We start from the raw sequence: 288358 nt of genomic DNA, 5'->3' as shown, positions 1-288358 counted from the left end.
TACGTATCATTGGTGTCCCAGAAGGAGAAGAGAGGGGAAAGGGGGCAGAAGCAATAATAGAGGAAATAATTCATGAAAATTTCCCATCTCTTAAGAAAGACATAAAATTACAGATCCAAGAAGCGCAGCGTACTCCAAACAGAAGAGATATGAATAGGCCTACGCCAAGACACTTAATAATCAGATTATCAAATGTCAAAGACAAAGAGAGAATCCTGAAAGCAGCAAGAGAAAAGCAATCCATTACATACAAAGGAAGCTTAATAAGACTATGTGCGGATCTCTCAGTAGAAACCATGGAGGCAAGAAGGAAGTGGTGTGATATGTTTAAGATACTGAAAGAGAAAAACCACCAACCAAGAATCCTGTATCCAGCAAAGCTGTCCTTCAAATATGAGGGAGAGCTCAAAATATTTTCTGACAAACAGACAATGAGAGACTTTGTGAACAAGATACCTGCCCTACAGGAAATACTAAAGGGAGCACTACAGGGTGATAGAAGACAGGAGTGTGTGGTTTGGAACACAATTTTGGGAGATGGTAGCACAATAATGTAAGTACACTGAACAAAGGTAACTATGAATACGGTTGAGAGAGGAAGATGGGGAGCATGTGAGACACCACAAGAAAGGAGGAAAGATAATGACTGGGACTGTGTAACTTGGTGAAATCTAGAGTATTCAACAATTGTGATAAAATGTACAAATATGTTCTTTTACGAGGGAGAACAAGCAAATGTCAACCTTGCAAGGTGTTAAAAATGGGGAGGCATTGGGGGAGGGATGCAATCAGCATAAACTAGAGACTGTAACTAATAGAATCATTGTATTGTGCTTCCTTTAATGTAACAAAGGTGATATACTAAGGTAAATGCAGATAAGAGGGGGGGATAGGAGAGGCATGTTAGACACTTGACATTGGTGGTATTGTCTGATTCTTAATGGTGGGTAATGTCCATGATCAACTGTACAAATACTAGAAATCACTTCATGAACCAGAACAAATGTATAACAATACAATTAGAAGTTAATAATAGAGGGGCATATAGGAAAGAACTATATACCTATTACAAACTATATACTACAGTTAGTAGTATTTCAACATTTTTTCATAAACAGTAACAAACGTACTATATCAATACTAGGAGTCAACAATTGAGGGGGGTTGGTTAGGGATAGGGGAGGATTAGAGTTTCCTTTTCTTTTTTTCTTTTTTCATCTTTCACTTTATTTCTTGTCTGGAGTAATGAAAAGTTTCTAAAAATTGAACAAAAATTAAGTGTGATGGATGCACAGCTGTATGAGGGTACCCAGGGGCAAGTGATTGTACACTTTGGATCTTTGGATAATTGTATGGTATCTGAACAATCTCAATAAAAAAGAAAAAAAAAAAAAAAGAAAAAAAAAAAAAAGAACCAGCTATGGGGTCAATCTAAATGAAAAGATACAAAGCTTATTGGCTTATTGTAGGTGGGGGTGGAGGGCATGAGGGTAGCAGGCCTGGGTCAAACACGGGGTAAAAAAATAACAGCAACTAAATGAGCAGAGGGGAAAAGATGAATAAGGAGCTAGAATAGAAAAAGAAAAGGAAGCACATTTAACAGGAAACAGTCCAAAATAGATATGTACAATGCCATCGGAAGGGGAAGGGGGAGAAGGGGACATTAACACTGTGTAAGCAGGGGAATTCAAAGAGCAGTGATTTTAAGTATTAGAAAAATAGAGGCCCTTCACATTACCTGCAAATCTACAAACTCTAGCTCTGAATTACAGAGGACAGAGGATCCGGATGTTGTCACAGGAATGGTTGGCTGTCACAATTTGCCATCTCAGAAGTCAACCATCTTTCAAGAGCAGTAGGCAGGATCCTGATCACTGTTTTTCAAGAGCTCCAGAGGTCTTGGGGGACAGGCAGTGAGGCAAGGGGAGGAGGGGATGTGGGAGGCCCTGAAGAAGGCATTGTGATGGATGGGTGGGTTGGTTGGTGTGCTAGTTTCCTGTGGCTGCTGTAACAAATGACCACAAACTGGGTGGCTTAAAACAAGAGAAATTTATTCTCTTGCAGTTCTGGAGGCCAGGAGTCTGCAATGGAGGTGTCAACGTGGCCATATTTCCTCCGGAGGCTCTAGGAGAGAATCCTTCCTTGCCTCTTCCAGGCTCCATGGCTTGTGACTGCATCACTCCAAATTCTGCCTCCATCTTCACATGGCCTTCTCCTCTGTGTGTGTCTGTGTCCAAATTTCTCTCCTCTTACAAGGATACTAGTCACTGGATTAAGGCCACCCTAATCCTGTATGATCTCATCTTAACTTGGCTAAATACATCTGCAAAGACCCTATATCCAAATAAGGTAATGGTCACAGGTTCTGGAGTTAAGACCTAGACACATCTTTTGGCCGGAGGTGGAGGGTGGGGAGTCATTATTCAATCTACCACAGTTGGCAAGAACCCCTGACCATCTGGCTGCAAACATCCAAGTTAGGGGCCCAGGCTTTGCTTTTGCTGTCTCAGAGAACTTCATCCCCGCCCCTGCTGGAGCTGCGTGATGGCCATCCGTCAGGGCAGCCTTCCCTAAACTCTAGAACCAAATCTGGCCTTAGGCTGCGCTATCTCAGGAGCTCTAGCCCCATAAACGAGACCCCAAAACAGGGCATCCTTGCTGCTTCTGTCGTCTTGACCATGGGCTTTTTGTCTCCATAATTTGAAGCCATAGTTCAACTTGTTCTTAATCACAGTTCTACTTTCGACCCTCTCCTGGTCTTGGATATGTTAAGGCCCTACCTTGGGCACCTGTCTGGTTCCTAAAATCCTCTAAGGTTGAGGGTGGGGGAGGTCCTGACTAAGAAAAAATCCGAATTCAGGGATGTAGCAGACACTGTCAGTGCCCAGTCACATTCCTTTGGCACTCTCTTCTCAAAGACCAAGACTTCCTATTGTAAGCACCTGTGACTCTCAGCTGTGCACAGGGCAAGCAGGAAGGGCCAGAGTTAACCCCCTGGGAGCAGCCCTTAGCCAAAGATGGATAGAAATTTAGGATGAATACCCCAATTTCCTTTCTTCTCTGTAGGGCAGGGCAGGGGACAGAGGCAGAGGAGTGGCTAGTCAACTCCGAGGCAGGTTCTACACCATTCCCTGAAGTTGCCCAATGGGATTGAGCCTCGGTTGCCAAACTTGCTGGATAACTCACCCTTTTTGGTTTCCTTCTCTTCCTCAGCTCACTTTCCCATTCCCCTATTGATGTTTCCTGGGATCACCTCCCCCACAAACATTATTTGTGCTCAAATTCTTGCCTTGGGGTCTGCTTCTGAAAGAATCCAAACCAAGACAAAAGGGCTTATATTCAAAGTTAAGGATTTAGTTGTTTTCCTGAGAAGGCACATCTGCTTTGAACACTAGCATAATAATATACATTCAGTAGTACATTATGAGAGAGAAAAATAGCAAAGTCACTTGAGAACAGCACTTCCTACCTGGGTCACATGGGACTCTACCGGCCTTCGAGATGTTAATAGGGATTATGAGGCTTTGGAGTCAAATAAGCTTAGGTTAAACAAAATTAAGCAGATTTCTTCACTTCAGTACTTCTATAGTCTTTAGAAAATTAATGGACTTTACAAATTTCCCAAAGTGCAGGCAACAGACTTCCTGAATTCAGTTGATCTTAGAATCCTTTTTCCTCAAGAAATTCTGTTAACACTTTGCAGGAGGCTGGCATCTCAATGAATAGTTTGGGAAAGGCCTTAGTGTCCAAGCTACAGAATCAAAACCTAACACTGAGACGTATATTAGGCAAGTTTTTCTGGTGGTGTGAATGCCACATTTCAAGGCACCCATGTTTTCTTTCATGTCTCAGCCAACTAGAGGGACAGCCACCTATGGGTTGAGCTCAGTTGTTAATGTTTTATGCAGAAAACCATTTATTTAATTTGTTTGAATTGAACATTCAATAAGAAGAGAGGCAGAGAAACTTGTTCCCAAAGTGTGTGGTCCGTGGACCACCAGCAGAAGCAGCATCTGAGAGCTGGTAAGAAATGCAGAATCTCAGGCACTACCCCAGAACTACTGAATCGGAATTTGCAATTTAACAAGATCCCCAGGTGATTTTTAGGCACACTAATATTTGAGAAGCCCTGGAATAGAGGTAGACTCATCCAGACTTCCACACGTTACAGGAATCTCCTCTACTGGGAATATTCAGCCTCTGCTTGAATATTCCCAGTGATTGGAAACTCACTACCTCATTGTACTGTCTGAAAGATCTAATTGTTAGAAAACAGATCCATCTATTGACCAAAATCTGCTTCTCTGTACCTTCCACTTTTGCTTCTAGCTCTACCCTTGGAAGGGAATGCCATGAAACAGTGAACCCTTCTTCTATAAGATAACCCCTTGGATATTTGAAAAAAACTATCAGGTCTCCTCTAAGTTTTGTCTTTTCCTCATGAAATGTTTATTCATTTATTAAGTATTTTTAGACCATCAATTATGTGTCAGACCCTGTGTTAAGAGCTGAGTATCCATCAATGAACAAGACAGAAATGATCCTTGCTAACATGGAGTTCATTGTCTAGGAAGGAAAACAGAGTTAACAAAAAATAATTTATTTTGGCCTTTGCTTCTGGAAAGATGGCATTTTCCCCTATCCCTCCCACTAGGTACAGCTAACCTCCCTGGATATCATATATAAAATGAACATAAGACTCTGAAAGGCGGAGAGAAGGCAGACTGGCTAGGGAACTTGGGAACTGTGGAATGACACGGTGGTGAGTTCCTGGGTTTTCCTTTTGCTTCATATATCTCATTCTGGGTACTTGAGAAGCTGGTAATCCAGAAATGCCAACTTTCACTAGGCTGTAATGAGGTGTCCCAAGCTTCTGCCAAGGTAGTGTCAGAGAAGGTCAAGTGCGGAGCCAGGACTTTCATCCACATTGGGCGGTAATGATGCACCTGCTCTTGTGTCAGCGGGGACCATGTGGGGAGCATGGACTTCCACCCTCATCTGCCAGTAATGAGATGCCCCTCCCTCTTCCTAGGTGGTATCAGAGGAGGCTTACTGAAGAGTCAGGACTTCAACCACAGCTCAGAGGTAATGAGGCCCCCCATTGCTAGTGTTAATAGAGTCATGTGAAAAGCATTAATGAGGTCCCTTTCCCCTCCCAGCCAGAATTATATTAGCAGAGGCCTAGAGGGTAGCCTGAAACCCCATCTCAATCCATCAGTAACAAGGGACCCCTCCCTACCCCTAAGTGTCAACATAGACATCCATACCTACCCAGCATTAATGAGGTGGTGCCAGGGGAGTCCTGTTAAAATACACAATTTAAATAAAATCCTGAGTCACATAAGGTTTCCATAAAAAATCACTGGTCATAGAGGGAACGAAGGAACTCACAACTTGAATGAGAAAGGCAATCAATAGATGCCACCAATGGGATGACACAGATGCTGGAATTAAGTGACAAGAATTTTAAAGTAGCTATCATAAAAGTGCCTCAGTAAGTAATTATGAACATGCTTAAAACAAATACAAAGAAATGCAAGATATAAATATAACCAAATGGAAATTTTAGAACTGAAAAATACAAAATGAAATGGAAGCAAAAACAACACAATAGATGACCTCAATAGCAGAATGGAGAGGACAGAGGAAAGAATCAGTGACCTTGAAGATATAAAATAGAAATTACCTAATCTAAACAACAGAGAGAAAACAGTTTGAACGAAAATGAATAGAACTTCAGGGACAAAATAGCTAACACTTGTTTCATCAGAGTCCCAAAAAGAGAGAGGAAAAAGGGTAAGGCTGAAAGTATTTAAAGAAATAATGGCCAAAAGAGCCCCAAATTTGGCAAAAAAAAAGCCCCCCAAAAAAACAAAAAACCAACCTAAATTTACATATTCAAGAAGCTGAGTGAAACCCAAACAGGATAAATCCAAAGAAATCCCAACCAAGACACATATAATCAAACTTCTGAAAACGAAAACAAAAAAAGATCTTGAAAGCATCTAGAGAGAAATGACACATTATTGTATGGGGAAAAACAATTGGAATGGCAATGGATTTCTCATCAGAAAACAGAAAGAAGTGGCACAGCATTTTTCAAGTGCTGAAGGAAAAGAATTGTCAACCCCAAATTTTATATCCAGTGAAAGTTTTCTTTAGGAATGAAAAGGAAACCAAGACATTTTCAAAAGAAGGAAAACTAAAAGAACTTGTCACCAGCAGACCAACCCTAAAGAATGGCAGCTAAAGGAAGTTCTGTAAACACAAGGGAAAGGATAAAGAAAGAAAGAAAGAATAAAAGAAAGAGCAAAAATATGGGTAAATACATAGACATCCCTTATCCTCCTGAGTTTTACAAATTATGTTTGATTGAAGAAAAAATTATAATGCTGTCTTATATAAACTCTAACACTATCCTATATAGTTCTAAATGTATATGGAGGAAATATTTAAGACAATTATGTTATAAATTGAGAAGTATAAAGGGACTTACTTGGAGATAAGGTTTCTACATTTTATTCAAACTAGTAAAATTATGATACCAGTAGACTGTGATAAGTTATGTATATATTATGTATTAACTAGAAGAACTAGTAAAAAAATTTTAAAGGTGACACCCTCAAAAACACTGTAGATAAATAAAAATGGATTCCAAAAAATGTTCAAGTAACAAACAAGAAGGTAGGAAAAAAAAAATAGATCAATGAAAAGCAGAGAATAAACAGAAAACAAAAAATAAAATGGCAGGCTTAAGCTATAACATATCTATGATTCCATTAAATGTAAATAGTCTAAATAACCCAATTAAAAAACAGTGATTGGCACAGTGGATTTTAAAAATGACCCAACTATATATTACTTACGAAAAACACATGCCAAATGCAATGATAAAGGTAGGTTAAAAGTAAAAGGATGGAAAAACTATATAATTCAAACATTAATCAAACAAAAGCAGGAGTGACTATATTAATATCAGATATGTAGACTTCAGAGAAAAGAAAATTACCGGGGGCAGAAACTAACATTACCTAAAGCTAAACCTGTCAACCCACCAAGAAGACATAGGGATCCTAAATGTGTACACACCAAACAATAGTGCAGCTATGTATGTGAATCAAACAGATAGAACTGAAATGAGAAATTGACAAATACACACAAATAGTTGGAGACTTCAACATCCCTCTCTCAACAATAAATGAACAAGTAGACAGAAAAATCAACAGACACAGAAGAACTCAACAACACCATCAACCAACAGGATATAAACAATATTTATAGACTACTCCACCCAACAGCAGCAGAATACACAATCTTTTCAAGTGCCCATGGAATGTACCCCATGACTGACCATATCCTGGTCCACAAAATAAGCCTCAACAAATTTAAAAGAATTGAAAATGAAAAGAGTGTTTCTCTGGCCATGGTGGAATCAAACTAGAAATCAATAACAGAAATATAACAGAAAAATTTCCAAACACTTGGAAACTAAACAAAACATTTCCAAATACTCCATGGGTCAAAGAGGGATCTCTGGGGAAATTTAAAAAATATGCTGAACTGAATGAAAATATACACTCTCAAAATTTGTGGGATGAAGCTAAAACAGTGCTGAGAGAGAAATTTAAAGCACTAAATTCTTACATTATAAAAGAGGAAAAGTCTCAAATCAATCATCTAAGCTCCCACCTCAAGAAGTTAGAAAAAGAGAGCAAAATAAATCCAAAGCAAGCAGAAGGAAGGAAACAATAAAGATAAAAGCAAAAATCACTGACATTGAAAACAGAAGAACAATAGAGAAAATCAATGAAACCAAAGGTGGTTCTTTGAAAAGATCAATAAAACATGCAAACTCTAATAAGAATGATAAAGAAAAAGAAGCAAGGAGACACAAGTTACTAGTATCATGAGAGAAAGAGGGAATACAACTACAGAACATGCAGACATCAAAAGGATAATAGAATTCTATCAACAACTCTAAAAATATAAATTTGACAATTTAGATTAAATGGACCAATTCCTAGAAAAGTTAAAACTGTAATATCTCACCCAATATGAAATAGATAATTTGAATATCCCTATAACACTTAAGGAAATTGTATTTGTAATTTTAAAAAGTCATCCCAAAGAAATATGGTTTCACTGGAGAATTCTACCAATCATTTAAAGAAGACTTAACACCAATTCTACACAATTACTTACAGAAAATAGAAGAGGAAGGAATATTTCCCAATTCATTTTATGAAGTTAGTATTATGCTGATATTAAAATCAGACAAGGACACTACAGAAAAAGAAACTATAAATCAATATCCCTAATGAATACACATGCAAAAATTCTTAAGAAAGTATTAGCAAACAGATTTCAGCATTATATAAAAATTATTATATACCATTACCAAGTGAAGCTTATTCCAGGAAGGCAAGGCTGGTTCAAATTCTAAAATAAATGAGTGCAATACATCATGTGAACAGCCTAAAGAAAAAAAAATCATATGATCCTATCAACTGATGCAGAAAATACATTTGACAAAAATCTAACACCCAATCAGTATAAAATCTAATAGCAATCTAAGAATATAGGGGGACTTTCTCAACTTGATAAGATGCATCTACGAAAGTCCATAGCTTAATTTTTATTTACTTGTGAAAGACTGAATGCTTTGTCCCTAAGAGAGGCAACAAGACAAGGATGTCTGCTTTCATCACTCTTATTCACCATAGTAAGGGAAACCATAGCCAGCACAATAAAATAAGAAAAGGCAATAAAAGGCATACATATTGGAAAGGAATAAATATAACTATCTCTATTTGTTAAGGAGATGGTGGTCTGTGTAGAAAATTCCAAGAAATCAACAAAAAACTCCTAGAGCCAGTAAGTGAGTTCAGTAAGGTCAGAGGATATAACATCAATATACAAAAATCAACTGTATTTCTACAAACTATTAATGAATTGTGTAAACTGAAATTAAAGATAGAATACTATTCACAATCACTCAAAATGAAAGTTAATATTTAGGTGTAAACTAGCAAAAGTTGTATAAGACTTACATGCTGAAAACTACAAAGCAATGATGAATTATATGAAAGAAGACCTAAATAAATAGAGAGACATACTAAGTTCATGGATTGGAAGACTCAACATAGAAAAGATATCAATTCTTCCCAAATTGATATGCAAGTTTAACACAACTCCTATCAAAATCCTAGCAAGATTTTTTGTACATAAAGACATATTTATTCTAAAATTTATATGGAAAAGCAAAGGAACTAGAATAGCTAAAATAGTTGGAAAAAAAAGAAGAATATAATGTTAAGAATGACTTTACCTTATTTTAAGCCTTATTATATAGCAATCAAGACTCTGCGGTACTGGTGGCAGTGAGGAGGGAATAGGCACAAGATCAGTGGAAAAGGATAGGGAACTCAGAAATAGACCCACATAAATATAGCCAAACAATTTTTGATAAAAGTGCAAAAGCAATTCAAAGGAGGAAAGACAGTCTTTTCAGTAAATGGTGCTAAAACAATGGATATCCATAGGGGAAAAAAAGAACCTTGACTTAAACCTCACATGCTCAACAAAACTTAATTCAAAATTGACCATAGATTTAAACATAAAATGTAATACCACAGACTTTTAGAAGATAACATAGGAGAAAATCCTTGGGAACAAGGGCTTGGTGAAAGAGTTCTTAGACATGACAATAAAAGCACAATCCATGAAAGAAAAAGGTGATAAGTTGGACCTCATCAAACTTAAAAACAGTTGCTCTGTGAAAGATCCTGTCAAGAGGATGAAAAGACAAGCTACAGACTAGGAGAAAATATTAGCAAATCACATATCTGACAAAGGACTCATGTCTGGACTATATAAAAAAACTTTCAAAACTCAACAAGAAAGTTGACACATGAACTTAACCATCACACCAGTCCACTGGACATCTCCATTGAGATGTTTCAAAGATAACCCATACAACACATGCTCAAAAATGAACTCTTCTTCCTATGCTGTTTCTATTATAGAAAGCTCTATTTCTATAAATGGCACCATTTACTCAATTACTCAGTTGTGAATTCTGCAGATAGCCTTGATGTCAACTTCTCCTTCATACCCCACAGATAATCATCAATAAATATGTAAATTCAGCCTCATAAATGTCTTTACAATCCAACACTTCTCTCTGTCTTCACAACAGATCAGGCCACTGAGGTCTTTTACATGGACTACTGCAATTGCCTCCTAACTGGATGGACAAATGAGGAATGAATGATGAACACATCATACAGTAAGAAGTAAACATTAAATCATTATCTTTGTAAGCATAATAGTCTAAAAGTTAAAATCAGGTTAATATAAAAGGTTGAGACAAATTCACATATAATATTCCTTTAAGAGGCTGCTGAGGGATTTGGAGAACTTCCATACTTAACGTTTTAAGACTGTTATCAACCCACAACAGTGCTTGACTTTCACTGTCAGAGAAATACAGAAAAAAAAAAAAAACTCAACAAGAAGAAAACTAAGCAATTCAATTAGAAAATGGGCAAAAGACATTAAGAGACATTTCACTAAAGAGGACAAACAAAGGAGAGGATTGTGGGAAGATGGCAGAGTAGAACTCAGTCCTTCCACCAGAGCAACTATTAAACAAGCAAGAACTGTCTGAAACAACTATTTTGAGACTCCAGAGGCCAGAAGAACACTGTACAGCATCCAGGGAAGAATGGAAGGGAAAGGCTGACAAATTATGATAAAGAACAGTAAACTGCTTTCTCTGCACTGCAGCTACTGACACCCATACCCCAATCTCACAGCAGGCCACAGTGGAGTCCAGCCCCTGACTAGCTCACTGGTGACAGAAAGGGACATAAAAATCCTCTTCCCCAAGACCAGGGATGGGCATGGCCAACCACTGATCAGGGCTTTTGATTATCAACTTTGTATTGCTGGGAATCTGTCTCTGAGGGCAGGTATCATTTCAACCAGCTCCAGACAAAGGCAGTTGCAGAGGAGACTTGAGAACACTATGTTCCTCAGGGATTCAGAGCATAGTTAGTTGAAGGGTTGCAATTGCTGGGCAGGCCAAGAGGGCTCAGCTTTGTGGATTTGTGGAAGAAGCTCTTGGTGCCCTTCTTGACCATCTCCACAGAACACTTTGGAGCCACTCTGTGCCCAGTTCATGGATCCCTGGCCCTGTTTTGACTGGGAAAGACTGACTTGGGAAAGTCCTCTCTGGCATGTCCCTCCTCCCAGAATTTGCCCACCAGGTAAAAGCAACTTGAGACAAGGAAAGGAGTGTAAGAAACTAGAGGCTGACAGTCTGGGGCAAAGGCTTGCCTGCTTTAAACACCCAGGAGAGGGAGGTCTGTCTGCTGGGAAACAGAGGGGACAACCAAACTCTTGTAAAAGGGGAAACTCCAAAACAACCAACAAGCAAAACCCAGGACAAGACACAGGCTGAGAAAGACAGGAAACATTGCACACTGCATTAGCATTGGGTAGCCCTTCCTGATAGGGCTGAAACTCAACAAAATCTCTGTCTTCTCACCAGCTAGTTACAAAATCATGAGACATTACAGTGAATAAATCCTAGAGCTAACATTTTAAAATAATATTAAAATATAGAGTGTGCAACAAAAGATTCAAGACAAAGATACAGGAAATGATGGCCTATCCAAAGGAAGAGGATGAAAATCCAAAAAACACCAATAATGTAAACCAGAATGTGGACTATGGAACAAAGCATTTAAAAAAAATGCTCAAGGACAAGATTCCAAATGGAGTCGAGAGGTCATCTGATGGGCATTCTTATGCACTTATAGATAAACCTTTTTAGGTTTTAATGCATTGGAATAGCTAGAAGTAAATACCTGAAACTATCAAACTGCAACCCAGTAGCCTTGACTCTTGAAGACAATTCTATAGCAATGTAGCTTACAAGGGGTGACAGTGTGATTGTGAAAACCTTGTGGATCACACTCCCTTTATCCAGTGTATGGATGGATGAGTAGAAAAATGGGGACAAAAACTAAATGAAAAATAGGATGTGTGTGTGTGTGGGGGTGAGTTGGGTGTTCTTTTGCACTTTTATTTTTTTATTCTTATTTTCACTTTTTCTGGTACAAGGAAAATGTTCAAAAAATAGATTGGGGTGATGAATGCACAACTATATGATGGTACTGTGAATAATTGATTGTACACTTTGGATGACTGTATGGTATGTGAATACATCTCAATAAAATTGAATTAAAAATGCTCAAGGAGATGAAGGAAAATAGAGATAAAGAACTCAAGAATATCAGGAAACAATGAATGAACAATCTGAGAATCTTAGTCAAGAGACAGAAATTTTAAAAATAAAGCAAACAACTGTTGGATTGTAAGACCATGATAACTGAAATGAAAAATGCCCAGGAGGGTTTCAAGAGCAGATTGGAGCTAGAACAGAGAATCAGTGAACTCGCAGACAAGACACTGGAAATGAGTCATGCTGAGGAGCAAAGGAAAAAGAATTATAAAAAGTGAAAATAGCCAAAGGCACTTCTGGGACAGCATGAAGCATACCAATATACCCATTATGGGAGTCCCAAAAGGAGAAGAGAGAGAAAGGGGCAGAAGGAATATTCAAAGACATAATGAAAGAGAACTTCTCAAACTTATCAAAAGATGTGACTAGGCACATCCAAAAAGCCTGGAGAACACCAAACAGGACAAACATGAAGAAAATTACACCCCATCATATACTGATCACACTATTGAATGCAAAGGACATGGAGAGAGTTCTGAAAGTGTAAAGAGAAAAGTGATGTGTTATGTATAAGGGAGTTCCAATTAGGTTGAGTGTCCATTTCTCATCAGAAACTATGAAGGCAAGAAGGCAGTGGGTTGAAATACTGAAATATTTAAAATGCTGAAAGAAAACAACTGCCAGTCAAGAATTTCTATCCAGTCAGTCTTTCTTTCAAGAATGAGGGAGAGGTTAAGACATTAGCAGATAAACAGATAAATGAGATTTGCCCTACAAGCAATGCTAAATGGAATTCTTCCACTGAAAAGGAAAAGTAACTAGACAGTGGTTCAAAGCAGCATAAAGAAATAAAGACCTATGGTAAAGGTAACCTTTTCAGTAATTATAAATGCCACTATTATTGTAGTGTATTTTTTTGACATGCAACTCCACTTTTTACTTTCTACAGATACTAAAATGCAAGTGCATAAAAATTAATGATAAATCTATGCTTTGGACATGCAATGTACAAAGATATGAAAGGTAATAAGTACAAAAATGGTGGGGGACAGAGGGTTATAGGAAAAGCATATGTGCGTGCTACTGAAGTCAAGTTTATATCAAAACAAATATGATTGCTATATCTATAGGATGTTAAATTTTTACCCCATGATAACCACAAGGAAAATAGATGAAAAATATATCCTGATAGAAAAGAGAAGGCACTCAATATGGTACAACACAAAATATCAAATAAATATAAAATAAGCATTAATGGAAGAATTGAGGGACAGAAAAGATATAAGACATACAAATGCTAAATAGCAAAATGGCAGAAAAAAGTCTTGCATTATCAGTAGTTACTTTAAATGTAAGTGGATTAAACTTTCTAGTCAAAAGGCAGAGAATGGGAGAATGGATAAAAAATCATGACCAAACCTTGTGCTGTGTGCAAGAGAGTCATCTAAAATTCAAAGATATAAGTAGATTGTAAGTAAAAGGATGGAAAAAATATATACCATGCAAGTAGAACCAAAAGAGAGCTGGGATAGCTATACTAATATCAGATAAAATAGGCTTTAAGCCAAAAATAGTTACACAGGAAAAAGATGGGCATTATATACAGATAAAGGGAAAATTTCAAGAGGAATATGTAATGATTATAAATATATATGCACCTAACAGCAGAGCCCCACAATTTATGAAGTAAATACTAACAGATTTGAAGGGAGAAATGGATGGTTCTACCTTAATAGCAGAAGACTTTAATACACCACTCTCAATAATGGATAGAACATCTAGTCAGTAGATCAATAAGGAAATACAGACTTGAATGATACTCTAAAACAACTAGACCTGACACCCAACAAAACCAGAAACACAGTCTTCTAGAGTGCACATGGATCATTCTCCAGGATACACCATATGTTGGGTCACAAAAAAAGTCTCAATAAATTCAAAAATATAGAAATCATACAATGTATCTTTTCTGACCACAATGGAATGAAGCTAGAAATCAGTAACAGAGGGAGAAATGGGAAATTCACAAATATGTGGAAATTAAACAACATACTCTTAAACAACCAATTGGTTAAAGAGGAAATCAGAAGCAAAATTAGGAAATATCTTGAGGAAAATTAAAATGAAAATACAACACACCAAACTTATGGGATGCAGCAAAGGCACTGCTGAGAGGAAAATTTATAGCTCTAAATGCTTACGTTTATAAAGAAGAAAGACTTTAATCAGCGACGTAAATTAAAAAATGGAAGAACTAGAAAAGAAGAGCAAGCTAAAACTAAACTGAGAAGAAGGGAGATCTAAAGATTAGAGCAGAGATAAATGAAATAGAGAAAATCAGTGGAGAGAATCAACACAATCAAAAGTTGGTCCTTTGAAAAGATCAATAAAATCGACAAACATTTAGCTAGACTGACAAATTAAAAAAGAGAGAGGATACAAATAATGAAAACCAGAAATGATGGGGGGGGGCATTACTGCTGACCCCACTGAAATATAAAGGATTATAAGAGGATACTATCAACAACAGTACGCCAATAAAGTAGATAATGAAATGGAATGTACAAATTCTTAGAAACACACAAACTGCCTATACTCTCAAGAAGAAATAGAAGTTTTCAACAAACCAATTACTAATAATGAGATTGAATCAGTTATCATCCCCCTGGTCCGCCCCCTCTCCACAAAAAAAAAAAAAAAAGAAAAGAAAAGCTCAGGAGCAGATGGCTTCACAGGGGAATTCTACCCATTATTCCAAGAAGCTTTAACTCCAATTCTGTTCAAATTCTTCAAAAAAAAATAGAAGAGGAAGGAACACTCCCTAATTCATTCTACATGGCCAAATTCATGATCATATCAAAACCAGATATAGATACCAGAAGAAAAGAAAACTACAGACCAATATCTCTTATGAAAATAGATGCAAAAATCCTCAGCAAAACACTAGCAAAACAAATACAACAGCAAATGAAAGGAATTATACACTATGATCAAGTGGGATTTATCCAAGGCATGCAAGGGTGGTTGAACACTAAGAAAATCAATTAATGCAATACACCACATTAACACAATGAATGAAAAAATCCACATGATCATCTCAATTATCACAGAAAAGGAATGTGATAAAATCCAGCACCCTTTCTTGATAAAAACACTTAGAGCACTAGGAATAGAGGGAAACCTCCTCAACATGAGAAAGGGCATATACAAAAAGTCCACAGCTAACATTCTACCTATTGGTGAAAGGTTGAAAGCTTTCCCTCTAAGATTAGGAACAAGACAAGGATGCCCATTGTCACCACTGTTATTCAACATTGAACTGGAAGTTCTAGCTGGAGCAATTAGGCAAGAAAAAGAAGGCATTTGAATTAGAAAGGAAGAAGTAAAACATCCCTTATTTTCAGATCACATGATCCCATATGCAGAAAATCCTGAGATATCCATAATGAAGCTCCTAGAGCTAATAAATGAATTCAGCAAAGTGGCAGCATAAATGAGCAACAAACCAAAATTAGTAGTGTTCATATACATAAGCAATGAACAATTGGAAGAAGAAACCAAGAAAAAAAATTCCACTCAGAATAGCAACTAAGAGAATCAAATATCTAGGGATAAATCTAACCAAGCATGCAAAGGACCTGTACACAGAAAACTAAAAAAAATTGCTAAAAGAAATCAAAGAAGACTTAAATGAATGGAAGGATATTCTATGTTCATGGTTTGGAAGAGTAAATATCAATAAGATGTCAATCCTATCCAAATTGATTTATAGATTCAATGCAATCCCAATCAAAATTCTGACAACTTTCTTTGCAGAAATGGAAAAGCCAATCACTAAATTTATATGGAATGGTAAAAGGCTCCAAATAGCCATAGACATCTTTAAAAAGAAGAATGAAGTTGGGGGACTCACATTTCCTGATCTTAAAACTTATTACAAAGCCACAGTAATCAAAACAGCATGGTAATGGCACAAGGAAAGACATGTAGACCAAAGGAATCAAATTGAGACCTCATTAATCACCCCTCACATTTATGGCTAACTGATTTTTTTAAAAATTCAGTTTTATTGAGATATATTCACATCCCATACAATCATCCAAAGTGTACAATTATTCACAGTACCATCATATAGTTGTGCATTCATCACCCCAATCTATTTTTTGAACATTTTCCTTGTACCAGAAAAAGTGAAAATAAGAATAAAAAATAAAAGTAAAAAAGAACACCCAAATCACCCCCCAACACACACACCCTATTTTTCATTTAGCTTTTTGTACCCATTTTTCTACTCATCCATCCATACACTGGATAAAGGGAGTGTGATCCACAAGGCTTTCACAATCACACTGTCACCCCTTGTAAGCTACATTGCTATACAATTGTCTTCAAGAGTCAAGGCTACTGGGTTGCATTTTGATAGCTTCAGGTATTTATTTCTAGCTATTCCAATGCATTAAAACCTAAAAAGGGTTATCTATATAGTGCGTAAGAATGCCCACATGAGTGACCTCTTGTCTCCATTTGGAATCTCTCAGCCACTGAAACTTTATTTTGTTTCATCTCGCATCCCCCTTTTGGTCAAGAAGATGTTCTCAGCCCCATGGTGTCGGGTCCAGATTCATTCCCAGGAGTCATATCCTGCATTGCCAGGGAGATTTACACCTCTGGGTGTCAGATCCCATGTAGGGGGGAAGGCAGTGAGTTCACCCACCCAGTTGGCTTAGCTTGAGAGAGAGAGGGCCACATCTGAGCAACAAAGAGTTACTCAGGGGTAGACTCTTAGGCATGAATTATAAGCAGTAATGAGCGTCATAAGGGCAAGTCCCGAGATAGCGGGCTTAGCACATCAACCTGTCAGCCTCAATGTTTGTGAGAACATCAGCAACCATCCAGGTGAGGAAGCCCAACACCTCTGCATTTTCCCCAGCTCCTCAGGGGTCCCTGCATATATATTTTTGTTCTCTGTCCAAATTAGTTTGGGAAGTGTCACTATTTCACACTAACCTATGCAAACCTACCAGGTCTCACTTCCTATTAAAAGTTCCATGTAATTATGGTATTTGAACAAACTATACGAGTTAAATTGTTTAGGAAATACTGATCTTGCACCAGCTAAACATCTCTTCCCTTGGTCTCATATGGAATTTGAGGTTTTAAAACATGGTCAGTGTTGTCCTTTACCCTTTGGCCCGATTTGCCCTAGTCCTAACCACATCTGCTTCATTCATGTCTCTAGTTGAAGTCTGGACTCTTTTTCAGCTTTTTCAACAGTTGCTGTATGTTCTAATACTGGGCCACAATCAATTTTTGAACATTTTCATTACTCCAAAAAATAAAAACGAAAATAAGAATAAAAATAAAAGTAAAAGTAAAAAAGAACACTTAAAACATTCCATCCCACCCTATTTTTCATTTACTTTTTGTTCTCATTTTTCTACTTATCTGTCCATACACTGGATAAAGGGAGTGTGAGCCACAGGGTTTTCACAATCACGATCAAACTGTGTAAGCTACATAGTTACATGATCATCTTTAAGAATCAAGGCTACTGGGTTGCAGTTTAACAGTTTCAGGTATTTCTTTCTAGCTATTCAAATACACTAAAAACTAAAAAGAGATATCTATATAGCGTATAAGAATACCCTTCAGAGTGACCTCTTGACTCCATTTGAAATCTCTCAGTCACTGAAACTTTATTTTGTTTCATTTTGCTTCCCCCTTTTGGTCAAGAAGTGACCAACTGGTTTTTGACAAGGGGATAAAGACCACTCAGTTGGGAAAGAACTGTTTCTTCAACAAATGGTACTGGGATAACTGGGTCTCTGTTGTAAATAAAAGGAGGACCTCTACCTCACCACATTATACAAAAATCCACTCAAAATGGATCAAAGACCTAAATAAAAGAGCCAGAACTATCAAAGTCCTAGAAGAAAACATAGGGAAGCATCTTCAGGATCTTGTGTTAGGCAATCGTTTCTTAGACTTTATACCCAAAACACAAGCAACAAAAGAAAAAATAGATAAACGGGATCTCCTCAAAATTAAAAACTTTTGTGCATCAAAGGACTTTATCATGAAAGTAAAATGACAACCTACACAATGGAAGAAAATATTTGGATACCTCACATTTGATAAGGGTTGAATTTCCAGAATATATAAAGAAATCCTACATCTCAACAATAAAAAGACAAACAACCCAATTAAAAAATGGGCAAAAGACTTGAATAGACGTTTCTTCAAAGTGGATATACAAATGGCTAAAAAGCACATTAAAAGATGCTCAAAATCATTAGCTATTAGGGAAATGCAAATCAAATGCAATATCATCTCACACCTACTAGAAGGGCCACTATTAAACAAACAGGGAACTACAAGTGTTGGAGAGGATGTGGAGAAATTGGAACACTTGTTCACAGCTGGTGGGAATGTAACATCATACAGCTGCTGTGGAGGACAGTTTGGCGGTTCATCAGGAAGCTAAGTATAGAGTTGCCTTACGACCTGGAAATCCTGCCACTCAGTATATACCCAGAAGATCTGAAAGCAGGGACACGAACCGACATTTGCACACCGATGTTCATAGCAGCATTATTCAGAATTGCCAAAGATGGAAACAACCCAAATGTCCATCAACAGATGAATAAATAAAGGTAATGTGGTATATACATATGATGGAATATTATTCAGCTGTAAGAAGAAATGAAGTCCTGAAGCACGCGACAACACGGATGAACCTTGAGGACATTATGTTAAGTGAAATAAGTCAGAAACAAAAGGACAAATATTGAATGATCTCACTGATATGAATTAATTATAATATGTAAACTCATAGACTTAAAATATAGAATATATGCTACCAGGATATAGAATGAGGCTAAAGAATGGGGAACAGTTGCTTAATATGTGCAGAATGTTTAACTAGGTTGAACTTAAGTGTTTGGAACTGGATAGAGGCAGTGGTAGCACATTACTGTGAGAATAATTAACAGTGCTGAATGGTGTGTGAAAGTGGTAGAAAGGGAAGGAATCATGTACGTCATCAAAAGGAAAGTTGGAGAATAAGACATGGGAATGTTTAACACAGTGAATCCTGTGGTGGACAATGTCTATGATTAATTATATAAATATAAAACATTCTTTTATGAACTAGAACAAATGTATGGCACTATTGCAAGGAGTTAATAATAGAGGAGTATATGGGAAAAATGTACCTATTGCAAACTGTGGACTAAATTTAACAGTAATATTTTAATATTTTTTCATCAACAATACCACATATACCACACCAACACTATGGGTCAATAATGGGGGGATAAGGGGGATGGGAGGATTTGGGTTTTCTTTTTTCTTTTTCTTTTTTTCTGGAGTAATGAAAATGTTCTAAGATCATGGGGATGTATGCACAACAATGTGATGATACTGGAAGCTAGTGATTGTATACTTCTAATGGCTTGTAAGGTGTGTGAATATATCTCAATAAAATTGCACTCAAAAATGGAAAATTTCCAGTGTTAGAGAGGATGTGGAAAAATAGGAACACTTATTCATTGCTGGTGGCAACGTAAAATGGTACAGCCACTGTGAATGACACTTTGGCAGTTCCTGAGAAAGCTAAGTATAGAACTAGTATATGACCCAGTAATCCCACTACTACAAATATACCCAAAATAATTGAAAGCAGGGACTCGAACAGATATTTGCACACTGATGTTTACAACAGCATTATTCTCAATTACGAAAAGGTGGAAGCAACCCATGTGTCCATCAACTGATGAATTGATAAACAAAATGTGGTACATATATACAGTGGAATACTATTTAGCTGTAAAAAAATAATGAAATCCTGATACATGAAACAACATGGATGAACCTGGACGGTGTCTTTTTGGGTGAAATAAGCCAGATGCAAAAGGACAAATATTGTACCACCTCAATGACTTGACATAATTATAACAAGCAAACACGTGGAGTCAGAATCTAGAATATAGGTTACCAGCGAATGGGGTAGGGATATAAAATGAGACGCTAAAGCTTAAAACATACAGGCTTCCTGTTTGGAATGATGGAAATGTTTTGGTAATGGATGGTAGTGATGGTAGCACAACATTGTGAATGTGGTTAATGGCACTGATGTGTAAATTTGAATGTGATTAAAAGGGGAAATGTTGGATTATGTGTATGTTGACAGAATAAAAATTGAAAATAAAATCCATGGAACTGCACTGCACAAACAGTGAACCCTAGATTAGGCCATGGACTATAGTTAATAGTACAATTATAGAAATGTGGTATCATCAATTGTGGCAGATGTTCTACACCATGGGTTGTTAATGGTAAGGGGTGTATGTGAATCCTGTATCTTGTGCATGATTGTTCTCTAAACCCACAACTTCTCTAATAAAGAAAAAAAAAACCAAAAGGATATAAGGATGCCACTTAAACACATGAAAATATGTTTGACATCATTAGACACTAGGAAAAAACAAATTTAGACCACAATGAGATATCACTATGCATCTATCAGAACAGCTAAAATAACAATTGTGACAATACCAAATGCTGATGAGGATGCAGAACAACTGAATTTCTCATACAATTGCTAATGAGAAATTTAAAATAGCATAGCCACTTTGGAAATTGTTTGGCAGTGTTTTCATTTAAACTTAACATACAGTTACAATAGACCCAGCAATTTATTCCTGGGCATTTATCCCAAAGAAATTTAAACCCATGTCCACAAAAAAACTTGTACACAAATGTTTATAGCAGTTTTATTTGTAATAGCCACAAATTTAAAGCAACCAAAATATCTCTCACTATCTGAATGGTTAACTGATCTATGGTATAGCCATATCATGGAATACTACTCAGCAGAAAAAAGAGAATGAACTATTGTTACACTCAACAACTTGGATGGATCCCAAGGGAATTATACTGAGTGAACAGTCCATCTCAAAAGGTCACATACTGTGTGATTCTATTTATATAACATTCTCAAAATGACAAAATTATAGAAAAGGAAAAAAAAATTAGTGGTAGTCAGGGGTTAGGGATGGTTAGGGGTGGGGTAGTTAAGACATAGAGGGTTAGTGTTAGGGAAATCTTCGTGGTTCTGGAATAGTTCTGTATCTTGGTTGTGGCAGTGATTACACAAACCTACACATGTGAGAAAAATGGCATAGAATTAGATACACATTGTACCAACATAAATTTCCGGTTTTTATATTGTACTATAATTATGTAAGATATAGCAATTAGGAAAAACTAGGTAAAGTGTTCATGAGATCTCTCTGTAGTATCTTTGCAATGTCCTATCATTCTATAATTATTTCAAAATAAAAAGTTAAAGACTTTTAAAAACATCCATACAACTAAAATTATTTGTTTTGCAGTGCTGTATAAATTCCTCACAGGAAAACTACAGGTTGCTAAGAGAGCTTATGAGAAATAGACCCTGTTCCTTCATTTTTAATATGACATGGTTTCTCAACATTCCAAGAGCCTGGCCACCTTCCTTTGAATGGTGTCTAATTTGTCAGCATCCTTCTTAAACAGCAAAGCCCACAAGGGAACCCTCTACTTCTGAAGTGTCATCAACTCACTTGCACTAGACAATATACTTTCATTCATGTGGCCACAGTCATCTTTGCCTTTTTTTTTTTAATTATTCATTTTATTGAGATATATTCACATACCACGCAGTCATACAAAACAAATCATACATTTGATTGTTCACAGTACAATAATTAAAGTGAAAAGGAGCAACTGAAGTAAAAAAGAACACTGGGTGCCCTTGTCCGTTTGTTTGTTTGTTTGTTTCCTTCCCCCCACCTTTCCACTCATCCATCCACAAACTAGACAAACGGGAGTGTGATCCCCATGGCCCCCCCTGATCCCACTGTCCCCCCTCATAAGCCACATTTTTATACCATTGTCTTGAAGATTCATGGGTTCTGGGTTGTAGTTTGATAGTTTCAGGTATCCACCACCAGCTACCCCAATTCATTAGAACCTAAAAAGGGTTGTCTATATTGTGTGAAAGAGTGCCCACCTGAGTGACCTCTTGGCTCCTTTTGGAATCTCTGCCACTGAAGCTTATTTCATTTCCTTTCACATCCCCCTTTTGGTCAAGAATCATCTTTGCCTTTTTAAGTAGCCATAGCATACATTCTTGTATCATTTTTGGTCTTGTAGTCAAATAAAACTTTCAGGTCCTTGCATATGAACAGAAAAACATTTTCACCATTAGTACTTATATAATTGGTCATCATGAACCCAAATGGAAGATCCTGTGGGATTTCATCTTGAAGGATTCAGTCCAGCTCTCTCCAGCTCTATCCCAGCCATCCAGATTGTTTTCAAACCTTATCTGGTCGTCTCTCATAATGGCTGTTTTCACATTGTGAGTCAGCCACAGATGTGTCAGCATCTATCATTCCTTGTCTTCATTTCAGTCACTGCTACTAAAAATGTTGAGCAGGACAAGGTACAGCAACCATGGAATTGTGCCTCATTGATCTTCAGGCAGCAGAGTACTCAACTGCAAGGAGTATAGTTAGCTGACAGTCTTAAGCTGTTAATGCCTTTAGGCTCCACTTTAGCTTTCAGCCAAAGCCATGCTCTTCCTCCATAGTTCTCGGACAATGATGGACCACAGTGGAGATACTAGGCTTTGGCCAATAATACCTTATGTGGAACTCCTCTACTGAGCAATATTTGCTCTGGTGCTCCCATTGTATTGGCTGAGACTTTGTCAAATCTGCATTGTGGTCTGAGGCTCTCCTTGCTCGATCCTGCTTTTTCCCCCTTTCACAAGTTATCACCTACCAATAAATCTCTTCACTACTAACTCTGTCTTAGCATCTGCTTCCTAGAAGACCCTAACATTTAAGGCTCAGATCAAAGCCTTATGGCTCTGCCTCACAGTCTCCACTCTGAGCTGACACTGATCACTTAATGAAGACCTTCCTGGGAAAGTTGTTCAAGTGGTCTCTCTCCAATTTATCCTCTACCACCAGTTTGGTTGTGGCAAAGACTGGCTGGCTGTTCACTAAACATCTTCCCTCTTCTTACTGGGCACATAACTAGACTACATTTTCCAACCTCCCTTGCATTTAGGTGAAAATCAAAGAAAATACAATTCTTTTCTTTTATTTTCTTCTCTTGATATTTGTAGTGTTTTGGGCATGATGGGAATAAGGTATAATGGACTTTGAGATGTATGATGAGTGTCTCTTTTCTCTTGGTTCTCTCATCTAGAAAGCTTCTCATTTCAACTAGCTTTTTTTTTAAAATGGAAACTGAGAGTCTAGGTGAGAACTATGCCCTTAGAGGGCAAAGACAACATTGTATTGGTTTGTAAGACATGACCAGGAAGTCTTTAATTTGATGAAGAGGGATTAGAGATATTCTTCATCACCACCACCATCTGGAAATATATTATGGTGTTCATTACTATAGGACTCTATTAACAGAAGCACCTGAACTACTGAGTCCCATGATGGTTTCACCCAGAGAAACTCAATTCCCTGTGGCACCTGCCCATTAATGCAGAGCTACTTATAGTTCTGCAGTGACATGTTAGGCATTGATTATGACCTTTGAAATTAGGCTGAACCAGATATCATTAATCCTCTCTGGAAACAACATGTATCTTCTGTTCTATCCTGTGCCAAATACTCAATGAAGTGCCAAATGGCTTAATTTGCAATGCCATTCCTCAGGCATTATTATTGTGGAACACTATTGGTGGCATGTCTAATGATCCTCCATTTGCCTTCAGATCCATGATGTACACCACCTTTCCACTGCGGCATCTCCTTGTGTTGGCAGAAGCAACATTCTATAGTATAATTCTACAGTAATAGGGGACAATATAACAGAGGGTAATAACCAACCTAAACTTTACCTGGAATGACATGAGCAACTTTAACTTTATTTTATGACCATTACTGCTCTTAGATCAATTTAAAATTTCGTTTTCTTTCATGAGCCATTTTAAGATGGGTTACCCATTGGTATACAGAAAAATTGACTTTTTTCTTTGGTATACAGTTCTGTGAATTTTAAACCATATATATTGTTGTGTTACCACTATCACAGTCAGGATACTGAACATTTCCATCACCCCAAAAACTCCCTCATGCTGCCCACCAACTCCCAACACCTGGAAACCATTGATCCTTTTTCTAGTTCTATAAATTTGTACTTTTGAAAATTACACTTAAGGGGAATCATATAGTATTGTACCTTCTGAGAGTGGCTATTTTCACTCAGCATAATGCCTGTGAGATTCATCCAAGTTATTGTGTGTATCAATAGTTTATTCCTTTTTATTGATGAGTAGAAATCCAGTATAAAGAATGTACCATGGTTTGTTTATAGACTCACTAATTGAAGAGCATTTGAATTGCTTCTAGTTTTGGGCAAAAGGAATAAAGGGGCTAAAAAACATCACATACAGGTTTCTGTGCAAACAGAAAAGGGCAAACTTAAAAATTGTACCACATATCCATGGCAAGAATCAGAAGAAGAAGAGCTGAGAAAATCTGAAGACTTTGAAGATGGGCTACTTTAAAGGTCCAAAATAAGTTGGAACAAGAATCAAAGAAGAACCCTATTATAGCCATCTACAATAAGACCATAGGCAAAAGGGAGAAACTGACCTTCAGAGTTAACAGATAAAAATAATCAAATGCCTGGACATCAATAAAAAATTACAAGCCGAACTAAGAAACAGGAAGATATGGCTCAGTAAAGGGAATAAATTAAAACTTCAGGGACACAGAATTTGGAACAACTAATTAAAGAAGTTCAAACAAATCTCTTATATCAATTCCAGTAGAGGAAGGAAAATATGGATATAGAGCTAAAGGGTATTAAGAAGACAAAGTGTGGGCATAAAGAAGAATTTAAAAGTTTAAAAACAAACATAACAGAAATTATGGGGATGAAAGGCAAAATAATGGAGATTAAAAATAAACTAAAGTCTTACAACAGCATATTTGAATAGGCAGAAGCAAGAATCAGTGAACTAGAAGTCAGTACAATTGAAATCATACAGTCAGAAGAACAGATAGAGAAAAGAAAAGAAAAAAATGAACAGTGTCTCAAGGATTTTAGAGACAGCATGAAGTATACAAACATATGCATCATGGGTGTCCCAGAAGCAGAAGAGAAGGGAAAGGGGGCAGAAAGAATAATTGAGGAAATAATGGCTGAAATTTTCCCAACTCTTAAGAAAAACATAAATATACATGTCCAAGAAACACCACATACTCTAAACAGAATAAATCCTAAAAGACCTACTCCAAGACAGATACTAATCAGAATGTCAAATGCCAAATATAAAGAGAGAATTCTGAAAGCAGCAAGAAAAAGGCAAATCATCACCACCACACACAAGGAATCCTCAATAAGACTAAGTGTGGTTATCTCATCAGAACCATGGAGGTGACAAGGCAGTGGTACAATATCTGTAAGATACTGAAAAGGAAAAATTGCCAGCCAAGAATTCTCTATCCAACAAAGCTGTTCTTCAAAAATGAGGGAGAGTTTAAAATATTCACAGATAAACAGAAACTGAGAGAGTTTGTTAACAAGAGACTGGCCCTACAGGAACTACTAAAGGGAATTCTGCCAGCTGAAAAGAACAAACAAGAGCATGAGGCCCAGAGGAGGGTACAGAAATGAAGAGTATTAGTAAGGGTAACTAAAAGGATAAAAGAGAGAGAGGAAATATAGATCTGACAAAGAAAGGCCAAAGGATAAAATGGTTGAAGAAAGTACTGCCTTTACGGAAATCATATTGAATATTAATGAATAACACTTCCCTAATCAATACACAGATTGGCAGAATGGATACCAAAAAATATGATCCATCTATATGTTGTTTACAAGAGACTCATTTTAGGCACAAAGATACAAAGGATTGAAAGTGAAAGGATGGAAAAAGATCTTCCACTATAGGAGTAACCAAAAAGAAAAGCTGAGGTAGCTATACTAATATCAGGCAAAATAGACTTTAAAGGCAAAAATGTTATGAGATAAAGAAGGACACTATATATTAATAAAAGGGGCATTTCACCAAGAAAAAATAACAATCATAAATATTTATGCACCTAATCAAGGTGCCGCAAAGTACATGAGGCAAACACTGGCAAACTGAATGAGGCAATAGACATCTCCACAATAATAGTTGGTGACATCAACACATCACCCTCTTCACTAGATAGAACATCTGAACAGAGGATCAATAAGGAAACAGAACCTAAATAATATGGTAAATGAACTAGACCTAACAGACATATACAGAACATTGCACCCCCAAACAGTAGGATATACATTCTTCTTAAGTGCTCATGGAACATTCTCCAGGACAGACCATATGCTGAGACACAAAACGGGTCTTAATAAATTTAAACAGATTGAAATTATACAAAGCACTTTCTCTGATCATAATGGAATGAAGCTAGAAATCAAAAACAACCAGAGAACTGGAAAATCCACAAATATATGGAGGTTAAACAACACACTCTTAAACAATCAGTGGGTCAAAGAAGAAATTGCAAGAGAAATCAGTAAATATCTCATAACAAATGTAAAAGAAACACAACTTATCAAAACTTATGGGATCCATAGAAGGCATTGCTCAGAGGGAAATTTATAGCCCTAAATGCCTTCATTAAAAAAGAAAGAAAGAACTAAAACCAATGACCTAACTGAACAACTGGAGAAACTAGAGAAAGAATAGCAAACTAATCCCAAAGCAAGCAGGACAGAAATAACAAAAATTAGAGCAGAAATAAATGAAATGGAGAATAAAAAATCAAAAGAGAGAATCAATAAAACCAAAAGTTGGTTCTTTGAGAAGAGCAATAAAATTGAGAAACACTTAGCTAGACTGACAAAGACACAAAAAGAGAGAAGACACAAATAAATAAAATCAGAAATGAGAGGGGGATCCCTGAAGAAATAAAAAAGATCATAAGAGAATATCATGAACAACTGCATGCAAACAAACTAGACAACTTAGATGAAATGGATAACTGCCTAGAAACACACCCAAACCTACATTGACTCAAAAAGAAATAGAAGACCTAAACAAACCAATCATAAATAAAGAGATTGAATCAGTCATCAAAAACCTACCAAAAAGAAGATGGAAGATGGTGGCATAGAGAGGAGCAGAAGCTAGTTTGTCTCCCTGGAACAACTAATAAACAACCAGGAACAACTAGTAAATAATCTGGAATAACTGCAGGGTGACAAACATGACTGTCCACTCATCATACACCAGTCTGAATTGGGAGGAATGCCTGAGATCACAGCATAAAATCTGTAAGTAAAAACTGTGGATCCAAGCTGGGAGCCCCCTCCCCCCACGGCCCAAACTGCAAAGCCTCATGGTGCTAGAGAGCAGCACTCTCTGAGCAAGCAAATATAGCTCAGCTGAGCTCAAACTGGGATTTTAATTAACAAATATGGTCTGCTCAATACAAGATACAAATCCCCAACAAGCAGACAGAGGCTTTTGGTGATGACCGACCTTGGAGAGCTGGAGGGTGGCCATGGACTGGCCCTGAAGGGGGCTTTCTGTCCCTTTTTTGGCTCAGTGGAGAAAGCCTCAGCCATTTTCAGTTCCCAGTGCTCTGACCCAGACAAGGGTGGAGATAGCACAGGCAGAGAGTCTATTCAAATGTAAATGACCTCACCCTAGGGGGTGTATTTTCCTTGAGAGGAAGAAGGTGATGCCAAGCTCTACTACCCACCTTCCATTCAGAACTAGACCCCAGTGCCTGGGGAAAAAACAGCCATGGGCCACAGCTCTTTACACCAGTCTGGAGCTACAGGCTGACAGGCACCACTTGCTGGGCGGAAAAGCACAGTGACTTGAGGCCTCACAGGGTGTACCAATCTTCTAAGACACACCCTCAGGGAAACCTGATACTATTGCCTCCTGCTGAGACCTGAGCCTATTCTGGTCTGGGAAAACCTGATTGGGGTAACCAAGGAAATCAGAAGCCTAGACAACAGAAAACTACAACCTACACTAAGAAAAATGAAGTTATGGCCCAGTCAAAGGAACAAACTTACATTTCAACTGAGATACAGGAATTGAAACAACTAATGCTAAATCAATTCTAAAAGTTTAGGGAAGATATGACAAAAGAGATGAAGTGTATTATGAAAACACTGGGTGTACACGAGGTAGAAATTGAAAGTTCGAAAAAACAACTGACAGAATCTATGGAAATGAAAGGCACAACACAAGATGAAAGACACAATGGTAACATACAACAGCATACCTCAAGAGGCAGAAGAAAACACTCAGGAACTGGAGAACAAGATACCTGAAAGCCTACACACAAAAGAACAGATAGAGAAAAGAATGGAAAAATATGAGCAACATCTCTGGGAACTTAAGGACAAAACAAAATGCAGGAATGTATGTGTCATTTGTGTCCCAGAAGGAGAAGAGAAGGGAAAAGGGGCAGAAGCAATAATAGAGGAAATAATCAATGAAAATTTCCTATCTCTTATGAAAGACATAAAATTACAGATCCAAGAAGCGCAGCATACCCCAAACAGAATAGATCTGAATAGGCCTACACCAAGACAATTAATAATCAGATTATCAAACATCAAAGATAAAGAGAGAATCCTGAAAGCAGCAAGAGAAAAGTGACCCATCACATACAAAGGAAGCTTGATAAGACTATGTGTGGATTTCTCAATAGAAACCATGGAGGCAAGAAGGAAGTGGTGTGATATATTTAAGATACTGAAAGAGAAAAACCACCAACCAAGAATCCTATACCTGGCAAAACTGTCCTTTAAATATGAGGGAGAGCTTAAACTATTCTCTGACAAGCAGACAATGATAGAGTTTGTGAACAAGATACCTGCCCTACAGGAAACACTAAAGAAGCACTGCAGACAGAAAGGAAAAGACAGGAGTGAGAGGTTTGGAACACAATTTTGGGTGATGATAGCACAGCAATGTAGTACACTAAACAAAGATGACTTGGAGTATAGTTGAAAGAGGAAGGTTAGGAGCATGTGGGACAACAGAAGGAAAGAGGAAAGATAAAGACTGGGACTGTATAACTCAGTGAAACCTAGGGTGCTCAATGATTGTAATAAAAGGTACAAATATGTTTTTACATGTGGTAGAACAAATGAATGTCAACATTGCAAGGTGTTAAAAATAAGGCAGGATTGGGTGGAAAATACAATCAATGCAAACTAGAGACTATAATTAACAGAAACATTGTATTATGCTTCCTTTGATATAACAAAGGCAATATACCAAAGCTAAATGCATATGGGGGGGAGCATAGGGGAGGGTATGGGACTCCTGGCATTGGTGATGTTGTCTGACTCTTTAATTCTACCTTACTTTAATGCTATCTTTCCTTTTGTTGCTTTCTAGCTGTCATATTATTTTTTCTCTCTCTTTCTCTTTCCATTTTCTTTTGTCTCTCTACCTTCTTTGCCTCTTCCTCCTTCTTTGTGGAAGAAATGGAGATGTCCTCATAGAGTTAGTGGCAATGGTGGTGAATACATAAGTACGTAACTATACAGGGAACCAATGACTGTTTACTTAGGATGGAATGTATGGAGTGTGAACAAAACCATCTTAAAAAAAATGGGTTGATGAAGAAAACTTGAGGGTACTATATTGAGTGAAATAAGACAGACACATAAGGACTAATATTGTAGGTTCTCACTGATATGAACTAATTATAATACATAAACTCATAGACACGAAATATAAGTTACCAAGATATAGAATGAGGCTGAAGAATGGGGAGCGGTTGCTTATTATGAGCAGAATGTTCAACTAGGGTGAACTTAAACATTTGGAAATGGACAGAGTTGATGGTAGCACATTGTGAGAATAACTAACAGTGCTGAATGGTGTGTGAAGGTGGTAGAAAGGGTAAGCTCAGAGTCATGTATGTCATCAGAAGGAAAGTTGGAGGTTAAAAGATGGGAATGTATAAGACAGTGACTCTTGTGGTGGACAATGTCCATGATTAACTGTACAAATATTAGAAATCCCTCTCATGAACTAGAACCAATGTATGACACTATAACTAGAAGTTAATAATAGAGTGGCATATAGGAAAAAATATATACATATTGTAAACTATATACTACAGTTAGTAGTATTTTAATATTCTTTCATCAACAGTAACAAATGTAATATACCAAAACTATGAATGAATAATGGGGTGGGGGGTGGTTAGGGGTATGGGAGGATTGGAGTTTCCTTTTTTTGTCTTTATTTCTTTTCTAGAGTAATGAAAATGTTCTAAAAATTGAAAAAAATTGATTGTGGTGATGGATGCACAGCTGTATGATGTACCATGGGCAACTGATTGTACACTTTGGATCTTTGGATAGTTGTATGGTATGTGAACAATCTCAATAAAGACTAAAAAAATTAAAAAACAAAACAAAACAAAAAAACCTACCAACAAAGGAAAGCCCAGGACCAAATGACTTCACAGGAGAATTTTACCAAACATTCCAAGAAGAATTAATACCATTCCTGCCAAACTCTTCCAAAAAATAGCAGAAGAGGGAACACTACCTAACTCTTTCTATGAGGCCAATATCACCCTAATACCAAAGCCTGATAAAGATTCTACAGGAAAAGAAAACTAAAGATCAATCTCTCTAGTGAACATAGATGCAAGAATCCTCAACAAAATACTTGCAAATCAAATCCAACAGCATCTTAAAAGAATTATACACCATGACCAAGTGGGTTTTATTCCAGGTATGCAAAGGGTGGTTCAACATAAGAAAATAAATTAATGTAATATACCATATTAGCAAATCAAAATGGAAAAATAACATGATCATCTCGATGGACGCAGAAAAGGCATTTGACAAAATTCAGCATCCTTTCCTGATAAAAACACTTCTAAAGGTAGGAATCGAAGAAAACTTCCTCAACATGATAAAGAGCATATATGAAAAACCCACAGCTAACATTATACTCAATGATGAGAGACTGAAAGCTTTCCCTTTAAGATCAGGAACAAGACAAGGATGCCCCTGTCACAACTATTATTCAACATTGTGCTGGAAGTTGTAGCTAGAGAAATTAGGCAAGAAAAAGAAATAAAAGGTACCCAAATTGGAAAGGAAGAAGGAAAACTTTCACTATTTGCAGATGACATGATGCTATATTTTGAAAATCCTGAAAAAAAACCACAACAAAGCTACTTGAGGTAATCAATGAGTTCAACAAAGTGGTTGGATACAAGATAAACACTCAGAAATCAGTGGTGTTTCTATTCACTAGTAATGAGCTATCCAAGGAGGTAATCAAGAAAAAAATTCCATTTACAATAGTAACTAAAATAATCAAATATTTAGGAATAAACTTACCCAAGGATTTAAAGGACTTGTGCACAGAAAACTACAGAACATTGCTAAAAGAAATCAAAGAAGACCTAAATAAACGGAAAGACATTCCACGTTCATGGACTGGAAGGCTAAATGCTGTTAAGATGTCAGTTCTACACAAATTGTTCTACAGATTCAATGCAATCCCAATCAAAATTCACACAGCCTACTTTGCAGAAATGGAAAAACTAATTACCAAATTTATTTGGAAGGGTAAGGGGACTTAAAAAGTCAAAACATTTTGAAAAAGAAGAATGAAGTTGAAGGACTCATGCTTCCAGACCTTAAGGCATATTATAAAGCCATAGTGGTCAAAACAGCATGGTACTGGCATAAAGATAAACATATCAATCAATGGAATCAAATTGAGAGTTCAGAAATAGACCCTCAGATCTATGGTCAATTTACTTTTGACAAGGCTTCCAAGTCCACTCAACTGGGATAGAAACAGTCTTTTCAATAAACGGTGCTTGGAGAACTGGATATCCATAATGAAAAGGATGAAAGAGGACCCCTATCTCACATCCTATACAAAAATTACCTCAAAATGGATCAAAGACCTAAATATAAGAATTAGTCCCATAAAACTCCTAAGAGAAAATGTAGGGAAACATCTTCAAGATCTAGTAATAGGCAGTAATTTCTTAGGCTTTATACCCAAAGCACAAGCAAAGAAAAAATGGATGAATGGGAACTCCTCAAAATTGAATACTTCTGTGTTTCAAAAGACTTTGTCAAAAGGGTGAAAAGGAAGCCAACTCGATGGGTGAAAATATTTGGAAACCACGTAACTGATACAGGTCTGATATCCAGAATATATAAAGAAATCTTACAACTCAACAATAAAGAGACAAACAACCCAATTAAAAAATTGGCAAAAGACATGAATCGACATTTATCCAAACAGGAAATACAAAAGGCTAAAAAGCACATGAAAAGATGCTCAAAATCATTAGCTATTAGGGAAATGCAAATCAAAACCACAATGAGATATCATCTCACACCTCCCAGAATGGCCACTATTAAACAAACAGGAAACTACAAGTGTTGGAGAGGATGTGGAGAAATTGGAACACTTATTCACTGCTGATGGGAATGTAAAATGGTACAGCTGCTATGGAGGATGGTTTGGCAGTCTCTCAAAAAGCTAAGTATAGAATTACCATATGACCTGGCAACCCTGCTACTAGGTTTATATCCAAAAATACTGAAAGTAGGGACTCAAACACTTATTTCTATACCGATATACATAGTGGCATTATTCACAATTGCCAAAAGAAGGAAGCAGTCCAAGTGTCCATCAATTCATGAATAGATAAATAAAATTTGGTATATGCATACAATGGAATATTATTTAGCATTAAAAAGGAATGAAGTTCTGGTTCATGAGACAACATGGATGAACCTTGAAGACATGTTGAGTGAAATAAGCCAGACAGAAAAGGACAATATTGTGTGATCTCACTGATATGAAGTAATTAGAAAAAGCAAACTCATAGAGTTAGAATCTAGAATATAGGTTACCAAGGACTGGGTGAAGATAGGGTATGGAAAGTTAATGTTTAATTTGTACAGAATTTCTATTTGGGTTGATTTTAAAGTTTTAGAACCAGATAGTGGTGATGGTAGCACCACATTGTGAGTATAATTAATATCACTGAAATATATATGTGAATGTGGTTAAAAGAGAAATTTTAGGTTGTATGTATATTACTAGAATAAAAATTAAAAGATAAAACATAGGTTCAACACAGTGAGCCCTATTATAAACTAGCCACTATAGTTAGTACCATTATAAAAATGTTATTTCATGAATTATAACAAAAGTACTGCACTAATGCAAAGTGTCAATAATAGGGAAGGTATATGGGAACACTTTATTTTTACATGATTTTTTTCTGTAAACCTGAAACTTCTCTAATTAGAAAAAGTAAATTTAAAAAAAGCAAGTTACAGAAGGCGACGGGAAGACTTGAATTAAAAAAAGCAGTTGAGCACATTACTATGGGTCTATTTCTGCGTTCCCTATTCTGTTCCATTAATCCATGTGTCTATTCCCCCAGTACCAGCACATAGTCTTGATTACTATAGTTACATAGTAAGTCTTAAAATTAGGTAGTGTGATTCCTCCTTCTTTATTCTTCTTTTTCAAAATTGTTTTAGGTATTCTAGTTCCTTTGCTTTTCCATATAAATTTTAGAATTGGTTTGTCTATGTAAAAAAAATGGAAATTTTTGTAATTGTGTTACATCTATAGATCAGTTCGGTGGAATTGATATTTTTATCTATGTTGAATCCTCCAATTCGCAAAGACAGTATATTTCTCTATTTATTTATATCTTTGATTTTTTCCATAAGCATTTTATAGCTGAAGCATACAAATACTATTCATGATTTGCTAGATTTATGCCTAGATATTTCATTTTGGGGGCGCTATGTAAATGATATTTTTTTAAATTTGGTTTCCAAATTGCTAGTATATAGAAACATCATTGCCAAATTGTTAGTGTATAGAAATATTGTGCATTGACCTTGTATCATAAGACCTTGCTAAATTCCCTTATTAGTTCTAGAATTTGTGTGTGTGAATGTGTGTGTGTATTACTTTGGATTTTTTCCACAGACAGTCATGCTGCATGAGAATAGTGACAATTTTATTGCTTCCATTTCAACATGTATATCTTTTATTTCTTTTTCTTGCCTTATTTCACTGGCTAGGAATTCAATACAAAATTGAATAAGAGTGATCAGAATGTATTTCCTTGCCTTGTTCCCAATCTTAGAAGGAAAGCAAGCGTTCAACCTTTCATCATTAACAATGATGTTTCCTTCTATTCCTGGATTGCTGACAATTTTTATTTTTTATCATGAATGGATGCTGACTTCTGTAAATTCTTTTTCTGCATCAATTGATATGAACACATGCTTTTTCCTCAATAGCCTGTTGATATGATGAATTACATTCATTTTTACATATTGAATCAGCTTTGCATTTCTTGGATAAACCCCACTTGATTGTGGCATATTATTCTATTTATATATTTCTGGATTTGATTTAATAATATATTGTTCATGATGTTTTTGTTTATGGTCATAAAGGATATTAGTCGGTTGCTGTTTGTAATGGCTTTATCTGGCATTGGTATCGTGGTAATGCTGGCCTAATTAAATGAATCAGGAAGTGATTCCTCCTCTTCTATTTTCTGGAAGAGATTGTGTAGAATTCGTGTTACTTGTTCTTTAAATGTTTGGTAGTTTGGGAAGACGGTTGCTGCAAAGGAGAGGCTAGGCCTCCCTGTATTTGTGCCTAAGAGTCTCCTCCTGAATGCCTCTTTGTTGCTCAGATGTGGCCCTCTCTCTCTGGCTAAGCCAACTTGAAAGGTGAAATCACTGCCCTCCCCCCTACGTGGGATCAGACACCCAGGGAAGTGAATCTCCCTGGCAACGTGGAATATGACTCCCGGGGAGGAATGTAGACCCGGCATCGTGGGATGGAGAACATCTTCTTGACCAAAAGGGGGATGTGAAAGGAAATGAAATAAGCTTCAGTGGCAGAGAGATTCCAAAACGAGCCGAGAGATCACTCTGGTGGGCACTCTTACGCACACTTTAGACAACCTTTTTTAGGTTCTAAAGAATTGGGGTAGCTGGTGGTGGATACCTGAAACTATTAAACTACAACCCAGAACCCATGAATCTCGAAGACAGTTGTATAAAAATGTAGCTTATGAGGGGTGACAATGGGATTGGGAAAGCCATAAGGACCAAACTCCACTTTGTCTAGTTTATGGATGGATGTGTAGAAAAGTAGGGGAAGGAAACAAACAGACAAAGGTACCCAGTGTTCTTTTTTACTTCAATTGCTCTTTTTCACTCTAATTATTATTCTTGTTATTTTTGTGTGTGTGCTAATGAAGGTGTCAGGGATTGATTTAGGTGATGAATGTACAACTATGTAATGGTACTGTAAACAATCGAAAGTACAATTTGTTTTGTATGACTGCGTGGTATGTGAATATATCTCAATAAAATGATGATTAAAAAAAAAACTGAAAAAAAAAATCCAAAAAAAAAAAAAAAAAAAAAAGAGGAAGAGCAGAGAGAATGTATTTCTAGGGGTATGCCAGTTTGAATGTATTATGTCCCCCAAAATGCCATTATCTTTGATACAATCTTGTGTGGGCAGATGTATTACTGTTGATTAAATTGTAATTCTTTGATTGAGTGTTTCCATGGAGATGTGACCCACCCAACTGTGTGTGATAACTCTGATTGGATAGTTTCCATGGAGGTGTGGCCCCGCCCATTTAGCATGGGTCTTGATTAGTTCACTGGAGCCCTACATAAGCTCAGACAGAAGGAGCGAGCTTGCTACAGCCAAGAGGGACACTTTGAGGAACACACAGGAGCTGAGAGAGTAGCCACAGCTGAGACAGCCATTTTCAAGATGGCCATTGGAAGCTGATGCAGACATTTTGGAGAATGCCATTTTGAAATGCCACCTGGGAGCAAGCAGACGCCAGCCAAGTGCCTTCCCAGCTAACAGAGGTTTTCCCGATGCCAATGGCCTTTCTCCAGTGAAGGTACCCTTTGTTGATGTACCTTGGACACTTTATAGCCTTAAGACTGTAACTGTGTAACCAAATAAACCCCCTTTTATAAAAGCCAAAAAAAAAAAAAAATAAAATAAATGTTTGGTAGTACTAGCCAGCAAAACTATCTGGACCTGGAGCTTTCCATTTTGGAAGGCTTTTAACTATGAATTTAATTTCTTTAAAAGTTATTGGATTATTCAGGTTATCTCTTTCACCTTGAGTGATTTTTGGTAGTTTTTGTTTTTTAAGGAATTGGTCCATTTCATTTAAGTTTTCAAATTTTTGCTCATAAAGCTATTCCTAGTATTCCCTTATTATCCTTTTAATGTCTACAAGGTCTGTAGTGTTATTTTCTCTTACATTCTTGATATTGTTAATTTGTGTTTTTTCTCTTTTTTTTCTTGTCAGTCTTGCTAGTGCTTGATCAATTTTATTGGTTTTTTCAAAGAACCAGGTTTTTGTTTCACTGATTTTTTTCTGTTGTTTTGTCTTCAATTTCATTGATTTCTCCTCTTATCTTCATTATTTCCTTCATTCTATTGGCTTTGGGTTTCCTTTGCTCTTTTTTTCTAGCTTCTGATGGAAGATTAGATTATTGATTTGAGATCTTTCTTGTTTCCTAATGTCAACATTTAATATTATGAATTTCCATCTAAGCACTGCTTCATCAACATCTCACATATTTTGAAATGTTGTATTTTCATTTTTGTTCATTTCAAAATATTCCCTAGCTTCCTTTGAGATCCATGAATTATTTAGTAATGTGTTGTCTAATTTCTGATTGGAGACTTTTCTGTTATCTTTTTATTATTGATTTCTGGTTTGATTCCATTATGGTCAGAGAACATACTCTGTTTGATTTCAATTCCAAATATATTGAGGTTTGTTTTATGACCCAGGATGTGGTCTATCTGAATAAATGCTCCATGTGCACCTGAAAAGAATTTGTTCTGCTCTTCTTTGGGGGGTTGTTCTGTAAATGTCAATTAGATCCAATTGATTGATGCTGTTGTTCAGTTCTTCTACATCCTTGATGATTTGCTTTCTACTAGTTCTGCTGATTACTGAGAGCAGAGTGTTGAAGTCTCCAACTATAATTATGGACATTTTTCCTTTCAAATTTTTTCCTCTTAAATTTAGTTCTTCTCAATTTTTGCTTAATATATTTTGAAACTTTGTCTTTTTATTGGTGTTTGTTTACCATTTAATGCAATTATTGTTATGTTTGCATTTAGGTCCACCATTTTATTATTTATTTTCTGTTGTTCTTTCTGTTTTTTGTTCATCTATTTCTATTTCCTTACCTTCTTTTGCATTATTTGAACATTTGTTCATTTCATTTAAACTTATCCATTATGTTTTTGAATATATCTCTCTGTATAGTTTTTCAGTGGTTGCTCTAGGGATTACCATATACATACTAAACTTTTCAGAATCTGCCTTGAATTGATATTTTACCATTTTAAGCAGAATGTAGAAACCTTATCACCATATAAGTCCCTATAGCCTCCTCCCTTTCTGTTGTAGTTGTCTTATATATTACATCTACATACATTGAAAACCCCATCAAACCATGATGTAATTTTTGCTTCCAATTGTCAAACATATTTTAAAGAACTTGAGGAAGGTTAGTCTATTATATTCACTGAGATATTTACCATTTCTGTTGCTCTTCCTTCACTCTTGATGGTCCTGGTTTCCCTTCTAGTATCCTTTCTTCTCTTTCTGAAGAACTTCTTTTAGCAATTCTTCTAGAGCTGTTCTCCTGGCAATGGGTTCTCTTAGTTTTCCTTTCCCCAAAGATGTCATTGCTTCATCTTGATTCCTGAAGGATATATTCATAGGATATAGAATTCTGTGTTGACTCTTCTTTTCTCTCAACACTTAAAAATTTTGTGCCACTTCCTTTTCACATCCATAGTTTCTGATAAGAAATCTTCAGTTCTTCAAATTGTGCCCTTATGGGTAATGGGTTATTTTTCTGTGTCTGATTTCAAGATTTTTCCTTTGTATTTAGTTTTCAGCAGTTTGATTATGATGTATACAGATGTGGACTTCTTTCCATTATCTTGTTTGGGGTTCACTGAGCTTCTTGAATTTGTATTTTTATGTCTTGCACCAAAATTTGAGACGTTTTCAGCCATTATTTCTTCAGTTGTTTTTTTCAGCACCACACTATTTCTCCTCTCCTTTTACATCTCTGATGTTAGACCATCTCAATTCTGCTGTTGGATTCATCTTGTGACTTTTTTTAAAAAATTTTGGCTATTGTATTTTTCAATTCTAAACTTTCTATTTGGTTCTTTATATCTTCCGTGTCTTTGCTGTGGCATTCTATTTTTCCATTAATTTCAAGAGAGTTTGCAATTCTTGTTGGGGCTTTTTATAATAGCTGATTTTAAATCTTTGTCAGATAATTCCAACATCTGCTTTTATCTTAGCATTGCTGTCTGTTGTCTTTTCCCCTGTGAGTTGACCTTTTGAATGCTGAGGAAATTTGGACACTACTATCCTGGACATTTCAAGTATTATGCTATGAGACTCTGGGTCTTATTTAAATCCTATAAGAATGTTGACATTTTTGTTTTAACAGGGAATTGACTTGGTTAATTTCAGGCCACAGTTTTCAACCTGTCTTCTGTGGGCTGTGGTTTGACTGTTAGTTTAGTTTTCTAAGGCTTTACAGTGTTATTTCAATTTGTCCCATGTGTGTGACCCCAGTGGCTCAATGGTCTATCTGTTAGTTCAGTTCTCAAATCCTTTGGTATTCTGATTAGTGTGTGAAGCTCAGGAGTGAGCACAGGGATTCATAAGCATTCTTAAAATGTTGCTTTTCTAAGCTCCTCCCTCTTCATGATCTTCCCAGTACTCTTTGATTCTCTGGGGTTTCCAGCTTTGGTCCTACAGCCAGAAATCTGGGGATTTAGTTACCCCTCTCTGTTGTACATTTCTGTAACTGAGCCTGTATCTCTGATCAAGTAGCAGCAAATCTGGAGGGGGGAAATGGTAAACTCACTGCCTGTTCATTGTACTTTAAATTCTGCTTTCCTTCCCTAAACCTCCTGCTACCATTTACTTTTCATAATCCTCAAATAGATGCTCCTTTAATTCTGTGCTGACTTTATAGCTGCATTCAGTGGACAGTCAAGTTGGAATGTGCTCTTTCCATCTTCCATGGGTTCAGAACCCCAAACTCTTTGAATAATATATCCCTTGCAGACTAATCATCCATTCATTCAAGAAATATTTACTGAATCCTTAATAAGAATCACAATAGTTAATATTTAATGAAAGTTTTTTTTATGTGCCCAGCACAAGACTGGGAACTGGGCTTTATATAATTTGATTCTCTTGGCAACCTCTTGGGTAAGTATCATTATCCCATTAACTGAGGTTTAAACCATTTTCACAACTTTTCTAAGGTCACATAGCTAGTGAGTGGCAGGACCTGGATTCAAATATAGGTCTGCTTTGCTCCAGAGAATACATTCTTAATTATCATCTTTATGTCCTTTTTCCCTCTATAAATAACCAAATACAACAAGGAGAATGAGAAACAAAAACTATACCTTCAACAAAAGAAGGAGGCAGCTGTAACCACAAATTACAATGCATATGGAAGCACTGTTTGGTGCAGTGAGGATGGGATGAGGATCAGGAAGAATCACAGAAAAGATTCCTACCCTTGTGATTCTAGGCACAACTGTCAGAGCAAACATAATCCTGTGTGATATGTGCACACTATTGTGGGCAAAATCAGTACTACGTGACTTACCCCAGTGTTATATGGGTACACAGTTTGGCTGTAGGAATGGTAGTGGAATTGGGGCTGGGTCAGAAATTCTTTTCAGCAATCAGTCTGTTATTGAGGAAACTGAGATTGGTGACCAGCTTGCTGCCTGTCTACCATACTGGTTTGGGAGAAGAAAAGATTGAACCAATATACTCTCACACATTATCTTATACCTTGAGTATTCACACTCTGTACCAAAGAAACTTCTTTCTGCTCAGAGCTCAACCCTATCCCTTCTACCGTTCACAAATAGCTTGTCTAGAAAAAAACATCATCAATGAAAGATTAGTAATAATAAAATGGAACCAATATACTATACAAAAAGAATATAGAAGCCTGGCCAACAGAAGGCCAAAGAGCACACAGCAGAAATATTTTGCCTCATGGAAAAAATGAAAATCATGACCAAAGATTTATACAGGAATGCAAAAAACTTAATAAAAACAAAACTTATGAATCAGGAGCTTCAACAGAGCTACAATAGCTCAAAAAAGAAGTGACAAAATAAAAGGAGATTTTATAAAATGAGCTGGCTTAGCTCAAGAAAGAAATGGAGAAGACATAGAAATAAAGAAGATAAGAAATGAAGGCTTTGTATTAGAAGCAGTAAAAATGAAAATAGATATTGCTAAAAACTCCACAGCCATGGACATGGAAAGCAGGCTTGAGAAAAGTGAGCAAAATAAATGGGAATATAACAAATAGCTTTTTAAAAGTTTAAAAGGATTAAAGAGAAAAATGGCATTATGTAGAGAACAAAGGGGATCCATCATAGACATGATTGGTGTCTCTGAAGAAGAGTATAGGTTAAATGGAACAACAACATCAACAGAGATGTTCAAATATATGATTTAAAAGTGCTCTAGAAAAAAGACTTGAATCTACAGTTTTAAAGAGTAAATTGTCCCAGGGAAAATTGGCAGAGAGCAACCATCTTCACCACATATCCTGGCGAAGTTACTGGACTTCAGAAAGAAAGAAAGAATCCTATTGGAATTCTTGCAAGTAAAACTAAATCACTTGTGAAGGAGAAAAACATCATCTGGCTTCCAACCTCTCCATAATAACATCCAACATTAGAAGATAGAGGAGCAATGCCTACCAAGTCTTCAGGGAAAGAGAATGTATGCCAAGCCAGACTGCCATCCAAGTATAATGGTACAAACAGATGCCTTTATAGTTCCCTAGAGCCTTTCTTGAAGACACAACTGATAGATTTCAGCCAACAGATATAACAGTGAAAATGACTAGGAGTGATCAATGGGTCCACTAAAGGCCAAAGCAAATATAGAAAGAGAATAGCATGTAAATGTTATATATACTGTGATGCCATAGATAGAAATTATAATACAGCCAACCAAATTCTGGATATTGGGAGGAAATAAAATGGGAAGTACTGCCAGGATAACAATTTCCTCATCTTTCAGGAATTGTTTAAAGCCCATAACTCAATAATAGAGACATATATTTTTTCTGTGAAAGTATCAGTTCACTTTAAAAAAGTTGTATGTAGAGATTAAAGAACACATTTTTTAGCATTTTATTTTTAAACATTTCAGATTTACAGGAGAGTTAGATTTACAGAAGATAGTACAGAGTATACCCTTCACCCAGTTTCCTTTAATGTTAACATCTTACATAACCATGGTACATTTAGCAAAACTAAGAAATTAACGTTGGTACAATACTTTTAACTAAACTACAGACTTTATTTGGCTTTCCCCCCTTTCTTTTTCTGGACTCAATCCAGTATACCATATTGCACTTAGCGTTTGTCTCCTCTGTCCCTTCCAATCTGTGACAGTTTCTTGGTCTTTCCTTGTCTTAAGGAACATTTATTTTTAAAAATTTTTTATTATGTGTAAGCATACACAGAAGCAGAAAGAATAGTATAATAAGCCCTCATGTACTCATCACTCAGTTTCAACAATTATCAACCAACATTTTGCTAAACTTGTTCCATCATCTACCACTCCAATTTTTTTCTCTGGAGTGTTTTAAAGCAAAGTCCAGATCATATCATTTAATCTATAAATGTTTCAGTAAGCATCTGTAACTAATAAGGACACTGAAAATAAGATAAGTAACATGCCACTATTATACCTTAAAAATTAACAATAATTCTTAATATCATCTAATACCAAGCTACATTTAAATTTCCACAAAGTTATCATTTCCAGTTAGTTGGTTCACATTAGGATCCAAGTAAGGTTCATATATTACATTTGGTTATTAGGTCTCTTAAGTCTCTTTTATTCTTTAATAACCTACCTCCTTCCCCTCCACCCCCGCCCCCTGCTCATACGATCAATTTATTGGAAAAACTGTATCTTTTGTCCTGTGGAATGTCTTATATCCTGGATTTGGTTGATTGCTTCCTCAAGGTGTCATTTAACTCATCCTATATCCCCCTGTGTTTCCTAAAAATTGGTAGTTAGATATAGAGGCTTGATTATATTAAGATATAATTTATAGGCAAGATTATTAAATAGGTGGTGCTGTATACTTCCTATCACATCCCAACAAGAGGCTCTTGTATGTTTTCTCAGTTGTAGTGGTGCTAAGATTACTTTGTGAGATCAGGTGGCATCTACCTGATTTATCCATTACAGTTTCCCATCAAGCTCCCGCTTGATGGTTTTAGCAGCTATTGATCATTGCCGAGAGCCATTATTTTATTAGGGCCTGAAAAATGGTGATATTCTTATTCTATCATTCTGCATTTATTAGCTAGAATTATTCTAAAAAGAACATTCTTCATAAACTATTTGGTTGCCTGGAAATTCAGTTCATATGAATTTCTTTCTCTTGTTAAAATTAATTTCTGAACAATGAATTGGTGCTCTAGCAACATCCAATGATAGCCAAAGAGATTTCTGTTCTTTGTTTCACTTTTTTAGTATCATTATGAACTCATGAATTTTTTAACATGTTTGATATTTTCCATAATAATTTTTTAACAGTTTTTATGGTGGTAAAATAGACATAACATAAAATCTACCATATTAGCCATTTTTAAGTTTACAATTCAGTGACATTAAGTACATTCACAGTGTTGTGTAATCATCACCACTGTTGATTTTCAGAACATTTTCTCATTCCAAACAGAAAGTCTGTACCCATTAAGCCATAACTCCTCATTCCCCCTATCCTTAGCCCCTGGTAACCATGATTCTCCTCTTGGTCTCCATGAATTTCCCCATTCTAGAAACCTCATATAAGTGGAATCATACATTATTTGTCCTTTTGATTCTGGTTTATTACACTTAGCATAATGTTTTCAAGGTTCGCCCATGTAGTAACAAGTATCAGAACTTCATTCCTTTCTATGGCTGAATAGTATTCCATTATATTTGTATACCATATTTTGTTTATTCATTTATCTATCAGTGGACACTTGGGTTGTTTCCAGCTTTTGGCTAATGTAAATAATGCTACTATGAACATTCGAGTACAAGTATTTGTTTGATTGCCTGCTTTCAATTCTTTGGGGAATATTCCTAGGAACGGAGTGATGGATTGTATGATAATTCTATGTTTAACTTTTTGAGAAACTGCCAAACTGTTTTCCACAGCAGCTGCACCATTTTACATTCCCCCAGCCATGCATGAGGGTTCCAATTTCTCCACATCCTCACCAACACTTGTTATTTTCCTTTTTTAAAAATTTTATAATAGCTAACTTAGTGGGTGAGAAGTGATATCTTATTGTGGTTTTGATTTACATTTTCCTAATGGCTAATTGTATTGAGTATCTTTTCATGTGCTTGTTGGCTATTTGTACATGTTCTTTGGAGAAATGTCTATTCAATACTTTTGTCTATTTTTCAATTGGGTTGCCTTTTTGTTGTGGAGTTGTAGGAGTTCTTTATATATTCTGGATATTAAACCTTTATCAGATACATGATTTCCAAGTATTTTCTCCCATTCTGTAGTTGTCTTTTCACTTTTTTGATAATGTCCTTTGATGCACAAAATTTTTTAATTTTGAAGAAGTCTAGTTTATTTTTTCTTTTGTTGCTCATGCTTTGGATGCCATGTTTAAGAATCCATTGCAATACAAGGTCTTGAAGATTTACCCCTATGTTTTCTTCTAAAAGCCTTATGGTTTAGCTCTTATATTTAGGTTATTGATCAATTTTGAGTTAATTTTTGTACATGGTAATAGGGTGGGTCCATCTTTATTCTTTTGCATTTGGATTTCCAGGTGTTTCTACACAATTTGTTGACGAGACAATTCTTTCCCCATTAAACAAACTTGGCAGCCTTGTCGAAAATCATCATCTGAGTTTACTTCTGGACTCTCTATTTGATTCCATTGGTCTATATGTCTACCCTTATACCAGTACCACACTGTTTTAATTACTGTAGCTTTGTAGTAAGTTTTGAAGACAGGAAGTGCAAGTATGCCAACTTTGTTCTTTTTCAAGATTGTTTTGGTTATTTGGGGGCCCTTTGCAATTCCATATGAATTTGAGGATCAGCTTTTCCATTTCTGCAAAAAAATGCTGCTGGAATTTTGATCAGGATTGCACTGAATCTGTAGATAACTTTGGATAGTGTTGACATCTTAACAATATTAAATCTTTCAATACATAAGCATGGATGTCTTTCCATTTATTTTGGTCTTTAGTTTCTTTCAGCAATGTTTTATAGTTTTCAATGTGTCTTTCACCACCTTGCTTAAATTTATTCCTAAGTGTTTTATTCTTTTAGATGCTATTGTAAATGGAATTGCTTTCTTAATTTCCTTTTAGAAAATTGTTCATTACTGGTGTATAAAAACACAGCTGTGTTTTGTGTGTTAACCTTGTACCCTGCAACTTTGCTGAATTAGTTTATTAGCTCTAATAGCTTTCTTGTGAATTCTTTATGGCCTTTTTTTTTTTTTTTTTTTTTTTGTATTGGCTCATCTAACTTGCAAGCAGAGATACTTTTACTTGTTCCTTGTTCTTCCAATACTCCCAGCATTGCAAAGTCTACTCTCTTCTCCTCTTACCTAGACTGCCAGATGTGATTGTGCAGAAAACACCATTAGGAATTCAGGGTCTCTACCCTCAGATGGGTCCTGAGAATTAACCAGAAATCTTTCTATGGGTCTCTGAGTCCATTTCCCCTCACCTCTTCAGAGCAGGTATTCTCAACTGTCACCACACTTCCTGATCCCCTACAACACTAACCTTTCAGTAGAAAACTTTGAATCCCTTATCTATAATCTTATAGAAGTAGATTCAGTGGACTGACTTGCTCAGTGCATATTTCAACATCTAGAGTCTGGAAAGATAAAAGTCTCTTTTGCAGCTGGATATTATTTGATTTTAGCCAATTAGAAGAACTCATGCATCAGATGGTGGCATACCCTCACAGAGAAAAATAATTATTTCAAATTGCTTTAAAATATAGTGTTTTGATGACACATAAGTAGTGGAATATACCTTGAGAACAAAATACCCTAAAAAAAATCTTAAAATGCTTTCAGTAGTTTTATTTTTGGTAAAAATAGTAATATTGCTATTTTGATACCACATATATATATACACACACACACAAACACACATATACAGAGAGAGAGACAGAGACAGAGAGAGACAGGGAGAGGGGGTACTCAGGATGCTGATATGTTGGCAAAAGAGGAAGTGATGTGATATACCATGAAACTTGAGGCTGGAAAAGAAAGTAAGTTAAAATAGAAAAATGATGAACACTTACAATGAACCAGGCACTGACCTAAGCACTTTACATCAGTTAACTCACTCCTCATAACAACGTAACAATGTTGAGGCAGGTATTATTATTATCCTCATTTTACAGATAAGGAAACTGAGATCCTGAGCAGTTTATTTGACAAGGTACACAGCTAGTGAGTGGCAGAGCCAGAGTTAAAACCCAGGCAGTCTGACTCCAGAGACAGCAGCAGTGAGATTTTATTTTATACCTATCATCTGGCAAAAATTATAAAAGCTATAACACCTATAGCTGGTGGGGGTATAGATTAAAGAATACTCTTGCACATTGCTGGTGGAAATTGAAGTATTTCAGTCATTTTTAGAAAGTAATCTGGTAACCTCCATTAATATTAAAACATTCCATTTCCCTAGCAACCCCGCACCTAGGAATCTACTCCATAGGAATAAAAGTACTTGTAGTGGTTTGGAGGCATGTACCCCAGAAAGACATGTTTTTAAACTTAATCCATTCCTGTGTGAACTCATTGTAACTAGGACTTTTTTTTTTTTTTAATCATCATTTTATTGAGATATATTCACATACCACGCAGTCATACAAAACAAATTGTACTTTCGATTGTTTACAGTACCATTACATAGTTGTACATTCATCACCTAAATCAATCCCTGACACCTTCATTAGCACACACACAAAAATAACAAGAATAATAATTAGAGTGAAAAAGAGCAATTGAAGTAAAAAAGAACACTGGGTACCTTTGTCTGTTTGTTTCCTTCCCCTATTTTTCTACTCATCCATCCATAAACTAGACGAAGTGGAGTGTGGTCCTTATGGCTTTCCCAATCCCATTGTCACCCCTCATAAGCTACATTTTTATACAACTGTCTTCGAGATTCATGGGTTCTGGGTTGTAGTTTGATAGTTTCAGGTATCCACCACCAGCTACCCCAATTCTTTAGAACCTAAAGAGGGTTGTCTAAAGTGTGCATAAGAGTGCCCACCAGAGTGATCTCTCGGCTCGTTTTGGAATCTCTCTGCCACTGAAGCTTATTTCATTTCCTTTCACATCCCCCGTTTGGTCAAGAAGATGTTCTCCGTCCCACGATGCCGGGTCTACATTCCTCCCCGGGAGTCATATTCCACGTTGCCAGGGAGATTCACTCCCCTGGGTGTCTGATCCCACGTAGGGGGGAGGGCAGTGATTTCACCTTTCAAGTTGGCTTAGCCAGAGAGAGAGGGCCACATCTGAGCAACAAAGAGGCATTCGGGAGGAGGCTCTTAGGCACAACCATAGGGAGGCCTAGCCTCTCCTTTGCAGCAACCGTCTTCCCAAGGGTAAAACCTGTGGTAGAGGGCTCAACCCATCAAACCACCAGTCCCCTATGTCTGTGGTCATGTTAGCAACCATGGAGGTGGGGTAGGCGAATACCCCTGCATTCTCCACAGGCTCCTCAAGGGGGCACTACATCTTTTTTTTTTCCTTGTTTTTCTTTTTTCTTTTTTTTTTTAACTTTCCCTTCTTTTTTAAATCAACTGTATGAAAAAAAAGTTAAAAAGAAAACAAACATACAATAAAAGAATATTTCAAAGAGACCATAACAAGGGAGTAAGAAAAAGACAACTAACCTAAGATAACTGCTTAACTTCCAACATGTTCCTACTTTACCCCAAGAAAGTTACATAATATAGCAACATTTCTGTGAACTTGTTCCTACTATCCATCAGAAATTAACAGACCATAGTCATTTCTGGGCATCCCCAGAACGTTAAATAGCTTATCTGTTCTTCTTGGATTATTGTTCCCCCTTCCTTAATTGCTCTCTACTGCTAGTTCCCCTACATTCTACATTATAAACCATTTGTTTTACATTTTTCAAAGTTCACATTAGTGGTAGCATATAATATTTCTCTTTTTGTGCCTGGCTTATTTCGCTCAGCATTATGTCTTCAAGGTTCATCCATGTTGTCATATGTTTCACCAGATCGTTCCTTCTTACTGCCGCGTAGTATTCCATCGTGTGTATATACCACATTTTATTTATCCACTCATCTGTTGAAGGACATTTGGGTTGTTTCCATCTCTTGGCAATTGTGAATAATGCTGCTATGAACATTGGCGTGCAGATATCTGTTCGTGTCACTGCTTTCCGATCTTCCGGGTATATACCGAGAAGTGCAATCGCCGGATCGAATGGTACCTCTATATCTAGTTTTCTAAGGAACTGCCAGACTGACTTCCAGAGTGGCTGAACCATTATACAGTCCCACCAACAGTGAATGAGAGTTCCAATTTCTCCACATCCCCTCCAGCATTTGTAGTTTCCTGTTTGTTTAATGGCAGCCATTCTAACCGGTGTTAGATGGTATCTCATTGTGGTCTTAATTTGCATCTCTCTAATAGCTAGTGAAGCGGAACATTTTTTCATGTGTTTCTTGGCCATTTGTATTTCCTCTTCAGAGAACTGTCTTTTCATATCTTTTGCCCATTTTATAATTGGGCTGTCTGTACTATTGTCATTGAGTTGTAGGATTTCTTTGTATATGCAAGATATCAGTCTTTTGTCAGATACATGGTTTCCAAAAATTTTTTCCCATTGAGTTGGCTGCCTCTTTACCTTTTTGAGAAATTCCTTTGAGGTGCAGAAACTTCTAAGCTTGAGGAGTTCCCATTTATCTATTTTCTCTTTTGTTGCTTGTGCTTTGGGTGTAAAGTCTAGGAAGTGGCCGCCTAATACAAGGTCTTGAAGATGTTTTCCTACATTATCTTCTAGGAGTTTTATGGTACTTTCTTTTATATTGAGATCTTTGGTCCATTTTGAGTTAATTTTTGTGTAGGGGGTGAGGTAGGGGTCCTCTTTCATTCTTTTGGATATGGGTATCCAACTCTCCCAGCCCCATTTGTTGAAAAGACCATTATGGCTCAGTTCAGTGACTTTGGGGGCCTTATCAAAGATCAGTCGGCCATAGATCTGAGGGTCTATCTCTGAATTCTCAATTCGATTCCATTGATCTATATGTCTATCTTTGTGCCAGTACCATGCTGTTTTGGCAACTGTGGCTTTATAATAAGCTTCAAAGCCAGGGAGTGTAAGTCCTCCCACTTCGTTTTTCTTTTTTAGAGTGTCTTTGGCAATTCGAGGCATCTTCCCTTTCCAAATAAATTTGATAACTAGCTTTTCCAAGTCTGCAAAGTAGGTTGTTGGAATTTTGATTGGGATTGCATTGAATCTGTAGATGAGTTTGGGTAGAATTGACATCTTAATGACATTTAGCCTTCCTATCCATGAACATGGAATATTTTTCCATCTTTTAAGGTCCCCTTCTATTTCTTTTAGTAGAGTTATGTAGTTTTCTTTGTATAGGTCTTTTACATCTTTGGTTAAGTTTATTCCTAGGTACTTGATTTTTTTAGTTGCTATTGAAAATGGTATCTTTTTCTTGAGTGTCTCTTCAGTTTGTTCATTTCTAGCATATAGAAACATTACTGACTTATGTGCATTAATCTTGTATCCCGCTACTTTACTAAATTTGTTTATTAGCTCTAGTAGGTGTATCGTTGATTTCTCAGGGTTTTCTAGATATAAGATCATATCATCTGCAAACAGTGACAGTTTTACTTCTTCTTTTCCAATTTGGATGCCTTTTATTTCTTTGTCTTGCCGGATTGCCCTGGCTAGCACTTCCAGCACAATGTTGAATAACAGTGGTGACAGCGGGCATCCTTGTCTTGTTCCTGATCTTAGAGGGAAGGCTTTCAGTCTCTCACCATTGAGTACTATGCTGGCTGTGGGTTTTTCATATATGCTCTTTATCATGTTGAGGAAGTTTCCTTCAATTCCTACCTTTTGAAGTGTTTTTATCAAAAACGGATGTTGGATTTTGTCAAATGCTTTTTCAGCATCTATTGAGATGATCAATTGATTTTTCCCTTTTGAGTTTTTAATGTGTTGTAATACATTGATTGTTTTTCTTATGTTGAACCATCCTTGCATGCCTGGAATGAACCCCACTTGGTCATGGTGTATGATTTTTTTAATGTGTCTTTGGATTCGATTTGCAAGTATTTTGTTGAGGATTTTTGCATCTATATTCATTAGGGAGATTGGCTGGTAGTTTTCCTTTTTTGTAGCATCTTTGCCTGGTTTTGGTATTAGATTGATGTCAGCTTCATAAAATGAGTTAGGTAGTGTTCCATTTTCTTCAATGTTTTGAAAGAGTTTGAGTAAGATTGGTGTCAGTTCTTTCTGGAAAGTTTGGTAGAATTCCCCTGTGAAGCCATCTGGCCCTGGGCATTTATTTGTGGGAAGATTTTTGATGACTGATTGGATCTCTTTGCTTGTGATGGGTTGGTTGAGGTCTTCTATTTCTTCTCTGGTCAGTCTAGGTTGTTCATATGTTTCCAGGAAATTGTCCATTTCTTCTACATTATCCAGTTTGTTGCCATACAGTTGTTCATAATATCCTCTTATAATTTTTTTAATTTCTTCAGGATCTGCAGTTATGTCACCTTTTTCATTCATTATTTTGTTTATATGGGTCTTCTCTCTTTTTGATTTTGTCAGTCTAGCTAGGGGCTTGTCAATCTTGTTGATCTTCTCAAAGAACCAACTTTTGGTGATATTTATCCTCTCTATTGTTTTTTTGTTCTCTATGTCATTTATTTCTGCTTTAATCCTTGTTATTTCTTTTCTTCTACTTGGTTTAGGATTGGTTTGCTGTTCATTTTCTAGCTTCTTCAGTTGATCCATTAGTTCTTTGATTTTGGCTCTTTCTTCCTTTTTAATATATGCGTTTAGTGCTATAAATTTCCCCCTTAGCACTGCTTTTGCTGCATCCCATAGGTTTTGGTATGTTGTGTTCTCATTTTCGTTCGTCTCTATATATTTAGCAATTTCTCTTGCTATTTCTTCTTTAACCCACTGATTGTTTAGGAGTGTGTTGTTTAACCTCCAGGTATTTGTGATTTTTCTAAGTCTCTGTTGGTTATTGACTTCTTTTTTTTTTTTTTTTTTTTTTTTTTAAATTCAGTTTTATTGAAATATATTCACAAACCATACAGTCATACATGGTATACAACCAACTGTTCACAGTATGATCATATAGTTATGCGTTCATCACCACAATCTATTTCTGAACATTTTCCTTACATCAGAAAGAATCAGAATAAGAATAAAAAATAAAAGTGAAAAGAGAATACCCAAACCATCCCCCCATCCCACCCTATTTATCATTTAGTTTTTACTCCCATTTTTCTACTGATTTTTTTTCAATTTTTTAACTTTGTTTATCAAAAAATTAAAAACAAACAGGCAAACAACAACCAAAAAAACCCCACAACATTTCAAACAAAGCAATGGATTAAGGAAAACAAATAACCTAAAATAACTACTTTGCTTCCAATATGTTCCTACCATACCCCAAGAAAATTAATAAACCATGTCCAAACAGGGGAGTAAGAAAAACAAATAATCTAAAATAACTACATTGCTTCCAACATGTTCCTACCATACCCCAAGAAAATTAACAACCCCTAAGAAAACAAAGGAATAAGAGAAAAAAAAAACCTAAAATAACTCTATTGCTTCCAACATGATCTTACTATATCCAAGAAAGTTTACAAACCATAATCATTCCTGAGCATCCCCATAACATTGAGATTACCCTCCATAGTTTATCTGTTCTTATTAGATTATCATTCCCCCTCCACTAATTGGTATCTCTAGGTCCCCTACATTCTACAGTATAAAACATTGTACATTTTTCACAGAATTCACATTAGTGGTAACATACAATATCTCTCTTTTTGTGCCTGGCTTATTTTGCTCAGCATTATGTCTTTTTTTTGTTTTTTGTTTTTTTTTTTTAATCTTCATTTCATTGAAATATATTCATATACCACGCAGTCATACAAAACAAATCGTACTTTCGATTGTTCACAGTACCATTACACAGTTGTACATCTTACATGGCTCTTTGAATCACAACCTTCAAGATCCTAGGAGCTGGTCCCTCTCCACCTCCCTGCCCTTCTGATGGCGTTCTCCCCTCTCTCTGCTCTGACCACATTGGCCCTCCTGCTCCTTATCTGCTCCCCCCTGCCCTGAAGCCATTGCTTCTGCCTTCCAGGCCCTCTCTGTTCCATCTTTTTTTTTTTTTTTTTTTTTTTTTAAATCATCATTTTATTGAGATATATTCACATACCACGCAGTCATACAAAACAAATTGTACTTTCGATTGTTTACAGTACCATTACATAGTTGTACATTCATCACCTAAATCAATCCCTGACACCTTCATTAGCACACACACAAAAATAACAAGAATAATAATTACAGTGAAAAAGAGCAATTGAAGTAAAAAAGAACACTAGGTACCTTTGTCTGTTTGTTTGCTTCCCCTACTTTTCTACACATCCATCCATAAACTAGACAAAGTGGAGTTTGGTCCTTATGGCATTCCCAATCCCACTGTCACCCCTCATAAGCTACATTTTTATACAACTGTCTTCGAGATTCATGGGTTCTGGGTTGTAGTTTAATAGTTTCAGGTATCCACCACCAGCTACCCCAATTCTTTAGAACCTAAAAAAGGTTGTCTAAAGTGTGCGTAAGAGTGCCCACCAGAGTGATCTCTCGGCTCGTTTTGGAATCTCTCTGCCACTGAAGCTTATTTCATTTCCTTTCACATCCCCCTTTTGGTCAAGAAGATGTTCTCCGTCCCACGATGCCGGGTCTACATTCCTCCCCGGGAGTCATATTCCACGTTGCCAGGGAGATTCACTTCCCTGGGTGTCTGATCCCACGTAGGGGGGAGGGCAGTGATTTCACCTTTCAAGTTGGCTTAGCCAGAGAGAGAGGGCCACATCTGAGCAACAAAGAGGCATTCAGGAGGAGACTCTTAGGCACAAATACAGGGAGGCCTAGCCTCTCCTTTGCAGCAACCGTCTTCCCAAGGGTAAAACTTATGGTAGAGGGCTCAACCCATCAAACCACCAGTCCCCTATGTCTGTGGTCATGTTAGCAACCATGGAGGTGGGGTAGGCGAATACCCCTACATTCTCCACAGGCTCCTCAAGGGGGCACTACATCTTTTTTTTTTTTTTTTTCCTTGTTTGTCTTTTTTCTTTTCTTTTTTTTTTTTTTTTTAACTTTCCCTTCTTTTTTCAAATCAACTGTATGAAAAAAAAAGTTAAAAAGAAAACAAACATACAATAAAAGAACATTTCAAAGAGACCATAGCAAGGGAGTAAGAAAAAGACAACTAACCTAAGATAACTGCTTAACTTCCAACATGTTCCTACTTTACCCCAAGAAAGTTACATAATATAGCAACATTACTGTGAACTTGTTCCTACTACATCCATCAGAAATTAACAGACCATAGTCATTTCTGGGCATCCCCAGAACGTTAAATAGCTTATCTGTTCTTCTTGGATTATTGTTCCCCCTTCCTTAATTGCTCTCTACTGCTAGTTCCCCTACATTCTACATTATAAACCATTTGTTTTACATTTTTCAAAGTTCACATTAGTGGTAGCATATAATATTTCTCTTTTTGTGCCTGGCTTATTTCGCTCAGCATTATGTCTTCAAGGTTCATCCATGTTGTCATATGTTTCACCAGATCGTTCCTTCTTACTGCCGCGTAGTATTCCATCGTGTGTATATACCACATTTTATTTATCCACTCATCTGTTGAAGGACATTTGGGTTGTTTCCATCTCTTGGCAATTGTGAATAATGCTGCTATGAACATTGGCGTGCAGATATCTGTTCGTGTCACTGCTTTCCGATCTTCCGGGTATATACCGAGAAGTGCAATCGCTGGATCGAATGGTAGCTCTATATCTAGTTTTCTAAGGAACTGCCAGACTGACTTCCAGAGTGGCTGAACCATTATACAGTCCCACCAACAGTGAATGAGAGTTCCAATTTCTCCACATCCCCTCCAGCATTTGTAGTTTCCTGTTTGTTTAATGGCAGCCATTCTAACCGGTGTTAGATGGTATCTCATTGTGGTCTTAATTTGCATCTCTCTAATAGCTAGTGAAGCTGAACATTTTTTCATGTGTTTCTTGGCCATTTGTATTTCCTCTTCAGAGAACTGTCTTTTCATATCTTTTGCCCATTTTATAATTGGGCTGTCTGTACTATTGTCATTGAGTTGTAGGATTTCTTTGTATATGCAAGATATCAGTCTTTTGTCAGATACATGGTTTCCAAAAATTTTTTCCCATTGAGTTGGCTGCCTCTTTACCTTTTTGAGAAATTCCTTTGAGGTGCAGAAACTTCTAAGCTTGAGGAGTTCCCATTTATCTATTTTCTCTTTTGTTGCTTGTGCTTTGGGTGTAAAGTCTAGGAAGTGGCCTCCTAATACAAGGTCTTGAAGATGTTTTCCTACATGATCTTCTAGGAGTTTTATGGTACTTTCTTTTATATTGAGATCTTTGGTCCATTTTGAGTTAATTTTTGTGAAGGGGGTGAGGTAGGGGTCCTCTTTCATTCTTTTGGATATGGATATCCAACTCTCCCAGCCCCATTTGTTGAAAAGACCATTATGGCTCAGTTCGGTGACTTTGGGGGCCTTATCAAAGATCAGTCGGCCATAGATCTGAGGGTCTCTCTCTGAATTCTCAATTCGATTCCATTGATCTATATGTCTATCTTTGTGCCAGTACCATGCTGTTTTGGCAACTGTGGCTTTATAATAAGCTTCAAAGTCAGGGAGTGTAAGTCCTCCCACTTCGTTTTTCTTTTTTAGAGTGTCTTTAGCAATTCGAGGCATCTTCCCTTTCCAAATAAATTTGATAACTAGCTTTTCCAAGTCTGCAAAGTAGGTTGTTGGAATTTTGATTGGGATTGCATTGAATCTGTAGATGAGTTTGGGTAGAATTGACATCTTAATGACATTTAGCCTTCCTATCCATGAACATGGAATATTTTTCCATCTTTTAAGGTCCCCTTCTATTTCTTTTAGTAGAGTTATGTAGTTTTCTTTGTATAGGTCTTTTACATCTTTGGTTAAGTTTATTCCTAGGTACTTGATTTTTTTAGTTGCTATTGAAAATGGTATCTTTTTCTTGAGTGTCTCTTCAGTTTGTTCATTTCTAGCATATAGAAACATTACTGACTTATGTGCATTAATCTTGTATCCCGCTACTTTACTAAATTTGTTTATTAGCTCTAGTAGGTGTATCGTTGATTTCTCAGGGTTTTCTAGATATAAGATCATATCATCTGCAAACAATGACAGTTTTACTTCTTCTTTTCCAATTTGGATGCCTTTTATTTCTTTGTCTTGCCGGATTGCCCTGGCTAGCACTTCCAGCACAATGTTGAATAACAGTGGTGACAGCGGGCATCCTTGTCTTGTTCCTGATCTTAGAGGGAAGGCTTTCAGTCTCTCACCATTGAGTACTATGCTGGCTGTGGGTTTTTCATATATGCTCTTTATCATGTTGAGGAAGTTTCCTTCAATTCCTACCTTTTGAAGTGTTTTTATCAAAAACGGATGTTGGATTTTGTCAAATGCTTTTTCAGCATCTATTGAGATGATCAATTGATTTTTCCCTTTTGAGTTTTTAATGTGTTGTAATACATTGATTGTTTTTCTTATGTTGAACCATCCTTGCATGCCTGGAATGAACCCCACTTGGTCATGGTGTATGATTTTTTTAATGTGTCTTTGGATTCGATTTGCAAGTATTTTGTTGAAGATTTTTGCATCTATATTCATTAGGGAGATTGGCTGGTAGTTTTCCTTTTTTGTAGCATCTTTGCCTGGTTTTGGTATTAGATTGATGTCAGCTTCATAAAATGAGTTAGGTAGTGTTCCATTTTCTTCAATGTTTTGAAAGAGTTTGAGTAAGATTGGTGTCAGTTCTTTCTGGAAAGTTTGGTAGAATTCCCCTGTGAAGCCATCTGGCCCTGGGCATTTATTTGTGGGAAGATTTTTGATGACTGATTGGATCTCTTTGCTTGTGATGGGTTGGTTGAGGTCTTCTATTTCTTCTCTGGTCAGTCTAGGTTGTTCATATGTTTCCAGGAAATTGTCCATTTCTTCTACATTATCCAGTTTGTTGCCATACAGTTGTTCATAATATCCTCTTATAATTTTTTTAATTTCTTCAGGATCTGCAGTTATGTCACCTTTTTCATTCATTATTTTGTTTATATGGGTCTTCTCTCTTTTTGATTTTGTCAGTCTAGCTAGGGGCTTGTCAATCTTGTTGATCTTCTCAAAGAACCAACTTTTGGTGATATTTATCCTCTCTATTGTTTTTTTGTTCTCTATGTCATTTATTTCTGCTTTAATCCTTGTTATTTCTTTTCTTCTACTTGGTTTAGGATTGGTTTGCTGTTCATTTTCTAGCTTCTTCAGTTGATCCATTAGTTCTTTGATTTTGGCTCTTTCTTCCTTTTTAATATATGCGTTTAGTGCTATAAATTTCCCCCTTAGCACTGCTTTTGCTGCATCCCATAGGTTTTGGTATGTTGTGTTCTCATTTTCATTCGTCTCTATATATTTAGCAATTTCTCTTGCTATTTCTTCTTTAACCCACTGATTGTTTAGGAGTGTGTTGTTTAACCTCCAGGTATTTGTGATTTTTCTAAGTCTCTGTTGGTTATTGACTTCTAATTGTATTCCATTGTGGTCAGAGTATGTGCTTTGAATAATTTCAATCTTTTTAAATTTATTGAGGCTTGTTTTATGACCCAGCATATGATCTATTCTGGAGAAAGTTCCATGAGCACTAGAAAAGTATGTGTATCCTGGTGATTTGGGATGTAATGTCTTGTATATGTCTGTTAACTCTAATTCATTTATCAGATTGTTTAGGTTTTCAATTTCCTTATTGGTCTTCTGTCTGGTTGATCTATCTATAGGAGAGAGTGATGTGTTGAAGTCTCCCACAATTATTGTGGAAACATCAATTGCTTCCTTTAGTTTTGCCAGTGTTTCTCTCATGTATTTTGTGGCACCTTGATTGGGTGCATAGACATTTACGATTGTTATTTCTTCTTGCTGAATTGCCCCTTTTATTAGTATGTAGTGGCCTTCTTTGTCTCTCAAAACATCCCTGCATTTGAAGTCTATTTTATCTGAGATTAATATTGCTACACCTGCTTTCTTTTGGCTGTAGCTTGCATGAAATATTTTTTTCCATCCTTTCACTTTCAGTTTCTTTGTGTCCCTGTGTCTAAGATGAGTCTCTTGTATGCAACATATTGATGGTTCATTTTTTTTGATCCATTCTGCGAATCTATATCTTTTAATTGGGGAGTTTAATCCATTTACATTCAACGTTAAAACCGTGAAGGCATTTCTTGAATCGGCCATCTTATCCTTTGGTTTATGTTTGCCATATTTTTCCCTCTCTCTATTAATATCCTTTATTGTACCCATACCGAATCTCTTTAGTACTGAACCTTTCTCCAAGTCTCTCTGTCCTTTCTTTGTTTCTCTGTCTGTAGGGCTCCCTTTAGTATCTCCAGTAGGGCAGGTCTCTTGTTAGCAAATTCTCTCAGCATTTGTTTGTCTGTGAAAAATTTAAGCTCTCCCTCAAATTTGAAGGAGAGCTTTGCTGGATAAAGTATTCTTGGCTGGAAATTTTTCTCACTCAGAATTTTAAATATATCGTGCCACTGCCTTCTTGCCTCCATGGTGGCTGCTGAGTAGTCACTACTTAGTCTTATGCTGTTTCCTTTGTATGTGGTGAATTGCTTTTCTCTTGCTGCTTTCAGAACTTGCTCCTTCTCTTCTGTGTTTGACAGTGTGATCAGTATATGTCTCGGAGTGGTTTTTTTGGATTTATTCTATTTGGAGTTCGCTGAGCATTTATGATTTGTGTATTTATGTTGTTTTGAAGATTTGGGAAGTTTTCCCCAACAATTTCTTTGAATACTCTTCCTAGACCTTTACCCTTTTCTTCCCCTTCTGGGACACCAATGAGTCTTATATTTGGACGTTTCATATTATCTATCATATCCCTGAGGTCCATTTCGAGTTTTTCAATTTTTTTCCCCATTCTTTCTTTTATGCTTTCATTTTCCATTCTGTCATCTTCCAGGTCACTGATTCGTTGTTCAACTTCCTCTAGTCTTGTACTATGAGTGTCCAGAATCTTTTTAATTTGGTCAACAGTTTCTTTAATTTCCATAAGATCATCCATTTTTTTATTTAGTCTTGCAATGTCTTCTTTATGCTCTTCTAGAGTCTTCTTGATTTCCTTCATATCCCGTACTATGGTCTCATTGTTCATCTTTAGTTCTTTGAGTAGCTGCTCTAGGTGCTGTGTCTCTTCTGGTCTTTTGATTTGGGTGCTTGGGCTTGGGTTATCCATATCGTCTGTTTTTTTCATATGCTTTATAATTTTCTGTTGTTTTTGGCCTCGTGGCATTTGCTGAACTTGATAGGGTTCTTTTAGGGTTTGTAGACCTATTGAAGTCCTTATCTCTAATTTATCAGATCTACCGCTTCGTGGAGTACACTTTCTCTAACTAACCAGCAGGTGGCGTCCACGAGCCACCTGTTCTCCACAAGCCAGTTCTCCCCTGCTTAGCCTTTTTGGTGAGTGGGGGAGTGAGTCTTGTGGGGCCCAATTGGTGTACCAAGCTTGCGTGTGTAGTTGGTGTTGCCTGCCCTGTATGTGGGGCGTGTTTCTGGGCAGTCGGGGAGGGGGGGTGGCCCTAACAATCAAATCTCCCTGATGATCCTAGAGTTTTAAAGCTGCTGCAATAGTCTAATCCTTCAGTTCAGTCCTGCCACAGTTTGTCTCTGCCACTGACCCACAAGTCTTTGGTATTGGCGTATGGCTCCTGAGACTTGCAAGTGGGCCCCTCTTCCAGGCCGTGCACCCCGGGTCCTCTGTTGAGGGATGACTGTGCTATGTCACAGGTGAGTGCCGTCCCCCCAGGGCAGTTCTGGGCTGCTGGGCTGTGTAGGGAGGCTCCCAGTCTGCTCAAATGATGGCTGAATTGGGTTTTGTTAATTCACACTGCTCCACCTTCCCAGCTCTGGGACAATCAGCTGAGGTTGCAGGGAAGGCTAATGTCCACGCCCAGTTTTGTGGTGTGTGCTTGTTATTTGAAGTACTTCGGTCACACTGGGTTGTCTGGGGCAGCTCTGGTCTATGGGGCTGGCGATGGGCAGGAGTGTTTCCTGTCCACCAGGATGGTGGCTGTGAGCGGACACCCCCCTTTTCTTGGGAAGTTGTGGTGTTTAGTGAATTTTCTCAGCCACTGGATTATTGCCTTTTGTCTTAGAGCTCTCTTAGTTCTGCTCTTGACTTGACGTGCCCAAATTGCAATTCTTTGAAGCTTTCTGTATTGGGCTTCTTAGAGTAATTGTTTTAGAAAAAGAAAAAAGGATTAAAAAAAAACAAAAAACAAAACAGGGCCCTCCTCAGAGATCTAATGGGTTATTGAAATGCTAAGAGACAAAGCAACCAGGGCCATTAAGGAAAGGTCCACAGGGCAGAGAGATCAGCTTTTCTTCGGGATTTGCATATGCGCCTCAAGGCCTGAGCTCCGCCCTTCCCCTTTCTGTGTTCGCCAGAACTCCAAAAATCCTCTGCTTTTATTTTGGAGTTTTTTGTGTTATTTTTTTTTTTCTATGCCTGTCTCCTCTCTGCTGGGCTGGCAGCTCTCAGATTCTCTGGTGTCTGGTCTCAGTCTATCTATGGTTGGAGTATGGATCAGTAGAATGAGTTTCCGAGAAGGGCTACCACTGCAGTTCTCCCTTCTCCTTCCCGGAGCTGACAGCCCCTCCTCCCACGGGACTGAGCCTGGCAGGGAGGTGCGCGGGTCCCCTGGCCGCAAAAACTTACAGATTTCGCTGATCTCAGCAGTTCGACATTTTCGTGAGTGTTGTATGAAGTATGCCCAAAGTCAGATTGCTCTGTGGTGTCCAGTCCACACAGTTCCTGGCTTTTTACCTACTTTCCTGGAGGAGTAACTAAAACTTACAGCTCACCAGTCTGCCATCTTGCCCCGCCTCTTGTAACTAGGACTTTTTGATGGGGTTTCTTCTGTTAAGGATGAACCAGGATGGGTTTTAATCTTATTACTGGAGTCCTTTATCAACCAAGTGAAATTCAGACAGATGAGAGCAGCCAGAAGCTGAACGTCAATGGAACCCAGAAGAGAAGGGAGAGGCCAAGAGAGACTGCTATGTGCATTGCCATGTGACAGAGGAGCCAAGGATCACGGATCACTGGCAGCCAGCCCTAGAACCCCAGTCTTCGGGAAGAAAGCATTGCCTAGGTGATGCCTTGATTTGGACTTCTCCTAGCCACAAAACCATGAGCCAAGAAATTCCTATTGTTTAATCCAACTTATTGCATGGTATTTGCTTTGGCAGCCAGAAAACTAAAATATGTAGGTAAGGACATATGTAAAAAGATGGTTTATTGTGGCATTGCTCATAGTTGCAAAAGACTGAAAACAAAGTGAAAGTCTGTCAGTAGGAGAACAGTGGAGTAAATGATTATAGATCTACACCACAAATATTATGCAGCCATTAAATAGGATATACTAGGTGATGTGTGCTAAAAACAGAAAAAATCTGCAGCCCTCATGAAGCTTACCATCTACTGTAAAAGAGAGAAAATAAGCTAAATTAAAAAGCACAAATTTACAATATATTAGAGAGTGATAAGTGCAAAAGTGGAAAATAAAGCAAGGAAGAGAGATTAAAAGTGTGGGGGGAATCTAAGTATATGATTATATGGGTACAGAGAAAAGTATGATAAGATATTCACATTATTGTTGACTTGGTAGCAGATGGGGGAAGCTGATATAGAAGAAAAGGTGCAGAGTAGGGCAGAGATGAGCCAAACAGAAGGGGAAAAATGGTTTAAAATTCATGTATGATATAATCATATTTATGTAATTATGAAAATTATGTTTGTATATGTATATGAACATAAAACCCTGAGATGTATGCTGAACAGCACAGAAAATAGTAAATTTTCTTAGGATGGGAGACTATGCTTTTTTGGGGGGGCAACTTTAAAAATAGATTACAATCCATTAGTTTTGTTTACTATTTCAGTGTTCATTCATAACAACCTTGCAGTATCTGTTTAATGACTTACATTTTGCCTCATTGAGAGATTGTAAGTTTCTGGAGGACAAATATGTTTTTTTGTATTCCTAAAAGATTTGTTGTTAGGTTTTTTTCCAATGTTTTATTTGGAAATATGTTCAAACTTACAGAACACTAACAAAAATAAAACAAACTCCCTACAGAAAACTCCAACTTACCCCACTTCCCACAATACCGAAATCTACCAATTTTAACATTTTGCTGCATTTGCCATATCATTCTATTGCCATATCATTCTATCTCTATTTATCTATCATCATCTCTCTATCTCCCTATCATCTCTCTGTCTGTCTATATATTTATCAATCCATTTCCTGAACCCTTGAGTATAGGTTGTATACATTGTGTTCCTTGAACACTTAATATTGCCATGTACATTTCCTAAGAACAAGGATATTCACTCATGTAACCACCATAAATGCAGTTATCAACTTCAAGAAATTTAACATTGATATAAGGCTTACATCCTATATTCCAGTTTTTTTCTTATGTCCCAATAATGTCCTTTTGAACCTTTTCTCCTCCCTTGCTAGATCCCATCCAGGATCCTGTATTGCACTTAATTGTCATTGCCTCTTTAGTTGCTCTTTTTCTAAAAAAAAATTGTGGGACATATATGCAACATTAATATTCCCATTTCATCCACTCCCAAGCATACAATTCAGTGGGATTAATCACAGTCACAACATTGCAAAACACTCACCACTTTCCATTACTAAAACTTTCTCATCTCCTTAAACAGATATCCTACACTTATGTGTGTAACTCCCTGTGCCAGTTTGAATATATTGTGTCCCCCAAATGCCATTATCTTTGACGTAATCTTGTGTGGGCAGATGTTATCAGTGTTGATTAGATTGTAATTCTTTTGAGTGTTTCTTTGGAATGCGCCCCACCCAGCTGTGGGTGATGACTCTGATTGGATAATTTCCATGGCGGTGTTGCTCCGCTCATTCGGGGTGGAACTAAGTTGATCAGTGGAGCCATATAAATGAGCTGAAGGGCGGAGGGAAATGAGTGCAGCTGTGAGTGATGTTTTGAAGAGGAGCTACAGCCAAGAGGGACACTTGGAAGAAAGCACAGGAGCTGCAGATGAGATTCAGTTTGAAGACAGCTGTTGAAAGCAGACTCTTGCTCCGGAGAAGCTGAGAGAGGATAAATATCCCAAGTGCAACTAAGAGTGACATTTTTGAGGAACTGCAGCCTAGAGAGGAACGTCCTGGGAGAAAGCCATTTTGAAACCAGAACTTTGGAGCAGACGCCAGCCACGTGCCTTCCCAGCTAACAGAGGTTTTCCGGACACCATTGGCCATCCTCCGGTGAAGGTACCCGATTGCTGATGTGTTACCTTGGACACTTTATGGCCTTAAGACTGTAACTGTGTAACCAAATAAACCCCCTTTTATAAAGGCCAATCCGTCTCTGGTGTTTTGCATTCTGGCAGCATTAGCAAACTAGAACACTCCCCATTCTCCCTGTCCCCCACCTCTGGCAACCTGTCCTCTAATTTCTGTCTCTATGAGTCAGCATATTCTGTGATATTTTCTTTATAGTTACCATGGGGCTTAAATTTAACAATCTAAATCTATAATAAACTCATTTTCTTTGATACCAATTTAACTCCAATAGTATACACAAAACTATGTTCCTATACCCCTCCATCCCACCACCTTTATGTAGTTCTTGTTGCAAATTACATTCCTATTACACTATGTGTCCAAAACCACTGATTTATCATTACAGTTTATGCATTTGTCTTTCAGGTCCTGTAGGAAGTGAAAAGTGGAGTTATAAACCAAAACTACAATAGTATTGGCATTTATGTTTACCCATGTTGTCACCCTCACCAAAGATCTTTATTTCTTCGTGTGGCATTGATTTATTATCTATTGACCTTTCCTCTCAACCTGTAGAATTCTCTTTAGCAGCTCTTGTAAGACTGGTCTAGTAGTGATGAACTCCCTCTGCTTTTGTTTATCTAGGAATGTCTTAATCTCTCCCTCATTTTTGATTTACAGTTTTGATGGATATAAAAGTCTTCATTGGCACTATTTTGCTTTCAGCACTTTAAATATATCATCCCACTGCTTTCTTGCCTCCATGGTTTCCTATGAGAAATTGGGACTTAATCTTATGGAGGCTCCCTTGTATGTGACACATTGCTTCTCTCTCATGGCTTTCAGCATTGTCTCTTTATCTTTGGCATTTGACAATTTGATTATAATATGCTGTGGTGTGGGTCTATTTGGGTTTATACTGTTTGGAATTCGTTGAGCTCTTAGATTTGTAAATTCACATCTTTTGTTAAATTTGGAGACTTTTCAGCCATTATTTTTTGGAATATTCTTTCTGCCCCTCTCTCTTTCTTCTCCTTCTGGGACCTCCCCCTCCCCCCATGCATATATTCATAGGCTTGATGGTGTTCCTCAGCCTCTGTTCACTTTTCTTCATTCTTTCTTCTCTCTGCTCCTCAGACTGGATAATTTCGATTGCCTTATCTTCAAGTTCACTGATTCTTTCTTCTGCCTGCTCCAATCTGCTGTTGAACTCCTCTAGGGAACTTTCAATTTCTGTTACTGTGGTCTTCATCTCTGTTTGATAATTTCCATCTCTCTGTTGATATTTTCTTCATGTTCATCTATCATTTTCCTGATTTTTAAAAATTCTTTGTCCATGTTTTCCTTCAGATTTTTTTTAGCATATTTAAGACCATATATTTAAAGCCTTTGTCCATTATGCCCCGTGTATGCTTCTCCTCACTGATGGTTTCTAATGCTTTAATCTGCTTTGCTTGGGCCATTGCTTCCTGTTTCTTTGTACATTTTGTAACCTTTTGTTGAAACCTGGACATTGATATTTTAATGTATTATTGCTGGAATTTAGACTTTGAGGCATCTGTCCTGAAACTTGTATCCAGTTAGTGTCATGACAGAGCTTTCCTTGAAAGCCAGGAGCTAACACAAAAAAATAAAAAGGAGAAAAAGAAAACACCTTTTCCAGTCCTTGCAGGTTGGCCTGTGCAGGTGATCTCCTTTGGAGCTTATCCATAAAATAAGTTTAGAGAATAGCTCTAGGCCAAAGTGTAGGGGCCTTTGTAATCCTTTCTGCGCATGCATCTTGTGTTAGGAATGCATGTGTGGCCCTAGGAATTACTTGGATATAAAAGTCCCCTCTTCTTTAGGAAATAGTAGTCCTCACAGTCCTGGGCACTGCATTGTGTGTCCTACAGCCAGAAATCCCTTACCCCTGTCAGCCACTTGACTATTCTCCCACAGTGTTCTGTAGGAGAGGTCTGTGAGCTGCATTCTACACACAGGGCAAGCTCTGGGATGGCAAGTCCCTCAGGCTACCATCAGACAGACTGAGTTGGATGTACATGCTCCCAGTATATGCAGGAGGGTTACTCTGCCTCCTCTGGAACTGGAACCAGGAATTTGCACTGGGTGCATGGGATGCCTCAGCACCAAGCTGGTGAGTATTGGGGTAGGTGCCAGCTAGCATGCCATAAGATTCTACTGCTTTTAAGTAGCCTTTTTCTTGATTTAGCACTCTCCCTGTTACTGTAGTCCTTTAACTGTTTTCTGGTGCTTTGAGAAAGAGATTTCTGTTAGTTCTTGCTGGTCATTCAAAGGTTCTGTGGGGATACAGTGCCCTGAAGCATCTCACTCTGCCATCTTCATCGGGATGGCACCCCAACAGATTTTGCTTTACTCTGGGTTCACAGTAATTGATCAATAAATAATTATTGAATTGAATTTAAGTCACTGAACATGAGTCTTTAAAACAAAACAGAACAAAGAAGGGAAAGTAGGAAGGTGATAGGATGGGAGAATGATGGGTCAAGGAGCTGGAAGTCTCAATTAGGTTAAAGAACAGTTGTAGTGGCAAGGCATGGTAGTTTAAAAACATGGCCCCAAAATTCTTTGACACTCCCCCCATCAAAAGGTGGGGGGTCTATATTTCCTCCCCTTGAATCTAGGCTCTGCAATCAGAATAGAAAGTGGTACTATGCTAGTTTCTGGACCCAGGTCTTAAGAAACTGGCAGCTTCTACTTCCTCTCTCTTGGGATGCTTGCTGCTCTTTGAATCCAGCTACCATGCTGTGAGGAAGCTCGAGCCACACTCTGGAGAGACCTACATGGAGAGCAATTGACAGCTGTCACTAGTTTACCAGCCATATGAGTGAGCCATCTTGGAAGTGGATTCTCCAGCCCCAGTTGAACTATCCCAAGTGATGTCATGTGGAGTAGATCTGTCCCTGTGGAACCCTGTCCAAATTGCAGATTTGAGAGCAAAATAAATGTTGTGTAGTTGCACTAAGCTATTAAGTTTTGGGTTGGCTTGTTATGCAGCAACAAATGACTGGACAGAAGGGCAGGAGGCTGCTGAGAAACTGCTATATGGAGGTTTAATATTTCTGAAGCGGAGCAATGGGTAATGATAAGGCTCAAGCTGTGTCCATGGGAGTAGGTAAATGATGTGGAAGGTGGTGGAATGTGTAATCCTGAGGCTTGGTTGTCCACATGACATTGGAGATGCATATGATGATGGCAGAACTTGGTGTGGAAAAGAAGTGTCAAAGTTCTCAACCACTGAGTGGAGTGATGTGAAGATCTACCTATAAGAGAGAGAAGAAGGGTGGTATAGCCAGATGGCAGGTGACATTTGGTACAAAGGTAGAGGAGTATTAGTCTTGAAGCAGCAATGGGGAACTAAGAGAACAAAGTGCATGTCCAACTCAGTGGCATAAAATATGGCCAATGAAAGGCCATTTTTTAAAAGTCAAATTGGGGGGTAAAGGCAGGAGATGCAAGAACTTCCTGTGAAAATACTGTGAATATGTTTATTTATAATGAAACAAGTATATACATGTTCTCATACAAGTCATGTATATTAGCAATGTGTTTATACAAGTATTTTGTTTGTTTATACAGTAAGTTCCATGAAGTCGGGGACACTTGTCTTCTCTACTTTATATCCAGCCTATTCCATGGCTTGCCACAAAGTAGGTACTCAGTAAATATATGTTGAAAGGAAGACTTCATTCTTCATAATTGGTTGGGAGCTAAGTAACCAAATAGTAAATGAGGGAGAGTTTCTCTTTACAGAAGTATTCCAGCTAATAAATGAAAAAAATAATAATAATTTTGAATATCATCATTTTGGAACCCCTAATGAATTAATGAAACTAGGCATCAATCATCATAGCAAAACTGCCAAGCAGACTTTTTGTGCCTCGTGAAGGAAGAACACACCATCACCTATAAAGTAATTATTAAAACTAGATATGAATCTTATGAAGCCTCTAGAGCCAACACTGAACTTACAGAAAATACAGGGGGAAGAACATGTTAAACGAGAGCTTGGGAATTCAATCACCAAAATCTATACAGTGGGAAATAATACTGGACGAATGTCTTGTTTTCCTCAGCAAATAAATTGCAAGAAAAAGAGAAGAGATTGAAGGGGAACATATAGATTTAAAAGAGCTTCAAAAGACATTATCAACCAATTACAGCGATAAGCCCTTATTCAGATCGTGATTCAACCAAACAAAATGTTTAAAAAGAAAAGGCATATGTGGCATTGGACAATTGAAAATTTGACATTGATTCAACATTTAATGATTTTAATGAATTATTTTTATTTTGTTTTTATATTTTTTCCTAATGGTGTGCTCATGATGTTGTGGTTTGAAAAGAGTTCTTATCTTTTAGAGATGTATATGAATTATTCACAGATTAAATGATACGATGCCTGGCATTTGCTTCAAAATAATAAGGGAGTGAGTGGGGACATAGATAAAATGAGATTGGCTATAAGTTGGTAATTGTTGAAGCTGGATAATGGGTATGTGGTGGTTCATTATACTATTCTCTATTTTTTAAAATATGTTTGAAATATTTCCATGATAAAAACTTTTAAAATTATGAGAAGTATGCTAAATATATTCATTTGCCCCTCCAGACCAACTTCTCCACCCTTTCCTATCAAGCTCTCTGCCCAGGAGGCTGACCTTTATGGACAGATTCATTGGGCTTATAGTTGGGTTTGGAAATGGGATAACTGTAGGAGGTGGAAGGGAGGAAGGAGAGTGAGGCTGGGGTTTTTAATTTCCCAGGCTCTTTCCCTGATGGGTCACAGTGAGCTGACTGCCTCCCTCAAGCTCCCCTGGGGCCCTCTCCATCTCTCCCTATTTCTGCTCATTCCCCTTGCCCCAGGGCACTGCCCTAACTCTAGTGTTTTGTTCCCTATACCCTGCCCCCACTTGTATAAATTGTCTCTCATTAAACTCTTCTCAAATTACCCAACTTGAGTGTGCCATCTGTTTCTTGCTGGCATGTGTCTAATACTGGAAGGCAATCAGCAGCAACAGGGAGACTTAGGGAAGGAAGTGCAGGGTAGTGGAGGGACGGAGTAGGGGGAATTGAAGTGAGAATAGAAGTAACAGAGGACAGAGGTGACAGTCAAAATATTTAACCATTAGTAGTCCACAGGCACTGGCCAATCAGAATGAACTCCAGTTGTAAACAACTAGTACAGGTGCACCATATGGCCACATCTCAGGGGAATCGCAGCCCTGCTGAAGGGCATTATGATTTGGCTGCTGTCAGGCTTGCAGAACAGGACTGGTTGGGTTACTTGAGCTCAAGTTTTTCCAGATGGTTGGGGTGTGGTGATTAGTGGGACCTTCAGATTCTCACCTCCCAGGGTACTCTCAGCTGCCAGCAGCAACCCTGGGGGTGCAGCTGGAGATCCTTCGTGACCTTTGGGAAAACAGCCCTTAAATTCTCCCTAGGCTTGTCGAGCTGTACATCGAAAGTTAACACCTTTCTGTATGTATGATATATTTTACAATAACGGAAATAGCTGAAGTTGTGGAACTGTGACCCATGACATTCTCTGAAATTTGCTAACTACTTGTTGAATCATATTTTGAAAGTTATCACTATTATGTATATATGTTAAAGTTCATAATAAAAAAAAATTCTCCCCAGGGAGTTTGGGTGGGAAACGTAAGTGGTGGCTCCATTAGAAGATGGTGCTTGGGGCTGAAGCTTTTACTAGACCCCTGCCATGCTGATGGCGCTTTCCTTTCCAACCCCCATCCTGCTGCTCGAATAAAACTTTCTTGCCTAAAAATAAAAAAAAAAAAAAAAAAAAAAAGAAGAAGATGGTGCTTAGGCAGCTGCAAAATCCAAACTTGGGAGGTGGGAGGTAGAGATGGGCCTCCTGTCCCATGCTGACACCCTTCCTGGTCCCACACAGCTCAGGACATTGAGTGGGTAATGCCACAAAGATCATGTGGTTCCCTAATTCTAATCAAGTCAAGGTCTCTTTTTAAATTAAAATATACTCACTTAATATTTTGTATAACTGATAGTTCACCACAGTTCAGAAATAAAAAGTATAACCAGATATTCAGGGAAAAGAACTCCTCTAATACCTATAGCCTATCTGCCCAGTCCTCTTCTCCAACTTAAGCAGCCACCATAACCTTCCAGAGATTTTTTTAACGCAGGTACAAGCAAATATGAATATATATCCTCATTCCCCTCCTTTTAATACAATGCATGCTCTATTCTGCATCATGCTTTTTTCCTCCTTAAAAATGTATTGGAGACCTTTCCATATTGATACATACAGAGTTTTGTTGTTCTATTGTTCCAGCTACATGGTATTCCATTGTACAACATGTATTTAATCATTCCTATTGATAGACATGTAGGTTGTCTCCAATCTTTTGCTATTACAAACAATACATGTGTTGAATGAATGAATGAATGAATGAATGAATAGGTGAATGTTCAAATGGATAACTTTGTGCTTGGATCATTTCCCATGCCTGATAATATATCTGTGGGGTAAATTCCTAGAAATGAAATTACTGGGTCAAAGATCATATGCTCTTGTAATTTTGACAGATACTGATAAATTGACTTGGAGGTTGTGCCAGTTTACACTCCTGCTGGCAATGTCTGACAGTGGCCAAGGCCTCTTAAAGACAACTTGTGATGGGGTGGGACATCTGGGACAGATGCCTCAATTGAAGTTAGTGCTCTCTGGGACCAATCCATTCAGCTGGGCACACTCTCCAATGCTCTTTGATACACACACATATTCCTGAATCCAGGTCAGCCCTTCTGTATTAGTTTTCTATTGCTGCAAACAAATTACTACAAACTCAGAGGCTTAAAACTACACAAATGTAGTATCTTACGGTTTTCATGGGTGAACAGTCCTGAAACAGTCTAGCCGGGTCCTCTGTTCAGGACCCAGGTTGCAATCAAGCTGTCATCTGACTGGGATGGCGATCTCATCTGAGGCTTAGGGTCCTTTTCCAAGCTCATTTAGGTTGTTGGCTGAATTCAGTTCCTTGCAGTGTGTAGGACTGAGATCCCCATTTTCTTATTAGCTGCTGGCTGGGGTTGCTCTCAGCTCCTAGAGGCCTCCTTCAGGTCCTGGCCACATGGTCCTTCATAACATGGCAGCTACATCTTCAAAGCCAGCAGGAGAATCTCCCTCCCTTCTGTCATGACAGTCTTGTAGAGCATAACCTAATCACAGGAGTGACCATCTGTTCTGGTTTGCTAATGCTGCTGTTATGCAGATTACCAGAAACAGATTGGCTTTTATAAAGGGGATTTATTAGTTCACAAATTTACAGTTCTAAGGTCATGAAAGTGTCCAAACTAAGGCATCAACAAGAGGATACCTTCACTGAAGAAAGGCCGATGGCGACTGGAACACCTCTGTCAGCTGGGAGGGCACATGGCTGGCGTCTGCTGGTCCTTTGCTCTGGGTTGCATTTCAAAATGGCTTTTTCTAAAATGTCTCTCTCAGCTCCTCTCTTAGCTCCTCTCTCGCTCAGCTCCTCTGTGTCCTTGCTTCTTTCTCCTAGGGCGTTTCACTCTAAGCGTCTGGGGGTCCTATCTTAAATTCTCTGGGGCAAACTCTGGGCTTCATCTCTTAGCTTAGCATCTCCAAACGTCTTTCTGTCTGCCTCTCCAAGCAACTCCAAGCATCAGTGGCTGTGTGGGCTCTTGAGCTCTCTTAAGTAGCCCAGTGAATTAATCAAGCCCCACCCTGAATGGGGTGGGGCCACACCTCCATGGAAATAATTTAATCAGAGTTCTCACCCACAGTTGAGTGGGTCACATCTCCATGGAAACATTCAATCAAAAGGTCATACCTTAATCAAGACTAATAAGTCTAGCCCCATAAGATTGCATTAAAGAACATGGCTTTTCTGGGGGACGTAATATACCCAAACTGGCACACCATTCCATTGCCTTTGTCATATAACATAACCTAATGAAGAGGATGGCTATGTCATCATGTTCACTGGTCCTACCCACCTTCAAGGGGAGGAGATTATGCAGGTGTGTACACTGGGGACAGAAATCTTGGGGGCCATCTTAGAATTTTGCCCACCTCACCTTCTTTGTTCCTGAACCCAGCTTTGCTCAGCCCTTGGCTTCAGCCTAAAGTCTGGCTCCTGCTGACCTGGCTGTTGTCCTGGTTCAATGAATCTTTGGGTGCGTTGGGGCCTCTCCTGTTTGGTCCTTGACTGGACTATGCCTCTGTTTCCTGGTTTGTTGGCTGTATATCCACACTCACTCTAAATACCAAATAATTTTACCAGGTGGCTCTCTGCTGCCTAACCCAGGCACTAGGTGTTCCTGCCTCAGCCAAGATATGAAGGTTGGTCAGTCCTTCTGGGGTAGGATTCAGCACTAGGAGACGATATGGGCCAAACCATAAGCCCATGACCTCCAACCACACCAGTCCTTTTCCCAGGCCCTCTTCCTTCTCTTCTTCCTCTGAATACTTGATCTTGAAGGGGGCCCAAATGACTCATTAATGCCACTATCTTTCAAAGTCATGTCTTGTACATGTATTTCCTCAGACCTCTTTTAAAGGCTTCATTTTGATCTTCACATAGTCCTCTTTGGAATTTGAAAGACTGAATTATTGGTACAATTCCTTCCAATTTCAGGACATTTTCCCTAAACTTAAATGTATCATAAAAGAGATATTGGTGCCAAGAATCTCTCATTACGAGCCTCTTCTGTCCATCCCAAATCCTTGAACCCCTACTTTTCCATCAACCTTTCCACCAGAGAACCACAATAGGAATCATGTGCTTATATAGTGTGCTGGTTTGAATGTATTATGTCCCCCAGAAAAAGCCATATTCTTGGATGCAATCTTGTGGGGCAGACATATTAGTGGAGATTAAGTTGGAACATTTGGATTAGGTTTGCATGGAAATGCGCCCCACCCAACTGTGGGTGATGACTCTAATTGGATAATTTCCATGGAGGTGTTACCCCACCCATTCAGGGTGGGTCTAAATTAAATCACTGGAGCCATATAAATGAGCTGACAAACAGAAGGAACTCAGTGCAGCTGAGAGTGACATTTTGAAGAGGAGCTACAGCTGAGGGACACTTTGAAGAATGCACAGAAGCTGAGAGAGTAGCTGCAGATGAGAGACAGTTTGAAGACGGCCATTAAAAGCAGACTCTTGCTCTGGAGAAGCTAAGAGAGGACAAACACCCCAAGAGCAACTAAGAGTGGCATTTCTGAGGAACTGCAGCCTAGAGAGGAACATCCTGGGAGAAAGCCATTTTGAAACCAGAACATGGGGAAAAGTGATCCTTGTTTTAAAGTGACAGAGAACTTGGCAAAATTGAGTTCTGATGTCGGATGGAAGGCAGAACTTGAGAGTGATGAACTATCACTTACATTTAGCTGAGGAGATTTCCAAGCTAATGATGGAAAGTGCAGCCTGGCTTCTCCTTGCAGCTCAGGAACGACTATGGTTTGTTAATTTTTGGGGTGTATAGTAGGAACAAGTTGGCAGCAATGTAGTTATTTTAGGTTATTTTTTTATTCCTTTGTTTGGTTATAGTTTGTTTATTTTCTTGGGGTAGGGTAGCAATGTTGGAAGCAATATAGTTATTTTAGGTTATTTGTTTTTCTTATTCCTTTGTTCAGTTATGGTTTGTTAATTTTCTTGGGGTATGGTAAGAACATGTTGGAAGCAATGTAGTGATTTTAGGTTTTTTGTTTTTTCTTATTCCTTTGCTTTGGTTTTGTTTGAAATCTTGTTTTTTATTATTTGTTTTTTAATTTTTTGATAAAGTTAAAAAAAAGCAATGAATGAGTGTTAAAAACAGTAAATGAACAATGGGGGGAGGAGCAGAATGGAATGTTTTGGATGTTCTTTTTTATTTTAATTTAAATTTTATTTTTTGGAGTAATGAAAATGTTCAAAGATTGTGGTGATGAATGCACAACTATATGATGATACTATGAACAACTGTACACTTTGAAGGACTGTATGTTATGTGAATATATCTCAATAAAATTGCATTGAGAAAAAGAAAATAGTTGTAACAAATGGCAGCTAAAGGATTAATAGCCATAATAAGTTGAACTATATGAAATTACTGATAATCAACTGCTTTTGAACAAACAAATGGCAATTTCAATATTCCAACTGACATATTGTGTTTCCATATATTGATTTTTTTAAAAAAGGCAAACAACCTAATAAGAAAAGGGCAAAGACTATAAATTATAAACAGGCAATTCATAGAAAAGAACATGCAAATAGCTAATATATAAATACATGATTATAAATATATAAGTAAATATATATTATATAAAAACAAAAATTTCACTCATCAGGCAAATTTTAGAACTTATTCTGTCAAGGCTGTGGGGGAAATTGACACTTTCTTTAATTCTCAGTTGGAGAGAATTACCCTAACATATTAAGAAAGTAATTTGGTCACCTCTATTAAAATGAAAGAAGCATATACTCTTTGACATAGCAATCCCACTTTTGGGACTATCACCTACAGAAATAAATGCAACAATCCATAAGTATATATGTATAAAGATGTTTTCTGCATTGGTCAAAACTGGAAATACATCCACCCAAAAGGACAAATGGTTGAATATTATGCAACTATTTAAAAGACTGAGTAATATCTACAAGGATTGACCTGAAGACATATAGTATGATATTATTATTTTTTACAGTAATATAATATATTATTGTATGATAATAAGCAAGTTGCACAAAAAAGCATATCGTGTGATTTCATTTGGTGTAAAGCAAAAAAAAAAAAAAAAAAAAAAATCCAACCCTATAATCTGTTTATATGCATTTGTATATTTTTCTATAAACATAATATGCATTTGTATATTTTGCATTGGTGTGGAAGAATATAAACCAAACTTAACACTGGTGACCTCAGTGGGTGGGAAGGCAAAGGTTTTTCTACAAGTCTTTATGCTTTGTTCAGTTTGTTACAAGGTGCATGAAGTACCTTTGAATTAAATCAGTGCTAAAGAAAGAAAGAAAACATCCACAAATCATGTTGATTATGTTGCTACATCATGGAAGGCAACATTGAAATGTGTTCGGGGTACTAAATTCTCACTTATTAACAAACATTTAGGTACCTACTGTGTGCCGAGGACTGAGGAAGACTGGAAACACAAAGGTCAACAAAACATGATCCCTATCCTTGGAGAATGCAGGAATTCGCAAGAACAGGTACAATATGCTTTCGTGTGTAGACTATTTTACAATATATTTAATGAATTAAATCTTTGCTTTAATTGATCACTGAAATTGTCATTGAGCACCTTGGGTGGTCCTGAGAACTCAGCTGAGAACTGTGCTAATCTAAATCCAGAAATGGTTAGAATGATAATAGTATGAACTATGCCTTGAAGGAAGTTAGTTGAATTTCTCCGTGTTAATCAAGCACAGTTTTTTTAACACCAAGATGGGTTAAAAAAAAAAAGCCTCTGGTTGGGGATCAGATGAGTTTTCTATTTGAGAATCTCTTGAATTCATTTCCTAATGTGGACACTAAAGAGAGAAATTAGAGAACTGTACAAAGCAAGCCATCAAGTAAATCACAAGTGTAGAACTGGGATTTAGCCAGGGGATGGTTTGTTGGTGCATTTTAGGTCTGGGTTAGTAAGATCAGCCTTGAAGAGGCTGTGTTTATTTTCTGCTACATGGTTACACTTTATAATCACCTTGGGTCTTTGAAGAAATAAAATTCCCAGGCCCCTTCCCTGGGGATTCTGATTCAGTAGGTCAGGAATGAGGGCTAGAAATTTCTATTTTGGAAAAACTTCACAGGTGATTCTGACACACACCTCTGGTTAAAGACCACCTTTGGAGATCAGTCTGGGTTTGCATTTTATTTCATTTCTGACCTGTTGTATAGTAAGTAGCTTTTCGCAAATGTAGCAGGACATGAACAGTGACCTTGAAGGGCAGGAAAGGGTGGGTCTCATTTGGAAAGGGCCTATGAGGGTCCCAGAAGGGCCACTGTGAGGGGCACTGATTGAGGGCTCAGGGGCTTTGTTGGGTTTGAGTCCCGGCCCACTACCTGCCTACCCAGTGGCCTCTCCGGTGTAATCCTCTACTGTGTGCACCCAGGGCCACACCATTTGATTCTGTAGTCTGCATGCCAGTAGGCACTTTGTTTGGCAGGTGGGTATTTGATCCCATCTCTACTTGAACCCCACATCCTGAAAGTCTGGCAGGAGTGATGCCAGCTCGACCACTGTGCCCAATTTGTATGGAGACCTCCCCACAAGGATCCAGGACTCTGATGAGTCAAGGGGGTTGCCCCCAGATACACATGGGGTGAGGGTTGGGAGTCTTGAAAGCTGTATTTCTACATTTGATGGTAAATGGCCCAAGGTCAAGACCTCCAAACTGGAACAACAATACTTTGAGATATATAGGTCGGGTATTAATATTCTTAATTTAGAGATCAGGAAACATACATAAGGAGTGATGAAGTTGCCCAGGGTCACACAGCTAGTCAGTGATGAAACCAGGACACCAACCCAGTGATTTCCTTTCTACTCCTATACATTCTACATTTCCCACCCTTTGTCCAAACAGCCAGATTTTCTGTGTACTTAAACTCATTCTAAATCTTTTAATGGAAGTAAAACTTTTCCCAAATCATAAACACTACTCTGGGATTTCTCCACTTTACCAGGCATCAAAGTTTTTTTATTTTATTTTATTTTATTCTAGAGTAAGCTCTACATGTCTACCTAAAAAATATTTGCTTAAAAAGTCCCAATTTTACTTTTCTAAATCCTTGGCACTCAAACTTAGACACTTCTGTTTGCAAATATGAGCTTACTAGAAAGAAGATATTTAAAATCATATTTTGGGAGAACATAATAAAAGTAAAAATACATTTTAAATTGTCTCTCTACACACACTTTCTTGACTTACTATACTACTTTTCCAAATACTGGAGAGTATACATTCTTACCAACAACTTTCATGTTTTGTGTTGATTATGCTAGTCAAAATTTAACAAAACCTTTGTTGTGCTATAATTTAAAAATTTTGTCAGAAAATAACACTGATTAACAAAAATAATGTCAAATAAAAGATCTTGTATTAAATTATAAAAACTATGACAATATAGCAGAATAAAGGACCAAGTGTTAAGAGAAGAGAGAAAAATCAGTGAAATGACTAATTGAATTTTTGTTAGTACGCCTGGATTATTTCCATCAGTGGCCGATGCTTTGTTTAAAAGTACTTCTGTGACTCACAATTATGATATTTCATGTCTTGCATTTCATACAAGGAAACCTGGTTCAGTTAACCTTTTCAATCACCAGGCCACATTGTAGGCTTTATTAAACAAATAAATACACTTGAGAATATATAAACAGAAACATAATTCATACATTTGCTTCTTGGTTCCACCTGATTAGGAAAATGTGCAGTCCAAGATATTTGGAATGGCATTATTTAACTGATAATTGTTGCTAATAAAGCTGCCCCCTGCTGTCCTGCATGAAAATGCATATGCTTAAAAAATCATGAGAGGAGATATTTTGAGCCTCTACATCTTGTGATCTGTAAAAGCCTTTTACATGGAGAATAATTCTTGCCATTGTATCTGAATTACTGTTATGACACACAAATGACAATATCACTTAAGTTACTTGAGGCCTACTTGATACGTAACTTTGGGCTTTTATTTTCCTTCCATTCAATTCAACAAACATTTAGTGTTTAAATTTCTGCTTTTGTAGACTGTCAGTTGGTAAACTCATTTCTTATTGTTTTTAAGGCCCCTTTGATATGATTTGGCTCATATACAGTGTATTTGCATAAAAACATTAGGTAAAATATCATGGACACTGTAATAATAGCAATTACAAAAGCAACAACAAAGGGTAACATTTTTTAGGGCTTACTATGTGTTGGGCATTCATTTCAGCCTTATAACAACTCTATGAAGAAAGTATTATTATCTCCAGTCTATAAATGAGAAACTTGAGGCACAGAGAGCTAAAGAACTTGCCTGAAGTCAAACCTTTAGGGATGACAGAGATGGGTTTGAACACAGCATCCTGACACAAGTCCTTGGTGCTAGTTTGTAGTTAGCCATAGCTGAGCCGGCAGAAAACAGTTGTCTAAAATAACTACAGGACAATCTTGAAAGAGCAAATCTAGATTTTGTCAGTACCTGTCAAGTGATACTCTTAACCAATGACCCTCATTTTGCTTTCCAAATGACTTTACTTCAATTAGCTTTGAAGCCAACTTCAAACCAAGGGCATAATCACTCTAAAGAACTGAGTCTGGAGTGACATCATCAACATGGTAAAGTAAGACATCCCCTGGAAGTCTCCTCTCAGAAGCACTAATAGAAGGACAAATCCCACTTCCTTGGAACTCTGGAGGATGATAGAGACTGGAGAAGGACTGCACAAATGCTGAATCAAAGAAAAAAGAAAAAAAAAAACACCAAGAAAGGTAGGAGATCTATGATCTGGATCCACCAGTCTGGACTCTGCTGCCTCACTCAGTCACAGAGAGGCAGCACAGCCCGAGAGTCCCTCCTGTCATGGAGGCAGACCATAGAGCCACTCACAGCAGTGAGTTAGAACCTGTTCTAGTTTGCTAATGCTGCCAGAATGCAAAACACCAGAGATGGATTGGCTTTTATAAAAGGGGGATTATTTGGTTACACAGTTACAGTCTTAAGGCCATAAAATGTCCAAGGTAACACATCAGCAATTGGCTACCTTCACTGGAGGATGGCCAATGGTGTCCGGAAAACCTCTGTTAGCTGGGAAGGCACGTGGCTGGCATCTGCTCCGAAGTTCTGGTTTCAAAATGGTTTCCTCCCAGGACGTTCCTCTCTAGGCTGCAGTTCCTCAAAAATGTCACTCTTAGTTGCACTTGGGATATTTGTCCTCTCTCAGCTTCTCCGGAGCAAGAGTCTGCTTTCAATGGCCATCTTCAAACTGTCTCTCATCTGCAGCTCCTGTGCTTTCTTCAAAGTGTCCCTCTTAGCTGTAGCTCCTCTTGTAAACATCACTCACAGCTGCACTGAGTTCCTTCTGTTATGTCAGCTCATTTATATGGCTTCACTGATCAACTCAGACCCACCCCGAATGGGCGGAGCAACACCGCCATGGAAATTATCCAATCAGAGTCATCACCCATAGCTGGGTGGGGCGCATTCCAAAGAAACACTCAAAGAATTACAATCCAATCAACACCGATAACATCTGCCCACACAAGATTACATCAAAGATAATGGCGTTTGGGGGACACAATACATTCAAACTGGCACAGAACCCAAGGCATATCCAGACACAGGGTCCCAAGTTTGCAGAGACCCAGGGTAGAACACAAGTGGCTGACTAGCACATACATACAAAAAGGGCCCCAGGAAATAAAAGAGAGCATGGCAGAACTGTTGGCAAAAGGTGCACACACTCAGCCCAGTCTCTGGTGGATCACCTAAATGAAAAAAAATGGACCCTTTTGGACTGACCTGATCTGGCTCCCCAGGGTGAGATACCCTAATGGGAAAGTAACCAGAGGCAGAAAAGCCTCATGAAAAAAAAAAAGGGCGAGTGTGTATGTGTGTGTAACCGAACCATTGTAAGGCAGAAAGGATCCCAGAACTGAAAATTGTAATAAAAAGGGGGCACTGAGTGAGGGAGAGAAGGTAAAAAAATTATAGGACCAGGGGAGAAAATTCTGCACAAAAATAAACAGAACAGATCAGGATTATCATAAAAGGAACAGAGGAAAAGAAGCTTTCTCCTGGAAGTGAAATAATTGCACATAAAAGGGCAATCTTAAATGCTGTACTGCATATCCAGGGCAAGAATGAAGTGCAGAAGACATGGGAAAATCTGTTAACATTTAAACATGGGCTACTCTAAAGGTCCACATTAAGTTGGACCAAGAGTCAAGAAGAGCCTTAACACACAGCCATCTACAACCTAGGCAAGAGGGAGAAACTGATCTTCAGAGTTAACACATCAAAATAATCAGATGCCTAGACATCAGCAAAAAATTACAAACCACACTAAGAAACAGGAAGATATGGCTCAGTCAAGGAAACAAATGAAAACTTTAGAGGAGACAGACTTTGGAACAGCTAATCAAAAAGTTCAAGCAAATCTCCTAAATCAATTCAAGGAGAAGGAAAATATGGATAGAAATAAAACTAACTGTGGATATAGAGCTAAAAGATATTAAGAAGACAATGTGTGAGCATAAAGAAGAATTGGAAAGCTTAAAAAGAAACATAACTGAAATTATTGGGATGAAAAGCACAATAATGGAGATTAAAAATATACTAGAGGCATACAACAGCAGATCTGAATAGGCAGAAGAAAGAATCAGTGAGCCAGAAGACAGGATACTTGAAATCATACTGTCAGATGTACAGATAGATTAAAGAACAGAAAAAATGAGCAGTGTCTAAGTGATTGAGTGACAGCATGAAGTGCACCAACATACACATCATGGGAATCCCAGAAAGAAAAGAGAAAGGAAAGGGGTAGAAAAGAATATTTGAGGAAATAATGGCTGGGAATTTCCCAACTCTTATGAAAGATATAAATATACTTGTCCAAAAAGTGCAACATGCTCCAATGAGAATAAACCCTAATAGACCCACTCTGAGACACATATTAATCAGAATGTCAAATGCCAAAGATGGGGAATTCTGAAAGCAAGAGAAGAGTGATTCATCACATACAAGAGATTCTCAATAAGATTAAGTTCTGATTTCTCATCGGAAACTATGGAGGTGAGTGGTATGATATATTTAAGATACTGAAAGAGAAAAACTGCCAGCCCAAAATTCTTTATCCAGCAAAATTGTCCTACAGTTAGGGAGAGTTTAAAAATATTCACAGATAACAGGAAATGAGATTTTGTCACCATAAACACTGTCCTATAAGAATTGCTAAGGGAGTCCTTCAGTTGAAAGGAAAAGACAGGAGAGAGTGGCTTGGAGCAGTGTGAAAAAGTGAAGATATTTAGTAAAGGTAACTAAACGGGTAAATGCAAAACACAATAGTACTGTATCCTAAATATACTAAATATACTGTATCCTTTAATTACTATAAGAGTTAGAAAGAAATGAGTGAGACATAGTCATATTTCCTGATAATGGACACATAAAATACAAAGAGGTAACGTTGGACAAAAATAACACAGAGAGGGAAAATGGAGGATATGGGAGCAAAAATGTATATTCTATTGAAGTTAAGTTGGTATCCTTTAAAATGAGTAGGTTATAGACGTAGGTTGTACGATATGAACCCCAGGGTAGCCACAAAGTATTTTAAAAATATACAGAAACAGAAATGAGACAGGGATCAGTCAGATAAATCACAAACTATCAACTATAAAGAAAAAGAGGTTACAATAAAGTAAAAGAGAGATAAAAGATATAAAAACCAAGGGACAGAATGGCTGAAGTAAGCCCCATGTTTAGAGTAATAACACTGAATGTTAATGGATTAAATTCCAAACAAAAGATGCAGATTAGCAGAACAGATTTAAAAAATGATAGAACTATATGCTGTTTACAAGAGACTCACCTTAGACCCAAAGACACAAATTGGTTGAAAGTGAAAGGTTGGAAAAAGATATTCCATGTAAAGAGTAACCAAAAGAGAGCTATACTAATATTGGATAAAACAGACTTTAAGTCAAAAGCTGTTACAAGAGACAAAGAAGGATGCTCTATATGAATAAAAAGGTTAATCCACAACGAATAAATAACATTAATAAATATTTACGGAAAATTACAAGTGTTGGAGAGGATGTGGAAAAACAGGAACACTCATTCATTGCTGGTGGGAATGTAAAATGGTGCAGCTACTGTGGAAGACAGTTTGATGGTTCCTCAGAACGTTAAATATAGAATTATTTTATGACCTGGCAATCTCACTTCTAGGTATACACCCAAAAGATTTGAAAGCAGGGACTTGAACAGATATTTTCACACCAATGTTCATAGTGGCATTATCACAATTGCCAAAAGATGGAAGCAACCCAAGGTCGATCAACTGATGAATGAATAAACAAAATATTGTATATACCTATGATGGAAAAAGCTGTAAAAAGGAATGAAGTCCTGATGCATGCAACAATATGGATGAACCTTGAGGACATTAGGCTGAGTGAAATAAGCCAGGCACAGAAGGACTAACTTTGCATGATCTCACTGCTATGAACTAATTAGAATAAGCAAACTCATACAGTCAGAATCCTGAGTATAGGTTACCAACAGCTGGGTTGGGGATAGGGAATGGGGAGCTAATGCTTGAGTTGTACAGAGGTTCTATTTGGGTTGATTATAAAGATTTGCTAATGAAAAGTGGTGATAGTAGCACACCATTGTGAATGAAATTAATAGCACTTAATTACAGAAGTGAATGTGGTTAAAAGCAGAAATTTTAGGTTGTATATATGTTAGTTGAAAAAAATTATAAACAAAATTATAAACAAAACACACCAAAACAGAAATAGTGAACCCTATTGTAAATGAAAGACTATTGTTAATAGTACAATTATCATTACTAGTACAATTCTAAAAATGCTCTTACATGAATTGTAACAAAAATACCACACGAATGCAAGGTGTTAATAATAAGGTGATATATGGAAATTATGTATTTTATGTATTTTATGCATGACTTTTCTGTAAACCTACAACTTCTCTTAAAAAAAAAAATCATCAGTTAGGAGAAGAGGCAACCTAGCCTCTGGAAACCTGCGAAATTCCCTCCCCTCCCTTGGCATCTGTTTCCAGAGCCTAGATCATTTCTCTCCCCTTGCAAATGATCAAATTCTCAAATAAATGTATTGGATGGGGAAAAAAAAAAAAGAACTGAGTCTGGGGTCAGGGATAATTTAGTTTTGCCAAATTCCCTGGATGCTAGAAGTTGGCTGAGGGGACTCAGGAAAGGACCTAACCACATAATAATTTACTGGTCCCAGTCTTGCCTGAGTCTTCCAGTCCCATCTTCTATAGCCCTCATATACCCATGTACTAGACTAAATAATGCTCCCCCAAAATATCAGGGCCTAATTCCCAGAACCTGTAAATGTGAGTTTCTTTGGAAAAAGGGTCTTTGCAGATGTGATTAAATTAAGGATCTTGTGATGAGATTATTCTTGATTATCTGGGTGGGCCCTAAATGCAATCACATGTATCCTTAAAGAGGGAGGCAGAAGGAGATTTCACACACACACACACAGAAGCTGATGTGAAGAAGGAAGCAGAGATTGGAGTGCTGTGGCTACAAGCCAAGGAATGCCAGCAGCCCCCAACAGCTGGTAGAAGCAAGGAATGCATTCTCCCCTAACCTCCAGAGGGAGTGTGGCCCTGCTGATACCTTGATTTCAGCCCAGTGATACTGATTTCAGACTTCTGTCCTGCAGAACCATGAGAGAATAATCCTGTGTTGTTTTAAGCCATCCAGTTTGTGGTCATTTGTTACAGCAGCCATAGGAAACTAATACAGGCTGAGACCTTGTGTTCCAGCTTTAAAGAGGAAACTGAAGTCCTATTTCAGTCTGTGATTTTATCAGGCAAATGGTCATTTTCATTGCAATCTATGATTTTCCTCAGTGAGTAACATCAGCACAGAACATCACTGGTGTTATGCGTGTGTCAGGAAGTACTTCCGAAGTCACGTATCCCTCTTAGTTCTTGCCTGCTGCTATTGTTGCAGACTACCCTGGGTCACCCCACCTGCATAAGCATCCCATGACCTGGGAAGATCAAGAAGGGTGTCATAGTACCCTTCTAATGGGTGGTAAATTCTTTATTTCAAATGTCACCCAGGCTGTGTATAGAATAGTCAACAACATGGAACTGGAACTCTATATATGTTTGACCTTAAGCTTACTTAGTAAGTGAACATTTTCTCCATGCTTTTTGGCTACCTGGCATCTCTGCACACCCTCTGTATGTTAGGAGGACTTCACACTTTTCACCTCCCAATGAAGAAGCCAGAAACTTGCTTTCTCAGACTGACGTGCAGTTAGGGTATGGGTATGCAACAATGCTCCCATGAGAGTTTGATTTGGAAGAGATTGAAGGCAGAGGCACTGTACAGTCAATTCTAGTGAGGATGGCAGAGCTGAAGGAGAGACTTCCAGCCTTCAGGGTAACAGTGGCCGAAGTGCTAGTAGGAGTGCGCTATGTGCAACACTGGCCACGTGAACTGTGGTTCTCATGCCCAGTCGTGGAAGTGGTGAGGTCTCATTAGAGCAGTCTGACGGCATGGTGCAGCCATGCACACCTGAGTTTCTCATCATCCTAGAGATTCTGTGATATTTCCTATTATCCTTCAATAAAGACCTTTTTGTTTAACCAACCAGAATGGTTTCTGTTGCTTGCAATAAGAACCTGCCTGATGTACCCTCTGTGGGATTCAGTATGACCATCTTACTGCTGGGTTGCTTCAAGCAGAAGATGGGCTTGCTGGGCAGTCTGTGGGACTTAGTTATCCTGTGAGCCACTTCTTGTAACCCATCTTTCTATAGCTTATCAGGAGGCAAGTCAGACAAGTATCTGGGATTTTGAGAGCCTGAGCAGATCAGCTTTTAAGGCTTATGGGTTTCAGCGATGGGCTCAAAAGCAAATGTTGGCCTTCTCTTTTACTCAGTGTGGCCTAGCCAAGTGCATTGTAGAAAATGAGAGCCTCATTCTACTCAATACCCCATTCAAAGGTAGCAAGACATCTCCAAACAAGCCTATAGAATGGCAGCAGGGACACGACACTGATCTCTTTGGCTGAACTTATTTTTCAATCCACACAGTTTACCCCTTTATTAGATGTTGTCTTAAATAATGCTCGAGTTGCTTAATGAGTAGCTAACAAGACTGAAAACACCTCAAGAGCAGAAACCCCATATCTTCCTACTCCTTTTGGCTCTCTCATAGTGGCTTGGCTCAGACGTGAGCCCACAGGAATCACTCAATATGTACTGCTTGACGTATGAGGGGTGGAGTAGAAGCCTTTGTTTCAATCCTTTTAGTTCATTATCACACTCCAAAGAAAGAGGAAGTGATGGCATTGGTCAGCACATACTCCTTGCTGTTTCTGTATTAGCAGCTGAGTAGTGTCGTTTTCCCTGAGAGGAGGGCTCTGTGGACAACCCCTCAAACTCCCTTTCACCCTCCCACTGTCACACAGACCTAAACATACCACTGAATTAAAAAGCTGTCAAGTAAGCGTCAACTTTTTATTGATGATTCATTCACAACTAGTCGTTACAGTCAAAAATACACCTGAAAAGCATTTATGAATGTTTATCTTCATTGTCAAAAACCTGACACTCGTCATTTGTTTTTAGAACTCTCCAGAACTCAAACTGATGGACATTCTGATGCATGAGAATTATTGATTTTTCAGCACCACCTGTTATTCCCTTTATGTAAGCTGGTGGAAAAATTGTAGCTCCATTCATTTTCCTCTCACTGTATATATTCATATAATTACATAATTATATAATATATAGTTGGAATTCCATAATTATATAGAGTTCCAAATATTTATAATAAATATGGCACTATGAAGATTTTATTTCAACTCACTTCTTTCCTCAATTGAAAACAGAATACATTGTTTCCATTTATTTTGCCAGTCTGAACCTCATTTTCCATTTCTCTAACAAAAGGAGAGTTATATGCTTATTTCTATGAGATGGTTTTTGCTTTTAGAGTCCAGGAATTCTATTAACTTAAGCCCTAAATCACCTGGCTGGTAGTTCAAGTAGCAGTTAATTGCAATCGGATCCAGATTTCCATCCCATTTCCTACCATATTGGATATAATTTTTATTTTTGCTTGCTAGCCTTATTGTGGTGTTCCCCCAATGCCATTCTGAACAATTATATTTCTTTGTAGGCAGTGGCTTCCATGACAAAACAATACATCATTCCAACAGAGCAACTCTGGATTTATTTATTTATTAGCTGGTGAGCCAAGAACATAATAAGAGCTGCATGTGGAACTGGTAACCTGGCAGGGCCTCACACCAGGGCAGTGAATTAGCATACCCATCAGACATTCAAAATTTAACTCTATCCACAGAGAATTACATAACACTTTAACCCCATTTGGTTAGGATATTTACTTCTCTGCCCTGTCTTCAGCCCCATTCTACCTCTTAGAATAGTGGCTTTCAAGCTTTTTTGAGCCCAATCCACACAGAGCAAAACATTGTACAACACACACACATCTAACCCATAGTAAAAAATGTATTTTATATCATATCACCTACACACACAATTATAAAACTGAATGTAAGTTTAACAAAACGTTTCCTTCACTATTGTGACTCATGCTGACAATTTGTTCCAATTAATTAAAAAAATGATTGATACCCACTAAATTGATTTCAAAACCTACTAATGAGCTATTCCCTCAGATATTCAACTAATCGCTAAGAAAGATCTTTATTTCCTCACTGCTCGCAATTTCTTCTGATATTCAGTTCTATATTTCTAAATAACATGAAAATAATATACTCCTATTTCTTAATTTTTTTTGGTTTTAGATATTACCTGGTTACTTCTTATTGAAAATGAGGATTTAGTTCTCTTCCATGCACCTTCTTCAAATATACACATATATCGTCTCCCCTTCTTCCCACTATATCATGAGTTTTGGATTAAGTCAGCATTCACTGTTTATATTATCATGGTTGTGTGTATCAGTCAGGGTCCTAGCAGGAGACAAATGGCACCCTCAAATTGGGTAATGGGAGATGGGATCAATAAAGGGACTATTTACAATGATGGGCAGGGTGTAGGAAAACCACAAGGAATAGGGTTGGTAAAACAGCAGGGGCTCTATTACCATTCCTAGGCCGGAAAGAACTTGGAGACAGAAAGTTGGAGAGGGCTGCCTCACAGTAGCTGTAACTGGTGGTCAAGGGATGCACCCAGCCTGAGATGACCATGCTAGTAAGACAGCCAGGGAACTATATAACCCCAACCCATCCTCCTCCCTCCCTCTAATCTGCTGCTGGTGCTCCCCATGGGCAGAAGCCACTTGGAAGCCACAGGGAGTCCCTAGGGGTTTGCCTTCTGGGCACAGAGCAGGTGGAGAAGGGTGGAGTAGATCTAGAGGGGCGAAAGGAGATTACATTATGCAACTATTATTCACAGATGAACACATTTAGTGTGCTTTCCTTTCCTGAATAACTTTTATTTTCCTTGTAGTTAATAAGTGGTTCTTTCTTGTCCTTTTTAAAAATTTCTTATGTTTTAAATTTAGTTTTTATTTTTACCAAAGTTCTTCAGTCACCTAAACAGTCAACCAGTTCTTTAAGGCTAATAATGAAACAGAGAGTAGTTCTCTACACCCCTCCCCTCCATTTCCCACTCCCCAAAGGCAGCCATTTTGCTTCTCTCTTAACTGTTTTGGTATTTCCCTTCATATCACTAAATAACATGCTTATAGTGATAACTCTTGGTTTGTTCAGTGTAAGCACTATCCATCGATGTCCCAGTTTGTAAACTGAAGATTTTTGCTCTCTCACTAATCCCCCCTGCTTCTTGCTTACCACACACAGCCACACTTTCCATTCTCAAAGCCTCCTAATATAGTTACATCGTAATTTTGGCTAAAACAACATTCAGTCTTTACTTTATGATTAGATAAACGTAATTCATGGCTAAGCTATGTAGTACCCCATGATTACTTTTCCTTGCTTGCTCAACTTTTTCTTTTTCCTGGAATTAATAGCTGTCTGGCTTTCTCATTTATGAAGTTTCCTACATAGTTAAAACAAATTCATTTCTCAAATCTTCCTTTATCATCCAACTCTCCTTCCAATATGTTCAAATTCATCAATAAGTCCATCAATTTCATCTTCTTGAAGAAGTCTTTCCATGGATGTGTCTGACCTGCTCCAATCTATATGTGCCCTCTACTTCTGGTGCCCAGCTACTGTCTTGGGATCTTCTTTCACTGTCATCCTGGAAGTTCCTGTCACCTCTCTTTTGAGTTATATCCCGTTTCCTAGTTCATATGTCTTAATCCTTTTTTTTTTTTGGCTCTATCTCTTGTTTTGATGGATCAGCTCTTCTGGTGGCTTCTGGTGGGAGATAAATGTTTTGAGACCTATCCAAAAATGTCTTTAACTACCCTCACATTAATTGATTGTTTCGCAGGTATAGATTTCTAGTTTGGAAATTGTTTTCTTTGGCATTTTTAAGGCATTGCTCCATTGACTTCCAGGTTCCAAGTGTTGCTTTTGGGAAGTTCAGACCCATTCTGATGCATAATGCATTGTAACTAATTATTTTTCCTGCAGCTTATAGGATCTCTTCTTTGTCTCGTGTTCTAAAATTTCATGATTATGCATCTTGGAACAGGTCTTTTCTCAGCCATTGCACTGGACACTCAGTGGGCCCTTTCAATCTGGAATTGATGTCCTTCAAGTCTGAGAAATTTTCTTGAATTATTTCTTTGATGATTTCTGCCCTTCCATTTTTAATGTGTTCTCTCTCTAGAACTCATATTATTCACACTTTGGACATTTTAACTGCTCCAATGATTTCATTATCTTTTCTCTCCTATTTTCCATCTCTGTCTTTTTGCTCCACATTCTGGGAGATTTTCCCAACTTTAGCTTCTAATCATTCTACTGAATTTTTCATTTCTGCTATCATATTTTTAATTTCTAAGGGCTTTTTCCTACTCTGTTTCTTTTTTGTTTCCTTTTCATTTGGTTGCCATATCTTTTTTATATTCCAGAAAATATTAAATATTAAAGATGATATCTCTTGGCATAGTCTCTGTTTCCTCCAAGTTATTTTTGCTCAGTGGTTGGCTTCCATCTTTCACCTGAGAAGGTTTCCTGAGATATTGGTGGTCCTAGGATACATTTAAGATTATAACCTAAAACTTGATTGGAAGAGAACTCAGTGGGAGTTATTGATTGTAGATTTCACTGTAGGATAATCTAGCTAGATCATTACATTGATGTCAGAAATTTTAGGTCTTTTGTCTCGGGCTGTCGGATTCTCAGAGAAGAAGCTTCCTGCCTAGAGAGTATGTGTCTGACTTTCAGTGGAGGCCATTTGGGAGAAGAGGACAGAGGTCCTGATGTTCAGTAAGCCTTTGCTTAATCCCTATTTTCAATATAGGATTCCACCCCCAACAGTGCCTAATGCCCTTTACTCTCCAGAGAACATACCTCAGTATTCTACTGGGGTGGGGAAAGCAGCAGTTGCCTTGCTGAGGTTGGGGATCTGGGTTTAAACTTGCTTCTAATACCAACACTGTCATTTATGATGTTATTGACTCCCAGCCCCAGCCCCAGCCCCATCTGTCCATGCTGGGCTTTGTGATGCTGGGGCTAGGACTCTGCAAACCACATTAATTTGGCCAGCTGCTCCTTGTTAGACTTTGTTCCTATGGGGGCAATAGAGGAAAACTGGCAGGCTGGGGAAAGAAGGGACAAGCTACTTCCTGTTGGCTTCTTGTTTCTATGAGCAGCTCCCCGACAATTCTTCACTCCTGTTACAGCAGTTCCTTCCTGCACCAGCTGAATTCAGTTTACAGTTTTTCCAGCACTCACAGAAGGAACCTCATCATGCCCGCACACCAGAGACAGCAGTACCAGCTGGCTGGTAACCCCTCTGCCGGGATCCGGGTCCCAGGCCCCTGGAGCACCTACTTCAAGCTTCTAAATTAGAATAATTCCAACCTCTTTGCTTTATTCCCCCAGCCCTGGGGAATGGTAGCTGCTTCCTGTAGCTACTTTCTCCATGAGTTCTCTTTTTACCCTTTCAGTTACCTAGTTAACAACTTTATGCAATTCTTTAGATGAAATTCCTTCTTTTCAAATAATTGGTATGGTTTCTGTCTCACGACTAGATCCTAATATATCAACTTTCAATTAAACCTCTTGTTTTCCAACTCCACCTACACCCCACTCTCAGGGGTATGGGTTGCCTCCAAATCCTGAATATTTCTGGAGTTTTACAACAGAAATTAGCATGCTTCTTGGCCTCTGACCTTCAGAAACTTAGGAGTCAGCGTCTTCTGGTCTGCTGGGTCAGTAACTACTTGTCCATCTGCTTTCTGGCTTCTAAAATTCGTTGTATTTTTATTCCTCATCTCTTTGTCACTGGAGGATTCGGCTTTTCTTTTCTTTTCTTTTCTTTTCTTTTTTAATCTCATTTACTGTCATTAAAATTGAGTTTGGGGAAGGGAAGCCATGTACTTTTTGTTTTGTTTTGTTTGTAACTTTTTTGATGTAGTAACACATATACAACTTAAAATTCCTCATTTTAACCACTTTCAAGTGTATGATTCAGTGGTATTAATTACATTCACGATGTTGCCATGTACTATTTAAAAAATAAGTTCAAGAAACTTTCATTTTTACATGAGATGACAAGAAACTTGGAAAAATATTGCCATGACAAGTCAGGATAGTGGTCTCCTCTGGGGGAATCAGGAGGGGGGCAGATAGGGAACTTTTATTACTCTACTTCTAAATCATATTTATGAGTTTCAATCATGAAAAATTTTACAGTTTTTGAAAGGGTAAAACTCAGTGTACAACTATATCAGTTAGGATGTATTCACCGGCATAGTCTAGAGACCTGACCACAAAGGCTTAATGAAACAGAGGTTTATTTTTCTCCCATAATATTCTTACTATATGAGTTCAGGGGACTGAATTTGTTCCAGGACTGGTAAAATATCTCATGGTGCTACTGGCACCCAAACTTCTCCTAGCATAGCTTTTGGCTTTAGGCTTTTTAGATGGTTGCTTTACCACCAAGTATCACATCCATATTCCAGGAAGAATGGCAAAAGGAAAAGGGTAAAAAGCCAGAGACAAGCCAGTTGAGTTTGCCCCCTTTAAAAAGCTTCCCAGAATGGCCCAAGCAGCAATTTTGCTTAGTTCCCACTGGTGAAAACTGTGTTATGCCTGTGACTCAGAGCCAGAGTCTGGCAGCTATGAATGTCAGCATTATCCCAGACAACAAATGTTAAAGACTCTGAAAAAGAGATCAGACTTCAATTAGAGATATGAACAAAATGGACTTGGTTATGACTAAGGCAAATCAGACTAAAGGGTAAAGGACGATATTGACGGTGTAAAATTTCAACTTCTGTGTGAGACCAAAGGAAGAGATGTTTATTAGGTGCAAAATCTATATTTTTTGTAGCACACTATATAATTTAACTTGTAAGGTCACTTTATTCAAACACCATAATTACATGGAACTTTGAATAGGGAATGAAATCTGGTTGGTTTGTACAGGTTAGTGTGAAACCCTGATACATCCCAGAGTAACTTGGGCAGAGAATAAAAATGTATTTGCAAAGCCCCCTTGAGGGACTGGGGGAAAATGTGGAAATATGAAACTTCCCCACCTGGGGAATTACTGATACTCTCACAAGCACTGGGGACTACTAATTTAGAAGACCGAGTCCTGATCTTGGGGCTTGCCCTTAGGAAGCTTGTTACTGCAAAGGAGAGGCTAAGCCTACTTACAAGTGTGCCTAAGAGTCACCCTCATAGAACCTCTTTTGTTGCTCAAAGGTGGCTTCTCTAAGTCAACTCTGCAGGTAAACTCACTGCCCTCCCCGCTACATGGGACTTGACTCCCAGGGATGTAAATCTCCCTGGAAATGTGGGACATGAATCGTGGTGATGAGCTTAGCCCTGGCATCGGGGGATTGAGAAAGACTTCTTGGACCAAAAGTGGGAAGAGAAATGATACAAAATAAAGTTTCAGTGGCTGAGAGATTTCAAATGGAGTTGAGAGATCATTCTGGAGGTTATTCTTATGCCCTATATAGATATCCCTTTTCAGTTTTTAGTGTATTAGAATAGCTAGAAGGAAATACCTGAAACTGTTGAACTGCAACCCAGTAGCCTTGATTCTTGAAGATGATTGTATAACTATATAGCTTACACTGTGTGACCATGTGATTGTGAAAACTGTGTGGTTCCCACTCCCTTTATCCAATGTATGGACAGATGTGTAGAAAAATGAGAACAAAAATTAAATGAATAATAGGGAGGGATGGGGGGTATGGGATGTTTCAGATATTCTTTTTTACTTTAATTTTTATTCTTATTCTTTTTTTGCATGGTAATGAAAATGTTCAAAAATTGATTGTGGTGATGAATGCACAACTATAAATGGTACTGTGAACAACTGATTGTACTCTGTGGATGACTGTATGGTTTGTGAATATATCTCGATAAAATTGAATTTAACAAACAAACAAACAAACAAACAAAAAACTGTTATGGGCCTCCCTGAACAAAGAAGTCCAGAGAGGTCAATATTTTTACCTAAGCGCATTGTCATCCTGAACAAAACCAGAGCCTCATTAGCAATGAAGAAACACCAAAGTGGATATTGTGTAGGCAACAAATGGTGTCTGCCACAAATTGCCATAAGGATTAATATGGACAATATTTATGGAGCACCTAGCACAATGTTTGGCACAGAGTGATCACCCAAACAAGCCAAACCTCTTTAAAAATTACTCATCCTTTGGTTATCTGGCCCATTAAAAAGAAAAAAAAAAAAAAAGGAAAAGGAAAACCAAACATAATTTCAATAATACTAAATGTAAGAAACATTATTAATTGTTCTTTGAATGCATATTTGTTATTGTTTTCTTTCCCAGTCTGAGGTTGCAAACCTATGGAAGAATTTTATTCTCTGAAATGTACATTGTTAAACTCAACTCAGTATATGAGGGAAAACACATTGCACATAGCTTTGTTGTAGCATACTTATGACTTTCTTTTAGGTCCATCTCCAATCTGGTAAAAGGAATTCCTTCCATCTCTCCATCCTTTTGTGGCTACCTTTTCACTCTTTTTCTACTGCTTCATTTGTCTTTCCCTGTGGAGAGAATCCTGCTCCTCTCTCCTTTGATTAGCATCTGTTTGGCTACATCACCCAATTAATGAGTATTAATAATGTTGTAAATAACAATATTGTACTAAAATGTTTGCTGTTTTGTTTAGGATGCTTTGGGATGCAAGGAGAGTATACTTGACTAAAATTGGCTTAAGCAATAATGGTGTTTATATAATATGTCTGGAGGTAAGCAGTTCCAGAGCTGAATAATTCAGTGGTACAACATGATCAAGGACTCAGGTGTTCTCTCTTTTACTGTTTTCCTATCTTTATAACATTGGGTTTTGTCTTCACATTTTCATCTCATGATCACAATATGGCTGCAGCAGCTCCAGGCATCACATCCTCACAAAATGACATTGAGAGGTAGGAAAAGGGGTGTGGGGGGCTATTTCCTGTCAGTGGCCCTTTCTAAGAGTGAGTAAAATTTTCCCAGGATCCTCCTAGCAGACTTCCTCTCACATTTTGTTGATCAAGTTTGGATCTCATGCCCATGCCTAAACTGATCTCAGACAAGAGGACTGAAATTATCCTAATTGTCTGGCAGTAGGGGGAGTGCCATCCCTGAGCACCTGGCCATAGAAGGTGATTCTCAAATGAAATGATAGTTATGACAAAGAAGTGGGAAAAATGGATTTTGGTAGATAACCAGCTGTGTCTGCAATATTTGGTAATTCTGACCTAATACAAACACAAAACAGTGCTAGAAATGTTTATAAAGAGGTAAGGGTTGGGGAATCCCTTAGTCTGTTTTCTTGGCTTCTTCGTAGAATAATTTCCAACTTTTCACATGGAAAGCCTTACCTGCTGCTTTAAGATTCTTTCAGTTTATCTATTTCCCTTACTTCCAGACAGCTGACTACTAGATACTAGAACTTGGACTCTAGCCTAGTTTTGCAGTTCAGGTTAAATTATTCATTCCAAATACTAAACAGACTAAACAATCTGTGTTATGAAGGAATAAACTCTGCCCTGAGTTGAGTCCATCTATTGTTGCCTCACTCTGCCCAGTGTGCCACCATGATCCATATCAGCTACTCAGAACCTTCTCCTCTTTCATTATGTCCTTCCCCGCCTACTCTTCCTTAGATCTGATGACTTTGTACAAAGGGGCAGGAAACTAATATCCTTTTAAAGTCTTGTGCTAGGCACTTCACATGGTTATTTTATTTGTTTTTCACAAGAACTGTAAGAAATAGATATTATCATCCATGGCTCAGAGAGGTGAAATAATTCCAAATCATGCAGTTAGTAAGCAGTAGATTTGGAATTCAAACCCAAGCTTGTCTCTTCCGAAGCTCACATCCCAGAATAGCAGGCAAAGTTTCCTGGCTTCTTCCCTTCCACTTTGGTACATCCCCACTTTGGCCTTTCTTTGATGGGGTGGAAAGAATAAGTCTGGAGTCAAAACACTTGGCCTGGGGCTCCAGTGTCTTCAGGATCAAGGACTCAAGTGTTTTTTCTTTTACTGTTTTCCTATCTTTGGAACATTGGATTTTGTTGTCACATTTTCATCTGATGATCACAATATAGCTGCAGCAGCTCCAGGCATCACATCCTCACAAAATAACATTGAGAAGCAGGAAAAGGGATGGGGGTTATAGTAATTGTGTGACCTCACACAGGACGGGTCATCTCACCTTCTTAATTCCCTCACTTGTAACACAGGGGTAATGACAATATTGACCTTGTAGGGTTGCTGTGAAAATTAAGTGAGGTAATTGATCTGCTTTTCCTTTATAAACTCCTTTAAAATGACTTATTAACTTAATAAGTCATTATAATCCATCCCTAATGACTTATTACATCATTATGGATGGATTTATTATTTGCCTACATAATAAGATATTAAATCAAGACCCTTTCCAATGCTGTTTTGCACCAATACAATAGATACACTGCAAAATGAGTGTGGACAGATACAACCAGGCAGACTTTACAAAAGACATGCTCTCAGTTGTCCTCAACAATTTTGATTATAAAGGCATCAAGAGAGAGGAGAGGGAAGGAGGATTTGTAAAAAGAATTATTTGGAGAGGGCTATTGCCATGCTATGAGTATCTTTCCCGAGGGGGAGGGGAGGGGGGTTGACATCTAACCCCAAGCCTCACTAGAGGGGGCATCAAGGGGACCCCTTAAAGAGTTTGCAGTGTGTTCCCTGTAGTTGAAAAGCCAGGACTGGTGCCTGAGTTAAGACAGTCTGTGGCAGTGGATAGAGGAGGCTACACTGGAATCAGCCTGCGCTTCCAGAGACTGTCAGCAAAGTACAGTATGTGCTTCCTGAGGAGCACATGTGAGCCACAGGGGAAAAAGGAGTCCAGTTGGAGCATTCTCTTTTTAACCTTTATGGAAATATAAGACACATAATGAAATATGCACAAACAGCAGTTTTACAGCTTGATGAATTTTCACAAAATGAACATCCTCATGAAACCAGAACATTAACCATAAACACCCTAGAAGTCCCTGTGCTCTAATTCACTATCCTGACCTCTAATAGCACAGATTAATTTTGCCTCTTCATGTTCTTTATATAAACGGAATGATGTAGTATATTCCCTTTAGTGCCTGGCTTCATTCACTCAACATTGTTTTTGTGAGATCCATTCATATTGTTGTATATAGTTGTAGATATTTGATTCTCACTGCTGTAGAGTGGGCCATTGTGTGATTATTCCACAATTTTATTTATCAGTTTTACAGTTGATGGACATTTGGGTAGTTTCCAATTTGGGGCTTGTATTAGTCAGGGCTCTCCAGCGAATCCAGAGATTTATTATCGGAACTGGCTCATATGACCATGGGGTTTGGCAAGTTCAAATTGTTTAAGCTGGGTCACAAGTTGGAAACTCAACAAAAGTAATGTTGAATTCTCCAGGAGAAGCCATAAAATGGGAGCTCTGATGAAGGTGATGAATTCCCCAGGAGACGCTGACTATGTGGAGTAGAGGAAGAAATTCTGCTTTCAGACTGCTGAAATCATCAATTCTCCCTTTAAGGCCTTCAGATGATTAGATGAGACTTATTGGTGGAGGCAATCTCCTTTGTTGATTGTAGTTGTAATCAGCCATAGATGCAATTAACTGACTAATGATTGAAATCCATGAACTACCCTCACAGTAACAATCAGGCCAGTGCTTGCTTGAGCATACAACTGGATCCCATTACTTAAGCCAAGCTGACATATGAAATTAACCATCACAGGGCTATTATATATAATGCGGCTATGGACATTCTCACACATGTCTTTTGGTGAACATATGTACACATTTCTTTAGCAGAAACATGGGATTTCAGGGTGATGGGGGAGGTGTTTGTAAAAGCTGGAACAGTTTTAAGCTGTGTTCAAGAGGACTGACTGCCCAGAGAGAAGGCTCAACGGTGAGAGTCTGGGATCTGGGTAGAGTGCTGCCCCACCTTCTCACCCCAGCCCAAGAGTCAGCAGCCAAAACAGAAGTGGCAGTTAGAGAAACAGATTGTGCAACCTAAGAGTTGCAGTCAAAGGAGCCTGGCAAAGGCACCTCCCATGGGCCCCATGGAAGATGCTATGTGCTCAGGAACATGGCCTGACCTACAGAAATATTCTAATCTATCACAGTGTGTGTCCTAAAGCAACATACACATCCTGTGGTGCCAGGATGCTGCTGAAGAGGCTAGCATTTGGGCTCCTGTTCTGGACACCTGGGGTCCATTTGAACAATTCCATTTCTTGACCTTGGGAAGGTTATTTTCCCTCTGTAGGCCTCACTTTCCTCATTTTTATGATGTGTGTCTCTTTTCTGCTCTCAATTTCTAAGAATTGCCTGTGTTCTAAACTCCTTGAAAACAGGGACTACGTCTTCTACTTACACATTCCCAGAGAGCACCTAAAACTCTACACACCCACGGACACAATAGGTCACTGGACAATAAACGTCTTGCAATTTCATTTTCTAAAGAAAAATCTGTTTTTATGGGTCCAATGATGCATGTAATGCAGATTAAGTTGATGCATTAATATTAACAACATGGCATGTGTGCTTGTCCAAATACAGATGTTATACTGCACAACAGCTTCATGGAAAAATCCATTTCCATTCTTGTCACATAACTGATCTTCTCTAAAAGAACAGAGCAAAGACTGTCTGTGCATTGTAAATTTATCAACTCACTATTTTATCCAAGGACACTGGGTAATTAGAAGATTCCAACATAAGCCCCCAAAATTCTTCCCTTCATCTAGGGAACTTTTTTTATCACTTGCCACTGCCTTGCTCCTAATGCTTAGCATTTAAAGGTTATAGAGGGAGAAAAAAAGATTCCAGACATTATGTAGTCACTGTCTGGAACAGCATTATATTTCAACAGGACATTATCACTCAGGCAAAGAGAAATAATTTTTACTGGGCAGGAAATTATTCCATTGTGCAGAATTCTTCGAGCAATTAGAAATCACATTGTATGGCAAATTACCAGCTCTACTCAGTGTAGTTTGTTATTATATTGTTCATATTTTAAATGCGGGGCTGCAGAGAGGAAAAGTCTTTTTCAACAGAGGTGTGGACACTCTAAACAGCTCAGGCAGCTAGGCAGGTGAGCCATGGTGGAATTTTGTTTCCCAGGAAATTCTTTCTGGCATTTTGCTTGGAGTTCCCTATCTTACTTCACCCATTAAGCCACCTTGGTTCCTTGAATTCATTCCCTTTAGCCAAAGAAAACTTAGCTTGGTCCCCAAGGATTTTATAGGGAGCTGAAAAGTTAAAAATTGGTGTTGTTCCAAAAATGTGTTGGAAAATCTTAGAACTCAGAACATTTTTTCCTCAGTTCATTTTGAATGACTTTTTGGTCACCAAGCAGCCCTCCAAAGCCCACAACACCCATTAGGAAGTGGGACTTTAGTATTAATAATAGTCCAGAAAGTGGTTACTGGGTACAGTGGTATTTCACAGTGAAAGCCCACTCTAAATTACAACTTGGGAGAATGGAAACACAACTCACCCTCTCTCTTTCCAGCTCCACTCTGTATATAGAAGTGGGGGGTCCTACACCATGGGGAATTGGAATGCTGAGGGCAGAAAAAAGAGTAGGAACATGTCCAAAAGCTGTGAACAGAGGAAGGGGGATCCCAGAAGTGACAGAAAGAGGAAGAGAAAAGGAGTAGCGTGGGCCCAGCAATGATGGCAGAGGGTGAAGGTGGGAGTGTCTATAGCTTCAGCTGTCATGGGGAGGAAAGTCCCTGGACATAGGGGTGATTTTGCTCATGGGACATTGGTAACTTGGGACGGTAACTTGGTAATTGAGGGACTGTCCCAAATTGATACACAAGTCAGTGGTTTAATTTTATACTTGAGCCTCTGGAAACTCTTTTTTTTTTTTAAGAAGAAGAGTACTAATAATTTTTTTTTACATTTTTCCCCATATACCACTCTATTATTAACTCTTTGCAAAGGTATTGCACATTTGTTCTGGTTCATGAAAGAACTTATTTATATTTGCAGTGTTAATCACAGATATCGTCCACCACAAGGTTCACTGTGTTATACAATCCCATATTTTAACCTCCAGCTTTCCTCCTGGTGACATACGTGACTCTAAGCAACCCCTTTCAACCACCTTCACAGACAATTCACCACTACTACTTATACTCCCAATAATACGCTACCATCACCTCTATCCATTTCCAAATGTTTAAGTTCAACCTAGTTAAAAATTCTGTACATATTAAGCAACTGCTCACCATTCTCTAACCTCATTCTATCTCTTGGTAACCTATATTCTAGGTTTTATGCCTATGAATTTACATACTATAATTAGTTCATATTTAGTGAAATCATACAATATTTGTCCTTTTGTGTCTGATTTAGTCCCCAGAAACCTCTTTTTGCTTTTAAAAGTCATCATAGAATAGTTCAAATATACAAAACAGGATAATGAACACCCAGATTAAAATATAAAACATTAGAGTCCTCCATTCTCTCTACCCACCAGATAACCACGAATTTGGTGTTTACAATTTCCATGTGTATTTTTATACTTTTACTACATATATATAACCTGTATGATATATATATTAAATCCTATATCAAGTATATCCTATTATAAATTGTTAGGTGCATATATTTATCCTAAATTATTTATATCTGTGCATATATTAACATTTTATAAATGTAGCATGAGCTATATATCCTTCGGCAACTTGCTTTTCCCTCCAAAAATATGTTTTAAAAATTAACCCATGTTGGTTGCTAACATGACCACAGACATAGGGGACTGGTGGTTTGATGGGTTGAGCCCTCTACCATAAGTTTTACCCTTGGGAAGACGGTTGCTGCAAAGGAGAGGCTAGGCCTCCCTGTATTTGTGCCTAAGAGTCTCCTCCTGAATGCCTCTTTGTTGCTCAGATGTGGCCCTCTCTCTCTGGCTAAGCCAACTTGAAAGGTGAAATCACTGCCCTCCCCCCTACGTGGGATCAGACACCCAGGGAAGTGAATCTCCCTGGCAGCGTGGAGTATGACTCCCGGGGAGGAATGTAGACCCGGCATCGTGGGATGGAGAACATCTTCTTGACCAAAAGGGGGATGTGAAAGGAAATGAAATAAGCTTCAGTGGCAGAGAGATTCCAAAACGAGCCGAGAGATCACTCTGGTGGGCACTCTTACGCACACTTTAGACAACCTTTTTTAGGTTCTAAAGAATTGGGGTAGCTGGTGGTGGATACCTGAAACTATTAAACTACAACCCAGAACCCATGAATCTCGAAGACAGTTGTATAAAAATGTAGCTTATGAGGGGTGACAGTGGGATTGGGAATGCCATAAGGACCAAACTCCACTTTGTCTAGTTTATGGATCGATGTGTAGAAAAGTAGGGGAAGCAAACAAACAGACAAAGGTACCTAGTGTTCTTTTTTACTTCAATTGCTCTTTTTCACTCTAATTATTATTCTTGTTATTTTTGTGTGTGTGCTGATGAAGGTGTCAGGGATTGATTTGGGTGATGGATGTACAGCTATGTAATGGTACTGTAGACAATCGAGAGTACAATTTGTTTTGTATGAAAAAAAAAAAAAACAGATTGGGTTAATGAATGCACAACTATATGATAGTACTATGAACAGTTGATTGTACACCATGGAGGACTGTATCGTATGTGAATATATCTCAATAAAACCGAATTTAATTATTAAAAAAAAAAAAAAAAATTCCATGGAACTACACTAAAAAAAAAAAAAAAAAATTAACCCATGTTGATACTGTGACTTTGGGTCATCCATCTTGACTGCTGTATAACATTCCTTTTCATGAATAGGCACAATTTTTCCATCAGCCAAACTCACATCCCAGCAATGCACTCACTTCTCTTTCCTGCCTCTTACAGAGTATTGGATTCTTAATTCACAACCAGAGCAAAACCCTTTCCTGAGGACCAAATCGTTCAGGTCCCTTACTCAAATCGCCCTTCCCAGGCCTCAGAAGCATCTGAGTTAGAAATGGCTGACTGCCTGCTGAGTATGGATTCAGAGCATTATCCGAACTTTAGAGAGAGTTTATGCTTGCTGTGGGATAAGGACTGAAGAACTGCCTCCACCCCCATCCCCCCACCTCCCACCCCCGGTGGCAGGATGACTCACATCCCTGGAATTCCTTCCTGTTTCCCCAGGATGGAACACAATTCATGCTGTCAAAATGTAATTAATTCACTCTTTAAAAGGGAAAAGGAATCCTCAGAATTTAGAATAACAGAATCATACAATGCAAGAGCTAGAACTTGTCTCCTTCCTTCTCCAACACCTCAATACAATACAGGGGATATTTGGGCATTAGCCAAGCCAACCATCTGATCAGATTTCTGGAAGGGGCAGAGGAGTGAAGGCTTGACAAGGAGCAGAAGCAGGATGCTGTAGTGGTAGAGCACCACCCTAGGTGATTAATCAATGATTAAACAGTGGCATTTAGAGCCATCTCTCTCAGCTCGGCTCAACAAGGCAGGGAATCTCCTGGCAAAAGACCGCCTGGGATTTCTGGCACTTGGTTTTCTCGCTAGGGTCAGGCATTCCTTGAGAATTGTCTGGCCAATTGAGTGCTGGTGTCTGAAGTAAGGAAAGGCCTCCTTCAAGTTCTCACCAATGGTTCTGAGTGCGTGGAGACTGCTAGGTTATTCCATTTGGCTGCTTTCCCCATAGCCCCTCTATTCTACAAGCAGGACCTGGGAAAAAAGCCCAGAAGGTTAGCACTGACACGAACTATAGAGACCAACTACACCTGATTACACAGGGAATAGAGTAGTGACTCAAAATAGACATGGCCCCTGCCCTCTTGGAGATTACATTATAGTGGGACAGGAGTGGTGGCCAATATTAATCAAGCAATCAAAGAAACAAATGCCAAAAACATGATGCTATGTGCTGGACTTAGAGAGGTCAGGGAGGACTTCCTTGAAGAGGTGATGCTTGAGCTGAGATGTGAGGGATGAGTAGGTATTAACAAGGCAAAGAGGGGAGAGAACTTTGCAGGTAAAGGGGACAGCATGGGATAGGATGGAGCATAGTAAATATGAAGGAAGAAAGAAGTCCATGTAGACAAAACAGAGAGGAGGAAATGAAACAAGAAGGGAGCACACCACATGGAATCTTGAGACTGTTAAAAATTCTGGCCTTTATTGCTAAAAGCAATGGGAAGCCACTAGGAGGCTTAAACTGGAGTATGAGGCATGATCAAAATTGAATTTTCAAGATCTCTCCAACTGCTGTATGGGCAATAGACTGAAGAGGGGCCAATTGAGGGGGGAGGGTATTTTAGGTGAGAGAGAATGGCAGCTTGGACTAGGGTGGTAGTGATGGTGGTGGTAAAGTGAAGTGGACAGATTTGAAAGAAATTTAGGAGGTAAAATCAATATGACTTGGTGATGGCTTGGATACAAGGGTGACAGGGAGGTGGGTGTCAAGGAGAATTCACAGGTTTCTTCAGTGGGTGGTGCTGTTGAGTAATATGGAGAACACTGAAAGAGAACCAGGTTTATGATGGAGTATTCGGTGTTGAGTTTCAGGTGCATTTGTGATAGCTAAGAGGAGATATCTAGTAGACCATCAACTATAGATAGATCTGGGATTGAAAGGAGAAGTCTGGGATGGAGGTCTTGAATCATTTCCAAACCAGGACCTGTTGTTTTGTGAAGCTTTACCATCACCTATCAATTCTGCTGAGTCTCTTTGGGTCAGTCTACCTCATTGTTAGGAAAGGTTTCTTTAATAGGCCAAAACAGATGGGTCCCTTAGTTCAGTGTTTCTCAGAGTGTGACCTGGAATTTCCTGGGATACCAGTTAAAAATACACATTCCTGGCCTCTGCCTTTGACCTTTTCTATTAGAATTTCTTAGGAGGGGCTGATTTTGCATTTTTAATGAGCTTGCTGGGTAATTCTGTTCACTCTAGCTTGAATCCCCACAGTAGTGAGAAGCTTTCAGTTTCTCCATGTTAAACTAAAAGGCCTGTTTCCAGGCCTCTCTTCTGGATAGGTGCCTGTGGGACAGGTAAAACCAGACCATGTTTTCCTTCCATTGCCCCTGTATTTATTGATTGTTACAAGGAAGATCATACCCCCAATGATTAACTTCTCCTTCCTCAGGAGACATTCATGTTTGCCTCCACTTTACCAATGGATGCTGATTGGCCAGAAAAGCTTCCTAAATATGGCCAGAACTTCACTGACCAGAGGATCAGGGACAGGGAGGGTGACCAATCATTGCATTTTTCCCAGGACATTCCCTGTTTTAGCACTGAATGTCCCATGTCTCGGGAAACTCCTGAGTCCAAGGCAAAGAAGGATATCTGTGTCAGATCTGGTATTATCATGCTGTCCATCAACCTTGCACAACTCTTCCTAAATTGTGGGCCCCGCTCCAGACCTACTATATCTGAATCATGTTAAAACAAGATTTGAATGCACATTAAAGTTTGAGAAGCACTGACCCCAGAGCACTTGTTCTCAAACCTGGCTGCACAGAGGAATCATCTGGGGAGTTCAAAAAATACTGATACCTGAGGATTGTGGGAAGATAGCAGAGTAGGAAGCTACAGGAATCAGTCCCTCCACCAAAACAAATATTTAATGGGCAGAAACTATCTGAATCAACTATTTTGAAACTCTGGAGTCTAGTGGAACACTGTGTAGCATTCATGGAAGAACCAGAGGAAGAGGCTGTTGAATTGTGGTAAGTTTCAGTGAATTTTACCCTCTGTGCAGCAGCTACTATCCCCCATCCCTCAAAAGCATGGGAGTAGCAGTAAGAACCATAGCCCAGGCTCCAGGTGCAGCTTGCTGATGCCAGGGTGGGCTATAAGGGCCAATTCCTCCAAAATCTGGGATGTGTGTGGTCTCCTTGCTGACTACTGCTTTCGATTAGCAATTTTAGATCACTGGTGGGCTGGCTCTGAGGGCAGTCATTGTTCTAACCCCCCTCAGGGAAAAGCAGGAAAGAAATCTTAAAAAAGGCAACAACTATTTTTTTGTATCATTTCTCTTTCCATTCCCAATTTGGAAGCAAAAATAGTTTGGAAAAGTCATAGATTGATAGTTCCAGCCCTCTACAACAACAACAAAACCTAACAATCCCAGAGGAGTGTGAGAACTAGATTTCCAGAGTTATAATAACATAATACATAGAATATCCAGTTCTCAACAAAAAAATTACAAAATAACACAAAGAGGAAAGTATGGCTCATTCACTGGAGAAAAAGAATTTGCCAGAATTCATCCCTGAGGAAGCTCATACATTGGAACTATTAATCACAGACTTTAAATCAACCATCTTAAATATGTTCAGTGAGGCAAAAGGAATGCATATATAAAGAATTAAAGGAAATTAGGATAACATTGACTGAATAAAATAAGGAAATAGAAATTATAAAAAGGAACCAAACAGAAATTTTGGAGCTTCAAAGTACAGTAATTGAAATGAAAAAAACTCATTAGATGGATGCAACAGCAGATTTGAACAGGCAGAAGGAAGGAGCAGTAAATTTGAAGACAAGTGAAATTATCTACTGTGAGGAGCAGAAAGAAAAAATAATGAAGAAAAATCAACAGAGCCCAAGAAACCTATGGTACACCATCAAGCATATTCAAAATATGCATCATTGGAGTCCCCAAAGAACAAGAGAGAGAGAAAGGGGCAGAAAAACTATTTGAATAAATAATGGCCCCAAAACTCCCCAAATCTGATGAAAGACATGAATATCCACATCCAGGAAGCTCAATGAAATTCAGCAGGACAGACTTTAAGAGATCTACACCAAAACACATTATAGTGAAAATCTAAAGACAAAGTAAGGATTTTGAAAACAGCAAGACAGAAGGATCTTGTCACATACAGGGATCCCCAGTTAGATTAACAGTGGATTCCTCATCAGAAACCATGAACCCCAGAAAACAGTAGGGTAGCATATGTAGAGTTCCTTAAAGAAAAAAACTGCCAACCCAGAATTCTATATCTGGCAAAATTATCTTTCAAAAATGGAGGAGAAATTAAGACATTTAATGATAAATGAAAGCTTACAGAGTTTATTACCAGACCCGACATACAAGAAATGCTAAAGGGAGTTCTTAAGGCTGAAATAAAAGGCCACTAAACAGTAACTTGAAGCCATAAGAAGAAATAAAGAACTTCGGTAAAGGTAACTACAAAGGAAAATATAAAATTCTGTACTTTTGGTTTGTAACTGCTTTCTCCCCCCTATAAGACTTAACAGGCAAATGTGTAAAATACCATTTCAAATCTATGTTAATGGGCATACAATGTATAAAGATGTCATCTGAGCTAATAACAATATACAAAAGGAGGGATGGAGATGTATAAGAGTAGACAGTCTGTATAATAAACTCAGTTGGTACTAGTCAAGCTATAAGTTTAAGATGTTCATTGTAATTAGAAAGGTAATCACTAAGAAAATAACTAAAAACATAGAGAAAAGGAGAGAAGAAGGGAATCAAAATGGTACACTACAAAAAAGCAACTAAGTACAAAAAAAAGGCAGTAATGGAGTAATTGAGGAACAAAAAGCATTTAAGACATACAGAAAACAAATAGCTAAATGGCAGATGTAAATCCTTCTGTCTCAATTATTACCTTAGAGGTGAATGGATTAAGTTTCCTTATAAAGAGGCAGAGATTGACAGACTGGTTGTAATGGACTTTTTATTTTTTATAGCAAAGGCACATGCAACAAAATATAAAATAGATAAAATTGGGCTTCATTAAAATTAAAAACTTTTGTGCATCAAAGGACATTATCAGGAAAGTGAAAAGGTAACCTATAGAATGGGAGAAAATATTGGAAAGCATATATCTGATAAGGTTTAATATCCAGACTAAATAAAGAACCCCTACAACTAAACAACAAAAAGACAAAAAACCCAATTAGGAAATGGGTAAAGGACATGAACAGACATTTCGTCCAAAGAAGATATTCAAATGGCCAATAAGCATATGAAATGATACTTAACATCATTAACCATAAAAGAAATGCAAATTAAAACCACAATGACACACCACTTCACACCCACCAGTTTGAAAAAACTGAAAATAACAAGTGTTGATGAGGATGTGAGAAATAGGAGCCCTTGTACATTGTTAGTGGGAATGGTAAAGGGTAGAGCTCCTGTAGAAAACAGTTTGGCAGTTCCACCAAAAGTTAAACATAGAATTACCATATGACCTGGCAATTCCACTACAAGGTATACACCCAACAGAACTGAAAGCAGGGACTCAAACAGATCTTTATACACCAATATTCATTGGCATTATTCACAATAACTAAAAGTTAGAAGCAACCCAAGTGTCCATCAACAGATAAACTGATAAACAAAATGCGATATATCCACACAAAGGAATATTATTCAGCCATAAACAGAAATGAAGTGCTGGTACATGCTAAAACATAGATGAACCTTGAAGACATCATATTGAGTGAAATAAGCCAGACACAAGAGGACAGATATTAAGTGAGGCCATCAACACAGTGATGTAAGACATCCCTTGGAAAGTCTCCACTCAGAAACAAATAATTAAAGGACAAATCCCACTTGCTTGGAACTCTGGAGGATGATAGAGAATGGAGAAGCACACCACAAATGCTGAATTGAAGAAAAAAAAATAGAAATGCAGGAGATCTGTGACAAGGACCTGCCAGTCTGGGCCCCACACCCTTACCTGGTCTTGCACAGCTTAAGGGTCACACAGTGGGAGCAGGGCATGGATATCTATTGCCATGGATGCAGACCACAGAGCCATTCACAGCAGTGAATTAGAAACCCATGCATATCCAGACACAGGAACCTAAGGCTACAGAGACCCAGGGCAGAACCCAAGTGGCTAGTGAGCATGTGCATACTAAAGGGTCTCTAGGAAATGAAAGAATTATACACTATGATCAAGTGAGATTTATCCCAGGTATGCAAGGGTGATTCAACATAAAAAAAAAATCTATTAATGCAATACACCACATTAACAAAATGGAGGGAAAAAAATCACATGATCATTCCAATTGATGCAGAAAAGTCATCTGACAAAATCCAGCATCCTTTCTTGATAAAAACACATAGAAAACTAGGAACAGAATGAAATTTCCTCAACATGATAAAGCTCATATATGAAAAGCCCACAGCTAACATCCTACTTAACGGTGGAAGAATGAAATCTTTCCCTCTAAGATCTGAAACAAGAGAAGTATGCCCACTCACCACAGATATTTAACATTGTAGAGGAAGTTCTAGCCAGAGACATTAGACAAGAAAAAGAAATAAAAGGCATCCAAATTGGATGCTCTGTGGCAGCTACTGGCACCCATCCCTTACTCTCGAGGTGAGCTGCTTTGGGTCCAGTCCCTGGCTGGCTGCTGTGAATGGAAGGGAATGTAGAAGCCTTCTTCCCCAAGAATGGGGCTGGGGGTGGGTGGGGGAATGGGGCATGGCCAAGCACTGATCATGGCTTTTGATCAGCAAATTCATATTGCTGGGTCCTGGCTCTGAACCACTGTTTTAGCCTGCCCCAGACAGGGACCACTTCGGCCATTGTTTCTACCCCACCACAAGCAGGAGAGAAGGAGTAAAAAATGGCAAAAGACTTGAATAGACATTTCTTCAAAGAAGATATACAGATGGCCAAAATGTACATGAAAAGATGCTCAACATCATAGTGATTAGGGAAATGCAAATCAGAACCTTAATGAGATACAATTTCACACCCACTAGAATGGCTATTAAAAAATGGAAAATTACAAGTGTTGGAGAAGATATGGAGAAACAGGAACACTCATTCATTGCTGGTAGGAATGTAAAATGGTGCAGCTGCTGTGGAACACAGTTTGGTGGTTCCTCAGAATGTTAAGTATAGAATTACCTTATGGGAGGCGGGGCAAGATGGCGGATTGGTGAGCTGTATGTTTTAGTTATTCCTCCAGGAAAGTAGGTAGAAAGCCAGGAACTGCGTGGACTGGACACCACAGAGCAATTTGACTTTGGGCATACTTCATACAACACTCATGAACATGTCAAACTGCTGAGATCAGCGAAATCTGTAAGTTTTTGCAGCCAGCGGACCCGCGCCCCTCCCTGCCAGGCTCAGTCCCATGGGAGGAGGGGCCATCAGCGCTGGGAAGGAGAAGGGAGAACTGCAGTGGCAGCTCTTATCGGAAACTCATTCTACTGATCCAAACTCCAACCATAGATAGACTGAGACCAGACACCAGAGAATCTGAGAGCTGCCAGCCCAGCAGAGAGGAGACAGGCATAGCAAAAAACAGCAAAGAAAAACTCCAAAATAAAAGCAGAGGATTTTTGGAGTTCTGGTGAACATAGAAAGGAGAAGGGCAGAGCTCAGGCCCTGAGGCTCATATGCAAATCCCGAAGAAAAACTGATCTCTCTGCCCCCTGGATCTTTCCTTAATGGCCCTAATTGCTTTGCCTCTTAGCATTTCAATAACCCATTAGATCTGCGAGGAGGGCTTTTTTTTTTTTTTTTCTGTTTCTAAAACAATTACTCTAAGAAGCCCAATACAGAAAGCCTCAAAGACTTGCAATTTGGGCAGGTCAAAACAAGAGCAGAACTAAGAGAGCTCTGAGACAAAAGGCAATAATCCAGTGGCTGAGAAAACTCACTAAACACCACAACTTCCCAAGAAAAGGGGGGTGTCTGCTCACAGCCATCATCCTGGTGGACAGGAAACACTCCTGCCCGTCACCAGCCCCATAGCCCAGAGCTGCCCCAGACAACCCAGTGTGATGGAAGTGCTTCAAATAACACGCACACACCACAAAACTGGGCGTGGACATTAGCCTTCCCTGCACCCTCAGCTGGTTGTCCCAGAGTTGGGAAGGTGGAGCAGTGTGAATTAACAAAGCTCCATTCAGCCATCATTTCAGCAGACTGGGAGCCTCCCTACACAGCCCAGAATTGCCTTATGACCTGGCAATCACACTTCTAGGTATATTTCCTAAAGATCTGAAAGCAGTGACTCAAACAGATATTTTAACACCAATGTTCATAGTGGCGTTATTCACAATTGCCAAAAGATGGAGGCATCCCAATTGTTCATCCAGGGATGAATGGGTAAATAAAATGTGGTATATACATACAATGGAATACTATTCAGCTGTAAAAAGGAATGAAGTTTTGCTACATGTGACAACATGGATGAACTTTGAAGACATCATATTGAGTGAAATAATCCAGACATAAAAGGACAAATATTGTATGATCTCACTGATATGAAATAATTACAATAAATAAACCCATAGCATCATAATCTAGGATATAGTCTACTAGGGCCTGGAATGGGGGGTGGGAATGGTTAATGCTTAAATTGTACAGAATTTCTATTTGGGTTGATTGTAAAATTTTGGTAATGGATGGTGGTGATGGTAGCACAACATTGTGAATGTAATAAACAACAAAGAATTATATATACGAATGTGGTTAAAAGGGGAAATTTTAGCTTGTATATATGTATATATATGTAACTAGAATAAAAATTAAAAAAATCATAGGACTATACAACACAAACACTGAACCCTATTGTAAATGATGGACTATAGTTAATAGTACAATTACAAAAATGTTTTCATGAATTGTAACTAAAGTACCATAGTAATGCAAGGTGTTAATAATAGGGCAGTATATGGGAAGCCTGTATTTTATGCATAATTTTTCTATAAACCTACAACTTGTCATAAAAAAAGACAGATATTGTATGATTTCTCTGATATGAAATACTTAGAATAAGCATATTCATAGAAACAGAAAGCAGAATAGTTATTACCAGGGGTGGGGGGAGAGGGGAATGGAGAATTATTGCTAAATGAGTATGAGTTTTGGTTTGGAATGATGAAAACAGTCTGGAAATAGATAATGGTGAAAGTTACACAGTATTTTCAATGGACTTAATGTGAAAAAATTGTCCTTTTAAAATGTTAAAGATGATTTTTATGTTATATATATTTTACCACAATTAAAAGTAAATAAATTAATTATTAAAAAAAAAGAAAAAAATTAGTGATACCTGGGTCTTACCCTTAGTGATTATGATTTAGTTGGTCAGGGGTGTGGCCTGGGTATCTAGATTTTTAAAGCTCCCCAAGTGATTTTAATGTGTAGCCATGTTTGAGAATCACTGTCTTAGACTACATAATAGAGTATGTTCAACCCAAATGCTAGGGTATGCTTGGATTTCAAGTAAAGAAAATGATGACTATCCAAATCTAACAATTCTGCACAACATTGATTTTTTCCCCTCCACCAGCCCTCTTAATAACCTTAAAAGAGGATAAAGGCTAGCATTGCACTTAGCCATTCCCTCTTCCCTTCTTATCTAACATTGCCTGAATGTGTGCCAAGTTATACTATGTAGTCTACCACTGACAGACAGTCCTTTATGTTTTTTATGATTGCAGTAGTGATCATGTCCTGCCGAAATCCCATTACATCCATTAACTTTTCCCAGCTCTTGCTCCTCTAGACATGTATTGCAATTGTAATCAGTACCATGCAGCGTAGCACATAATATATGTTGGCTTTAATTGTTTTCTAATTGGTCTTTATTCTATTAATCAGTGTTCTTTTGGTAACAAGTGACAGAAGCTGCACTCAGCCTGGCTTGAATGAGAGCCAATATATCAGCTCATGTAAGCTACAAGGTCAGGCATACTGACTTCATTCAAGTGTGCTTCGATCCATGTCCTCCAATGATGTCATCAGAAACATGCCTTTCTCTCCTTCACTTCATTCCAATTTCCTCTGTTTAGGCTTCGTTCTCAGGCAGGCTCTCTCCACTTGGTAGTGAAAATGGCCATTCTAAGATGCAGAAGGTTTATGATTTTTAAATCTTATATTACTTTGAAATCCCCATCAGATCTCAGTCAGCCCAGTCAGCCACATTTTATAGAAACTCAGACCCATAAAGAACAAAAACATAACAGAGAACACAGAGAAACCCTGAGAACAAAAAAAGATTGGAACTAAAGACCTAACTCATCTTTTATTAATGCCATATACCAGACCACGATGGACCATTACCACAAGTCCAAAAGTGTTTCACTAATTTACCAGATATTTACTCACCACCTACTGTGTATCAAATACAGTGCTGGGGACTTGAATGAATAAGACTTGATCCCTGTTTTCATGGTCTCAGAGGGTAGCAGACAAGACAGACACACTAACAACCAGAATGCAACATTGCTGGGCAGGTATGGGCTGAGCAGATGCTTGGAGAGCACACTGGAAGCATGTGCTATCAAGTCTGTCTGGGTTCCGGATTTCTCGGCTGCAAAATTTAAGAAAGATTAAGTTGCATAGGTTTTCTGAAGTCCCTTCTAGCTTCAATTTTCTGCTGTTTATTTTTTCCCCTCTGAAGTTCTCCCTCTCTTGTAATAGGGGCATTTTAGCTCTTTAGGGATGTGGGTGGACTCCAGCTAAACTCACTTACAGATCACCTTAGGGGGTCTTTTTCTAACAGTAAAAGCAGTTTCCACAGCCAATGTTACAAATTATGCTCCAGAGGAAAATCATTTAGAACAACAGAAGCAGAGGCTTGTGACTTGAAGAGAGAATGGGAAGTGGGTATGCTTGATGAGGATGTTGAGAAATCTAGAGATTTTAATCTCCCTATTGGAAGGGGAAGGGAAAGGGACTATTGCACTAGAAGAATTTCATTTGACTAGCCCATATCCAAAATTTAAATTGCTAAGGCAAAGAAAATGCTCTAATTTTATTTTGGGTATCAAATGGAAAACTAAATGTGGGCTGGAAGTTGTGTGAGAATTCTTAGGTATCAAATTATACATCAAAATCCTGTTTCTCTGTTTCTTCTTTTTTATGTTGCCTTTTTGTTTTTCTTTAGCTGTTAGAAAACTATCAGTCCTTTAGAGAGGCAGTCTGCGCATAATAATGGCCACCATTTATGAAACACTTAACATATGCTACTTTGCTTTTCACTCTTTTCACATTGTTCATACTTGACTCATTTAATTCTCATCCTATGGGTAGGTGGATACTATCATTATCCCCATTTTACAGGTGTGAACAGAGGGACTCAGAAGTGGGGATAACTTGTCTAAGGCCACAGAGCTAATAAGAGCTAATAACAGCAGCAGAGGCAAGACTAAAATAGAGATTTCCGACTCCAGAGCCAATTATATATATAAATGATGAGGAAGACTGTCCCTACTCTTAGCTCTTAGGTAGTTACCTAGAATCACAAATTTATTTATAAGGGGCCTTAGGGAGGTAGTCAAGTTGGTTGCAGGTTGAAACCTGGAATTCTCACATGGCTGCTATGGCTTCCAGGGCACAGAGCCAACACAAAGAAGCTCCATGTAAGCCCATGGGTTAGTCTAGCTGGGGTCCTTTCCTTCTCCTGCCCCTGACTTCCCAGAGGAATTTCTAGGCTTCTTGAGGCAACAGGTAGCCCATTTCCCAAACCTTTCTACTAAGAATCACGTACATCTTGTTAAAATTCAAAGCCCTATGTCAAAAAGATTACCTGTTAGATTGATAATACTTTGGATTAAATGGGTTAAACAAAATGTTATTAAAATTTATTTCATTATAGCAGCTTTATTCATAATCACCAATAACTGGATGTAACCACGATGTCCTCTAATAGGTGCATGGATAAACAAACTATGTTACATCCATACAATGGAATATATACAGTGATTTAAAAAAAAAAAAACTTTGTGTACCAAAGGACTTCAACACGAAAGAAAAAAACAAACTACAGAATGAAAGAAAAGATTGGAAACCACATACCCAATAAGGGTTTAATATCTAGAATATATAAAGAAATCCTACAACTCAATGACAAAAAAAAAACAAACAAAAACAAAAACAAAAACAAAAAAAGACAAACAACCCAAATAGGAAATGGGCAAAAGACTTGAATGGACATTTTTCCAAAGAAGATATACAAATGGCCAAAAAGCACATGAAAAGCTGCTCAATATCATTAGCTATTAAGAAAATGCAAATCAAAACCACAATGAGATACCATTTCACACCCACTACAATGGCTACTACTACTAAAAAAAAAAGGGGAAATTACAAGTGTTGATAAGGATGTGAGAAATAGGAGCCCTTGTACTTTGTTAGTGGGAATGTAAAATGGTAGAGCCCCTGGAGAAAACAGTTTGGTAGTTCCTCAGAAAGTTAAACATGGAACTACCTGTGGTGGTTTGAAACTACATGTATCCCAGAAAATCATGTTCTTAAAGCTAATCCATTCCTGTGGTGTAAACCTATTGTAAGTAGGACTTTTGAGGAGATTACTTCAGTTGGCCTAGGGTGGGTCTTAATCCTCTTACTGGAGTCTTTTATAAATGGGATGACTACAGAGAGAGTGAAAAAGCCACTGAAACAATAAGCCAAAAGCAATGATGCCTGGAAGGGAAGGTAGAGACCAGCAGACATCACCATGTGCCTTGCCATGTGGCAGAGGAACCAAGGATTGCCAGCAGCCAATCTTCAGAAAGAAAGCATCGAATTGATGCTGCCTTGATTTGGACATTGTTCTCAGCCTCAAAACTGTAAGCTAATAAACACCCATTGTTAAGCCAACCCATTTCATGGTATCTGCTTTCAGCAGCATAGCAAACTAAAACACTACCACATGACCTGGCAATCCCGCTTCTAGCTATATATGCCAAAGAATTGAAAATCGGGATTAAAACAGATATTTTCACATCAATGTTCATAGTGGCATTATTCATAATTGCCAAAAGATGGAAGCAATCCAAGTGTCCATCAACTGATGAATAGATAAATAAAATGTGGTTTATACATATGATGGAATATTCAGCAGTAAGAAGAAATGAAGTTCTGATATATGCAACAACATGGATGAACTTTGAAGACATCACACTAAAATAAAGTAAAGTAAAATAAAGTGAAGTAAAATAAGCCATACACAATAGGACAAATATTGTTTGATCTCAGGTACATCAAATAATCAGAATAAGCAAATTCATAGAGTCAGAAAGTAGAATATAGGTTATCAGGGGCTGCGGTGGGGTAGGAAATGGGGAGTTAATGCTTAATTGGTCGAGTTTCTGTTTGGGATGATGGAAAAGTTTTGGTAATGGATAGTGGTGATTGTAGCAAAAAATCATGAATGTAGTTAACACCACTGAATTATATATTTGAATGTAGCTAAAAGGGGAAATTTTAGGTTATATATATGTTACTAGAATAAAATTTTTTTAAAAAAGCATAGGACTGTACAACACAGTGAACCCTAATATAAACTAAGGACTATATTTAATATATAATTATAATAATATTGTTTCTTCAATTGTAGCAAAGGCACACAGTAATGCAAAGTGTTAATAATAGGGAAAACTGTGTGTGTGGGGGGGTGTATATGGGAACTCTGTATTTTATACATAATTTCTCTGTAAACCAACTTCTCTAATTAAAAAAAGAGGAAATGATCTATCAAGCCACAAAAATAGATGGAGAAACCCTAAGGGTATATTGCTAGGTATAGGAGGCTAGTCTGAAAAAGCTACAAATTGTATGGTTCCAAGCATATGACATTGTGGAAAAGGCAAAACTATAGACACTGTTTTAGTTTGCCAGGGCTGTTATAACAAAATACCAAAAACTGGTTGCCTTAAACAACAGGAATTTATTGGTTCACAATTTGGAAGCTATTAAGTCCAAAACAACGTCAGCTGGCCATGCTATCTCCAAAGTTTGTAGCTTTCTGGTGGTGGCTTGCTGGAGATCAATCTCTGCCTTCATCACATGTGTCTCCTCCTCTGGATTCTCCTTCCATCTCCAAATTTCATTTGCTTAAAGGAACCCACTCATATTGGATTAAGGCCGATCCTGATTCAATTTAATGTCATCCAAATAGGATCTCTGAAGAGGCTATTTACAAATGAGTTCACCCCCACAGGACCAGGGGTTGGCACTTGAACTTGTCTTTGTGGGGGACAGGATTCAATCTACCACAGACACTAAAATGATCAGTGGTTGTCAGAGGTTCAGGGTGAGATGGGGAAGGATGAATAGGTGAAGCACAGGACATTTTCAGGTTAGTGAAACTACTGGTTTGATGCTGTAATGGTGGACACATGACTACGCATTTGCCAAAACTCATGAAACTGTACAACACAAATAGGGAACCCTGATGTAAACTATGTACTTTAGTTAATAATAATGTATCAATATTGGTTCATCAATTGTAACAAATGTAATACACTAATGTAGGATGTTAATAATAGGGAAAACCTTGTATGTGGGGTGAGGGTGGGGGTGGTGCAGAGGGAGTATATGGGAACTCTGTATTTTCTGTGAAATTTTTGTAAACTTAAAAATGCTTTAAGAAAATAAAGTCTATTAAAAATTTATTTCATCTGTTTCTTTGTACTTTTTTAAATGTGGCTGCTAAAAATTTAAAATTATATATGTGGCTCACATACTTCTATTGGACAGAGATGCTCTAAAGAGTATGCCTACCTTGGTCAATTTTGAAGGGAATGAAAGTGTTACTGGGATAGGCAGGAAGAAGAGATTGGACAGATGCTCCAGAGGACTGTTTTCCTCTCCTCATCCTGCCCTGCCCCTAAAACTTCCTTAAAGCAAACAGGGCAGTTTATTCTTAGATGTTTCAAAGAATCCAAGGACAGGATACAGCTGGAGGGAGGTGGAGATGGAATACTCTTTGTACCGTGTTTTTGCCTCTTTCTCTCTGCATCTGCTCCATTTTCTTTCTTGTGGCAAACACACCATCCTTGTTTGTTCACCCACGTGGCAGAAAATAACATCCACCAAGAGCCCCAAGTTTAGATTTCTTTAGTTAGATAGAGCAGCCAAAGTGAGTTTAAGTCTTAAGATGCAAAATTTACAGTGAAGGATTGTGATTGGCCCAGCTTGCATCCAGTACCTTTCCTGGACCAATCAACTGTGCCCAGGGTGCCAGGGCACATTGTACTAACCCAGCAGTTCTTAGGGTAATAACCTTATTACCAAAATAGGAGGCATAGGAGTGATTCCCAGAAACCTGGGGTGGTGGAAGTAGAGGAGGAAAAGAGGAACACACTAAGTAGACAAGGACATGATCTAATTTGTACCCACACAGTGGGACTTCTTAAGCCACACTGTGCTGGCTTCTATACCCACAAGTAATGCTGGCCATGGCAGCTAGTATAGGTGGTCCAAAGAAGCTCGGTCAACACTCTAGGCCTCTAAGTGTTTTTATTAAACTTCTTACTTACTGTCTGTCTTCCATTAAGTTCTGGTGTATTTTCTCTGAGGTTAGTAAAAGGCTTTCATGGAGTGCACTAGGGGCAGGATCTTTCCTTGGGGAATCCTGAGGATTCATGTTAGCTTGAGTGACTCTGCTATTCTGAGTAGATATTTGCTCCCCTATGCTCCCCTCCATGGACCTAAGGAGTCTAGGAAGTCTTCCTTCCCTTGGTTCTGGCACTTTTGACCTCTATCAAAGCATTTATCATTGCTGTGTAGGATTCTGTCTCCCTCCTCATACATCAGTGTTTTTCAGTCTGTCTAGTAGGTCATTGTAATGAATTTTCTAGGGAAACAAAACCAACAAGAGAGATCTGTAAATAGTATGCGATTTTATAAAAGTGTCTCACACAACTGTGGGGACGCACGAGTCCAAATTCCATAGGGCAGGCTGCAAAGCTGGCACTCTGATGAAGGTCTCCAAAGAATTCCCCAGGAGAGGCTGGCTGGCTGAAGTAGAGATGAAAGTTCTCTTTTCTGACTGCTGAAGTCATCACCTCCCCCTTAAAAGCCTTCAGCTGATTAGATTAAACATCTCTCATTGCAGAAGACACTCCCCTTAGCCGACTGCAGGTGTAATCAGCCATAGATGCAATCAGTGTACTGATGATGTAAGTCCATGAAATGTCTTCACAAGCAACAGATAGGCCAGTGCTTGCTTGACCAGACTACTGGACACCATCACCTGGCCAAGTTGACACATGAACTTAACCATCACAGTTGACCCCTTGTCAACTTGGCAGCTATACTCATCACCTTAAACCATGTTTAATGTCTAAATAAAAAAACAGTATTAGACATATTTTTTGTGTAATAATACTCAACTGTCCTGCATACAACCAGAAATGCACTAAATCTATCCAGAATAGGGTGCAAGTCCTTGGGTATTATTCATTCTTAAACTAGATATCCTATAGCTTAAATACTATAATATGAACAATACAACTTATGCCATATGATAAGGGGATAAGATACAGAAGAAAACAAAGATATGTGCTTTATGTACAAATGCAAATATACTCATAACAAAACAAGGAAGAAGTGTTCATACTGTAACAGTCCTCATTTCTATAACTGGTCACGTGGTTGTAGTTCACATTTATGACTACCTTCTTCCACTACCCATTCCATGTTCCCTTTCCCCTCAGCAAGCACCTCAGCTGGCCATGGTTCTTTGCCTGGTGGGGTGACCCAAACCATTCCTGAAGTTTCTGGGCTGTTGGTAGTCCTGCTTGGATTGGGTTGTTGCAGGTTTCCATTGACTTTAATCACAGGGCATGGTAGTACTAGGAGACACCCTAGGGGATCCTCTGTGTGCCAGTTTGAATGTATTATGTCCCCCCAAACGCCACTATCTTTGATGTAATCTTGTCTGGGCAGACCTATCAGTGTTAACTACATTGTAATTCTTTGAGTGTTTCCATGGAGATGTGCCCCACCCAACTGTGGGTGATGACTCTGATTGGATAATTTCCATGGAGGTGTTACCCCACCCATTCAGGGTGGGTCTAAATTAAATCACTGGAGCCATATAAATGAGCTGGCTAACAGAAGAGACTCAGTGCAGCTGTGAGTGACATTTTGAAGAGGAGCTACAGCCAAGAGGGACACTTTGAAGAAAGCACAGGAGCTGCAGATGAGAGACAGTTTGAAGACGGCTGTTGAAAGCAAACTCTTGCTCCGGAGAAGCTAAGAGAGACAAATACCCCAAGTGCAACTAAGAGTGACATTTTTGAGGAACTGCAGCCTAGAGAGGAACACCCTGGGAGAAAGCCAATTTGAAACCAGAACTTTGGAGCAGACGCCAGCCACGTGCCTTCCCAGCTAACAGAGGTTTTCCGGACACCACTGGCCATCCTCCAGTGAAGGTACCCGATTGCTGATGTGTTACCTTGGACACTTTATGGCCTTAAGACTGTAACTGTGTAACCAAATAAACCCCCTTTTATAAAAGCCAATCCATCTCTGGTGTTTTGCATTCTGGCAGCATTAGCAAACTAGAACACCCTATATTCCAGGAAAACTCTTCTTTACCTCCATTGTATAGTTGCAGTCCTATTTCCCCTTGATAGATAGTCAGGATCAATCACCCCAGTCAGTATAGTAATCCCCTTCCTTGTCTTCTGATTCATAGGCATGAGAAGCCCAAAGTGGCCCGATGGCAAGCTTAACTTCCAGTTCAATGGAATTGTTGTGTCTCCTGGTGGCAGCACTCCTCCTTTTGGAACTAAGACCTGTAGACCAGCAAAGCCTAAGGATTCAGGGACAGAAAGGAAAAATTTTTCTAGCAGATCACTAGCGGGGATAGTGAGTGGTACTACTCCCATTTCCACCCCTTGATTCCTGGACCCGTGAATCCTGGCTATAGGAGAAACAGCACCATAGAGTGGATGTTGATGCAGAGCATACACAGCCTCCTGGAGAACATTGCCCCTGCCCTGCAAGGTATTGTCACCTGGTTGGTGTTGTAATTGAGTCTTCAAAAGGCCATTCCACTGTTCTGTCAACGCAGCTGCCTCTGGATGATGGGGAACACAGTAAGACCAGAGAATTCCATGAGCATGTGCTCATTCCCGCACTTCATTTGCTGTGAAGTGGTTTCCTTGATCAGAAGCAATGCTGTGTGGAATACCATGATAGTGGATAAGGCATTCTGTAAGTCCACAGATGGTAGTTTTGGCAGAAGCAATGTGTGCAGGGAAGGCAAACCCATATCTGGAGTATGTGTCTATTCCAATTAGAACAAATCATTGCCCCTTCCATGATGGAAGTGGTCCAATGTGATGAACCTGCCACCAGGTAGCAGGCTGATCACCTCAGGGAATGGTGCCATATTGGGGACTGAGTGTGGGTTTCTGCTGCTGGCAGACTGGGCACTCAGCTGTGGCTGTAGCCAGGTTGGCCTTTGTGAGTGGAAGTCTATGTTGCTGAGCCCATGCATAACCTCCATCCACCATGATCACTTTGTTCATGAGCCCATTGGGCAAGGACAGGAGTGGCTGGATGAAGAGGCTGCCTGGCTGAAGTAGAGACGAAAGTTCTCTCTTCTGACTGCTGAAGTGATCACCTCCTCCTTAAAAGCCTTCAACCGATTAGATTAAATGTCTCTCATAGCAGAAGACACTCCCCTTAGCCAACTGCAGATGTAATCAGCCATAGATGCAATCAACGTACTGATGATGTAAGTCCATGAAATATCTTCACAGCAACAGATAGGCCAGTGCTTGGTTGACCAGACAACTGGGCACCATCACCTGGCCAAGTTGACACATGAACCTAACCATCGCAGTCATGAAATTAATTTAGTGGGTAGCAAGCAGAATTTTAAAAAGAAAATGAAATAGAAAAGAAATGAGGTTTAATCAAGGAAAAAGCTCATGTCAAGTCATTAAAAAAATTTGGGGGATGGAAGGAGCTAAAGAAATATTGAGGTAGCTGAAAAGCCAAATGGAGAGGCAATTCAAAGATTAGCTACAGCAAGAAGCTACCATCCCTAGACCTGGCGGGGCACAGGAAGGAAGTTGTATTACCAGAGTCTAGAGGCCAGGAGGAGCTAAAATCACAGTGGGGACTGGGCCAAGACAAGCTGGGACAACAGAGTGAGGGGTTGTCATGGTAGGAACTGGAGACACAGAAGACAGGGCTGCCAGATTTGGGGAAAAAAAACACAAAACACAAACAACAGAAAACAAAGATGCCCAGTTAAATTTGCATTTCAAATAAACAACAATTTTTTTTTAGTATAAGTGTGTCCCAAATATTGCATGGAACATACTTACACTAAGAAATTATCCACTGTTTATCTGACATTCTAATTTATTTGGGTATTCTATATTTTATCTGGCAGATGAAACAACAACCATTGCCAGAAACACCACCTGAAAGGGAGAGAGGGGAGACAGCCTGGCTTCTCCCTGCCTCCTACTCTCCAGTTTCTTTCCAATGTCTCCCATTAGCTAAAACCCAACTGGAAACCTGAAAAATGCCATTTGCAGAGTACAGCAAGGGAAGGTTGGGAATGGCTTTGAATACAAACAGGCAAATGACCTAGGATAAGGATTGTTTTGTGAACAGTTTTATGAACACTTCTGTTCATACACATGGATCATGAAATAAAATGGATTACTTAGATCATACACTTAAATGCAAAACAAAAAACTATAAAAACTTTTGGAAAACAACATAGGAAAAAAACCTTCAGGATCTAGGCAAAAAGTTCTTAGACTTGACACCAAAAGCATAATCTGTTAAAGAAAAAATTCAGTAAATTGGAAGTTCATCAAAATGTAAAACTTTTGCATCATGAAAGATCCTATTTAGAGGATGAAAAGCCAAGCTACAGACTGGGAGAAAATATTTGCAAAGTACATATCTGACTTGTATCTAGAATATATAAAAAATACCCTCAAAACTCAACAGTAAAAAGCCAAACAATTAAAAAATGGGCAAAAGACACGAAGAGATATTTCACTAAAGAGGATGTACAGATGGCAAATAAGCATATGAAAACACGTTCAACATCATTAGCAATCAGGGAAATACAAATTAAAACCATGAGATATCATTATAAACCTATCTGAACTGCTACAATTAAAAATAGCGACACCAAGAGTGGCCGGGAGATTCCACGGAATTATCTCTTGCTTCTACAGTGTTTGGATGGAACAGACCCAGTGACTAACCCCCATCTTCAGCCTCGGATCCCCCTCTAACTTCCTCTCCAGTTGTAACCTCCTGGACCAACTTCTTGACCATCCCTTGCTTCCAGGTCCAGCTAAAACCATTTTTCTGTAGTTAGCTCCTCATTGTGGACCAACCATGAGCTTCCACATCCATCAGAATTATTCTGCCAAAGTGGAGTCCTCTGTCAACCGCCTGGTCAATTTGCATCTGCCTTCCTCCTATACCTACTTCTCTCTGGGCTTCTATTTCCAGCGCAACTATGTGGCTCTGGACGGCAAGTACCACTTCTTCTGTGAGTTGGCAAAGAAAAGTATGGGGGCACCTAGTATCTCTTAAAGATGCAAAACCAGCATGGCATCGGCACCCTCTTCCAGGACCTGCAAAAGCCATCTCAAGATGAATGGGTGAAAAAGGGGGATGTGAATGGAAATGAAATAAACTTCAGTGGCAGAGAGATTCCAAAAGGAGCCGAGAGGTCACTCTGGTGGGCACTCTTACGCACAATTTAGACAACCCTTTTTAGGTTCTAATGAATTGGAGTAGCTGGTGGTAGATACCTGAAACTATCAAACTACAACCTAGAACCCATGAATCTTGAAGACAATTGTATAAAAATGTAGCTTATGAGGGGTGACAATGGGATTGGGAAAGCCATAAGGACCACACTCCCCTTTGGCTAGTCTATGGATGGATGAGTAGAAAAATAGGGGAAGGAAACAAACAAACAAACAGACAAAGGCACTCAGTGTTCTTTTTTACTTTAATTGCTCTTTTTCACTTTAATTATTATTCTGGTTATTTTTGTGTGTATGGTAATGAGGGTGTCAGGGATTGATTTTGGTGATGAATGTACAACTATGTAATGGTACTGTGAACAATCGAATGTACGATTTGTTTTGTATGACTGCGTGGTATGTGAATATATCTCAATAAAATGAATATTTAAAAAAAAAAAGATGAATGGGTGAAAATCTGGACTCCATGAAGCTGCTATGCTATGGTCCTGGAGAAGAACATGATCCTCGCCCTTTTGGGTCAGCATGCCCTGGATACTACCAACACAGACCCTCATCTCTGTGACTTCCTGGAGAGCAATTCCCCAGAGGAGGAGGTAAAACTCATCAAGAAAATGGGCAATCACCTGACCAACCTCCACAGGTCAGGCTGGGTAAGCATCTCTTCAAAAGGCTTACTAAGACTCAAGCACAACTAGGAGCTACCAAGAGGCCTTTGGGGAGCCCCTCTGCATTTCCCTGGCATCCAGGCTTCTGCCTGAGCCCCTCCCTCCAGTCAGGAGGATGATATAGGGGAAAACATACAATCAATGCAAACTAGAGTCTTTAGTTAATGGTAACATTGTAAGATGCTTCCATTAATTGTAACAAAGGCAATATACCAAAGCTAAATGTCTATAAGAGGGGGATACAAGGGAGTGAGATGGGATTCTTGGTGGTGGTGATGTGGTCTGACCTTTTCGTTGTATTTTATTTTTATTTTTCTTCTATCTTTTGTATTTTTATTCTTCATTTTGTTTTCCTTTTCCTCTTTTTCGGGGAAGAGATGGAAATGCCCTCATATAGAATGTGGTGGCGAATGCATGCTTATGTGATTATACTGGGAATCATGGATTGTTTACTTAGGGTGGATTGTATGGTCTGTGAATAAAACTGTTAAAAAAAAAATAAACAGAGGGATACAAGTGCTGGAGAAAATGTGGAAAGAGGGATGTACCTATTTCCTGTTGGTAGGAAAGTGGAATGGTGCCCAGCTAGAGGGCAGTGTGATGGTTCCACAGGAAGCTAACTATGGGGTTGCCATATGGTCCTGCAACCCCATTATTGGGTGTATTCTTGGAAGAACTGAGAGCAGGGACATGAGTATACATTGCACACTGGTGTTTATGGCAGCCATATTCACGATTTGCAATGGATGGAGGTGGCAATGGATGGAAGTGGCCTAAGGGTACATCGACTGATAAACAGAATGGTGAACTGTGGTATATACATACAATGGAATATTGAATGGCTGCAAGAAGGAATGAAGTTGTGGGGCATGCAACTGAGTGGATGGATCTTGAGGACAGTATGTTGAGTGAAATAAGCCAGAATGGAAAAGACAAACATTATAACACCTCACTAATATGGACTAACTATATTGTTCAAACTCTGAGAATTAAGTCTGAGAGCATCGGTCATCAGGGGAAGGCTTATGGTAAAGGTTCCTAGACTGTAAGCTCTTATAGCAGTCATATCTATTCGTGAGTTTCAGTGGTTATCTCTAAATTCTAAGATGCTGAGCTGTTTGTGTATAACCTGATTAGTCCCTGTAACTTTGAGTATCTGTGTGACACCAGAGACTCAGAGCCAGAGGTCAGCAGCTATGAATGTCAGCATTACCCATACAGCAAATGTTTAAAAAAGCTGAAAAAGAGATATGAACGAAAAGGACTTGATTAGAACTAAGGTAAACCAGACTAAAGGGTAAAGGCTGATATTGTCTGTGTTTTAAAACCTCAACTTCTGTGTGAGACCAAAGGAACAGATGTTGATTTGGTGCAAAATCTATACTCTCTGTAGTGCGCTATATAATTTAATTTTTATGGTCAATTTATTCAAACACCATAATTACATGGAAACTTTAATAGGGGATGAGAGCTGGTTGGTTTGTACAGGTTAGTGTGAAAACCCTGATACATCCCAGAGTAACTTGGGAAGAGAATAAGGAGTATTTGCAGGGCCCCCTTGAGGGCCTGGGGGAAAATGTGGAAACATTAAACTTCCCCACCTGGGGAATTCCTGATATTCTTGCAAGCATTGGGGAATACCATTGTAGTAGGCTAAGTCCTCGATCTTGGGGCTTGCCCTTATGAAGCTTGTTATTGCGAAGGAGAGGCTAAGCCTACTTATAATGTTGCCTAAGAGTCTTCCCCAGAGAACCTCTTTTGTTACTCAGATGTGGCCCATCTCTCTCTAAGTCCACTCACCATATAAACTCACTGCCCTCCCCCCTACATGGGACATACTCCCAGGGGTGTAAATCTCCTTAGCAATGTGGGACATGACTCCCAGGGATGAGCCTGGACCTGGCATCATAGGATTGAGAAAGCCTTCCTGACAAAAAGGGGAAGAGAAATGAAACAAAATAAAGTTTCAGTGGCTGAGAGATCTCAAATGGAATTGAGAGGTCATTCTGGAGGTTATTCTTATGCGTTATATAGATACCCCTTTTTAGTTTTTAGTGTACTATAATAGCTAGAAGGAAATACTTGAAACTGTTGAATTGCAGTCCAGTATCCTTGATTCTTGAAGACGATCGTATAACTATATACCTTATAAGGTGTGACTGTGTGATTATGAAAACCTTGTGGTTCACACTCCCTTTATCCAGTGTATGGACATATGAGTGGAAAAAAGGGGGACAAAAAGTAAATGAATAATAGGGGGTGAAAAGGAGTATGAAATGTTTTGGATGTTCTTTTTTACTTTTAGTTTTATTCTTATTCTTTATTTTTGGAGTAATGAAAATGTTCAAAAAATTGATTGTGGTGATTGCCGGAAATAAAGTGGTACCTGTAAGGGAATAAACGCTCTCTCGGTTCTGGAGGAGAAAAGAATTTATTTACGATCTTGCAAGATGGGGCGTCCAGCCAAACATGCGGAAGGCTGGCACCCCAGAGGAAGAGAATGGCGATCTTTAAATCTCCTACTCCTAATTCGCAAGTCCCTCCCCTGTTTCCCCATTGACTGGGTACTACAGAGGTTACAGCCTATCCGAGAACACTAACTAATTCATCTTTTGAGATTTTAATTTGTACAGCCAATCCCAGAGAGCCAACTAGCTCATTATTGAGATTTTGAACTGATTAGCCAATCCCCCCCCAAATTTTTATTTTTTTGCTGTGAGTTCCCGCCTCTGATACTACCTCATGTCTCTTTACATCAGGCAGATTCTCTCTTCTCTTTGTCTGGGGCTTGTTTAAACTGGTTTTGCCTCCATTTCCCTTATTCCATGCTGTCTCTATGTGAAAACGAAACTTATTCCTTTCTTACAGATTCCCTCCTCTTTCTTTTTAAACACTTTTAGTTTTCACATTTTAGATTCTCAAATTTGCTAAGGGCTTTTTCACATTCCTCATCATAGGGATCTTTCTTATTTTTGATTCTAGTGGTTTTGATGGGTTTTTGAACTAGCCTTTGAGCACACGGGATTATGTAGCACCCAGCTGTTATAAACATTTTGGCTGGAATGATAAGGAAAATTAAAATAGATGTTGCAATTCCTTTCCATTTCTCGAACCAATTTTCCAACCATTCTATGAGTGGGTTCTTAATGCTAGAATTCTTTTCTAGTTTCTGAAATAAGGCTGTTAAGCCTTGTAGGGCTTTGGTGATAGTTCCATTAGGTGCGGTATTATTGGGGATGAATGTGCGACAATTTCCCCCAACTATAGCACAGACGCCTCCTTTTTCAGCTAGCATCATGTCTAGGGCCATTCTGTTTTCCCATGCCATTCGGCTAGTGGCATCTAACTGTTCTGCTATTTCTTTAATGACATCCCTGGTATAGTTGATAAATTTTAGCTGATGATTGACATTTTTATTGATGGTGACCCACCAGAATAAGGACGATTTAAATTCTGCAGCTACTTGATTTTTAGCTTTAAACTCATTAGGAACTTTCTGGGGAACCCCTATACTATCTACAAACATTTTTTTATTGAAGGAACTAGGTACACTTTGTACATTTTTCTTTTCTCCTTTGCCTTGGGTTGGTACCTTTTTATTACTTTCAAATGCCAGGGTAAATGAGATAGCCAGTTGAACCAGAGCACAGGTTCCTCCCCACCTTTCAGGTAGTGTTGGCCAGAGGATGCCCTTCCCACAGTACCACCAGAGGTCTGCTCAGGGTATAGTTAGGCTGGAGAAGTTGCCAGTACTATCCTTGCTCACATTCCACACCTGTGTACACAAAGCCATGGTACCAAGATCCTGGAGCCCTTCTTCCCATCTGGAGAGACAGGCAGAGTGGTTTCCAGGACCAAGGTGAGACGCTGGTATGGCTTTGACACTTCCCTCCTGGACTGGAGGGAAAAGGGAGGACAACGTACTACAACTTTCACCAGGAGTAGCATTTTGAAAGAGGAGTGTTATACATTTAAACTCCCTTTCATGCTTTTTCATCCCCAAGGGGAAGGGCATAATCTGAACAGTGGGTTGTTTGGTTGTACAAGCATAACAGACACTTCTGTTTAGACTCTGGATGGTATGTTTGCCCCATTCTACCCAGGCATTTGTATTTCCATAACCTGTCTCTATTTCTGTGGTTTGCTTTAAGTCTTTGGCCTTAAGTATTCTAATGACCTTGGGGTCAATTTGAACTGGAGAGTTAAATTCCAGCCAAGTTTCCCTTAATGGTTTTTCCTCCAACCTGGGTAAGACCCATCCCTCATACTGTGTGGTCCACCAAGCAGTGTTCCAAGAATAACAGGGGTTAGGTGTCTCATAAGTTATACTCTCAAATGTTCGCCCCCCAACAATCTTGCTTTCTATTTGAACAGTCTGCTTACATAAATGCTTATATTCCTCCCTCAGTTGTTGCTGATGTTTTAGATTTTTACAGCTCATTACTTGACAAACATCAAATTGTACAGTTTGAGACTTTAAGCCTTTGACTACACTTATAACCAGCTTAGCAGAACCTGTTACTCCTTGAATATAGAACATTATGATCAGTATAAGCAATTTCATCATTAAGCTATACACAGAGCACAATGCAAACATAGGGTTTAATCCAGCCCTTCCTCCCTCCTAGTATGTTCTTTCAACTGTTGCCTATTTAAAGTGATCCTTAGGGGATCTGAGGTAGGAGTCACTTTCCAGGATTCAGGTTGAGTTGCTGGATACTTATCGTCTGGTTCAGGCACCAGTCCCTTCACTCGTGTGTAATGAGTCCAGCCTCTTTCTGCCGTTCGGACTGCCATCTCAGTTGTCAGCAAGACTTGATAGGGTCCTTCCCAGATCGATTGAAGTTTGGATTCTTTCCACGACTGGATCAGAACCCAGCTGCCAGGCTGATGTCGATGGGCAGCAAATTCAAGAGGCGGGGTCTGAGCCAGCAGTCCACGGTGCCTGAGAGGTGATAAAGTAGAAGACAAGGCCAGTATATAATTCTTAAGAAAAAGATCCTTTGTGTCTAGGGAGGGGAGCTCTCCAGTCCTCCTGGGGAAAGGCAAACCAAAAAGCATTTCATAAGGGGAAATTCCCAGTTCTTTTCTAGGGGCAGTCCTGATTCTTAGTAGAGCTATAGGTAAGCACTTGATCCAAGGTAACTTTGTTTCCAAAACTAATTTAGAAAGATGTTTCTTTATGGTTTGATTCATTCTTTCCACTCTCCCAGAGGATGGTGGATGCCAGGGAGTGTGGAAGTCCCAAGTGACACCCAGGCTTCTCATGACATTCTGCAATACACGGGAGGTAAAGTGACTGCCATTATCAGAGTCTATATTTTCCACTAACCCATAACGGGGAATGATTTGTTCAAGGATAACTTTAGAAGTTCCCAATGCTGTAGCTGAGGATAGAGGGTAGGCTTCCACCCATCCAGTGAGGTGGTCGACAATTACCAAAATATATTTTGAACGACCGATTGGTGGCATTTCAGTATAATCAACTTGAATGCTCTGGAATGGTCTCAGGCCCGGCTCTCTTCCCCCTTGTACCTGTTTTCTTAAAACCTTTTTATTAATTTTTTGACAAATTATGCACCGCTCACAGATTTGTTTAGCAACTGTATAAAGGCCTACACATCCAAATTGTTTAAGTACTACATCACACATGGCTTGTACCCGCCAATGACTCCCCTGGTGTAGGACTGCTAATATCTCCCTCATTATTTGTTTATTTAACATTTGTCTGCCATCTGGGAGAAACCATTTCCCCTGATCATTTAAGGTTGCTCCTAACTGTTTCAACTCTTTTACTTCTTTGGCAGAGAATGTAGGGACCCCAAATTCCTTAGGGATAGAGGGTATTAGGACCATTATTTTTAAAGGGGGGTAGAGAGAGGCCTCCTTAGCCTTTTCATCAGCCAACCTATTGCCTTTTGCCTCAAAAGTAGGTCCCTTCTGGTGTCCATTTATATGCACCACTGATATTTCTCTAGGTAAGAGTAGATTGGTTAATACTTGTTTCACCAATTCCCCATGAACCAGTTCTTTTCCTTTGCTATTGATTAATCCCCTTTCTTCCCAGATCTTTCCAAAGGTGTGGACTACCCCAAAGGCATACTTAGAGTCAGTGTATATTGTACCATCCTTTCCTTCTAATAATTTGAGGGCTTGATTTAGTGCATACAATTCACAAGTTTGAGCTGACCACTTATTGGGCAATCGGCTAGCTTCTTTTACTTCACAAGTTATCCCATCCACAACTGCATAGCCATTGTGCCTTTCTCCTTCTAGGACTCTGGAGGATCCATCTATGAACAGTCTTTCCCCCGAGTGCAGGGGAAGATCCCTTAGGTCAGGTCGGACTCGAGTTTGGTATTCAATTAGGTCTAAACAGTCATGCTCAGCGGTCTCTACTTGCTCAGGCCCCTTCCAGAGGAAGGAGGCCGGGTTTAGGCTATGATCTGTTGTTAAGACCAAATCATCTTTTTCCATTAGCATTGCTTCATATTTTAAGATTCGAGAATCAGTTAACCATTTCCCTGCCCTTTGAGACAGAATAGTTCTCACTTGATGAGGAGTACTAACTACTAATGCCCCTCCAAAGGTTAATTTCCTGCTTTCTTCTACTAAAAGGGCAGTTGCTGCAATGGCTTGAACACACCCAGGCCACCCCCTAGAGACTGGATCTAAAACCTTTGAAAGGAAAGCCACCGGCTTTCTTTGGCCTCCCCAGATTTGGGTTAGGACCCCCAAAGCTGTTCCCTTATCTACTGTAACAAACAGGTGAAAGGGTTTTTCGAGGGAAGGAAGTGCTAGAACAGGAGCTTGCACCAATGCCTGCTTGAGTTCATTTAATGCCTTTATTTCCACTTCCTCCCATTCTATCTTTTCAGGCTCTTCCTCTAGTAATTTTTGGTATAGCTCTTTAGTTCGAGATGCAAAAGAATCTATCCACAATCTACAGTACCCTACCAATCCCAGGAATTTTCTTAGCTCTCTTTTTGTTTGAGGAAGAGGCAACTCTACTATGGCCTGGATTCTTTCTGGATGGATTTTTCTTTCTTTTTTTTTTTTTTTTTTATCATCATTTTATTGAGATATATTCGCATACCACGCAGTCATACAAAACAAATTGTACTTTCGATTGTTTACAGTACCATTACATAGTTGTACATTCATCACCTAAATCAATCCCTGACACCTTCATTAGCACACACACAAAAATAACAAGAATAATAATTAGAGTGAAAAAGAGCAATTGAAGTAAAAAAGAACACTGGGTACCTTTGTCTGTTTGTTTCCTTCCCCTACTTTTCTACACATCCATCCATAAACTAGACAAAGTGGAGTTTGGTCCTTATGGCATTCCCAATCCCATTGTCACCCCTCATAAGCTACATTTTTATACAACTGTCTTCGGGATTCATGGGTTCTGGGTTGTAGTTTAATAGTTTCAGGTATCCACCACCAGCTACCCCAATTCTTTAGAACCTAAAAAAGGTTGTCTAAAGTGTGCGTAAGAGTGCCCACCAGAGTGATCTCTCGGCTCGTTTTGGAATCTCTCTGCCACTGAAGCTTATTTCATTCCCTTTCACATCCCCCTTTTGGTCAAGAAGATGTTCTCCATCCCACGATGCCGGGTCTACATTCCTCCCCGGGAGTCATATTCCACGTTGCCAGGGAGATTCACTCCCCTGGGTGTCTGATCCCACGTAGGGGGGAGGGCAGTGATTTCACCTTTCAAGTTGGCTTAGCCAGAGAGAGAGGGCCACATCTGAGCAACAAAGAGGCATTCAGGAGGAGACTCCTAGGCACAAACATAGGGAGGCCTAGCCTCTCCTTTGCAGCAACCGTCTTCCCAAGGGTAAAACTTATGGTAGAGGGCTCAACCCATCAAACCACCAGTCCCCTATGTCTGTGGTCATGTTAGCAACCATGGAGGTGGGGTAGGCGAATACCCCTGCATTCTCCACAGGCTCCTCAAGGGGGCACTACATCTTTTTTTTTTCCTTGTTTTTCTTTCTTTCTTTTTTTTTTTTTTAACTTTCCCTTCTTTTTTAAATCAACTGTATGAAAAAAAAAGTTAAAAAGAAAACAAACATACAATAAAAGAACATTTCAAAGAGACCATAACAAGGGAGTAAGAAAAAGACAACTAACCTAAGATAACTGCTTAACTTCCAACATGTTCCTACTTTACCCCAAGAAAGTTACATAATATAGCAACATTTCTGTGAACTTGTTCCTACTATATCCATCAGAAATTAACAGACCATAGTCATTTCTGGGCATCCCCAGAACGTTAAATAGCTTATCTGTTCTTCTTGGATTATTGTTCCCCCTTCCTTAATTGCTCTCTACTGCTAGTTCCCCTACATTCTACATTATAAACCATTTGTTTTACATTTTTCAAAGTTCACATTAGTGGTAGCATATAATATTTCTCTTTTTGTGCCTGGCTTATTTCGCTCAGCATTATGTCTTCAAGGTTCATCCATGTTGTCATATGTTTCACCAGATCGTTCCTTCTTACTGCCGCGTAGTATTCCATCGTGCGTATATACCACATTTTATTTATCCACTCATCTGTTGAAGGACATTTGGGTTGTTTCCATCTCTTGGCAACTGTGAATAATGCTGCTATGAACATTGGCGTGCAGATATCTGTTCGTGTCACTGCTTTCCGATCTTCCGGGTATATACCGAGAAGTGCAATCGCTGGATCGAATGGTAGCTCTATATCTAGTTTTCTAAGGAACTGCCAGACTGACTTCCAGAGTGGCTGAACCATTATACAGTCCCACCAACAATGAATAAGAGTTCCAATTTCTCCACATCCCCTCCAGCATTTGTAGATTCCTGTTTGTTTAATGGCAGCCATTCTAACCGGAGTTAGATGGTATCTCATTGTGGTCTTAATTTGCATCTCTCTAATAGCTAGTGAAGCTGAACATTTTTTCATGTGTTTCTTGGCCATTTGTATTTCCTCTTCAGAGAACTGTCTTTTCATATCTTTTGCCCATTTTATAATTGGGCTGTCTGTACTATTGTCATTGAGTTGTAGGATTTCATTGTATATGCAAGATATCAGTCTTTTGTCAGATACATGGTTTCCAAAAATTTTTTCCCATTGAGTTGGCTGCCTCTTTACCTTTTTGAGAAATTCCTTTGAGGTGCAGAAACTTCTAAGCTTGAGGAGTTCCCATTTATCTATTTTCTCTTTTGTTGCTTGTGCTTTGGGTGTAAAGTCTAGGAAGTGGCCTCCTAATACAAGGTCTTGAAGATGTTTTCCTACATTATCTTCTAGGAGTTTTATGGTACTTTCTTTTATATTGAGATCTTTGGTCCATTTTGAGTTAATTTTTGTGTAGGGGGTGAGGTAGGGGTCCTCTTTCATTCTTTTGGATATGGATATCCAACTCTCCCAGCCCCATTTGTTGAAAAGACCATTATGGCTCAGTTCGGTGACTTTGGGGGCCTTATCAAAGATCTGAGGGTCTATCTCTGAATTCTCAATTCGATTCCATTGATCTATATGTCTATCTTTGTGCCAGTACCATGCTGTTTTGGCAACTGTGGCTTTATAATAAGCTTCAAAGTCAGGGAGTGTAAGTCCTCCCACTTCGTTTTTCTTTTTTAGAGTGTCTTTAGCAATTCGAGGCATATTCCCTTTCCAAATAAATTTGATAACTAGCTTTTCCAAGTCTGCAAAGTAGGTTGTTGGAATTTTGATTGGGATTGCATTGAATCTGTAGATGAGTTTGGGTAGAATTGACATCTTAATGACATTTAGCCTTCCTATCCATGAACATGGAATATTTTTCCATCTTTTAAGGTCCCCTTCTATTTCTTTTAGTAGAGTTATGTAGTTTTCTTTGTATAGGTCTTTTACATCTTTGGTTAAGTTTATTCCTAGGTACTTGATTTTTTTAGTTGCTATTGAAAATGGTATCTTTGTCTTGAGTGTCTCTTCAGTTTGTTCATTTCTAGCATATAGAAACATTACTGACTTATGTGCATTAATCTTGTATCCCGCTACTTTGCTAAATTTGTTTATTAGCTCTAGTAGGTGTATCGTTGATTTCTCAGGGTTTTCTAGATATAAGATCATATCATCTGCAAACAATGACAGTTTTACTTCTTCTTTTCCAATTTGGATGCCTTTTATTTCTTTGTCTTGCCGGATTGCCCTGGCTAGCACTTCCAGCACAATGTTGAATAACAGTGGTGACAGCGGGCATCCTTGTCTTGTTCCTGATCTTAGAGGGAAGGCTTTCAGTCTCTCACCATTGAGTACTATGCTGGCTGTGGGTTTTTCATATATGCTCTTTATCATGTTGTGGAAGTTTCCTTCAATTCCTACCTTTTGAAGTGTTTTTATCAAAAAGGGATGTTGCATTTTGTCAAATGCTTTTTCAGCATCTATTGAGATGATCAATTGATTTTTCCCTTTCGAGTTTTTAATGTGTTGTAATACATTGATTGATTTTCTTATGTTTAACCATCCTTGCATGCCTGGAATGAACCCCACTTGGTCATGGTGTATGATTTTTTTAATGTGTCTTTGGATTCGATTTGCAAGTATTTTGTTGAGGATTTTTGCATCTATATTCATTAGGGAGATTGGCCGGTAGTTTTCCTTTTTTGTAGCATCTTTGCCTGGTTTTGGTATTAGATTGATGTTAGCTTCATAAAATGAGTTAGGTAGTGTTCCATTTTTTTCAATGTTTTGAAAGAGTTTGAGTAAGATTGGTGTCAGTTCTTTCTGGAAAGTTTGGTAGAATTCCCCTGTGAAGCCATCTGGCCCTGGGCATTTATTTGTGGGAAGATTTTTGATGACTGATTGGATCTCTTTGCTTGTGATGGGTTGGTTGAGGTCTTCTATTTCTTCTCTGGTCAGTCTAGGTTGTTCATATGTTTCCAGGAAATTGTCCATTTCTTCTACATTATCCAGTTTGTTGCCATACAGTTGTTCATAATATCTTCTTATAATTTTTTAATTTCTTCAGGATCTGCAGTTATGTCACCTTTTCATTCATTATTTTGTTTATATGGGTCTTCTCTCTTTTCGATTTTGTCAGTCTAGCTAGGGGCTTGTCAATCTTGTTGATCTTCTCAAAGAACCAACTTTTGGTGATATTTATCCTCTCTATTGTTTTTTTGTTCTCTATGTCATTTATTTCTGCTTTAATCCTTGTTATTTCTTTTCTTCTACTTGGTTTAGGATTGGTTTGCTGTTCATTTTCTAGCTTCTTCAGTTGATCCATTAGTTCTTTGATTTTGGCTCTTTCTTCCTTTTTAATATATGCGTTTAGTGCTATAAATTTCCCCCTTAGCACTGCTTTTGCTGCATCCCATAGGTTTTGGTATGTTGTGTTCTCATTTTCATTCGTCTCTATATATTTAGCAATTTCTCTTGCTATTTCTTCTTTAACCCACTGATTGTTTAGGAGTGTGTTGTTTAACCTCCAGGTATTTGTGAATTTTCTAAGTCTCTGATGGTTATTGACTTCTAATTGTATTCCATTGTGGTCAGAGAATGTGCTTTGAATAATTTCAATCTTTTTAAATTTATTGAGGCTTGTTTTATGTCCCAGCATATGATCTATTCTGGAGAAAGTTCCGTGAGCACTAGAAAAGAATGTGTATCCTGGTGATTTGGGATGTAATGTCCTGTAGATGTCTGTTAAATCTAATTCATTTATCAGATTGTTTAGGTTTTCAATTTCCTTATTGGTCTTCTGTCTGGTTGATCTGTCTATAGGAGAGAGTGATGTGTTGAAGTCTCCCACAATTATTGTGGAAACATCAATTGCTTCCTTTAGTTTTGCCAGTGTTTCTCTCATGTATTTTGTGGCACCTTGATTGGGTGCATAGACATTTACGATTGTTATTTCTTCTTGCTGAATTGACCCTTTTATTAGTATGTAGTGGCCTTCTTTGTCTCTCAAAACATCCCTGCATTTGAAGTCTATTTTATCTGAGATTAATATTGCTACACCTGCTTTCTTTTGGCTGTAGCTTGCATGAAATATTTTTTTCCATCCTTTCACTTTCAGTTTCTTTGTGTCCCTGTGTCTAAGATGAGTCTCTTGTATGCAACATATTGATGGTTCATTTTTTTTGATCCATTCTGCGAATCTATATCTTTTAATTGGGAGTTTAATCCATTTACATTCAACGTTAAAACCGTGAAGGCATTTCTTGAATCGGCCATCTTATCCTTTGGTTTATGTTTGCCATATTTTTCCCTCTCTCTATTAATATCCTTTATTGTACCCATACCGAATCTCTTTAGTACTGAACCTTTCTCCAAGTCTCTCTGTCCTGTCTTTGTTTCTCTGTCTGTAGGGCTCCCTTTAGTATCTCCAGTAGGGCAGGTCTCTTGTTAGCAAATTCTCTCAGCATTTGTTTGTCTGTGAAAAATTTAAGCTCTCCCTCAAATTTGAAGGAGAGCTTTGCTGGATAAAGTATTCTTGGCTGGAAATTCCTCTCACTCAGAATTTTAAATATATCGTGCCACTGCCTTCTTGCCTCCATGGTGGCTGCTGAGTAGTCACTACTTAGTCTTATGCTGTTTCCTTTGTATGTGGTGAATTGCTTTTCTCTTGCTGCTTTCAGAACTTGCTCCTTCTCTTCCGTGTTTGACAGCGTGATCAGTATATATCTCGGAGTGGGTTTATTTGGATTTATTCTATTTGGAGTTCGCTGAGCATTTATGATTTGTGTATTTATGTTGTTTAGAAGATTTGGGAAGTTTTCCCCAACAATTTCTTTGAATACTCTTCCTAGACCTTTACCCTTTTCTTCCCCTTCTGGGACACCAATGAGTCTTATATTCGGACGTTTCATATTATCTATCATATCCCTGAGGTCCATTTCGATTTTTTCAATTTTTTTTCCCCATTCTTTCTTTTATGCTTTCATTTTCCATTCTGTCATCTTCCAGGTCACTGATTCGTTGTTCAACTTCCTCTAGTCTTGTACTATGAGTGTCCAGTATCTTTTTAATTTGGTCAACAGTTTCTTTAATTTCCATAAGATCATCCATTTTTTTATTTAGTCTTGCAATGTCTTCTTTATGCTCTTCTAGAGTCTTCTTGATTTACTTCATATCCCGTACTATGGTCTCATTGTTCATCTGTAGTTCTTTGAGTAGCTGCTCTAGGTGCTGTGTCTCTTCTGGTCTTTTGATTTGGGTGCTTGGGCTTGGGTTATCCATATCGTCTGGTTTTTTCATATGCTTTATAATTTTCTGTTGTTTTTGGCCTCGTGGCATTTGCTGAACTTGATAGGGTTCTTTTAGGGTTTGTAGACCTATTGAAGTCCTTATCTCTAATTTATCAGATCTACAGCTTCGTGGAGTACACTTTCTCTAACTAACCAGCAGGTGGCGTCCACGAGCCACCTGTTCTCCACAAGCCAGTTCTCCCCTGCTTAGCCTTTTTGGTGAGTGGGGGAGTGAGTCTTGTGGGGCCCAATTGGTGTACCAAGCTTGCGTGTGTAGTTGGTGTTACCTGCCCTGTATGTGGGGCGTGTTTCTGGGCAGTCGGGGAGTGGTGGTGGCCCTAACAATCAAATCTCCCTGATGATCCTAGAGTTTTAAAGCTGCTGCAATAGTCTAATCCTTCAGTTCAGTCCTGCCACAGTTTGTCTCTGCCACTGACCCACAAGTCTTTGGTATTGGCGTATGGCTCCTGAGTCTTGCAAGTGGGCCCCTCTTGCAGGCTGTGCACCCCGGGTCCTCCGTTGAGGGATGACTGTACTATGTCTCAGGTGAGTGCCGTCCCCCCAGGGCAGTTCTGGGCTGCTGGGCTGTGTAGGGAGGCTCCCAGTCTGCTGAAATGATGGCTGAATGGGGCTTTGTTAATTCACACTGCTCCACCTTCCCAGCTCTGGGACATTCAGCTGAGGTTGCAGGGAAGGCTAATGTCCATGCCCAGTTTTGTGGTGTGTGCCTGTTATTTGAAGCACTTCCGTCACACTGGGTTGTCTGGGGCAGCTCTGGGCTATGGGGCTGGCAATGGGCAGGAGTGTTTCCTGTCCACCAGGATGGTGGCTGTGAGCGGACACCCCCCTTTTCTTGGGAAGTTGTGTTGTTTAGTGAATTTTCTCAGCCACTGGATTATTGCCTTTTGTCTCAGAGCTCTCTTAGTTCTGCTCTTGACTTGACGTGCCCAAATTGCAATTCTTTGAGGCTTTCTGTATTGGGCTTCTTAGAGTAATTGTTTTAGAAAAAGAAAAAAGGATTTAAAAAAAAAAAAAAAAAAAGGGCCCTCCTCAGAGATCTACTGGGTTATTGAAATGCTAATAGACAAAGCAACCAGGGCCATTAAGGAAAGGTCCACAGGGCAGAGAGATCAGCTTTTCTTCGGGATTTGCATATGCGCCTCAAGGCCTGAGCTCCGCCCTTCCCCTTTCTGTGTTCACCAGAACTCCAAAAATCCTCTGCTTTTATTTTGGAGTTTTTCGTGTTGTTTTTTTTCTATGCCTGTCTCCTCTCTGCTGGGCTGGCTGCTCTCAGATTCTCTGGTGTCTGGTCTCAGTCTATCTATGGTTGGAGTTTGAATCAGTAGAATGAGTTTCCGATAAGGGCTACCACTGCAGTTCTCCCTTCTCCTTCCCGGAGCTGACAGCCCCTCCTCCCACGGAACTGAGCCCAGCAGGGAGGGGCGCGGGCCCCCCGGCCGCAAAAACTTACAGATTTCGCTGATCTCAGCAGTTCAACATTTTCATGAGTGTTGTATGAAGTATGCCCAAAGACAGATTGCTCTGTGGTGTCCAGTCCATGCAGTTCCTGGCTTTTTACCTACTTTCCTGGAGGAGTAACTAAAACTTACAGCTCACCAGTCTGCCATCTTGCCCCGCCCGCCGGATTTTTCTTTTTCCTTCACTTATCAGGTGGCCTAGGTACTTAACTTCCCTTGCTACAAATTGCAGTTTACTTTTAGATACCCTTAATCCTTGTTCCCCTAAAAAGTTCAGTAGATTTTTCGTAGCTTGAGCCACCACTTGCCTTTCTTTACCTGATATTAATAGATCATCTACATATTGCAGAAGGGTGATTTCAGGTGGGACTGGAAATGTTTCCAGTACCCTCTCTAACTCTTGCCCAAAGAGATTGGGGGACTCCGTGAAACCCTGAGGTAAGACCGTCCATCTGTATTGCTGCTTTCGCCCATTGAAGGGATCTTCCCACTCAAAGGCAAACAGGTCTCTACTTTCTGGATCAAGGGGACAGGCCCAGAAGGCATCCTTTAAATCTACTACACTAAACCACTTATGATGGAAGGGAATTTTACTCAGGAGAGTGTAAGGATTAGGAACTACAGGGTGTCGAACCTGGACAATTTTATTAATGGCCCTTAGATCCTGCACCATTCTCCAGCTACCATCTGGTTTCCGAATGGGGAGAATGGGAGTATTAAAAGAGGACATACAGGTTTCCAAGAGTCCATCTCGAAGGAGACCCTCAATGGTGGGTTGGAGTCCCTGTCTTCCTTTAAGAGGAATAGGATATTGTTTCTGGCACACGACCTCCCCTTCCTTTTTTAACTTGATTTTAATTGGGGGAATTTGCAACCCTCCCCTGTTTCCTTCTTTTACCCATACCTCCTCCTTAATGTCTTTTTCATCTTCTTCAGTGAGCAGGGCCAAAACCTCAATCCGTCCATTCCTTACCTCTAAATCCAGTCCCATAGGTATTATTAGGTCTCTTCCTAATAAATTACTCCCAGCTTCTGGGATGTGCAACAAGGGAGCTATGATTTGATTATTTTCCCAACAAATGTTAGTAGGTTCAAGAATGGGAACTTTAAATCCCTCCACTTTTACCCCTGTGACGGTGAGGGAACTGCCAGAGAGCCTGGCCCCCTTTGGAAAATGATTTACAGAGGAGCAAGCTGCTCCAGTGTCTACCAAGAATGTAATTTCCTCTTGATATGGACCCACCTTTAAATTTACTAAAGGCTCCCGGTGGGCTTCTGAGATGAAGAGCCTCTGACTCTCCTAGTCTTCAAAATTCATTAGCGGTATAACTCGACCCTCCTTCTGTAAGTCTGGGCACTCCCTTTGAAATGGCCAGGCTTTTCACAATGATAACACCCTGCAGAGTTCTGCATTTTCCTTGCTCCTTTTTTTAAATCAGCCCAGCCCCCTCCCCTATCTCGCCTCTGTCTGCATCCCCCATTTCCTGTTTCTAATCTTTTCTTGACCAAGTGGTCAACAGTGGCTATCATGACTTTAGCCTGCTGCTTTTGTTTTTCGTCCTCCCTTCTTACAAATACTTTCTGTGCTTCCCTTAATAACTCCTCCAATGGCTTATTCATCCATCCATCTATTTTCTGAATCTTTTTCTGAATATCAGGCCAAGATCCCTTCACATAGCTGACCTTTAACATTCCCTGGGCTACAGGGTCTTCAGGATCCATACCTGAATATTTCCTTACTTGTTCTCTCAATCTTTGTAGATAAGCAGAGGGAGACTCATCTTTCTCTTGATTTACCTCAAAGGCCTTATCCAAATTTTGAGATTTGGGTACTGCCAATTTTATTCCCTCTACAATGAGGTCTCTGAGATCCTTCATTTGTGCCCTATCCTCTTTATCATTATTATCCCAATCAGGGTCAGTATTTGGAAATTTTTGCTCTGCTGCCATCACCCCTTGCCCTGGCGGGTGTTGCCTTTCCCATTCTTTCATAGCAGCCCCTCTTATCATTCCTCTCTCCTCTTTTGTAAAGAGGATGTTTAATATGGACATAAGTTCAGACCACGTGTATAGGCTAGAGCCTAGGAACTGATCTATTTGCTCAGCCAGCCCCATTGGGTCCTCTATTAGCGATTTCATCTCCTTCTTAAAATTTCTTACTTCTGCACTCGTTAATGGGGCATTTACATACCCGACTTCCTTTGGCCCCATAGGCACCTCCCTCAAGGGGTAAAGGGATTTAACGGGGTGATGTTCCCTTACTCTCTTTCCTTCAAGAGTTTTTGGAAATGGAAAATTCTGTACATCCTTTTTGCACTGTGTTAATTCTTTCCTCAACCATTGATGGGTCATATCTGGTGGGGCAGTTGGCGCCGATGGGCCTCCTGATTCCCCTGGAACCTGTGCGGACCTTATTAGGTCCTCAGACTCTAACAATCTCTGCCCTGGGGGAGGAGGGGAATAGTAGGGAGGAGGAAGGCTTAATAAGGGGTCCCAGGGTTTAGATTCTACCAACTCATCTTCCAAGTTTGGGTTTTTATCTTTCACAGGGTAAAGGGGAGTTTTTTTGTTCTTTAGCCAGCACGTGGCATAATCAGACTCCTCCTTAGAAAAGGGTTTCTTCTCATTAACATAAATTCCAAGGTTGGCACAGAGCCAGTCCTCCTCTGTCCCATACTTTGGCCAGAATACGTCTGGCGGTGAAATGCTTTCTTCAGTCCAAATGTAACAACAATATTTAATCATTTTCTTTTTGTCCTTTCCCTTGGTCCGATCGCTATCGGTCCAATATTTTAACATCCTACCTAGTGGGCTATCTGGAGGGATGTCCCCGAGGGAATCTATAGGTGCCCCCTTTTCTTCTTCCCCGGCCGGCCAACTGCCTCTATTTCCCATCCTGAGTCTTGTCTGGGCTTCTTTCTCTCAGTTCCTTTCGCTTCGTCTGTCTCTGGCCCTTTCCCTCGCGGGAGAAGTGAACCGCAGATTGAGACTCCTCACTCGCTTCGTGCAGTATGTCGCACGTCTCAGTCACACACAAGCAGCTCCAGACTCATCAGGAATTCCCGACCACCAAGGCAATATATTACTTTCCTTACCTTGGTCCGTGCACGGAGTTGCCTGGTCAAACAGAGGCAAGCCCTTTCCCCCTTTTCTCATCCACAACCGGCAGATCCAAGCGTCTGGTCTCGGGCCCTTTAGCTGCCGGAGATGGGCCCCCAATGGCGGAGTCCGAGACCGCTCAATCAGCGGGGCGCGCCTTCCCTTTGTCCACCTCGGGGGTCCCCCTCCGAAGCTTCGGATCCCGGACGAGCCCCCAAGTTGTCGGAAATAAAGTGGTACCTGTAAGGGAATAAACGCTCTCTCGGTTCTGGAGGAGAAAAGAATTTATTTACGATCTTGCAAGATGGGGCGTCCAGCCAAACACGCGGAAGGCTGGCGCCCCAGAGGAAGAGAATGGCGATCTTTAAATCTCCTACTCCTAATTCGCAAGTCCCTCCCCGGTTTCCCCATTGACTGGGTACTACAGAGGTTACAGCCTATCCGAGAACACTAACTAATTCATCTTTTGAGATTTTAATTTGTACAGCCAATCCCAGAGAGCCAACTAGCTCATTATTGAGATTTTGAACTGATTAGCCAATCCCCCCCCAAATTTTTATTTTTTTGCTGTGAGTTCCCGCCTCTGATACTATCTCATGTCTCTTTACATCAGGCAGATTCTCTCTTCTCTTTGTCTGGGGCTTGTTTAAACTGGTTTTGCCTCCATTTCCCTTATTCCATGCTGTCTCTATGTGAAAACGAAACTTATTCCTTTCTTACAGTGATGAATGCACAACTATGTGATGATCCTGTGTACATTTTGGATGAATGTATGGTATGTGAATATATCTAAAAAAATTGCATTTAAAAAAAAAGTAAACACAACCCCCCTTCCCTCCCCCCAAAATATTACTGTGGCACAAGGCAAAGGGCTTGAAAACTACTATTCTGGTCTGTAAGGGACTCAAAGCCCAGTTCTCTGTAATGCCTTGTTTTTTAACATTTCCCACACAAAATTTTATTGTTTCTTCTTCTGTACTTCATATTGCTTAACACACTGTTTTATAATTGCTTGTAGAGTCTCTCCCCAACCACACTGAGTTACTTAAAGTAGGAACCACGGATTTATTCTTTGTAACCTTAGTGCCTACTCCATGTAAGCCTCGATAGGCTTTGGTTGAATTAAATCATTCAGTCCTATGTACACCACAGAGTTCTGCACATAATAAATCTTCAATAAATTTTGTTGACCGGAACTAAGAGTGTAGTATAAGGAGGTATCTTTTTGCTTTGTTTCTCAGCAGAGATGTGAAGGGCTACTGATCCAAGCAGCATTCTTTTAACAGGGAGAAAGTTTCCGTGGATGTCTTTCCTCAATTCCAAGATGCCATTAGTCATTACTTGACCATCAATTTAATAATAGCTTTTCAGGGAAAAAAAGAATCAGCCAGTATGTTTGATTTCAGAAATGTTAAAATCTGAGACCACTGAGCCCCTTTGACTCAAGAAATGATGATAATGAAAAAAAAGTGACCATGCAGCTTGTAAAGCTGCCTTTTTGTCCTGGGAGACACTCACTGATTTCCTGAATTGGAGACCATATTGCAAAAAAATGAAATTTCCCCAACAGTAGGGGGCAACTACTGGAGATAGGGGCATGTCTGAAGTGAGTGAGTTGCACCATATGAGCAAGAAAAATCTGGAGTATTTTCTTAGCTAATAATACCCACTGAAACCAAAGGGTGGGAGGATTATGCATTCCTGCTGGCTGATGCTACTGACAGCATTATGTTTGGACAGGATCCCAGAAACTGCTGGCAGAAGCATAATTTCTCTCACAGGAAAGAAGCACTGGGGGTGGGGAGGGGAGATTCAGTCAGAGCACTTAACTATGGAAAACGTCTCCTTAACTGTTAATGCCTTCACTCTTGTTGCTTTTCCAAATTCAGGTCTCCTTCAGGGCTTTACTCGGGTCTTCAGAATATAGTTCTTGTTGCTAGTTATGACCAAGATACAATCGCCTCCTTCTCTGAAATGATTTGGTACTTGCTCCCTCAAACAGCCTGTGGCCCCTTCAAAAAATTCACCTCACTGGCCAAAAACAGATGCTTGAAATTCCTCTTGGCAAAAGGAATTCTCCTTTTCAGCCTTCTCGTTTAAATGCAAATAAACTCAGAGTCACCATATAATTTACTGTAATGTAAATCAGTTTGTCAGAGATTAGTAAGGAATTCTTTCACAAACAAGTATAACACAAAATGAAAAATATATGAATGAAGGACTGTATTAGGACTGTGACCTCCAGAGCCTACTGATAGAGAATAATTTCATTTAGACACTCGTTTTCTGGCAGTTGCTGAACGAGAGTGAAGGTGAAGTGTCACAATTTTAAAGTAAAGTCAATTTAGCACCTACTGTGAGTCAGGCACTGAACTAGGTACTGGAGATACAAAGAAATGGGTCCTACCTTTGAAAACCTCAGAATCCAGAGCAGGGAATAAGATATGTGAAAGGACAATTATAATATAAATGTTAAGTACTATGATAGAAATATGCATATAGTGGATCATCGAATGGGGGCTGGGTAGATGGTCAGGAAAGGCTTCTTGGAAGGTGTATTAGTTAGGTTGTCTAGGGAAAAGTAACCAACAGGGAGATATCTGTAAATATGAGATTCTATAAAGGTGTCTTACGCAACTGTGGGGATGCACGAGTCCAAATTCCGTAGGGCAGGATGCATGAGTCCTAATTCTGTAGGGCAGGCAGCAAGCTTGCAACTCTGATGAAGGTCTTCAATGAACTCCCCAGGAGAGACTGGCTGGCTGAAGAAGAAGTGAAGGTGCTCTCTCCTCCCTTAAAAGTCTTCAACTGATTGGATTAAGTCCAGCTGATTGAATTCTCTCATTGTAGAAGACACTCCCTTTGTTGACATAATCAGCCACAGAGGCAATCAATTGACTAATAATTTAATACACCAGCCTTCTGGTTTATTAACCAGCTGTCGGAAATAAAGCGGTTCCTGTAAGGGAATAAACGCTCACTCGGTTTTGGAGGAGAAAAGAATTTATTTACAATCTTGCAAGATAGGGCGTCCAGCCAAACACATGGAAGACTGGCATGCCAGAGGAAGAGAATGGCGATCTTTAAATCTCCTACTCCTAATTCGCAAGTCCCTCCCCTGTTTCCCCATTGACTGGGTACTACAGAGGTTACAGCCTATCCGAGAACACTAACTAATTCATCTTTTGAGATTTTAATTTGTACAGCCAATCCTAGAGAGCCAACTAGCTCATTATTGAGATTTTGAACTGATCAGCCTATCCCCCTCAAATTTTTATTTTTTTTTTGCTGTGAGTTCCCGCCTCTGATATTACCTCATATCTCTTTACATTCCAGTAACTATGGTTACTTTTCCATATAAGGAGCAGGCAGATTCTCTCTTCTCTTTGTCTGGGGCTTGTTTAAACTGGTTTTGCCTCCATTTCCCTTATTCCATGCTGTCTCTATGTGAAAACTAAACTTATCCCTTTCTTACAGATTCCCTCCTCTTTTTTTTTTTAAACCCTTTTAGTTTTTACATTTTAGATTCTCAAATTTGTTAAGGGCTTTTTTACATTTTTCATTATAGGGATTTTTCTTATTTTTGATTTTAGTGGTTTTGATGGGTTTTTGAACTAGCCTTTGAGCACACGGGATTATGTAGCACCCAGCTGTTATAAACATTTTGGTTGGAATGATAAGGAAAATTAAAATAGATGTTGCAATTCTTTTTCACTTCTCGAACCAATTTTTCAACCATTCTGTGAGTGGGCTGTTAATGCTAGAATTCTTTTCTGGTTTCTGAAATAAGGCTGTTAAGCCTTGTAGGGCTTTGGTGATAGTTTCATTAGGTGCGGTATTATTGGGGATGAATGTGCGACAATTTCCCCCAACTATAGCACAGACGCCTCCTTTTTCAGCTAGCATCATGTCTAGGGCCATTCTGTTTTCCCATGCCATTCGGCTAGTGGCATCTAACTGTTCTGCTATTTCTTTAATGACATCCCTGGTATAGTTGATAAATTTTAGCTGATGATTGACATTTTCATTGATGGTGACTCACCAGAATAAGGACGATTCAAATTCTGCAGCTACTTGATTTTTAGCTTTAAGCTTATTAGGAACTTTCCGGGGGACCCCTATACTATCTACAAACAATTTTTTATTGAAGGAACCGGGTACATTTTGTACATTTTTTTTTTTTTTTTCCTTTGCCTTGGGTTGGTACTTTCTTATTACTTTCAAATGCCAGGGTAAATGAGATAGCCAATTGAACCAGAGCACAGGTTCCTCCCCACCTTTCAGGTAGTGTTGCCCAGAGGATGCCCGTCTCACAGTACCACCAGAGGTCTGCTCGGGGTATAGTTAGGCTGGAGAAGTTGCCAGTACTATCCTTGCTCACATTCCACACCTGTGTACACAAAGCCATGGTACCAAGATCCTGGAGCCCTTCTTCCCATCTGGAGAGACAGGCAGAGTGGTTTCCGGGACCAAGGTGAGACGCTGGTGTGGCTTTGACACTTCCCTCCTGGACTGGAGGGAAAAGGGAGGACAACGTACTACAACTTTCACCAGGAGTAGCATTTTGAAAGAGGAGTGTTATACATTTAAACTCCTTTTCATGCTTTTTCATTTCCAAGGGGAAGGGCATAATCTGAACAGTGGGTTGTTTGGTTGCACAAGCATAACAGTCACTTCTGTTTAGACTCTGGATGGTATATTTGACTCATTTTACCCAGGCATTTGTATTTTCATAACCTGTCTCTATTTCTGTGGTTTGCTTTAAGTCTTTGGCTTTAAGTATTCTAATGACCTTGGGGTCAATTTGAACTGGAGAGTTAAATTCCAGCCAAGTTTCCCTTAATGGTTTTTCTTCCAACCTGGGTAAGACCCATTCCTCATACTGTGTGGTTCACCAAGCAGTGTTTCAAGAATAACAGGGGTTAGGTGTCTCATAAGTTATACTCTCAAATGTTCGCCCCCCAACAATCTTGCTTTCTATTTGAACAGTCTGCTTACATAAATGCTTATATTCCTCCCTCAGTTGTTGCTGATGTTTTAGATTTTTACAGCTCATTACTTGACAAACATCAAATTGTACAGTTTGAGACTTTAAGCCTTTGACTACACTTATAACCAGCTTAGCAGAACCTGTTACTCCTTGAATATAGAACATTATGATCAGTATAAGCAATTTCATCATTAAGCTATACACAGATTACAATGCAAACATAGGGTTTAATTCAGCCCTTTCTCCCTTCTAATATGTTCCTTTAACTGTTGCCTATTTAAAGTGATCCTTAGGGGATTTGAGGTAGGAGTCACTTTCCAGGATTCAGGTTGAGTTGCTGGATACTTATCGTCTGGTTCAGGCACCGGTCCCTTCACTCGTGTGTAATGAGTCCAGCCTCTTTCTGCCGTTCGGACTGCCGTCTCAGTTGTCAGCAAGACCTGATAGGGTCCTTCCCAGATCGGTTGAAGTTTGGATTCTTTCCACGACTGGATCAGAACCCAGCTGCCAGGCTGATGTCGATGGGCAGCAAATTCAAGAGGCGGGGTCTGAGCCAACAGTCCACGGTGCCTGAGAGATGATAAAGTAGAAGACAAGGCCAGTATATAATTCTTAAGAAAAAGATCCTTTGTGTCTAGGGAGGGGAGCTCTCCAGTCCTCCTGGGGAAAGGCAAACCAAAAACCAAAGGCCTACACCTTGTAATTGCCTAAGTACTAAATCACACATGGCTTGTACCCCTCTAATGACTCCCCTAGTGTAAAACTGCTAATACCTGCTTTAGGTACAGACACTCCTGAAGTCATGTGCATGAAGAGCAGCAAGAACTTACCAACATTTCGGGCTAGAACAATTAGACTAAAGGACAACAATAATTTACAATAACCTAAGATTAATGAACATAAAAAGGCTTACCACTCTTAAATGCTAACTTAAAATTCAGTTTTTAGTACACCTAGTTTAGTGATGCTTGAATATACGTGATTCACATATATGCATACCCTGAACATACACACAAGTTTTGCTGTTAGATGAGTAAAAACCCACTCTCCAGGGAGAGGAGGACAAGCCTTGGTGTGTAGTATTTGACAATATATGTGGTGTCTTTATTCCTATTAGACTTAATGTTAAGATAGCAACCTGGCATTACCAAATGGAGACCTGGGAAGAGATATGAACCATTCACTGTTCTAAGTTTGTTTAATTCAGCTTTAGTGAACCTTAAACCCTTTTATAGGAACATTTACTTGCACTTTGAGTATGGACCTTTTGCTTTTGCCCAAAATATATTAGAAAAATTATTCTGCTTTTTACAAGAATACACAGTCTCATATATCTGGAATACAGACACATATAACTTATATACACACTCATAACCATACGAAACAGACATACATTCCCATTTACAAGCATGTATAGCCAATACACTACTGTTACACATACATAGAAAACTTTTACACAGTTTTTCTCACTTTTTTTTTTTCATTTTTCACACTATTGTGAAACTGCACACAATTGCCCAGCTTTAGAGTACACACAAACTAGTATACGCTATAAAGACACAAAGAAATAGCTTCAGTTTACTATAGATGAGTACACAGGAAATTTTTGCCAAGTTTTAAATTACACACTGACAAACTTTCACAGTTTGAAAGACTTCTACGTAATTATATTACATGCTTTTATTACATACAAATACAACTATCCCACATTCCTGTGTAAACATACAACTTAAACTCCCATTAGATTCATGAAGTTTTAACTCTCAGAATGCATCCAAATACAGTCCTAAAAAATGTGCATATAACTTCCTGTATACCCTGATACACACATTAAGGGACTTTAAATGTAGCTTCCACATGCCTTAGACTTAATTACACAGCACACTAAAATATGTAAATGTATTTATTAATACCTGTTTAGCCCCACATAAGTATATGAATAGAGAATCACACAAACCCCATGCTACAAATTTCCTTCCTCTTTTTTTTTGTTTTTTTTTTTTTAAACTGCTCCAATTACTTCTCTATCTCACTTTTGTCTGTTTCCTCCCTGGCTTGTTGACTCTCTGAATATTTCCTCTAATGGCTTATTCAGCCATTCATCGATTTTTGGATCTTCTCTGAATATTAGGCTAAAATTCCTTTATATAGCTGACCTTTTAAAGTCTGAGTTATTAACAGAATGACATTGTATTCTTGGGGCTTGAGGGAGTGGGAGTCCAACCCTTTTTAGAGGCTTTTGTGGCAGCCCTTTTCTTTTCAAAGTCTGGGGTGATGTTGGGGAGATTACCTTTTTGGCCCCACCCTTCTTAAACATCGGGGTGCCACCCAGACTCTGCCTCTTCGGGGTAAAGGCTCTGCCTTCTCTGAACAGTGGGGTGGCAGCCAGGCTTTTCCCATTCCCCTGGGAATGTGCTCCACCCTTTGGGTCCTGAGGCGGCAAAACTTTTCTAGAGCATTGAGGCGGAAGGCCCACCCTCAACCCGCAGGGCAAACTCACCCTTTTCATGCATGTGGGCCACTCCAGTCTCCCAGCCTGAGACCACTTGACTTCAGACCTCAACTTTCATCGTTCTTTGGGGATATGGGTACAGCCAATTTTATTTTAGGTGGATGCAGTCTCTCTCTTTCTCTCATAGCCGCCCTGTTTCCTATTTCCCTTTCTTCTCCCAAGAAAGGGATATTTACATAAACCAGAGTTTAAGAATCAAGTTAATTGTTATTCAGCTAGCCTTGCTAGGCTTTTTATTAATGATTCTTACCTTCCTTTCTTTAAGAGCCTTTAGAAACGGAAACTTTTGGAAATCTCTCCATTTTTTTTTTTTTTTTTTTTTTTCTTTTCTTAACTTTTGGTGGGTTGTAATTACTGGAGCAGTCAGCATTAACTGGCTCTCCAATTGCCTGGGGGCATAGACTGCTTCCACCAAAACCTCAGGCTTTAATGGTTCCCGCCCCAGTGGGGGAGGGGAAACCATAAGGTGGGGGAATGCTTATCCCAGGTTTTAGTTTCTTTTTTCCCTGCAGCCAGCACATGGCACAGTTCAATTCTGCCTTGGAAAAAGGTTTATTTTTATTAACATGACACACGAGGTCAGCACAAAGCCAGCTCTTATCTGCCTTATATTTTGGCCAGAATATATTTGGCAGCAAAATGCCTTTTTTTTTTTTTTTTTTTTTTGTCTAAACATAACAATAATATTTGATCATTTTCTTTTACCCTTTCCCTTGGTCCAATTACTTTTAGCCCAATGTTTTAACATGTTTCCCAATGGATTATTTAGAGGAATGTTCCCCGGGGACCCTAAAGGTACCCCCTTCCCTTTATTCCCGGCCGGCTGACTGCCTCTATTCCCCATTCTGAGTCTTGCCCGAGCATCTTTCCCTTAGGATCAGCTCTAGGCTCATCAGAATGTCCCCATTCTGAGTCTTGTTTGGGCATCTTTCCCTCAGGATCAGCCCCAGACTCTCAGAATGCTTTAACCACCAAGGTAATATAATATTTCTTTCCTTACCTTGGTCCGTGCACGGAGTTGCCTGGTTAACCAGAGGCAGGCCTTTTCTTTTCCCCCTTTTCTCATCCACAACCGGCAGATCCAAGCATCTGGTCTCGGGCCCTTTAGCTGCCGGAGATGGGCCCCCAATGGCGGAGTCCGAGACCGCTCAATCAGCGGGGCGCGCCTTCCCTTTGTCCACCTCAGGGGTCCCCCTCCGAAGCTTCGGATCCCGGACGAGCCCCCAAGTTGTCGGAAATAAAGCGGTTCCTGTAAGGGAATAAACGCTCACTCGGTTTTGGAGGAGAAAAGAATTTATTTACAATCTTGCAAGATAGGGCGTCCAGCCAAACACGTGGAAGGCTGGCGCGCCAGAGGAAGAGAATGGCGATCTTTAAATCTCCTACTCCTAATTCGCAAGTCCCTCCCCTGTTTCCCCATTGACTGGGTACTACAGAGGTTACAGCCTATCCGAGAACACTAACTAATTCATCTTTTGAGATTTTAATTTGTACAGCCAATCCTAGAGAGCCAACTAGCTCATTATTGAGATTTTGAACTGATCAGCCTATCCCCCTCAAATTTTTATTTTTTTTTTTGCTGTGAGTTCCCGCCTCTGATATTACCTCATATCTCTTTACATTCCAGTAACTATGGTTACTTTTCCATATAAGGAGCAGGCAGATTCTCTCTTCTCTTTGTCTGGGGCTTGTTTAAACTGGTTTTGCCTCCATTTCCCTTATTCCATGCTGTCTCTATGTGAAAACTAAACTTATCCCTTTCTTACACCAGCCACAAATGTCCTTGCAGTAATGGTTAGGCCAGTGCTTGCTTGATCAGAGAACTGGGCACTATCACCTGGCCAAATTGACACATGAACCTAACCATCTCAGAAGGGGTGACTACAAAGCTGAGCACTGAAAGATAAGTAGACATGTCCTGAGAGAAAGGGATGGAGAAAGCTGTGAACTGTGTTGGCAAAGACATAAAAGTGGGGAAAACAACAACAGTGTCTTTGTGGCAGCCATAGAGAGTTCTGCTCAGACCTCCCTTCAAGAGAGCCTGCTATGAGAGGTGTAGTTGGCTGACAGCTCTGGCTACTGCACATCCAGAAACCACCACTGCATTCATGGTGAGGCCACGTTCTTGCTAGTTTGCTCCCAACTGATGACTGAGCATGGCAGGGGTATTAGAGCTGAGCCATTTCTTTCTAATATAAAACTCCCCTAATAGGCAATGTTTATACTCTTGGCCAAGACTTTCTCAGAACTGCACTGAAATTTAAGCCTCCTCCTACCCAACTCTTCTTCCTTCAGTCTCTTCTTTCACAAGTGACAGACAAGCATCCCAGTTCCAAGGCTCTCTCTGCTTATTCCTGCTCTCTCTCTCCATTTTCCTTCATAGGCATTTCCCCAAATAAATATCTTGCACTTTTAAATCTGTCTTGGTCTCTGTATTTCAGAGCATCTGATCTGATACAGTGTTTAAGGAACTACTCGTAGTTTAGTATTGCTAGAAGATAAAGGGAAGGAAGAAGGGGCAGGAAGGTAGGTCCATATGTTGCCTGAACCCAACAGGAATGTAAGAAAGGAATAAGTTTAGTTTTCACATAGAGACAGCATGGAATAAGGGAAATGGAGGCAAAACCAGTTTAAACAAGCCCCAGACAAAGAGAAGAGAGAATCTGCCTGCTCCTTATATGGAAAAGTAACCATAGTTACTGGAATGTAAAGAGATATGAGGTAATATCAGAGGCGGGAACTCACAGTAAAAAAAATAATAATAAAAATAAAAACTTGGGGGGGATAGGCTGATCAGTTCAAAATCTCAATAATGAGCTAGTTGGCTCTCTGGGATTGGCTGATCAGTTCAAAATCTCAATAATGAGCTAGTTGGCTCTCTAGGATTGGCTGTACAAATTAAAATCTCAAAAGATGAATTAGTTAGTGTTCTTGGATAGGCTGTAACCTCTGTAGTACCCAGTCAATGGGGAAACAGGGGAGGGACTTGCGAATTAGGAGTAGGAGATTTAAAGATCGCCATTCTCTTCCTCTGGCACGCCAGCCTTCCACGTGTTTGGCTGGACGCCCTATCTTGCAAGATTGTAAATAAATTCTTTTCTCCTCCAGAACCGAGTGAGCGTTTATTCCCTTACAGGTACCGCTTTATTTCCGACAACTTGGGGGCTCGTCCGGGATCCAAAGCTTCGGAGGGGGACCCCCGAGGTGGACAAAGGGAAGGCGTGCCCCGCTGATTGAGCGGTCTTGGACTCCGCCATTGGGGGCCCATCTCTGGCAGCTAAAGGGCCCGAGACCAGATGCTTGGATCTGCTGGTTGTGGATGAGAAAAGGGGGAAAAGGAAAGGCTTGCCTCTGTTTGACCAGGCAACTCCGTGCACGGACCAAGGTAAGGAAAGTAATATATTGCCTTGGTGGTCGGGAATTCCTGATGAGTCTGGAGCTGCTTGTGTGTGACTGAGACGTGCGACATACTGCACGAAGCGAGTGCGGAGTCTCAATCTGCGGTTCCCTTCTCCCGCGAGGGAAAGGGCCAGAGACAGACGAAGCGAAAGGAACTGAGAGAAAGAAGCCCAGACAAGACTCAGGATGGGAAATAGAGGCAGTTGGCCGGCTGGGGAAGAAGAAAAGGGGGCACCTATAGAGTCCCTCGGGGACATCCCTCCAGATAGCCCACTAGGTAGGATGTTAAAATATTGGACCGATAGCGATCGGACCAAGGGAAAGGACAAAAAGAAAATGATTAAATATTGTTGTTACATTTGGACTGAAGAAAGCATTTCAGCGCCAGATGTATTCTGGCCAAAGTATGGGACAGAGGAGGACTGGCTCTGTGCCAACCTTGGAATTTATGCTAATGAGAAGAAACCCTTTTCTAAGGAGGAGTCTGATTATGCCACGTGCTGGCTAAAGAACAAAAAAACTCCCCTTTACCCTGTGAAAGATAAAAACCCAAACTTGGAAGATGAGTTGGTTGAATGTAAACCCTGGGACCCCTTATTAAGCCTTCCTCCTCCCTACTATTCCCCTCCTCCCCCAGGGCAGAGATTGTTAGAGTCTGAGGACCTAATAAGGTCCGCACAGGTTCCAGGGGAATCAGGAGGCCCATCGGCGCCAACTGCCCCACCAGATATGACCCATCAATGGTTGAGGAAAGAATTAACACAGTGCAAAAAGTATGTACAGAATTTTCCATTTCCAAAAACTCTTGAAGGAAAGAGAGTAAGGGAACATCACCCCGTTAAATCCCTTTACCCCTTGAGGGAGGTGCCTATGGGGCCAAAGGAAGTCGGGTATGTAAATGCCCCATTAACGAGTGCAGAAGTAAGAAATTTTAAGAAGGAGATGAAATCGCTAATAGAGGACCCAATGGGGCTGGCTGAGCAAATAGATCAGTTCCTAGGCTCTAGCCTATACACGTGGTCTGAACTTATGTCCATATTAAACATCCTCTTTACAAAAGAGGAGAGAGGAATGATAAGAGGGGCTGCTATGAAAGAATGGGAAAGGCAACACTCGCCAGGGCAAGGGGTGATGGCAGCAGAGCAAAAATTTCCAAATACTGACCCTGATTGGGATAATAATGATAAAGAGGATAGGGCACAAATGAAGGATCTCAGAGACCTCATTGTAGAGGGAATAAAATTGGCAGTACCCAAATCTCAAAATTTGGATAAGGCCTTTGAGGTAAATCAAGAGAAAGATGAGTCTCCCTCTGCTTATCTACAAAGATTGAGAGAACAAGTAAGGAAATATTCAGGTATGGACCCTGAAGACCCTGTAGCCCAGGGAATGTTAAAGGTCAGCTATGAGAAGGGATCTTGGCCTGATATTCAGAAAAAGATTCAGAAAATAGATGGATGGATGAATAAGCCATTGGAGGAGTTATTAAGGGAAGCACAGAAAGTATTTGTAAGAAGGGAGGACGAAAAACAAAAGCAGCAGGCTAAAGTCATGATAGCCACTGTTGACCACTTGGTCAAGAAAAGATTAGAAACAGGAAATGGGGGATGCAGACAGAGGCGAGATAGGGGAGGGGGCTGGGCTGATTTAAATAAAGGAGCAAGGAAAATGCAGAACTCTGCAGGGTGTTATCATTGTGAAAAACCTGGCCATTTCAAAAGGGAGTGCCCAGACTTACAGAAGGAGAGTCGAGTTATACCGCCAATGAATTTTGAAGACTAGGAGAGTCAGAGGCTCCTCATCTCAGAAGCCCACCAGGAGCCTTTAGTAAATTTAAAGGTGGGTCCATATCAAGAGGAAATTACATTCTTGGTAGACACTGGAGCAGCTTGCTCCTCTGTAAATTGTAGAGGGCGATTAAGGTAGCATGCATGAAGTCCACCTTCAGCTATGCCGGAGATGTGCAACATGGCCGCCAGGGCTGATACAACAATAGCTTAAGTTACCCTCAGCCTTCTTTACGGAAGTAGTTCGCGCCAAAAGTGCTAGTTCGCGCCAAAAATGCTAACCCTACATCTGCCATCCGCCCTAGCAACAGCAGCCACCAATCCTAGACCGCCACGAGCCCTTGCTAGCCACTTCCCCTTCTCCTAGAGTATATATGCTCTGCCTCTTCAATAAAGTTTTGCAGCTTGATCAGAAACCTGTCTTGCTGTCGTTCTTCGCGTCTCTTGTCCCATACCATTCCTCCCTCACAGGATTTGGAGCCTCCGTTGATCGTCCCGCGGGCCGGGACAAACTGGCGCCCAACGTGGGGCCCTGAATTCTGTGAGAGACGGAACGCCGCACTCAAGGAGAGAGGTACCTCACACTCACCGCACCCGGGATCGCCGCGAGGAAGCGCGCTCGCGAGACAGATCCGTTCACCAGTCGATCAGTGCCGGCGAAAGGAAGAAACGGAAAGAAGAAAAGAAAGCAACAAAAGGTAAGCCCCCATCCCCAACATGGGACAAGCAATCTCCCAACATGAATTATATATTAGTCAGGTCAAACAATCGCTCAAGGCACGAGGAACTAGAGTTAAGAAAAAAGATCTCACGCGCTTTTTTGATTTTTTGTTAAAAACCTGCCCTTGGTTCCCTCAAGAAGGTACTATAGACCACCAATGCCGGCTAAGAGTCGGCGACTGTTTAAAAGATTATTCCCGGACCTTTGGTCCTGAAAAGGTCCCGGTTACTGCCTTTTCTTATTGGAATCTAATTAATGAAATCCTAAGAGTCCATTCTTTAGCTCCAGACATTCAAAACCTCTGCAAAAAAGGAGAGAAAGCTTTAAGAGAGCACTCTCGTCCCGCTTCAGCATGCAGCTCAGTAATTATTAACATACCTGAAAACCCCCTAAACAAAAACCCCAACAGGGATAGGCCAAATACCCCAACCAGTCAAGCTAGTCTATCGCCCGATCAGCACAGTATCGAACCAGAGGCTAAAATTTCTCCCCCTTTGGAGGAACCGGAGGCTAAAATCTCTCCCTCTTTGGAGATCAACTCCCTTCCTCCGTTTCGGCCACCCCCTTATGCACCCGATTTTCCCAAACCATATTCTCATTTTTATCCAGTCACGTCCTTACCTCAGTTTCGCGCTTTGGAAGAGGCCACAGAAAACCTCCGGCTACACGCCGATAACTTTAAAGAAGCCTTTAATCAGGAGCGGCTGCGAGCCGCCAATTTACTCACCGACCTCCGGTCGGCAACTCAAAGGATTGCAGCCCTTGCGCTCCCAGAAAACGCCCGCTCATCACGTCCCCATTGCAAAGTCTCGGCTTTTCCGGTTACGCGTAGTCAGACCCAAGACCCTCAAAATGGCTCCCAAAATGGCGATTCTAGTAGTGAAAGCGAGGAAGAGGAACAATCAAATCCCCCTAGTTCTAACGAAGAAGAGCAGGAAGAAGCTAGTACTACCTCAACAGTTAAATATAAAAAACTCAGTTTAAAATATTTAGAAAAATTAAAAAAGGCAGTGAGTGATTATGGCGCTACCGCCCCCTTCACGCTCACCCTATTGGAGAGCCTCAGCGAAAAAGAACTCACTCCTAACGATTGGTCCCAATTAGCCAGAGCTGCTCTGTCCGGCGGCGATTTCCTGTTATGGAAATCCGATTATGAAGAGCATTGTAAAAAATATGCCACCCGTAATGCCCGTAAGACCACCTCTAAAACTTGGACGTTAAACAAATTTTTAGGTCAAAGCCCCTACCATCAAAATAACAAACAAGCTCAATTCCCCCCAGGCCTCCTAGCACAAATACAAATGGCCGCGCTTAGAGCATGGAAAAAACTTCCACAAAAGGGTGCGGCCACTGCCTCTCTCGCTAAATTAAGACAGGGACCCGATGAACCATATACCGATTTCCTCAGCCGCCTACAAAACATGGCTGAGCGTCTATTTGGGGCCAGCGAAAGCGAGAGTGATTTCATTAAACACCTGGCCTATGAAAATGCTAACGCTGCCTGCCAAGCAGCAATTCGCCCCTTTCGTAATACCAATCTTAATAATTACATAAAGCTCTGTTCTGGCATTGGGCCCACTCAAACTCTTGGAATAGCCATTGGTGCTGCCCTTCAAAATTTTGCAGCGCAGCATAAAAATTTTACGGCACAAGCAAAGCCTCCAACGTGGTATAACTGTAAACAACCTGGCCATTTTTCAAAAAATTGCCCCGTGCCACAAACCAGTTCCTCCTTACCCATTACTAATAAACCCCCATTGCCGCCCTCTATTTGTCCCCGCTGTAAAAAGGGGTTCCATTGGGCGTCTGAATGCCATTCTCGAGCAGACATAAATGGTCAACCCCTTAAGCCTAAGCCCCAGGGAAACTTCCAATGGGGCTGGCCCCAGGCCCCAACCAGAACAAACCCAGGGGCAATACGGTTTGTTCAGCCATCCCCAGTCGCAGTACCTGCGCTCCCAACTATAAACCACGCTGCTATATCTCAGACTTATGGAGAGCAACAGCAGGGAGCGCAGGAATGGACCTCTGTACCGCCTCCGAATCAATATTAACCCCAGAAACCAGTCCTCTCCTCATATCAACAGGAGTCTATGGACCCTTACCCCCAAATACCTTTGGTCTTATTCTAGGGAGAGCTAGTGTCACCCTGCGCGGAGTCCAAATCATCCCGGGTGTACTAGATAATGACTTTAAAAGCGAAATAAAAATAATTGCAGCCACCTCAAACAATATTATCTCTATTCCTTCTGGCACTCGAATAGCCCAACTTATAATACTCCCCATTCAGCATATCAACTCAAACTTCAAAAAACTCCAGCACCCTACAGAGGCCCCTGGATCTTCCGATATTTTTTGGGCACAGCCAATATCCCATAATCGGCCCATCTTACGATTAAAATTAAATGGTAAACCATTTGAAGGAATTTTAGACACAGGGGCTGACGCCACAATTATATCCTCAAATCACTGGCCTAAATCCTGGCCTCTCACGGCCGCTGCCACCCACTTACAAGGAATAGGCGAAACCACAAATCCCCTACAGAGTTCACAAACCCTTAAATGGGAGGATGAGGAAGGAAACACTGGTACAGTTATACCATATGTTATCCCCCATCTCCCCGTTAATCTATGGGGCAGAGATATCTTAACTCAAATGAAAGTTTTTATGTGCAGCCCTAGTGATACAGTTACTGCTCAAATGCTAAAAATGAATTTTCTCCCTGGCAAAGGCCTAGGCAAAGCTAATCAAGGAATAAAACTGCCCATCTCCATAACACCTAATACAGCTAGAACAGGACTTGGGTTCTCCCAAAATTTACCCTAACGGCCATTGACATCCCTGTACCCCATGCTGAAAAAATTTCGTGGAAATCCATAGAACCAGTATGGGTTGATCAATGGCTCCTAACTCAGGAAAAAACCTTAGCGGCTATAAAGTTAGTACAGGAACAACTTAATGCCAGACATATTGAACCTACTCAGTCCCCTTGGAACACTCCTATTTTTGTTATAAGAAAAAAATCAGGTAAATGGAGACTGCTACAAGACTTGCGCGCCGTAAACAAAGCCATGGTACCCATGGGGGCGCTGCAACCCGGTCTCCCTTCACCAGTTGCTATCCCTATCAACTTTTAGAAAATAGTTATAGATTTAAAGGATTGTTTTTTCTCCATACCTCTTCACCCAGAAGACAGGCAATATTTCGCTTTTAGCGTCCCTCAAATCAATTTTCAGGGCCCTATGCCCCAGTTTCAATGGAAAGTCTTGCCACAGGGCATGGCCAATAGTCCAACCTTGTGCCAAAAATTTGTCGCTGAGGCCATTAACCCTATCAGACAGCTATGGCCACAAATCTACATTCTTCATTACATGGATGATGTCCTATTAGCAGGTGAGGACGTAGATAAATTACATTTTTGCTTTCAAGACCTTCTTAAAAATTTAACAGCAAAAGGTCTTCAAATAGCCCCCGACAAGGTACAAACCTCAGACCCTTTTTCTTATCTAGGGTTCGAACTTTGGCACCAACAAGTTTTAACACCCCGCATTCAATTGCGAACCTCCCATTTGCTAACGTTGAATGACTTCCAAAAACTCTTAGGAGACATTCAATGGCTTCGCCCCTACCTAAAACTACCCACTGAAACTCTCCTACCACTCTTTAATATTTTGAAAGGAGACGCAAGTCCCTCCTCTCCCCGAAGCATAACTCCAGAGGCAATGCAAGCGCTTACCATCATAAATCAAGCTATCCAAAATCAAACTTGCTTTCAAATAAACTACCACCAGCCTTTAATTTTTATAATTCTTAATACAATTCACACGCCTACAGGCGTATTCTGGCAATCCAATTTAAAACAACCAAACGGGCGAGGCCACCCACTACTCTGGGTTCACCTCCCAGCTACTCCAACAAAAGTGCTCTCGCCATACGTTGCTCTTATAGCTGCCCTCATAATTAAAGGCCGGCAAACTAGCCGCCAACTGTTTGGAAAAGATCCCGATTCCCTTATTGTCCCATACACCCAGGATCAAATCCATTGGCTTTTCCAAACCAGCGACGAATGGGCTATCGCATGCTCTTCATTCCTAGGTGATATTGATAATCATTACCCAAACGACCCATTAATCCAGTTCGCTAAAATCCATCAATTCACTTTCCCAAAGGTCACTAAAGCAAAACCCATAGACTCTGCTACCTTAGTCTTTACTGATGGTTCAGCAAATGGGACCGCAGCATATGTCATCCAGGGTCAAGCATTTTCCGTGCGCTCTCCCTATACCTCAGCTCAACTTGTCGAGCTCTATGCAGTCCTGCAGGTTTTTTCCCACCTTCAAAACCAACCTTTTAATTTATACACTGATAGCGCGTACATAGCTCAGTCTGTACCGCTATTAGAAACAACTCCATTTATCAAACCATCCACCAATGCAGTCCCCTTATTTTCAAAGTTACAAAAATTAATTCTTAAACGGCATCACCCCTTTTTTGTGGGACACCTCCGTGCCCACCAAAATCTACCAGGTCCTCTTGCGGAAGGCAATGCGCTAGCAGATGCTGCCACCCAATTAATATGTCCCAATCTTTCTAATTCCCTAACCTTAGCTTCCCAAGCCCATGCCCAACACCACCTAAATGCAAACACCCTCCGCTTAAAATTCAATATTACAAGGAAACAAGCAAGGGAAGTTGTTAAAGCCTGCAAAAACTGTGTAACCCAACTACCAGTCCCTCATTTAGGAGTCAACCCAAAAGGGCTCATCCCAAACGAAATCTGGCAAATGGATGTCACCCATCTCGCTAGTTTTGGGCAACTTAAATATATACATGTCTGTATTGATACGTACAGTGGATTCATGCTAGCTAGTTTGCAATCAGGGGAAGCTTCAAAGCATGTCATCTCTCATTTGCTACATTGCTTCACCGTTTTAGGCCAGCCTAAAACCATTAAAACAGATAATGGACCTGGGTATACTGGAAAAAACTTTCAAACATTCTGTCAGCAATTGCAAATTAAGCACATTACGGGAATACCTTATAATCCCCAAGGACAGGGAATAGTAGAGCGAGCACATCGCACCTTAAAAAATGCTCTGTGCCGCTTAGCCGAAAGCACTCTCAATCTCACGAAACAACGTCCCCGAGACCTTTTACATCATGCTCTTTTTGTTCTTAATTTCCTAACTCTGGATGATGAAGGACACTCTGCAGCTGATAGACACTGGCATCCCAAAACACAAACGCAGCAAGCCACCGTTATGTGGCGCGACCCCTCAACATCAAAATGGAATGGACCTGACCCCGTTATCATCTGGGGACGAGGTTCTGCTTGCATATATGACCAAGAAAAAGAGGGTCCTCGCTGGCTTCCAGAAAGACTAATTAGACATGTTAATCCTCCACTGTCAAAACAAGCCCCAAAATCCCCCCTTCCCTTTGACAATAACCTTTCCAGGGAACAAACCCCTCCCTGAAAAAAAATTTCTCTCCTTTTTTCTCTTCCAGCACGTCGCCAACTTTGCTGTAGCCTGCCCAGAACACGCCCAACCTATGTGCAGCTGGCAACCAAAAAAGGCCCAACTTACAGGTGTTGCTGGCCTAAGCACCGGAGCCGCCTCTATTATCCTCCACAACCAAGGCCTCTCCCATCTAAGAGCTGCTATAGACGAAGATTTAGCCCGCATTGAAACCTCCATCACCCATCTTGAAAAATCCCTTACGTCCCTATCGGAGGTTGTTCTCCAAAACAGGAGAGGTTTGGATCTGCTTTTCCTTAAGCAGGGAGGGCTTTGTGCTGCACTAGGTGAAGAATGTTGCTTTTACGCTGACCATTCTGGCATAGTTAAAGATTCCATGACCAAACTTAGGGAGGGAATTGAAAACCGCAAACGTGAGCAAGAAACCCAAGGAGGTACCTCCTGGGGGCTCAACGGAATTCTCCCTTACCTCCTCCCTATATTAGGCCCCTTTATAACCATACTCCTTATAATATCTTTTGCACCTTGGGCCATAAAAAGAATAATACAGCTAGTTAAGGACCAAGTTGATTCTGCCCTAGGCAAGCCTATTCAAGTGCATTATCACCGGCTTCACCTCGCTGACCAAGGTGTGGATCCAGAAAATCTGCCTGCTACCCACCCTTTCGGGTAAGAAAGCCCCCTCCTACGGGAGCAGCATATAACTCGAAAGTATGCTTCTAGCTTATGCTATGATTGGTACCGCTGGGTGCGAGGCAAAGCACTGCAAAGGAGGGTCAAAACAATTAAAGGCCATTTTCGAGCTCCTTGAGAAGTATGCCTCATTTGCATAGGGGTTTGCTCTGCACAAATTCCCCTCCCCAGAAAAACAGAAGCCACAAACAACTTGGGGAATGAGGCCTCTACTTCCCCCAGCAGGTTATTGCCAAAAGAATGCTCGATCAGCATTCTTCCTCCATCCTTTTGAAAAACAAAGGGAGGAGATGTAGAGGGCGATTAAGGTAGCATGCATGAAGTCCACCTTCAGCTATGCCGGAGATGTGCAACATGGCTGCCAGGGCTGATACAACAATAGCTTAAGTTACCCTCAGCCTTCTTTACGGAAGTAGTTCGCGTCAAAAGTGCTAGTTCGCGCCAAAAATGCTAACCCTACATCTGCCATCCGCCCTAGCAACAGCAGCCACCAATCCTAGACCGCCACGAGCCCTTGCTAGCCACTTCCCCTTCTCCTAGAGTATATATGCTCTGCCTCTTCAATAAAGTTTTGCAGCTTGATCAGAAACCTGTCTTGCTGTCATTCCTCGTGTCTCTTGTCCCATACCATTCCTCCCTTACAGGTATCAGAGCCTCCGTTGATCGTCCGGCGGGTCGGGACAGTAAATCATCTTCCAAAGGGGGCCAGGCTCTCTGGCAGTTCCCTCACCGTCACAGGGGTAAAAGGGGAGGGATTTAAAGTTCCCATTCTTGAACCTACTAACATTTGTTGGGAAAATAATCAAATCATAGCTCCCTTGTTGCACATCCCAGAAGCTGGGAGTAATTTATTAGGAAGAGACCTAATAATACCTATGGGACTGGATTTAGAGGTAAGGAATGGACGGATTGAGGTTTTGGCCCTGCTCACTGAAGAAGATGAAAAAGACATTAAGGAGGAGGTATGGGTAAAAGAAGGAAACAGGGGAGGGTTGCAAATTCCCCCAATTAAAATCAAGTTAAAAAAGGAAGGGGAGGTCGTGTGCCAGAAACAATATCCTATTCCTCTTAAAGGAAGACAGGGACTCCAACCCACCATTGAGGGTCTCCTTCGAGATGGACTCTTGGAAACCTGTATGTCCTCTTTTAATACTCCCATTCTCCCCATTCGGAAACCAGATGGTAGCTGGAGAATGGTGCAGGATCTAAGGGCCATTAATAAAATTGTCCAGGTTCGACACCCTGTAGTTCCTAATCCTTACACTCTCCTGAGTAAAATTCCCTTCCATCATAAGTGGTTTAGTGTAGTAGATTTAAAGGATGCCTTCTGGGCCTGTCCCCTTGATCCAGAAAGTAGAGACCTGTTTGCCTTTGAGTGGGAAGATCCCTTCAATGGGCGAAAGCAGCAATACAGATGGACGGTCTTACCTCAGGGTTTCACGGAGTCCCCCAATCTCTTTGGGCAAGAGTTAGAGAGGGTACTGGAAAAATTTCCAGTCCCACCTGAAATCACCCTTCTGCAATATGTAGATGATCTATTAATATCAGGTAAAGAAAGGCAAGTGGTGGCTCAAGCTACGAAAAATCTACTGAACTTTTTAGGGGAACAAGGATTAAGGGTATCTGAAAGTAAACTGCAATTTGTAGCAAGGGAAGTTAAGTACCTAGGCCACCTCATAAGTGAAGGAAAAAGAAAAATCCATCCAGAAAGAATCCAGGCCATAGTAGAGTTGCCTCTTCCTCAAACAAAAAGAGAGCTAAGAAAATTCCTGGGATTGGTAGGGTACTGTAGATTGTGGATAGATTCTTTTGCATCTCGAACTAAAGGGCTATACCAAAAATTACTAGAGGAAGAGCCTGACAAGATAGAATGGGAGGAAGTGGAAATAAAGGCTTTAAATGAACTCAAGCAGGCACTGGTGCAAGCTCCTGTTCTAGCACTTCCTTCCTTCGAAAAACCCTTTCACCTGTTTGTTACAGTAGATAAGGGAACAGCTTTGGGGGTCCTAACCCAAATCTGGGGAGGCCAAAGAAAGCCGGTGGCTTTCCTTTCAAAGGTTTTAGATCCAGTCTCTAGGGGGTGGCCTGGGTGTGTTCAAGCCATTGCAGCAACTGCCCTTTTAGTAGAAGAAAGCAGGAAATTAACCTTTGGAGGGGCATTAGTAGTTAGTACTCCTCATCAAGTGAGAACTATTCTGTCTCAAAGGGCAGGGAAATGGTTAACTGATTCCCGAATCTTAAAATATGAGGCAATCCTAATGGAAAAAGATGATTTGGTCTTAACAACAGATCATAGCCTAAACCCGGCCTCCTTCCTCTGGAAGGGGCCTGAGCAAGTAGAGACCCCTGAGCATGACTGTTTAGACCTAATTGAATACCAAACTCGAGTCCGACCTGACCTAAGGGATCTTCCCCTGCACTCGGGGGAAAGACTGTTCATAGATGGATCCTCCAAAGTCCTAGAAGGAGAAAGGCACAATGGCTATGCAGTTGTAGATGGGATAACTTGTGAAGTAAAAGAAGCTAGCCGATTGCCCAATAAGTGGTCAGCTCAAACTTGTGAGTTGTATGCACTAAATCAAGCCCTCAAATTATTAGAAGGAAAGGATGGTACAATATACACTGACTCTAAGTATGCCTTTGGGGTAGTCCACACCTTTGGAAAGATCTGGGAAGAAAGGGGATTAATCAATAGCAAAGGAAAAGAACTGGTTCATGGGGAATTGGTGAAACAAGTATTAACCAATCTACTCTTACCTAGAGAAATATCAGTGGTGCATATAAATGGACATCAGAAGGGACCTACTTTTGAGGCAAAAGGCAATAGGTTGGCTGATGAAAAGGCTAAGGAGGCCTCTCTCTACCCCCCTTTAAAAATAATGGTCCTAATACCCTCTATCCCTAAGGAATTTGGGGTCCCTATATTCTCTACCAAAGAAGTAAAAGAGTTGAAACAGTTGCTAAACAAATCTGTGAGCGGTGCATAATTTGTCAAAAAATTAATAAAAAGGTTTTAAGAAAACAGGTACAAGGGGGAAGAGAGCCGGGCCTGAGACCATTCCAGAGCATTCAAGTTGATTATACTGAAATGCCACCAATCGGTCGTTCAAAATATATTTTGGTAATTGTCGACCACCTCACTGGATGGGTGGAAGCCTACCCTCTATCCTCAGCTACAGCATTGGGAACTTCTAAAGTTATCCTTGAACAAATCATTCCCCGTTATGGGTTAGTGGAAAATATAGACTCTGATAATGGCAGTCACTTTACCTCCCGTGTATTGCAGAATGTCATGAGAAGCCTGGGTGTCACTTGGGACTTCCACACTCCCTGGCATCCACCATCCTCTGGGAGAGTGGAAAGAATGAATCAAACCATAAAGAAACATCTTTCTAAATTAGTTTTGGAAACAAAGTTACCTTGGATCAAGTGCTTACCTATAGCTCTACTAAGAATCAGGACTGCCCCTAGAAAAGAACTGGGAATTTCCCCTTATGAAATGCTTTTTGGTTTGCCTTTCCCCAGGAGGACTGGAGAGCTCCCCTCCCTAGACACAAAGGATCTTTTTCTTAAGAATTATATACTGGCCTTGTCTTCTACTTTATCACCTCTCAGGCACCGTGGACTGCTGGCTCAGACCCCGCCTCTTGAATTTGCTGCCCATCGACATCAGCCTGGCAGCTGGGTTCTGATCCAGTCGTGGAAAGAATCCAAACTTCAACCGATCTGGGAAGGACCCTATCAAGTCTTGCTGACAACTGAGACGGCAGTCCGAACGGCAGAAAGAGGCTGGACTCATTACACACGAGTGAAGGGACCGGTGCCTGAACCAGACGATAAGTATCCAGCAACTCAACCTGAATCCTGGAAAGTGACTCCCACTTCAGATCCCCTAAGGATCACTTTAAATAGGCAACAGTTGAAAGAACATACTAGGAGGGAGGAAGGGCTGGATTAAACCCTATGTTTGCATTGTGCTCTGTGTATAGCTTAATGATGAAATTGCTTATACTGATCATAATGTTCTATATTCAAGGAGTAACAGGTTCTGCTAAGCTGGTTATAAGTGTAGTCAAAGGCTTAAAGTCTCAAACTGTACAATTTGATGTTTGTCAAGTAATGAGCTGTAAAAATCTAAAACATCAGCAACAACTGAGGGAGGAATATAAGCATTTATGTAAGCAGACTGTTCAAATAGAAAGCAAGATTGTTGGGGGGCGAACATTTGAGAGTATAACTTATGAGACACCTAACCCCTGTTATTCTTGAAACACTGCTTGGTGGACCACACAGTATGAGGGATGGGTCTTACCCAGGTTGGAGGAAAAACCATTAAGGGAAACTTGGCTGGAATTTAACTCTCCAGTTCAAATTGACCCCAAGGTCATTAGAATACTTAAGGCCAAAGACTTAAAGCAAACCACAGAAATAGAGACAGGTTATGGAAATACAAATGCCTGGGTAGAATGGGGCAAACATACCATCCAGAGTCTAAACAGAAGTGACTGTTATGCTTGTACAACCAAACAACCCACTGTTCAGATTATGCCCTTCCCCTTGGGGATGAAAAAGCATGAAAGGGAGTTTAAATGTATAACACTCCTCTTTCAAAATGCTACTCCTGGTGAAAGTTGTAGTATGTTGTCCTCCCTTTTCCCTCCAGTCCAGAAGGGAAGTGTCAAAGCCATACCAGCGTCTCGTCTTGGTCCCGGAAACCACTCTGCCTGTCTCTCCAGATGGGAAGAAGGGCTCCAGGATCTTGGTACCATGGCTTTGTGTACACAGGTGTGGAATGTGAGCAAGGATAGTACTGGCAACTTCTCCAGCCTAACTATACCCCGAGCAGACCTCTGGTGGTACTGTGGGAAGGGCATCCTCTGGCCAACACTACCTGAAAGGTGGGGAGGAACCTGTGCTCTGGTTCAACTGGCTATCTCATTTACCCTGGCATTTGAAAATAATAAGAAAGTACCAACCCAAGGGAAAGGAGAAAAGAAAAATGTACAAAATGTACCTAGTTCCGTCAATAAAAGAATGTTTGTAGATAGTATAGGGGTTCCCCAGAAAGTTCCTAATGAGTTTAAAGCTAAAAATCAAGTAGCTGCAGAATTTAAATCGTCCTTATTCTGGTGGGTCACCATCAATAAAAATGTCAATCATCAGCTAAAATTTATCAACTATACCAGGGATGTCATTAAAGAAATAGCAGAACAGTTAGATGCCACTAGCCGAATGGCATGGGAAAACAGAATGGCCCTAGACATGATGCTAGCTGAAAAAGGAGGCGTCTGTGCTATAGTTGGGGGAAATTGTCGCACATTCATCCCCAATAATACCACACCTAATGGAACTGTCACCAAAGCCCTACAAGGCTTAACAGCCTTATTTCAGAAACTAGAAAAGAATTCTAGCATTAACAACCCACTCACAGAATGGTTGGAAAACTGGTTCGAGAAATGGAAAGGAATTGCAACATCTATTTTAATTTTCCTTATCATTCCAGCCAAAATGTTTATAACAGCTGGGTGCTACATAATCCCGTGTGCTCAAAGGCTAGTTCAAAAACCCATCAAAACCACTAGAATCAAAAATAAGAAAGATCCCTATGATGAGGAATGTGAAAAAGCCCTTAGCAAATTTGAGAATCTAAAATGTGAAAACTAAAAGTGTTTAAAAAGAAAGAGGAGGGAATCTGTAAGAAAGGAATGTTTCGTTTTCACATAGAGACAGCATGGAATAAGGGAAATGGAGGCAAAACCAGTTTAAACAAGCCCCAGACAAAGAGAAGAGAGAATCTGCCTGCTCCTTATATGGAAAAGTAACCATAGTTATTGGAATGTAAAGAGATATGAGGTAATATCAGAGGCGGGAACTCACAGCAAAAAAAAATAAAAATAAAAATAAAAACTTGGGGGGGATAGGCTGATCAGTTCAAAATCTCAATAATGAGCTAGTTGGCTCTCTGGGATTGGCTGATCAGTTCAAAATCTCAATAATGAGCTAGTTGGCTCTCTGGGATTGGCTGTACAAATTAAAATCTCAAAAGATGAATTAGTTAGTGTTCTCGGGTAGGCTGTAACCTCTGTAGTACCCAGTCAATGGGGAAACAGGGGAGGGACTTGCGAATTAGGAGTAGGAGATTTAAAGATCGCCATTCTCTTCCTCTGGCGCGCCAGCCTTCCACGTGTTTGGCTGGACGCCCTATCTTGCAAGATCGTAAATAAATTCTTTTCTCCTCCAGAACCGAGTGAGCGTTTATTCCCTTACAGGTACCACTTTATTTCCGACAGGAAGAACCCTGAAAACTTGCTAAAGAGAATGGACTTGATCAGAAGCAGTGGTAAGTCACTGTAAGGCTTAAGCTGAAGAACATCAGGGTATTTGTATTTTAGCAAGATTCCTCTGAGTGTTGTGTGGAGAATGGTGTATAGGGGACACAATGTTAGAGACAGAGAGCCTTTAAGAAAACTATGCAACACTCCAAATGGAAAATATTGATTGCTACAACTGAAGAAGTAGCAGTTGCGATGGAGAAAGGAAATGGATGTTAGAGATATGTAGGCAATAAAATGGTGATAAATTGATGATAAATTGGATGTGGAACAAGATGATAAATTGATGATAAATTGGATGTGGAACAAGATGATAAATTGATGATAAATTGGATGTGGAACAAGAGGGGGTTGGTGATAAATTGATGATAAATTGGATGTGGAACAAGAGGGGGTTGGTGCACAAGGAATGGGATTACAAGCATTATATTAAAAATGATAGGGTAAATTCCTCTGCCAGTCGTGATGGAGAAACTAGTACCAGACTTGCCTTCCTGATGTAAACTAGAAACTGAACAAAACATAGGAAACCCTCTATCCAGACATTGAAAGACAGGCAGCATAGGACTGTGCTGAAAGAAAAGAAACAAATGAAGGGATGTTTACTGACTAGATACACTTTCCAGTCTACGGTAGGAGAGGGGAAATCCAAGACACTACGGAAGTCTACCAGAGAAGAGTGAGATATGCAAGAAAGAGCTCCAGAAATCTTCACGAAATCACTTTTGGCTGAATATAAAACAGTGTATACGTAGGATAAGATTCCACAAGGCATGGTAACAAATAACTATCACAGAAAGAACAACTACTGGGGAGCTGTTAGCTGAACAATTCCTAGAGCTTTCATATGATTGGTAGATGTTTAAGTTTGAATTCTGATCAGAGTGGAGAAACACTTGGAGGTACTCAATAGAGCCCTTAATAACAGGTATAAACTATTTCTATGTGAAAGACTATTCTAGATCTGCCCTAACAGAGCTTAAAAACAAGCCTCAAAAGGATCAGCCTGAACCATAAGTAACTTAATTGCTGGTTAAAACAAAACTCAACACTCCTTAAAGAAGACAATAAATCCAGACCTCAACAATGTATCATTATTAATGTTCAACATCCAATCAAAATTTCTAAATTTGCCAAGAGGCAGAAAAATGTGATCCATAACAGGAGAAAGAACAATCAATAGAAACAGCCCAAGAAGTGACAGAGATAAGGGAATTAGCAGACCTTTAAACAACTGTTATAGATAGGTTAAAAGATTTAGAGGAAAACATGAACATAAAGAGGAGAGAAACGGAAGACATGCAAAGAGAACCAGCCAACTCTGCTCAATGGAGGAACAGTCTTTTCAACAAAAAGTGCTGGGAAAACAGGATTTCCACATACAAAAAAGACTAATGTGCAACCCTACTTCACATCATATACAGAAATGAACTCAAAATAGATCAAAGACCTAAATATAAGAACTAAAACTATAAAATTCCTAGAAGAAACCATAGAGGAACATCTTCAGGATGTTGTATTAGGCAATGGATTCTTAGACTTTAAGCCAAAAGCACAAACAACAAAAGCAAAAATAGATAAATGAGACTTCATCAAAATTAAAAACTTCTGTGCATCAAAGGACATTATCATGAAAGTGAAAAGACAATTGACAGAATGGGAGTCAATATTTGGAAAGCATATATCTGATAAGGGTTCAATATCCAGAATATATAAAGAATTCCTACAACTCAACAAATAAAAGACAACCCAATTAGAAAATGGGTAAAGTTCTTGAATAGACATTTCTCCAAAGAAGATATTCAAACAGTCAAGAAGCACTTGAAAAGATGCTCAACATCATTAGCCATTAGGAAAATGCAAATCAAAACCACAATGAGATACCACTTCATACCCATTAGAATGGTTACTATTTTTAAAAATGGAAAATAACAAGTGTTGGAGAAGATGTAGAGAAACAGGAACCATTATACTTTGTTGATAGAAACGTAAAATGGTGCAGCTGCTGTGAAAAACAGGTTGGTGGTTCCTCAGAAAGTTAAACATAGAACTATCTTATGATCCAGGAATCCCACTTATAGATATAAGCACAAAAGAATTGAAAGCAAGGACCAGAACAGATATTTTCACACTGATTTTTATAGCAGCATTATTCACAATAGCTAAAAGGTGGAAGCAACCTAAGTGTCCGTCAACAGATGAATGGATAAACAAAATTACAGTATACACACGCAATGGAATATTATTCAGCCATAAAAAGGAATGAAGTTCTGATATATGCTACAACATGGATGAACCCTGAAGACATCAGGTTGAGTGAAATAAGTCAGACACAAAAGGACAAATATAGTATGATCTCATATATATAAAATATTAGAATATGCAAGTTCATGTCAGAAATTAAAAATTAGAATACAGGTTACCACAGAGTTAATGCTTAATTGGCACAGGGTTTCTATTTGGGGTGATGGAAAAGTTTTAGTAATGGATGGTGTTGATAGGACAACATTGTCAATGTAATTAACACTGACTGAATTGTATATTTTAAAGTGGTTACAATGGGAAATTTTATGTTGTATATATGCTACCACAATAAAAATAATTTTTAAAAATCCATAGAACTATACAACACAAAGAGTGAACCTAATGTAAATTATGTATTATAGTTAATAATGTTAAGTATAATGATATTGGTTCATCAATTTTAACAAATGTATAACACGAATGCAAAATTTTAATAATAGGGAAAATATTGTGTGTCTGGGAAGGGGAGTGTACTGGTTTGTATATATTATGTCCCCCAGAAAAAGCCATGTTCTTTGATGCAGTCTTGTGGGGGCAGACATATTAGTGGGGATTAAGTTGGAATGTTTGGATTAGGTTGTTTCCATGGAAATGTGCCCCACCCAACTGTGGGTGATAACTCTGGATAATTTCCATGGAGGTGTGGCCCTGCCCATTCAGCATGGGCCTTGATTAGTTTACTGGAGCACTATTTAAGCTCAGACAGAAGGAGTGGGCTTGCTACAGCCAAGAGGGACACTTTGAAGAATGCACAGGAGCTGAGAGAGGAACTGCAGTTTACAGAGACATTTTGAAGATGGCTGTTGGATGCAGACTCTTGCTCTGGAGAAGCTAAAAGAGGACAAACACCCCAAGAGCAACTGAGAGTGACATTTTTGAGGAACTGCAGCCTAGAGAGGAACATCCTGGGAGAAAGCCATTTTGAAACCAGAACTTGGAGCAGAAGCCAGCCACATGCCTTCCCAGCTAACAGAGGTTTTCCGGACACCATTGGCCATCCTCCAGTGAAGGTACCCAACTGTTGATGTGTTACCTTGGACACTTATGGCCTTAGGACTGTAACTGTGTAACCAAATAAACCCCCTTTATAAAAGCCAGTCCATTTCTGGTGTTTTGCATTCTGGCAGCATTAGCAAACTACAACAGGGGGTATATGAGAATTCAGTATTTTCTTCATAATTTCTCTGTAAACCTACAAATGCTCTAATAAATAAATAAATTTTACCCCCCCTCCCCCCAAAAAAAGAGAGAGAACCAATTGAACTTCTGGAGGTGAAAAATACAATATCTGAAACGAAATATTTACTGGATGGACTTAACAGTAGGTTAGATGCTGCAGAAGAAAAGGGCAACAAATTAGAAGAAATAGCAATAGATACTGTCTAAACTGAAGCATCAGGAGAAAATAAAAGACTGGTAAAAAGCAAGAGAGCCTCAGTGGCCCATGAGAAACAATATTAATGATCTAAAAAACATCTCAAAAACATCTCATTGGAATCTGAGAAGATGGGATTAACATAAAATTAGACACTGATGAGAAAAGATCAATGAACTTGCAGACATAGCAATAGAAACTATCCAAAATGAAGCAGAGGCAGAAAAAAAAGACTGTAGGAAAAAAAAATAAAAGTTCTTTGCTGACCTGTGGGGCAATATCAAGCAGTCTAACATACTTCAAAATAGAGTCTCAGAAAGAGTGGAAAGCAGAGGAAGTTCCAGAAAAATATACTTGAAGAAATAGTGGTCAAAATAATTTCAAAGTGGATGAAAACTATAAACTCACAGATCTGAGAAGCTCACTGGAACCAAGTAGAATAAAACTTAAGGAAATCACACCAAGGCAAATCATAATCAAATCCCTATAAAAATGATGAAGAGAAAATATTAAAGGCAGTCAGAGAAAACAGACATTTTACAGTTGAAAAAGATAAGATACCACAGACTTATCAGAAATTATGCAAACCAGAAAAAATGGAATGACACCTTTAAAATACTGGGGGTGGGGGGTGGGGAGTCAACCTAGAATTCTATACACACAAAAAATATAGGAAAAATATGAAAGTGAAATAAAGAATTTTCAACACAAAAAGCTGAGAGAATTCATTGCCAACAGACACGGAATACAAGATATGTTAAAGGAAGTTCTTCAGGCTAAAAGAAAATACCAGATGGAAATTTGAATCAATATAAATGAATAAACAGCATGGAAATTGAAAATATGTGGTATAAATAAAACACATTTTTCCCATTTTTAAATTTACTTAAAAATAATTGGCTGCCCCCTCTATGTGGAACATGACTCCCCAGGGTGTAAATCTCCCTGGCAACATGGGACATGACTCCCAGGGATGAGCCTGGACCTGGCATCATGGGATTGAGAAAGCCTTCTTGGACCAAAAGGGAGAAGAGAAATGAAACAAAATAAAGTTTCAGCGGCTGAGAGATCTCAAATAGAGTTGAGAGGTCATTCTGGAGGGTATTCTTATGCATTATATAGGTACCTCTTTTTAGTTTTTAGTGTATTAGAATAGCTACAATGAAATACCTGAAACTGTTGAACACCCAGTATCCTTGATTCTTGAAGACGATCATATAACTATACAGTGTACATGCTGTGACCATGTGATTGTGAAAACATTGTGGCTCCCACTCCCTTTATCCAGTGTATGGACAGATGAGTAGAAAAGTGGGGATAAAAACTAAATGAAAAATAGGGTGGGATGGGGGGATGATTTAGCTGTTCTTTTTTACTTTTATTTTATATTCTTATTCTTTCTGGTGTAAGGAAAATGTTCAAAAATAGATTGGGATGATGAGTGCACAACTATATGATGGTACTCATTGTTTACTGGGGACTTTGTGTGTGAGGGTGGGTGGGGTGGGGGTGCAGCTGGAGAGTGAGGGCTAATGATTGGGGCTTGCAAGTTCTGAAATCTAAAAGAAGCCAAGGCTAGGTGGTTTCCATAACCCCCCAAGCCTCAAAAGGCCACCACAGTGTTGACTGGCAGCCAGTCCATCTCTGAAGGGAGAACAAAGCTGCAGGGACAGAAGACACTCAAGTTGCCACATAGAGGACTTAAGTTATGGTTACAGAAGAATTTCTTAGCCATAAGACAAGAAACAACAGACGATTAGTAAAAAAAAGTCACCAAATTACTGAGTACCACCTTCCTCTCTGGAAACCTGGAGGGCAGAGAACTGAGACGTTAGGTGAATTAAGTGGTTTGATCAAGAGGCAGGGGAATGGACAAGGTCACTTTCAGTGTATAGGTAAATGCCCTGCTGTTAAGATTATCATTATTCTCCTTATAAAAATAAAACTGTGATTCAAAGAGGTTAGGTGATTTGTCCAAGTTCACCCAGAAAGTGGGGCAGCCAAGACCCAAAACTCAGGTTCCTGGCTATTTAAGCCCCATATTCGGCCTGAGGCATCTACCCATGCCCTCCCCCACTCTTGTGCTGTGGCTGCAACCATACAATCAATATGCTGGCCACCTTGTTTTCAAATTTTCTTTCCAGACCAGATTTCCTGCTTTTCAGCTCAGCAAGTCAGTCCTAATACATCTCTTTCCCCTTGACAATCACACCCAGCATTGCTGTAATGTACCTGAGATTATTTTTCTCATTGGTTTTCTCACCCTTCTGTCACATGGGGGTTTCTCCTCAATTGAGAGTGGCAGTTGCTTTGCTGTCGTTGCATCCCATCGGTGGACAGTTAGGGAGCAGTTCCTGCATTCTTCCATATCCAGTACAAATGGATACTTAGACCAAGTACTACCTGAACTGTTCTTAGAGATAACAATTTAAATAGGTTTGACAGATGCCCCCAAAGTACAGAGGACACATAGCACTCTTTTTTTTTTTTTTTAAGAGTTTACAAACATGTATTAGCAATGCAATTTTTAGAGCTATACAAAATAAGAATTTGTATTCTTTTCCACTTTCCACAAAGTTTTGCTGTTTGTGGTAGATCTGCCCAGTTGACAATGATCCCTTCCCCTCAGGCCCCTGAAGCTATAATCTGAAGGTCGACTCCATAATCCTTCAAGCTTTGACATGCACTCTGCCCCTAAACACAGCAGTTGATTATATCACAGGAGGCCACATGACCCAAGCTGAGCAAATCAGAATTATTTCTCAGGACTTTAGAATTGGGAGTGAAGATGAGTCAGTTTGTCCTTATGGTTAGAACTAGGTAACTGAGAAGTAACAGACAGCTGTATTCTGCCATGTGGTCAGGAAGCTGACTAGCTTGTCTGTAGAAAGAATTGGAAGGAAGGCCCCAAACAGAGGGAGGCAGAGATGAGCAAAAGAAAGAAGACCTTCTGGACTGCTAGCAGCTTTCTGGTCCAGGGAACAGTCCTTCTCAGGCCTGATTTTTCTCCCTGGGATCTTTCTTTGCCTTAACTAGTTTGAGTAAGCTTGAGTTACTTACACACTGTTTCAGTTTCCTAGGCTTCTCAAGCAAATACGATGAAATGGGTTGGGTTTAAAAAATTGGAATTTATTAGCTTACAGTTTTGAGGGTAAAAAAAAAAAAAAAAGTCCAAATCAAGGCACCAGCAAGGTAATGCTTTCTTCCCAAAGACTGTCATTCTGGGGCTGGCTGCCAGCGAACCTTGGCTCTTCTGTCACATGGCAATGCACATGGCAGCCTCTCCTGGTCTCTCCTTTCTCTTCTGCATTTTGCTGATTTCAGCTTCTTACTTCCTTTGGCTTTCTCTCTATCTGAATTTCACTCTGAGGTGGGCCATGCCTTCTTAACTGAAGTAACCTCATCAAAAGGTCCTACTTACAATGGGTTCACACATGCAGGAATGGATTGAATTAAGGAACATGTTTTTCTGGGGTACATACAGCTTCACATCACCACACCCACAAAGAGCCTTATGTGGTTTCAACCATGTCTTGGATTTGGGGGAAAAGGGAAGGAGGTCAGAGCTGGGTGGAAAGGAAAGAGTTGATGAAGAAACCTGAAAAAGAACAACTCACCCTAGTGGCTAGCAAAAGAAGAGGGAGGAGGATTTAATGCAGGGAATCTCAATTCCCTATCAGGGCCAAGTGATCTCCCCTTAAACATTTAAATTTACTGTGGGTTGAGAATGGCTGATTAAAAAATAGGAAATCTAGTTTGAGGAGTTCAAAGGCAAAGTTATTAAACACACACATACATAAATATATAATTTTTTACAATAATGAAATTATTCTATATATACTGCTTGCCACTTGCTTGTTTCACTTCATATATTATGGACATGCTAGTATGTATAGATGTAGCTCATTCTACATAAAACTCCATTATACTATTTCTTTACCAATCTCTTGATAGACATATAAGTTATTTCCAATTTTTTTACTATAAACATTCTAGAAAGCATCATTGTATATATGTTATTGTCAATTTATGAAAGAAAATCAATAGGCAATATTATTAGAAGTACAATTATTGAGTCAAAGAGCATTCACATTTAAAATCTTGCTAGCTACTACCAAATTGCCTTCCAAAAATTTGTATCAATGTATAGGCCCATGCAATGACATCTTCTTAAGCTCATATCTTTGATAGAACATAGATGATTTTTGAATGAGATATTAAGGCTCAAGAGGTGAAAAACAATCATTTCCTGATTTTTTACTACAATTAATCTGTAATTTTAAATATTATAAAAGCATGGAAAATTAAATACCGAGATCCATTTAAAGTATGTGAATTAGTTTTCCACTGATGCCACAAAAACTTACCACAAAGTTGGTGGCTTAAAACAATACAAATTTATTATCTTACACTTGTATAGGTCAAAAGTTCAGCACAGGTCTTACTGGGATAAAGTCAAGGTGTCTGCAAAGCTGCCCTACTTCCTGGAGGATCTAGGAGAGAATTCATTTCCTAGCTTGTTCATGGTGTTGGCAGAATTCATTTCCTTGTGGATATAGGGCTGAGATCTATGATTTCATGCTGGTTGTAAACTGAAGTCCATTTCCAGCTTGCAGAGGCCACCATATTCCTTGGTTCATGAACCCTTTCTTTCAAAGACAGTATGACTGGTCAAATCCTTCTCATGTCTCAACTCTCTGATCCACTCTTCTGCCTTTCTCTTCTACTTTCAAGGACTCATGTGATTAGATAGGGCCTCCCCTAGATAACCCAGGATAATTGCCCCATGTCAAGGTCCTTAACTTACTCACATCTGCAAAGTCCCTTTTGCCATGAAGTAACATAGTCACAGGTTCTGGGGATTAGGGCCTGTACATCTTTGGGGGTCCATTATTCTGCCTACCACACTATGGTATTTTACTTTATTTTCATTTAATAAATACTTGTTGATTGGACATCTATTATATATTAGGCAGTAGGGATACAGTTTCCTGTTCTCATATTGTTTGCAGTCTAAAGGGAAATCCAGACATGAAGTATCACAAAAAATAAATATATAAATATGAACTGTAGGAAAGGAAGCCAATGCCATGAAATGAGCCTAGGGTATCAAGAAATATATATCAGCCACTGTTCAGTACAGGAAACAGAAAGTATTCTAGGTATTTAAAGTAGAAAGGCATTTAATACAGGGAATTAGATGCTTGAAAAATAGTTGGAAGGGATGGAAGGATAGGCTGTAGGCTAAATTCCCAAGAATAACTTCCCAGAATGCTCCAGAACTAACCTACCAGGGAATCTGCTACTTTTGCACCATCCATGAAGTTGGGAAATTCAGGAGGCCACTGCTAGAATGCAGAGTTCAAGAACACCCGCTTGGCTGTGATTTATGGATCTAGAAAAAGATCAGGGAGCTACTGTCATCCCTATAACAGTTTTTCAACACTGCTGCAGAAAAGTCAAATGTTTCCATTTGGCCAAAGCAACAAGAAGATGGTCTCTGCTTCACCTTCATCCCTCAAATCTCAGGCAAGTGCATTGAATTGGGGAAACCCAATTATCATTCAGAACCCGAACAGCAAGGAAGCCTTGGAAATGTGTTTTTTAGTTCCAGTCTCTGCTCTCCAGAAGGCTCACAAGAAGCAGGCAGGGATGGATCCTGAGTGCCATTTGGCTACATCTATGACAGTAGACTTCACTGAGGGCTTGAAAGTTGAGTTGAGATCTGTAGGATGGTAGGAATTAAGCAGGCAAAGACTAGGGAAAAAGTATTCCAGAGAGTGAGAGAAGCCTCAGCAAAGGTCTGGAGGCAGGAGGGAGAATGGCATGTTCCAGGAATTGGGTATTAGGTCTAGGAATTCTAGCATCATCAGACTGAGTAGCCTCCCTCTAGTGTTCCATCATTAATGTGATCCAGTCCCTCTCCACATAATTGCTAAAAATGTCACTTATGAATTACTGATTTCCTTGTTATATTTTTAAATATTTTAGGCATACCAAAAATATTGAGAATTATATAAAACTCCATGTGTGCCTACCATCCAGCTTAAGACAGAAATGTTACAAAAATAATTGAACCCCTCTCTGATTCCATTCTCCTCACACCCCCACCCATGAGAGGTAACTATTCTAAATTTGATGTTTATCATCCCACTTCATTTCTTCTAAGTTTTGCTACATATATATGTATCTATAAACAATATAGGGTATTGTTTTGTCTGTTTTAAAACTATTCTAAATGGTTTCATACTATAGTATCCTTTGTGGGAGACAATTCTATGGGTCTCTTTTATTTTTGCACATCTTGTGAGTGAGGCACAGACTGTCCTTTGTTCTAGACTATTGTGCTGGTTTGGAGCTGTTATATACCACCACAAAAGGCCATGTTATTTTAATCCATCCCTGTGGGGGCACACTTATTGTGGGTGGGACCTTTTGGTTCAATTGAGATGTAACCCAGCCCATTCAGGGTAAGTCTTAATCCCTTTACTGGGGTCCTTTATGCAGATCAGAGAGAGAGAAAGTGCTGAGAGACATTGTGAGAGAGCCACTGAAACTAGAACCCAGGAGAGAAGGACCAGCAGACGTCACCATGTGCCTGCCCATGTGACAGAGGAACCCTGGACGCCAGCAGCCTTTCCTCAGAGAAGGTATCTTCCCCTTGATGCCTTAATTTGGACATTCCCATGGCCTTAGAACTGTAAATTTGTAACCTAATAAATTCCCATTGTAAAAGCCAACCCATATCTGGTATATTGCAGTTTTAGCAAACGAAACCAACTATCTTCCCAAGGATGTTTGCATAGAGAACATCCTTGGAAGACAGAGATAGTGTCTCCTTCCAAAGAAAATGGCAGGCATGCTTACTGTCTAGTATAATAAAGATAATGTCTACCTCTAGAGTGAAAGGCTTGCGTGCTTACTGCCCATTATAAAAGATTGGATTCCCTAAACTTAGGGTTTCTCTCCTGTAGTGCAACCCATTGAATGTGCAGGTGTCATATGGCCCTCTTTACAATGTCCTATGAGAATGTCAAGGGGTTTATAGATTTGGCTGGTACAAGGACAACAAACCTAGATAGACTCAGTTTATTACTTACAAAAGCAGCGAAAGATCAGCTCCCTGTGTCCCTTGTTCCATAGGATGACACCAAAACAAAAGGGGCCAAATTACAGGCAACAAGAGTGGTAGGGCATCCCGTTGCAGAGGAGCCATTTCTATAATGCAGCTACATAGTTTTATAGCCTACAGCTCTACCTTAAGAGAGAGGGGGTGAGGTGGAAAGTCCAATACGTCATCGGAACCAGGGGGGTGATGAGAAACTGACTCATGATGGCCTCCTTTAAGATAGAGAGACAAGTGAGAAATGGCTTTGTGGAAGCTCCTAATAAGAGTGCCTATCTTCCCATGTTCTGGGAGGATAACAGGGCCTTTCACCAAGAGCTTGGGTCAGCCTGAAGTTGAGCCAAGCCTATGTGGTCTATGTGGACACATGCAAGGTTGTGAGGGCACTGGTATGGAATTGGGGCTCAAGAAACTAGTGCAAAAATGTTGATACTACTCCATTTTATTGCCTGTTAATGAGAAGGAATTGGAGAGGTGGTTGTAGGCTGAGTACCAAGAAGTAGTTTCAAAGTCAGATGCCCTGGTTGTTGCTAACTCTCCTTTGTATGGGAGACTTCCTCACCAATTTGGCAGTTAGCCTCAGGTCTGCCCCACTGTAATAACTAGTACTAGGGTGGGCAAAAGATTCTGCCCTCTTTCAGACAGTTGCAGAGTCATGTACCTACACTGAGTGTGAAAGGAAGGAAATTCATGACCATTATAGGAAGAAACAGGGAAATCATTAGAAGTTTGGATGGCTCACTTGGGAGGTAAGGGAGTGGGGTATTGTGCTGGTTTGGATGTATTATGTCCCCCAAAATGCCATTTATCTTTGATGCAATCTTGTGTGGGCAGATTTTTAGTGTTGATTAGATTGTAATTCTTTGATTGAGTGTTTCCATGGAGATGTGACCCACCCAACTATAGGTGATAACTTTGATTAGATAATTTCCATGGAGGCGTGCCCCTGCCCATTCAGCGTGGGCCTTGATTAGTATACTAGAGCACTATATAAGTTCAGACAGAAGGAGCGAGCTTGCTACAGCCAAGAGGGACACTTTGAAGAATGCACAGGAGCTGAGAGAGGAGCTTCAGCTTACAGAGACATTTTGGAGACGGCCTTTGAAAGCAGACTTTTGGTCTGGAGAGGCTAAGAGAGGACAAATGCTCCAAGAGCAACTGAGTGACATTTTTGAGGAGCTAAAATCTAGAGAGGAATGTCCTGGGAGAAAGCCATTTTGAAACCAGAACTCTGGAGCAGATGCCAGCCACATGCCTTCCCAGCTAACAGAGGTTTTCCAGACACCATTGGCCATCCTCTAGTGAAGGTACCCAATTGTTGATGTGTTACGTTGGACACTTTATGGCCTTAAGACTGTAACTGTGTAACCAAATAAACCCCCTTTTATAAAAGCCAATCCATTTCTGGTGTTTTGCATTCTGGAAGCATTAGCAAACTAGAACAGGTATGTAATGCTTGTGAAGGAAGAATGGCAACAGCTGGGTTGTCTTATAGCTCAGCCCTTCCTGCAGTCTATCATGTCTGTCTTAGATCCACTTGGAGATGACATTAAGAGGTCTTCAAGGTTTTTTGTTTTTGCCTTTGTTCTTTTGCAGTGAGTCCTGGCTGCTAGAAGGGAACTTTGGACCTTTCAGAGAGATTTCTCTGAAGCAGACTAACTCCTATGGAAAACCATAAATGAAGCATTGACTAGTATTCAGGCTTTCATTACTTTGGATTGGATTTATGATGCTGGTGAAGGTTAATCACTGGAGAATGAGAAATTGACCCCAAATAATTAGATTCTTAGAGTCAGCCCCACTGCCCTGGAAAACTCCCCATATGTTGAAATCAGGCAAGAACATAAAAGATGTTATATTGGTGATGGGGCAGCAGATGCTCTGGATTAAAGCAACTTCAAGGTTGCTGCTGTGCAAGTCAAACCCAGGTCAACCAGGGGCCACAAACCCAATGTCTCCAGCCAGAAAGTAGTTTGGCTATGACTACTTAGTGAAGGGGTCCCCAAATCTGAACTTGATGGTGTCAGCCATAAGAACCTGGCTGCCCATAAAGACCTGTTGAGTGGCTAAAAACATTGGAAGTTTGGTCGGTTGCATCACGAACTGCTGCCACACTGCTTAAATGAAAAGCCTTGTTCAATGGCAAAGAGCCAGTCTCTCCCTCCATGCCCACTGATCCCTGCCTCCTTCTCTACCCCAACCTCTGCCATTTTAAGGAAAAAGATGCAGAGGTTACCACTGCATGCCAGACTTGTAATTCCTACCAAAAGTTGAAGCTTTTGTCTCAAGGTGAAGGAGGCCATATTAAATGGGGCATTGACTCTGCTTGCTCCTGGACGATTGACTACATTAGACTTTTGACCCCCTCTAGATCCTGTCAGTGGGGCCTCACTGCTATTGACATTTTTTCAGGTTACTGTGTTGCTGTTCCAGTCTGATCAGCTGACTCCAAACAAATCATTGTGGCCCAAACTAATATGTGTCATGTGATTGGCTTCTCACACCATTTGCAGGCTAACAATAATGCCCCTTTTATTACAAAAGCCACACAACAATGGGCTGATTGTCAAGGTATTCAATGGACCATCCACGCTTCCTACCATCCATGGGCTTCTGGTATTGTGGAATGTTTGACCAGCCTCCTCAAAAATATAATTTAAAAGATTTCTGACTTGACTTCTTTCACCTCCTCCTGGTCTACACACCTTAGTAAGGCAGTTTGGTCATTGAATGTGGCTGTCCCCAGAAAGGGATCATCCGTTCTCATATACTTCCTGGGTAATGATCAGGACAAAAGGTATAGGGGTTATATGGATCTATTGTGAAAATTCAGGGTTCCATCCTGACCATTTCTGGGCATGATGCATCTTTCTTCTAAAAGCAACCCTAAGTTGGTCTGGTTGGCCCAGCCCACAAAGGACCTAAGAGACTGAAATTTAATTCTGGTTTAGCCATCGGGATTTTCTTGTTGGATTGGCATGGTCTTAGATCATAAGGATAATGAGCACTTGGTTGAGTACACTGCTCAGTGAGTCCCCCTAAAATGACCCACATGTACAAAGTGGGGGATATAATGGATCTCTGCAAGTTTTATAAAAGATATCCTTGTCCCTCTTGCACCTGACCCTTGTGGACAAAAAGTCTGCATATGAGTAATGGATGATTGGGAAAAAAAGGTGAATTTATAGCTGCTGGGATGGGACACACCAATTTTGTGGAGGTAGAGGGAGAGCAGCAACCCTGGCACCTGGGGAGGGGATACCTCAGATCCCAAAAGGAACAGAGGAGGGAGGGACATTAATGATCTTTTCTCTTTCAGAATAGCCTCTGGACCCACCCTTCCTCATGAAGGAAAATGCCCTGGTGTGGTTCTCCATAACTTGCAAACACTTTAAGTCCAACTGACTGCTGGGTCTGCCATCCTTCACCAAATGTCTCTGATCACAACTTGATGACCATTGTCCTTAATCTTACTTAGAAGTCTATCAGAAACAACAGAGGAGGCCCCAGCTCCTAAACCTTCACATAAAACACCTGTCAACAACTCCAGATGTCTTCCCCAATCCCATTCCCATAGCCATGGTTCAGTTATTCCATGGGTCTACCTGGCTGGTGGTATAGACAAATAAAACAGGTTGGACTGACTGCCTTCAGGCAGGATATCCAAAAATCAAAGACTAGACTCAACTATTCAAACATAACTGGGAAACCTAAGGTGTACCAACTGGCCAGCAGGCTATATTGGAGATGCTTTTAATCTGATGTAGTCCCGCTTGGAGGGCCCCAACAATTGTGAACCTTAGACTGACAAGTATCCTTGTCATGTCCTTTTGCTGGTGGATAGAATAACAGTCAATCCTTTCACCAAGAAAATCCTTTAACTCTCATCCCTACTATGCTTCTTGTTTTCTGAGAACAGTAAAGTTGCCCATTGGATGTCCACAAGCAAAAGAATGAAAGTGGACACCTACCTCACACTGTATACAAAAATTAGCTCACAATGAATCGAATACCTAAATATAGGAGTTAAAACTATAAAATTCTTAGAAGAAAATGGAGGGAAATATCTTCATTACCTTGTATTAGGCAATGGATTCTTACACTTTACACCAAAGGCATGAACAATGAAAGAAAAAATAGATAAACTGGAATTCATCAAAATTTAAAACTTTTGTACACCAAAGACGTTATCAAGAAAGTGAAAAGACAATCTACAGAATGGGGGAAAATATTTGGTAAAGGTTTAACATCCAGAATATATAAAGAACTCCTATAACTTGACAACAAAAAGACAACCCAATTAAAAAATGGGCAAAAGAAGTTGTTCTGGTTAGCTAATGCTGCCATTATGCAAAATAACAGAAATGGATTGGCTTTTATAAAGGAGATTTATTTGGCTACAAATTTAAAGTTCTAAGGCCATAAAAGTGTCCAAACTAAGGCATCAACAAGAGGATACTGTGCTGGTTTGAATGTATTATGTCCCCCAGAAAAAGCCATATTCTTTGATGCAATCTTGTGGGGCAGACTTATTAGTGGGGATTAAGTTGGAAAGTTTGGATTAGGTTGTTTGCATGGAAATGCACCCCACCCAAGTGTGGATGATGACTCTAATTGGATAATTTCCATGAAGGTGTTACCCCACCCATTCAGGGTGGGTCTAAATTAAATCACTGGAGCCATATAAATGAGCTGACAAACAGAAGGAACTCAGTGCAGCTGAGAGTGACATTTTGAAGAGGAGCTACAGCCAAGAGGGACACTTCGAAGAATGCACATGAGCTGAGAGAGGAGCTGCAGATGAGAGACAGTTGAAGACGACCGTTGAAAGCAGACCCTTGCTCCAGAGAAGCTAAGAGAGGACAAACACCCCAAGAGCAACTGAATGACATTTTTGAGGAACTGCAGCCTAGAGAGGAACGTCCTGGGAGAAAGTCATTCTGAACCCAGAACTTTGGAGCAGACACCAGCCACGTGCCTTCCCAGCTAACAGAGGTTTTCCGGACACCATTGACCATCCTCCAGTGAAGGTACCCAATTGATGATGTGTTACCTTGGACACTTTATGGCCTTAAGACCATAACTTTGTAACCAAATAAACCCCCTTTTATAAAAGCCAATCCATCTCTGGTGTTTTGCATTCCAGTAGCATTAGCAAACTGGAACAGATACCTTCACTGAAGGAAGGCCGATTGCATCGGAACAACTCTGTCAGCTGGAAAGGCATGTGACTGGCATCTGCTGGTCCTTTGCTCCTGGGTTCTGGTTTCAAAATGGCTTTCTCCAAAATGTCTCTGGGTTTCTGTCTTTCTTAGCTTTTCTCTCTCAGCCTCTGTGCATCCTTGCTTGTTATCCCAGGGCGTTTCTCTCTAAGCGTCTGGGGGTCCTCTCTTAGCTTCTCTGGGGCAAACTCCAGGCTTCATCTCTTAGCTTAGCATCTCCAAACGTTGTTCTGTCTGCATCTCCAAGTGTCTTCAAGCATTAGCGTCTGTGTCGGCTCTTGAGTTCCCTTAAGCACCCCAGTGAACTAATTAAGACCCACCCTGACTGGGCAGGGCCCACACCTCCATGGAAATAATTTAATCAAAGGTCTCATCCACAGTTGGCTGAGTCACATTTCCATAGAAACACTCAGCAAAAGGTTTCCACCCTAATCAAAAGACTAATAAGTCTGCCCCCACAAGACTGCATTAAAGAACAAGGCTTTTGTGGGGGACATAGCAGATTCAAACCAACCCAGATGTGAATGACATTTCTATAAAGAAGATATACAAATGGCCAATAAGCACATGAAATGATGCTCAACATCATTAATCATCACGGAAATGCAAATCAAAATCACAATGAGATACCACCTCATACATACTGGGAAGGCTACTATTTTAAAAATGAAAATAACAGGTGTTGATGAGGATAAGGAAAAATAGGAACCCTTGCACATTATTCATGGAAATTTAAAATGGAGCAGCTGTTGTGAAAAAGTTTGGTGGTTTTTCAAAAAGTTAAAAAATAGAATTATTATATGACCGAGCAATCCCACTTCTAGGTATATACCCAAAAGATTTGAAAGCAGAAACTCAAACAGATATTTTCACACCAGTGTTCTTGATGGCATTATTCACAATTTCCAAAAGATGGAATCAACTCAAGTGGCATCATCCAATAAATGGATAAACAAAATGTGGCATATAACTATGGAATATTATTCAACCATCAAAAGGAATGGAGTTCCGATGCATGTTACAACACAGATGAACCTTGAAGTCATCATGTTTAGTGAAACAAGGGAGACACAGAAGGACAAATATTGAATGATTTTGGTTAAATGATATAAACAGATTTTCCAAATCTATAGCAATAGAAAGTAGATTACCGGTTACCAGGGGTGCTAGGAGAGGGGAATGGGATTTGAATTGCTTATTAGGTACAGAGTTTCTGTTTGGGGTGATAGACAATTTTTGGTAATGGATGGTTATTATGTTAGCACAACACTGTGAATGTAATTAATACCACTGAATTGTATACTCAAAAGTAGTTAAAATGGGAAATTTTGTGTTGTATATATGTTACCACAATAAAAATTAAAATAAATCAAGGAAAAATAAAAGCCCCCATTGCAGTCAAAACATCAGATTTAATTACTGTACCTCTGCTTTGCATTTTAAAGGATATTTGTTATATTTTATCCAGAATTCCCATGTGTTGGCAGTTGATGCATTTTCAGGATAATTAGTATAAATGGCATGACATATTTCATGGAACAGAAATGCCCTTTCTGGTTTATTTCTTTCCTCTATTTTAGATAGCTCTTTTCTACCTTTTACCTTCTGATTATTCAGTTTCTGTTTCTTTGTAACCTGAGTTTATTCTGACCCTTAACGGTCCCAGAACTAATTCATGGTCTCTCCCCAGACATGTGTTCATCTTCAGATTCCTTTTCTATCTGTCTCATGTTTTCCAATTCAGATACCCAAGAGAGGTAATATGATAGGGCCAATTTGACTTTTTGGGCCGGGCTACATCATAAGTTCCTGGTGTCTGCCTATAGATTGGCTGCTTTTTTGTTAGGTGCCCACCCTGTCTAAGTCAGCTATGACCCTGAGTGGTGGTGGGGTAGTGAGGCATGCTCGGTTACATGGAACAAAATATCACCATCTGGGACAGCTTCCTTAACAGAAGCTGAAGTGGGGGCCAAGTTCTCTTAGAAGGAACTGTGGGCAGGTACTTATTTATCCAGAGGTTGTAGTGGGTAGAGCAAGTGATTGATCTTTTTGGAACCTGTATCCCCTCTTTCTGGAGGGGAAAGGAGTAAGAATACCATAGGTTGGTAAGTAACTAGAAATTGAAGATGTGGAGACCATCAGTATGAACTAGAATCTTCAAACTTAAGACTCTCTCTTAAGCAATAGAATTGTACTCATCACTTCTGCTCAAATTCTACTGATGAGAGCTCAGTCCTTTGGTCACATCTGGTTTCAAGGGAGACTGGAAAATTTATTCCCTAGTTGGGTAGCCATATCTTAGTTGCAATAATGGAGAGAACAGATTTTTGGTGAACAGCCAGCAATTCTATCACAGAATATAATTTTCAACATTTATAATTGATATTTTAAATAAAATTTACACCACTTTTTCAAATGTATCTGATGGACTCTCAATTCTTTAGTGATTTGATATATACCATAATCAATTTTATTAAAAAAAAAAACTTGAATTAACTCTTCTTTAACAGCATTGTTCTTTTTCTCTCCTAGAAGTCATAATTCCATTTCACTTAGCCCACAAAATATTAGGTTAATGTAATATATGTTTAGGTTTGAAAATCTTTGTTTTTCTAGATTAAGTTATCATTATAATGGTAGTACCCAACTGATTAAACAACATAAGTTTATTACAGATTTTTAAAATTAATTTTTAAACCTTTATTTAAAGCCCATCACTTGATAAGTTGAGTGGGCATTTTTAAATGGTCTATGTATAGTGCATGAATAGTACTTATTGCTAGAATAAAACAAGTTCAACATAAATTATATTCTTATTTTTCAGTTTTATAGATGTAAGCTTTGAGAAAACTTACTCATATAAATAAGTAAATAGTAATGGAAAGAGATTTTTATATTAAGATTATTCAATTCTTTTCACTCCTCACTTCAAGGATTACAGGGAACAGGAGAAAATGCTCAGGAAACACCCATGGTGGGAAGTTTAATAGGATATTCTTCTCCTATAAAGCTGGTACCCTAGACACAGGACCACCATGTTGCTCAATGAAAGGGGACACCTACATTCATATTGTAGTCTACAACATGATGAATTAAAATGTGAATGGTATCTTCTGGAGCTAAACAATGTGGTGGCCTCATCCAAAGGATTTGTGCCTTTAATGTAAAGGTGAATAGAAGTACCCTTCAATCCCAGGGAATGTTAAAGAAAATAGAATGTTTTGATTTTCTATGGAAAAAAAATAAACTTTTATTGGGAGATACAAAAGACCTAAATAAATGGATAAACATACTATGTTTGTGGATTAGAAGACAATATTGTAAATAGGTCTTCTGAAAATGATCCATAGATTTGATGCAAACCCAATCAAAACCCCCAATAAACATTTTTGTGGAACCTGAGTAGGTGATCCAAAATTTATATGGTAGTGAAAATGGAAAAGAATGTCCAAATTACTCCTGAAGAAGAACAAAGCAAGCAGTCCTGCCCTACAGGATAAAAAGTCAAAATAAATACATAGTAACAAAGGTAGTTTTGGTATTGTACTACAGACAAAGAAACCAATGGAACAGAATGGAAAATCTAGAAATAGGCCTACACAATCATGAGCACAATATATAGCAGAGGTGATATTATAGATCAGTGAGAAAGGATGCATTTTTCCAACAAATTATGCTGAGACAACTGGATAGCTCTATAGAAAAATGAGAGAAACAATAAGAAATTGGACTCCTATCCCATACCACACACAAAAGTCATTTCCAGGTAAACTGAAAAACACTGCCAAACAATCTATGCACCTTTTTTCTTTCATGAAAAGTCAGAGGAGGAAATTTTTGGCTAAGGGGGTATTCAGATCTCCTCTCATTAGTTTATTTCAAAGACAGTGAATGCCAAAGACAAACAGGTCTGTCTTGGTCACTTTGTGTTTTAATCCATACCATGATCTCTTTGGGTTCTACAGCCTGTGGCTAAGATTGGGGCAGCAGGCAGGAACAGAGAAGGAAAATTTCCTTTGCTAGCAATGCCAGCAAAGCATATAAAGTAATGCTTTCCCTGCCCCAGCCTTAGCAAGGGAAAATTGATTCCACAAAGCCACACTCATACAGGTGTGTCTAGAATGTAGACTATCATACATGATGGTCTAGGAGAGAAGATTAGAGATGTCACCCCTAACTCAAGTCATAACTAATGCAAGTCAGAGAAAGATAAATGTCATAAGATAGGGAAATATTTTGTAAATTGCCAGATCCTTTTTGAACAATCATAGGATAAAATAACAGTAATAATAATAGCAAGGTGCTAAGTGCCCCAAAATAAATATCTCATGGATATGAAAAGGCATTGGAAAATGGTATATATGTATTTATCTTCATTTGCCTGGAGTGAGCCTAGAGAAAAGAAAGGTGGGTGAGTGAAATTCAAATAGACCTCAGCAAGTATGGAAAGACACTGTGTGTACTGTAGTGTTCATTTTGGGCATGTGGAGCAAAGCCCCAGAGAGCTCTGTGCATTTCTTAGGGTACTTGAGGTTCCTCCCTGACCCTGAGGGTGGTGCTAGATGGTTACAAGCCTATAGTCTATATTGAGCATCTATCCTCTGTGGTAGCTGGCTGGGAATTGTGGGAGAAGGGGAGAAAGGCAGGACCTCTCACTAGAGTGTTCTGGGATGAAGGAAGAATGGAGCCTCTGTACTTTACTCATGTTGTGACCCATCTATCTGGAACAACTGAATTTTGTTTTCAGTCCAGTATCTAACATCTAGGGAGAGGAGGAAGAGGAAAATGGACACAGTGTTAATGTAGGAAGATTGTTGGGCCCCTATAAATGTTATTAATAAATCAGATTTTGTACAGAGCTGAGTCAGAGAGAACAGTATGAGGCTGCAGGGATGTCAATGGGCTATTCTTCCCAAGGCCTGGGAGGCTACACTCAGCAGAGCAGGGTATTAACCTTTCCAGGCCACATGAAGATCATCCAGGAAATCTCAGCCTTGGTGAAATGGACATTTTCCCTCCAGCCCATGTCTTCTGCCAGCAGCTGTGAATTTGTGGCAGGCTCACTTGTTAGCTTGCCAGTAGGGTTAAACCTTTGACCCTACACAGTTCTTGATATTTATATCACATTATATATGCATATAATCTCTATACATATATATCCTTTCTGGAATTTTCCAGAAAATATTTATTATTTTTAATATTTTAAATGAGTGAATGGCCCTTTATAAAAGTTCTTGACAATAACATACCCTTTAGTGATGTCCTTCCCCTTCCTGTCTCACTTTCTTATTCCCCCACTGGTGTTTTCTAGAATCACCTCCCAAGTAAACTACTGGCATTCAAATTCTTGACTCAGGGTCTTCTTCTTGGATAACACAATCTAAGCAATCAATATGTTCCATAAATGCTTGTTCTACCACCCTCCATACTCCCTATCCCAAGAAATATTAAAGAGATAGTAATGCAAGTTTGTTTATACTAGATTAGTGGCCTAGGGTGGGGGGGATTTACAGGGGAAAGTGTGCTTCATATAAACCTCACCACTGCTTCCCTCACCTCCTCACCACCTTTGGCTGCCCTCTTACTTTCTTTCCATTTATTCAAATAACTTAGCCACTTAATGACTATAAGAAAAGGTTTTAGACCCCAAGGAGAAAGGAGCCTAATGACTGGTGTAGGATGTAGTACATTTTTCTGAACAATGAAATACAGTAATAAACATTTATCAAATGCTGAATATGAAACATCAAAAATATTTAGCTTAAAAAAGCATTTGGTAATCGATGCAAATAAATAAAAGGCAGGGACAAATTAAAATACAAAATAGCAGTTATACAAAAATAACTATAGAGGACAGATAACCAGTGGGGGCCTTAAGGATAGGTAGCATGGAATTTGATTCAAAATGTTTTCCTCTCATATGCATAATAAAACATGCTATTCATATTCAAGTGTTGTGCAAAATGTAATGAGGAGAGCAAATCAAATTTTAAATGATGCTTTTAAAAGGCAGTTGGAATAAAAAAGGCAGTTGGACCTTTAAAAATGCAAATTAAAATGAACTACTGTTTTGGGATGACTTTTTAAATTTTAAAGATCTTTTCCCTCCTGTATTAGTCAGGGTTCTCTAGAGAAACAGAACTGACAGGAGATATCTGTAAATATTATGAGATTTTTATAAGAATTGTTTCACATGACTGTGGGGATGAGCAACTCCAGATTGGGTAGGTCAGGCTGCAAGCTGGGAACTCTGATGAAGGTTTTCAATGAATTCCCCAGGAGAAGCTGGCTGGCTGAAGTAGAGATCGAAATTCTCTCTTCTATTGCTGAAATCATCCCTTCTCCTTTTAAAGTCTTCAAGTGATTGGATGAGACTTCTCTCATTGTTGGAGGCAATCTCCTCAGATGATTGGAGATAAAATCAGCCGTAGATGCATTCAATTTATTGATGATATAAGTCCATGAAATGTCCTCACAGTAACAGTAGGCCAGTGCTTGCATGACCAAACAACTGGCCACCAAAACCTGGCCAAGTTGACACATGAACTTAACCATTACATCACCTACCTGGAATGTCCTCTCTTTCCTCCTCACCTCTTTGCCTGTTCAAACCCTGTATAGCTTTTAAAAAACCAGCTTAAATCCCCCTCTCCTCCAGAGACCCTTCATAGCATTTATTAATCTCTACTATTCATTTTGGCAGTTAATGATAATAGCTACTATTTAATGAGCATTTATTATGTGCCAAGCCCTGAAATAAATCTTCAGGGGCAAGTATCTCATTAAATACTCACAACAATCCTTAAAGTAGCTACTAGCATTATGAAGGCATTGAGAAGTTGAGTAACTTGTCTAAGATCACAAAATGAGTTGTAGAGTTGAGATTCATCCAGGGATCCACTATAACTATACAATATTGCCCCAGACCCATATCATAAAGCCTTTTGAATTATCCTGTGATTGGCTCATGCAGCTCCCCCCTCTGGGATTATAACATTCCTTGGGATAGTCATTCTTGAATACTCATCTGTGATGTCACTGTGATTATGTGTCAAACTCTACATTAACAGGGTTTTTTTTAGATAAAAAAGTGACATTTTTTCTACTTTTAAATTTAGGAGTTGAAAGTTATGTTAAAAATGATCAATAAAATAGGAACTGATGAATACTTCCTTAACATGATAGAATATGTATACATCATCCTGAAGGCCAGCATCTTACCTAATAAGGAAATAATGGAGGTGTTCATGCTCAAGTCATGACCAAGACAAGGAAACCCATTGTCTCCATTACTTTTTAGCACTGCATTGGAAGTATTAGCCAATGCAATTAAACAAGAAAAATCAAGTAGAGGAATAATAATGGGAAGGGAAGAGGTTAAAAACTATCTTTGTTTGATGCTGATATTATTATTTTATCAGAAAAACCCAAAAGAGTCAGTGAAAAAACTACCACAAACAATAAGAAAATTTATTTAAATATTAAGTTAGTATGCAACAATCAAGTCTTCATCTACATACTCAATAACTATGTGAATTCATGCACATGTAAATTCAGTATATGATAAAGGCTTATCTCAATTATGGAGAAAGAAGCATTTTTAGTAAGTGGCATTGGAGTAACTGGGAAGTCATATGGGAAAAGATAAAATTTTATTTATTCCTTACACTTGGATAAATTCCAGATAGGTCAGAATTTTAAATGTGAAAAATGAAATGATACAAGTAATAAGAGAAAATATGGATGAATTACCTTATATAGTGAGAGTGGAGAAAACTTTGCTAATGATGACTCAAAATCCAAAAGCAATAAGGAAAAATACACATGTAATCAAATAAAAATAAAAATATTCTGAATGGCAGAAAACATAAGAAAAGTGAAAAAGATAAATGACAAATTGGGAAGAATATTCACAACTTATATAATAACCAAGGCAATAACATTTTAAATATATAATGAGCTTCTTAAAATTGAGAAGACCAACAACCTAATAGAAAAATTGGTAAGAGATATGCACAGAAAATCTACAGAAAAGGAAATGAAAATGGCCCTTAGAGATATGAAAAGATGTCCAACCTCACTCACAGTAAGAGAAATGCATATTAAAACTATATGGAGGTTGGGCAAGATGGCGGCGTGGAGAGGGGTGGAAGCTAAGTAGTCCCCCTGGAACAACTACAAGAGGCCAGAGGCGGCCGGTGAGTGGTCCGGGATGACTGCGGGGGGACGGACGGGACCGTCCACTCATCGTGCACTGGCCTGGATTGGGAGGAGTGCCTGAGAACGCAGCGTGGAATCTGTGGGTGGAACCTGCGGATCCAGGTCGCGAGACCCCTCCCCCATGGCCCAGGCTGCAAAGCCTCATGGTGCCGGAGGGAAGCTCTCTCCCAGCAGGCGAGTGTGGCTCGGCTGAGCTCCAACTGGGGTTTTGAGTGGCGAGTGTGAACTGCTCACTGTGGGTGCAAATCCCCGGGAAGCAGACGGAGGCTTTGGGTGACAACTGGCCTTGAGGGGCCGGAGGGTCGCCTTGGACTGGGTATGAAGGGGACTATCTGTTTCTTTTTCAGCTCAGTGGAGAGGGCCCCAGTCATTTTCGGTTTCCAGGGCTGTGACTCAGGGAAGGGTGGAGACAGCACAAGCAGAGAGAGAGACCATTGAAATGCTAATGACCTCTACCTGGGGGGGTCTGTCTTCTCTGGGAGGAAAGGGGTGGGGCCCTTTCCATTTGGGGCCAGACCCCAGAGCCGGGGGAACATGGCCATACCTCCTCACGCCAGTCAAGAATTATAGGCTGGCAGGCATCACCTGCTGGGCGGAGGGGCACGGTGACCTGAGGCATCACGGGATGGAGCAATTTTCTGGGACACACCCTCAGGGAAACCGGATACTGAATATTTCTTCCCTCTGGGACCTGGGCCTGTTCTGGTCTGGGAGGGCCTGATTTGGATGGCCAGGGAGGCCATGCCTGGACAGTGGAGGATTACAACCTACACTGGGAGGGGCGGGGTTGTGGCCCAGTCAAGGGAACGGGTGTGCACTTCAACTGAGATGCAGGAATTTGGAGAGCTGGTGCTAGGTCAATTCGGGGGGTTTGGAGGGGATGTTGTAGAGGAGATAGAGGCTGTAGGGGAAGCACTGGGCATGTATGGGGCGGAAATCGGAGGTTCAGGGGGACGGCTGGTAGGGTCTGCGGAGGTGGGGGGCATGGCAGGGGAGGTGAAAGACACAGTGGAAACATACAACAGCGGATCTTGGGAGGCAGGGGAGGGCACTCAGGAGCTGGAGGGCGGGGCACCTGAAGGCCTACACGCAGGGGAACAGATGGAGAGAAGAGTGAAGGAATATGGGCGACGTCGCCGGGAACTCAAGGATGAAACAAAGTACAATAATGTACATATCATTGGTGTCCCAGAGGGAGAAGAGAAGGGAAGGGGGGAAGAAGCAATAATAGAGGAAATAATTAATGAAGGTTTCCCATCTCTTGTGAAAGACATAGAGTTACGGATCCAAGGGGCACAGCATACTCCAGGCAGAAGGGATCTGGGTGGGCCCACGCCAGGACACTTGATAATCAGATTATCAAAGGTCGAGGACAAAGGGAGAATCCTGAAAGCAGCAAGAGAAGGGCAATCCATCACATACAAAGGAAGCTTGGTAAGACTATGTGCGGATCTCTTGGCGGAGACCATGGAGGCAAAAAGGAAGTGGTGTGATATGTTTGAGATACTGAAGGAGAGGGACCGCCAACCAAGAATCCTATATCCAGCAAGGCTGTCCTTCAAATATGAGGGAGAGCTCAAAATATTTTCTGACAAACAGACAATGAGAGACTTTGTGAACAAGACACCCACCCTACAGGAAATACTAAAGGGAGCACTACAGAGTGATAGAAGACAGGAGTGCGTGGTTTGGAACACGGTTTTGGGAGATGGTAGCATGGCGGTGTGGGTACACTGAACAAAGATAACTATGAATACGGTTGAGAGGGGAGGGTGGGGAGCATGTGGGACACCACAGGAAAGGAGGAAAGATAAGGACTGGGACTGTGTAACTTGGTGAAATCTAGAGTATTCAACAATTGTGATAGAATGTACAAATATGTTCTTTTACGAGGGAGAACAGGCAAATGTCAACCTTGCAAGGTGTTGGAGATGGGGAGGCATTGGGGGAGGGATGCAATCAGCATAAACTAGAGACTGCAACTAATAGAATCATTGTGTTATGCTTCCTTTAATGTGGCAAAGGTGATGTACCAAGGTAAATGCAGATAATGGGGGGGATGGGGGAGGCATGTTAGACACTTGACATTGGTGGTATTGTCTGATTCTTTATTCTACTTTGATTTAAGGTTATTTTTCCTTTTGCTGCTTCCTAGCTGTCATTTTTTTTCCTCTTTCTTTTGCCTCTCTACCTTCTTTGACTCTCCCTCCTGCCTTGTGGAAGAAATGTAGATGCCCTTATATAGATAGTGGTGAAGGTGGTGAACACATAAATGTATGACCATGCAGAGAACCATCGATTATTTACTTGGGATGGAGTGTGCGGTGAGTGAACAAAACCATATTAAAAAAAAAAAAAAAAATGGGTTGATGAGAAAACCTCGAGGGCAATATACTGAGTGAAATAGGCCAGACACATGGGGACAATTATTGCAGGGTCTCACTGATAGGAACTAATTATAATGTGTGGGCTCATAGACATGAAATATAAGGTACCAGGATATAGGACAAGGCTTAAGAATGGGGAGTGGTTGCTTAGTATGAGCAGAATGTTCAATTAGGATGAACTTAAGTGTTTGGAAATGGACGGGGGTGTTGGTAGCAAGATGTGAGAATGACTAACAGCGCCGAATGGTGTGTGAATGGGGTGGAAAGGGGAAGCTCAGAGTCATATATGTCACCAGAAGGAAAGTTGGAGGTCAAAAGATGGGAATGTATAAAACTGAATCCTGTGGTGGGCAGTGTCCGTGATCAACTGTACAAATACTAGAGGTCGCTTCCATGAACCAGAACAAATGTATGACAATACAATTAGAGGTTGATGATAGAGGGGCATATAGGGAAGAAATATATACCTATTGCAGACTATATACTACAGTTAGTAGTATTTCGGCATTTTTTCGTAAATAGTGACAAGTGTACTATACCAATACTATGAGTCAACAATTGAGGGGGGTTGGCTGGGGATAGGGGAGGATTAGAGTTTCCTTTTCTTTTTTTCTTTTTTCATCTTTCACTTTGTTTCTTGTCTGGAGTAATGAAAAGTTTCTAAAAATTGAACAAAAATTAAGTGTGGTGATGGATGCACAGCTGTATGAGGGTACCCAGGGGCAGGTGATTGTGCACTTTGGATCTTTGGATAATTGTATGGTATCTGAACAATCTCAATAAAAATTAAAAAAAAAAAAAAAACTATATGGAGGAGGAGGATCCAAGATGGCAGATTAGGAGAGACAGAGCAAAATAGTTCTCTGTGAAAAACACTAGATAAAAGACAGGAAGTGCTGCAGAATAGAAGTTCCAGGGTTGTACTGATGGGACAAGGTCTGCTACATCCACAGTGACTGTATGCTTGGTGAAACCGAAAGCTTGTGTTTGGAATCAAGTGAGCGAGGCTACTGGGGAAACGGCAGCTGCACCACAGTGGGGAGAAACCTGGGGTCAGCGTTTGGAGGCGGGTTAGTTGAAAAACCCTGAAAGAGGCTGCGGATCCAGCAGTGAGGGCCACATAGTCAAGCATGGTGGGGAGTGCCTTCCACACTCTGGGAACCTGCCTCAGTATCTGGTGTGGGTGATAGACTTTCGCACACCTGCAGCTAATTGTTCCAGAGACAGGAATGGCGTGCTGCAGCAGGCGGAAGACTGCAGAAGTGGGAGGTTACCATGCCCCATAGAGTCAAATTTTCAGTGGGCTGGGAGACACCCCTTCACAGTGCCATGGCCGGGAGCTTCCCTTGGGAATTCTACTCACCTGTGATATTGTGCAGTCTTCCTCTGTGGAGGCCATGGAGTGCACAGCTTAGAGGTGGGGTGAAGTGTGAAGAGCGCTACACAAATCCCAGGGACTTGTAGGCCCACAGCAAAGAGAGACTGTGGGGAATCTGAGCTGAAGGGTTGGAGTCATGCAACAGCTTTAAGACTCTGGGAACAGCTGGGAGTTCTGGGTCTTAAAGCTGTCTTCCCTGCTGAACTGCACAGGGCACACCCCCCACCATCAGGAATGGCAGTCCCAACTGCACATGGAAAATTGGTGCACTGATTGGACCCCCACAAGGTGTGGACCCCCACTCCCCACATAGATGAAGTTGGGAAGAACTGGCTTGAGGGTAATAGGTGGCTTAGGGGCGCAATCTGCTGGTAAGTCAGGGAAAGTGCACTCCACCAAGCTCTAGCTCTGTCAAATTATAGATAATTGTTCAAATAAGCTGCATATCCTAAAAGAACCCTATCAAGATAAGCAAATGCCAAGAGGCCAAAAACAACAGAAAATTTTAAAGCATATGAAGAAACCAGAAGATACGGATAACCCAAACACCCAAATCAAAAAACCAGTAGAGACACAGAACTTGGAGCAATTAATCAAAGAAGTAATCACAAACAACAAGATCATGGCTCAGGATATAAAGGACATAAAGAAGACCCTATAAGAGGATAAAGAAGAATTTTCAAGAGTAAATAAAAAAAAAGATGAGCTTATGGAAATAAAAGAAACTGTTGATCAAATTAAAAAGATCTTGGAAACACATAGCAGCAGATTAGATGAACTCAAAGAACAAGTAAGAAACTTGAAGAAAATGTTCTGGAAAGTGAAAGTACAAAAGAACAAGTGGAGAAAAAAATTGAAAAATTTGAAATGGATCTCAGGGATATGATGGACATGAGGCACACAAATGTAAGAATCATTGTTCCTGAAGGGGAAGAGGAGGGTAAAGGTCTAGGAAGAGTATTCAAAGACATTGTTGGGGAAAACTTCCCAACCCTTCTAAATGACACAAATATGCAAATTATAGAGCCCAATGAACTCCAAACAGAATAAATCCAAATAAACCCACTCCGAGACATTCTGATCAGATTGTCAAATGCTGAAGGGAAGGAGCAAGTTCTGAAGGCAGCAAGAGAGAAATGATTCATCACATACAACGGAAACAACATAAGACTAAGTAGTGACTACTCAGTGGCCACCATGGAAGTGAGAAGGCAGTGGTATGACATATTTAAAATTCTGAAAGAGAAAAATTTCCAGTCAAGAATTCTTTATCCAGCAAAGCTCTCCTTCAAATTTGAGGGAGAGCTTCAAATCTTCACAGACAAACAAATGCTGAGAGAATTTGCTAACAAGAGGCCTGCCCTATAAAAGATACTAAAAGGAGCCCTACTGGCAGAGAGAAGAAAAAAAAAAAAAAAAGGAGAGAGAGGTATGGAGAAGAGCTCAGAACTAAAGACTTTTAGTAAGGGTACCTTAAAGGAAACAAAGAGAGAGGGGGAAAAATAAATCTGACAAATAAAAACAAAGGATAGTATGGCTGATTCAAGAAATGCCTTCACAGTAATAACATTGAATGTGAATGGATTAAACTCCCCAATGAAAAGATAATAGATTTGCAGAATGGATTTAAAAATATAAACCATCAATAAATTCTTATAAGAGACCCACCTTAGACCCAGAGACACAAAGAAATTGAAGGTGAAAGGTTGGAAAAAATATTCCATGCAAGCTACAGCCAAAAGAAAGCAGGAGTAACAATATTAATCTCAGATAAAATAGACCTTAAATACAAGGCTGTTATAAGAGACAAAGAGGGTCACTATATGCTAATAAAAGGGACAATTCAGCAAGAAGAAATAACAATCATAGATGTCTATGCACCCAATCAAGGTGCACCAAAGTACATGAGACAAACATTAGCAAAACTGAAAGAAGCAATAGACGTTTCCACAATTGTGGGAGACTTCAGTACATCACTCTCTCCTATAGATAGATCACCCAGACAGAAGACCAATAAGGAAATTGAAAACCTAAACAATCTGATAGATGAATTTGACTTAGACATATACAGAACATTACATCCCAAATCACCAAGATACACATTCTTCTCTAGTACTCATGTAACTTTCTCCAGAATAGATCATATGCTGGGCCATAAAACAAGCCTCAATAAATTTAAAAAATTGAAATTATTCAAAGCACATTCTCTGACCACAATGGAATACAATTAGAAGTCAATAACCATCAGAAGTTTAGAACATTCACAAACATCTGGAGGTTAAACAACACACTCCTAAACAATCATTGGGTTACAGAAGAAATAGCAAGAGATATTGTTAAATATATATAGATGAATGAAAACAAGAACACAACATATCAAAACTTATGGGATACAGTGAAGGCGGTATTGAGGGAGAAATTTTTAGCTCTAAATGCATACATTAAAAAGGAAAAAAGAGGCAAAATCAAAGAACTCATAGAACAACTAAAGAAGCTAGAAAATGAACAGCAAACTAATCCTAAACCAAGTAGAAGAAAAGAAATAACAAGGATTAAAGCAGAAATAAATGACGTAGGGAACAAAAAAAAAATAGAGAATAAATAAAATCAAAAGTTTGTTCTTTGAGAAGATCAACAAGATTGACAAGGCCCTAGCTAGACTGACAAAATCAAAGAGAAGACCCAAATTAACAAAATAATAAATGAAAGAGGTGACATTACTGCAGATTCTGAAGAAATTAAAAAAAATTGAAAGAGGATACTATGACCAACTGTACAGCAACAAACTAGATAATGTAGAGGAAATGGACAATTTCCTGGAAACACATGAATGACCAAGACTGACCAGAGAAGAAATAGAAGACCTCAACAAACCAATCACAAGCAAAGAGATCCAATCACTCATCAAAAAGCTTCCCACAAATAAATGCCCAGGGCCAGATGGCTTCACAGGGGAATTCTACCAAACTTTCCAAAAAAGAACTGACACCAGTATTACTTAAATTCTTTCAAAACATGGAAGAAAATGCAACACTACCTAACTCATTTTATGAAGCTAACATCACTCTACTACCCAAATCAGGTAAAGATGCTACAAGAAAGGAAAACTACAGGTCAATCTCCCTCATGAATATAGATGTAAAAATTCTCAACAAAATACTTGCAAATCGAATCCAAAGACACATTAAAAATATCATATACCATGACCAAGTGAGGCTCATTCCAGGCATGCAAGTATGGTTCAACATAAGAAAATCAATCAATGTAATACAACACATTAACAAATCAAAAAAGAAAATCAAATGATCATCTCAATAGATGCTGAAAAAGCATTTGACAAAATCCAGCATCCTTTTTTTGATAAAAACACTTCAAAAGGTAGGAATTAAAGGACACTTCCTCAATATGATAAAGGGCATGTATGAAAAACCCACAGCCAGCATAGTACTCAATGGTGAGAGACTGAAAGCCTTCCCTCCGAGATCAGGAATGAGACAAGGATGCCCGCTGTCACCACTGTTATTCAACATTGTGCTAGAAATGCTAGCCAGAGAAATCCAGCAAGACAAAGAAATAAAAGGCATCCAAATTGGAAAGAGGAAGTAAAACTGTCATTTTTTGCAGATGATATGATCTTATATCTGGACAACCCTGAGAAATCGACAACACAGCTACTTGAGCTAATAAACAAATTTAGCAAAGTGGCAGGATACAAGATTAATGCACATAAGTCAGTAATGTTCCTATACACTAGAAATGACCTAACTTAAGAGACACTCAGGAAAAAGATTCCATTCTCAATAGCAACTAAAAAAATCAAGTACTAGGAATAAACTTAACCAAGGATGTAAAAGACCTAGACGTAGAAAACTACATAACTTTACTAAAAGAAATAGAGCAACAACCTACTTTGCAGACTTGGAGAAGCTAGTTATCAAATTTATTTGGAAGAGAAAGATGCCTCGAATTGCTAAAAACATTCTGAAAAAGAAAAACAAAGTGGGAGGACTTACACTTCCTGATTTTGAAGCTTATTATAAAGCCACAGTAGTCAAAACAGCATGGTACTGGCACAAAGAAAGACATATTGATCAATGGAATCAAATTGAGAATTCGGAGATAGACCCCTAGATCTACAGTTGACTGATCTTTGATAAGGCCTCCAAAACCACTGAACTGGGACATAACAGTCTATTCAACAAATGGGGCTGGGAGAGCTGGATATCCATACCCAAAAGAATGAAAGAGGACCCCTACCTCACACCCTACACAAAAACTAAAAATGGATTAAAGACCTCAATATAAGAGACAGTACCATACAACTCTTAGAAGATAATGTAGGGAAACAGCTTCAGGACCTTGTATTAGGATGTCACTTCTTATACCTTACACCCAAAGCACAAACAACAAAAGATAAAATAGATAAATGGGAACTCCTCAAACTTAAAAGCTTCTGTACCTCAAAGGAATTTATCAAAAAGGTGAAGAAGCAGCCAACTCAATGGGAAAAAGTATTTGGAAACCATGTGTTCTAGTTTGCTAATGCTGCCAGAACGAAAAACACCAGAGATGGACTGGCTCTTATAAAAGGGGGTTTATTTGGTTACACAGTTACAGTCTTAAGGCCATAAAGTGTCCAAGATCATATGCAATCGGGTACCTTCACTGGAGGATGGTCAATGGTATCTGGAAAACCTCTGTTAGCTGGGAAGGCACGTGGCTGGCGTCTGCTCCAGAGTTCTGGTTTCAAGATGGCTTTCTCCCAGGACGTTCCTCTCTAGGCTGCAGTTCCTCAAAAATGTCACTCTTAGTTGCACTTGGGATATTTGTCCTCTCTCAGCTTCTCCAGAGCAAGAGTCTGCTTCAATGGCTGTCTTCAAACTGTCTCTCATCTGCAGCTCCTCTCTTCTCAGCTCCTGTGTGTTCTTCAAAGTGTCCCTCTTGGCTGTAGCAAGCTTGCTTCTTCTGTATGAGCTTATATAATGCTCCAGTAATTTAATTCAGACCCAACCTAAATGGGTGGGGCAATACCTCCATGGAAATTATCCAACCAAATTTCTTGTCCACAGTTGATTGAGTCACATCTCCATGGAAACACCCAAAGGATTCCAAAATCTAATCAACACTAATATGTCTGCCCACACAAGATTGCATCAAAGATAATGGTGTTTTGGGGGACATAATACATCGAACTGGCACAGTAGTCACTTCTCAGAGGGCAAAATTCACTAATATTTACCACAATTTACCCAGCCTCTTCTTCCAGTTCTTCCCTGGGTGCTGCACAATGTTCTACTAGACTCCAGACTTTCAAAATAGTTGATTTAGACAGTTCTTTACAGTTCAATGGTTGTTTTGGTAGATGAACTGATCCCTGGAACTTCCTACTCTGCCATCTTCCCACAATTCTCTATATAGTCTGTGCCAGTTTGGATGTATTATATCCCCCAAAATGCCATGTTCTTTGATGCAATCTTGTGGGGGCAGACATATTAGTGTAGATTAGGTTGAAATCCTTTGATTGAGTGTTTCCATGGAGATGTGATTCAATCAACTGTGGGTGAGACCTTTGGATAATTTCCATGGAGGTGTTACCCCACCCATTCAGGGTGGGCCTTAATTGAATCACTGGAGTCCTGTAAAAAGTGTTCACAGACAGAAGGAGGTGCTGCAGCCAAGAGGGACACTTTGAAGAACACACAGGAGTGGAGAGAGGAGCTGAGAGAGGAGCTGGAACACAATCTGGGATCAGCAGACGCCAGCCACATCCCCTCCCAGCTAACAGACATTTTCCGGATGCCACTGGTCTTCCTTCGGTGAAGGTATACTTGTTGATGCCATAGCTTGGACACGTTTATGGCCTTAAGACTGCAATTTTGTAACCAAATAAGCCCCCTTTATAAAAGCCAATCCATTTCTGGTATTTTGCATAACGGACAGCATTAGCAAACTGGAACATAGTCCATCTCAAATGACGATTTTAAAAGATATTTCTTTCCTGTTTAAAAAATCTGCTGTATAAAACCTCGATAGCAATGAACACACCCAGTGCCCAGATATTGGTTTTAAAAGATTTTACTCCAGGAAAAGAACCACAAAAGAAATCAACACAGCCCACAGTAAAGATCAGAGATATCCATGTACCTCCCCCTTCAGTGATTGGTAAAACAAGTAGGCAGAAAGTCAATAAGAACCTAGAAGTTTTCAACAACAGTATCAACGAACTTGACCTAATTGACAGTTATAGAACACTTCACTAAATAAGACAATTATATATATTCTTTTAAATTTCATATAATTAACATACAATTTCATACATTAACCAAGACAAACAATACTCTGGGCCATCAATGAAGTATCAATACATTTTAAGAGGATTCAAGTCATACAAAATATGTTCTCTGTCTACATTGGAATTAAATGAAAAATCAATAACAGAAAGCTATTTGGGAAATTCCCAAAAATTTAGAAGGTAATAACCTATTTCTGAATAACCCTGAGACAGAGAAGAAATCAGAAGGGGAGTAAGAATGTATTTTGAAAAAAATAAAAGTGAAAACACAGCATATCAAATTTGTGTTTGCAGAAATGGATAACTCCAGGCCAATGTAGGGAAAATATAATGGATATTTGAAATATCTCATGCCAGAAAATATGGAAGTACTCAATAAATGATGGAGTCATGTCAAAAGGAAGACAAAATCCAGTTTTAAAGGTCTCCTACTTGCTAAATATGGGACAATTTCGGTATCAAGATGAATAATGACTAGAACAGATTATAACACACTGAATTGAAAAAATTCACAACCAACACTACTTATAATAAAAGAATTAAGGGTGGTGGGGGGAAGATCAAAAGTTATTTACAGAAGAAATGCCACTTAACATATGTAGGATTGTTAGAGTTAGAAAATCAACATTTTACAATCACAATTGTAATAAATGATTCATGCAAGAATAATCAATATGATGTAAAACCACTGAGTGAAAGGTTGTTGGGGAAGAATATATTCACATGGTCTCAAAGAACCACCCCACAGATTACTTACTAATCATAAAGAGGAAAATGTACCTTTATAGTGGAGAGATCTGATGAACACCACTTGAACCAAACGATCAAACTTAATGTCACCACTAACAGGAAAAATTGACATCGTACACCCTCTGATGTGATGCACTGAGGACACAAGATCACACATGAAGTATTCCTGCCAGAAAAAATAAAAAGGATTCTAATCATAAAGAAATAATTATACAAACCAAATCCAAGAACATTATGCAGAACAGCTTGCCCGGACTTCTTAAAAATTGTCAATGCCATGAATGATAAGTTTGTTAATTATCTTTAAAAGAAAATAAAGACACATGACAACCAAATGCAATGTGTGATCGTTATTTAATTGATCTTGGATTAGAATAAAACAGTATAAAGGAAACTATTGCTATTGGGACAACTGAAGAAATATGAACATGGAATGCGTATTAGATAATGGTATTGTATCAGTGTTAAATTTCTTGAATGCAATACATTGTCTGAATGTGATAAATGTATTATAGCTATGTAGAAGAATTTTTTTTCCCTTAGGAAAATATGTTTGAATTATTTATGGGCAAAATGTCAAGCAAGTCTGAAACTTTCTTTTAAATTTCTCAGATTTTTCACAAAATATTGTGTGTGTGTGCATTTACACAAAACATATTTAAATAGACAGAAAAAGAGAAAACAAATTTGACAAAATATTACCAAGTAGTCAATTTAGGTAAAAGGTATGTGGGTGTTAATTGAACTGCTTCTACAAATTTCTGTAGGATTAAAAATTTTCAAAATAAAAATGTTGGGAAAGGAAAACAACATGTGAAAAAAAAAAGAAAGAGTTGCTGGGCCAAAGATGAAATGCAAGAGGCAAAATTGTGATAGGTGAATTTAGAGTAAGGGCAAAAGTTCCAAATCTATTTCTCACTGCTCTATTCCTAAGAGTCTATCCTGCTGTCTCTGGGCATTCTATCATATGCTGCATTTTCTTCAAATAAGGAACAAAGTGCACTTCCATAATGTTAGGGTCATAGGTTCCTGACCTTGCGTCACAAGAAAAAGATATATGAGAAATTCAAACATTCTACAGCTTAAACTGCTTCAAGTCCTCTTTCCTGCAGACATGGTCTCCAGACTTTTCCTGTTGAAGAGCTGTCTAAATGTTATTTTCCTTGGCTATAGGTTTGTCATAGGGATAACACAGTTCCCACAGTCTGGAAGGAGAGCTAAACATCAGCTTCTCCAGCCATTTTGAAATGCATTTTTAAAGTCACAGACAAAAATTCTTATCTGGTTTGCAAGGCTTCCTTCATTTAATATTTATGTGAACCTTCTCTCTCTGGACACATTCTGTACCTGACTCTTCTCTCTTCCCTTGTGGCTTTCCTTTATCCTGGTCAGAGAATGCCTCTGCTGATTTTTTTTTTCATTATTAGAGAAGTTGTGGGTTTACAGAACAATTACATATGAAATACAGGATTCCCATACACCAACCTATTATTAACACCTTGCATTGTGTGGAACATGTGTTACAATTTATGATAGCACATTTTTATAATTGTACTATCAACTATAGCCCATGGTTTAACTTAGGGTTCACTGTTGGTATAGTGCAGTTTCATGGATTTTTAGAAAAATTTTGATTCTGTTGCCATATATAAAATCTAACAAACTTAATTTAATCACACTCAGATATATATTACAGTGCCCTTTTTTGGGGGGGTATTTCACAATTATTCCTTTATTTATTTATTTTAAAATAAATTTTCTTGTTTTTATAAGAAAGATTTACAAAATATAAAACCTATAGCTAGATCGACAAAGCAAAAAAAATAGAGAGGATGCAAATAAATAAAATGAGAAATGCTGGGGGGACATTACAACTGACACCACAGAAATAAAAGGGATCACAAGAGGATACTATGAACAACTGTATGCCAACATATTAAACAACCTAGATCAAATGGACAAATTCCTAAAAACAAACAAACAAGCTTCACTGACTCTAGAAGAAATAGAAGATCTCAAGAGACCAATTACAAGTAAAGAGATTGAATCAATAATCAAAAACCTCTTAGCCATAAAAAGAAAAGTCATTCAAATTGGCAAGAAGTAAACTTTTCACATATGCAGATGAAATTATCCTTTATAGAGAAAATTCTGAAAACATCCACAACAAAACTACCAAAGCTAATAAATGAATTCAGCAAAGTGGTAGGGTGCATGAATCAACATGCAATAATCAGTGGAGTCTCTATACCTAGTAACAACAATATGAAGAGGAAATCAAGAAAAATTCCATTCACAATAGCAACTAATAGAAACAAATATCTAGGAAAAAATTTAATCAAAGTAGTAAAAGACTTCTACACAGAAAACTACAAAACATTCCTGAAAAAATGAAAGAAGACTAAATAAATGGAAGGACAATTCTGTTTTCATGGATTGGAAGACTAAATATTAAGATGTTAATTTGATCCAAAGAAATTTATAGATTCAATGCAATCCCAATTAAAATTCCAACAGCACTCTTCAGAATGGAAAAGCCAATCATCAAATTTATATGGAAGGGTAAGTAGTCCTGAATATCCAAAGCCATCTTGAAAGAGAAGGACTAAGTTGGATGACTCACACTTGCTGATCTTAAAATTTATTACAAAGCCACAGTAATCAAAACAGCATGGTAATGGCACAAGGCCATTTAGACCAATGAAATAAAATTGAGAGCTCTCAATCACCCCTCACATTTATGGGCAACTGATTTTTGACAAGTGGGCAAAGACCATTCAATTGAGAAAGAATAGTCTCTTCAACAAATGGTGCTAGAAAACTGAATATCCATATGCACAAGAATGAAGATGAAACCCCACCTCACAGCATATATAGAAATTAACTCAAAATGCATCAAAACTAAATATAATTACCAGGACTATAAAACTTCTAGAAGAAAACATAGGGAAGCATCTTCAGGAACTTGTGTCTTAGACTTGAAACCAAAAGCACAAACAACAAAAGCAAAAATAGATAAATGGGACTTCATTAAATTAAAAACTTTTGTGAATCAAAGGATTTCATCATGAAAGTAAAAAAAAAAAAAGCTACAGAACGGGAAAAAGAATATTTGAAACCACATATCTGATAAGGATTTAATTTCCAGGTGTATTAGTTAGGGTTCTCTAGAGAAATAGGACTAGCAGGAGATATCTGTAAATATAAGATTTTATAAAAGTGTCTCATGCAACTGTGGGGATGCACGGGTCCAAATTCAGTAGGGCAGGTTGCACAAGTCCAAATTCCATAGAGCAGTCAGTAAACTGGCAACTCCGGTTAAAGTGTTCAATGAACTACTCAGGAGATGCTGGCTAGCCAAAGAAGAAATGAAGGTTCTCTCCTGTGGAAGACAGTTTGGTGGTTCTTCAGAAAGCTAAGTATAGAATTAGCATAAGACTCAGCAATCCCACTTCTAGGTATATACTCAAAAGAATGAAAGCAGGAAATTGAACAGATATTTGTGCACTGACGTTAATAGCAACATTATTCACGATTACCAAAAGACGGAAGCAACACAAGTATCTATCAAGAGATTAATGGATAAGCAAAATTTAGTATATACATACAAAGGAATATTATTCAGCTGTACAAAGAAGTGAGGTGCTAGTACATGCTACAACATGGATGAAACCTGAAGACATCATGTTGAGCAAAATAAGCAAGTCACAAAAGGAAAAATATTGTATGAGCTCACTGATTTGAAACAATTAGAATAAGCAAACTCATAGAGTCAAAATCTGGAATATAGGTTATCAGGAAATTGGGTAGGGATAGGGAAGAGGAAGTTAAGGCTTAAAATGTATAGGGTTTCTATTTGGAAAGATGGAAGAGTCTTGGTAATGAATGGTGGTGATGGTAGCACAACATTGTGAATATAATTAACAGCTCTGAATTGTGTATTTCAATGTGGTTAAAAGAGGAAACTTTATGTTACACATATATTATCAGAATAAAAAAATTAAAAAAAAGAATTGTGTAACATAAACAGTGAGCCCTAATGGAAACTATGGACAATAGTTAATAGTATAATTATAATAATATTGTTTCATTTTTTTAACAATGGGGCCACACTACTGGAAAGTGTTAATAAGGAAAACTGCATGTGTGAGAGGTGGTATATGGAAACTCTATAGTTTTTGCATGATTTTTCTGTATACCTACAACTTCTCTGAAAAAAACATAAAAGTATATTTCAAAAAAATTGAGGGACAAATCAAGACATTCCCAGATAAAAGTTGAGGGAATTCAGTATCACTAGACCTGCCCTACAAGACATTATAAAGGGGCTTCTTCAAGATGAAAGGAAAGGACACTAAACAGTAAATTGAAACCACATGAGTAAATAAAGATCCATGAAAAAGGTTACTAACTACAAGGGTAACTATGGATATCAATATTATTGCATTCTACTTTTTATTTTTTACATGATCTAAAATACAAATACATAAAAACAATCAAATCAATGTTATTGGGCACACAAAGTATAAAGATGCAATTTGTTTCAATAACACCATGAAGGTGGTCAGAGGGGTAGGAACAGACTGTGTGTGGGCTATGGAAGTTAACTTGGTATCAATTCAAACTAGATTCTTATAGATTTAGGATGTTAAATGTAAACCTCCTGATAAGCACAAAGAAAATATTTTTTAAAACATATAGGAAAGGAAATAAGAAAGAATAAAAACATTTCACTACAAAAGATAAAATAAACACAAAATAAGGCAGTAACGGAGGAAATTAGAGATAAAAAGATATGACTTTAAAAACATAGAAAAATGGCTAATATCAGTAATAGTTTCACGTATAAATGGATTAAACTCACCAGTCAAAAGACAGAACGGATATAATACCATGATCCAACTACATGCTGTTAATAAGAGACTCACCTTAGATCCAAAGACACAAGCACGTTGAAAGTAAAAGGATGGGAATAATTATTCCATGCAAATAGTAACCAAAAGAGAGCTGGGTCGGCTATACTAATATCAGAAAATATAGACTTTAGCTCAAAAACTGTTGCAATAGAAATGAAACAAAATAAAAGTTTCAGCGGCTGAGAGATTCCAAATGGAGTCAAGAGGTCACTCTGGTGGGCACTCTTACACACTATATAGATAACCCTTTTTAGGTTTTAATGTATTGGAATAGCTAGAAGTAAATACCTGAAACTATCAAACTGCAACCCAGTAGCCTTGACTCTTGAAGATGATTGTATAACAATGTAGCTTACAAGGGGTGACAGTGTGATTGTGAAAGCCTTGTGGATCACACTCCCTTTATCCTGTATGTGGATGGATGAGTAGAAAAATGGGGAAAAAAACTAAATGAAAAATAGGGTGGGATGGGGGATAATTTGGGTGTTCTTTTTTACTTTTATTTTTTATTCTTATTTTTACTTTTTCTGGTATAAGGAAAATGTTCAAAAAATAGATTGGGGTGATGAATGCACAACTATATGATGGTACTGTGAACAGTTGATTGTACACCATGGATGATTGTATGATATGTGAATATATCTCAATAGAACTGAATTTAATTAAAAAAAGTAAAAAAAAAAAACTGTTGCAAGAGAGAAAGGACATTATAAATTGATAAAATGGTTAACTCATCAAGAATATATAACAATTAAAAACATAAATGCACCTAATAACAGAACCCGAAATACATGAAGCAAACATTGACAGAATTGAAGGGAGAAACAGACAATTCTACAGTAGTAGTTGGGAGCTTTAATACACCACATTCAATAATGGATAGAACATCTAGACAGAAGATCAGTAAGGAAACAAAGTAATTGAACTATACTATTGTGCCAGTTTGGATGTATTATGTCCCCCAGAATGCCATGTTCTTTGATGCAATCTTGTGGGGGTAGACATATTAGTGTTGATTAGGTCAGAATCCTTTGATTGAGTGTTTCCATGGAGATGTGACTCAATCAACTGTGGGTGAAATGTTTGATTGAATTACTTCCATGGAGATGTCAACTCTCCATGGAAGTAATTCAATCCAGCAAGACAAAGAAATCCAGCAAGACAAAGAAATAAAAGGCTCCCAAATTGGAAAGGAAGAAGTAAAACTGTCATTATATGCAAATAACATGACCTTATATTTGGAAAATCCTGAGAAATAGACAGCACAGCTACTTGAGCTAATAAACATATTCAGCAAACTGGCAGGATACAAGATTAATGTGCAAAAGTCAGTAATGTTCCTATACACTAGAAATGACCTAACTTAAGAGACACTCAAGAAAAGAATTCTATCCATAATAGCAACTAAAAATGTCAAATAATTAGGATTAAACTTAACCAAGGATGTAAAAGACTTTTACATAGAAAATTACATAACTTTACTAAAAGAAATCAAAGGAGACCTAGAGAGGTAGAAAGATATTCCATGTTCACGGATAAGAAGGCTAAACATCATTAAGTTGTCAATTCTACCCGAACTGACCTACAGAGTCAATTCAATTCAAATCAAAATTCTAACAACATAATTTTCAAACTTGGAAAAGCTAGTTATCAAATTTATTTGGAAGGGATGGGGCCCTGAATTTCCAAAAATGTTCTAAAAAAGAAGAAAGAAGTGGGAGGACTTACACTTCCTGACTTTAAAGCTACTATAATGCCACAGTAGTCAAACAGCATGGACCTGGCACAAAGATAGACATATTGATCAATGGAATTGAATCAAGAGTTTGGAAACAGACCCCAGATCCATGGTCGACTGAATTTTTTTATAAGGCCTCCAAATCCACTGAACTGGGACAGAACAGTCTCTTCAACAAATGGGGTTGGGAGAAATGGCTATCCATATCCAAAAGAATGAAAGAGGATACCTACCTCACACCCCACACAAAAATTAACTCAAAGTGGATCAAAGACCAGACAGCAGCATAAAATTTCTAGCAGATAATGTATGGAAATATCTTCAAGACCTAGTATTAGGAGGTTCTTCTTAGACTGTATACCTAAAGCACAAGCAACAAAAGAAAAAAGAGATAAATGGGAGCTCCTCAAAATCAAAAGCTTCTCTGCCTCAAAGGAATTTGTCAAAAAGGTGAAGAGACAGTCAACAAAATGGGAGAAAATATTTCAAAACCATATATCTGATAAGAGACTGATATTCTGCATATATAAAGAAATCTTACAACTCAACAACAATACAAACAGCCCAAATACAAAATGGATAAAAGATATGAAAAGATGATTTTCTAAAGAGGAAATATAAATGGCTAAAAAACACATGAAAAAATATTCATCTTCACTAGCTATTAGGGAAATGCAAATCAAAACCACAGTGAGATATCATCTTACACCAATAAGAATAGCTGCTATTAAAGAAACAGGAAACTACAAATGCTCGAGAGGATGTGTAGAAATTGGAACTCTTATTCATTGTTGGTGGGAATGTATAATTGTAGAGCCGCTGTCAAAGACAGTTGGTAGGTCCTCAGAAAACTAGATATCAAGTTTCCCTACGATTCGGCAATTTCACTTCTCGGTATTTACCTAGAAAATCTGAAAGCAGTGACATGAACAGACATTTGCACACCAATGTTCATAGCAGCATTGTTCACATTTTCCAAGAAATGGGAACAATTGAAGTGTCCTTCAACAGATGAGTGGATAAACAAAATGTGGTATATATACACAATGGAATACTATGCAGCAGTAAGAAGGAACAAGGTCCTGAAACCTATGACAACATGGATGAACCTTGAAGACACAATGCTGAGTGAAATAAGCCAGATACAAAAGGAGAAATATTGTATGTTACCACTAATGTGAACTCCCTGAACAATGTAAAATAAGTGGCTTATAATGTAGAATATAGGTGAATTAGAGATAAACAGAAGCTAGTGAAGGGGGAATGATAACTTAATATGTACAGACATAATAATGAGGGTGAACCTAAAGGTATTGGTATGGACACGGGTGATGATGGTTCATTAATGGGATTACAAGTATCAGTGCCACGTTTAAGGTGGACATGATCAAAAGTGGTTCTTTAAAGGCATGTAACCCACAGAGTAGCAATACAAATATAAATAATTGTTTGCATGATACACTTCTAAGGTATGACACTGGTACAAAGAATTAACAACAGAGTAGTATATGGAAAAACTACCCATTACATATTACAGATTATATTTAATAGGAATGCCTCACTGTTCTAGTTTGCTAATGCTGCCGGAATGCAAAACACCAGAAATGGATTGACTTTTATAAAGGGGGTTTATTTGGTTACAAAGTTACAGTCTTAAGGCCATAAAGTGTCCAAGGTAAGTCATCAACAATCGGGTACCTTTACTGGAGGATAGCCAATGGTGTCTGGAAAACCTCTGTTAGCTGGGAAGGCACGTGGCTGGTGTCTGCTCCAAAGTTTTGGTTTCAAAATGGCTTTCTCCCAGGATGCTCCTCTCTAAGCTGCAGTTTCTCAAAAATGTCACTCTCAGTTGCACTTGGGATATTTGTCCTCTCTCGGCTTCTCCAGAGCAAGATTCTGCTTTCAACAGCCATCTTCAAAATGTCTCTCATCGGCAGCTCCTGTGCTTTCTTCAAAGTGTCCCTCTTGGCTGTAGCTCCTCTTCAAAATGCCACTCACAGCTGCAATGAGTTCCTTCTGTTTATCAGCTCATTTATATGGCTCCACTGATCAAGGCCCACCCTGAATGGGTGGGGCCATGCCTCCATGGGAATATCTCATCAGAGTTATCATCTACAGTTGGGTGGGGTGCATTCCATGCAAACAACTTAATCCAAACGTTCCAACTTAATCCCCACTAATATGTCTGCCCCACAAGATTGCATCAAAGAATACGGCTTTTTCTGGGGGACATAATACATTCAAACCAGCATAGCCTGAAAAAAAAAAAAATCTGCAAACAAATTTAACCAAGAAGGTGAAAGACTTGCACACTGAAACCCAGAAATTAAGGAAGACCTAAATAAATGGCATGACATCCCATGATCATGGATTGGAAGACTTTATATTGTTAAGATGTCAATACTATCAAAAGCTATCTACAGATTTAACGCAATCCTTATCAAATTACCAGTAGTCTTTTTTGAAAAAATGGAAAAGCCAATCCTCAAATTAATTAAGTTACAAGCTCCAAATAGCCAAATCAGTCTTGAAAAATAAGAACAAAATTGGAGGTCTCATACTTCTGATTTCAAAACTTAAACAAAGCCACAGTAATCAAAACAGTGTGATACTGGCATAAAAATAAACATATAGACCAATGGAATAAAATCAAACATTCAGAAATGTGCCAATGTATCTCTTACCTACTGATTTTCAACAAGTGTGCCAAGTACATTAAATGGGGGTGGGGGGAATAGTCTTTTTAACAAATGGCACTGGGACAACTGGATATTCATAGGTGAAAGAATGAAGGTGAAACCCTATCTCACATTGTACACAAAAACTTAACTCAAAATGGGTAAAGGACCTAAACATAACAGGTAAAATCATAAAATTCTTAGAAGAAAACAAAGAGGCAAACATTCATGACCTTGGATTGGGCAGTCATTTCTTAGATATGATACTTGTTCTAGTTTGCTAATGCTGCAGAATGCAAAACACCAGAGATGGATAGGCTTTTATAAAATGGGGGGTTATTTCGCTACATAGTTACAGTCTTAAGGCCACAAAGCGTCCAAGGTAACACCTCAGCAATCGGGTACCTTCACCGGAGGATGGCCAATGGCGTCCGGAAAACCTCTGCTAGCTGGGAAGGCAGCTGGCGTCTGCTCCAAAGCTCTGGCCTCAAAATGGCTTTCTCCCAGGACGTTCCTCTCTAGCAAGCTTGCTCCTCTTCAAAACATCACTCACGGCTGCACTCAGTTCCCTCTCTCTGAGTCAGCTCATTTATATAGCTCCACTGATCAAGGCCCACCCTGAATGGGCGGGGCCACGCCTCCATGGGAACATCTCATCAGAATCATCTCCCACAGCTGGGTGGGGCACATTCCAAGCAAATCCAACCAGCACCAAAAGGTCTGCCCCACAAGACTACAAAGACAATGGCATTTGGGGGACACAATACATTCAAACCGGCACAATACTAAATCACAAGCACAAAAGAACTAATGGATTAACTGGACTTCATGAAAATTAAAGCCTTTTGTGCATCAAAGGGCATTATGAAGAAAATGAAAAGCAACCTACAGAAAGGGAGAAAATAATTGCAAAGCATACATCTGGTAAGAGTTTAATACCCAGAATATGTAAAGAATTGCTACAACTCAACAAAAAAAGACAAACAACCCTATTTAAAAATGGGCAAAGGACTTGAATAGACATTTCTACAAATGGCCAAGAAGCACATGAAAAGATGCTAAACATCTTTAGCGGTTAGGGAAATGCAAATCAAAATAACGATACTACTTGATTAATCTTAATCCATTCGTGTGGGTGTGAACCTATTGTAAATGGGACTTTTTTAAGATGTTATTTTAGTTAAGGTGTGGCCAACTGAATCAGTTTGGGCTTTAATCCAGATTACTGGAGTCCTTTATAAACAGAATGAAATTCAGACATAGAGGAAAAAGCCATGGGAAACAAGAAGCTGGAAGTTGACAGAACCTGGAGGAGAAAGGAGAAGACACCACCATTTCAACTGCCATGTTAGAGAAAAGCCAAGGGCCAAAGATCACTGGCAGCCAGCCAGCCCCAGAATACAACAGTCTTCTGGGAGAAAGAAGACACCTTGATTTTGACTTCCCCTAGCCTCAAAACCACGAACCAATAAATTCCTGTTGTTTTTAGTCAACTCATCAAATGGTATTTGTTTTAGCAGCTTGGAAACTAAAACAGGCATCTACAATTAATGTGAAGCTAAGACCTTACTTCATGTTGAAAACTGTAACGCTTCCCCCCTAAGATGAGGAACAAGGCATGAATGTCTATGTCAAAATTCAAAGGAGTTTACAAAAATACCCTTAGAAGTAATAAGTGAGTTTAGTAAGGTCAGATGATACAAGGAAAACAACCAAAAATTATTCATATTTCTATATACTAGCAATGAAAACCATAATTTTAATAAAATGTTATTTACAGTATCTTTAAGAAAAATGAAACACTGAGGAATAAATCTATCAAAACGTTCACCTTCTGTATGCTGAAAACTAAAAAGTCCTGATGAAAGAAATAAAAAAAAGACCTAAATAAATAGTGAAATATACCATATTTGTGGATTGGAAGACTCACCATAATAAAGATGTCAATTCCCCCAAATTGATCATAGATTTGATGTTATTACAAAATCCCAGCAGGATATTTTCAAGATACAGACAAGCTACTTCTAGAACTTATATAGAAGGCAAATGAGTTAAAAAATCCAAAACAATTTTGAGAAAGAATAAAGTTGGATCACATTATTCACTTTTGACTTAATACAAACCACAGTATTCAAGACAGTATGGTATTGGCAAAGGGATAAACATACAGATCAATAGAACACAGCAGGGAGTCTAGAAACAGACCTATACAAATATGACCAATTGATTTTTTACAGTCTCAAGGGCATTTAAATGGAGAAAGGATAAACTTTTCAACAAATCGTGTTGCAACAACTGGATATCCATACGCAAAAAAGTGAATCACAATATGAACCTCATACCTTATCCAAAAATTAACTCAAAATGGATCCCATTACTAAATGCAAAATGCAAAACTATAAGCCCTTTAGAAAAAAAAATCAAATAAATTCTTCTTGACTAGTGATTAGGCAAAGATTTCTTTGACATGACACCGAAAGTATAATCCATTAAAAATTGATAAATTGAACTTCATCAACATTAAAAACTTTTACTATGTGAAAGATACTATTAAGAGAATGAAAAAAAACATGCTATAGTCTTGAGAAAATATTTGCAAATCAAATATCTGATATAGGATTTTTACCCAGAATATATAAAGAATTTTCAATACTAAACAGGAAGAAAACAAACAACCCAATTTAAAATGGGTAAAAACTTATCACACAACCCACCAATTGTACTTCTGGGCATTTATCCCAGAGAATTGAAAATTTACATCTACACAAACCTGTTCATGAATGATCACAGCAACTTTATTTGTAATCGACAAAATCTTGAAATAACAAACATGTCCCTCGATAGATTAAACATTCTGTGGTAATCCATACCATGGATACATTCATAACATGCAATAAAAAGCAACTATTGATACACACCACAACTTGGTTGGATCTCAAGGGCATTGTGCTGAGTGAAAATAAAAGGTCACATACTGAATGATTCCATTTATATAGCATTCTTAAAATAACAAAAGTATATATAGAGAAAACAGATTAATGATTGCCAGTGTTTAGGGATAGTTGGGGCAGTGGGTGAGTGTGATTATAAAGGAATAGCCAGAGGGAGATATTTGTGGTGATGGAATAGTTCTGTATCTTGATTGTGGTAGTGGTTACACAAATCTACCCATATGATAAAATTGCACAGAACTTATACACACAGATTGTACCAATGTCAGACAATTCCTGGTTCTGATATTATACTATAGATATGTAAGATGTAACCACTGGGGAAACTTGGTGAAGGGTACATAGGACCTCTCTGTACTATCTTTGCAACTTCCCATGAATCTATATTTATTATTTTTTAGAAATGGCAAAAGGCTTGAACAAGCACTTCATTTTTAGAGTGCATACAGATGGCAAATAAGCACATGAAAAAATGTTCAATATCATTAGTCATTAGGGAAGTACAAATTAAAACCACTATGAGATATCTCTACATACCTATTAGAATGACCAAAACAAAAAAAAATTGACAATAACAAGTGCTATTGAGGATGAGGAGCAAATGGAACTGTCATATGTTGTTGGTTGGAACACAAACTAGTACAGCCATTCTGGAACAGTTTGGCAGGTTTTTTTTTCTTTTTTATGAAGTTAAACATGCACTCACCATATGACCCAGCAATCTCACTCCTACATATTTACCCTACAGAAATGAAAACTTACATTCACCCAAAAATCTGGACATGAATGTTCACAGCAGCTCTATCTATAAATGCCAAAATCTGGAAATACCAAATTGTCCCTCAACTGGTGAAAGAATAAACAAATGGTGGTATATCTATACAATGGAATTCCACTCAGCAATAAAAAGGAATGAACTGTTATATGAACAACATAGATGAATCTCAAAGGCATGCTGAGTGAAAGAAGCTAGTCTCAAAAAAATTATGTACTGTATGATACCATTTATATGACATTTTCCAAAAGACAAAGCTACAATGACAGAGGACAGATTAGTCATTGCCAGGTGTTAGGGGTAAAGGGGAGTTGTGACTCTAAAGCAGGAATTGGAAAACTTTCTCTATAAAGGGCCAGATAGTAAATATTTTAGGCTTTGCAGCCCACATAGAGTCTCTGTTGCATATTCTTCTTTTTTTTTTTTTTTTTTAATCATCATTTTATTGAGATATATTCACATACCACGCAGTCATACAAAACAAATTGTACTTTCGATTGTTTACAGTACCATTACATAGTTGTACATTCATCACCTAAATCAATCCCTGACACCTTCATTAGCACACACACAAAAATAACAAGAATAATAATTAGAGTGAAAAAGAGCAATTGAAGTAAAAAAGAACACTGGGTACCTTTGTCTGTTTGTCTCCTTCCCCTACTTTTCTACACATCCATCCATAAACTAGACAAAGTGGAGTGTGGTCCTTATGGCTTTCCCAATCCCATTGTCACCCCTCATAAGCTACATTTTTATACAACTGTCTTCGAGATTCATGGGTTCTGGGTTGTAGTTTAATAGTTTCAGGTATCCACCACCAGCTACCCCAATTCTTTAGAACCTAAAAAAGGTTGTCTAAAGTGTGCGTAAGAGTGCCCACCAGAGTGATCTCTCGGCTCGTTTTGGAATCTCTCTGCCACTGAAGCTTATTTCATTTCCTTTCACATCCCCCTTTTGGTCAAGAAGATGTTCTCCATCCCACGATGCCGGGTCTACATTCCTCCCCGGGAGTCATATTCCACGTTGCCAGGGAGATTCACTTCCCTGGGTGTCTGATCCCACGTAGGGGGGAGGGCAGTGATTTCACCTTTCAAGTTGGCTTAGCCAGAGAGAGAGGGCCACATCTGAGCAACAAAGAGGCATTCAGGAGGAGACTCTTAGGCACAAATACAGGGAGGCCTAGCCTCTCCTTTGCAGCAACCGTCTTCCCAAGGGTAAAACTTATGGTAGAGGGCTCAACCCATCAAACCACCAGTCCCCTATGTCTGTGGTCATGTTAGCAACCATGGAGGTGGGGTAGGCGAATACCCCTGCATTCTCCACAGGCTCCTCACGGGGGCACCACAACCTTTTTTTTTTTTTTTTCCTTGTTTGTCTTTTTTCTTTTTTTTTTTTTTTTTAACTTTCCCTTCTTTTTTAAATCAACTGTATGAAAAAAAAAGTTAAAAAGAAAACAAACATACAATAAAAGAACATTTCAAAGAGACCATAACAAGGGAGTAAGAAAAAAGACAACTAACCTAAGATAACTGCTTAACTTCCAACATGTTCCTACTTTACCCCAAGAAAGTTACATAATATAGCAACATTTCAGTGAACTTGTTCCTACTACATCCATCAGAAATTAACAGACCATAGTCATTTCTGGGCATCCCCAGAACGTTAAATAGCTTATCTGTTCTTCTTGGATTATTGTTCCCCCCTTCCTTAATTGCTCTCTACTGCTAGTTCCCCTACATTCTACATTATAAACCATTTGTTTTACATTTTTCAAAGTTCACATTAGTGGTAGCATATAATATTTCTCTTTTTGTGCCTGGCTTATTTCGCTCAGCATTATGTCTTCAAGGTTCATCCATGTTGTCATATGTTTCACCAGATCGTTCCTTCTTACTGCCGCGTAGTATTCCATCGTGTGTATATACCACATTTTATTTATCCACTCATCTGTTGAAGGACATTTGGGTTGTTTCCATCTCTTGGCAATTGTGAATAATGCTGCTATGAACATTGGCGTGCAGATATCTGTTCGTGTCACTGCTTTCCGATCTTCCGGGTATATACCGAGAAGTGCAATCGCTGGATCGAATGGTAGCTCTATATCTAGTTTTCTAAGGAACCGCCAGACTGACTTCCAGAGTGGCTGAACCATTCTATAGTCCCACCAACAATGAATAAGAGTTCCAATTTCTCCACATCCCCTCCAGCATTTGTAGTTTCCTGTTTGTTTAATGGCAGCCATTCTAACCGGTGTTAGATGGTATCTCATTGTGGTCTTAATTTGCATCTCTCTAATAGCTAGTGAAGCTGAACATTTTTTCATGTGTTTCTTGGCCATTTGTATTTCCTCTTCAGAGAACTGTCTTTTCATATCTTTTGCCCATTTTATAATTGGGCTGTCTGTACTATTGTCATTGAGTTGTAGGATTTCTTTGTATATGCAAGATATCAGTCTTTTGTCAGATACATGGTTTCCAAAATTTTTTTCCCATTGAGTTGGCTGCCTCTTTACCTTTTTGAGAAATTCCTTTGAGGTGCAGAAACTTCTAAGCTTGAGGAGTTCCCATTTATCTATTTTCTCTTTTGTTGCTTGTGCTTTGGGTGTAAAGTCTAGGAAGTGGCCTCCTAATACAAGGTCTTGAAGATGTTTTCCTACATTATCTTCTAGGAGTTTTATGGTACTTTCTTTTATATTGAGATCTTTGGTCCATTTTGAGTTAATTTTTGTGTAGGGGGTGAGGTAGGGGTCCTCTTTCATTCTTTTGGATATGGATATCCAACTCTCCCAGCCCCATTTGTTGAAAAGACCATTATGGCTCAGTTCAGTGACTTTGGGGGCCTTATCAAAGATCAGTCGGCCATAGATCTGAGGGTCTATCTCTGAATTCTCAATTCGATTCCATTGATCTATATGTCTATCTTTGTGCCAGTACCATGCTGTTTTGGCAACTGTGGCTTTATAATAAGCTTCAAAGTCAGGGAGTGTAAGTCCTCCCACTTCGTTTTTCTTTTTTAGAGTGTCTTTAGCAATTCGAGGCATCTTCCCTTTCCAAATAAATTTGATAACTAGCTTTTCCAAGTCTGCAAAGTAGGTTGTTGGAATTTTGATTGGGATCGCATTGAATCTGTAGATGAGTTTGGGTAGAATTGACATCTTAATGACATTTAGCCTTCCTATCCATGAACATGGAATATTTTTCCATCTTTTAAGGTCCCCTTCTATTTCTTTTAGTAGAGTTATGTAGTTTTCTTTGTATAGGTCTTTTACATCTTTGGTTAAGTTTATTCCTAGGTACTTGATTTTTTTAGTTGCTATTGAAAATGGTATCTTTTTCTTGAGTGTCTCTTCAGTTTGTTCATTTCTAGCATATAGAAACATTACTGACTTATGTGCATTAATCTTGTATCCCGCTACTTAGCTAAATTTGTTTATTAGCTCTAGTAGGTGTATCGTCGATTTCTCAGGGTTTTCTAGATATAAGATCATATCATCTGCAAACAATGACAGTTTTACTTCTTCTTTTCCAATTTGGATGCCTTTTATTTCTTTGTCTTGCCGGATTGCCCTGGCTAGCACTTCCAGCACAATGTTGAATAACAGTGGTGACAGCGGGCATCCTTGTCTTGTTCCTGATCTTAGAGGGAAGGCTTTCAGTCTCTCACCATTGAGTACTATGCTGGCTGTGGGTTTTTCATATATGCTCTTTATCATGTTGAGGAAGTTTCCTTCAATTCCTACCTTTTGAAGTGTTTTTATCAAAAAGGGATGTTGGATTTTGTCAAATGCTTTTTCAGCATCTATTGAGATGATCAATTGATTTTTCCCTTTTGAGTTTTTAATGTGTTGTAATACATTGATTGTTTTTCTTATGTTGAACCATCCTTGCATGCCTGGAATGAACCCCACTTGGTCATGGTGTATGATTTTTTTAATGTGTCTTTGGATTCGATTTGCAAGTATTTTGTTGAGGATTTTTGCATCTATATTCATTAGGGAGATTGGCCGGTAGTTTTCCTTTTTTGTAGCATCTTTGCCTGGTTTTGGTATTAGATTGATGTTAGCTTCATAAAATGAGTTAGCTAGTGTTCCCTTTTCTTCAATGTTTTGAAAGAGTTTGAGTAAGATTGGTGTCAGTTCTTTCTGGAAAGTTTGGTAGAATTCCCCTGTGAAGCCATCTGGCCCTGGGCATTTATTTGTGGGAAGCTTTTTGATGACTGATTGGATCTCTTTGCTTGTGATGGGTTGGTTGAGGTCTTCTATTTCTTCTCTGGTCAGTCTAGGTTGTTCATATGTTTCCAGGAAATTGTCCATTTCTTCTACATTATCCAGTTTGTTGCCATACAGTTGTTCATAATATCCTCTTATAATTTTTTTAATTTCTTCAGGATCTGCAGTTATGTCGCCTTTTTCATTCATTATTTTGTTTATATGGGTCTTCTCTCTTTTTGATTTTGTCAGTCTAGCTAGGGGCTTGTCAATCTTGTTGATCTTCTCAAAGAACCAACTTTTGGTGATATTTATCCTCTCTATTGTTTTTTTGTTCTCTATGTCATTTATTTCTGCTTTAATCCTTGTTATTTCTTTTCTTCTACTTGGTTTAGGATTGGTTTGCTGTTCATTTTCTAGCTTCTTCAGTTGATCCATTAGTTCTTTGATTTTGGCTCTTTCTTCCTTTTTAATATATGCGTTTAGTGCTATAAATTTCCCCCTTAGCACTGCTTTTGCTGCATCCCATAGGTTTTGGTATGTTGTGTTCTCATTTTCATTCGTCTCTATATATTTAGCAATTTCTCTTGCTATTTCTTCTTTAACCCACTGATTGTTTAGGAGTGTGTTGTTTAACCTCCAGGTATTTGTGAATTTTCTAAGTCTCTGATGGTTATTGACTTCTAATTGTATTCCATTGTGGTCAGAGAATGTGCTTTGAATAATTTCAATCTTTTTAAATTTATTGAGGCTTGTTTTATGTCCCAGCATATGATCTATTCTGGAGAAAGTTCCGTGAGCACTAGAAAAGTATGTGTATCCTGGTGATTTGGGATGTAATGTCCTGTAGATGTCTGTTAAATCTAATTCATTTATCAGATTGTTTAGGTTTTCAATTTCCTTATTGGTCTTCTGTCTGGTTGATCTATCTATAGGAGAGAGTGATGTGTTGAAGTCTCCCACAATTATTGTGGAAACATCAATTGCTTCCTTTAGTTTTGCCAGTGTTTCTCTCATGTATTTTGTGGCACCTTGATTGGGTGCATAGACATTTACGATTGTTATTTCTTCTTGCTGAATTGACCCTTTTATTAGTATGTAGTGGCCTTCTTTGTCTCTCAAAACATCCCTGCATTTGAAGTCTATTTTATCTGAGATTAATATTGCTACACCTGCTTTCTTTTGGCTGTAGCTTGCATGAAATATTTTTTTCCATCCTTTCACTTTCAGTTTCTTTGTGTCCCTGTGTCTAAGATGAGTCTCTTGTATGCAACATATTGATGGTTCATTTTTTTTGATCCATTCTGCGAATCTATATCTTTTAATTGGGGAGTTTAATCCATTTACATTCAACGTTAAAACCGTGAAGGCATTTCTTGAATCGGCCATCTTATCCTTTGGATTATGTTTGCCATATTTTTCCCTCTCTCTATTAATATCCTTTATTGTACCCATACCGAATCTCTTTAGTACTGAACCTTTCTCCAAGTCTCTCTGTCCTGTCTTTGTTTCTCTGTCTGTAGGGCTCCCTTTAGTATCTCCAGTAGGGCAGGTCTCTTGTTAGCAAATTCTCTCAGCATTTGTTTGTCTGTGAAAAATTTAAGCTCTCCCTCAAATTTGAAGGAGAGCTTTGCTGGATAAAGTATTCTTGGCTGGAAATTCCTCTCACTCAGAATTTTAAATATATCGTGCCACTGCCTTCTTGCCTCCATGGTGGCTGCTGAGTAGTCACTACTTAGTCTTATGCTGTTTCCTTTGTATGTGGTGAATTGCTTTTCTCTTGCTGCTTTCAGAACTTGCTCCTTCTCTTCTATGTTTGACAGTGTGATCAGTATATGTCTCGGAGTGGGTTTTTTTGGATTTATTCTATTTGGAGTTCGCTGAGCATTTATGATTTGTGTATTTATGTTGTTTAGAAGATTTGGGAAGTTTTCCCCAACAATTTCTTTGAATACTCTTCCTAGACCTTTACCCTTTTCTTCCCCTTCTGGGACACCAATGAGTCTTATATTCGGACGTTTCATATTATCTATCATATCCCTGAGGTCCATTTCGAGTTTTTCAATTTTTTTCCCCATTCTTTCTTTTATGCTTTCATTTTCCATTCTGTCATCTTCCAGGTCACTGATTCGTTGTTCAACTTCCTCTAGTCTTGTACTATGAGTGTCCAGAATCTTTTTAATTTGGTCAACAGTTTCTTTAATTTCCATAAGATCATCCATTTTTTTATTTAGTCTTGCAATGTCTTCTTTATGCTCTTCTAGGGTCTTCTTGATTTCCTTCATATCCCGTACTATGGTCTCATTGTTCATCTTTAGTTCTTTGAGTAGCTGCTCTAGGTGCTGTGTCTCTTCTGGTCTTTTGATTTGGGTGCTTGGGCTTGGGTTATCCATATCGTCTGGTTTTTTCATATGCTTTATAATTTTCTGTTGTTTTTGGCCTCGTGGCATTTGCTGAACTTGATAGGGTTCTTTTAGGGTTTGTAGACCTATTGAAGTCCTTATCTCTAATTTATCAGATCTACAGCTTCGTGGAGTACACTTTCTCTAACTAACCAGCAGGTGGCGTCCACGAGCCACCTGTTCTCCACAAGCCAGTTCTCCCCCGCCCAGCCTTTTTGGTGAGTGGGGGAGTGAGTCCTGTGGGGCCCAATTGGTGTATCAAGCTTGCGTGTGTAGTTGGTGTTGCCTGCCCTGTATGTGGGGCGTGTTTCTGGGCAGTCGGGGAGGGGGGGTGGCCCTAACAATCAAATCTCCCTGATGATCCTAGAGTTTTAAAGCTGCTGCAATAGTCTAATCCTTCAGTTCAGTCCTGCCACAGTTTGTCTCTGCCACTGACCCACAAGTCTTTGGTATTGGCGTATGGCTCCTGAGACTTGCAAGTGGGCCCCTCTTCCAGGCTGTGCTCCCCGGCTCCTCTGTTGAGGGATGACTGTGCTATGCCACAGGTGAGTGCCGTCCCCCCAGGGCAGTTCTGGGCTGCTGGGCTGTGTAGGGAGGCTCCCAGTCTGCTGAAATGATGGCTGAATGGGGCTTTGTTAATTCACACTGCTCCACCTTCCCAGCTCTGGGACATTCAGCTGAGGTTGCAGGGAAGGCTAATGTCCACGCCCAGTTTTGTGGTGTGTGCCTGTTATTTGAAGCACTTCCGTCACACTGGGTTGTCTGGGGCAGCTCTGGGCTATGGGGCTGGTGATGGGCAGGAGTGTTTCCTGTCCACCAGGATGGTGGCTGTGAGCGGACACCCCCCTTTTCTTGGGAAGTTGTGTTGTTTAGTGAATTTTCTCAGCCACTGGATTATTGCCTTTTGTCTCAGAGCGCTCTTAGTTCTGCTCTTGACTTGACGTGCCCAAATTGCAATTCTTTGAAGCTTTCTGTATTGGGCTTCTTAGAGTAATTGTTTTAGAAAAAGAAAAAAGGATTTAAAAAAAAAAAAAAAAAAAAAAACAGCCCTCCTCAGAGATCTAATGGGTTATTGAAATGCTAATAGACAAAGCAACCAGGGCCATTAAGGAAAGGTCCACAGGGCAGAGAGATCAGCTTTGCTTCGGGATTTGCATATGTGCCTCAAGGCCTGAGCTCCGCCCTTCCCCTTTCTGTGTTCACCAGAACTCCAAAAATCCTCTGCTTTTATTTTGGAGTTTTTCGTGTTGTTTTTTTTCTATGCCTGTCTCCTCTCTGCTGGGCTGGCTGCTCTCAGAGTCTCTGGTGTCTGGTCTCAGTCTATCTATGGTTGGAGTTTGAATCAGTAGAATGAGTTTCCGATAAGAGCAGCCACTGCAGTTCTCCCTTCTCCTTCCCGGAGCTGACAGCCCCTCCTCCCCCGGGACTGAGCCTGGCAGGGAGGGGCGCGGGTCCCCTGGCCGCAAAAACTTACAGATTTCGCTGATCTCAGCAGTTCCACGTTTTCATGAGTGTTGTATGAAGTATGCCCAAAGACAGATTGCTCTGTGGTGTCCAGTCCACGCAGTTCCTGGCTTTTTACCTACTTTCCTGGAGGAGTAACTAAAACTTACAGCTCACCAGTCTGCCCGTTTTGGTTGTTTTTAAGACTGCAGATTTACCTATTCTTCTGCATATTCTTCTTTATTTTTGTTTGTTTGTTTTTAGAACCCTTTAAAAATGTAAAAACCATTCTTAGCTCCTAGGCACCAAGAAAACAGGCCATGGGCTAGATTTGACTCAGCTGAGTTTGCCAACCCCTGGTATAACAGGATAGCATGAGGGAATTATGGGGAGTGGGGGGGTAACTGTCCTTTATGCTGTTTGTGGTGGTGGTTACATGAATCTATACATATATTAAAATTCATAGAAGTGTATGCACATGAAAAATGTCAATAATACTGTATGTTAAATAAGAAAAAACAGTGACATATAGATCACAAAAGAGATCAAAGGCTGCCTTTTCCCTAAAATATAGAGATCAAGGAATCTTTTAATAGATATGGTTTCTATCAATTCTATTTATAAAATTGTTTACTGCACTAATTCCCTTGATTAAAATGGCAGCCTTGTGTGAATGAGATAACGAATTCAGTTGTAACGTACTAGGTTATGACTATAATTGTTTCTTTGAGGACAAGAAAGACACATGTTAATTATTCTCTGTTACATAGAAATAAATGTAGTTATCACTTACAATAATGTCCAGTTTAATAGCTAATCAGTGAACATTTAAGTTCAAAGCACTATGTAATTTTAGTCTTGAAATAGCAATTCACTCTGTCTTGTTTTCAAATAAGGTACCTGTTCTAGTTTCCTAGCTGCTAAAACAAATACCATACCACAGTTGGCTTAACAACAGGAATTTATTGGCTCACAGTTTCAGAAGCTAGAAGGCTTGCTTCCTCCCAGGGTCTTTAACTTCTGGCTGACCAGCAATCTTTGGGGTTCCTGGGCTTTTCCGTCACATGGCAATGCTCATGGTGGTGCCTTCTCCTTTCTCTTCCGGGTTCCAGAAGAAGCTGATTTCCAGCTTCTTGCTTCTCTTGTGGCTTCTCTGTGTCTAATTTCCTTTGCTTGTAAGGACTTCAGCCATACTGGATTAAGGCTCACCCTTGTTCAGTTTGGGCACACCTTAACTAATAACATCTTCAGAGGTCCTATTTACAAATGGGTTCACACCCACAGGATCAGTGATTGGGACCTGAAAATGCCTTTTGTGGGGGACATGATTCAATCCCCAACAATACCTTGTAAGTGTCAAAACTTATAACTTACATTACAGAGAATATGCCCTTTCTTAAGCTTTCCAAACCAGAGGAGAGAATATGACAGTTTCTTGAATGCTCTGGATAAGAGGGTCACTGGGCTATAGAAGCACCACTGTTCCCCAGGTCTTGGTTACTGTCAGAACTGACTTCTGTGATCTGGCCAAATGAATCCATTTTTAATGCTTTGCTAAAAAGTTGTTAAGAAAATTAAAAAAAATAATAATCTATTGTAGTGATCCTTACTGCCATGGATGTGAACACCTCAGTGTCAGGGATGCTTTAGGAAACTACATGGTCTAATATCAGGATCCCTGCTCTCCTGAGCCCTGTGAAAAACAGTGTAGAACTTTTCATCTAGGCAGTCCTTCAAACTGCATATATCAAATATATACTTCAAGCAAACACATGACAGATAATAGAAATCCTTTCCTAAATTTTACTCTGGTTACAAAAGGATTTCAAAAATAATCATAAAACATAAAGCATGAAAGGACAATGTATCTCTGTGTTCCTGAGGGATGGTGTTATTCCAGTAGTGAGCTTGGCATTTCTCTCTGTATTTCTGTAGGCACTATCTCTTCCCATCATCCCTGAGTGTTGCCTTCTATGCTCCAAACCAAGTGTTTATGTTTATGTGGCAGAACTATTCTCTCTTTATGCCCATAAAAATATGTCCATGCAGCAAAAATGTATGGAGCACCTACTGTGTATCAGGTAATATCCTGTTCTTGGGATACATATGTAAACAAAACAAAAATCTCTGCTCTATAGAGCTTGTATTCAAGTGAGGGGAGATAGATGACAAACAACAAACATGATAAATAAGTGAATTATATAGTATGTTACACATATTTGGATTCCATAAGGTACTGGTACTGGTTAACTATTTTTATTAAGTTCCTAATAAGTTATAATTCTCCCCCTCTCTCTTTTACATTATCAGTTTTCCCTTCTCAACTGGATTATTCCATTTGTATACCTACAAACAAATTCTTATTTCTCTAATCTTAAAGGATTAGATTTCTCTAATCAAAAAACAAGCCCTCTTGGCTGGAAGATGGTGGCATAGACAGGAGTGGAAGCTAGTTAGTCCCCCTGAAACAACTAATAAACAACCAGGAGCAACTAGTAAATAATCTGGAATAACTGCTGGGGGACAAACGTGACTGTCCACACATCATACACCAACCTGGATTGGGAGGAATGCCTGAGATCACAGCATAAAATCTGTAAGTAAAAACTACAGACCTGAGCCGAGAGCCCCTCCCCCACAGCAGCCCGAACTGCAAAGCTTCACTGTGCTAGAGAGCCGCACTCTCTGGACAAGCGAATATACCTCAGTCCAGCTCCAACTGAGGTTTTAATTAACAAATGTTGACTGCTCAATACAAGCTATGAATCCCAAACAAGCAGACAGAGGCTTTTGGTGACGACTGACCTTGGAGAGCTGGAGGACCTCTCTGGGAGGGAAGGGGAGCCCAGAGGACCAGGTGCTGTCTCTGGCTGATGGGTGAAACTTGAGGGTGGCCACAGACTGGCCCTGAAGGGGGGCTTTCTGTCTCTTTTCCTCTCTTTCAACCTGGGCAGCTCAGTGGAGAAAGCCTCAGCCATTTTCAGTTCCCAGTGCTCTGACCCAGATAAGGGTGGAGATAGCAGAGTCAGAGAGACTATTCAAGTGCAAATGATATCTCCCTAGGGTATGTACCTTCTCTAAGAGGAAAGAGGTGGGGCCAAGCTCTACTACCCACCTTCCATTCAGAACTAGACCCCAGAGCCTGGGGGAAAACAGCCACACCTCCTTACACCAGTCTGGAGGGACATGGTGCTGAATACATAAGCATGTGACTATACAGGGAACCAGTGATTGTTTACTTAGGATGGAATGTATAGTGTATGAACAAAAGCATCTTTAAAAAAAGGCGTTGATGAAGAAAACTTGAGTGCACTATATGGAGTGAAATAAGACAGACACATAAGGACAAATATTGCAGGGTCTCACTGATATGAACTAATTATAATATGTAAACTCATAGACATGAAATATAAGTTACCAGGATATAGAACGAGGCTAAAGAATGGGGAGTGGTTGCTTATTATGAGCAGAATGTTCAACTAGGGTGAACTTAAATGTTTGGAAATGGACAGAGGTGATGGCAGCACATTGTGAGAATAACTAACAGTGCTGAATGGTCCGTGAATGTGGTGGAAAAGGTAAGCTCAGAGTCACATATATCACCAGGAGGAAAGTTGGAGGTTAAAAGATGGGAATGTATAAAACAGTGAATCTTGTGGTGGACAATGTCTGTGATTAACTGTACAAATATTAGAAATCTCTCTCATGAACTAGAGCAAATATATGATATTATAAATAAAAGTTAATAATAAAGGGGCATATAGGAAAAAATATATGCCCATTGCAAACTATACTATAGTTAGTAGTATTTTAACATCCTTTCATCAACAGTAACAAATGTACTATACCAATACTATGAATCAATAATGGAGGGGGCATGGTTAGGAGTATAGGAGGATTTGAGTTTCCCTTTTTTGTCTTTATTTCTTTTCTGGAGTAATGAAAATGTTCTAAAAATTGAAAAAAATTAATTGTGGTGATGGATGCACAGCTGTATGATGATACCTTGGGCAACTGATTGTACACTTTGGATCTTTGGATAATTAGTATGGTTTGTGAACGATCTCAATAAAAAAAAAAGTGAAAAAAAAAGAAGCCCTCTTTTGGAGGAATGAAAATGCCTAAAATTGATTGTGGTGAGGAATGCACAACTATGTGATGATACTGTGAGCCACTGATTGTATACATTGGATGGATTGTATAGTATATGAATATATCTCAATAAAATTGCATTTAAAAGAAAATAAAAGTAAGTCCTCTATTGAACCAGTCTGTTCTCAACACCAGCAGTCAGAGTGATCCTGTTAAAATAGGTCAGATGGTGACACTTCTCCATACCTTCCATATCTCCCTAGCTCCGTCAAATCCTATAACCTCACTGTTCTAGTTTGCTAATGCTGCTGGAATGCAAAATACCAGAGATGGATTGGCTTTTATAAAAGGGGGTTTATTTGGTTACACAGTTACAGTCTTAAGGCCATAAAGTGTCCAAGGTAACAAATCAGCAATCGGGTACCTTCACTGGAGGATGGCCTATGGTGTCCAGAAAACCTCTGTTTGCTGGGAAGGCACGTGGCTGGCGTCTACTCCAAAGTTCTGATTTCAAAATGGCTTTCTCCTGGGACGTTCCTCTCTAGGTTGCAGTTCCTCCAAAACGTCACTCTTAGTTGCTCTTGGGGTGTTTGTCCTCTCTTAGCTTCTCTGGAGCAAGAGTCTGCTTTCAATGGCCGTCTTCAAACTGTCTCTCATCTGCAGCTACTCTCTCAGCTTCTGTGCAATCTTCAAAGTGTCCCTCTTGGCTGTAGCTCCTCTTCAAAATGTCACTCCCAGCTGCACTGAGTTCCTTCTGGTTGTCAGCTCATTTATATGGCTCCAGTGATTTAATTTAGACCCACCCTGAATGGGTAGGGTAACACCTCCATGGAAATTACCCAATCAGAGTCATCACCCACAGTTGGGTGGGGCGCATCTCCACGGTAACACCCAAAGAATTACAATCTAATCAACACTGATATGTCTGCCTACACAAGATTACATCAAAGATAATGGCATTTGGGGGGACATAATACATTCAAACCGGCACACTCACAATGGGCTGCATATGAGCTGCTCTCAGTTACCTCTCTGACCTCATCTCTCTTTACAGAAAAACAAAAACACTTTTTATTTTTAAATAATTTCAAACTTAAAGGACAGTTGCAAAAATAATACAAAACCCATACAGAGAGCTCCCTACCTCCATACACAGATCTTAACATTTTTGCCACATTTTCCACATCATTTTATCTATCTATCTACCTACCTACCTATGTATTTATCTATCTGTTTCTAACATGCTTCTCTACCACTTAATACAACTACCTTAAGTATAGTTATCAAGTTTGAGAAATTTAACATTGATATAAAGCTTATAGCCAATATTCCAATTTTTCATATGTACCAATAATGTCCTTTTGAGCCTTTTCTCCTCCATTATTAGATCTCGTCCAGGATCATATACTGCATTTGTCATTGTCTCTTTAGTCTTGCTCTCTTTCTCTGTCCCCTTTTTTTTAAAATTGTGAAAACATGTATACAACATAAACTTTCCCATCTCAGCCACTTCCAAGCACACCATTCACTGGGATTAATCAGATTCACAATGTTGCAGTACCATCACCACCATCCATTACCAGAAGTGTCCCATCACTTCCATCAAAGACCCTGCACCCATTATGCATTAACTCCCCATTCCCCCTGTTCCCCTGATCCCCTAGTAACTTTTACTCTACTTTCTGACTGACCTCATCACTTACTTCTCTTCCCTTGAATCCCTCTGTATCAGCTAAAGTGGCATCCTTATAATCCATCCAACACATTAGGCAAGCTCCTGTCTCAAGATCTTTGCATTTGTTGTTCCCTCTGCTGGAATGGTCTTTCTTCAGATATCCTCATTTCCTTCAGATGTTAGTTAAATGTCACCTTCTTATTAATCTCCACACTACCACGACCACCCAACACATCCTAACCCCCTTCTTGGCTTTATTTTATTCTTTACTATGTTTCACTTTTGATATAGCTTTTAATATATCTATGTCTATTTTCTGTAATTTTACATATTTATCCTGTTTTGGTCTGCTTTTCCCATGAGAATATAATCTCATGCAGGTAGGATTTTTATCTCCTTTGTTTCCTCTTTATTCTCAGTGTTTTGAACCACCCTTATCATACAATAGATGAACAATAAATATTTTAAATGAATGATGTTACCTACTCTAATTAAATGTGCTTCAGCAGGGAACTGTTGGCTAAATATTATGCTTCAAGGACTATAATGCCAGTAACTGGTTAAATATTTTCTTCAAGCTATTTCTTCAACATCCTTCAATTACAGCATTTTTACTATATCAATAGGTATAACTCTAATAAAAGATGGTATTGTCTGTCAGATCTCCATTTATGAATTTATAGGAGTTGTGAGTATGGGCTCCTTCTTTAGACTGTCATTCTTGATGTGCCAGGGTTTCGTTTGTTTTGTTTTTAGGTATATATTTTTCATTCTCCTCTCAGCAATTCCTTTGTGATCTCATTCTTCTCTTGCTTCATTCACTTTCTACTATACCCTAAAAAATTTGGGAGACTGGTAGATTGCCAAGAAAACCTTTGATCTTTTACCTTAGCCATATTTTCAGTGTTATCTCAATTTTGAACAGGCTCAAGAGACATAAATTATTTTCTCAGATTCAGACATGATTAGGCATACAGTTTTTATCATCAAGTTCTGCTTACTATAAATCTTTATTGACAACATGTACAAACTACATTGGTATGATGAAGAAGGAAGCAGGGGAGGCTTCTGAAATTAGCACCAGTGTTCCTCAAATCTCAGAACAATTGCTTGATGATGTTTAATGAAGCACTTGCCCATTAATTTTAAATTGGATTCTCAAAATATTTGAACAGCATCACTCTGCAACGTATTTTTTTATTTTCCTGAGTAAAACCTTTAATCAATCTTCCCATAATTGTAACTCATAACCAGCTATTATGTCATTTAAATGGAAAAAAACTAGAAAGTTGGAAAAATATCTGAAACTATATCGATTTAAAATGAAGATTTGTTTTCAAATATATATCCATTAAAAATATTTGGGAAAACAGCTGGTGTGTGAATGTATGGCTCCTAAGTAAAACAGCTGGTTTTCCTTGTATGGCTCCTAAGTAAAATATAAGGACTAGAGAAGTATTTCCCCTATAAATATATCATGGAGGCTCAGTATGCAAGACAATTGCTTTTTCTTAATCTTAACTTTTTTGATTATTTGTAAATGTTTTAACATTAGTCTCATCTAATGAATAGGAATTACTCTTCCACACCAGGACACTATTCAATCACTAAATGTACTAGAGTTTTTTTAAGGTTAAAATATATTATTTTAAGCATTTGGAGATTTTAAAACAAAAGTATGTAGTTATTTGTGGAGAAATTAAAAATGTTACATGATGGCTGAAATAAAATTGCTGGGATAAGAATAGTGTGTGTGGAGGAGGGTTTGAGATATCCAAAAGACCAACACTTTACTTTTTAAAAATGGAAATACCCTGTTTTAGTCACTGAAAATTCTAATCACATAGCACCCCAGATTTAAAAATATTTATTCTTAAAATTGAGTCTATATATTTACCTTTTTATAAATAATCTTACAGTACAACAAAAGGCATGGTTCTCTGGTTTAAAAGTATCTCCTAGAACCTCTAGATGACTTTTATTGGTTCAAGTTTGTTGGACTTTAACTTTATTGAGTAACCACTTGTATTTAGGTCATGAGCATTTGTTTATTTTACTTGTTCTATTGATGGCAGCTTGGAGTAAAATTCATTCTCAAGGTCTCCCTTCTTGAACAGAGAATTTAATAACATCTCATTATCTCACCATGATAAAAATGTCAAATACCTTTATTTGAAGGATTCAAACCACATCTGTTGCAAAAGCAGTGCATCAGCTCATTAATCTCCTTTCTTACTCACCTATTACCACCTGTATACATACAATAATATCCCAGGCTCCCTAATGTAACTTAATTTTCATTACATTTTTTTAAAAATCAGAAAGTAGCAAGTTGAAGTAGTAGAGGGGAAGAGTGTCACTTTCTTTTGTTTGCTTCCTATCCATTCCCAGTTATCTCTGCCACTTGGTGCACAGAAGATGTGGTCTAACAAAAAGGGATTATCAAAAACACAAGTGCACACACATATATACACATACTCACATATGTCATAGTTCTGGTCCCAGGAGTTGATATATTTTACTTTTGTTCTTTGGTTTCCCACTTTCATGTTCAAGTTATTGAGCTGCCAGCTTTCTTTTTAAGTAGGAGCTATTTGTATAAGAAAACTGAAAAAAACTGCATCCAGATTGGCAAGAGAGAAGTGAACCTGTCTTTATTCACAGATGGCATGATCCTATACGTAGAAAATCCTAAGAAATTCACAAAAAGCTATTAAAATTTGTAAGTGACAACTGCAATACCTACAGTATCAGCATATGTGCAGAAAGAAGCATAGGGAAGCAACCGGACATCTCACTCACCTGAGAACAACAAAATAACCAGGTACTCACTGAAAGTTTTGAGAGCCAAGCTGAGAATAGGAGCAAAAACTGCTGTTAGGGGTTTAACACACAAATAGCAAGTGAGTACCACAGATCTGCCATAAGGTCTAAGACAGTGAAAGCAATTTAGGTCATATGAACTCTTAGAACTAACCAGCCAAAGCATCCTTTGAGGATAATGATCCACACTGAGGAGAATTGCTGGAGAATCCAAGTTGAAAACGACAGTGACAACAGAGACAAAGGAAAAAGCAAGTCCATATTAAAGTAGAGGAGAAGAACAGAGAACAGAGATCTCAGATATTAACCCACCATATTTTTGGACACTTCACAAAAACAAGAAAAGATAGAGCTCTAGCCACAAAGTTAGAAAATTTGTATCTCCCTTCTAAAAGTTCAGGAAACTACTTGAAAATGAACAACATATTAGATAAAGGACATAATAAAGGACACAATCATCTCAATTGATGCAGAAAAAACATTTGACATTCATGGTAAAAACTTTCAATAAACTTAGAATAGAACTGAACTTTACCAACTTGATGAAAGCATCTAAAAAAACCTGTGCAGTTACAATAATACTTAATGGTGAAATACTGGCTATTTTCTCCTTACGATCAGGAACAACGCAAGGATGCACACTCATGACACTTCTATTCAGCATTGTACTGGAGGTTCTAGACAGTGCAAATAGGAAAGAAAAATAAAAGGCATCCAGATTGGCAAGAGAGAAGTGAACCTGTCTTTATTCACAGATGGCATGATCCTATACGTAGAAAATCCTAAGAAATTCACAAAAAGCTATTAAAATTAGTAAGTTCATTAAGGTTGCAGGATACAAGATCAAAATACAAAGATCAGCTGTATTAACACATAGACACAATGAACAATCTAAAAATGAAATTAAGAAAACAATTCCACGCATGACAGCATTAAAAATAATAAAATACTTAGGAATACATTTGACAAAAGAAGTGCAAGACATGTACACTGAATATTACAAAACATTGCTGAGAGAAATTAAAGAAGATCTAAAGAAATGGAGAGACACCCCATGTTTATGGATCAGAAGGCTCATCATTGTTATGATGGCATTTTTCCCTAAATTAATCTAGAGATCAACACAATCCCAATCAAAATTCCCACAGGCATTTTTACAAAATTTTACAAGCTGACTGTTGGGAAACAATTCTCCCTGGCTATTTTACAGATCTGCAGAATCTGGGTCTTCTGAGCAAAGAACATGTTTGAACACTAAAGGCCTTGCAAGCTAGAAATTTAGAGAAGTGTCTTCCAAGAAACATTTGCTTACATTCCAGGGTAATACACCTAGAGACCTTCCCCCCACCACTCTCCTTGGAGAAGATTTGTGTACATTTCAGAATAAAGGATAAAGGTAGGTACTCTCTGTTTCTATCTTTGTCTCTCTCACTCTCCCTCTGGAGGGGAGGATGGACAGATGGGCCAACAGACCCTATTATAAACCCATATAATATTAGGATTCCTCTCCTCTGGTACAACCCACTACATGTGCAAGTGAACATCTGGCCCTCATTTGAATTGCCCTGTGGGGAATTGGGCATGAACAACTGACATAAGAGTGCTACTCTGGATGCTGATTTTGACATGACTGATAAAACATTTGTGTCTCTGAAGAAGGTATCTGGTGTCTTCTGTCAGTATATGTATGTAAAACTGTGACAAACTAACTTATCTTGTAAGTAGTGTAAAATCCCACACCTTTCATGATTGCTAACAACATTAATCCTAAACTTAAATGCAAAGACCCAGAATACCCAAAACCATTTTGAAAAAAAAAAACAACAGTTAGAAGACTTTCACTTCCTGATTGCAAAACTTATTATAAAGCTACAGTTGTCAAGACAGTGTGGTACTGGCATAAGGACAAACATATAGATCAAAGGAACAGAATTGAGCAGCAAGAAATAAACCCTTATATGTATGATTAATTGATCTTCAACAAAGGAGATGAGGCATTTCAAAGGGGGAAAAGTAGTCTTTTCAACACATGGTGCTGGGAAAATTGGATATCCACATGCACGAAGATTAACTTATACCCTTACCTTACACCATACTCAAAAAATTAACTGAAAATAGATCAGAGACCTAAATGCAAAAGCTAAAACTACAAAACTTATAGCAGAAAACATTGAAGAAAATCTTCAAGACTTTGGTTTGGAAAAAAGTTCTTAGATATGACATCAATAGCATTATCCATAAAAGAATAAATGAATATATACAAATGACTTGATCAAAATAAAAAACTTTTGTACTTCAAAGAACACCATGCAAATTTCTTGAACTTTAAAACTGCACTTAAGATGATTATATAAGTGAGTATCCTTGTTCATAGGAAATGTACATGGAGGCATTATGTGTTCAAAGAGTATGATATTTCCAACCTGTTCTCAAATGTTCCAAAAACAGATTAGATAGATAGATAGACAGACAGATAGATAGACAGACCAGACATACAGAATGATAAGGCAAAGGTGACAAAAGGTTAAAATTGGTGGATCTGGGTATTTAGGGGGGTAAGGGTATGTTGGAGTTCTCTGTATGGGGTTTGTATTATTTTTGCATCTGTCCTGTTTCAAAATAAAAAGTTTTAAAAACAGACACCATTAATCTACAACTATGCATGACAATATTGATGCTTTCAGAAACATAAAGTTGAGTGAAAGAAGCCAGACACAGAGAAGTTCATAGTATATGACTGTATTTATACAAATTATAAAAACAAACGGAGGTGATGTCATCAACATGACAATGTAAACATCCCTTGAAAAAGTCTCCCCAGAGATTTAGCAAATAAAAGGACAAATTTCATTTGTTTTGAACTCTGGAGGACAGTAGAGACTGGAGAACAGCTCCAAAAATGCTGAATTTAAGAAACAGAAAAATGTCAAGTAGGAAAAGTCCATTCCGGACTGCTGGTCAGTTCCCATTTCCCCTCCCCCTCACATGGTCCTGTGCAGCCCAGGAGCCACACAGAGGCAGCAGAGCCCTTGGGTCCTTCTCACTGCGGACAGAGACTGCAGAGAGAATCACAGTTAGAACTCCACACATATCCAGGCACAGGAACCTAAGTTCACAGAGACCCAGGGCTGGACTATCTAAAGCCAAAATGGATTTGTATGAAGTAACCCACCTTTCTGGATTGAACCCATCTGGCTCCCTAAGGCAGGATACCGTAACAGAGAAGAAACCAGAGGCAGGAAAGCTTTGCACACACACAAAAAGAGTGGGTGGTGGTGGTGGGTTTTAAACTGAGCTGCTATAATATAGGATGGGTCCCAGAACTGAAAAGTGTAAGGAAAATGGGGCACTGAGTGAGGGAGAGAACTTTAAAAAATCACAGGATCTGGGGAGAAAAGTCTGCACAAAAACAAACACAAAGATCAAGATTCCCAGAGAAGGAACAGAGACAAGGAAGCTCTCTCCTGGAGGTGAAACAATTGCACTTAAAAATTGCACCACATATCCAAGGCAAGAATCAGATGAAGAGCTGAAAAAATCTGAACACTTAAACATGGGCTATTCTAAAGGTCTAGAATAAGTTAGACCAAGCATAAAAGAAGAGCCATAACACAAAGCTAATCAACAATAAAACCGTAGACAAGAGGTAGAAATGGACCTTCAGAGTTAACCAATCAAGATGATCAGATACTAGACATCAGCCCAAAATCACAAGCCATACTAAGAAACAGGAAGATATGGCTCACTTGAGGGAACAAATTAAAACTTCAGAGGAGACTCAGAAGTTGGAATAACTAATCAAATATATTCAAACAAATCTCCTAAATCAACTCAAGGGGATGAAGTAAAATATGCTTAAAGAGGTAAAGGATATTAAGAAGACAATGTGTGAGCAAAAAGAAGAATTAGAAAGTATGAAAAGAAACATAAAAATTATGGGGATTTCTACAATAGTACAGATTAAAAATATACTAGAGGCATATAACAGCAGACTTGAACAGGCAGAAGTAAGGATTAGTGAGCTAGAACACAAGGCAATCAAAATTGTGCAATCAAAATTGTACAATCAAAAGAACAGGTAGAGAAAAGCATAGAAAAAAATTGAGCAGTGTCTCAGGGATTTGAGTGACAGCACGAAGTGCATAACCATAACATGTCATGGGAGTCCAAGAAGGAGAGGAGAAGGAAAAAGGGAAAAAAATAATATTTGAATGAATAATGACCAAAAATGTCCCAACTCTTATTAAAGACATAGATACACATGCCCAAGAAGTGCAATGAACTGCAAACAGAATAAATCCTAATAGACCTATTCCAAGACACATACTAATCAGAACGTCAAATGCCAAAGATAAAGAGAGAATTCTGAAAGCAGCAAGAGAAAATCGATTTGGCACATACAAGGGATCCTCAGTAAGACTAAGTACTGATTTCTCATCAGAAACCATGGGAAGAAGGTAGTGGTATGATATATTTAAGGTACTGAAAGAGAAAAACTGCCAACCCCAAATTCTTCATCTGGAAAAACTGTCCTTGAAAAATGAGGAAGAGTTTAAAGTATTCACAGATAAACAGAAACTGAGAGAGTTTGTCAACAAGAGATCTGCCCTACAAGAATTACTAAAGGAGTTCTTTGGGTTGAAAGGAAAAGACAGGACAGAATGGCTTGGAGTAGTGTGAAGAAATGAAGATCATCAGTAAGGGTAACTTCAAGAGTAAATGTAAAACCCAATAGTACTGAATCCTGAATAAGCAACTCTATTCTTCAATTCATATAAGAATCAGAATACAATTGAACAAGAAAAAGGCATATTTCCTGATAACGGATGTGCAAAATATGAAGTGGTAAAGTGGGACAAAAACAACATAAATAGGGGAAACATGGATATGGGAGCAGAGAACATATATGCTGTTGAAGCTAAGTTGGTATCTATTCAAACTGGTAGATTATAGATGTAGGTTGTGTAATATAAACCCCAGGGTAACCATAAAGAAAGTATTTTAAATATATACAGAAACAGAAATGAGAAAAGGATCACTCAGATACATTGCAAGAGATCAACTCTGCAGAAAAGGAGGTTGCAATAAAGAAAAAGAGAGACAAAAAAGATATAAAAACCAAAGAATGGTTGAAGTAAGTACTGTCTTTATAGTAATAACACTGAATGTTAAAGGATCATATTACCAATCAAAAGATGCAGATTGGCAGAATAGATTAAAAAAAAAGCATAATCCAACTATATATTGTTCACAAGAAACTCACCTTAGACCCAAAGACACAAATAGATTGAAAGTGATAGGTTGGAAAAAAGATATTCCATGCTAATAGTAAACAAAAAGTGCTGGGGTAGCTATACAATATCAGACAAAATAGACTTTAAGTCAAAAGCTGTTATAAGAGACAAAGAAGGACCCTATATATTAATAAAAGGGGCAATTGACCAAGAAGAAATAGCAATCATAAATATGCAACTAACCACAGTGTCCCAAAATACATGAGGCAAACACTGGCAAGACTGAAGGGTGAAATAGATGTCTCTTCAATGATAGTTGGAGACTTCAATACACCACTTTCATCAATAGATAGAACACCTAGGTGGAAGATCAATAAGGAAATAGAGAACTTGAATAATATGATAAATGAACTAGACCTAACAGAACAGAACATTGCACCCCAAACAGCAGGATATACATTCTTCTAAAGTGCACATGGCTCATTCTCCAGGATAGACCACATGTTGGGTCACAAAACAAGTCTCAATAAATTTAGAAAGATTGAAATCATACAAAGCATTTTCTCTGACTATAATGGAATGAAGTTGGATATCAATATCAGGCAAAGAACTGGAAAATTTACAAATACATGGAAGTTAAATAAGACTTTCTTAAACAATCAGTGCATCAAAGAAGAAATTGCAAGAGAAATCAGTAAATATCTTGAGATAAACGAAAATGAGAACACAACATATCAAAACTTATGGGATGCAGTGAAGATAGTGCTGAGAGGGAAATTTATAGCCCTAAATGCCCACTTTAACAAAGAAGAGAAAGCTAAAATCAAAGACCTAACCACACACTTGGAGGAACCAGAAAGAGAACGGCAAACTGATCCCAAAGCAAGCAAAAGGAAAGAAATAGCAAAGATTAGGGCAGAAATAAATGAAATTGAGAATAAAAAAAAATAGAATAAACAAAACTAAAAGTTGGCTCTTTGAGAAGATCAATAAAATTGACAAACCCTTAGCTAGAATGACAAAGAAAAAAAAGAGAGAAGATGAAAATAAATAAAATAAGATATGAGGGGGAGACATTACTACTGACTCCACAGAAATAAAAAGGACCATAAGAAGATACTATGAACAACCATACACCAACAAATTAGATAACCTAGATGAAGTGGACCAATTCCTACAAACATGTGAACAACATACACTGACTCAACAAGAAATAGAAAACCTCAACAGACCAATTACAAGCAAAGATATTGATTAGTCATCAAAAACCTCCAAACAAAGGAAAGCCCAAAACCAGATGGCTTCACTGGTGAATTCTACCAGTCTTTCCCAAAGAATTAATGCCAGTCCTGGTCAAACTCTTCCAAAAAATTGAAGAGGAGGGAACACTACCGAACTCATTCTATGAAGTCAACATCACTCTAACATCAAAGCCAGATAAAGATACTACAATAAAAGATAATTACAGACCAATTTTCTTCTTTAATAAATAAAGATGCAAAAATCCTCCACAAAATAGTTGCAAACTGAATTCAACAGCACATTAAAAGAATTATACACCATGATCAAGTGGGTTTTATCCCAGATATGCAAGATTGGTTCAACAAAAGAAAATCAATTTATGTAATACCATCAACAAAAGGAAGGGAAAAAAACACATAATCATCTCAATTGACACAGAAAAGGCATTTGACAAAATTCAGCATCTTTTCTTGATAAAAACACTTAGAAAAATAGGAATGGGGGGGAGCTTCCTCAACATGATTAAGGGCATATATGAAAAACACACAGCTAACATCATACTCAATGGTGAAAGATTGAAAGCTTTCCCTCCAAGATCTGGAACAAGACAAGGATGCCTATTGTCACCACTGTTATTCAACATAATGCTGGAAGTTCTATCTGGAGCAATTAGACAAGAAAAAGAAATAAAAGGCATCCAAATTGGAAGGAAAGAAGTAAAACTTTCCCTATTTGCAGATGACATGATCCTATATGTAAAAAATTCTGAAAAATCAACAACAAAGCTACTAGAGAGAATAAACAATTTCAGCAAAGTGGCAGGGTACAAGAGAGACACTCAAAAAATCAGTAGCGTTTCTACACAGTAGCTATGAACAAGCTGAGGAGGAAATCAAGAAAAAAATTCCATTTACAATAGCAACTTAAACAATCAACTTAAATCTAACCAGGGATGTAAATGACATGTACACTGAAAACTATAAAACATTGCTAAAAGAAATCAAAGAAGACCTAAATAAATGGAAGGATACTCCATGTTCATGGATTGGAAGACTAAATATCATTCTGATGTCAATACTACCCAAATTGATTTACAGATTCAACATAATCCCAATCAAAATTCCAACAGCCTACTCTGCAGAAATGGAAAATCCAATTATCAAATTTATTTGGAAGGGTGAGGGGCCCCAAATAGCCAAAAATATCTTGAAAAAGAAAAATGAAGTTGGAGGACTCATACTTTATGATTTAAAAAATATTACAAAGCTACAGTGGTCAAAACAGCATGGTACTGGCATAAAGATAGCTATATTAACCAAGAGAATCAAATTGATAGCTCAGTTTTCTTAGGGGTTGTTAATTTTCTTGGGGTATGGTAGGAACATGTTGGAAGCAATGTAGTTATTTTAGATTATTTGTTTTTCTTACTCCTCTGTTTGGACATGGTTTATTAATTTTCTTGGGGTATGGTAGGAACATATTGGAAGCAAAGTAGTTATTTTAGGTTATTTGTTTTCCTTAATCCATTGCTTTGTTTGAAATGTTGTGGGGTTTTTTTGGTTGTTGTTTGCCTGTTTGTTTTTAATTTTTTGATAAACAAAGTTAAAAAATTGAAAAAAAATCAGTAGAAAAATGGGAGTAAAAACTAAATGACAAATAGGGTGGGATGGGGGGATGGTTTGGGTATTCTCTTTTCACTTTTATTTTTTATTCTTATTCTGATTCTTTCTGATGTAAGGAAAATGTTCAGAAATAGATTGTGGTGATGAACGCATAACTATATGATCATACTGTGAACAGTTGATTGTATACCATGGATGACTGTATGGTTTGTGAATATATTTCAATAAAACTGAATTAAAAAAAAAAAAAAAAAAGAGGAACTAAACACACACACACACACACAAAAAATTGATAGCTCAGAAAGAGACCCTCACTTCTATGGTCAATTGATATTTGACAAGGCCACCACATCCACTCAACTGGGAAAGAACAGTCTCTTCAACAAATAGTGCTGGGAGAACTGGATATCCATATGCAAAAGAATGAAAGAAGACCCCTATCTCACACCATATACAAAAATCAACTCAAAATGGACCAAAGACCTTAATATAAGAACTAGGACCATAAAACTTTTAGAAGAAAATGTAGGGAAGCATCTTTAAGATCTTGTGGTAGGCAACGGTTTCTTAGACTTTACACCCAAAGCAAAAGCAACAAAAGAAAAAATAGATAAATGGGACCTCCTCAAAAATTAAAAACTTTTGTGCATCAAAGAACTTTGTGAAGAAAGTGAAAAGACAATTTACTCAATGGAGAAAGTATTTGGAAATAATATATCTGATAAGGGCTTAATATCCAAAAACATATAAAGAAATCCTACAACTCAACAATAAAAAGACAACCCAATTTAAAATGGGCAAAAGACTTGAATAGACATTTTTCCAAAGAGGAAATACAAGTGGCCAAAAAGCACATGAAAAGATGGTCAACATCACTAGCTACTAGGGAAATGCAAATCAAAACCACAATGTGATATCATCTTAAACCTACTAGAATGGCCACTATTTAAAAAAAAACGCAGAACTGGGCTATTGACTAAAAAAAGCAAGTCAAAGAAGAGTAGTATGATTTAAAAAAAAAAACAAACCAGCTGCCCAGCAGTCAAAAAAAAAAAAAAAAAAAAAAACTAAGGAAACAAGATTAGCGCTCCACTCTGCATAAAGGCAGCACCTTGCCTCAAAATGAGAAAACCAAATAGGGAGGGCACAAAAGGGAACTATTGAGTATCAGAATTAAGGATGGTGTATTAGTTAGGGTTCTCTAGGGAAACAGAATCAATGAGAGATATCTATAAATATAAGATTTATAAAAGTGTCTCATGCAACTGTGGGTATGCACAAGTCCAAATTCTGTAGGGCAGGCAGCAAACTGGCAACTCCAATGAAGATGTTCGATGAACTCCTCAGGCAATGAACTGGCAACTTCAATGAACTCCTCAGGAAACTCTTCGCTGGTCAGCCGAAGAAGTGAAGGTCCTCTATCTGTCTTGCTTATAAGTCTTCAACTGATTGGATTAAATCCAGCTGATTGCATTCTCTCATTGTGGAAGACATATCTTTCATTGATGTAATCAGTCACAGCTGCAGCCAATTGACTGATGATTTAATAAACTAGCCTTCTGATTTATTAAGCAGCCACAAATGTCCTTGCAGTAACGGTTACGCCAGTGCTTGCTTGACCAGACACCTCGGTACCATTACCTGGCCAAGTTGACACATGAACCTAACCATCACAGATGGTAAGGCATATGTCTGGTTATAATCTAGATTACACTATGTTAGAGTCAGGCTTGCCCAAAGCAGATTAGAAATGGCATTATCATCTCTAACTCCTCCTTCTTCCTACAGGTTAAAAAAAATAGGAAACACTGCAGAGTTGATACCAACAAAAAGCAGTGGATTTTCTGCCTGATGTGCTCAAATGACCAATTCCTGAGACATCAGGTTTTCAAAGAGAGCAAGAGCTTATTGCTAGATGCAAAGCAGGAGCTCAAATGTCCTATCAGCCTACAATTCTGTCTCCCAAAACTGCAGTAATTCAGATAGTTTTATAGTATCAAAAGATGGGCAGGTTTTAGGATAATGAGCACAGTGGCTTTAGATGGTGTAATTAGGAGTGATTTAATTATTGACCATGTGCAGATTGATTACATACTTAATCACAGAATGTATGTAAGAAAATGGCAACCTTAATATGATGATGGGTGTGATTTTTAGTATTTTAATAAGGTATAGGTCACATATAGGTTAAAGTTTAAGCTACTGTGCATGTCAGGTGAGCCCATTTTGGTTAGATCCAACTTTGTTTATCAAGATAACTTTGGAATTGGCATGCATTAGTTTGGGGTTGACTCAAGGCCCTTCAGTAATAACCGTTAGGGGTTATCCTCAATGAATATAAGACTCTAAAGTTGAAAAACCGGATGAAAGGGGTACAAGTGAGGGTCAGTCACAATCTAAGGGCACAAGATAAAGGCTAAACAATCATTATCAGAGATCAAGGCAACTGGATTACAGTTCAGAGATTTCAGGTATTTCCCTCTGTCTACTCTAATATACCAGAAAGTGAAAAGGAATATCTATATAGTGATTCAGTAATCATAATCATCCCCTAAATCTAACTCCTCAGTTAAAGAGTGTTAGAAGAGACATGCTAGTCAGAATGACAGAATCGTTTTCAAGTTTTGTGCCTGGGTTCAGTTAGAAATATGTGCATGCTCACACAGTGGGGTGGCACAAACATCAAGTAAACTCACACTCCAATAGCATTAGGGTAATCTTTAATTTAGAGGTCACACCATCAGCTTTTCTCTTCCTCTCCCCTTCCTCCCTGTCTCTTTAAATTGACTTGATACTCCTGAATTGTGATTTGGAACTTCAATGACAGCAGGCAATTAGAATATGAATGTGACAGATGTACCTTCCTTGAATTTTCAGGCACTTGCTTTGGGGACACCTAGAGCTCAGGTTGATTCACTAATCTGAAACTATGGCAGCTCAGCAAGATATCCAATGCAAATCTGGGACTCAGAAATAGAGGCAAGGTTTTAATGACAAACTATAAAGGGTTTGTATTTCCTGGAAAAAGTCTGATACATTGCATGATTATCTTAACAAATGGGCATGGGAGTCACTGAATGTGCCTTAATGTTGAATAAGCAAAAATGGGGTTGGGATTGAAAATACTTATTTGGTAAAAAATAAATAACTGGAATTCAATTGTTACAATAACAACAAAAAGACACTATTAAGATGAAATAAAACCTGCAGACTGTGAGGAAATATTTGCAAATCACATATACAGATAAAGGGCTTATATATCCAGAACATATAAAGAACTCTTCTTAAAACTCAATAATAAGAAGTCAAGCCAGACTTTAAGAATAATTATGTTTTGTAGGAGGTTTAAAGACAGTATCAAAGATCTTTTTGTAAACTGGAGGTAAGTGGGTGTGTAAGGTATACAAGGTGTGCTTTGTCAAGGAAAGGCATGTAGTTGTGTACTCAAAAAGGTGTAGGACAAAGCCTGGGTGAATATGGAAAGTTGTGGAAGGTTTGTGGAAGTGAATTTTGTTTGTAGTAGTCAGCGCTGACTAAAATTTGATAAGCTCGTTTAAGGGAATGTGGTTTTGTCCTGAGGTAAAATGGCTGGTTTTAACACATAAGATAAGACCTAACTGAATATGGAAAGTTGAAGAGGGTTTGTGGAAGTGAATTTTATTTGTGATAGTCAATGCTGACTAAAATGTGATAGGTTTGTTTATAATATTTTCTTAAGAACTTTCGTATCAAACTGTATATTCATGCAAAACTGGTCTTTGGTTTTCTCTCTGTTAAAACAATGAAATTTTCTCTGATATAACCTCTTAGTAGGAAGTTATAAAAGTTTTTCTTAACCATCTGAGTATTCTGCCCAGAAGACAATAAAGAGCCTATGTCAAAAAAAAAAAAAAAAAAAAGAAGTCAAGCAAACCAATTTTCAAAATGGACTGTTCCGATTTGCTAAAGCTGTTGTTATGCAAAATACCGGAAATGGATTGACTTTTATAAAGGGGATTTATTAGGTTACAAATTTACAGCCATAAAAGTGTCCAAACTAAGGCATCAACAAGAGGATACCTTCACTGAAGAATGGCCGATGGCATCTAGAACACCTCTGTCAGGTGGGAAGGCAAGTGGCTGGCATCTGCTGGTCCTTTGCTCCCAGGTTCTGGTTTCAAAATGGCGTTCTCCAAAATGTCTCTCCCAGCTGCTGTGAGCTCCTTCTGTCTGTTAGCTCAAAGATCACTTCTTATACAAGAACCAGGACACTCACAACGTGAATGAGAAAAGAGAGCCAACAGAAACCAACTCTGAGATGATTCAGATGCTGGAATTATCTGATGTATATTTTGATGTATTATCTGATGTGCTTAAAGAAAAGACTGTCAATGCAGAATTCTATATCCAGTGAAAATATCCTTCATGTATGTAGGTGAAATCTAGATATTCTCAGATGAAGGAAAACTAAGAGAATTTGTTGCTAGCAGACCTATCCTTAAAGAATGACTAAAGGAAGTTCACTAAACTTAAAGAAAACAATAACATAAAGAGGCTGTGACTTTAAGGATGAAGAAAGAACAATGGAATGGGTAAATATAATAGACTGTATTTTCCATGAGATTTTAAAATTATGTTTGATGATTGAGGCAAAAATTATACCATCATCTGATATGTTGTTCAATGTACGTGCATATTTAACACAGTTGTATTTAAAAAAATACAAATAGAGGGTAAAAGGACAAAAATGGAAGTAAGGCTTCTACACTTCATTCAAAGTGGTAAAATGTCAATACCAGTAGACTGTGCATATTTCACATATGTATATTAAAATACCTAAAGAAACCACTAAACAAAGCTACACAAAGAGATATACTTAAAAACACTATAGATAAACCAAAATGTAATACGAAAATACACTTATCTAACCCACAAGAAAGCAAGTAAAAGGAAGAAGAGGAATGAGAAACAGAACAAACAAATAAAAATTTTAAATGGCAATGTAAGCCTAACATATCAATAATTATGCTAAATGTAAGCAGTCTAAATATACCATTTAAGAAACAGAGGTAAAAAATGACCCAATTACACACTTTCTATAAGAAAATCATTTCAATTACAATTAAGGTAAGGTGAATGTAACAGGATGGAAAAAGATATACCATGCAAATACTAATTTTTAAAAAGTCAGGACTGTCTATATTAATATTAGATAAAGAATACTTCAGAACAAAGAAAATTACTAGGGACGAAGATGGGTATTACATAATGATAAAAGGTTCAATATACCAAGAAGACACAGCAGTGCTAAATGGGTATGTATCAAAGAACAGAACTTCAAAATACATGACACAAAAACTGATAGAAGTTAAAGGAAAAATAGACAATTACACAATTGTAGTTAGGGATTTTAACACATCTCTCTGTGCGATTAATAGAAATACCAGGCAGAAAATCAGTAAGGATATAGAAGAACTGAACAATACAATCAACCAAAAGGTGGTCATCAAAATTAAAAACTTTTCCACAGTGAAAGACTCTGTTAAGATGATGAAAAGAGACGCTACAAAGTGGTAGAAAATATTTCCATACCACTTATCTGACAAAGGCCTTATTTGCAGAATATGAAAGAATTCTCAAAACACGACAGCAAAAACAAAGAAATAATCCAATTATAAAATGGGCAAAAGAAATAAATAGATATTTCACTATGGAGGAGATACTCATGACAAATAAGTACCTGAAAAGATGTCCAACATCATTAGCCATTAAGAAAATCAAATTAAAACTACATGAGATATCACTACACACTTATTGGAACACCTAAAATAAAAAATAATGATGATACAAAATGTTAGCAAGGAGGCATAAAAACTGGGTCTCTCATATATTGTCAGTGAGAATGTAAAATGGCACAACCACTCTAGAAAATAGTTTGGCAGTTTCTTATAAAACTAAACATGAACTTACCATATGACCCAGCATTGCATTTTAGGGCATTGTATTAGTTTTGTATTGCTATGAAACAAATTGCCACAAACTTAACTGCTTAAAACAACAACCATTTATTAGCTTATAGTTCTGTAGGTCATAAATCTGGACTGGCATGGCTGGTTTTTCTGCTAAGAAACTTACAAGGCCAGAATCAAGGTGTTGGCCAGTCTACGCTATTATCTAGAGCTTCTGGGGTAGAATCTGCTTCCAGGTTCATTCAGGTTGTTGGTAGAATTCAGTTCTATGCAGTTGTAAGACTGAGGCCCCCATTTCCTTGCTGGCTGTCAGCAGGGAATCATTCTCTGCTCCTAGAGGGCACTCTCTGGTCCTTGCACATGGTTCTCTCCATCTTCAAAGACAGTAATGCATCCAATTCTCATGCTTTGAATCTCTGTAACTTCCTGTTCTGCCTCCAGCCAGAGAAAGCTCTCTGATTTTAAAAGGGCTCATGCGGCTAGATCAGGCCCACCTAAATAATCTCCCTGCCTTAAGATCAATTGTGCCATATGACAGAACATAATCCCAGGAATATCTTATTCTAGTCACAGGTTCTGGGGATTAGAGCTGGACATGTTGGCAGCCATTTTAGAAATTCTGCCTACCACAGTCCACACTTCAGCCCAAAATGATTCATGCCTCTTCCAATTGCAAAACATATTCCCCCTCCCATACATTATAGTTTCAACCCAAAGTCTAAATTCTCATCTAAATCTCATCAGCTCAAAATTCCAACATCTCATCATTTATGTCAGATGTGGATGAGGCTTCTGGCACAATTCTTTGTGCTGGTTTGAATGTATTATGTACCCCCAAATGCCATTATCTTTGATGCAATCTTGTATGGGCAGACGTACTAGTGTTGATTAGATTGTAATTCTTTGAGTGTTTCCATGGAGATGCGTCCCACCCAACTGTAGGTGATAACTCTGACTAGACAATTTCCATGGAGGTGTGGCCCCACCCATTCAGTGTGGGCCTTGATTAGTTTACTAGTGCACTAAATAAGCTCAGACAGAAGGAGTGAGCTTGCCACAGCCAAGAGGGACACTTTGAAGAATGCACAGGAGCTGAGAGAGGAGCTGCAGTTTACAGAGACATTTTGGAGATGGCCTTTGAAAGTAGACTTTTGCTCCGAAGAAGCTAAGAGAGGACAAACGCCCCAAGAGCAACTGAGAGTGACATTTTGGAGAGAAGCTGCAGCCTAGAGAGGAACGTCCTGGGAGAAAGCCATTTTGAAACCAGAACTTGGAACAGATGCTAGCCATGTGCCTTCCCAGTTAACAGAGGTTTTCCAGATGCCAATGGCCATCCTCCAGTGAAGGTACCTGATTGCTGATATGTTACCTTGGACACTTTATGGCCTTAAGACTGTAACTGTGTAACCAAATAAACCCCCTTTTATAAAAGCCAATCCATTTCTGGTATTTTGCAAAAAGGCAGCATTAGCTAACCAGAACATTCTCCATCTGTGGATCTATGGAACTAAAAAAAAAAAAAAAGTTATCATTACCCAACATACGATGGTGGGTCAGGCATAGAATAACAGTTATAGAAATGCCAGTTCAAAAAGGAGGAAAAAGGAAGGTAAAAAGGAGTCACTGGTCCAAAGCAGTTTTGAAATCCATCTGTGAAATCTCCCTTAAGTTTCATGACCTAGGAACAGTCTTCTGTGGATCTCAGCTCTGCATTCTCTGTACTCAGTTCTACCCTCTGTGTTATTTATTTCACCCTGTAGGTTCTGGGTTCCTCCTCTGAGTCATCTTTCCTTTTCTTTTTTTCCAACAGTGCACTAGAGTTCCAATTTATTCACATACTCTCCAACACTTGTTATTTGCCATTTTTTAAATTGAGATTGTTCACATACCATACAATTATCCAAAGATCCCAAGTGAACAATCAATTGCCTCCAGTACCACCATACAGCTGTGCATCCATCACCACAGTTAATTTTTTCTATTTTTAGAACATTTAGAACATTTTAGAACATTTTCAGGTTTTGGGGGGAAAATGCATTGGTTGCATTCTCCCCCCAATACCTCCAAAAAAGAAATAAAGACAAAAAAAGGAAACTCAAATCCTCCCATACCCCTAACCATCCCCTCTCTATTACTGACTCATAGTATTGGTATAGTACATTTGTTACTGTTGATGAAAGAACATTAAAATACTACTAACTGTAGTATATAGTTTGCAATAGTTATATTTTTTCCTATATACTCCTCTATTATTAACTTCTAGTTATAGTGTCATACATTTGTTCCAGTTCATGAAAGAGATTTCTAATATTTGTACAGTTTATCATGGACATTGCCCACCACAAGATTCACTGTTTTATACATTCCCATCTTTTAACCTCCAACTTTCCTTCTGGTGACATACGTGACTCTGAGCTTCCCCTTTCCACCACATTCATGCACCATTCAGCCCTGTTAGTCTCACAACACGCTACCGTTATCTCTGTTCATTTCCAAACATTTAAGTTCAACCTAGTTGAGCATTCTGCTCATAATAAGTAACCAGTCTCCATTCTTTAGCCTCATTCTATATCCTGGTAACTTATATTTCATGTCTATGAGTTTACATATTATAATTAGTTCATATCAGCGAGACCCTGCAATATTTGTCCTTATGTGTCTGAATTATTTCACTCCATATTGTGCCCTCAAGGTTTCTTCATCAACTCATTTTTCTAAAGACAGTTTTGTTCACACACCATATGTTCTATCCTAAGTAAACAATCGATGGTTCCCTGTATAGTCATGTATTTATGTATTCACCACCCTCACCACTATCTATATAAGGACATCTCCATTTCTTCCACAAAGAAAGAGGAAGAGTCAAAGAAGGTAGAGAGACAAAAGAAAAAGAAAAAAGAAAGGAAAAAAAAACATGACAGCTAGGAAGTAACAAAAGGAAAGATAGCATTAAACTAAAGTAGAATAAAGAGTCAGACAACATTACCAGTGCCAAGAGTCCCATACCCCTCCCTTATGTTGCCTTCTTATATGCATTTAGCTTTGATATATTGCTTTTGTTACATTAAAGGAAGCATAAAACAATGTTTCTGTTAATTATACTCTTTAGTTTGCATTGGTTGCATTTTCCCCCCAATACCTCCCTGTTTTTAACACCTTGCAAGATTGACATTCATTTGTTCTCCCTCATGAAAAAACATATTTGTACATTTTATCACAATTGTTGAGCACTCTAGGTTTCACTGAGTTATACAGTCTTTATCTTTCCTCTTTCCTTCTGATGTCCCACATGCTCTTAATCTTCCTGTTTCAACCATGCTCACAGTCATCTTTGTTCAGTGTACTTACATTGCTGTGCTATCATCACCCAAAATTGTGTTCCAAACCTCTCACTCTTGTCTTTTCCTATCTGTCTATAGTGCTCCCTTTAGTATTTCCTGTAGCACAGGCATCTTGTTCACAAACTCTGTCATTGTCTGTTTGTCAGAGAATATTTTAAATTTTCCCTCACATTTGAAGGACAGTTTTGCTGGACATAGGATTCTTGGTTGGCAGTTTTTCTCTTTCAGTATCTTAAATATATCACACCACTTTCTTCTTGCCTCCATGGTTTCTACTGAGAAATTTGCACATAGTCTTATCAAGCTTCCTTTGTATGTGATGGATCGCTTCTCTCTTGCTGCTTTCAGGATTCTCTCTTTATCTTTGATGTCTAATAATCTGATTTTTTAAATTCAATTTTATTGAGATATATTCACATACCATGCAGTCATACAAAGCATACAGTCAATTGTTCACAGTACCATTATGCAGTTGTGCATTCATCACCAAAATTAATTTTTTAACATTTTCATTACCACGCACACAAAACTAATAATAAAAATTAAAGTGAAAAAGAACAATTAAAGTAAAAAAGAACACTGGGTGCCATTTTTTTTTTGCCCCCATGTTTCTACTCATCTATCCATACACTGGACAAAGGGGAGTGTGGTCCATATGGCTTTCCAAATCACATTGTCACCCCCTCATGAGCTACATTTTTATACAATCATCTTTAGGATTCAAGGTTTCTGGGTTGTAGTTTGATAGTTTCAGGTATTTACTGCCAGCAATTCCAATTCATTAGAACCTAAAAAGGGTTGTCTATATTGTGCATAAGAGTGCCCACCAGAGTGACCTCTCAGCTCCTTTTGGAATCTCTCTGCCACTGGAGCTTATTTCATTTCCTTTCACATCCTCCTTTTGGTCAAGAAGATATTCTCCATCCCACGATGCCAGGTCTAGATTCCTCCCCAGGAGTCATATTCCACATTGCCATGGAGATTTACTCCCCTGGGTGTCAGTGATAATCTGATTTTTAAGTGTCTTGGCATAGGTCTATTCAGATATATTCTGTTTGGGGGTATGCTGCGCTTCTTGGATCTGTAATTTTATGTCTTTCATGAGAGATGGGAAATTTTCATTGCTTATTTCCTCTATTATTGCTTCTGCCCCTTTTCCCTTCTCTTCTCCTTCTGGGACACCCATGACATGTACATTCCTGTATTTCATGTTGTCATTCAATTCCCTGAGATGTTGCTCATATTTTTCCATTCTTTTCCCTATCTGTTCTTTTGTGTGTAGGATTTTAGGTGTCTTGTTCTCCAGTTCCTGAGTGTTTTCTTCTGCCTCTTGAGATCTGCTGCTGTATGTCTCCATTGTGTCTTTCATCTCTTATGCTGTGCCTTTCATTTCCATAGATTCTGTCAGTTGTTTTTTCAAATTTTCAATTTCTACCTTATGTATGCCCAGTGTTTTCATTATGTGCTTCATTTCTTTTGCCATATCTTCCCTAAACTTTTGAATTGATCTAGCATTAGTTGTTTCAATTCCTGTATCTCAGTTTAAGTGTAAGTTTGTTCCTTTGACTGGGCCATAACTTCATTTTTCTTAGTGTAGGCTGTAGTTTTCTGTTGTCTAGGCATGTGGTTTCCTTGGTTACCCCAATCAGGTTTTCCCAGACCAGAATGGGCTCAGGTCCCAGAAGGGGGTAATATTCAGCATCAGGTTTCCTTAAGGGTGTCTCTTAGAGGACTGACACACCCTGTGAGGCCTCAAGCTGCTGTGCTTTTCCTAACCTGCCCAGCAGGTACCACATGTCAGCCTGTAGTTCCTGACTCAGTTTCTGTTTTGGCTGTTTTCCCCCAGGCTCTGGGGTCTGGTTCTGAATGAAAGGTGGGTAGTAGAGCTGGGCACCACCTCCTTCCTCTTAGGGAAGATACACCCCTTGGGGAGTTATCATCTGCATTTACATAGGTTCTTTGTCTCTGACTCTGCTATCTCCACCCTTGTCTGGGTCAGAGCACTGTGAACTGAAAATGGCTGAGGCTTTCTCCACTGAGCCGCTCAAGTTGAGAGTAAAAGAGACAGAAAGCCCCCTTTCAAGGCCATTTCATGGCCCCCAGTTTCACCCATCAGCCAGAGATAGCACCTGGTCCTCTGGGCTCCCCCTCCCAGGACAGAGAAGCCCCCTGGCTCTTCAAGGTCAGTCATCACTAAAAGCCTCTGTCTGCTTGTGGGGGATTTGTAGCTTACATTGAGCAGTCCACATTTGCCAATTAAAACCCCAGTTGGAGCTGGACTGGGGTATATTCGCTTGTTCAGAGAGTGGTGCTATCACAGCAAGGCTTTGCAATTCTGGCTGCTGTGGAGGTAGGGGGCTCCCAGCTTGGGTCTGCAGTTTCTACTCACAGATTACACGCTGTGATCTCAGGCATTCCTCCAAATCCAGGTTGGTGCACAATGAGTGGATGGTCATGCTTGTCCCCCAGCAGTTATTCCAGATCATTTACTAATTGTTCCTGGTTGTTTATTAGTTGCTCCAGGGGGACTAACTAACTTCCACTCCTCTCTCTGCCACCATCTTCTTCTGTCTCCCATCCTTCCTTTTTTTATGAAAGGCAGAATGTTTTCACAACTGAGTTGTTTTATCAACATACTTCCTTCTAGTAGAATTTCAGGGGGTGGGCAGCATCCTTTCATATTGAACTCTGTTGCTCTCAGTCCAAGCTGACAATGTTTCTGATGATATAAATCTCTCAAGAACCTTGTGGGTTTTATGTGAATATTTGGGGGATTTACTCAATTAGACAGAAATCACATCCATGAATCTTTTTGAGATAATCCCTTCTCTATCTTTGGCTCCTGCCAAGATGACTGAGGGACATACTTAAGTTTTTTCCAGCCACCAGATTGTTTTATTAAGAAGATCTAGAGGAATATACCCAATCCTTGTGACTGAATACTCTGACCTTTTGATATTTGTAAGGTTTTTGAAAAGGGCTGAACAGCCACACAAACTCAGTTTTTAATTTTTTATCTGTGCCAAGTTTTCAGAAGCAATCTCCTAATTTTAGCATCTTTTACCATCTGAATAGGCTGAAAATTTTCCAAATCATCAAGTCCTAATTCCTTTCTGTTTCACACTTTTTATCATTAATTTATCTATGTCCTCTCACATTTTACCATAAGCAGCAAGAAAAAAACATACTGAACCAACACTTTGCTTGGAAATCTACTCAGCTAAATACCCAAGCTCTGCTTTCCACACAACTGCCAGGACACAATTTTGCTAGGTTCTGTACCAATGTATAACAAGAACTTCCTTTTTTCCAGATTCCAGTAACATGCTTCTCACTTCCTTTTGAGCCTTCACCAACAGCATTCCCAACATCTGTATTACTACTAACATTTTATTCAAGGCAATTTAGACTTTCTCTATCATTCTCTTCAAAATTCTCTTCAAACTTCTTCCAGCCTCCACCCACTCACTGTTTCCAAAGACACTTAAACATTTTTAAGTATTTGTTATGGCAGCACCCCAATTTCGGGTACCAAAATCAGTATTAGTTTTTTATTATTGTGTAACAAATTACCTCAAATTTACCATGTCCTGAACTGTGTTCAGTATTTTGGTATTTATATAATTTTAGTTTTTATTTCTGCGGGTTATTCTGTCCATGCCTCATCTAAGTACTCTGTACTCCTCTATGCTTTTGCATGGAGTCTATGATGGTTAGGCTCATGTGTCAACTTGGCCAGGTGATGGTGCCCAGTTGTCTGGTCAAGTAAGCACTGGCTTAACCATTGCTTCAAGGATGTTTCATGGCTGGTTAATAAACCAGAAGGCTGGTTTATTAAATCATCAGTCAATTGACTGCATTTGTGGCTGATTACATCTCTGATCAACTAAGGGAGTGTCTTCTGCAATGAGATAATCCAATCAGTTGTATTTAATCCAATCAGTTGAATTTAATCCAATCAGTTGAAGACTTTTAAGGGAGAAGAGAGAACTTTCACTTCTTCAGTCAGTCAGCCTCTCCTGGGGAGTTCATTGAGGACCTTCATCAGAGTTGCCAGCTTGCATCCTTCCCTATGGAATTTGGACTTGTGCATCCTGCCCTATGGAATTTGGACTTGTGCATCCCCACAGCTGCATGAGTTCTTTTATAAAATCTCATATTTACAGATATCTCCTGTTGGTTCTGTTTTTCTAGAAAACCCTGACTAAAAGAGTTTCTTAAGACTTCCCTTGACCATACTCTGCACCCACAGGTTTGCAGCAACAGGCAGATGGCATTAGTTCTATTGAAATTTCATTTATTTCTCTACTTACAGGTGATTTGAACATCATAATATTCTTTTTCCTAGTATTGCTGAAGGAATAGGTCATGTGTTGTTTTATTTTATGGGTTATTTTCTGTGTGGTGGAAGTGAGTTGGGAGATTAGAAATGGGGCAGTATTACCCTTGTCTCCCAAACCCAAAGAGCGAGTTTTTCACAATGGAATATATTACCAATTCTGAAACTGCTTTCTATGAATTCTGAGATTGAGCAAATAGGTAAACATATTGAGCCAGGTTTTTCAATGTTAGAAAAGGAAGTTAAAATATGGAAAGCGGAGAGACTAGAATGAACCTGTAATGTTGGATTGGAATTTGAGATATCGGTATGAACTCATAGTTTTCAGTATGTGTGTGTGTGTGTGTACTATACGCATATATGTAAGTATGTGTGTATACATATACATATACACACACACATACATACACAAGGAGGAAGGAGTTAACAAAGCTGGCCTGAAATTCATTCAGACTCTTTCAAGGAGGATGCCACTAGTGGAAAGAAAAGCAGCCACATTTATTTTATACTTTGTACTTATACTCTTTTTCTTTGTTTTTCCTCCATATTTCATGCCAACTATTGGATTGACTGTATTTTATTTATTCCCCTCCTTTCCCTCTTCTGGCTTGGAAGTCATGTAATCCATTTGTACTCTTATAGTGGCTCCCCTTAAAATGTTAACATACCTGATTTGAAGTCTAAAGTTAATCTATATTTTCACCATCTCCCTAACTGATGCTTGGACCTTAAAATACTATACCTCCAATTTCCCCTTCCAATTTTACATGTTTTTGCTATCTAATATTTTAATTCTACCTTGTTTTTATGCACTGAATTTAATCATTATTGTCATTTTTGTTGTTTTTATAGTCAATGCCTATTTAGATTTATCTGCATATTTCCCGATTTGTTTCCCATATGTTTACCAATTTGCTTACCATTGCTTCTTGCATCCCATACTGCCCTTCAGGATTCAAAATACTTCTTCCCAAAGAGAATCCTATAGAGATTCTTAGGATTAGGATGATGCTCTTTGAATTATAAGCTCCTTCAGTCTTTATCTAAAAATGTCTTTATTTTGTCCTACTTTAATATGAAATTTAGTTATACCACAGTGTGGTGGCTATAAAAATATGCCATTCAGAACTCTTGCTACAGGGAGAATAATTTACATGTGGCCTTAGCTGCTGCACTCCAAATGGTGTTTGCATGGAGGCCACACTTTACACAGGCTGCTCTCTGTCAATCACTAAGCATGGCAGGGATACTAAGGCAGGCCCATTCCTACCAGTCATGTGATTCCTCTGACAGGTGATTTTGGCTTGAAGACTCTTTATCAGCCTGGCTGAAACTTTCTTAAAAGTTCACTACAGTCTTAGAATTTACCTATCCAAACCTTCCTTCCTTCACAGGGGTCAGACCTGCATTGTGGTCTGGAGGCTCACCTCACTACCTTTTGTTCCCTGCCATTTTACACTCACAGGCATTTCCCTTGCAAGTCCAATCCTAGTTTGGCTTCTGCTTCTCAAAGGACCCAAACTAATACACATGGTTTATAAATTAAAACAATATAAAATATATACAGTAATAAAAATCTCAGTTCCACCCTTGCCCATATCTACCCTGTTTCCCCAACACACAACCAGATTCACACAGATGTACCATATTTATTAGTTTTTGTGTACCCTTTGAGTTTTTTATGGAAATAAAATAAAATATGAATTCATAGACTTATTTTCCTCTTTTTTAAACAAAAGGTAGCGTACTATAAATAATGCTCTGTGCCTTACATATTTCATCTTCCAGGTTTCTTAATTTGTTTAAATATTTTCAATCTTTGTGTCACTCTATGTCAAAGAATTCCTGGAAATTTCCTTACATCTATTTTGCAATTTATTTATTCTCTTTTTAGCTGTGTCTAATCTGATTTTTAACTCATCCATTAAAGTGCTATTTAAGTGTATTTTTATCTCTATATTTCTACAATTATTTTTTCCTAATATTTCTGTTCTTTTCTCATAGTGCCTTGTTCTTTTCTTAATGTTCTGATCCTTCTTTTATATTTTTGATTATCTGAAATATATTGATTTTATTTTATCTATTTTTCATCCTATTTTCTCTGTTTTGAGGGCTCTAATCCTTCCACTTTTTTTGTCTGCTGATTTCTACTTATGTTAGGTTCTTTCCCTGTAAGGCTTTGTAATTTTTTACTATAAGTTCAACTGTAGTGGGGTATTTATTTTCTAGGTGAACCCCCTGCAACCCAGGCTTTTTGTACTTACTTTTGCCAGAGGAATTAATTTAGGTCCAATCAGGGGTTGGAAACCACATCAGTAATCTGATCCTAATTAATGCAAAGAATTATTAACTAGCTAAAGGTGAATATTAAAAAGGGCAAAAGAGAACTCTAAAGGAATAACGTTGTAGGGAGCAGCTACCACCTCTAGGGTTGAGAGAGATCCAAAGAAGGAAAAAACTTGAAAGAACACTGCACCCCCTCCAAAGACCTTGTTAGAAAGGGTGTGGTTGCAGCCTACTGGTTGGTGGAGAAGTCCTCCAAAGTGCAATGGGTTATATCTGGTCCACAGCTGATGGAATAAGGCTCGAGATAAGGGAGCTGCTCACTAAGGTGCTGGCAAGCTAAGGCTAGTGAGCTAGGGCTGACAAGCAAGAAGCTATCTTTGGGGAGCCAGTGAAATTCACTGGAGGATGTGCACCACTGGGTCTTCTGAATACTACTAGCAGGAAAGCTGCCTGCTGGGATTCTGGTGAAAATGCTAAGGCGGGGAAGGTGCCACTGGGTCTCCTGCATACCACTGGCAGTTGCACCATAGATTTGGGAAAAGAAAACACACTAGAACCAGAAATAGAAGCTCCTTCCTCTGTTATGTTTTGCAGTATTCCTCCAGTGCCCTCAACTGACAAAGCCTAACATTGCGCCAGCTGGCAAAGGAGAAATGTTTACAGGGTCCAGTAACACAAAGCAGGGCAAAGAGGGTGGACTTGGGCTGAGATGCAATGAATTGATAATTGGTAATCAGGTTCTCAACGGCGTATCACTGGACCAGGATAAATTTTTATGTTAATTTTTAGCTTGGGATTACTGGATCATGTGGGTTTCAACCCAGAAGAGGTATATCCTCCCCCACCCCAAAGCTTCCTGTTCGTAAAGGAGGTCTCATTCCTATGTGGCAGGTAATTATAAAGCCATAGTGATGTCTAAATACTTATAATTTTATATTTTAGTAATGAAAGAATTACCCTACTGATTAATTCATATTTCAGATAAACTGAAACCTAACTGGAACCTCTCATTGCGAAATTCATTATATGGAATAAAAACCCACAGACAGAATAACAGAATATCTCAAAGAAACATAAGCACAAAACCAAGAACAAACATGAAAGAGCATTAGAAAAACTTCCCAAATGGGTGAAACTGTTAACAGAGCAACCCAAAGAAGACACTGAAATTAAGTAATAAATCGCCAGGGATATTCTGGAGGGGACTTCATGAGGGAAAAGAAATAACTAGAGCTTTAGAAATGAAACATATGGTCACTGAATTAAAGGACTTGAGAGATGGCTTAAAAAGCATAATAGATACACCTGGAGTGATAGTAAAAATATTTACTAACTATTATGGCACAGGTATCAATCAGAATATACACCTAACCAATAAGACTTTGGATAGTATGACCTATTACTTCAGATCGGCTGAATTTCAGCCCTGAACACAGGTGAAGATTAAGTCAGGAGTCTTCTAGAATACAGTGTGTAGAGGCAAATAAATGAAAAGTATAAGAGACACATCAAGAGACATGAAAGATGGATCCAGAAGTTTAAATATCCATGTTTTAGCTTCCTACGCTGCTCAAAGCAGATACCATGAAATCTTTTGGCTTAAACAATGGGGGTTTATTAGTTTACAGTTTGAGGTAAGGAAAATATCCAAATCAAGGCACCATCAAGGTGATGCTTTCTTCCCAAAGACTGGCTGCTGGTAATCCTTGGCTCCTCTGCCAAAATGCAAGCATTCTTCCCTTCTGAGTTTTGTTAATTCCATCTTCTTGCTTCCATGGCTTTCTCTGTCTGAATTTCATTCTCTTATAAAGGACTCCAGTAAGAGGATTAAATACCCTTTCTGACTGAGGTGGGTCATACCTTAACTGAAGTAGCCTCATCAAAAGGTCCTACTTACAATGGGTTTACACCCATAGAACCAGATTAAATTTAAGAACATGTTTTTCTGGAGTACATACAGATTAAAACCACCACAATCCATGATAATAATTCTTCATGGATAAAACAGAGACAACAATATACCAGTAATGGACAATCCCAAAAAGAAAATCAAGAAAAAATTTAATAGCATCTAAAAGAATAAAATATCTGGGAATAAATGTAACCAAGGATGTAAAAGACTTGTGCACTAAAACTACAAAACATTACTAAAAGAAATTAAAGAAGATCTAAATAAATGGAAAGACATCCCATGTTTGTGGATTGTATGACTGAATATTGCCAAGATGTCAATACTACCCAAAGAAATTTACAGACTTAAAACAATCCTGATCAAAATTCCAGGAGACCTTTTTTTTTTTTTTTTTTTTTTTGCAGAAACAGAAAAGCCAATCATCAAATTCATGTGGAATGGTGTGCTGGTTTGGTTTGAATCTGTTATGTACCCTATAAAAGACTATGTTCTTTTAATCCACTCTTGTGGGGGCAGACCTATCGTGGGTGGGATCTTTTGATTAGGTTGCTTCCATGGAGATGTGACCCTGCCCATTCAAGGTGGATCTTAAATTACTTTACTGGAGTCCTTAAGAGAGCTCAGGGAGAGAATAGAGTACTCAGAGCCACCAGAACCAGGTGCCAGGAGATGCAGACAGAAAGAAGTTTGGAAATGCTAAGCTAAGAGATGAAGCCTAGAGTTTGCCCTGGAGAAGCTGAGAACCCACAGATGCTTAAAGAGAAAGCCACTGGAGTGGTTAAAATGGTTAAAATGGCTGAAAGCAATGCAACCCAGGAGCAAAGGACCAGCAGGTGCCCGCCATGTGCCTTTCCAGCTGACGGAGGTGTTCTGGACACCATTGGTCTTCCTTCGGTGAAGGTATCCTCTTGTTGATGCCTTAGTTTGGACACTTTTATGGTCCTAGAACTGTAAATTTGTAACCCATAAATTTGTAACCTAATAAATCCCATTTATAAAAGCCAATCCATTTATGGTATATTGCATTCCAGCAGCTTTAGCAAACTGGAACAAATGGCAAGGGGTCCCAAATAGCCAAAACCATCTTGGAAATGAAGAACAAAGTTGGAGGATTCACATGTCCTGATTTCAAAACTTACTACAAAGCTACAGTAATCAAAACAGTGTGGTAACTGGCATAAGGGCAGACATACAGACCAATGGAGTTCAGAAATAAACACATACATCTATAGTCAACTGATTTTAGACAAGTGTGCCAAGTCCACTGAATGGGGAAAGAATAGTCTCTTCAATAAATGTTGCTGGGATAACTGGATATCTACAAGCAAAAGAATGAAATTGGACCCCTATCTCTCACTATCTACAAAAAATTAACTCAAAATGAATTGACAACCTAATCATAAGAGGTAAAATCCTAAAACTTTCAGAAGAAAACAAGAAAATCTTCAGGACTTTGTATTAGGCAATGGATTCTTAGATATGACACCCAAAACATGAGCAATAAAAGAAGAAATAGATAAATTAAACTTCATCAAAATTAATATTTTTGTACATCAAAGGACATCACTGAGAAAGTGAAAACACAATCAACAGAATGGGAGAAAACATTTGAAAATCATATATCTGATAATACAGAACATACAAAGAAGTGCTACAACTCAACAACAAAAAGACAACCCAACTGAAAAATGGGTAAAGGACTTGAATAGACATTTTTCCAGAAAAGATATACAAATGGCCAGGAGGAACATACAAAGATGCTCAACATCATTAGCCATTAGGGCAATGCAAATAAAAATCACAATGAGATACTACTTAAAAACAAAAAATAACAAGTGTTGATGAGAATATGGAGAAATTGCATTGTTGTGGAAAATGTAAGATGGTGCAGCTGCTATGGAAAACAGTTCTTCAAAAAGTTAAACATAGAATTGCCATATATCTGGCAGTTCCACTCTTAGATATATCCCCCAAAGAACTGAAAGCAGGAACTCAAACAGATACCTTCATGCTAATATTCTTAGCAGCATTATTCACAACAGCCAAAAGGTGTAAACAATCCAAGTATCCCTCAACAGATGAATGGATAACAAAAATATTATATATCCATATAATGGAATACTATTCAGCCATAAAAAGGAATGAAGTTCTGATACATGCTACAACATGGATGAAACTTTAACACACAAAAGGACAAATATTGTATGATTCCACTTATATGAAATAACTAGAATGTGCAGATTTATACAGACAGAAAATAGATTACAGGTTAGCAGGGGTGCTGGGAGGAGGGAATGGGGAGTTAATGTTTAATGGGTACAGAGTTTCTGTTTGGGGTGATGATGAAGTTTTAGTAATGGAAGGTGGTGATGGTAGCATAACACTGTAGAAATGATAAATGCCACTGAATTGTATACTTAAAAATGGTTAAAACGGCAAATTTTATGTTACATGTATGATACCACAATTTTAAAAACAGAGCTACATTGCTGCAAAAGAGAGGCTAAACCTGCTTATAATTGTGCCTAAGAGTTTCCCCCTGAGTACCTCTTTGTTGCTCAGATGTGGCCCTCTCTCTCTAGCTAAGCCAACTTGGCAGGTGAACTCACTGCCCTCCCCCCTACGTGGGACCTGACTCCCAGGGGTGTAAATCTCCCTGGCAATGCAGGATATGATTCCCAGGGATGAGCCTGGACCCAGCATTGTGGGATTGAGAACATCTTCTTGACCAAAAGGGAGAAGTGGAATGAAACAAAATAAAGCTTCAGTAGCTGAGAGATTTCAAATGGAGTCGAGAGGTCACTCTGGTGGGCATTCTTATGCACTATATAGATGTCCCTTTCTAGGTTTTAGTGAACTGGAATAGCTAGAAGTAAATACCTGAAGCTATCAAACTCCAATCCAGTGGCCTTGACTCTTGAAGACGATTGTATAACTATGTAGCTTACAAGGGGTGACATTGTGATGGTGAAAACCTTGTGAATCACACTCCTGGATAGATGAGTAGAAAAATGGGGACAGGGACTAAATGAAGGTTGGGGTGGGATGGGGGGTATGATTCAGGTGTTCTTTTTTACTTTTGTTTTTTATTTTTATTTTTATTCTCTTTGGTGTAAGGAAAATGTTCAAAAATGGATTGGGGTGATGAAGGCACAACTATATGATGGTACTGTGAACAGTTGATTGTACACCATGGATGATTGTATGGTATGTGAATGTATCTCAATAAAACTGAATTCAAAACTAAACAAAACAGAGCTAAAAGAAGGAAGCAAATAAAGAAATAACTGATGAAATGTTAGCACAGTTCAAGAAAGATACCAGTCTTCAGACCACTATGACCCACAAAATGTACAGATTTTTTAACCCTCCACCTAGATACATTATAGTGAAATTTTAGATCTTGTAATTCAAAGAAAATCCTAAAAGCATTTGGAGGAAAATAAAATGGCTGCCTATAAAGCACTGAGAATGGAATTGGTAACAACGAATGTTGAAGAAAATATCTTGAAAGTTGAGGGAAAACAATTTTGATCCTAGAATCTTATACCCAGCCTCACTAGCATTCAACTTTGATGGCAAAATGAAAACATTTTTGTTTAGGGCTTCTAAACTATCCCTAGACCCTTCCAAATGCAATTTTATTTAGTGTTCAGATATGTAAACTACTTTTGAAAAAAATATTAAAAATTCAACTCAATTCCTGGGTGATCTCAATATGTGAGGGGCACAGGTAGAGGAGGGAAACCAATGCATGCTAATGTTCTTGGTTTGTTGCGGTAGGGTGTGGAGTTTATGGACAAATAAATTTAAATAATGTAACAGGAACAGCTATGTAAAATGAACAGAATTATTCAGTAAATTATTTGAAGCACAGCATTTACATTATGGCCTGTTAGGTAGGCCCTTCTGAAAATCGTCCCTCTATTCTTAGGATCTTTCAACTCAATTTGAAAAATTGGAAACATAAATAATAGCTAATATTTATTGAGCAGTTACTGTGTGTCAAGCACTGTTTTAAGTACTTTGTATGTATTGTTTCATTTAACCCTAACAATATAACTCCATAAGACAAGGAAAGGGTCATTATTCGTATTTTACTGGTGAGAAAATTGTGGTACAGGGTAGGTGAATAACTTGCTCAGTTAAGTCAGGATTTGAACCTAGAGTCTGATTTCTAAACTCAGGCCTATGTACTATTTTGCTGCCATATGACAGAGCCTTCAGCTTTATTCATTCATTTAATAGCTTATTTTGAGCACACCCGAGTTCCAAGATATTGAATGAGTGAAAGAGGGGAGGAAGGGGAAGCTAATCAGAGGTGAATAAGATGCCATCCCTACTTTAACTTACTCTCTTGTAAGATATATAGTAGGTACATAGACAAAGTAGTATGGCATAGTTTTAAAGAGAATGGGTTTTGGCATCAAGATGGAACTGGGGTTGAATCTTGACTCCAGCACTTGATACCTGTGTACTCTTAAGCAAGTTACTTAGTTTTTCTAAGCTTCAGTTTCAACAACCATAGAATGGGAATAACAACAGCACCTATCTACTTGGGTAGTTGTGAAGATTGTTCATTCCCATATGCTTTCACACTTGCCTGGTCTCCATTACAGAGGCTAGAAAAAAGCCTTAATTTCCCAGACTCCCTTGCAGCCAGTAGTGGTCATGCTACATAGTTTCTGACTAATGAACTATAAGCAGAAATCTGTTGGAAGGCTTCTGGGAAAACTTTGCTTTATAAAGAAAAGGACAAACATCCCTGGTCTATTTCTCTCCCTTTACTTCCTGCCTTGAATACAGTTGTAATGTCTGGAGTTATGGAGCAGAAGATCCAGACGTGATTGAGACATTGAGCCAATGTCCCAGCAGCCACAAATTCCCAGACCCTTGTTATGTGAGAAAAATGAATCCCTGTACACTGTAGCCAGGTTTTCTGTTCTTGCAGCCAAAATCATTACTGATACAATGGGAGATATTCAGGCTATAAGAATGTTTTAAAATAAAGCAGGATTAGTTTTTACTTAGGCCGGGTTTTGCTTATTGTTTTTCTTAAGTGAGAGCCCACAGTCCTAATGATTTTGAAACATAATCTAATATTTGGCTGAGGTTAGTCTAGGACTAGGAAGGTCTCTGTAAATGGGTTTTGACAGCTACATACAAGAGACAAGATGGGCTAATGTTCAGTGCTACTACTCACCAATAGTAGTAATAGTAGTTTTTGAATGGTCTCTTAAATCTATTTATTTATTATATCTGGAAAAGTGTTCTGTTGTCCAAGAGAAAATGTTTTGACATTAAATAATGGCCCACAACGTCAGAATAATTGAATGTAACATCTATAAATAGGAAATAACTGACTGATATGGAAATTCAGCATGACAGGACTGTTACTTTGATGCTAAATATAAGGCAATGTAGTCTAACTTTAATGCAGTGAAAAAAATGTTATATAATGATTCCAGGAGGAGATAAATGCTTTAACCCATTATCAGATTTCAAGGTACAGATTCACCCACATACATATTTATATCTTGTTGTTCTTCAAAGTTGAATAGTTTGGTCAATATAGTCTAGGTTCCAATACAACAAACATGTTTCTGGTTGTTTGGTTGGACAAAAAGATAAACTGTGAAGAATTAAGAAAACATATATAAATGAAATTACTAAAGAATTGACATTTTGATGATATTTGGCAATCTTTTTTTTTTTTGACCTTTGGTTTAGTGACTACTCTGCTTTACCACCAGCTATCTCTTGATAATACCTACTTAATCATTTGATAACACTCAGAAGTAGTAATTTTGTACTCTTCAGAAATATCAAGTAAAAACTATCAAGTAATTCAAGAAAATTCACATTTTCTTAAGGAACATTGTTTTCTCTCTAAGCTTTACTTTTAGCCTAGAATTACTTTTAGCCCTTTGGCTCATTCTCCCTTGTTCAAAATCTCTAGAAATAGTGAGCTAAATTTTTTTGAAGTAAAAATGAATTCTACACAAATCTTTCCACTGATTTATGGGAGAGGTAGTCTACTTTGGGTCTCCAGCATCCCTGCACAGCCTTCTGGCACAGCAAAACTAAGGCCTTATCATCTTCTGATACTGAGCAGTTTCTATAGAGGGTCATGTAGGTGATGGAGTTGGTCAAGGTGACCACAAAATGACCACGACATGACAGCTTGCTTCCTGTGAAAGGGGGATGGGTTGTTTGATGCTTACTACAAAAGGTGCTGAGCCCTTGCCCTTGGGTTCTTCAGCTGCAGGGCAATCCACTGTGTTCACAGTCTATCACATAACCTCATGGCACTTAGGAGCATGGGAAAGGGCACTACCATGCTGATGTTCTTACTGTTTTCTGTGCTGTAATAAACTGTCTTGCTCTGATTTATTGAATCTCTTTGTCTCCTTTTGTCATCTATGGCAATGGAAGAAATACTCTTTGCTAGCATAATCAGCATAAGACTTCCAGGGACAAACCTGTAGTCCAAGAAAAGCAGGTGTATTGATCCATTGCAATGAGGAAGACCACACACCAGAGGAATTGTGGGACATTTCACCATAAAAGGAAAAGATAGAGTCATTATAGAATCTGGACAAAGGGTGGAGTTTAGGTGAAATTTAAATGAAGAAGTGTTTTTGCAGACTCAAAGCAAAACAGGGCGGTGTAAAGGGGTCAACATCAACTCTAAATTGCAAAATGAATCCAATAGCCAGTTTCCTTGGAATCTACAAAGTTAAGATAAATGTGGAATACTGTATTCAGAACCCCTATCTGAAGCTCTGCTTCTAGGTTGGAAATTGTGGCTGCTTTCTCTGAGTCCAAGTGATTTAGATTCTTCAGGCAAGAGTGAGATATTTTATTCTTAAAGATATTATTTCGAACAACAAAGTTTCTGATAGTCTAAGATTTTAGAGAATGAAGTTTCTCAGTGAGTAAGAAAGCAGTTACTCAAGCATGTTCCTAGGAGAAATATTTCCTGTTAACTGTGCAGAGGCTTTATCTGATTATTATTCCAGCCTGATGAATGGCTGGACAGACTTTTACTTTCTCACTCTGAACTATTTTTTACTTTCCCAATCCCTTCTTTTGGACAAGGGCTATGAAATTCAGCCCATAGGATATTATTTTGTGAAATCTAGATCTGCACCACTGTCTGAGTTCCATTGATCGGAAGCTGTTTGGAGAGTTGGACTAAAGTCAGTTCTTTATGTTTCTTTCATTGTAAGATGAGCTGTCGAATCAGTTTATGTGACAATGACCATGGAGTAGCATTTAAGACTCTAGAGATCACACATTTAAACACTTCGACACAGACAAATACTAAGAGGATATTTTGATGATCAGAGTTTATAGTATACTTTTCAGTTAGGAGACAAGTGTGCCCAAATTTAAACTAAGATAATAGGCCTCTTCCCCAATCAGAAGAATCCACAGAGCCAGATATGGGGATATTAGCTAAATTACCTAATTAAAAAAATTCTTTGCCACCTATGAAGTCACTTGGTGTTGAGTACAATTATCTAAGAAAGTGAGTACGAACCCAACAGTTGATTTAATTGTATGTTTTAGCCAAATCACAAGAAAATTGTAGCAGGTATTGGACTTATGCAAAAGAGTGATTAGGGCTTCAAAAAGCAATAATAAGAATAGGGACCCTATAGATACGAAAGGTAAAGAAGTCAACAATTCAAACTTTAAATTGGCAAAGAGGAAAAAAAATCTTGTGCTACAGCTCTTGGATGAAAGCTGACAACTTTGTGCCATCATCTGCCTTTCGTTTTGACCTTTGTTTTGAAATAATTTCAAACTTACAAGACAGTTGCAAAAATAATACAAACCCCATACAGAGAAGTCCTACATACTTCACACCCAGATACCCAGATCCACCAACTTTTAACATTTTGCCACATTTGTTACATCTTTCTTCCTTCCTTCCTTCCTTCCTTCGTTCCTTCGTTCCTTCATTCCTTCCTTCCATGTATCCAAACATTGGAGAGTAGGTTGCACACATCCTGTTTTTTGAACATGTAATACTTCTGTGTGCCTCTGGAAGACAGTCTGGCAGTTCCTTAGAAAACTAGATATAGAACTACCCTTCGATCCAGCAACTGCACTTCTCCGTATATACCTGGAAGATCTGAAAGCAGTGACATGAACAGATATCTGCACGCCAATGTTCATAGCAGCATTATTCACAATTGCCAAGAGATGGAAACAATCCAAATGTCCTTCAACAGATGAGTGGATAAATAAAATGTGGTCTATACACACAATGGAATACTATGCCACAGTAAGAAGGAATGAGGTCGTGAAACATATGACAACGTGGATGAACCTTGAAGACATAATGCTGAGCAAAATAAGCCAGGCACAAAAAGAGAAAGACTATATGCTATCACTAATGTGAACATCAAAAAATGTAAAATAAATGGTTTAAAATGTAGAATGTAGGGGAACTAGCGATAGAGAGCAATTAGTGAAGGGGGAACGATAACCCAATAAGAACAGATAAGCTATTGTGGGTAAAGTTAATGTTCTGGGAATGCCCAGGAATGACTAAGATTTGTTAATTTCTGGTGGGTATGGCAGGAACAAGTTCACAGAAATGCTACTATATTAGGTTACTTTCTTAGGGTAGGGTAGGAACATTTGGAAGTAAAGTAGTTATATTAGGTTAGTTGTCTTTTTCTTATTGCCTTGTTTTGGTTTGTTTGAAATGCTTTTTTATTGTAAGTTTAAAAAAATTTTTTTATATAGTTAATAGTTAATTAAAAAAAAAACAATGAAGAAAATATGCAGATCCCCCCTGAGGAGCTGGGGGAGAATGCAGGGGTGTTGGGCTTCCCCACCTCGATGGTTGCTGATGTGCTCACAGACATAGGGGACTGGTGGTTTGATGGGCTGAGCCCTCTACCATGGGACTTGCACTTGGCAAGACTGTTGCTGCAAAGGAGAGGCTAGGCCTGCCTATAATTGTGCCTAAGAGCCTCCTCCCGAATGCCTCTTTGTTGCTCAGATGTGGCCCTCTCTCTCTAGCTAAGCCAACTTGGCAGGTGAAAGCACTGCCCTCCCCGCTACGTGGGATCTGACACCCAGGGGAGTAAATCTCCCTGGCAACATGGAATATGACTCCCAGGGAGGAATCTAGACCCAGCATCGTGGGATGGAGAACATCTTCTTGACCAAAAGGGGGATGTGAAATGAAATGAAATAAATTCTAGTGGCTGAGAGATTCCAAAAGGAGGTGAGAGGTCACTCTGGTGGGCACTCTTACGCACAATATAGACAACCCTTTTTAGGTTCTAATCTAAATCCAGTGATTTAAGAGTGGCTTATCACTCTTTAATTCAGAGGCACAGACCTGAAACTATCAAACTACAACCAAGAACCCCTGAATCTTGAAGATGATTGTATAGAGATGTAGCTTATGAGGGGTGACAGTGTGATTGGGAAAGCCATGTGGATCACACTCCCCTTTGTCCAGTGTATGGATGGATGAGTAGAAAAACAGGGGCAAAAAAAAAAAAAGGCACCCAGTGTTCTTTTTTACTTTAATTGTTCTTTCTCACTTTAATTTTTATTCTTATTACTTTTGTGTGCATGGTAATGAAAATGTTCAAAAATTAATTTTGGTGATGAATGCACAACTACATAATGGTACTGTGAACAATTGACTGTACGCTTTGTATGACTGCATGGTATGTGAATATATCTCAGTAAAATTGAATTAAAAAAATACTTCTATGTGCATTTCCTAAGAACAAGGACATTCACTTATTAACCACCTTAATTGCAGTTAACAAGTTCAAGAGATTTAACATTGATATAAAGCTTATAGTCTATATTCCAATTTTTCATATGTCCCAATAATGTCCTTTCGAATCTTTTCTCCTCCATTATTAGATCCAGTCTAGGATAATGTGTTGCATTTGTCATTGTCTCTTTAGTTGCTTTTAAAAAAAATTGTGGATGCATACATGCAACATAAACTTTCCCATCTCAGCCACTCCCTAACATACAATTCAGTGGGATTTGTCATCTACTTTTGAAGGATTTATAAGAATCTCCAGTTCCAGGCCTCCAGCTGATATAGTTTTCCAGTGATTTAAGAGTGGCTTATCACTCTTTAATTCAGAGGCACAGATCTAAGGATAAAGATCCTGGAGTATTTCTGTTGTGTTAGTTAACAGTACCTGGTAATGTCCTTCATCAAGGTTGGAGGGCAGTCTTTCTGTGATATCTTTTTTTTTTTTAAATATAGTTTTATTGAGATATATTTACATACCCTAAAATCATCCACAGTGTACATTCAACTATTCACAGTACCATCATAGTTGTGCATTCATCACCAGAATGAATTTTTGAACATTTTTCTTACCCCCTCCCCCCCAAAAAAAATAAAAATAAAAGAAAAAAAGAACACCCAAAACACTCCATTCCCCCCCATCCCGCCCTATTTTTCATTTAGTTTTTGCCCCCATTTTTCAACTCATCTGTCCATACCCTGGACAAAGGGAGTGTGAGTCACAAGGCTTTCACAATCTGTGATATCTTTTTGCAGAAGACAGACTCTCTGGCTTTTAAAAAAGTTGCAGAGAGGCTGTTTTGGAACAGGGTTTCTCAACCTCAACCCTACTGACATTTAGGGCTGGATAATTCTGTGTTTTGAGGGGTTGTCCTGTGCACTATAGGATGTTTAGAAGCATCCCTGGCCTCTACCACTACCACCAGTACCACCACCACACCCAGTTGTGACAACTAAAAATTGCCCCAGATTTGTCAAACGAACGCCCCAAGGGTGGAGTGGGGTAGGGGAATCGCCCCTGGTTGAGAACCACTGTTTTAGAGAATGTCATGAAAATTCTTCTTATACCTATTGAATGTAAGATTGAAAGTGATATGGGCAGTGGGAATTTTGAGTAAGATATAATATCTTACAAAGATGTTTGGCAACAGTTCTAGAGATGTGAGTGTCACCATCACGAGAAAGAAAACCAAGATTTCCCAGGTAGAAAACAACAAAGTCAAGAAACTTTTTTGCTATTACTAAAGTTGTGGTTTCTTGAGAAGCTTTGATGCTTCCTCAAAAAAAAAAAAAAAAAAAAAAAAAAAAAAAAAATATATATATATATATATATATATATATATATAATGGCCAAACATATTTATATCCCATGGCTGGGGGGAATGGAATAAAATCCATTTGGAGATTTTTAAAGGGGCCTTGAGGCTTTGGATCCAGTTTCTAACCCACCTTTACAGTTTTGACAGAATTATAGCAAAGGCAGGTAGGATATGTAGTAAAAACATCCTTGGCTGTACTTTAAAGTTTTCCCACCAATGCTGGTTTAAAAATGTAGTCACTTTTTCTCTGCCTTGGTGATATGACTGAACACTCCTGGCTAATGGGTCATGCTAAACAGCACTGCACAATTAATTTATAAGGACGTAGTAAAAATTATCCTGGGAGTAAGAACAAAAACATTATGAACAATGAAAAATTTTTAGTACCTTTTGATTTATATCAGAGTATACCAGGATTGTTCCTGACTGATGAGAGTACTAAAGCTAAGAAATAAAATTACTTTGTAGAAGATGGCAGACTGGTGAGCTATAAGTTTTAGTTACTCCTCCAGGAAAGTAGGTAAAAAGCCAGGAACTGCGTGGACTGGACACCACAGAGCAATCTGACTTTGGGCATACTTCATACAACACTCATGAAAATGTCGAACTGCTGAGATCAGCGAAATCTGTAAGTTTTTGCGGCCAGGGGACCCGCGCCCCTCCCTGCCAGGCTCAGTCCCGTGGGAGGAGGGGCTGTCAGCTCCGGGAAGGAGAAGGGAGAACTGCAGTGGTAGCCCTTCTCAGAAACTCATTCTACTGATTCATACTCCAACCGTAGATAGACTGAGACCAGACACCAGAGAATCTGAGAGCTGCCAGCCCAGCAGAGAGGAGACAGGCATAGAAAAAAAAAAATAACGCGAAAAACTCCAATAAAAGCAGAGGATTCTTGGAGTTCTGGTGAACACAGAAAGGGGAAGGGCGGAGCTCAGGCCTTGAGGCGCATATGCAAATCCCGAAGAAAAGCTGATCTCTCTGCCATGTGGACCTTTCCTTAATGGCCCTGGTTGCTTTGTCTATTAGCATTTCAATAACCCATTAGATCTCTGAGGAGGGCCCTTTTTTTTTTTTTTTTTTTTTTTAATCCTTTTTTCTTTTTCTAAAACAATTACTCTAAGAAGCCCAATACAGAAAGCTTCAAAGAATTGCAATTTGGGCACGTCAAGTCAAGAGCAGAACTAAGAGAGCTCTGAGACAAAAGGCAATAATCCAGTGGCTGAGAAAATTCACTAAACACCACAACTTCCCAAGAAAAGGGGGGTGTCTGCTCACAGCCACCATCCTGGTGGACAGGAAACACTCCTGCCCATCGCCAGCCCCATAGCCCAGAGCTGCCCCAGACAACCCAGTGTGACGGAAGTGCTTCAAATAACAGGCACACACCACAAAACTGGGCGTGGACATTAGCCTTCCCTGCAACCTCAGCTGATTGTCCCAGAGCTGGGAAGGTGGAGCAGTGTGAATTAACAAAGCCCCATTCAGCCATCATTTGAGCAGACTGGGAGCCTCCCTACACAGCCCAGCAGCCCAGAACTGCCCTGGGGGGACGGCACTCACCTGTGACATAGCACAGTCATCCCTCAACAGAGGACCCGGGGTGCACAGCCTGGAAGAGGGGCCCACTTGCAAGTCTCAGGAGCCATAGGCCAATACCAAAGACTTGTGGGTCAGTGGCAGAGACAAACTGTGGCAGGACTGAACTGAAGGATTAGACTATTGCAGCAGCTTTAAAACTCTAGGATCATCAGGGAGATTTGATTGTTAGGGCCACCACCACTCCCCGACTGCCCAGAAACACGACCCACATACAGGGCAGGCAACACCAACTACACACGCAAGCTTGGTACACCAATTGAGCCCCACAAGACTCACTCCCCCACTCACCAAAAAGGCTAAGCAGGGGAGAACTGGCTTGTGGAGAACAGGTGGCTCGTGGACGCCACCTGCTGGTTAGTTAGAGAAAGTACTCCACGAAGCTGTAGATCTGATAAATTAGAGATAAGGACTTCAATAGGTCTACAAACCCTAAAAGAACCCTATCAAGTTCAGCAAATGCCACGAGGCCAAAAACAACAGAAAATTATAAAGCATATGAAAAAACCAGACGATATGGATAACCCAAGCCCAAGCATCCAAATCAAAAGACCAGAAGAGACACAGCACCTAGAGCAGCTACTCAAAGAACTAAAGATGAACAATGAGACCATAGCACGGGATATGAAGGAAATCAAGAAGACTCTAGAAGAGCATAAAGAAGACATTGCAAGACTAAATAAAAAAATGGATGATCTTATGGAAATTAAAGAAACTGTTGACCAAATTAAAAAGATTCTGGACACTCATAGTACAAGACTAGAGGAAGTTGAACAACGAATCAGTGACCTGGAAGATGACAGAATGGAAAATGAAAGCATAAAAGAAAGAATGGGGAAAAAAATTGAAAAAATCGAAATGGACCTCAGGGATATGATAGATAATGTGAAACGTCCAAATATAAGACTCATTGGTGTCCCAGAAGGGGAAGAAAAGGATAAAGGTCTAGGAAGAGTATTCAAAGAAATTGTTGGGGAAAACTTCCCAAATCTTCTAAACAACATAAATACACAAATCATAAATGCTCAGCGAACCCCAAATAGAATAAATCCAAATAAACCCACTCCGAGACATATACTGATCACACTGTCAAACACAGAAGAGAAGGAGCAAGTTCTGAAAGCAGCAAGAGAAAAGCAATTCACCACATACAAAGGAAACAGCATAAGACTAAGTAGTGACTACTCAGCAGCCACCATGGAGGCAAGAAGGCAGTGGCACGATATATTTAAAATTCTGAGTGAGAAAAATTTCCAGCCAAGAATACTTTATCCAGCAAAGCTCTCCTTCAAATTTGAGGGAGAGCTTAAATTTTTCACAGACAAACAAATGCTGAGAGAATTTGCTAACAAGAGACCTGCCCTACTGGAGATACTAAAGGGAGCCCTACAGACAGAGAAACAAAGACAGGACAGAGAGACTTGGAGAAAGGTTCAGTACTAAAGAGATTCGGTATGGGTACAATAAAGGATATTAATAGAGAGAGGGGAAAAATATGGCAAACATAAACCAAAGGATAAGATGGCCGATTCAAGAAATGCCTTCACGGTTTTAACGTTGAATGTAAATGGATTAAACTCCCCAATTAAAAGATATAGATTCGCAGAATGGATCAAAAAAAATGAACCATCAATATGTTGCATACAAGAGACTCATCTTAGACACAGGGACACAAAGAAACTGAAAGTGAAAGGATGGAAAAAAATATTTCATGCAAGCTACAGCCAAAAGAAAGCAGGTGTAGCAATATTAATCTCAGATAAAATAGACTTCAAATGCAGGGATGTTTTGAGAGACAAAGAAGGCCACTACATACTAATAAAAGGGGCAATTCAGCAAGAAGAAATAACAATCGTAAATGTCTATGCACCCAATCAAGGTGCCACAAAATACATGAGAGAAACACTGGCAAAACTAAAGGAAGCAATTGATGTTTCCACAATAATTGTGGGAGACTTCAACACATCACTCTCTCCTATAGATAGATCAACCAGACAGAAGACCAATAAGGAAATTGAAAACCTAAACAATCTGATAAATGAATTAGATTTAACAGACATATACAGGACATTACATCCCAAATCACCAGGATACACATACTTTTCTAGTGCTCACGGAACTTTCTCCAGAATAGGTCATATGCTGGGACATAAAACAAGCCTCAATAAATTTAAAAAGATTGAAATTATTTAAAGCACATTCTCTGACCACAATGGAATACAATTAGAAGTCAATAACCATCAGAGACTTAGAAAATTCACAAATACCTGGAGGTTAAACAACACACTCCTAAACAATCAGTGGGTTAAAGAAGAAATAGCAAGAGAAATTGCTAAATATATAGAGACGAATGAAAATGAGAACACAACATACCAAAACCTATGGGATGCAGCAAAAGCAGTGCTAAGGGGGAAATTTACAGCACTAAACGCATATATTAAAAAGGAAGAAAGAGCCAAAATCAAAGAACTAATGGATCAACTGAAGAAGCTAGAAAATGAACAGCAAACCAATCCTAAACCAAGTAGAAGAAAAGAAATAACAAGGATTAAAGCAGAAATAAATGACATAGAGAACAAAAAAACAATAGAGAGGATAAATATCACCAAAAGTTGGTTCTTTGAGAAGATCAACAAGATTGACAAGCCCCTAGCTAGACTGACAAAATCAAAAAGAGAGAAGACCCATATAAACAAAATAATGAATGAAAAAGGCGACATAACTGCAGATCCTGAAGAAATTAAAAAAATCATAAGAGGATACTATGAACAACTGTATGCCAACAAACTGGATAATGTAGAGGAAATGGACAATTTCCTGGAAACATATGAACAACCTAGACTGACCAGAGAAGAAATAGAAGACCTCAACCAACCCATCACAAGCAAAGAGATCCAATCAGTCATCAAAAAGCTTCCCACAAATAAATGCCCAGGGCCAGATGGCTTCACAGGGGAATTCTACCAAACTTTCCAGAAAGAACTGACACCAATCTTACTCAAACTCTTTCAAAGCATTGAAGAAAATGGAACACTACCTAACTCATTTTATGAAGCTAACATCAATCTAATACCAAAACCAGGCAAAGATGCTACAAAAAAGGAAAACTACCGGCCAATCTCCCTAATGAATATAGATGCAAAAATCCTCAACAAAATACTTGCAAATCGAATCCAAAGACACATTAAAAAAATCATACACCATGACCAAGTGGGGTTCATTCCAGGCATGCAAGGATGGTTCAACATAAGAAAATCAATCAATGTATTACAACACATTAACAAGTCAAAAGGGAAAAATCAATTGATCATCTCAATAGATGCTGAAAAAGCATTTGACAAAATCCAACATCCCTTTTTGATAAAAACACTTCAAAAGGTAGGAATTGAAGGAAACTTCCTCAACATGATAAAGAGCATATATGAAAAACCCACAGCCAGTATAGTACTCAATGGTGAGAGACTGAAAGCCTTCCCTCTAAGATCAGGAACAAGACAAGGATGCCCGCTGTCACCACTGTTATTCAACATTGTGCTGGAAGTGCTAGCCAGGGCAATCCGGCAAGACAAAGAAATAAAAGGCATCCAAATTGGAAAAGAAGAAGTAAAACTGTCATTGTTTGCAGATGATATGATCTTACATCTAGAAAACCCTGAGAAATCAACGATACACCTACTAGAGCTAATAAACAAATTTAGCAAAGTAGCGGGATACAAGATTAATGCACATAAGTCAGTAATGTTTCTATATGCTAGAAATGAACAAACTGAAGAGACACTCAAGAAAAAGATACCATTTTCAATAGCAACTAAAAAAATCAAGTACCTAGGAATAAACTTAACCAAAGATGTAAAAGACCTATACAAAGAAAACTACATAACTCTACTAAAAGAAATAGAAGGGGACCTTAAAAGATGGAAAAATATTCCATGCTCATGGATAGGAAGACTAAATGTCATTAAGATGTCAATTCTACCCAAACTCATCTACAGATTCAATGCAATCCCAATCAAAATTCCAACAACCTACTTTGCAGACTTGGAAAAGCTAGTTATCAAATTTATTTGGAAAGGGAAGATGCCTCGAATTGCTAAAGACACTCTAAAAAAGAAAAACGAAGTGGGAGGACTTACACTCCCTGACTTTGAAGCTTATTATAAAGCCACAGTTGCCAAAACAGCATGGTACTGGCACAAAGATAGACATATAGATCAATGGAATCGAATTGAGAATTCAGAGATAGACCCTCAGATCTATGGCCCACTGATCTTTGATAAGGCCCCCAAAGTCACTGAACTGAGCCATAAAGGTCTTTTCAACAAATGGGGCTGGGAGAGTTGGATATCCATATCCAAAAGAATGAAAGAGGACCCCTAGCTCACCCCCTACACAAAAATTAACTCAAAATGGACCAAAGATCTCAATATAAAAGAAAGTACCATAAAACTCCTAGAAGATAATGTAGGAAAACATCTTCAAGACCTTGTATTAGGCGGCCACTTCCTAGACTTTACACCCAAAGCACAAGCAACAAAAGAGAAAATAGATAAATGGGAACTCCTCAAGCTTAGAAGTTTCTGCACCTCAAAGGAATTTCTCAAAAAGGTAAAGAGGCAGCCAACTCAATGGGAAAAAATTTTTGGAAACCATGTATCTGACAAAAGACTGATATCTTGCATATACAAAGAAATCCTACAACTCAATGACAATAGTACAGACAGCCCAATTATAAAATGGGCAAAAGATATGAAAAGACAGTTCTCTGAAGAGGAAATACAAATGGCCAAGAAACACATGAAAAAATGTTCAGCTTCACTAGCTATTAGAGAGATGCAAATTAAGACCACAATGAGATACCATCTAACACCGGTTAGAATGGCTGCCATTAAACAAACAGGAAACTACAAATGCTGGAGGGGATGTGGAGAAATTGGAACTCTTATTCATTGTTGGTGGGACTGTATAATGGTTCAGCCACTCTGGAAGTCAGTCTGGCAGTTCCTTAGAAAACTAGATATAGAGCTACCATTCGATCCAGCGATTGCACTTCTCGGTATATACCCGGAAGATCGGAAAGCAGTGACACGAACAGATATCTGCACGCCAATGTTCATAGCAGCATTATTCACAATTGCCAAGAGATGGAAACAACCCAAATGTCCTTCAACAGATGAGTGGATAAATAAAATGTGGTATATACACACGATGGAATACTACGCGGCCGTAAGAAGGAATGATCTGGTGAAACATATGACAACATGGATGAACCTTGAAGACATAATGCTGAGCGAAATAAGCCAGGCACAAAAAGAGAAATATTATATGCTACCACTAATGTGAACTTTGAAAAATGTAAAACAAATGGTTTATAATGTAGAATGTAGGGGAACTAGCAGTAGAGGGCAATTAAGGAAGGGGGAACAATAATCCAAGAAGAACAGATAAGCTATTTAACGTTCTGGGGATGCCCAGAAATGACTATGGTCTGTTAATTTCTGATGGATATAGTAGGAACAAGTTCACAGATATGTTGCTATATTATGTAACTTTCTTGGGGTAAAGTAGGAACATGTTGGAAGTTAAGCAGTTATCTTAGGTTAGTTGTCTTTTTCTTACTCCCTTGTTATGGTCTCTTTGAAATGTTCTTTTATTGTATGTTTGTTTTCTTTTTAACTTTTTTTTTTTCATACAGTTGATTTAAAAAAGAAGGGAAAGTTAAAAAAAAAAAAAAGAAAAACAAGGAAAAAAAAAAAGATGAAAAAAAAAATTACTTTGTAGATCGTTATTGTACCAGTCTTTGTGCTTGAAAATACTTTCTTTAACCTGAAAAGTACACAATCATTGAAAACTATTTAATCTATTTTATCTATATATAAGTACCTAGGAAAACTGAACTCTCTTGATTGTTTTGTCTCCCCCCACCCCAACCACCATTTCTAACTTTGAGAAGTAAAAGAATTTTCACAATAGTTTTCAGTTGCTTAAATGTGGAGAATGCCAAAACAAACTTATTTCTATTATCCTTCCTTTTTATAAGATGAGGGAGCAAATCTTTGTAAGGCTATTCCAGGAAATTCAAAGATAGTTTAAGCATATAAGATATCTTAAGAGTTTTATTATTTCATATTTAGTTCCTGATAAAGGAAAGACAAAGTCAGGAATTATAAGGAGACAGAAGATACTAACTTTAATAATAATTTTTTAAACATAAGAAAGCTATTACAAATATTTTTAAACCACAGTAATAATGAACAGGGATTTCTAGGAACCTAGCTTAAAAAAATAAGAAATTTTTGTCAAGCTTATTCAAGAGTTTGCCAGAAGTACAAAAAGCTAACAGAATATTTTTGCTCTTAACATAGTATGACCTGTTTCTTTGAAATAGGCCATAATAGGGACCATAAGGAACAGATCTAATTGATTGTTGTACAAAAAGAAAACCAGAAATCTAATGTAACTCTTTTTGTATACCATCCATGTAATAATTTACAGCAAAGTATTCATGGGCCTTTTTATTGTGGTAAAATACACATAATATAAAATTTACCATATAGTAGCATTAAGTACATTCACAATGTTGTGCAACTACCACTACTATCTAATTCAGAATTTTTTCATCACCCCAAATGAAACCCTGTACCCATTAAGAAGTCACTCACCACTCCCCCTCCCCTCAGCCCCTGGCAGCCACAAATCTGCTTTCTGTCTCTATGCATTTGCCCATTTGGGATATTTCATATAAATGGAAGAATATACTATGTGGCCTTTTGGGTCTGACTTCTTCCACTCAACATGTTTTCAAGGTTCATTCATATTGTAACATGCATCAGTATTTCATTATTCTTTATGACTAAATAATATTCCATTGTGAGGATATAGTATATTTTGTGTATCCATTCGTCCGCTGATGGATATTTGGGTTGTTTCCACTTTCATGAACAGTGCTGCTATGAATATTCATGTACAAATTTTTGTTTGAACACATTTTCATTTCTTTGGGGTATATACCTAGGAGTGAAATTGCTGGGTCATATGGTAATTCTGTTTAACTTTTTGAGGAACTGCCAAACTGTTTTCCACAGCAGCTAAATCATTGTAAATTCCCACCAGCAATGTACAGGGATTCCAATCTCTCCACATACTTGTCAACATTTATTATTTTCTGTTTTTATTTTTTTATACACCCATCCTGGTAGGTGTGAAGTGGTATCTCATCATGGTTTTGTTTTTCATTTCCCTATCAAACAATGAAGTTGAGCATCTTTTCATATGCTTGTTAGCCATTTGTATTTCTTCTTTGGAAACACGTCTAATTCAAGGCCTTGGCCCATTTTTAAATTGGGTTCTGTGCCAGTTTGAAACTGTTATGTACCCCAGGAAAGGCCATGTTCTTTTAATCCAATCTTGTGGATGCAGACTTATTGTGGGTGGGACCTTTTGATTAGGTTGTTTCCATGAAGGTGTGACACACCCAACTGTGGCTGAAATCGTTTGATTAGATTATTTCCATGGAAGTCTGACCCTGCCCATTCAAGGGGGGTCATGATTAGTTTACTGGAGTTCTTAAGAGAGCTGAGAGCTGACACAGACCCAGATGCTTGGAGATGCAGAACAAAAGATGTTTGGAGATGCTAAGCTAAGAGAGATTAAACCCAGAGTTTGCCCCTGAGAAGCTAAGAGAGGACCCCCAGACACTTAGAGAGAAATGCCCTGGGAGAACAAGCAAGGATGCACAGGAGCTGAGAGAGAAGCTAAGAGAGACAGAAGCCCAAAGACATTTTGGAAAAAGCCATTTTGAAACCAGAACCCGGGAGCAAAGAACCAGCAGACGGCAGCCACGTGCTTTCCCAGCTGACAGAGGTTTCCGGACGCCATCAGCCTTTCTTCAGTGAAGGTATCATCCTGTTGATGCCTTAATTTGGACACTTTTATGGCCTTAGAACTATAACTTTGTAACCTAATAAATCCCCTTCTATAAAAGCCAATCCTTTTCTGGTATTTCACATACTGGCAGCTTTAGCAACAGGTTATTTGCCTTTTTGTTATTGAGTGGTAGAAGTTTTTTACATATTCTGAATATGAGACCCTTAATAGATATGTAATTTGCAAAAATTTTCTCCCATTCTATGGGTTGCTTTTTTCACTCTCTTAATAGTGTGCCTTAATGCACAAAAGTTTTTAATTTTGATGAAGTGAATTTTTCTATTTTTTCTCTTTTGTTGCTTGTGCTTTTGGTGTCATATTTAACAAACCACTGCCAAATCCAAGGCCGTGATGATTTGGCCTTATGTTTTCTTCTAAGAGTTTTATTATTTTAGGTCTTATATTTAGGTTTTTGATCCATTTTGAGCTCATTTTTGAATATGGTATAAGGCAAGGGTCTAACTTCATTCTTCTGCATGTGGATATCCAGTTGTCCCAGCACCATTTGTTGAAGAGACTGTTCTTTCCCCCATTGAATAGCTTGGCACCCTTGTTGAAAATCAATTTGTCACAGATGTATGGGTTTATTGCTGGACTCTCAATTCTATTCCATTGATCTATATGTCTTATGCCAGTATCACACTGGCATAAGACACAAAGCTTTATAGATTGCCGTAGCTTTGCAGTAAGTTTCGAAATTGGGAAGTGAGAGCTCTCCAACTTTGTTCTTATTTTTCAAGACTTTTTTTGGCAATTTGGGGTCCCTTGCAATTCCATATAAATTTTAGAATTGGCTTTTTCACTTCTGAAAAAAAAACAGCTCTTGGGATTTTGACAGGGTTTGCATTGAACCTGTAAATCGCTTTGGGTTGTATTATTACTTTAACTATATTAAATCTTCCAATCTGTGACCACGGGATGTTTTTCCATTTATTTAGGTCTTCTGTAATTTCTTTTAGTAATGTTTAAGGTGGCAAAATAAGTACAAACATCATCCAAAGCACCGGCACATTCTGTGAACTTAAGACCATTTAAAGATGTAAAAGAATAAAGGTAAATTGAAACTACGCTTAGTGTCCAGACTTTAATATTTTTTAAAATTTGAAATTGTCCAAGAATCCAAGGATTATTTATCAGTTAAGTCAACCTAGCATTTTAAGATCTTAGCAAGCGTTAATTAAAGATCTGGAAATTACAATTTTAGCTAACATGTTAAGCCATTATGATTTGTAGAATTATGAGAGATTTATAAGATCAATGTCTTTTAAAAGATATCTGTCATAAAAATTTCATTTAGTGAAATACCATTTTACATTTTGTAAATCTTCAACATTTTATGAAGACAATGATAACTTATTTGACTCATAAGACCAGTATAGGAAATTTAGGAAGTTTAAATCATGAGAAGTTTGACCTTAGCTTTATATAAACTAGAACACCAGCTTGCATTTAGTCCATAATTTTATAGACTAAAGCCAGAGAAAAGACCTTCTTCTTATCTTGTAATTATAGTAACAAAGGCTATGATTTAAATGTACTTGTCCATATCTTTTAAAGTGAAAGAAGCAGTTTATTAAATTTTCAATTTCTTTCTCATAGACATTTGTGACTATTTATCTGGACTAGATATTCCTAGAATGTGTATATAATGGCAGAATGATTTTTTTCTTTAAAAACTATCTTTAAAATTTCCCAAGTGAGAAAAAAAGAAAGAGAAGGAAAAAATGTAGAAAGAGAGAGGGAGCCAGCTTTAGATATATATGAAATTATCACTTTAATTATCACACCCACAGCAGAGTCATTAGAGGGGTTTTAAACAATAATTAGGGCCCTTGATAATTTATCAAGCCATACCATTAAAAAATGTATTATTACCTAATGTATGGAAATGAACGATGGACAGTCTTCTACATTTAAACACAAAAAAAGTGATCTCCCTCTTTTAGACAAGGAAAGCAGTCTACTCATGAGGGCTCTCTTTTTTTTTCTTTTGTTCTAAAGCACCTCTCAAATGAACAATCTCGCTCATGTCAAAGTTGCCCAAAGTGGCCACTATGATTCCAAATGGTCCAAACTGTGCCAGAAGTTAGCACAAGTTTATTAGCAAGCAAAACCATTAGAAATTGGCTGACAGTCAGTCAAACATAAAAACTATCACTTATAAGTGATTCGGATCCTTTACCCTACAGTTAAGCCACCTGCATTACTGATCAGAAAAGTCAGCAACAGCAGGCTCCTGGAAGGCAGAATATTTACAAAGGTAATTGCTCCCAAAGCCATAATTTTTCCTACACAGAAAAGGTTAAGGAAAGTTCTCAAACAACATACAAGATGGTGGGCAGGCAGAAGACAGACGATGTTAAAAGTCAAATTTCACCAGAGGACACCAAAGTCTGATCAGAACCCTAAACTCCCAGGAGACAAATAATAAGCCTGACACCCAAGGGCCAAATAGCTCATCAGAGTCCAGATTCATGGTAATACCCATGTAATCGGGGCAAAATGCCTCAAGTGAGTAACTTACACAGGGGGGCCACAGATATGCACATTACTATGGCTTCCTGGTCTCTGGCAACGAGGGTCTCAGCTATACCTTGGTAGAAACTCCAGATTGTCCTAGCCTAATCAGGGTAAGACCACCAGGGATAAACCTGTGGTTTGACATAATCAGGACTGACCCATCGTAGTGTGGGACATCTGGGTCTGCTTTGGCCAGCAGACTGGGGAGCTGTGAAAGACCTGGCTGGTGTGTCTGTATGACAAGGGAATGAGGTGAATAGGCAGCAACGAGGGTGAATGGGCAGCAACGAGGCTGCCTTACATGTGATCCCATGCTTCAAGCCACTATGCAGACTATTTTGGATTTCTGTTTCAATGACTACATCATGGCCAACCCAGGGAGACTTCCCTGAGGCTGATAAAACTCCATGTAATACCATAGAGGAAGCTATTCAAAGCCTGAAGGCTGTAGGTGCTGCAGACTGACTCTATAAAGACAAGCCCCTCACTCAGAGAATAAAAAGGTTTTGCTTTCTGTGCAACCCCCGTCCCCCAGCAGCACCAAGTGGAAGACTCCATTACCTTTGTTTTTAATACTCAGATACCTTCTGTGGTGGTAGACTGTGATGATTTGGGGCCAAAAGATGCCCAAGATAAAAATGGGCATCCCAAATCAGGCAAAGACTTTGCAATCGGAAACAAAACTAAGAATATCAAATATCCTCCACAAGGCAATGTGGATATGGCTGTTCAAACAGGGGTTTCCCACAAAAGAGATTGATAGATTGAGTATCAAAGAAATTTGGTACAGTTATTGAGCTTTGGGGGGCCCAAGCAGGCAGTTAATTGTCCACCCAGTTGAAACCATAAGCACCTCTATAAAACCAGATTCCTCCACAGAAATCGATCTCTTTCTACTCGAGGAACTAAGCAACCGAGTTCCTTAGGCTGCCTTAAAATAAATCCCTCCTTCAGCACTTCCACTGCTTGACCATGAACTGTGTATTCTGATTTAAACTGCCTTTAAGGAAGAAAGGGGATTAGGATGGAGCTGAGGTCTCTCCATCCCCAGAGCAGACTGGAGGTCTCAAACCCTAATGAGAGTAGAATAGGGTAGAGGGGTAGTGGGATAAAATCATTTATGACTCATTTGAATACTAGTGCTCAGATGACTATTTTACCAGGTTCTCTTTAGGGGTGATGGCCGTGCAGTCATGGCTATGCATTCACTTGGCCAGATTTGGAAATGGAGTAAAGTGGGGAAGGGAAATAACTGTAACCACCTGGGTGGGGCTGTTTGGACCCCTATTGTACACCTCTGACAAAAGGAGGCAGCCTCTGTTCCAAGGTACCCCATGGGGTTCCGGATTCACTGCCTCTCTGACACCTACCCCCTACATCCATTTGCGAAACAGCTACTGGCCTGCTGTTGGGCACTTGTGGGGGCTAAGCATCTTACACAGTACCTCCAGGTAACACTGTGCCTAGACAGTCCCATCTTGGGTTGGGTCTACTCAATGCACAACAATCCTTTCTTATTTAACAAAAATGGTATATTCAAGAGAAAAGCAAGTCCAGTCCCACAGGTATATCCTCCTTTAATGGAAAGATTATGGCCATACTTTTAGGTCCATTGTGGCTACCTCCCCTAAATCACAGGGGTGGTCTTTGGCTAACTAGGGACCCCACTTCCAGAAAGTCCCTAAGGGTGGTTGGGCTTGATATACTCATGCCTCGGCCAAACTAAAAGACGATGATGTGTTCTGGGCGGCAGGAGCTGTCCAGTCCCAACAACTTTGAAACACCAACTATAGTAAGGACTGGTCAGCACAATGGGTCAAACTGAAAGTCATCACCCTTGCCTTAGACAGTACTCCTAAGGACCACACATGTAATGTTTTCACTGAATCTTGGGCTGTGGCTAATACCTTAGCTATCTGGTCAAGTACCCAGGTGATGACTGACTGGCATATTAAAGACACCCCTCTATGGAACTGTGAACTCTGGAAAACTGCAGAGTCCAGTTATAGCCCAGCAGGACATTTATGCAACCCATATGGATACCTGTAGGAAGAGTTCACACCCCGGTGAGACTGAACGGGACCACATGGCGTATTGGGCCTGCAAGGGAACATCCCCTTTGGAACAGTTGCTTAGGGAAGGTCAGGATGGAAGGAGAGGGAGGAAAGGGGACTGGTTCCCTGTATCTGTGATTCCACCCTGACAGTCCTCAACCACTCTTCTTTTTTCCACTGATCCTAGTGCCTGAGAATAGTTGACTGGTTTCATCTTTAGGTGGTAGTGAGACAACAGGGGGAGGGTGACTGCAACCTTTTGCTTTCACTACTACAATTTGGTTTCACTTGTTGGGTATGGAAGACTGCTGACCATGAGGATAATAATCAGAAAAATTCATGAACTTTAGAGTACCCCTACAGTGGCCCACTTGTGAAGTGATAGGGAACATCATGGGCTGCTGTGATTTCTATCATGCTCAGCCCCCATGACCCTTGATCCATCTGAAACAGAAGAAGATCTGGGGGCAAAGAGACAAAGCTGTAGGATTAGGACTAATGGACCATGTGGCCACAGATAGCTGGACATAGAGAAGTAGTGGCTGTAGGATTAGGACGAATGTACTATATGGCCATAGAAAGAGAGCAATTAGCCTGACACCTGGGGAAGAACCCCTTAGTCCCCAGGAGGTATGGGGAGGGGATGGACATTTAATGTTTTCTTTGACTCCTAGATCCAGCACCACAGTATTGGAAAACAATCAAGTCAAGCAGCAGCTGCAACTGGCAATATGACCCCATTGCTGGGTTTGCCATCTCCATCCATGTGCTATGAAAAACAGAAAAACTTGTGTGGGAATGGCTGAATCTGAACTACTCTGCTGTGCCCGACATCTCGGCTCCCTCCTCCTATGTGTACCAGTGCAACCTTCTTTCAATCTGACCAATAAGAATTAATATGCTTCTTATGATGCCTGAGTGGCCTTGGGTTATGCCATGTATAGCAGTTGAGGCTGCCACTACTTGGTTTAACCACAAATCCAGAGCAGAAGTGACCTGTGTCCCTTTGATACTTTCATACGTAGAGAAGAATGGACCATGAAATGTCTCTCCATTGGTATGGGGTTGCTCTTTGGTCTTTTTATTGCCTCTGGTAATTATTGACAATGACATCACTCCTCCAACAGGTTTCCCATTATTGGTTCCCTGGGTAAAGAGGACTGCCCTACCTGGGAGATACAATGACTTCTAATTCCATACAGCAGGGTAAGTACAATTCCCTAGTATTGAAGTCCATGCCCTAGGGATAACTATAATTTTAGCTACCACAGCCAATCAGATGGCACAAGCTCCAGAAGAGCCTCACTTTAGTCTAAAATTCCCTTGTGCATTTGTAATAGATAGTAGATTGGCCTTAGACTACATCCTAGCTGAATGGGGAGGAGAATTTATGGTCGCCCACAACTCCTGCCCTATGTGGATTAATACCACTGGTCAGGTGGAATAAACAATACATGCCATATGAAAAAAAACTAAAATGGTTATCTGAAATATACTGTTTAGTCCTCTCTGGGATTATTCAGTTGGCTGAGTCTGGGATCCTGGGGTACATGGCTGAGGTCAATGTTGCAGGTTGGCCTCATCTTGGTGATCAGGAGTCTGTTGATAATGGTCCTAATCAAGTGTGGTACAAGAAAAATTGAATGAATTTGGTCCCAGCCCCTGTTGGTGCATCTATTCCAAATTGCTGACAGGGCACATGAACATCTGAGTGTGACCAAGAACACATAAAGCTGAGAGGTTGATTGTTGGGAGAGGCCCTGAGTATCCTTACACAGCTTTGCTGAGTGAATCAAACTGTAACACCTAACCCTCTCCATACTGAGCAGTTTTGATAACTATTCCCGTAGGTAATTAAGTAGGTCAAGACAACCATAGGATGACTACCATGCAACTGCTTGCTCCTTGAGGAAGGGAAATGGCTTATTTGCTACAAAAGGTATTGTACCCTTAGCCCTGGGTTCCTCAGCTATGCTGAAGTTGGGTGTATTCCCTCCATCTGGGCCCATCGCATCACTCCATGGGACTTGGGAGAACAGAAACCATGTCCAGAGCTACCATGCTGATGCTCCTGCTGTCTGCTGTGCTGAGTAATCAACTGTCTTACTCTGATACTTGTCTATTTTTGGCACCCATGTCAGATTTGCTCTCTGCTATCCAGAGGTGGGGTTCTTCCCTAACAAAGATAGAACAAAGCAAGATGAGATTTTTTAACCAATGAAAAATCAAATGATTGTCTTCTAAATGGGCTCCTCCCCCCTTCTCCTTTCTCTTTCTAATAATACTCTTCTTTTTCTTCCTCCTTTGTTCAGCCATTAGAAATCATGTATTTAAAAAATATTGAATTTTAGCATAGCTGGAAATTTAGGATTATAAATTTGCATAATTTGGGCGGGAGAGGGTGGGGCTCCTTGGAAACATTCTTATTTCAAGGCCTGAAACCAAAATTGTTAAAATATTTGACACTTTCATGTCTTTTATAAACAGTTACAATTGAAGTTTTCTTGTAGTTTCCTTTTTTAAGAAGTTAGTTTTAAACACTCTATAAATTACAAAAATGTTTAAAAATATGAAAGATTGAAGAGATTTATCTTCAAGGCTCTTCATTACAAAAGAAAAAAGATTTGGGCCTTTAGTTGACTACCCATTCCCAATATATTTGTTTAACTTTTTATTATGTATCTTCTCAAACATACAGAAAAATAGAGAAATAAAAAAAGTATAATTGTGCTGGTTTGAATTTGTTATGCATCCCAGAAAAGCCTATGTTCTTTTAATCCAGTCTTGTGGGAGTAGACCTATTGTTGGGTGGGACCTCTTTGATCAGGTTGTTTCCATGGAGATGTGACCCCACCCATTCAAGGTAGGTCTTAATCCACTTGCTGAAGACCTTTAAGGGAAAGACATTTTGGAGAGAGCTCAGAGCTGAGAGAGCTTAGAGAAGCTAAGAAAGAAAATGTCCCAGGGAGAAGCAAGAAGGACCCACAGGAGCTGAGAAAGCCATTTTGAAATGAGAAGCTGGGAGAGAGGAACTAGCAGACATTGCCCTGTGCCTTCTCAAATGACAGGAAGCACAATGCCAGCGGCCTTTCCACTGAGAAGGTTTCCTCTTGTTGGTGCCTTAATTTGGACATTTTCATGGCCTTAGAATTGTAACTTGTAACTTAATAAATCCCAATTGTTAAAAGCCAACCCATTTCTGGTATATTGTACTCCAGCAGCCGTAGTAAACCGAAACAATAATGAACCCCCATATATTCATCATCAGCTTAAATTATCAACAATTATCAACATTCTGCCAATCTTATTTCATCTATCCCTTCCAACTTTTCCCTTTTTCTGGAGTATTTTAAAAGAAAACCCAGACATGTCATTTGATATATAAGTCAATCTTAATCTTAAGGAAGTTAAAGCAATATAAATAGAACTACTGTGTGTTGAAGAAGGAATGTACTTGTCCCATTCATTCCTTAGAGCCAGATAGCTAGGAGCTGGGGACATCAGAGAGAACAAGATAGGCAGATTAAGGCAGGAAACTAGTTTTTCATTCTAAAGGAGAAGATAGAAGATTCATAGGTTATTAGGTGAATAAACAAATACAATAATTAATAAGTTAATATTTATTGAACACTTACTGTTTTGAGCCCTTTGCAAACAACTCTTTATTCTTTGCAATCATCTTCTGAGGTAAGTACTATTATTACATATGAGGAAACTGAGACCCAGAGAAGCGAAGTCACTTGCTGAAGAGAGTTCAGGTAGTAAGTGGTAGAGGTAGGACTTGAATCTAAGTGGTCTGATTTCAGAGGCCATGCTCTAAGAAAATAAAAAGGAAACTACTTTAATATGGAGGTAAAGACAATGCTATTTGTTCACCAAAACGTTGTTTTCTTCCTAAGCACACAAGAAGATAGTATTTCCCATCTCTCTAGCCTTTAAATGGGGCCATGTGACTAATTCCGGCCAATGTGGGTGGACTTAAAAAATAATCTCACAGTTGAGATTAATAGCTTCCCCAAATGGAAGGAGCCAGAATCTCTGAATTACTACTTAGAGGGGACCTGCCCCATCAGATATATCTTTATTGAACTTTATGAGTGCAAGAAATTATCCCTTACCATGTTAAGTCACTGAGATTTTTGGGTTTCTTTGTAATGACAGCTAGCGTATAAATTATACTAATAGAGACATTTTAATTTAAACCTTAAGAATTATGAAATATTCAAAAAATATTGAAAAGTAAAGAATACATTAACAATCATATCAAGAGCCTCAGATTTATCAGGTGTTAGTATTGTCACGTTTCCTTCAGATTTTTCTTCAAGAAATCCATTAGATATAACTAATAGCTAATAACCAATAAAGTGTCACCTCATCCCTTACCCCGTCTCTAGAAGGAACCAGTATCCTGAAGGTGGTGTATATCATCTTCAATCATATTTTTAAAAAATTTTGATTACAATATATTAAATTTTAGAGTGTTTATTTGAGTGCTTTTAAAATGGACAGAAATGGTATCAAAAAGGTTGCTTTTTTCATTAAATATTGTTTTTGAGATGCATCCATGTTGAGACATGTAACTCTCATTCATTTTAACTGCTACGTAGAGACATAGTAGTCTACTTATCCATTCTTCTACTGAGGGACAGTTAAGATTGCTCATATATTTTTTTTTTTGCTTCTATAAACAATGCTGCTATGAACTTCCTTGTACATGCTTAACATAATATGGTCAGGGAAGGCCTCTCTGATGATTTTCTCATTTAAGCTGATACCTGAAGGATGAGAAGCCAGCCACATGAAGAGCCAGGGAGAAGTGCTCCAGGTATCTGGAACAGTGCACACAAGCACTAAGGAGAGAGGAAATGACACGTACTAGATCCAGAAAGTTTACAGTGTAGTGAATGAGGGAAAGAGTGGCAGGAGATGGGGGAAGAGAAGCAGTCAAGGGCCACTGTTAATGGCTTTAGAGGCCACAGTAAGGAGTTGGGTTTTATTCTAAATGCAAAACTGTTTGATTGTTCTCAGTTTTTCATCTTGGTCAGACCACACCCACAGTATTGGACTTCCCTCCCTCAACTGCACTATAAATGGAACAGCTTTTTTTTTTTTAAAAAAAAATTCAGTTTTATTGAAACATATTCACATAATTGGAACAGCTTTTGAATGAATGCAGTTACTGCTTTTGCTCTCTGGTTTGGAGGGATTGTAGTATCTTATAAAAACAAAGAGGAGGCGGGGCAAGATGGCGGACTGGTGAGCTGTATGTTTTAGTTACTCCTCCAGGAAAGTAGGTAGAAAGCCAGGAACTGCGTGGACTGGACACCACAGAGCAATCTGACTTTGGGCATACTTCATACAACACTCATGAAAATGTGGAACTGCTGAGATCAGCGAAATCTGTAAGTTTTTGTGGCCAGGGGACCCGCACCCCTCCCTGCCAGGCTCAGTCCCGTGGGGGGAGGGGCTGTCAGCTCCGGGAAGGAGAAGGGAGAACTGCAGTGGCAGCCCTTATCGGAAACTCATTCTACTGATCCAAACTCCAACCATAGATGGACTGAGACCAGACACCAGAGAATCTGAGAGCAGCCAGCCCAGCAGAGAGGAGACAGGCATAGAAAAAAACAACACGAAAAACTCCAAAATAAAAGCGGAGGATTTTTGGAGTTCTGGTGAACATAGAAAGGGGAAGGGCAGAGCTCAGGCCCTGAGGCTCATATGCAAATCCCGAAGAAAAGCTGATCTCTCTGCCCTGTGGACCTTTCCTTAATGGCCCTAATTGCTTTGTCTCTTAGCATTTCAGTAACCCATTGGATCTCTGAGGAGGGCCCTTTTTTTTTTTTTTTTTTTAATTCTTTTTTCTTTTTCTAAAACAATTACTCTAAGAAGCCCAATACAGAAAGCTTCAAAGACTTGCAATTTGGGCAGGTCAAGACAAGAGCAGAACTAAGAGAGCTCTGAGACAAAAGGCAATAATCCAGTGGCTGAAAAAATTCACTAAACACCACAACTTCCCAAGAAAAGGGGGGTGTCCGCTCACAGCCATCATCCTGGTGGACAGGAAACACTCCTGCCCATCGCCAGCCCCATAGCCCAGAGCTGCCCCAGACAACCCAGGGTGACGGAAGCGCTTCAAATAACAGGCACACACCACAAAACTGGGCGTGGACATTAGCCTTCCCTGCAACCTCAGCTGATTGTCCCAGAGTTGGGAAGGTGGAGCAGTGTGAATTAACAAAGCTCCATTCAGCCATCATTTCAGCAGACTGGGAGCCTCCCTACACAGCCCAGCAGCCCAGAACTGCCCTGGGGGGACGGCACTCACCTGTGACATAGCACAGTCATCCCTCAACAGAGGACCCGGGGTGCACAGCCTGGAAGAGGGGCCCACTTGCAAGTCTCAGGAGCCATACGCCAATACCAAGGACTTGTGGGTCAGTGGCAGAGACAAACTGTGGCAGGACTGAACTGAAGGATTAGACTATTGCAGCAGCTTTAAAACTCTAGGATCACCAGGGAGATTTGATTGTTAGAGCCACCCCCCCTCCCTGACTGCCCAGAAACACGCCCCATATACAGGGCAGGCAACATCAACTACACACGCAAGCTTGGTACACCAATTGGACCCCACAAGACTCACTCCCCCACTCACCAAAAAGGCTAAGCAGGGGAGAACTGGCTTGTGGAGAACAGGTGGCTTGTGGGCGCCACCTGCTGGTTAGTTAGAGAAAGTGTACTCCACGAAGCTGTAGATCTGATAAATTAGAGATAAGGACTTCAATTGGTCTACAAATCCTAAAAGAACCCTATCAAGTTCAGCAAATTATAAGAGGATACTATGAACAACTGTATGGCAACAAACTGGATAATGTAGAAGAAATGGACAATTTCCTGGAAACATATGAACAACCTAGACTGACCAGAGAAGAAATAGAAGACCTCAACCAACCCATCACAAGCAAAGAGATCCAATCAGTCATCAAAAAGCTTCCCACAAATAAATGCCCAGGGCCAGATGGCTTCACAGGGGAATTCTACCAAACTTTCCAGAAAGAACTGACACCAATCTTACTCAAACTCTTTCAAAACATTGAAGAAAATGGAACACTACCTAACTCATTTTATGAAGCTAACATCAATCTAATACCAAAACCAGGCAAAGATGCTACAAAAAAGGAAAACTACCGGCCAATCTCCCTAATGAATATAGATGCAAAAATCCTCAACAAAATACTTGCAAATCGAATCCAAAGACACATTAAAAAAATCATACACCATGACCAAGTGGGGTTCATTCCAGGCATGCAAGGATGGTTCAACATAAGAAAATCAATCAATGTATTACAACACATTAACAAGTCAAAAGGGAAAAATCAATTGATCATCTCAATAGATGCTGAAAAAGCATTTGACAAAATCCAACATCCCTTTTTGATAAAAACACTTCAAAAGGTAGGAATTGAAGGAAACTTCCTCAACATGATAAAGAGCATATATGAAAAACCCACAGCCAGCATAGTACTCAATGGTGAGAGACTGAAAGCCTTCCCTCTAAGATCAGGAACAAGACAAGGATGCCCGCTGTCACCACTGTTATTCAACATTGTGCTGGAAGTGCTAGCCAGGGCAATCCGGCAAGACAAAGAAATAAAAGGCATCCAAATTGGAAAAGAAGAAGTAAAACTGTCATTGTTTGCAGATGATATGATCTTATATCTAGAAAACCCTGAGAAATCGACGATACACCTACTAGAGCTAATAAACAAATTTAGCAAAGTAGTGGGATACAAGATTAATGCACATAAGTCATAAGTCAGTAATGTTTCTATATGCTAGAAATGAACAAACTGAAGAGACACTCAAGAAAAAGATACCATTTTCAATAGCAACTAAAAAAATCAAGTACCTAGGAATAAACTTAACCAAAGATGTAAAAGACCTATACAAAGAAAACTACATAACTCTACTAAAAGAAACAGAAGGGGACCTTAAAAGATGGAAAAATATTCCATGTTCATGGATAGGAAGACTAAATGTCATTAAGATGTCAATTCTACCCAAACTCATCTACAGATTCAATGCAATCCCAATCAAAATTCCAACAACCTACTTTGCAGACTTGGAAAAGCTAGTTATCAAATTTATTTGGAAAGGGAAGATGCCTCGAATTGCTAAAGACACTCTAAAAAAGAAAAACGAAGTGGGAGGACTTACACTCCCTGACTTTGAAGCTTATTATAAAGCCACAGTTGCCAAAACAGCATGGTACTGGCACAAAGATAGACATATAGATCAATGGAATCGAATTGAGAATTCAGAGATAGACCCTCAGATCTATGGCCCACTGATCTTTGATAAGGCCCCCAAAGTCACTGAACTGAGCCATAAAGGTCTTTTCAACAAATGGGGCTGGGAGAGTTGGATATCCATATCCAAAAGAATGAAAGAGGACCCCTAGCTCACCCCCTACACAAAAATTAACTCAAAATGGACGAAAGATCTCAATATAAAGAAAGCACCATAAAACTCCTAGAAGATAATGTAGGAAAACATCTTCAAGACCTTGTATTAGGCGGCCACTTCCTAGACTTTACACCCAAAGCACAAGCAACAAAAGAGAAAATAGATAAATGGGAACTCCTCAAGCTTAGAAGTTTCTGCACCTCAAAGGAATTTCTCAAAAAGGTAAAGAGGCAGCCAACTCAATGGGAAAAAATTTTTGGAAACCATGTATCTGACAAAAGACTGATATCTTGCATATATAAAGAAATCCTATAACTCAATGACAATAGTACAGACAGCCCAATTATAAAATGGGCAAAAGATATGAAAAGACAGTTCTCTGAAGAGGAAATACAAATGGCCAAGAAACACATGAAAAAATGTTCAGCTTCACTAGCTATTAGAGAGATGCAAATTAAGACCACAATGAGATACCATCTAACACCGGTTAGAATGGCTGC

At 39.0% G+C, this 288358-nt stretch overlaps 1 pseudogene; it reads left to right on the top strand.

The window, feature by feature from the left end:
* The first annotated feature begins 118739 nt into the window (after positions 1 to 118739).
* Positions 118740 to 240742, top strand: LOC119522088 (annotated as a pseudogene).
* The last annotated feature ends 47616 nt before the right edge of the window (positions 240743 to 288358 follow it).

The sequence above is a fragment of the Choloepus didactylus genome, chromosome X (genome assembly GCF_015220235.1).
Source record: "Choloepus didactylus isolate mChoDid1 chromosome X, mChoDid1.pri, whole genome shotgun sequence".
NCBI lineage: Eukaryota > Metazoa > Chordata > Mammalia > Pilosa > Megalonychidae > Choloepus > Choloepus didactylus.
This window is presented reverse-complemented; position numbering and strand designations above follow the sequence as displayed.